Here is a 230,167-nt window from a genome sequence, read left to right as displayed (position 1 = left end):
AAAAAATAGTTTGGCAAACCATGGTTTTCTTGGGATTAAAGGTTGTATAGCGTAGAGGAAGCGACCCTTGACCTGACTGCTCTCTCTCCAGCTCAAATCCCATGTATCACGGAGATATATGCTAGGTAAAGCATTCAGGTCGTGTCCGAAAATCGTGTATGGGTATAAATCGCCACTCACAGTTGCCTCGTTTGCCAAACTGTCAGCTCTCACATTTCCTATGATGCCACAGTGGCTAGGTATCCAGCAGAAAGTGACTGTGTAGTTGTTTAATTGGCAATGCAACAACTTTCTCTTACATTCAAATGTTATGTGGAAGAAAGGATTCAGTTTTAAGGAAAATTTTTCTAAGCTTTGTAAAGAACTAAGTGAATCTGTAAATATAACACTTTTATTGAGTTTAAAAATTATAACATATTCTATTGCTTTCAGAAGACCGAAGCATTCTCCCGTAAATATAGATGTTTCTGGTGGTAATTTTATTTTTTGGACTATATTATATTGGTTATGAAATACACCTACTCCAACACACCCTGTGGGATGTTTGGATGCATCAGTATATATGTAATGCCAATTTGGCCATTTAGTATTTACAATATGGTTAAAAGTAGTGTTTACATTACAATCGGACCTATCTATGTTGAGAGAAAAACAAATAGTAGGAGAGAAAAGAAGAGAATCATATGAAGTTTTAAATAAAGGAAGGACTTTAAAGGAATGTGTAGGAGCTTGTAACGATTTATATTTCTGAAAACTTTTTACTAGGCATGGAAAGGGCTTATTAGTAGAAGACAATTTCTCTGACAATAATTCAAGTTTGGAAGGTAAAGGATGATTATAAAATTGAACAATTCGGAAAATAAATCTGTCAGAGAGATACTGGCGTCTAAATCTTAAAGGGGGATCGCAACATTCTATTTGAAGTGCATTAACGGGAGTGGATTTCATTGCACCTGTAATGAGTCTTAATGCCTTAGAATGAATCAGGTCCAATTTCTTAAAACCTGTCACATTCCCAGGATCTAAAAAGAAAGTACCAAAATCTAAAATACTTCTAATAGCGGCGTTATAAACCAACTTCATAGTAGCTGGATGAGCACCCCACCAGACACCACGTAGGCATCTGAGCATATTCAAATTCCGTTCACATTTTGAAACTACAAGCTCACAATGGGCTAGACCTGTTAGTTTTGCATCAAGTACAACCCCTAAAAACTTTACTTGATTTTTGCTTGGTAAAGGTGTATTATCATAAGTAATAATAGGTGTGGGAGGATTTCGAGATTTGGTAAAAATAACGCAGCTACTCTTTGACGGAGATAAATCTAGGCCATTAGTATCCATCCAAGTTTTTAAAGAAGATAAAGATGAAGAAATATGCTCACAAGCATTTGTCACAGATTCATCAGAGGCGTATATGACCAAGTCGTCCGCATACTGTAGGATACTAACATTGTCACCAACAGACCTTTCTAAGTCGTGTGTATATATGTTGTACAATAAAGGGCTTAGTACAGAACCTTGCGGCAACCCCTTCCAGACCAATCTACTTGGTGTATACGGGACTCCAACGTCCAGAATAATTTGTCTCTCGGAAAGAAGATTAAAAATAAAGTTAGTTAAAAGGTGTGGGACATTTAAATTATTCAGCTTTTGTTTAAGAATGGGGAGTAAAATGTTATCGTATGCAGAATTAATATCCAAGAAAGCAGCGACTGTGGATTTTTTGTCTAAAAATGCATTACGTATATCAGTAGTAAAAATCCCCAAGCTATCTGCCACACTTTTCCCCTTTCTAAAACCAAACTGTGTCTGAGAGAGATGCTCACTATTCTCAATGAACCATTCAAGACGATTTTTAATAACATGTTCAACTACTTTAGTAATTACCGATGATAAAACTATTGGGCGAAAAGACTCAACATTAGACTGTGTTTTATTTGGTTTCAAAAAGGGCAGCACTATTTGCCTTCGCCAAGATAAAGGAATGTCACCTGACAAAACTACTTTGTTTATTAAATTTAAAAAGTGACCTAAGCCATTTTCACCAATGTGTGATAAAAAGGAATATGGTATCCCGTCTTCCCCAGGAGCACTGTCCTTTACGTGGTTTAACACCCCTTTCAGCTCGATCATAGTAATAGGAAGATTTAAAGAAGAAAAGCTATTGGTTTTAACGGGTAGGGAACGGATAATTAAATCTTGGTGTGGTACAGAAGCAGGAGCCAAACGGTCGAGGAATTGATCGGCTAATACAATAGGAAGGAGAAGCGCACTCGAAGGATTTATAGCGGTTCTAAATCTCTTGATGTTTCGCCAAAGAACTGACGAATGTGTTTCAGGAGACAAGGAACTGCAAAAATTCCTCCAACCCTCAAACTTCTTTTTCTTAAACAACTTCCTTGTCTCTTTCATTATCTCCAACAGTGCATCATAATTCTCCAATGACATGTTAATGCGATAGTTCCTCTCAGCAAGTCTCCGCCTAGATATAGCATTAGTGCATTCTTCATCCCACCATGGTGGTGATGACAATTTATTATGGCGCGGCTTTCGCTTAGGAAAAACAGTATCAGCAGCTTGTAATAAAACAGATTTAAAATAGTCCGTATCACAAGTATTTGTATCTTGAATAAATTTTTCTTCTACTAATGTAGTATATTTGTCCCAATGAGAATCAATGATTTTATGTTTTAATCGCGGCTTTGATGTTAATGCTTCATTTTGTTTATTATAGGGAAAGGAAATAACAATGGGATAGTGATCACTATTGAATGTGGATGACAAAGTAGACCAAGTTAATAAAGATGCTAAATTAGAAGTACAAATAGACAGGTCTATAGCACTGATTGCTTCATCAGGCCTAGTGAGCCGGGTAGGGGATCCGGTATTTAAGATACACAGATCATATGAGTCTAAAATATCCAACAATTCATGTCCATAACAATTAGAAAAGGAACTACCCCAAGATGTGTGATGAGAGTTAAAATCACCCAAAATCATGAAAGGATGAGGAAGAAGTGAAATTATATTTCTAATTTCACTAAAGACTCTTAAAGAAGGATGTGGAATATAAACGGAAACATAACAAATATTATTAACAATAGCAGCAATGATAGAAAAATCATCACTGTGTGAAGGAAGAGGAAGAGGAGATATAAGATGAGAGTTTCTGACAAGAAGGCACACACCGCCATACCCATCAGCCCTGTCATTCCTTAAACAGGAATAGCCAGGGATTTTAAATGTATAATTCGGCTTAAGCCAGGTTTCAGATAAAGAAAGAATAAAAGGTTTAAAAGTATTTACAATATGTACAAGTTCATGTTTTTTACTTATGATACTTCTGCAGTTCCATTGAACTATCCTGTCCATTATGACTATTATTATTATTGTTAGGGTTGAATAAAGTAGCAGCGTTGGTCGGTATGGTTAAATTTGATTGAGATAACAATTTAATTAAAGTTGTAATTAAGTCTATTAAGTTCTGTTCACTCTGTTTGTCAGCATTGGGTGAGGTTTGTAATACACAACCATTAGAGGGTGCGGGCATGTTGTAATCCTTTACAATTGAATTGTGAGCTTCACTGTCATAACCTTTATTAGGTTTAGGTGGGGTTCGTGGTTTAGTAACAACAGTTTTTTTATACGATAATATGCGTGATGGGGGTGAGCCGGGTACAATAGTATTGTCTGTTTGTAAAGTTTTCTTTGGAATGGATGTTAAGACATCAGCATATGTTTTATTTATTATTGGGTGAAGTTTTGATGCTTCCATGTATGATAGGTTGTTTTCAGCCATGGTAGTTTTTATTTCTTTTTGCCTAAAATATTCTGGGCATTTTTTGCTTGACGCAAAATGTAGCCCAGAACATAAGCAGCAAGAGCCCTGATCTTCCTCAATATTACAGCTATCACCAGTGTGACCTTGTCCACATTTATAGCATCTTGGTTTGGACCTGCATTTTGTTTTTGTGTGGCCAAAATGACAACAGTTATAGCACTGTATAGTTGGGTAAGTATATAGTTGTACAGGTAAAGAGTTAAAACACATAAAAACACGTTTAGGTAATACTTGGCCGTCAAATGTCAATACAACTGTTTGAGAGGGTTTCCAAGTTGGTTCATTATTTACAATTACCTTATAATTTAAACGTCTGACTTTAATTATATCACCACATCCCATAGGCATATTAGTATTTTCCTTTATATCTTCGGGAGACCACTCAGTTGGAACTCCCCTTACTAATCCCATTCTAGTAATATTAAAGGTGGGTATATATGCTTTCAACTTATTTTCAGATAAACAATTTGACTGGAGAAAGCTGTTGGCGTCTAAATAATTATGAAAAGAAAGAGACATTTTGTTTCTTCCTATCCTTTTCAAACTGCCATTTACAATTTTTTTAAAAGAATTTTTTTTTAAAAACCTGCCGAACACAATAGGGTGCAGATTGGTGCCGTCGTCTTCCGCAGACTGTATTTTATGAACATGCACAATGTAAGGGCCACGATCATTGCAATCATAATTAGTCCTGCCTATTTGTGTGGGAGCGTGGGAAGGAGAATTTACGTTATCGGGAGTAGAAGATGGTAAATTATTCATGGGGACCTTTATAAACTCATCATTACAATGACAATCAGTGTTTTTTAATGCATCATTATTATGTTTCCTTTTCCTCTTATTACATTGCTTGCATATCCTATGAAGATAATTTCGTTTTAATTTTCGTTTGGATACCGACGAACAGTCGGAATCCATTCCAGATTCGTTTGAAATTGTAACAAATGCTCCCACAGGGGGCACTGTGCCCCCTGGGTCTGGCGGCTCGTTCATAAAAGTATTCAGAAAAAACTTACCCTACGTAGAAAAGATAAATAATAAATATAGGAATAACACTAATCTAAAATTCACAACTTAGAACTATTCTGATTACTAATTACAATAAATCTACAATTTAATTTGAAAAAAATTTAAAAACCGCGCCCGCCAAGTTCGAACGTTTCCCGCGCTTTTTTTCTGTCAAAAAGTCAAGTGACTTAAGTCTTATGTAGTCAAACTAAACGACTTCTATAGTTTATGGCTCACTTTTTCAAAATAGGAAAGGCGACGGTATTCTGCCTTAAAAAGTTGATGACGTTATGCCAATAATGTGAGAAATAAAATTGAAGCGAATGAGATTAATATATCTCAAGTTAATAACGGGATTAAAAGTTAATGAAAAGAAGAAGTTTATGTTGCTTATTTCTTAGAGACCAAGTCGGATTTGACCCAGAGACATAATATTAGAGTCAAAATGATCCTATTTGTGAACAGCCATGGTAAAATTGAATTTGTGGCGGTAGCTAACATAGTAAACAAGATACTTGGCAAATGCCTGAATCTCGCTAGCGAAATTTTTAGCGATAAACTTACATGTATATAAGTTCTAAACAACATTCGGATCCTCCGGTCCGAGCCGGTCTACCGTGGAATTTCACCCTCTCGATATAAGATTTTCCCTTTGTTGTTAACCCCTAAAATTAATTTTTATATTATTTTGACGTGACAACGTCTTATAATTCAATGGAGCTTGCTGCACGCATGAAAAAACATGACTCATGCGGCGTTACCTCGCTCTGAGGCATATTTTCTTAGGACGTTGTCACGTTCAACTATCGTCAGTAAGCCGACTTTACAAACAACCATTTTTTTTCCCTTATTATTATTCTTTCCTTATTAAATTGACTGATAGATCAATCACGTTTGTGAGCCACTGACTTACGTGAACCATGAACCGTGCAAACGAACCAAAACAAACACGTTTCTCCATTTTGAGAGTTACCGCTTCCCGTTTTCGTAGGCTTAACCCTTACTTAACTCACTACGTGCTACAGCAGTATCCGTCTGCGAAGTTGGCGGATCCTTGGAGATTATGACGCTCATAACCAAGTGCGGTGGGGTTTCGTTTTCAGAGATCATTTCTGCAACGTACCAACCGGCCTTGGAATGAGCTCCTCTCCTTCAAACGAGGCATGTGGAGTACTTAACGCCAGGCGGTGGCTTGGATCTACTCTAGGCATTGCTGACGTCCATGACCGAAGGTAACCACTAACCATTAGGTGGGCCGTATTCTCGTTTGCTTACAAGGGCTATAATATAAAAAAATAAAGCTACGGTTTACATTTTATTTTAATATCATAGATATCACTTAGTATTTAAGATTTTATATGGTCCTAAAACTCATTGCAATACGGATCGAACCAATGTTAATCGATCAAATTTGACCGACACAGTCTTAAATGAATTGTAAAAGTTAAAGTAAATCTTTGTAGTACAAATTTAAACCTGAAAAAATACTTAACTTTCGAAATGAATGGTACAGCTTGTCTTCTGATCTGATTCATAGATATAGGTACACTAACTGACTCCCACCACAAGCTGATCTCGTTAACAACAGCGTCAGGTGACTTGATTTTCAGTATGGCAAGATTGGCAAGCGTTTCAATGCTATTGTTCATAGATTATACACTTAATATATCTATTGTTGTCAGCCTAAAGTTTATAAAACCGTGTCGTTAACTGACTTACATTATAGTAGGTTTCCTACTTCAGTGCATTATAGGTACATATTCCTACAATTTGTTTTGTTTATTCAAATATGTCATTCAAACTTCAAAGGGAACATGAGCTATGTCTATATCATAGACCTATATAGTAGGGACACGACATATTGTTCTATACGTACAATTGCTTATATAAATAGCACCCATTTTGAAGGCACATACATAAACATATATCTATCTCGTTCTTACTCAGCACTTTAACTCGCAGGAAAACAATATAACAGTATTTCAGTGCGTACATAAAATGAAACCTGAATATACGTAAATATCTCCGTCTCCGTCTAATGAGGCCGAAAATCCGCCATGTTTAGCGCGCCAAATGTCATTGTCACGTCAGTTCGGCCGTCTGTTTTGGGTTGTACATTATTTATTGACTTTGATATCGATTTAATATGATTGATTATATAAAATTTCAAAATTTATCATGCTTAAAACATACAAAAATAATAATTAAAACGTATTTTATAGGATCTCAAGAAAGTCGATGCCGTAAAACTATTATCTATATGTATTTAAATTCATTATGGAGCCCTCATCCGAAAAATTCATTTTTCGGTTGGAATTTATTGATCATGACACTAATCATAAATACCACTTTAAAATATGTCATCAAAACATATTTAGACATTCTGTTTAGATATTTCGGGAAAAAGGCTACCGACAAAATCTCTTCGGAACTATTTAAATAAAATAGTTTTATTCCGCAGTGAGTAAAACACTATTGTAAATTTGTTAAATATTTAATAATTAAGTGATTTTAGAGAGGAAGTCACAAGGAATGACGTTTGTAATTAATGAATAAATGTTCTGTAGGTGTTTTTTTTTTCACGCGGTCCCTTGATAAGTTTAAAATTTGAATCACTCTCAAGCGAAAGTGATTCAAATGGTGCGGCGCACCTTCCTTGGGGTGCGCTGCGGTAGTATGTTACGGACTTTAGAGTCAGCAAAACAATGAAAATAGATTGTAATAGTCTAAGAAAAACACGTACTCAAAATACGATAACATTTAGCATGCTAGAAATGGGCTGATGGCTTTGAACTACGCCATATCTTTATGTTTTGCGACAAATGACAACTTTATAAAATCAGTGTAGCAACTTTTAAAAATCATCATATCGTTTACTTGGCAAATTCGAAGGACGAACTTGTCTTAGATTTCACCCATCTAAATCATATCATATTTGCACATAACAATATACCTACTTACTTCCCATTAAAGTATAAATTCTACAAATAAATAATACTCAACAATATTTAAAATAAAATGAGCCAAGAACGTTTATCGATAAAACCTGATAACATTGAAATCTTTTGTACAGCACTAAAGCCGCCATGTTTTGTGGCCAGATGACGTCACAGTGGCACGAAATTTTGGTTGACGTTTCATTTCCATAGGTTTCCTACTTCATTGGTCTATAAACAACCAAGTCTTTTTTATATATTAAGTTTTACGAAAAGTTAAATAAGGTTGATTAATCTGAACTCCAAAGACACAACCCATTGAGTTTCTCGCCAGATTTCCTCAGTGGGTCATTATTCCGATTTAAGACCTGTGTGATCATCCACCAATCCGAGCGTAATTAGAATAGCTCTAGGCTAGCTAGCTATTAGGCTATCAACGATTAGGTTGAGGAAAAACAAATTCTGAAATTGCAAGTGAGATGTAGTTTCAATGAATGGAATTAATAAATAATAAATTGAATCAAATGAGCAGAAGTGAAATCTAATGTAAAAACGAAGGTCATCGTACCCTACCTCAGAGTGTCGGCAAGCTAAAGTAGCAATAGGGTAGACAATAGACATATTAGGTTTTTACCTATGAATTTGCTGTTTAGTATTTAGATAGTTTAGTAGCCATTTTAGTTAGATACTACTTAAAGACTGTTGAACCAAGGGTCGTGGGTTCGATACCACATCGGGCAAACATGATTAACAGGATTGTTTGCTCAAGCCAGGGTGTTTATTATCAATATATATAAATTTAAACGTATTTAAATATTTTTGGCAGTCTTTGGTACCCGCCCTAAACACGTCATTACGGATCTTCCTGATTCATTAACGGTGCTTTTAGGTACCACAAGCACCGGTTACTGTGCTTGCCGAACCCGTCGCTTGCGACGAAGGGCTCGACGAGTAAATGAACCCATAGACACAGCCCACTGAGTTGCTCGCCGGATCTTCTCAGTGGGTCGCGTTTCCGATCCGGTGGTAGATTTTGCGAAGCACTGCCCTCGCTAGGGCCAGTGTTAACAACACTCCGGTTTGAGCCCCATGAGCTCATCTACACGTCAAGGAGAAGCTGAAATAGCCAGAAAAGAAATAAATTTGGTACTCATAGTACACGAAATCGTAAATTGGAGGCGGCCGACCCTGCATCATTTAATTTTGTTCCTAGTTATTTATTTTTTATTTTATCAATCAAATTATGGACCCATGTTACCGATGCATTTCTTCTAGTGGAGTGGTAATTTTTATTGCCCTTCTTGACGAAGCCAGGTGCACGGGAGCTAACAGTGTTTAAAGGCATTTTGTACTGTTTCTCGGGTATTGAATATTTTCCCCGTCAAAAAGTTAAGCAAGTTTTGGAATAAGTAGAAGACTGTCCACACAATTAGGTGGATGACGTAAAATTTCCGACCCTAGCTTTTGTATCTTAGAGACCGTCTGTTGTGCTGTATGAGGTCGAGCATTGTCCTTCAGGAGCAGCGCATTAACCAAGGTTGCCCGCAGATTCGTGAGCTTCTCCATTATTGTATCCGGTTCCTCTTAGCATGTAATACTTTAAGTAATGCTGTTACCATTTGTTAAGAAGCAGTGATTAATTATAACTGTATTAGACCACTAAACAGTCACCATGATTTTTGGGATTAAATTTTCGTTTGAGGCATTGCCTAGGTCCTGAACCAAGGTCTGAACAATATAATAACCACTTAGGATTCAAAAATTTCAATACTTTTCATTGCAAGTGTCAATGCGGTTCAAAATCCTCTCGTTTCTATCTGTTATGCAACGCAAAGCAAATCTTAAAGAGTTTGTCGCATTAGCGATCGTTCAGTTCGTGCGGCACCCTCACAAAAAGTTTTTTTTACTTTGCTATTTTGACGCAAATAGACCAATATTTTTTATTTGTTTATAATTGTCAGACCAATAACAAGTCGTGCGTTTGTTTGTAGTGCTCCATTTTATTTCGATTTATGAGAATAATTAATTAAATGCAAAAAATCTGTTGAATATATGTACATGTACATGCATACTAAATTTATCCTATATTTACAATTTAATCGAAAATTCAACATATTTTATAAGATGTCTGATTGGTTTGGGTAAATATTTTTTGCTTATTTTATTTAATCCAGAATTTTTTACAATTTTCGTCTAATAATAATTTCACAGTTTTCTATAATCAGCTCTATTAATTTTATATCCTGAAGATGAGCCGGATCAGGAGATTTTTTGTTTAATTGAAACAGCAACTTTTGAAGTACTAATACTGTGGTGGACAGTGACGGATGTGCTGGAATTGATGTGTCCAGGACCTGAAAGTAATAACTTTTTTTGAAGTCATGCTGACGAAGACTGTGTAATAGACAAAAGTATGCGATATAAAAGTGATTCTTGATTAGTGTGTAGCAACATAACAAGCTTATATTGGGTTCCCAAATTCTACAGTAGACAATACTATCATGACTAGCTAGCAACTAAACGTTTCCGAACTGCAATATAATTTTTCTCCTACCTACGCCGAAAGTTCGGTTTTCCTCCCGCTGTACAGGGAAGAAAGTGTAACTTTTCCTCCCTGGGTACTAACAAGTGCACATGCGCGTTAGTGTCTACGTCTGCTCTCACGCACCTAACATTCTCCGCCATTGTTGTGCTCGGGTAACTTGCAATATTGTGTTTAGTGTAAAAGTAAAATAAACAAAAAGCAATAAAATTTAGTAGTGAAGTATTAAGCAAAGATGAGTTCATCAGACAAATCTTATTCAATTAGTAGTAGTTTATTTAAAAATTAAAGAACAGTTATATTGTTTTTTTATGAGTATGGGGCGCTCTGCCCCCTCCCTACCCCCGGCCATGGCTTCGCCCCTGGACCCCGGCCTCGGTACTTCACGAACTTTCGGCCTGGTAGGAGAAAAATAATATGTGTATCGCGGGAAAAAAGTAGGGCATCTCATCAATTTTACACTCGGGAGAAAATGTCCTACTTTTCTTGATTCGACTCGATCGCAATTCGACAGCTAATATATTTTGATGGTTCCACGTGTTATATGTTGCATTTTTAAGAGTTCCCCAATCGTTCCCCTCCTAATTTTAACAGATTTGTACCGGTACATTTACATAAAATCTGTAGAAGTAGAGATTTTCTTACTGTAGTATGCTATCCCATACTCATCTCAATTCGAAATTGATGGGACATTGCTGAAAGTTTTTCGCCGTATTTGTGGTATAACGGTACCACTCTATGGTTTTTTGACAGTAACTCTTTGATATATGAAGGTAGTCTACATTACCTTTGATAGTTATTTGCCTTATGAAAATTATATCGAAGGATGGTATATGCGACATTTTTGCCAATTTACAGGAGAGCCTTTTAAAGTTTAAAATTTTGGAAAAAAAATTATAACAAAAAACTTCTTGAGCAATTTGAATGGGGTAAATTTAATTGAAGTTCAATTAAAAACATCAAATTGTTTATGTTAATACCAAATAAAACTACAACTTACAAAGGTAAATGTCGCTTAAACCAAATCACCTTTCACTCCTCGAATTGAAATAAGTTACTTACAGTATTTTGCAAACGTTTGTAGAGTTGTGGTGGAATACTGACAATCCATTCGGCTTGATTATTAGAATGTTCTAGGCTTCGTTTAAGACGTTGGATCGTAATAGCCAAAATTGGGGCAAGCACTGGCACAGGATTACGGATCGAGTTCATTGTATTTTCTGCTAGTGTATCGTAACCCACGTGATATAAAGCGATTACCTAAGAAATAAAAAAAACTTGGCATAACAATTTTCAATTTTCATTAACTTTCAACAATTTTCGATGTCAGGCTAGTTAAGTTTTAACAACATTTGAGATTATGGGTACGCAGTAGTTAGTCCTTAACTGTTTTGCAACTGTTTTGCAATATATTTTATTGATTATTAGGAATCATTATTTTATATTTTAAACAGCTATAGCGCATATAGCGCGCACAGGAAAGTTAGAACTAATGGGTTAAATTTTCGCAAATCAATATATTGTTCCCTTCGCCACAGTTGCTGTATTTAATGCAATCGAAACTTTAATCTTAGATCTCAGAGCGCACATTGGCAATCACGTTGCAGTACTTAAAGACGCGCTGAAAATAGATTAACATCACATACAAGCTTTACCATCAATCATACTCGTAGTTAACAATTATAAAAAATGAAAAATAATATATAATAATAGTTTAAAAAAAACTAAAAAAATGCGCTTTTATAGAAAATCCAACTAATAAATAGAAAATAAATTTTAATAAATTTGAATTAAAAATAGTGTAAGAAAAATGATTTTATTGTAAAACAGCGAGGGTTCTTTTCAGGATATTATCAAAATAACCCTTTAACTACTGATACCATGCTGATGCATGATAATTTTCTATAAAAGCGTATTTTTTTTGTTTTTTTAAATTATTTTTTTTGTAAACAGACCTGCTGCCTCCTTATGAATTCGTCGTCTATGCTCCACAGGTTCGCTAGAATGGAAATTTTTTCAATCCACATTTGACAGTCACCACTATCATAAGTTCTGTATGATTCGTGACCATCAGAACAACTTATAGTTTCTACAGATGCTCTTATAAGTTTGGTTAGAAACTTCATTCGTGGATTCCGGAGTTTTTCAGACGGTTTCATATTAATTTCTCTATTCACAACATTACCAGTAAGTGCTTCCAGAATATAATGGTAGTCGATGTCGAACAATACATCGAGGGGTTTCGACAATTTGATATTGAAGTGACATTGATAGTACAGAGTGCAAGATACTTGGTAGTTTAAAGTTAATATACAATCGTTTACATTCTTTGTGTGTTGTGTTACTTCAACTAAAGAAGGCATACTTTCTTCCCAAATCTTTTCAAATTCCACCTTCTTTTTATTATGACTGTATGACAGTTTCAAACAATTTTGAAAATCATTCAAGTACAATGTTGTTAAGCGGAAGAAGTTGATTAAGGTTGTATTGTCGAAACTGATATCTTGTAAGCAAAGAGGGTCTTTTGGCAAACGTCCGACTTTGTTAACTAAACGGCAACTAATTTCAAATATTTGTTTGATGTAGGTTGCCCAAATAATTGAAAACAACCCTAACCGTATATGAATGTCAGATATACTAGAAAGGCAGTGAATAACAGCATCAAGAAGCAATGTATTCTTCATACATTTCTGCCATGCCATTGCGTATTCCCAACACATATTGGTAATTATATAATTTGCGGACGTACTGAGAGGGAATTGACGGCGCAGAAGCGAGAGCCATTTAAATATTCTTGCATTTTCGTCAACGGCATAACGATTATTTTCAACAAACAGGAGATCGGTGGTGTTGTCATCGTTGTCGTCCTCATCAGTTAGTTCAGAGTTAGCTGCTAACGTTTCCATTAGCTCGTTGGCCACTATCGCCGCAGGAGTCGCTCCCATGCTGCATAGCCACTTGGCAATCAGTTCAGTAATTGATCCCTTTCCCCTTGTATAAATGTATTTTAGGTTGATATTGAAATCATCCATTTCCAGGGAAGGAAGAGAATTGCCATTAAATGTGTCTTTACACATTAATACGATACTGAGTATAGAAATATCTTCAAGTTTTCCAATTAAAATACCCCATTTGGCGTTTTCTTTGGTCACAGATTCCCACACATCGTCGCTTTCAGCATTGTTACTTTCCAAAATTCTACTGATTACTTTACAAGCCATTGCAACTATCATGCTTCGTAAGGGACAAGGCATTTCAACCAAAACGTTCCGGATGTCTTCCCACCAATGAGAAATTTCATTATAAATAATATTAGTAGCGTCTTTTGTGACCGTACACACGTGGTATACGGCCATTGTCCATTTTTCGACTAAGTCAATGGTTATCTCTTCCAAAGACATATTCATGAAATGTGTTATTAAAAGCTTCACAATCTCTTTCGGGTCGATATTGCATTTGTTGACATAGCTTGCCAACATTGAAAAGTTTTTTAATTTGAATATTGACGTGAACGTTATTGTGGCTAAGTTATTTAGCTTGTCCATCGAAGCGTTGGCCTTTAAGGATATATATTTAGATTTGTCTTCTAAATTAAAACAGGAAATGAATTTTTTATACGTAGTCATACTTGTATCGGCAAAGGTTACCCGTGCGTGGTGTTTATAATTGTTTTCGTGTGCTAAAACCAGTAATCTTTCCAAAATACAACTGTCATCCTCTAGTAGATGAAACAAACTGTTGTCTTCATTCTGGTTGTCTATTGTTTTTTCCAAACAACTTTCATTTACCTCTAAGCCAAGGAAATTACGCAATTCAGTTGCAAATTCTATTTCATCTCTTTCACAATCGTCATTAATGCACATATAAAATATAGTAAGCAAACCTAGATTGGCAAAATAGTGTTGAGTTTCACGTTGCTGACTGCTCACGGATTCCTCTTTTGTGCTATCCCAGAATATTTGCAAACATGAGATTATAATTGTTGGAGACGTATCATAATTTCTAATGAGCATTTCTAGAAAATGTTTCTTTAATTCTAATGTTTTAATTTCGGATACTTTACTAAGTAGCTTTTGTTCATAATCTTCAGAGTTACTTGTATTGTTTTTAATGAGATCACGTAATTCTTTCAAAGTGTTCAAATCTTTCGATCTTTCGGAATGTACACCATCTAATGCGTAAAAAAATGGAATACTGAATTTTTTGAGCTTGCCATCTGGATCTAATAAAACACACTGAAATTCTGGTAAATTTAGTTTTTTTTGGGTATAATTTTTATCAGCTCCAACTAGACCACAAGTATTGTATAAAAGTTGACCATTTTTCGTAGCCGTGAAAACGGCTACTCTGTTCCCTCTTTGCATTAGACGAATATCAATTAATCCTTTCTTGGGATTATAGATAATTAAAAAAATTGCCCTTCTTATTTCTTTAACAAAAGATAATTGAGGTTTCTTGTTATCTAATTCAAAAATCTGAAAAAAAAAAACCATCATTTTCTACAATATTTTATGAATAGATTTTGTTACAGAAATCATGCGACCGGTGTTTAGAGATCATCTTTATTATTATTATTAGTTTGATAAAAGATTACCAAGGGTCGAATTTTCTGGCAATCAATACACTTTTCTTGGTGCTATTTTTTTACAAGGTTCTTTAATAAATATCCATACTCTATACAGTCGCAGAGTACTTATAAGTACTACTAATTGGGAGTAGACTGGACTGAAATTGCGGAGCACAGATCGGCTGTTCGGTAGAGCTTGGGCGCGAGCTCGTAATGTCTACCTACGTCGCTATTCCTCCTCGTACTTTCCAATGATAACATGTTATCATATAGATTTTGTTAAGAATTCGTTAATTTTCTTTAAGCTACTAATACGCCGACCTACATTTTTATTTATTTATTGCGTATATGGGTGAAGAAGCTCACAGACTAATTGATGTTAAGTGGCCACCGAAACTTATTGATAACACGTGAAGGCCGCCATCGATACGGAGAGACAAAATCGAAGTCTCAAGGCTGTTCCTTCCAACTAACTGAAACGCATTACTGCTTCGCGGCAAAAACAGACAGGATGGTGGAACCAACTCACTACCAGTAATTATGCAAGTGTATAAATTCTACGAGTTTGTAATAACAAAAATTTTTATGCCTTCGTCGTGGAAGTTGATCGTGAACACGTGTTGAGTACTTATTTCCCTGGGTGTGGAATTTGAACACCGGGATAGTCGCTCGATAAGACGACAGACCTGGCGTCTTATCCATCCGACCATGGCGACTCCTACACACTATCATTGGTTAATATAAAAAGGTATGGTATAAAGATATACTGAACCCATCAAACATATACACTTGTCCTGTTTTTTTTTTGGATCTGTTCAATAAAAAGAGATGAAAAACTAACTTGGACGAATGCACACTGTGCGTCTCTGCAACCTTTTATTAGTCTAATTAGATGTCCTCTGTTAACGTCCAGTACGGCGACGCGGCCGAAGCTGTCGACGACCGCAGCCAGGCGGCGGTCCGGCGAGACGGTGACGGAGGTGCCGTGCCTCTGCGCGTCGTGCAGGCCGCTGCGCAGGGACAGGGGCTCCGAACGTATCCGTGGCTCGGCCGCGCTCACACTGCCCTCTGTCGAGGCCCCGCCTAGCCAGCCTCTGCAAAATAAATAATAGTACATTGTAGGACATTTCCACCCGCGTGTAAACACTTTAACTGTTTTTTAATTTTTAAATAAACTACTACTAATTCAATAAGAACTGTCTGATGAACTCATCTTTGTTTAATACTTCACTATTAAATTTTATTGCCTTTTGTTTATTTCACTTTTACACTAAACACAATATTGCAAATTACCCGAGCACAACAATGGAGGAGAATTTTAGGTGCGTAAGAGTAGACGTAGACATTAACGCACATGCGCACTTGTCAGTACCCAGGGAGGAAAAGTTACACTTTCTTCCCTGTACAGCGGGAGGGAAACCGAACTTTCGGCGTAGGTAGCAGAAAAATATTATTACCACACGTTTTTTTAAGTTTAATATATTATGTAAATGTTCTATCAATTAAAAAAGTGTTTAATAAAACATTAATTTTAACTTTTTTTAAACAATTTTTTTTTCTCTGTCTTCGCGAGTCGTAGGTATAATTAAAATTACCAATCGAAACGGGTGATTAAACCGAATAAATAATGTTAATAAGTTCTTGATACTATTTAGTCAATTTTTTTTTTCCTACCTGAGCTGATAGCTTTAAGTGGCTATTTCAGCGGAACCTTAACTAGTAGGTGAGCTCACGGGACTCAAACCTGAGGACGTTGCTAACACGAACCCTAGCAAGAGCCGTGCTTCGCAGTATCTACCACCGGATCGGAAACGCGACCCACTGAGAAGATCCGGCGAGAAACTCAGTGGGCTGTGTCTGAGGGTATTTACTTAAATGAAATACGATATATTTGGTACAATTACTTACGGTAGAGCAGATTTGATTTTATGTGCAACAGCTCTGGCTACATCTTGTAAAGGGGGCGCAGTGCCACCCTCCAGAGCATAATGGAAACCTACATATGGTTTCTGCCCAGCTCCTAATATTAACGTATTCACTGGAGGGACTGAACGGTACCTTGCAAAGATTGAATTTTGTTAATAAGATTAAGATTAAATTTAATATTTAAATTCATTTCATGAACACATTTCCCAAAACATCTATTTTTAAAATTGATTTAATATGAAATTAATTTATCAGTTTTGAATAGGAAAATAAATAGAAACATTTTCTTACCATACATCATAACCACCATATGTTGAAGCTGCTAGTAAATGGTCGTAGGCATTTTTTAATTCTAATCCCACAACTGCAGCATCATTTACAACTTCTTGTTCAGTATACAACCATTTCTTTATGCTAATGCTACGATTATCGACACTATAATAGTCTTGAATACCAGCTTGCACTAAACACAACCATGTTCATTATAGATTGTAATCAAACATTTAATCACAGTAAGACTATTAAAAGCAAATTGCCTTATTTATAGTTCATGAAATAAATATGATGTCTGTGGGCCTGATAACCACTTAACGTCAAACGCGTCGTAAGCTCGCCTGTCCACCTACGTCAATAAAAAAGAACATTATGCTCCACTAATTAAGCAATGTTCAGTTTGATCACTGTTTTGCTTACTTGAGCAATTGTGCATTCCTATTGGAATTATAAAAGATAGTTGTTATTCTAATCGCAATTAACCTTTGCAAGAGATACAAAATTACCTTTTGCTAATTGTGCCTTTGCGTTTCGCAGTGTTGGAAATAGCGTTGCTCCTGATATAATACATTCACAAGTATGAAACAATACATGAACATCATCAGGTAATGTGCCATATGTTCCAGTATGACAAGATATTTTCAATACTGGTTTTTCATCAATTTTTTCAGATAATAATAAATGGCCTGTATTTGTATGGAAAGCAATGTTTCCGTTTTTGAATCCAACTACAATGCAAAACCAGTCCGGGCCATTCTAAAATAAATTAAAAACACATTAATTTTCTGATGAAAGTTCACTTTTTATATTTGTGATCAGACAGGCCTAAGCTCCATCTAATGATATGTGGGTAAGACATTCCTCCCGCCACAACAAAGTTAATACTTAGAATTTATATACATTTTAATGAATTGTTTGCTTCAATAATCCTGTTTGAAATTACATTCCAAAATTTTACAAAGTATAAAAATTGCTCAGAGATCTTTTGTGAAGAACAAGACATCCGTTGAACAGTCTGGGAACAATTTTTTTTCATCACATAGACAAGTAAACCAGCTCACACCAAATCTGAACACTGCCACCCGGCTTGACACTTGACGTCTGTCTCAATTATAGTTTAATTACGCAAATTCATATTATTTGTGTAGGTTTGACCTATATTATTCCTTTATTGTGGAAGTAATTAGTGAATATGAGCAAAGTAAAGATTTAATACACAACCTGGCAGTGAGATTTGAAAAGTGGCATAGTCATTACATTTGGCTTAGCCAATAAATAGTGTGTGGTGGTATTCAAGTCTATGGATCCTGAGAGCTTATTAAATTTTATACCACGGTAGGCACTTTGTTTAACACTTACTAGAACCAGCATTACTTGATCTATGATGTAGTAGAAGATTATTTGCAAGTGTCAAACATACCATTTAAACGTAAAAAGACAGACTGCAAGCTAAGTATTATTATCTGATTATTCACATACAGCTTTAAATTATTATATGAGTCGTCGAGGCTTAAAGGATAAGACGTCTAGTGCATTTGTATCTAGCAATGCACTGGTGTTTGAATCACGCTGGCAAATACCAATTTTTCTAATTAAATTTGTAGTTACCAAATATTCGTATATACATTGTATATGTCTATAGACTGCAGGAACTACTCAATATAAGGTGGGCCATGAGCTTGCCCATCTATCTAAGCAATAAAAAAATAATATATATAAACATTATGATATAAAAAGAGCCCAAGTCTCTACTGTGATCTTTTGTCATAAGACTGTCAGTGTTTTACTAATTTATAAAGTTTAGTTTTTACAGGTACCTGGAAAGAATGATGAGATGGGCAAATTGGCAATACCAATACTGCTGATATATCTGCAGGTAAAGTTCCACTCCAAGATATCAAAAAAGTATTGCTTTGTGTCGAACTAATCCATTGTGTGGTGAGTATACAAAGACGATTGCGATAGCCAACAGCAAGCAAGTTACCACAAGATGATAGGGAAACACAACATTGGGACAACCAATTTTGTTCTGAAATCAAACCATTGTTTGAAGTATAATTTAAATATTATAATTTAAGTATAATTTAAATTCTGAGAAGGGTATCAACGATATTACTGTAAATATTAAGATGCATGTATAATATTCATCCATCATCAAACATCATCAACAATTCGTTTTCATCCACTGCTGGACATTAGCCTCTCCCAAAATGCTTGACAGAACTTAGTCTTGTGTCTGGGAGATTTTGATACTCACCGCAACATGTGAGTGCGGGCACTCTTAGATTCATTCATCACTTAAGAACTTGAACTTTTATAGTCTATCTAAGCTAGATGTATAAGGTGATTATATTCTTCTTCAGACTTCTTTATTACCTACCTTACTTTTTTCTTATTTGATTCGACATTCAAATTGAATCATTCAAAAATTTCAATTGTACACTTGACAAGTTAAACAGTTTAAAGTTAAAAGTAAAAATATAAAAAGAAGGTCACAACTCTTGCTAAAAATCCTTTGAATTGTTTGATAATGATGAACACTTCTAAAGGATTGGATATAAATCAAAGGAGTAGTTTTTAACCACTTTCTAAGTACTAATGATCATATTATTATCATGTTGTAGTTTTATTAAGACTGCTTGTACATATAATTTAGAAATGAAATTGGTCTGTAAAAGTAGTTAGTGGCAATAAAGAGAACAATAACAATTCCAATACATAAGGTGTAAGGTGATGACGATTTCAAGTGCCCTGCAAGACAGGTTTAAATAACTATTAGTACTATTACTGATAGTAACTATTTTCTAATAATATGGCTTCATAATTACCTTCATTACTGCTTAAAAACAGTGCTCGTGCTAAACTAGATAAATCACCACAGTCAGCAATTTGTTCAATTTGACAAGACATAATCAATTATAATCTTTGACACCATTGATACAATCAAGCCGTTGTTATTGTTCTTCGTACATACTTAGTAGGTTCTTATGTTTTTAATTATTATTAAATTCCACATCATAAGTTTTAAAAAATAGAGAAAAGTAGAGAATTTAATAGGTCGAATTTTAATAACTCACTTTAAGATGGACATATCACCGTTCCTATTAAAATTAAAAATATTGTTTTTATTTTAATGCCTGCCTCTCTCAAACATAGATTATACACTTAATAAAATATTAATTAATTTAATGTTTTTTTAAGAGATTTTATGACCTGGTAACTGAGACCTTTAAGTCATGTCTTATTTTAATCTATATTCTTAATTTTATGAAAAATGATATTATGGAGTGAAATGAAATGAAAATGATTAATTTGAGACATTAATCAACTGGGATGAATTTAAATGAAATGAAATGGGATGAAATATAATCTCAGTAAAATGGTGGTCATTTACTAAGATTTTTCAGTGGACTGTTTGGAGGATCCCGAGAAGTTACGTCCAGCGGCTTTGTTTCATTTTCCCACATTTGTGCACTTTCACAGATATTAAACGGTTAATAAACCACCATCATTACACATTTAAACCCGAAGAAACACTAAATAGACAAAATAAAACAAATCACACAACTTCACTCCTCGCGTTCCCGCCAAAAACTCCAATTTAATATGTGCCTCTGCATTGTGCAGGCTCTGCACAAAGTGTATAATCTATGCTCTGCATCATTGATAATATCATGGAGTTAATAAGTACGGTACCTACAACGTTAATATAGAGGCGGACTTTTTGGCGGGAACACGAGGAGTGAAGTTGTGTGATTTGTTTTATTTTGTCTATTTAGTTTCTTCGGGTTTAAATGTGTAATAATGGTGGTTTATTAACTTTTAATATCTGTGAAAGTGCACAAATGTGGGCAAATGAAATAAAGCCGCTGGACGTAACTTCTCGGGATCCTCCAAAAAGTCCACTGAAAAAATCTTAGTAAATGACCACCATTTTACTGAGATTATATTTCATCCCATTTCATTTCATTTAAATTCATCCCAGTTGATTAATGTCTCAAATTAATCATTTTCATTTCATTTCACTCCATAATATCATTTTTCATAAAACTAAGAATATAAATTAAAATAAGACACGACTTAAGGTCTCAGTTACCAGGTCATAAAATCCCTTAAAAAAATAATATTACAGAGGCGACTTTTTGGCGGGAACGCGAGGAGTGAAGTTGTGTGATTTGTTTTATTTTGTCTATTTATTGTTTCTTCGGGTTTAAATGTGTAATAGTGGTGGTTTATTAACTGTTTAATATCTGTGAAAGTGCACAAATGTGGGAAAATTAAACAAAGCCGCTGGACGTAGCTTCTCGGGATCCTCCAAAAAGTCCACTGAAAAAATCTGATTTTTTAAATTTTTAATTATGTTCTTTTTTTTTATTGCTTAGATGGGTGGACGAGCTCGCAACCCACCTGATATTAAGTGGTTACTGGAGCCCATAGACATCTACGACGTAAATGCGCCACCCACCTTGAGATATTATTATAAGTTCTAAGATCTCAGTATAGTTACAACGACTGCCCCACCCTTCAAACCGAAACGCATTACTGCTTCACGGCAGAAGTAGGCGGGATGGTGGTACCTACCCGTGTGGACTCACACGAGGTCCTACCACCAGTGTTCGTCGATTGTTCGTTAATGTTCGAATGTAAAAATTGTTTGTTCGTCTTTTTATTTATAATTAATTAAGCAAATGATCACCCTTAAGTTGGCCCCTCTTACTAGTATAACTTTATTTTTATCGCTCAGATTAATTAATTTTGATAAATTATCGTTTTATTCGACGACTATTGGTGATTGTTAGATCATAAAAACAAATTCCCATTATTAATTATTTTATATCTAATAAGCAAACCACCACCTCAAGCTACCTTTTTTGACTTCGGATTTTTTTTTATTTTAATTATTTGTTCGTCTTTTATTTATTTATAATTAAATAAAAAAATGAGCACCCTTAAGTTGGCCCCCCCTTACTAGATTATATTTAAGAGGTCAGTAACGTAGCTATTATACTGATCTATTGTCAGTTACATAGATTATACACTTATTATATTGTCAGTTGTCACTACGTAATTCGTGCATTACCATAGTACTTAAGTTTAATTGTAGCATTTGTAGCTCAAAGCATTCATTGTTTAAATTAATTCAATTAATAACTGAAAATGAATAGAGACAAAAGAGATCCTGATTTTCCAGTTGAGTTAGAATCTCAATTTCTATTGAGACTACCAGAAGAACCGGCCAAAGCCCTCAGAGAAGCCTTACAAACAGGAGAAAATTTCAAAAACAGGTTGACAATACAAATGGATAATGATATGAGAAATGGAGAAGTACGATTAGATCATTGGTTACTTCATGGGAAAGTATACGACTTACCAACTATTGTGGAGTCGCTCAAAACGATTGACAGAAAAAGTGTTTACAAAACCGCAGACATTTGCCAAATAATGATTTGTAAAGATGAAATTGACCCATCGTCTACAGAAGAAGAATCTCCAGCAAAAAACAAAAAAAAAGATTCTTTCAAAGTTGATAAAAAATTCTTGTGGCCTCATGGTATAACTCCGCCAACAAAAAATGTCCGTAAAAGGCGCTTTAGGAAAACTTTAAAAAAGAAATGTGTAGAAGCTCCTGAAATTGAAAAAGAAGTTAAAAGACTTTTAAGAGCCGATAATGAAGCAGTAAGTTTTACATGGGAAGTGATTCAGGAGGAGGATGATCATTCTTCTAAACCAGAAACAGTAAATATTACAAAAACGGAGAAAGCAAAAACAAAGAAAGGACACAATGTAAAAGCAGAAATCGCTAATCAATCATCTTCAAAAGTTGAAGATATATTTGGTGGAGCTTTAAGTGATAGTGATTTAGAAGATGAAAATATCAACGTAGATGTTGAAGACAGTAGAATGTCTTCATATGATGACCAATACTCTGAAGCTTCAGTCCAAGGTTCAGATCGTTTTGCAACACAGTTTAATTCTGACATGTTTTACTACTCACAAATGTTAAACCCTGAACGAGCTGATAATGACACTGCTGAAAAACGAAAAGTTGTAGCTCATAAAAGTGGTATACAGTACTCTGTTGATGATTATTTAAAAGCACCAAGTGAAACTGGGGTAAAAATGCAACAGTTGGCAACTGAATTGGAGGAACTGAAACAACGCCGCCAAAGAACGCAACTGGAGATAGCTGGAATGGAAAATATGACTTTAAGACAAAGATTTCAAGAGATACTCCTCACTATCAACAAGGAAATAATTTATAAAGAAATGGAATACCAAAAATTACTTAAACAGTAGTAATTAATGCTTCTTAAATTGTATTATGCATATATTAAACATCCATATTTATTCAACACTAGTGAAACCTTGTTATGTTCGGCTGTGACTATTCATAAATGAATGAAAAGAATTATTGGTTAAGATTACTAGGATGTCAACTGCCATACGTTGATGGTACTTTATAAAACAAACATAAATTGCAATAACCACATTTGATTCATCAATTATGAAAATAGGTTAATATCATATTAGCAATAAAATAATGAAACTGTAGCAAACCTATCACAATCTTATTAAAATGAATTGTAAATGTAAAGTAAGATTAATTCTATATCAATTCATGTTAATTTACGAATTTTAAACATAATTTCAAATAATTTTTAAAAGACCAGTACTAAGTGTATACTGTGATTTACATTTATACTGTGATTTATGTGTGTGTGATCATTTGATGTTACATAAATAATAATAAACGGTAAATAATAATAAATAAAAAAATGGTTTTACTGTCACATCACTGGTTCTCCTGCCTTGGCTACTATTTGCAAGGTATAAATTACATAAATATTTAGGTTTAATCTGAGAGTTATACGCTCCCATTATGACTGATTCTGTGCTTTTTGGATCACTTAGAAATTCCACTTCAGGAGATTCCATAAGTTCGATTGTTCGCATGGCTAACTCTAATAATCTGCTGTACCTGGTGAAGAAATCCAGCAAGGATGCTGGTCTCGATTTTTTCTAAAACGGTGGCAAGCCAATAGTCAACGATTTTGGAGTGACTGTTGAGGCCTTGTGCATTTCTATTGAGGATGCGAGTGTGCCCCAGTTCGAATCCCGCTGTCAGGTTCTTAGGTTAGGTATTTTTGTAATGAAATATGTACATTAACACGGGTTTACGAATTTTATTAGTTCCACAATGAAGAAATATCATCTTGTCTTCTTCTCAATTGTTTCACCTGTGACGGAGTGGTCGTCATTTAATGTAGAGGGAACAGAATTGACGTGTCTCACGATGTCTTGCTTTCTCTCTGGTCAAGGCCATCTTACTGCACTCTGGTAGAGCGTCGTGTGAGCCCACGGATAGGTACAACCGCACTGTCTATTTCTGCCGCGAAGCAGGTTGTCGATTTATACTAGCGGATTTCGAGCGTTTTCGAAGCGGACCGGGCGCGTAACGAATTCGTTGCGGACGTGCAACGAGATCGCTGCGAATAGTAACTTAAACGCCATTTTGTAGTGTTTCTTACAAACGCCAACCCGTCCGCCCTCCTCACTTCTGTCCGTGTGTCGTCATGTCTTAAGTCAGCTTTTATCAGATGCAACAATTCATAAAATGTAGATTAAGACATTTGCAGGTAGGAGCGCAATTATTTTGGATAATTTTTAGTTATTTAAATTATTAGTTTTAATTATTAGTCGCTCTCTTCCATTCGATTAATTGATAATGGACCCTCCCAAATTCGTCGATGCTTTCGTATTAGCCTCCGGCTTCTTCGAAGTAACAAAACCAACAGCAGTGTTTCCTAATTGGAATCCATTCCATCCCGACAGGAGCTCTCTTCTTCGATATAGCGAAGGCGTTCGACAAAGTCTGGCACAACGGTTTGATATATAAACTGTATAACATGGGAGTGCCAGACAGACTCGTGCTCACCATACGAGACTACTTGTCGAACCGTTCGTTCCGATATCGAGTCGAGGGAACGCGTTCCCGCCCCCGTCACGTCACAGCCGGAGTCCCGCAAGGCTCCGCCCTCTCCCCGTTACTATTCAGTTTGTATATCAATGATATACCCCGGTCTCCGGAGACCCATCTGGCGCTCTTCGCCGATGACACCGCCATCTATACTACTCGTGTAGGAAGAAGGCGTTGCTTCATCGACGACTTCAGACCGCAGCTACCACCATGGGACAGTGGTTCCGGAAGTGGCGCATCGACATCAACCCCACGAAAAGCACAGCGGTGCTCTTCAAAAGGTGTCGCCCTCCGAACACCACGCTGAGCATCCCTCTCCCGACTAGGCGCGTCGACACCTCCGCCTCCGCCATTCGCCCAATCACGATGTTCGACCAGCCCATACCGTGGGCCCCGAAGGTCAAATATTTAGGCGTCACCCTCGACAGTAGGATGACATTCCGCCCTCACATCAAGACGGTACGCGACCGTGCCGCCTTCATTCTAGGACGTCTCTACCCGATGATATTCAGGCGAAGTAAAATGTCCCTTAGAAATAAGGTGACACTCTACAAAACTTGCATACGCCCCGTCATGACCTATGCAAGTGTAATGTTCGTTCACGCGGCCCGCACTCACTTAAAATCCTTCCAAATTATTCAATCCCGTTTTTACAGGATAGCCGTCGAAGCCCCGTGGTTCGTCAGGAACGTCGACCTCCATGACGACCTGGACTTAGAGTCCATCAGTAAGTATCTTCAGTCGGCGTCGATGCGCCACTTCGATAAAGCGGCACGACACGAGAACCCTCTCATCGTGGCCGCCGGTAACTACATTCCCGATCCTGCGGACAGAATGGAAAGCAGTCGACGTCGCCCAAAACACGTCATCTCGGATCCTCCCGATCCACTAACGGTGCTTTTAGGTACTTCAAGCACCGGTCACCGTTCTCGTCGAACCCGTCGCTTGCGACGAAGGGCTTGACGAGTAAATTAACTCTCAGACACAGACCACTGAGTTTCTCGCCGGATCTTCTCAATGGGTCGCGTTTCTGATCCGGTGGTAGATTCTGCGAAGCACGGCTCTTGCTAGGGTTCGTGTTAGCATCGTCGTCGTCGTCAGGTTTGAGCCCCGTGAGCTCACCTACTAGCCACGGTTACGCTGAAATAGCCTCTCAAGGCTTATCAGCTTAAGTAGAAAAAAAAAAAAAGGAATCCATTTTATTACTGAGTGTATTGTACGTCGTCAAGTCGCTACAAAATTTTGCGTATCCCCCACGCGTCCGCGACGTTCTCGCTGTGCCGCCGCGGCGGGTTCACGGCGCATCCGCTCCGCCCCGCAGTCGCTCGCAAACCGCTACTATGGATAAGACCCTTAAGGGTAGAGCAGCCGTTGTACCTGATACAGCGTTTAGGTTGTTGATGTCTATGGGCTCTATGGTAACCACTTAACACCAGTTGGGCCGTGAGACTGTCTGCCATTTTATTGATTTAAAACCTTTATACTCGAGTCTCATTGCTTAGCAACAACATAACAACAAATATATTTTCAACAAGCAATCAATATAAATAATTGGGTGTACCGTGATATCTTTAGAAGTAAAGCAACAAATAGGAAATCAAATATATTTTAAATAAATTCGTTATAAAATGTTGTCTATACCGGAGAGAGCAGCACAAATTATAGACACACAGGAGCAGCAATTAGACGAAATCAATTCTCGGACTATTTTCTTAGCAGGCAGTAAAAACGTGGTGGGTAAGCTGAATAGTATGAAATTTTATTTTTGGTGCATGTCTTATTTTTTCTCGCCCGCTATTTATCGATAGCGTTACCGTACGTAATAACAGAACCTTCCTTAAAGTAACAACTCCAAGGCACCAAGTTTAGAGTCAATCACACATGTATTGATCTTTATTTAATATATACTATATTAATTACATGATATTATGTACATCGAACTGCCTTAAAAAATTTGTTTGTAGTTACATTAAGTAAACACTATAAATGTTGAACATTCACACGTTCAGAAATGAATATCAATAAATTAATGATTTTTTCATAAGCTAAGAATATGCTTTTATTTAGGATAGAAAGGAGATTACAAAATGATATTACAAAATACTACTATACACTACTAAATACACTACTGATATTACAAAATACTTTCTTCAATCGAGGCTTATGGAGAGTATTAAACGGTAGGGGCAGCGGCTTGGCTCTGCCCCTGGCATTGCTGACGTCCATGAGCGACGGTAACCACTAACCATCAGGCGGGCCGTATGCTCGTCTGCCTACATGGGCAATAAAAAAAAACTTAGGTAAATAGTGTACATTTACAATACTATTCTAGGGTAAATCAACACTGCTTCATATGTTTTTGGAAAAATTAGAAACTCCACGGAACACTCTTGTGTTAGAATATTCATTTGGAAGAAAAACAAATCTTAAGCAAGCAATTGATAAAAACGTGTGTCATATTTGGGAATACGGTGGAAAATTAGACATGTTAAAGAATGTTTTGCCTGTGCTGCCTAAAACGAAGAATTACTATTATTGTATAATGGTTGATCTGAGTAAACCGAAGACCTTATTGCAAACCATCGAAATATGTCTTCATGCAATTAATGAAACACAATCTATATCCGATAACTGTGTAACAAATTTGATTATTTTGTGTGGAAAATATGACCTGTTTAAGAATTTTGGTTAGTGCACTTTATTCTAATATTAACCATTTTTTTTAATATTTTTTTAATTGGTGGATGAGCTCACGGCCCTCCTCGTGTTAAGTGGTTACCGGAGTCTATAGACATTTACAATATAAATTCCGTCACCTCCCTTTAGATATTATTTCTAAGGTGTCAGTTTTTAAAGTACAACGGCTGCCCCACCCTTCAAATCGAAACGCATTACTGCTTCACGGCAGAAATAGGCAGGTGATGGCAATAGGTGGTGGTACCTACCCGCGCGGACTCACAAGACGTCCTACCACCAGTAATTACGCAAATTATAATTTTGCGGGTTAGATTTTTATTACACGATGTTATTCCCTCACCACGGAAGTCAATCGTGAACATTTGTTACCTATGTATGTATTTCATTAGAAAAATTGGTACCTGCCGCGGAATTCGGTGCATTGCAAGATACAAATGCACCGGCTTATCCTTTAGGCTACAACGACTTCATAGAGAACTTTATAGTTCAACAACATCATTTCGCCTCAAGTCAAGGTTAATGTCATTATACTACAATAAACTGGGTTTTGTTTCCTGGGACAGTCAACTAATTTAAATAAATTTCTTTAATATTGTAGAAACCTTTTTTCCTTGAAATAATACTTCACTTCTACTGGACAAAGTTTTGATAACACGCAAAAGGATCGATACCTATAACCTATAAAGAAGATTAGTGGGAATATATCGCTATCGCTCTTGCATGCCATTAAGTTATGTTTGTGATGTCATAAACCATTCTGTATGTCCCGTGTATATTATTTGACCATAATTATTTAAGAAACGTTACTATTTCACTAATTAACTTTTGAACATTATTTTTGCGTTACAGAGCATTCAGTGGCTATACGAACAGCTAAACGGCACGCACGATGTTAAATAGTTACCGGATCCTATAGGCATTACAATGCCATTGCAGTCACCCACTTGGATTTCAGTCTCAAAAGAGTTTAATATTGTTTCTAGCTAAGGAATCAAGAACATTATTATACACTTTTTTGGCTTCGAAAACAGCTGGAATATACCAAGCCACAAAAAAGACTTTGAATTTTTAAAAATAATTATGTTTTTAGATACAGAAGCTAAAAAGATTGTCTGCAGTACTCTTAGAAGTGTGGCACTACTTAATGGCGCGCACTTAATGTTTTATTCTTCCAAAGAATCGATGTTAGTTAAACGAGTTAAAGACATTTTTAACAGTATTGGTTTTGAGAATGGGATTTCTATCAAAGACAAACAAACAAATCCTACAAAACCACTTTTTATAAATAAAGGGGCAGATACCTGGGAAAACATTGGGGTGGCAAGATCGACTTTCGATGAGGTTAGTCAATAATTTCATATTTAAAGTACTTTGGGTTATAGATGTTTATGGGCTCCGGTAACCATTTAATACCAGGTGGGCCGTGAACTCGTCCAGCCAACATGTGGAAAAAAAAGACGAGTTTAAATGAGCGAAAGGCATAATTCAAAAAGCTTTGTTAACAAAACATTGGGTTTGAATACAGATTTTTTACGAGTACTTAAATGTACTTAACAATTAGAATAGAGCAAAAGTGTATAAAAACTACGGAACCCTGAAAATGTTCGTTTATCATAAAGAGATCGGTACTTTTGCAATAGCCTAAGGAGGCTCCCCTAAACCATCACTCTTTTACTGCACTATAATAGGTGGTTGGACATTTTTAGGGTCTATCTAAGATATAATGGGCTGCTCACATTCAGATATGAGGTCGAAGTCTCAATTTTATTCCTTATCGAATGATTTAAATAAGGGTCTCTTTAAATATTCCCACAATTTTAATGTACTGAACATTATGATAGAACCATAATGATAAGAAGGTTATTAGTTCGAACAGTTCAGTTATTTCACGCTATATGATGATACATTTACAAATCCAACATTATTTTTACAGATAAAGCAAAGGTATTACTCTAAAATACCTCTTGATTCGTCGGGTGATGTTACGACTGTTAAAACAGGACTAAAGAAGACGCACCCTGAGGCCGACATCGATAAACTCATCGCTCTCAAGTACGATGAATTACGTGAAATGGAAACACTCGAAATCGACATAATGTCCATTGTTGACTATTTATGTTAAATAAGCCTATGAAAATAACGTAAATTTATAGTAAGAATAGTAAAAATATATATACTTTCAAGTGATTTAATTAATTGTTATCATTTATGTGCATTCACATTTTCTGAATTTAAAGCATTACGAGAATGAAGTATCTTATTCAATGCGTGTAGCGCGTGCACCGATGCATTATTTCCAGAATTTGTAGCCAGGCTCACTTGTAAACAGCGTCGAGCCAAGATTATATCACCTGTGGACTAAAATATATTTTTTAACGATCTATTCCCTGGTGCCTAAGCGGTTATTCTAGCTTCGCGCGGGCGTGTAGGTGAATTCAAAGACACAACCTGAGAGAATTCGCTAGCACTAGCCCTATACAGAACAGTGCTTCGCAGAATCTGTCAACGCATCGGAATCAAGATTCAAAGAGAAGAGAAACTCAGTGGGTTGTCTCTATGGGCTAGTTCACTCGACGAACTCTTCGTCGTAATTCACGAGTTCCACGACTACGGTGACCGGTGCTTGAGCATCCCAGAAGCACCGAAAATGAATCCGAGTGATTCAACAAGACGTGTTTCGGGTGGGCGTCTTTTCGATGCCCCATCGCCTGGGTCTGTTCAATGAAACATATTGAAACGAATATATTGACAAGAATTTTTAACTAAAATAATCTGTATGATTTTAAATTTCATTTCTTAAAGCTACGTCATCATAAATAAAGGCTACATGCATTGTAATTATTTTACAAAATATACATACCAAAGCCACATGAGCAAGGTTATACCAAATATTTGAACGTGTTTCTGGATCCGTACTGAAATACAACGATTGTCTAAAACAGGGAATCGTTAGATCCCACTGATTGCAATATAGGCAACAAAGGCCAAGGTTATTGTATATTTCAGCTCCTGGACTCTGGGTAGCTAATAGTCTTCTGTAATAATAATAAACGTATTAATAAATCGCGTTCGTGGCCTATACTGCTCGTGTCGTGCGTACTTCATTCAAAGGATCGTGAAACTGATTACATGCTTAGCATGTACGAAACGAAAAATTACCAACCTGCTTGCGAGGTACAGTGTGCTTAGTGCGAGTTTTGTAACGTTCTCACTAGCGAGCCAGTTTGCTCAAATTTGTATGCAATTGGAACAGCGCCCCTAGCGGCAAACGTACTCGGTGTTATTTTGTGAGTGCGAGTTCATATTAACGTTGTGATCTCGTAACCGAGTAATTTTACCGAAATGAGTACTACGAATGACATTTGTGCGAGTGCGTGTTACAAATTAGTGGATTTTAACGTTTCGATCGAGTATTTCTTTAGTAGTTTTATTTTTCCAACTAGAGAGGCAAAAATATCATGCCATAGAGCCTAATCTTTTTTTATGAAAAATGATAATATGGAGTGAAATGGATTTGATTAATTTGAAGCATTAATCAATTGGCATGGAATGAAATGAAATGAGATCAGATAATATGGGATAAAATATAATCTCTGCAAAATGCTGATTATATACTGAGATTTTTTTCAGTGGACCTTTTCGAAGACTTCGAGAAGCTACGTCCAGCGGTTTTGTTTAATTTTTTTAAATTTTCGCACTTTCACAGATACTAAACAGTTAATAAACCCACGTTACTTTGTTATTGCACAGATGGGTGGACGAGCTCCCGGCCTACCTAATCTTAAGTGGTTACCGGAGCCCATAGACATCTACAACGCAAATGCCGCCTCCCACCTTGAGATATTAGTTCTAAGGTCTCAGTATAGTTACAACGGTTGTCCCACCCTTCAAACCGAAACGCATTACTGCTTCACGGCAAAAATAGGCAGGGTGGTGATACCTACCCGTGCGGACTCACAAGACGTCCTACCACCAGTAATTACAAAAATTAATTTTGCGGGTTTGATTTTTATTACATGATGCTATTCCTTTACAGTGAAAGTCAATCGTAAACATTTGATAAGTACGTATTTCATTAGAAAAATTGATACCCGCCGGCGGGATTAGAACACCGGTGCATTGCAAGATACGAATACACCGGACGTCTTAACCTTTAGGCCAGGACGGTCTCAAAATTACACTTATACACGAAGAAATATTAAATACGCATTAACTAAGAAACATTAAATAGACAAAATAAAACAATTCACACAATTTAGCTCCTCGCGGTCCCTCCAAAATGTATTTTCATCTTTTTTTCCTAGTTCTTCAATTGTAAATGAATAAATCAAAATCAAATCGAGTTTACGTTCTATACGGTGAAAAATGAAGAATTGTGAGTGTGAGTTGAGATATGCTACTCGCTTCGCAGGGCGTTTATTCACCGAGAGCAGCAATAATATTATTTCTCGTATATTGGTAGCACGTGATGTTTTGGCATTAGACCGTCTAAATGAAATACAACGCATTTTAACAGCATTTTAATGGGAACCAACTACTTTCAAAATTATTCGGGTAATGTCACATGCTCAATACTATTTTGTACCTTTAGAATTAAAGTGGCTCAACCCAAAATTCTTAGTTTCTGGTAAACTTCAATATTGTAATACAATAATTGTATTTTTTTAGTTTTTCGGTTTAAACACTTTAAGGCATGCCATTTTATTTGAAAAAGACAGAAAGAGTACTTTGTCCTTTTCTAGACTAAAAGAGACTGTTTAATTTTATAAGCTGATAGAATAATATAGAAAAGAATAATAGGATACCCTCTAATCGTCACATTGGAAAAAGGTATGGCTTTATCATTTTATCATTTAAATTAATTTTTATTGCACTTATAAAACTAATTTAATTTACAATATGTAACTACATATATCTATAACTAATCCGTACTTGTCAAATTCCTCATAAATTGTCAATATTCTTAATAAAATTCCTATTAATAATATACAAGTGCAAATGTTGAGCTGCTTGCCAGAAATGATATAATAGTGTTTTGTTTTTTTGTTGTTTCCTTGTAGGCTGCCTGTAATAATCTAAATCTGTGTGAAAGGCAATAAATGATTTTATTATTATCTACTAATGGTAGTCCAGTGGTCGAAATTTGACCATAATTTATTTAAATTTTAAGTTTGAACATTATTATAGTTCTATTGTCATCTTTCGATTATCATCATTTCTATAATAATCATTGCTCTATGTCGCCAAGGCTACATTATAGAAAAATAATATTACAGACAAAAAATATTAATCTATTCTCAATTTGACCACAGATTGATAAATCAATAAACAAAAAAAGTATAAATGCATGTGTGTGTGTGTGTGTCAAATACATGGTAATGTGTGTAAGGTTTTTTTATTCATTTAGTTTATTTTTTTATTGTTTATGCACAATTAAAAAAAAAAATCAAGTAATCTGCACTACTTCTCTATATTCTCTATGAGTGTGGGAAATTTCATACTTCTCCGTCCGCGCAATTTTCGTAAAAAGGAGTCCAACATTTTTGCTACACGTATTACCTACTTAAAATGTAGGTTCTTAATAATAATACATAAGTGTTTTGAAATATAAAACTAATCTTAATTTTTTTAGTTATACCACTTCCATTCTAAGGGTGCAATTTCGTAAACAAACTTTGCCGTAATGGCGTAACCTTTAAAATACACGAAAACTGCCCAGCATAAACATATTTTTTTAGTAACTTTAATAGAAGTATTAGAATTAGAAGTTTATTATAGAATTTATTTAATTGTAATTACATATTTAGACATACTTAACATAATTAATCTTGGAATAGGTAATTATTTCAGCTTTTTTTAATTAAAGAAATTATGTTTTACATAGGTTTAATCTTTTACCCGTTGAACGTTTATAAAATGATTGTATTTACGGTAATAGTGTTGATGATCTTCATTAGGTGGCCCAAATATACTAAAATTATTACGAGCATCCATCCTTAATTATAAATGTGTAAAGAAGCAAAATTATTATTACATTGTTCAAATTTCTATATAATTTATAAATATAAATCTGTACGTATGTACCTGTAAATATGTATATTGCGCGCGTGTGTATGTGCGTGTGTGTATATATTTATATAATAGATAGATACACAGTGTGCAATTCATTTCGAAATTATTCTTGCCCATCTAATGGTTGTCTGGAAGAGATCACTCTTAGCGATAAGACCAAGAAAAAATGTTTCACAATTATTATTCATTTTGTGTACAATAAAGAATACTCTTTCACTGGTGGTAGGACCTCTTGGGAGTCCACACGGGTAGGTACCACCACCCCGCCTATTTCCGCCGTGAAGCAATAATGCGTTTCGGTTCGAAGGGTGGGGTAGCCGTTGTAACTATACTGAGACCTTAGAACTTATATCTCGAGGTGGGTGGCGCATTTACGTTGTAGATGTCTATGGGCACCAGTAACCACTTAACATCAGGTGGACTGTGAGCTCGTCCATCCATCTAAGCAATAAATAAAAAAAAACTCTATCTCGCTCTCTCTCTCTCATCAAACAACTCTTTAAAAAAAAGCAATGATTTAATAAGAATTAAATGAAAAAGCAAAGAATTAATATGTATTTACAACTAGCAAGACGTCTATAAAATTTTCTAACCGAAAAAATATATGTGTATAAACCATTAGAATAGATAAAAGCTTAAAAAACAACATTATTATTAAAAACGAAAGAAAAAATCTTGATATTGTATTAGTTTCACGGCAAAATTTTTAGTGACTACTTAACTTGCTTGAAAGTGAAGAAATACTCTCAAAATCCATTAATTTGCAACTCGCACTCGCACATACAATAATCGAGAGCCTCCTTCGGTAAAGCTATTCGATACATGAGACAGCAACATAAACAAACCTTCTCTCTCCCACAAAATGAGATTCATAAGCTTACCACTAGGTGGCACTGATACAAACTCACACAAATTAAACATAACATTAACATCGACTGAGTAATTAAAAAAACTCGCACTAAGCACAGGTACATTACCCATTACCCGACTAATTATAAATATCGTTAGAAAGCTTGGCATTTCAATTAAACGCCTTAAAAAAAACCTTGCGTGCTACCAATATAAAAGAAAAAAATATCGCTTCTCAAGATGAATAAACGTCCTGCAAATCGAGTAACTCGCACTCAGAGCTCCGCACGTTTCACCGTGAAGAGCGTACACTCGATGCGAGTCAATCGATTCCATTTTTGAAACTCGCACTAAGCCTACTGATGACAATGCTTTTTTTTTTTTTTTTTTTTTTTTTTTTTTTATTGCTTAGATGGGTGGACGAGCTAACAGCCCACCTGATGTTAAGTGGTTACTGGAGCCCATAGACATCCACAACGTAAATGCGCCACCCACCTTGAGATACAAGTTCTAAGGTCTCAAGTATAGTAACGACGGCTGCCCCACCCTTCAAACCGAAACGCATTACTGCTTCACGGCAGAAATAGGCAGGGTGGTGGTACCCACCCGCGCGGACTCACAAGAGGTCCTACCACCAGTAATTACGCAAATTATAATTTTGCGGGTTTCATTTTTATTACACGATGTTATTCCTTCACCGTGGAAGTCAATCGTGAACATTTGCTGAGTACGTATTTCATTTGAAAAATTGGTACCCGCCTGCGGGATTCGAACACCGGTGCATCGCTCAACACGAATGCACCGGACGTCTTATCCGTTAGGCCACGACGACTACATGTTAGGCCACGACGACTATATAGTGTGACATAACAATAAATTGTTTTCTTGAACTTTGTTAACACGTTGACTGCCATGTAGGTCACCGGTGCCTTGCGTGGCGCACTCAAGTACTTATGTCGATATCTGTCATTAAGCGCCTGGATTGTCTAACTTTGATTTTTTTTAAGTTATACTTTTTTAGGCGCGTTATGAAAAATTGATGAGAGTGAAATTTTACGATGCGCGCGCACCGTGACACAAAATTAACAGAATGAAGTTGCCCACTAAATCGCTCATTACAATACGACCGACGTAACTTGGGGAATCTGAATATAGCCGCAGGTGAACTTTCCGAACCGTACCGAGAATTACCGAATTTATACGATGTCAAGAAAAGGGATGTCCAATATGCGTTTTTGAGGATGTTGTTTAATTGTTTTTTTTTTCAAATTGATTAAAACTTAAATTCAAAAAAAGAAATAAATTTAATAAAAATAAAGTATAACTTCTTACGCGCGTACACAAGTACACGCACCCTTTTTTTTAATGTATGTTTTAGTCTTTTAAGTCTCTAAAAAATAGATTAATTCTCAGTATCGTTCGGATTCGTCTTTCCCAGAGTCTACAAGATATTCTGGCGTCTTAATAAGAACGTCGAAGAGAGAAATCGACATAATTATTTCAGTGCGCCACGTAGGGCACCGATGAGTTTTATGGCAGTCAACGTGTTAACTAGTTCAGTTTTCAATAATAATATGCAAAATATTATGTGCTTCGCCCTCTTTGCCAAAAGTACAGTGCGATCGCGTATCAGCATAAAGAGCATCAAATCCCAGAGCCTTATTAGTAGTTTCTAAGGATAGGCGTTACAATCCTGGTTATTTATGGCCAGAAGCAGTCCTGCGTTCCTTTGAAGTTTGAAGAATGGGACAGTTGTCATGCTATACAAATGAGACTTGGGTCTGATTTCTCAATAAGGTTGACGGCATTCATTCATTAAGATATAGAGAGATCTGGTTAAATAACGTAAAATCAAGTAGAGCGGTGAGTTTGTTCACCCGTCTGTGCAACACAAACATATTATTATGTACGTAAATAATATACATTTCTGAAAAAAATGATTCTGTGTTAAAGTTTTGTTAGAAGTATGGGTGCATAGTAACTATTTTAAGTCGCCTGCGCCTTAATTCTCTATATTAAAATAAAACACAAAAGTGCTTATATTGTTGTTAACTCCTCATTGTGACCAAAAGAACAATGTATTTTCTGTAAAGCTTAAGTACCGAGACATCTAATTATGCCGCGTAATAGTAATTGCCTAGATTAAATCTTATAACATAATATATTAATTATGGCGCTAGAGGAAGAGCGCCAGCTAAATGGGTTGACCAACTCAAGGAGGTGACTGGAGGCCAGATATGGGGAGCGGTACATATGGTGCAGAGCCGGACCGAGTGGAGAAGATTGACATACAGTCACGATCCTCAGCATTGAGGGAACGAACCAGAAGAAGAAGATTAAATCTATAAATACCTGTAATACCGTAGGGCTATTTCAGGTTGATCGTTATAAAAGTTAAACATGGCGATATATGCAACAGCTTCCATGTTAGATGGGTCTTCGATAGCGACCATTCGATACTCTTTCACAGCCAATGCCGATAAATCCATTTCTTCATGAATTCTAGCTTGTTCAATAAGTAAAGGTGCGTAATCGTGGAAATACGACAAGCCTTGTTTACAAACATCCAACGCGGTCAACGGTTGGTTCATTCCAACATACATTGCGATTAATCGTAGATAAATGCTAACGTGTTTATTTTGTCTAAGAGCTTGACGTAGGCATTCTTCAGTGTTTCGATACATTCCAAGAACAGAATAACAACGAGCTAATGAAAAATTCCACCACCAGCTTACTGTATTGTCGGCTTTTTGGGCTTGGAAAGCTACATCCATTGCCTGTTCGGAGTAAAATAGTTCTGGTTATATTCTATTCTTCTATACCTACATAGGTACATACACATATATACAGATACGATACCACAATAATTATATTCTATGCAATAAAAATAATTTTATAGTACTTAGTGTCTTATCTTATTTTTCCTTATTGCTTAGATGGGTGGACGAGCTCACAGCCCACCTGATGTTAAGTGGTTACTGGAGCCCATAGACATTCAGAACGTAAATGCGCCACCACCTTGAAATATAAGTTCAAAGGTCTCAAGTATAGTTACATGTTATTTTATTCTTCTTCTGAAGGTATCGCTGATTAGAGATTACCTATACAAAACACTGTGAAAGATGAGTATTCCCGTAAAAGAAAATGGGGAGCCGCTCTAGTTTAGTCCGATATTCAGAAACAGAGTTATAATTTTTCACACAAATACCTAGGCGGCACTGAAAATTTCGAGAATTAACGAAGTGACACAACATTACTATTTAAAAATGTATTTATTGCTTTTCGAAGTATTCTCCGCGAAATTTGACACATTTTTCTATACGATGGAACCAATCATTGAAGCAACCATTCCATTCGGAAGTTGGGGTCTCCAAAATGGATCTCTGTCCACGCAATTTATTCTTTATTTTAGGGAAAGTATAGAAATCATTAGGGTTTAGGTCGGGTCTGTACGGCGGATGGTCTAATAATTCTATGTTTTCTTGCTCTAAAAACTCTTTTGTTCTGTGCGCAGTGTGAGAACTCGCATTGTCGTGATGGAGGATGATGCGGCGGTTGCAGTTCTCTTTACGGAGTTCAGAAACGACCTGTGGCAAACAAATGCTAGCATACCATTCTGCATTAACCGTTCTTTGTCCCTCAAGAGGAATAGTCGTAACATGGCCGGTTTTGGAGACAAACGTGGCCACCATTTTTTTTGCAACACTCCGTCAACGAACAATTTTTGTTGTGTTTAACTCATTTTCGAACACCCAAACTCGTGACTGGTTTTTTGTTTCGGGTTCGTACGCGTATATCCAGGATTCGTCACCTGATACAATGTTGTATACAGCATTTAAGGATCCTGCGTGGAATCTTTCGAGAGTTTTGACGCACCAAGTAACGCGAGTCGCTTTTTGCTCTTGACAGAGCGAATCAAAAAGCGCACTGCGGTCATCCACAGTGCGTTTCCAGAGATCTTTTTTGCCACGTACCATCCGGCTATGGAATGAGCTCCCGTCCACGGTGTTTCCCGAGCGCTATGACATGTCCTTCTTCAAACGAGGCTTGTGGAGAGTATTAAGCGGTAGGCAGCGGCTTGGTTCTGCCCCTGGCATTGCTGAAGTCCATGGGCAACGGTAACCACTCACCATCAGGTGGGCCGTATGCTCGTCTGCCTACAAGGGCAATAAAAAAAAAAAAAAAAAAGAATGCGGTATCCATCGGAAAAACAACTTTTTTACACCTAATTGTTCATGCAAGATTATTTGTATTTGACTCATGCCAATGTCTAAAGTTGCCTGAATTTCGCGGTATGTCACATGTCGATCTTCCTCAATCAGCTTACGCACAGCGTCAACGTTTTCTTGGGTGACTGCAGTTTTTGGACGACCTTGACGGGGATCATCACTGAGCTTGACACGTCCACGTTGAAACTCAGCAAACCAGCGATAAATTGTGGTTTTGGATGGGGCTTCATCACCAAATGCAGAAATCATCCGGTCAACACACTGTTTTTGTGTTAAACCACTTCGAAAGTCATAATAAATCATCGCTCTTGAATTTTTTCGAGTCAATTCCATTTTCTCAACGACTAAACAAGTTTGACAAAACCTCGTGACAAGACCGAGAATCTTTTTTTAAATAAATAAATGGTATTCGATTTTTAAAACCAAGGAGTTTTCAATTAAAAAGATTTTAATATGACAGGAACAGTGGAAATATTCCATTCCCGATACTTTTAGTGCAGCCCTCGTACAATTTATTACGGTAGTTTTAAAGTCAATCGCGCATCTTTAACTACTCTTCTGTAAGGTCTAAATATCTGATGTCTACAACTGAAGAACGGGTAAAAAGTTTCTGATCATAAGCGCAAGAATAAAAACTATTACATGTAGGTAATTAAGTAATATACCTAATTATGCATACATAATATATTCCATAAATCCTATCTTACCTTACGTATGTTACCTTCACAATAATAGATATACTCAAATAATGTTTTTGATGCTGGTATAAACAATTTATCGTCTTTTTCAAGAAATCGTAATGTAAGCGGCATGCCCGGAATAATGGAATTTCCTGCGACTGCCGTAGCCGCCCTTGACAATCGTGACGCAGTGTGTAATGCTGTTCTTGCACTCCGGGTTCTGATTGTTGTAGTTGCAAGTCGAGATCTTGACACAGCTGTTGCTGTTACTCTTTTCTGAAATAAAAAGTTTTATTTTGTCAGTCTCTACTGAAGAATTTTTAATGTTACATAATATAAATGCTATTTTATTGTAGCTTTGATGGTTGATCGAGCTCACGGCGCGGCGTACCTGTAATACCCCTTAGGAAAGTGGTTATAACTACTGGCGGGGAGTGTTGTTAGCTTGCTTCCACTAGTAGCATCCTCAATACCGTCCTGCTTATTTCTGCCGCAAAGCATTATGCAATTCGGTTTGAATGATAGGATAGGTGTAGGTCCTATTGACTTTAAATTTCGAAATCAATTCTGAAGATACGTCACGGTATTCACGTTGTGATATTTACGATTTCCAGTACAACGTGGACAGCATGTTTGTTATAAAATAAAATAACAAGTTTATTAAAAATTGTTGCATAATCACTTTTCGCTTTGCAAATTATGGGTTAACATGAAACTTCGAAGAGAAGAGAAAGGAAAATATGAACGAATTGAAAAACTCCATCTTTTTAAGAAAGATAATAAATGTTAGTATCACATAAATTACCTTTGTTATCTCCGAAGGGTTGGTAGTAGTTTTGGTCTTTTGTTGGAACGATGTGCCCGGTCGGGGTGTTTTGGCCACTGCAGTAGCAGTAAGCTCATCTTGGTTCGGAAAATATGAAACTTCATCATAACCATTTCCAGCTACTTTTGCTTGAATTGTCATTGACCTCATTCGTATGAAGTCAATCATACGATCATCTTTGTATTGTAGCGCGTTTGCACAAAGCTTTAGACAATCATCGTATTGTTTTGTTTTAAATAAATTTAATATTCTATACTCAACATCCATAATATACAGGTTTTAACACCATAAAATTCTATTATATTGAATTTTTTTACTGTTAACCTTTATGTTAACTGTTATGTTATGATTTTCTGTAAGTTAATTTGCGTAACTAGGCAACGAAAAATTACAAACAATTCTAAACGAAATGCAATACGACATTTAGGTATTATAGGTATGTGCCGAATGTATTGTTATTTACTTCAACATTAAAAGGGGTTCTAGATATGTTTTATTGTTTCTTTTTGTTGTTTTTATTGCACGCACGAGTGAACGAATTTACGGCCAACCTGGTATTAAGTGTTTACCGTGACTTAGTGATTATAGAGTCCAACTTAGGAACATATAGCAATTGCTATATGTTTTTAAAAATTATAACTATTATGGGTGTTGCTGATAATAAAAATTCGTAGATCCGTACTAATGCTACTAATGGCAAACACTTTTTTTCCCACCTGTGCTGGTAACCAAGTGGGTTACGTCAGCGTAACCGGACGAGTAGGTGAACTCACAGGATTTTAATCTGAGGACGTTGCTAACACTAGCCCTAGCAAGAGCAGTGTTTTGCAGAATCTACCACCGGATCGGTAACGCAAATCACTGAAAAGATCCGGCGAGGAACTCAGTGGGCTGCGGGCTGGGTTAAGGGCTAGTACTGCTAATGGTATGGCGCATTTTGAGCCCATGGGAAACCACCATTGTTCATATTTCTGCCATGAATCAGACTTTCCGGAGGGAAGACTGCCGCTTCTGTAATCAGTAAACACATAACGATTCTAGCCTCGTCTCAGATGGTTCACTTTAAGTCTCCAAAATTTTGCATTGCAAAAGAACATAGGAAAATTAGACCTCTAATAAGTCGCATCAAGCATAAAACACGAACAAACAAACAAAAATGATCATATTTATAACACAAGTATAACACTTTAAGACACTATACTAATTTTTAAATAATTTAATTTTTTTTATCTACAGAGCATATGTAAGAAGTATACTCACTCATGTTTAATCGTGTCAATGTTTTTTTTAATTTACTCCTATTACCGGGGTTTTCAAAATAAACATTTGCTGTGTGGTTCTTTATGTTAATGTAAATTTATTTAAATTTAAACAAAATGTAATAGAACAACAAAGATAGGAGAACAATTCATAATTTTATTCAAAATTCATAATTTTATGGTTCGCATACCTTTGTTTTCACACCATTACTCTACATTAATGATCGTAAACCCGAATTTATGAGATGAACAAATCCTTATCTTTATTTAATTCAAGGAGGAGTTGAAAACTTTTCGAACTTTAAAATAAGAAAGTGAAACTATATAAATCGTTGACGTTACCTAAATTGTTTTATTTTAATTTTATTACTCTTACATCGAAATATTTAAGCTAATGAAGTTATAAGCATACAACTACTCCCTGTGACACATTGTGTTCATTATAACTAAATGTTTGCAGTAATTAACTACATCATAAGTTTTATTTTCCTGTTTAACTTTCTTAACTGCTAAAACATTTATCAAGCGCTGTGACTGTGACCGAATTTTTCGGTATGTGTTACCCACGAATGACGATCACGATGAAGGAATAATGACGAGAAGTAATTGCATTGAACCCCAAAATTTATAAAAATATGTAATTACTGGTTATAACATTAACTGTACGGATACGTACCATCGTCCTGCCACGAATCTGCCACGAAGAAATCATGCGTTGCAGTTTGCGACATAGAATAGTCATTATTTCAAAATAACTGAAAGTTAGGTCTATAGCTTGTTAATATCGAGTTAAGGAGACCTAAATGAGTCGCGAGCTCGTCATCAATCTATGTAACTAGAAGGAAGCACTGTCAACATTGTTCACCACACATCAGTATTGAAATTTTATAAAGCAATAATATACTGCCTATTGTGACTATTCTATTATGTTTCAGCTAATAAATGCCTACATTTATTAGTTTGATAGAAATAGTTTAAAATTAAAATGTCATATCTTCTGTGAAACCCCTGACACATCTACGTATAAAAGCAAATCGACATGGGCTTACTTCATCATTCGGAGAGTTGATTCCACGGGAATTTCATCAACATGCTTCTTAGATTTATTGTTACCCTCATGTTTTTATGCCAAATTTTTGCCGCTGAATCGTGGAGAAAACCAGGCTGTCATAGAATTGGTTCGTATTTATTTATAAAAAATAATTTAACAACACAAATTGCAGTTTTAATAGACTTTGGTAAACTCTATTGGTACTGTAAAATAATATGGAAAATAATTATCCACTTATGTTTCTGAGAATGATTCATGTTTCAGGTCACACAAGAAATATAAGCATCCCAGATTGCGTAGAATTTAAAATAACAACGAATGCATGCCGCGGGTATTGTGAGTCCTGGTCCCTTCCCAGTATTATGCTTGGGTTTAAGAGACATCCCGTAACTTCATTAGGACAATGCTGTAACATAATGGAAGCTGAAGATGTACGTAAATATACTTCTTGTTTGAAGCGTCCGTGGCGAAATATTTAAGACGCCAGGTTTCTTAGACTTAAAACTCTTGAACTTGAACTGATCAAAGATATTCAATATGCGATATGAGTTCAAGGTCTCAGTATAGTTACAGCGGCTGCCCCACTCTTTAAGCCGAAACGCATTACTGCTTCACGGCAGAAATAGGCAGGGTGGTGGTATCTAGCCGTGCGGATTCACAAGACGCCCTTCCACCAGTAATTACGCAAATTATAATTTTGCGCGTTTGATTTTTATTACACGATGTTATTCCTTCACCGTGGAAGTCAATGGTGAATATTTGATAAGTATGTATTTCATTAGGAAAATTAGTATGCGCTTGCGGGATTCGAAAACCGTTGCATCACTCGACACGAATGCACCGGACGTTTTATCCTTTAGGCCACGACGACTTAAACTCAGTTTTTGGTGAGCCAAATATTCTGAGGGAGGTCAAGGCGCGGAAACTCGGATGGCTCAGGCATGTAGTGCGTATGGAGCAAGTTCGAGCTGTGAAACGGATGTACCGGAAGGACGCCACCCCGTAGGGAGGCCCAAGTACCGTTGGTCTGACGCTGTAGAAGGAAATTTACGTGAGCTCCAAGTGTCGGACTGGCAAGATATTGCGCAGCGCCGTGATAAATGGCGACATTTATCGTCGGAGGCCAAGACCCACTACGGGGTGATAGCGCCAGCGCAGCAGCAGTAGTAGTAGTAGTTGTAGTAGTAGTAGTATTTTTGTTGGCACGCTATTTAACGTACCGACGGATCCTCAAATGCCGATTTGCTTAAAGACCAGCAAGTCGGACGAATATATTTTTTTCCTAGGACAATATTTATTTATTTATTTATTACACTTCATGTAAAATTTACATTGGCGGACTTAATGCCTAAGGCATCCTCTACCAGTCAACCACAGGTAGTGCAGAGTGGATAGTGGTAGGTACAATGAAATTTATATTAAGTTACAAAAAGTATATACATACATACATACATACATACATACATACATACATACATACATACAATAACGTATTACATTCTTTTTTACAAATTTAATGTAAGGAGTACATATATTTTGTAACATAAAACTTAATGTGTTACACGCCACGTATTATTATTTTCTTTTTATAAATTATAAACACATATATCTATCTAAGTACTTATGTAAAAAATACTTTTTCAGGTACCTGTCAAAGTCCTGTGCTTGGATGGAGAAAGAAATTTAATATTTAAATCTGCGGTTTCATGCGCATGTTACCATTGCCAAAAAGAATGAAAATAATATTTTTAACTTAACATTTTTAACTAAATCTAATCAATTTATTTGGAGTAACTTGTTGAATGTTACATCAGAATGCTGCGAAGTAAGTTGGTACCACCTAAATGACTAGTCTATGAAAATAAAATTCGGCGTTCTTTATTTAATTGCGACAAGAATTATCAAAAAATTTAATAAATGAATCTGAATATAGAAATACCCCTTTTCATTATCTTCCTCATTGGGATTTTGGTCAAAATTTTACCAATTTCTTTGGAAAAAAATAGTGTCACGTGTTTTCATACTGAATAAGTGTTTTAAAAGGTGCCTAAGGTTGGTGATTGGGCAGCAGCATTCTCTAAGTATTAAACGAGCATTTTCTCACGGCCAACTGGAATTTACCAAACGTATTGTGAGTTCGAACGGGTGGCTGCTACCATCATGCGTATTTCTACCAAGAATCTGAAAATATGAGTCAGGCGTAATTTAATACAATTGAGACTTCAACCTCATGACATTATGAAGGTAACATTTACACTGTGACATCGTATGAGTTTCGGTAGCTACTAAATTACTAAATACCATGTTGGCGCAACGACAGTAAAAAAAACCTCAAACTATGATACTTAGGTTAAGTATAACTAAACCGTTCCCGAAATCAAAACTGTAAAACAATTATTTATTAACTAAGTATATGACGGGTAGTCGTATATTGTGCGCTGGCAGCTGCGACAAACTACTTTTAGATGGCGGTAGTGTCACGTAGATGAAACACAAAAGTTTTGACAGTTGAGACGGCGAATAGCCGGATGCAGAATTAGTTATAAGCCGTTGCGCGGAGTGCTCTGCACGCATTTGAACGGGAAAAATAATTTAAGCAAGTAAAATAAAGAAAACCACAATACTACACACCGCAAATGAAGTTTCACTTCTTTCATATGCACCAAGTTGCACGCGTACCGTTTTTTTTTTGCTTATCAGACTGAACTCTTTTTTATTGTATTATATTGTGTTATACATAACTCGATCGATTTTGTTATTATTTATTTATTCTTTATTACTATAGTTAGATTCATAAGCCAGGAATCTGACTCAAATAAAAAATCTAAATGTTTGTTTGGATTCCAAATTTACCCTTTTTATACTTAAGTAGAAAGTAACATAATAAGCTACCTTAAATACTTTTCACATAGATCAAGGAAAATTAAACAATACCTATCCTAAATTATTTCCTAGCAATAATCATGGTTACCTGACAAACACCAGTATTACATGTATTTACTCAGCGCCTAAGTTACATTCAAAGCTCCCTGAATTAAGTTTAAATAAGACCTAGAATTAGATTCAATTAGTAAGTATCTGAAGACAGCGTCGGAACGTTACTTCGAAGAAGCGGCGCGGAAATATGAAACAAAACCGCTGGACTTGGTGATAAAGCGTTTTGTGAACACGCACGGGTAGGTACTACCACCCTGCGTATGTCTTCCTTGAAGCAGTAATGCGTTTCAGTTTGAAGGGTGGGGCAGCCGAGACTTCGAACTAATGTCTCAAAGTGAATGACGGCATTTTCGTCGATGGTTTCTAGGTGCTCCAGTAACGACTTAATACCAAGTGGGTTGTGAGCTCGTCCACCAATTTAACAATAATAAAAAAAACAAAATAAAAAGCTTCACTTCTTTTGAAGAGTAATTAAACTTTCTGTAAATTACCACTATTTTAATCAAGAGTTATTTCATTTCATCTCATACAATACCTAAAGTTCACTTAGTTCATCTCGTTTTCCTTCGTCACCTTTTCATTTCATTCCGAAATCTCATTTCAAAAGAAATCTTTTATTGAACACCATTCAAAGTAAAGGCTAAATAAAGTCTTTCGATTTTTTTTCCTATCTAAGAGGCTCAAACCTGACGATGTTGCTAACACGAACCCTAGCAAGAGCCGTGCTTTGCAGAATCTACCACCGATTCGGAAACGCGACCCAGTGAGAAGATCCGGCGAGAAACTCAGTGGGCTGTGTCTGTGGGTTAATTTACTTGTCGAGCCCTTCGTCGCAAATGACGGGATCGACGAGAACGATGGCCGGTGCTTGAGGTACCTAAAAGGACCGTTAGTGGATCGGGAGGATCCGAAATGACGTGTTTCGTTGACTGCTTTCCATTCTGTCCGCAGGATCGGGAATGTAGTTACCAGCGGCCACGATGAGAGGGTTCTCGTGTTGTGCCGCTTTGTCGAAGTGGCGCATCGATGTCGACTGTAGATACTTACTGATGGACTCTAAGTCCAAGTCGTCATGGAGGTCGATGTTCCGGACGAAACATGGGGTTCCGACGGCTATCCTGCAAAAACGGGATTGAATAATTTGGAGTGATTTTAAGTTAGTGCGGGCCGCGTGAGCGAACACTACACTTGCATAGGTCATGACGGGGCGTATGCAAGTTTTGTAGAGTGTCACCTTATTTTTAAGGAACAATTTACTTCGCCTGCAAATCATCGGGTAGAGGCGTCCTAGTATGAAGGTGGCACGGTCGAGTACCGTCTTTAAGTGGGGGCGGACTGTCATCCATCTGTCGAGGGTGACGCCTAAGTATTTGACCTTCGGGGCCCACGGTATGAGTTAGTCGTACATTTTTTTATGATTGAGAGATTACTGGTAGCCCGGAGGCCTTTCCAGTTTCACCAGGTGGGCGAGCAAAGGCTCAGCCAGGAGGGATGGGATTTGCTAACAGCTGCTCAAGCGCCTCCAAAGGAGACCTAACAACTCTAGGGCAGCAGCTTCGCGAATGAATCTACTACCGGATCGGAACCGTGACCAGCTGAGAAGATCCGGCGAGAAAGACAGCGGGCTGATGCATGGGTTAGGTTGCCCGTCGACCTCCTTGTCGAATTCGACGAGTGCGGTTACCGGGGTCCCCAAGCCTGCTCCTAGTGTTAGAGCTGAAGGCGTCTAATGCAAAGGTTATTGGATCTGATGGATCCGCAAGGATGTGTCTAGGGCGTCGACGATGACTAGATCCTGCATGATCAGGATTCGGTAATGGTCGTACATCATGATTGGGCGAATGGCAGAGGCGGAGGTGTTGACGCGTCTGGTCGGGAGTTGGATGCTCAATGTGGTATTCGGAGGGCGAACCCTTCTGAAGAGCACCACTGTGCTTTTCGTGGGGTTGATGTCGATGCTCCACTTCCGGAACCACTGCCCCAAGGTGGTAGCTGCTGTCTGTAGTCGCCGATGCAATAACGACTTCTTCCTACACAAGTAGTAGATAGCCGTGTCATCGGCGAAGAGCGCCAAATGGGTCTCCGGAGACCGGGGTACATCATTGATATACAAATTGAACAATAACGGGAGAGGGCGGAGCCTTGCGGGACTCCGGCTGTTACGTGACGGGGGCGAGAGCGCGTTCCCTCGACTCGATATCGGAACGAACGGTTCGACAAGTAGTCTCGTATCGTGAGCACGAGTCTGTCTGGCACTCCCATGTTATACAGTTTGTATATCAAACCGTTGTGCCAGACTTTGTCGAACGCCTTCGCTATATCGAAGAAGAGAGCTCCTGTCGGGATGGAATGGATTCCAATTAGGAAACACTGCTGTTGGTCCCTCGACTCGATATCGGAACGGTCATTCGATGGTTAAGGTTTTTGACAATTAACAAAAATGTTGCAATATGCTTCCTTTCCGCTTAAAGTGATATTTTCCAGGTAGCCTTCCAAATGCGGTTCCATTTCACTTTTGATGTTAGGCTTCAAATGTTCCTTTTAGAGATTTTAAATGTATGGGCTATATTTTCTTTGCCTCCAAAAACAAAAAACGGGACAACAATTCAAATGTCAATGTCACTTTAACATTTATCAAATGAGATGTCATGTCATCAGTTTTTAAAAAAAATGTAGCTATTTTTTTGTCTAAGTTCAAGTTTTCTTAGAGTCAATATTCGAAATTCATAAAGAAAAGTGTACTTATACATACAGAAATCAATCTATACTAAAAATGTTATGGAGGAAAATTCATCATCAAGCACGAATCCAGCATGGCAAAACTGTTCACACTGCCCCAGCCTTGTTTTCAGCACAGCAGCAGAATTTGAAAGGTTTAAAATTAAGACTTATTTTATAAATTAAGTGATCTTCATCTTATTCAATTAAGCGACGTCGGCACCTATAGCTCTATAGCCCTATAGCTCTATGATTTGGTATTTAGTTAATGACTCGGCGCTCGCTGAACGTAAAAGCAAATACATTAAGTATATATGGCTAATACAGATGAATGATATGGATGTTCACAAAAGTTGCTGTTTGAAATGGCTAGCGATATACCCTTCTATAGATATTCCTAAATGTTTTGTAAGCCCAATACTTATATGCTAATATTTATTTTACAGACATATACTAGATAAGCACTCCATAAAAGAGGGAACCATAATCCTTTGTCAATATGGACAAAATGGGATGTGCTCTGCATTACAATTTGGAGATTTACGGAAAGCTGGTTTTAAGTACCACATCCGAGAATATCATACATATACCAGGACACCTAATGAGTCTTGGACATTCTATTCTTCTTCACAAAATCTCCCTGCAGTACTGAATGATCCGAATAGAGGTAAGCAGAGCAATTTCTTCACAAAAACATGGGGTGACAGCTTTGTGGATAAAATTGATATACTTCCTAGTCCTTATTTACCAGATGTAACATTGACACATTTTGAATCTTATTGTAAAAAAATTGCTAAGAGGTACCGAAGATATTTAAGACTAAAAGAAAATTTGCCAGTTAAAAATAAAACTGCAATCATAGAAAATGATTGTGAAATACCAGATATATTCTATGAACCAGGTTTGCCATTAAATGATCCAGTGGTTTTCAGTAAAGTTTTTCCAAACCTTTGTAGTTCTGTAGATAATGATGTAGCTATAAGATCTCTGCAAGAAACATTGAGCACTTATCTGGATGTAATAGAAATGAATATTTCAAAGCAAGTAGCACAAAGATCAGATGCATTTTTTCATGCTATGCTTTCACATGATACAATAATGGAACAGATGGCAAAAGCTGTCAATACTGTTCAGAAAACAAGAAAACATATTAACCAAGTTAAAAAGAATCTGACTGAATGTCCATTGAAATTAAAAAGCTTAACTAGGATAAATTGTAATCTTGGTCATGTTCATGAAATTCTTAAGCTAATGTCAACAGTACAACAGACTCAACCTATGATTCAGCTATTACTCAGTACATCGGACTATGTTGCTGCATTGGATTTAATAGGCTCTACACAAAAAGTATTGTCAACTCGACTTACAGGCATACAGGCATTTAGACACTTATCTCCACAATTAACTGAAATGAAAAGGTTAATTCATAAAATGTTAAGTAATGAATTCCTAAAATTCATTGTATGTGACTTAAATAGACCACTAATAGATGAAAGTGACATTCCTGAAAAAGATAAAATTATATCAATTGTTTCTGGCATTCTTCGTCTCAAAGAATTTGATTTTCTAGACACATTTAAAATGGAAGCTATGACATCTATTCAAGCTACAATAAAACAATCAGTAATTGAAATTATTTCACAGCGAGATGGTTGTTTTGAAATTGTTTTAAGAGGATCAAATGCAGATAACATGTGGCTATTGTGCAACGAAGGCATTTTATTTTTGCAAAAAGTGACTCCAAACTTAGTTATGTTATTTAAAAGAATACTATCATTAACAAATTTGATTATAGATGTAAGTCAAATGGAAGATGTTAATGGGAGTGATAATGAAGAGATTTGGTCAACTGAAGAATTGACATCTATTGAAGACAAATTGAAAAAAATGATTGTTTCATTGTCAGATTACTGCAATGAAAGATGTGCTAACCTAATTGTAACTAAAACAGACAAAGATTATGTGTGTTCTGATATGTCACAGTTATCTCTCCTATCAAATTTGATTAAAGAATTTTGCACCAAATGTGAGGATGTAACCGGATATTGTAGTAATGCCATGAATTTGGCTCTAAGGAGCTTTGCTATGAAGTATATACAGACACTTCACACCGAACGCAGATCTCAATTAACAGCTTCTCTAAATGCTGAACGATGGAAAACTGCAGATGTTCCATATGAATTGCAAAGTGCAATCACAAAAATATGTGAAATTCAAGAAATACCTCCTAATTTACTGTATGAAAGTGGGAAACCAGACAGAAAATATCTTTTTATAAACAAAGAAAGCTATGCTCTGGTAGGGACAGTTCAACTACTTATAAAAATTTTATTGGAATACTGTGATGCAACCAGACAATCTCCCATTATAGTTCAGTATTTAGTTCATTGTATGTTAGAATTATTAAGATTGTTTAATTCTCGGTGCTGCCAACTTGTTCTCGGTGCAGGGGCAATACAAAGTGCTGGACTTAAAACTATTTCTACATCCAATTTAGCTCTAGTATCTCGATCTTTACAGGTTATATTATGGTTTTTACCTATGATAAAACAGCTGTTAGAGAAAATACATTCTTCTGAGGTATCATTGAGCGGTTTTGTTGCTATTGAGAGTGATATTGCTAGCCATAAACAGGAAATAGAAAATAAGATTTGCTTAATTGTAAGTAATATGTTATGTTCTCAATTAACAGGGTGGGATGCAAAGCCCCCAGTTCCTTCTCAAACATTCCGCAATATTTCAAAACATTTAGTGAAGTTACATGAAGCATTAATTGATATTTTGCCACCTGAACAAATAAAGTTTATATACAAACGAGTACATGATAATTTTAAAGATAAATTAAGAGAACAACTAATTAAAATGAATATAGTTGCTAATGGAAGCCCTCAACATGGTGTAGTGACTTCTGAATTGACATTTTACTTACAAACTCTAAAGACACTCAGAGTTATAAACGATAATGATGCAGAAGACAATATACTATATGACGTTTGGTTAAATTAACTTTTCCAATATTTTATGTAAAGAAAACTATCTATTAATAAATATTACAATAAGTCATCACTTCTACTTAAAATACTTTATGATGATGAAATATTGTTCTCAAATGCAATTGTAGAAACAAACCAAAAAGGTATTTTTATTTCAGAACTAGTTAGCAAAATAAAAAAAAATTGTCGGTTTTGAAAAAATCGATGATTAAGCTATTGTCATTTTTTATTAGAATCTTTAGAGGCGATCATATTATGTACTATAGATAACCAATCTGAACATGGAGATGCGATTGATAGGTATTTAATCTAAAGTTTAAATTATTAATCTAACATGTATTTATTTCAAGTGTTTTAAGTTTTAATATAAATATTTATTTTAATTCAGATGTGTTTTTTCGAGGATATTTAAACAAAAAAAGGATAAAATAGCTGACAATCCTAAACGAATCCAAGTAAAGATTTTCTGAGATTTTTGCTTTCCACACACGACGGCTATTGGTATAGCTTAACTATGGAGGGTAGAGGTAAGGAATACCATCTTGTACAGGAAACAGGTTTAAAAAGTGCCCACCTGTAAACATCAAAATTGTTGTTGGTAGACTGACCGAAATAGTGCTAGTGTGGAACAAGGGCGGATCCAGCTTTGGCACCAGGAGGGGGTCACATAGTCGTGGGCAAGTTAAGAACTTATAATTTAATTTTGATAACAATAGATAATAAATAAATCATGATGTTCTTCAATTAGTCCAAGTTAGTTCAAGTCCTGGAATTAGCTCGGGGGGGGGGTCATGACCCCCATGACCCCCCCTGGATCCGCCGTTGGTGTGGAAATTGGAAATTATATGATTGAAGTAGTGTGGTAGTTTATGGCGCTACTTAAATTTGCTCCCTTTCAGCGGACACTTTTGAATAGGTACATTGAGATGGTGTCCTTTCCAGAGAGTTTTAAATCAATAGCCCTTTCTACTATGGAGAGTAAGCATAACGATCTTTTTTTATATCCCATATATTTCGTTTATCAATCTTTTTGCCCTTAGTTCCTTTTCAACCTGTCTACAAAAGCGTTCCGATAGAGCGATAATTTATAGGGTGCCCACCTAAGTGTGTCTAAATTAACATATATGCCAAATTTCTTTTTCAAATACGTTTTAGCGAGAAATTTTAACACAACCAACAACCGCATCAAACTTTAGGATTTTCAATATTAATCGGATTCTATATAAACTTTGTTCAATTTAAGGAAAAGGATAAACTGAAACTGCGAATTGTAGGTACATCAAACGTTATCGAACTTTTAGTTTCTGCAATTGTTACTAGGGAAGTAAATGATAACAAAAATTTGGAAAAAAATACTGTTCCTTCGGTTTACAAAGAAATTGTCAATGCTGTGATTGAAGTCGGATCTTCGGATTTAAACAAATGATTACCGAGATCAATCAAATCTCGGATGTATAATAAAAATAAAATATCAATTAAAAAAATATAAAGTTTTTAACTTAATGCTATAAGTCAATAGCAAAAACCATACTACAGTACCATATAGAACTATTAGGATAAAATTTGAAAGCATGGTGAATATCCCAACAGTTCTATAGAACTATATACAGGTATGGAGTACTACTGGGATGCACCTAACAAGCTCATGGCTCGTCAAACTTTGAGTGGTTCCAGAGACCGTAATTATGTACATCACAACGTGAATGCTGCCATCCACTTTAAGATCATGATCATCATCAGCCTGTATCTCTCCACTGCTGGATGTAGGCCTCTCCCATAGTCCGCCACAATGAACGGTCCTCCGCCTTCCGCATCCAATCTTTATGGTAGCCATACACGTAACGATATACTTGTGCAAGTTTAGACTTGTACAAGTATGCAGTAACGTGTGTTGGAAAAATATTGCGCAAATTTCTAGACTTGTACATGTTTAAAAAAGTTTCAATTTTCGATTTCGAACTTGTGCAAATTTCTGTTTGCGCAAGTTTACTTGAACGTGTGTGGCATGCCGGCGTTCAAAGTTACAGTACTATAGTGACCGCCTGCTCGTGCGCACGTACTGCGGTCGGTTTAAGCGCACTAAAATGACGAGTGAGAGACATGGAGTTCGAGAAAATTTAGAGGAATCTATACTAATATTATAAAGAGGAAAGATTTGTTTGTTTGTTTGTTTCGAATAGGCTCCGAAACTACTGGACCGATTTGAAAAAATCTTTTTCCATTAGAAGCCGACATTGTCCCTGATGAACATAGGCTACTTTTTTTTTTTTTTGGTTTCATGTGTGTTTTAATGTTTCCGAAGCGAAGCGAGGGCGGGTCGCTAGTTTATTAATATTTACAGAAATGAAGTCGGTCTTTGCAAAATTTTATTTCATTTAATAAATTGATGTGCGCATAATGCTCTCTTTTTTTAACCAGTCTTTACACCATATATTTCGATTTCTTTTAAGTCTTTTCAGTTTTTTGGTAGCGAATATTAAGCCAACTATTGCCAAAGCTTCGTCCATCGACACACCCGGATGCTCTGCTCACTTTCATAAAAATGATATCGTTCAATCATACTGGAGCCGTCTGTGGTCACTCAGGGGTGACAATATACTTGTGCAAGTCTAAACTTGCACAAGTATATTTTTACGTGTATGGCTACCATTACCAACACATCACCGCAAGTCATCTGTCAAAAAATCTGTCCACCGGGCAGGGGGCCACCCAACGCGTCCAACTTTAAGATACGGAATCTTAATTGTATTATGTAACGACTATCTCACTCTAGCCCGGAACGCACGACTGCTATGGCGGCAAATAGACAAGTTCCATGTTGAACGTTTCTTTTATTTAGTAGATTCGTAGATACCTGTGGTAGGATAATGTTAGTGATTGATAGTGGTTTTCAATTTTTCGTCACAGAATCATGGTGAAAACTGGTTCAATATTTGAAATTTTAGTTTAGTCGTCATGGCCTAAAGGATAAGACGTCCGGTGCATTCGTATCTAACAATGCACCGGTGTTCGAATCTCGCAGGCGGGTACCAATTTTTCTAATGAAATACGTACTTAACAAATCTTTACGATTGACTTCTACGGTGAGGGAATAACATCGTGTAATAAAAATCAAACCCGCAAAATTATAAGTTGCGTAATTACTGGTGGTAGGACCTTTTGTGAGTCCGCACGCGTAGGTACCACCGCCCCGCCTGTTTCTGCCGTGAAGCAGTAATGCGTTTCGGTTTGAAGGGTGGGGCAGCTGTTGTAATTACACTGAGACCTTAGAACTTATATCTCAAGGTGTGTGGCGCAGTTACGTTGTAGATGTCTATAGGCTCCAGTAACCATTTAACACCAGGTGGGCTGTAAGCTCGTCCACACATCTAAGCAATAAAAAAAAATGTTTTCATGAGGTTACTCAATTATTTTAAAACATGGTCTCTTGAACTAACACCCACGTTACGGTTTTTATTAAGACATATTTTACCATATCGGAATTTCATTTTTCAGAAGATTTACGATACGGCAAGTGGCTATAGACGATTAATTTTGTAGGTGAAATTCTCAAATATTTTTATGCATTACTGTGAAGAATATCAGTACAAATTAAAGGTATTTTGTGTAACAAAACACATGTATTGTACACATGTATCTTGACTATAACTAACATCTCCGAACACAGTGAAAGCAATAGGTTAAAGTTAAAAGTTAGTAAAAATAATTTATCTTAATATTTCTTTGTTTTTCGTCTTAATTTTATTTATCATAAAAATAAGTTGCTAAGGGATATCTGATAACGAAAGCAACACAACTACATAAAATTTGAAATAACAAAATTTTTTTGGTGAGCATTACTTCAGACATTGGTCCGAGCTTAATTAAAAATAAATTGATAAGAGTCATATTATTTATAGTTATACTTTCATTATCTTCCCTCAAGTCAACTAGGCGTAATAAAGTTAAAATTTGAAGCATTACTTTGGTAAAAACATTCATATCTTTTTTTATTATAATAGATCTACTGGCATGGAGTAAATTTGTTTCGGCGCTAAATTTTGGTAACCTGTGCCTTGGACATGGAATAAAATGAAATAATTGAGGGACAGAATATATGAAGTTAATAATCTGAGGCAAGAAAAAAAGTAAAACAGTTTTACTGAAATGACTTAGAATGCCTACAACTGCAAAGGTCATCCCTGACACATAGCAAAACGTATCACCAACAAAAACTCTTGATGGATACCTGAAACAACAAAATATACTTAACATGTACTATGTAGTAATTAATATCGGCCGAATACGGGCCGAAGGAGGTAAAAGTTTTTAACAATCACAGTATTTTATAAAAGCAGATGATAAAGCATTCTTTTTCAAGTGAATCGACTAAATATTGGAAATAGCTAATGTAAAGTTGATATGTTAGCGTCAAAGATGCATTAACCCTTAGGTCGCTTTTCTGCCCAAGCGTTCGAAAAAGCCAAGACAGAACTATGATAGTGGTGGAAGATCACGGCGGGCGCTATCTCGCACAAGTTATGCCCCCACTCTATCAGGCAGCATTCGTCAACGATAGGATCGCCAGAGTTCTACCGGCTGTCCGAATTTATCTAGACCATTTCACGTGTTCAGAAACATCCCAGCACCTACTCTGACAGGAGCCGAATGAAATATCCGCAGAGCGGGGAGTTGAATATTTTGACCGATGAGCAAGGCGATTGTCAACAAAGCTTTCTCTAGACGTCACTTTGCCCATTTTTGCCGTGAAATTTTATTTTTCGACTTCATTTTTAATGGCCATTATCGATGTCTTCCTCTTCCATACAGAGCAAACAGTAAGCGAAAGTTTTGTAATGACCACGTCGATGCCGAGAATGTGGCACTTTTCCAGTCAGCCAGTTTTCGGCCCCAGATTCATATTCATTCATATTCAAATATGCCCGGTAAGCACCTTAGTAAATCAGAAGGTGAAGCGTCCGCCATCAGGGTTCAACTAGTACATGCAGATGGCACCTCGACGGTGGGCAAACCTGCAAGGGGCTCGACATCTGTGCACCGTGATCCCAGTATGGCCCAGAGTCACGTTTTAGAATTTATATTAAGACCGGAAGACGTCTTGCCCTTATTTTGGTCACGAGTTCGCTCAATCTCAGCGGAATTATATCAAGTCTAGATCCCAGGATCTTTTCTTGGCCAACATATACGCAGCATTCATTAAGATGGTACGGTAACCTTGAATCGTAGTTGTCCGCCTGATACATTCGTATCGGTGCATTTGTGCCGGTGTTCAAATTTCGCAGGCCGGTATCTATTTTTCTAATGAAATATGTACTTAACAAATGTTCACGATTGACTTCCATGGCAAAGGAATAGCATCGTGTAATAAAAATCAAACCCGCAAAATTATAATTTGCGTAATTACTGTTTGTGGGACGATTTGTGTGTCCGCACAGGTAGGTACTGTCTACTACCCTGCCTATTTCTGTCGTGAAGCAGTAATGTGTTTCAGTTTTAAAGGTGAAGCATCCATTTTACTGTAAAACTCAAATCTTAGAACTTATGCCTCAAGTGTCGGCATTTACGTTTTAGGTGTGTATGGGCTCCAGTAAACACTTAACCTCAGGTGGGCCGTGGACTCGTCCACCCACCTATGGAAAAAAATAAAAAGAAATAATCGCCCTGAAAGTGGCGAGAACATTTCTCATTATAATCTCTACACATGTAATAAACAAGTTACATCATATTGGAAAAAATAAAATACATTTAAAGTGTGTGTTTAAAAGAAAGATCTGAAGAAAATAAAATACTTACCAATTATGTTTTAACAGTCCTAGTGTTGTTGCCAAATAAGGTATCATTATATGCAGAGAAAATGTATGGGCCTTGTATTGGTCTCCTTGAAGTTCTATAATATCAAATACCACAATGGAAAGTGCAATGACAAATGATTGTCCTACTTCTATACCATTAATTCCAGCTAAGATATTGATTGCATTTGTACAGAAGACAGCAAGCATCCCCATATAGATATAATACAAAAAGCCTGGAATGAGAACGGTAAAGACATTGTGAGTTTTCTGTTTACTACCATTCTACCTATTGCTGTTGGCAAACAGTTATCCATATTATTATAAAGGTTATACTAATGACAGCTGTTTTACAATATTGAAATTTTGACATCATATTTCCAGAAATTTGTCAAATTTGTACAGTTAACATGAAGAGGCATGGTGGTAGCAATGTCTATAGTAGGTTTAAATTAAAACTGCCTTCGTCGTCGGCAGGATCCGAAGGCTGGGTCTGGAGGTGGCGTTCGATAAATCCCAGGCCCTGTTGTTCCACGGGGCCCGGAGAGCGCCGCCTCAGGGGGCCCACCTCGTGATCGGAGGCGTTCGCGTCGAGATCGAGGCGACCGGGTTGCGGTACCTCGGCCTCGTACTGGACGGTCGTTGGAGCTTCCGTGCTCACTTCGAAAGATTGGGTCCCCGACTGATGGCAGCCGCCGGCTCGCTGAGTCGGCTGTTGCCGAACGTCGGGGGTCCCGACATGGTGGTGCGCCGCCTCTACACGGGGGTGGTGCGGTCAATGGCACTGTACGGGGCGCCCGTATGGTGCCACGCCCTGACCCGTGACAACGTCGCAGCGTTGCGACGTCCGCAGCGCGCGATTGCGGTCAGGGCGGTTCGTGGGTACCGCACCGTCTCGTTCGAGGCGGCGTGCGTGCTCGCCGGGACGCCTCCCTGGGACCTGGAAGCGGAGGCGCTTGCTGCGGATTACGCGTGGCGATGTGATCTCCGCTCCAGGGGGGAGCCGCGTCCCGGCGCGGCGGAAGTTCGAGCGCGGAAGCTTCAATCTCGGCGTGCCGTGCTCGAGGCGTGGTCTCGCCGCCTGGCGGACCCCGCCTACGGGCGACGGACCGTCGAGGCGATCCGCCCGGTCCTCTCGGACTGGGTGAATCGCGACCGCGGACGTCTCACCTTCCGAGCGACGCAGGTGCTCACGGGACACGGCTGTTTCGGTCGCTACCTGCACCTCGTCGTCCGGAGGGAGCCGACGCCGAAGTGCCACCATTGCAGTGGCTGCAACGAGGACACGGCGGAGCACACGCTCGCGTGCTGCCCCGCTTTCGCGGAACAGCGCCGCGTCCTCGTTGCAAAAATAGGACCGGACTTGTCGCTTCCGACCGTCGTGGCTGCGATGCTCGGCAACGATGAGTCCTGGCAGGCGATGCTCGACTTCTGCGAGTCCACCATCTCGCAGAAGGAGGCGGCGGAACGGGAGAGGGAGAACTCTTCCTCCCTCTCGGCGCCGTGCCGCCGCCGTCGAGCCGGGGGTCGGAGGAGGGCGTTTGTCCAGCTCCGGCCCCTATGAGGAGGCAGTCTCCTCCCGGTGATGGTCACGAGGCGACCTAAGGGGGCTGAGACTGCGCCGCACGCTACCGTCACTCTAGCGCGCTGGCACCAGGAGGACGGGACGACGCGTCGGCGGCTGCGGACTGCGATGCGGTCCGCATTTTCGTCGTCGCTGTCGTCGCCGAACATACTGTGGAAGAGCAACCCGGTCGGCGGTGTATCGCGTTCCGACCCGGCAGGCTGGTTCTGGCCCAGCGGGGTATCCCGGAACACCAGCGGCATCGCCCGGGCGGCCTGAAGGGCCGCCGTACCGCGGAGACTGACGTCGTTGGTCGTCGACTATCGCCTCGACGACCCGTCGGTCGGGCGTCCTCGGGGTGGCGCCGCGTGTCTGGTTGTAGTGTTGACCGCGGGAACCCCCCTACTCTGACCGGGTTTTGACCCCGGACGGAGATCGGACGCCGGGTGTAAGAGTGCAGGGGAGTCGTTTAGTGGGTGGGCCCTAAATTCCTTGGGCCCGCGGTCTGCTCTCAACACCTGCAGATCGTAGAGTCTCACATACCCCGCGCGCCCCCTAGGCGCGGGGACCTCGTAGGAGGTTCGGCCCTCGGCCCGGGAAAAAAAAAAAAAAAAAAAAAGGTTTAAATTAAAACTACTACAAAAAATGTTGGTGTAAATAGAAGAATCAATCTTTTTTAGTAGTAAAACTATAAAAAAATCTATTAGTACTGCTTTTAAATCTTACCAATATTCACAGAAACTCCGAACCACGATCTAAATGGTATAGGTATTATGAATGTTGTTGAATTAAAGTTGACATAGTACACCACAAGTAATGGCAATGATGCCACTGTTGGAAGCACAAGTTTATACCTCCATCTAAGATCTAACACATCATCAGCAAATCCAAGAAGTAGCATGCAGCAAATTGATAACAATGCTGCCAGAAATTCTGCAAACTAAAATTAACAAGTATTTTATTAAAGTATTACCAAACATTACCTTTGAGCAGAATCTTATTCTACATATTTCTCCATATTATTTTTTTATTTTTTTTTCTCATCTAGACTTCTTGATTAAAGATTTTTAAATCTTACCACTGGGTTAAAAATGAAAAACACTGTTTCTTATTTTTCAAATATTAAATAATCATTATAATAAATGAAACATTTTCTAATGTAGGATTTGAAATGGACACTTTTATGTCAAGGTTTGAAAAAATTGCTCCCTCATATCTCATATACAACATAGACAGTCAGATCATAGCCAAAGTTGAATATTAATATTAATATGAATTACTATTACTATCACTATAATGATAAACATTAGGTATGTGTAAATAATATATTATTTTGATAAGATATATACATATTATGTTGTGGTGGATAATATCACTTTAGAAGGAAAAAGTGATTAGGTAAAATACAATTATATTTGTGTCAATGTAGTAAATAAAGCCAACGCCTTGGTGGTTTTTAATTATTAACTTTGATTGAAATGTTCATAGGATTTTAGAATATTAAATCTAGAAATGTATGTATGAGCATTGCAAATTTTAGCAATGAACAATAAGGTGTTAGAATATAAATATAATGATGGAATACTTGTTAAATATTCATGGAAATAAATAACATAAAAAGTGTTGAATGGAATGGAAGGCAATAAAGGAATAATGGGTAATTACAATCAAACCAGCAAAATTATAATATGCATAATTACTAAACAATTTAGAGAGATCTTAAGTTTTGAGGTCAGATGGCAGTCACATCATGATGTCTATGGGCTTTGAACATTTAATACCAAATATGAGCTTATTCACCTGTCTACATGATAAATTAAAAAAATCTATAAGATAGATGTTTTACTTCATTTGAGAAATGAATGTAAGAAGTAGCTATTTATCATACATTCATTTTCATGTTTATTCACCTGAGGCTGTTTCTCATATCAATCTGATTATAATTATAAAACAGAAACATGACAAAACTATAATATTTTAGAGATGATCTATAAAAAAATTAGATATTTTTGTCCAATGACAACCGCCCAATTGCATAAATAACATCTGTAGTTACCATCATTGTACTTTAGTAATGCGCAAGAGAATTTAAATAAGTTACTATAAAAATGTATTTATACAACATAATACTAATATTTCATAAAATATTTGTTATTTAAATTGATGATTATTTATATATTGCTTATTACATCTGTTGAACTTACTTCATTGTGAGGAAAATGTTGTGTATCCATTAATCCATTTCCAAACGCTATGGGAATAAATAAAAAACATGTTATTAGGAAGACACATCCTGATACAACACCTAAGGCCTCTGGTCTGCAAGATTGAAATATTGGTTAATTAATATTTTTAGATCACATTTTCTAATAAATGTTATTTCTTTATTTGAAAAAAATTACAGAAACTTACATTTTATTTTTATCAGTCTTGCATAAATCGATCCCATATAAGCCGGCGTTTATGAATAAATTCTTTAACTTATGAATAAGTTCATCGGTGATTAAAAAAGCTATCAATGAAAGAATCATCAATAATATCAATGATAACATTTTTAAAACATTTCAATACGCAGTTTTTGTCTTAATGTGTATTTTTTTTGGAAAGTCCTGCACCGCACACAGCTAAATAAATAACATGAGTCTTGTTTTGTCGTGTCACTGTCATCCATTACACAGGCAAAGAGGCCACAGTACATACATACTTAACGTGACCATTTATTTTGTTTGTCATAGCGGGAAATCTGCGGAATTATAGAATTAAAAAAAGTATTTAGTGTTTTACAAGTATTTTCGTATAGAAGATAGAATAACACAAAATAATCAAAGCACTAAATACAAAATAGTAGGTATGACTTACTAAGCCTCAGTAATGGTTTGAGTTTTATGTCGTATTTTTGTATTTGTCGGCCGAACAATTTTGTTTCAAAACTACGGGTCTTGTTCTTAGATACGTGGGGAGCTCAGTAGATGACTTATTTATATTTGTTTTCGTAATCAAAATGGCTTTCATTACTGCGACACATTACTGTGTTTTATCACTTGTCCGCATTTTGTTTTACTGGTGGTAGGACCTCTTGGGAGTCCGCACGGGTAGGTACCAGCACCCCGCCTACTTCTGCCGTGCAGTTATGCGTTTCGATTTGAAGGGTAGGGCAGCCGTTGTAACTATACTGAGACCTTAGAACTTGTATCTCAAGGTGTGTGGCGCATTTACGTTGTAGATGTCTATGGGTTCCAGTAACCACTTAACACCAGGTGGGCTGTGAGCTCGTCCACACATCTAGGCAATAAAAAAAAATCATTTGAGAAAAACTCTTTCAACAGGTGCGTTACTTCTAGGCAGACACTTAGCGTATTCAATAATTGTGGAAAAGTTTATTAAATGAAGATTGCTGGTACAGAAGTGCTGGAATAATTCGACTCAACGGTTTTCAGTAGAAAAATTCTCGGTATTCCAGTCAGAGATTTTTGCATCCGTCGCAAAGTGGGAAATAGCTGGAAACTCATCAAAGACTCTTAACTTGGCTGCTGCTAATAAACTCTTGTGTGATCAGTAGATCCAGCACTTTCTGTACCTCTTCCCACGTAGGCACTTTTGTTAAATTAGCCCATTCAAAAACTTTTAATTTTTTTATTTCCTAAGTGGGTGGACAAGCTCACAGCCCACATGATGTTAAGTGGTTACTGGAGCCTATAGACATTTACAACGTAAATGCCACCGCCCATCTTGAGATATAAATTCTAAGGTCTCGGTATAGTAGCAACGACTGCCCCACCCTTCAAACAGAAACGCATTACTGCTTAATGGCAGAAATAGGCAGGGTGTGGTACCCACAGAACACTATTACTTCTTATCTGTGCGGATTCACAAGAGGTCCTACCAGTAATTACGCAAATTATAATTTTGCGGGTTTGATTTTTATTACATGATGTTATTCCTTCACCGTGGAAGTCAAACGTGAACATTAAAATTTGAGGTACGTATTTCATTTGCAAAATTGATACCTGCCTTCGGGACTCGAACACCGGTGCATCAGTCCAGGTGCAAAGTCCACTAATTATCCACGGCTACACTTAACCATAGATAATAGGTACCGTACACTTAATATTTTAAATCATAGTTTTATTATCTATTTTTATAAACTTTTTGGTGGAAACGCGAGGAGTGAAGTTGTGTTTTTTTTTGTTCGCTTATCGCGTACTTTCAACGCCCGGCCCCTCGCTTTAATAATTACGTCCCGCACCTACGTATGTACGAGCGTACATGCATGCGATTGTTTTCAAACACGTAAACGTTATAAGTCGGTTAGTGTTTCTTCAGGTTTCAATATGTCATAACGGTGGTTTATTAACTCTTTAGTATCTGTGAAAGTGCACAAATGTGGGAGAATAAAACAAAGCCGTTGGATGTAACTTGGGATCCTCCAAAAAATCCACTGAAAAAGTCTCAGTAAATGACTACTATTTTACCGAGATTATATCTCGTCTCGTCTCGTTTCGTCTCGTCTCGTCTCGTCTCGTCTCGTCTCGTCTCGTCTCGTCTCATCTCATCTCATCTCATCTCATCTCATCTCATCTCATCTCATCTCATCTCATTTCATGCCATGTTTCTAATCAACTTCATTTCATTTCATATTATAGGTTTTCATATATTAAATAAAATGTATATATATACAAAAGATTAGATTGTATGGTATAACACCTTTGCCTTTCCAGTTGGAAAAATAAAACTAATAAAATTTTCTATAGTCGGATTTTTAATTAGACGAAGCCAGCTGACAGTAGCTAATGTCACTTTGTGAAATAATGTTGCTATATTTAAAGTAATAGTGATGCGTTCAGTTCTCGTTCAATCACATGAATGAACAATGAGTGTGAAGAGTTAATCATTAATTTCAAACTATAAAAGAATATTATTTATATTTTACAATAAAATTGTATTAAAGTGCTCCAATATATGTTACTAGTAGTATTAACTACAATCAGTTTTTTTTATTTTCATTACTTACCCATAATTGTTATATTTTATACGTCTATAATCTATAATTTCAACTATTGTGTTATTTTTGTATAATTTAAACTGTATTGCAAATAGGACAGTCTTACAAGCTTCCTCGCAATGTTTTTCTTAATGTTTAAAACACTCGGTATTCAGTACAGGTAGATACTATAAGAACATAATGTTTCGTCGAAAACTCGTTGGTATGTACAAAGCACGCCTAAAATTCGAACCCCGTACCCGATATCGGCAATTCGGCACACCAACTATTCACTAGACAATCGAGGCAATTTCATTAATTCAGGAGTTTTTTCAATCTTTCACTTTGTCACAACACTATTTTTATTTCATCAAAAACTGACAACACAGTAAACGTCAGTTAACTTCGTCTAATAAAAAATCCGACTATAGATTTGTATTTGTGTAAACACTGTAAACAGCAAATCTTGTTTACATCATGAGTTCCATGGATGAAATAGAGGAAGAAGCTAAAGCAGCTGCAGAAAAAATGGTCATGAACATGATGCAAAGACCTGGACAGCTTGAGAAAGTAAGCAATAAACTATCTGCTGTGCAAAAAAAATGTTAACCCTCCCACTATAATTAACTTATTCTGCGATTGTCTTATCGGCAACACTTTCAACTCTGTTTTTTATCTTATATGAAAGTAAAATAAAAAAGATACCTAAATCAATAAAATAGGACGTGCATCTCACTTGATAGTTTGTGGGCTTTGAAAGTGTTATTTAATGTTATAAATGTGCAAGCAATCATCTGTGCTCTTCCCAGTTTGCGTTAATGTGGATCATTGCTATAGTCTTATTTAAAATTATGTGTGATGTAAATGTTTATTTAGAAGTGATTTTCAAACAGAAAATTTTACAGAACAGAAAATGTTAGCATTGAATGTTAACAGTTTAAAAAATACATTGAAAAACCTATGTGAAATGTAATATTTAGGCTATAGCTTAGCAAATTTGCATAAATATATACATATTTTTTTAAAGTGTGTTGCACATTGATATGTTTATCATACTTTTTTTTTTACTTCAAAATCCTTCAGTATTGTTCACTTTTATAAAGTGGATGAAAGACCTACATTTTGTATTTAAATGTATTAGATTTATATTATGTTCTACTTTCTATTTTATTTGTACTCAAAATTGTTATCTTTTGTATTAAAATTATTTTTACTTAAGGTAGAGCATTACAAGAAAAGAATTACACACAAAAAGGCTTCTATAGAAGCACAGTTAAAATCTGCAGTGCAGGGGAAGTTAGATGGAGTAAGTGTCGGGTTAAAACAACTTCAGGAATGTCTTGATGATGTGCAAGAAATCAGTAAAAAGTATGTATGATTTGTAGATATTTTATACTTTATTCATAGCTGTTAATATTCATTAAAGTAACTGAAAATAGAAGGATTCACAAATAGGTGTGTGACATGTTGGGTGAAAACATTCACATTGGGATGTACTCCAGGTATGGTAGGGTAAGCTCGGTCACCCATCTACGTATAAAAAAACTACATTACACTACCAAAAAAAAAAATTATCACTGAAAATTGATTTTACAGTAATTATTCACACATTCTTTTCAGAGTTTCTGTAAATTAGACAGTTGTCTGGAAGAGATCTCTTTTACCAATAAGAGTAGTATTTGCTTGTTAACTGTTCTTGAATGTAAATTGTGTTTTGGTATGCAATAAAGTATGTTCTCTCTCTCTCTCTCTCTCTCTTTTGAACATGTGTTGTGGGCAGGAGTACAACAGCTAGTCTTTAGCTGTATTTTTTTAACAGTATATTAAATATCATATATTTCAAACAGAATGGATGAACTAGAGGACTTACTGAAAGGAGTGCCTCCACTTGTTGCTACTCTCCAAGCAGTTCGAGAGGAAGACTTACGACACTCCCAGTATGTCACTGCCATGGATAGCTTGAAACACATTTTTACTGTGCCTGAAAGTGTAGCCAAAACTAAACAATGGATAGGAGAAGGGAAACTTTTACATGCACATCAGGTAAATTAAATATTTTTCTTTCTTTAATGCGGAATTTACATTACGAAATTAGTGTCATGCATGTTGAACTCAGTTTCACGAAAGTAGTTTCGATATATGCGAAAGAAATTTCGTAAAAAAATTAGTGTCGCGCAATCCACAGTATCACAGTAACCATGGCGCCATCAGCATCAAAGCTATATTTTGCTATATTCAATGTAGCTAAAGATATGCTTATGTACCTAAAATCTTAAAAAAAGACTATTAAGAAAAAAAAGACTTTGGTAGACTCGAGGATGGTTAACAAGAAGGCATTTAAGTGCAATGAAGTTAGTCTCTGAATTAGTAGATGAAGATCCTGAGAGCTATAAAAACTATTTTCGATTTTTTTATTTTTTTATTGCCTAGATGTGTGGACGAGCTCACAGCCCACCCGGTGTTATGTGGTTACTGGAACCCATAGACATCTACAACGTAAATGCGCCACACACCTTGAGATAGAAGTTCTAAGGTCTCAGTATAGTTACAACGGGTGCCCCACCCTTCAAACCGAAACGCATTACTGCTTGACGGCAGAAATAGGCGGGGCGGTGGTTCCTACCCGTGCGGACTCACAAGAGGTCCTACCACCAGTAATTACGCAAATTATAATTTTGCGGGTTTTGATTTTTATTACACGATGTTATTCCTTCACCGTGGAAGTCAATCGTGAACAATTGTTAAGTACGTATTTCATTAGAAAAATTGGTACCCGCCTGCGGGATTCGTACACCGTTGCATCGCTACGAATGCACCGGACGTTTTATCCTTTAGGCCACGACGACTTCAAAATGAATGAAATCGAATGAGTGAGATAATTTTGAGTTTTTTACTGTAGGTGTTTCGGGTCCCAGAGGTACTCTTGTCGCTGATATTCATTATTGAATTCTATATTTTTATCTGTACTCCATCTTTGGTTTGCCATTTTCAACGCTTGAAGCGCGCGTGAGCTAAAAATACACACGTCCGCACAGCGCAGGAGGCCCTTTCGCGACATAAGTTTCACGTCGCGTCTACACTATGAAATTAGTTGCATGACACTAATTTCACAAAAAAATCGCGCAGGGCACGAAACTTGTTTGCATTCATGAAATTGCATTGCGAAACTATTAAATTACATGTGAAACTGATGGTAAAAGTAATGTCACGAAATTAATTTCATGCCACTAATTTCGTAATGTAAATTCGCACGTGTAATGGTAACATATCATTTCATCAATGTATCTACAGTCAGTGACATGGAATATGGCCCAAACATAAACAGACTGATAACAGGCGATTTTTGTACCGCATATGATAATTTCGAGTGGCAGTTAATGGCCCGAGTGGCCATTTTTTGTTATTAATTTAAGAGGCTAAGCGCTCAAAAATGTTCATTTGCTTAATTTCTGTGAGACTTAACGTTAATTCGTTAATGAAACGCACAAAAGACGGGTGAGTTAAAATTCGATATTCCAATAGTCGTGTATTTATAATTTTTTTATTAATCGGTAGTAATTTACGCTTCTAGAATGGGAAAACAATGACCCTAACACCTGTTCAAGTTGCTCAGGCTATGTTACTTCGAAGTCAGGGGCGAACTCAGCGACAAATTGCTGAAACTTTAAATGTACCGCATACAACTCTTAGGTCCGCCTTAACAAGGTACGACCAGACCGGTCTATACACAAGGAGACCAGGTAGTGGCGGTATTAGGTGTACATCAGTGCGAGATCACCGATTTATCACTCTCGCAATTTTGCGAAATCGATTCCTTACTGCGGTCGAAATTCGGCAGCGGCTACAAATTGCAAGAGGAATCAAAGTAAGTGAGCGAACAATAAGAAGGAGAATGGAGGAACGAGATCTGCGTGCTCGAAGACCAGCTCGTGGTCTAGAATTGCTACGACACCATCGCGTAGCTCGACTACGGTTCGCTCGCCAACACGAAAATCGGACTCGCGAGCAGTGGAGTAAAGTTCTGTGGACTGACGAATGCCACACTACTGCCTTAAGAGCTCCAGACGGACGCGAACGTGTGTGGAGAACGCACGGGGAGAGGTTTCTGTCAATCACTACCAGGCAAACCCTCAGTTTCAACGGTGGGTCCTTTATGGTTTGGGGAGGTATCTGTTCAAACACACGCACAGAGTTGGTAGTTGTCGAAGGTCGTCTAACAGCAGTGCGATACATTGTAGAGATCCTCCAGGAACATGTTTTACCATTTCATCCTCATGCAAGATAATGTCTGACCTCACACAGCACAAAGTGTCGATGATTACCTGTCGGAGGTGAACATTTGAAAATTGGAATGGCCAGCACGAAGTCCAGACATGAATACCATAGAACATGTCTGGGATATGCTTAAAAGGCGAATTGGATCCAGTCCCAACCCTCCAGAGACCCATCAGTCAATTGACAACAGCCCTGGTGGCCACCTGGGATGAAGTACCCCAGGTCGACTTTAAAAACCTTATCCATAGCATGCCTGATCGTATGCAGGCGGTTATCAAGGCCAGAGTTGGAAATACCCGTTATTAAATTTAAGTAACCTACCCTAATTTTGTAAAAAAAACAATAGATTTTCTAAACATAGAGCTGTAATGACCTTTTTGTATAATAATTTTCACAAATTTTACCAAATTTAACTCGCTTTTTGTTAATTAATCATTTTCTTTTAAGTTCCAAATAAAGATTTAATTTTTACCACAAAAAAGAACCTTGTATCGAGTTTCATTTTGATAATAAACCACATAATGCGCTTTGGCCACATGCCGCACCGTTGAGTTTATTTTATACCATCTGCACTTAGTAATACTTTTATAAAAAGGAGAATAAGTACCCTCACTTATAAACTACTGGCTTTTATGAAGTATTGTTATTATTTTTTTATGGCTTAGATGGGTAGGAGCTCACGGCTCATCTGATTTTAAATGATTATGGGAGCTTATGGTTAACATAACGAAAATGCGGCCACCCACCTTTAGTTAAAAGGCTTAGTTACCAATATTTAAGAGTTTTGTCACTAAGAATTTAATGATTCAATTATGACCCAGATGATGCATATTTTTTAATCATATATTTATGATCACATATAGATAATCTTTTGATATATAATAATTTCACTTGCTCATAATATAGAAGTTTTTCTCAAATAAATCACTTGTAAATTATATTTTAACACTTTTTGTTAAAAGATTTTTCTTTGGGTTTCTTTTACAGTGTTTGAATGACTTAGAAAATTCTAGAGATGATCTGTTGCATGAGCTACATAGACTGCCCAACCAATCATCTCATGACAAAATTATGTTGAAAGCATATTTTGAAGATGTCGAAATAGTCTCTAACTTACTGGAGAAACAGATTAAACTAATCTTAGCTAGAACACTGAATACTGTTAGGAAAGAGCCTACTGTTATCGTGACTGCGTTGAGAATTATAGAACGAGAAGAGAAAAGGGATCGGATGGCATTAGAGGTGAATATAATAACTTATTTACATGTTAAAATAACAGTCTGTGGGCCGGGTCGTCGTGATAGATGTCTGGTGTACTTGTATCACACAATGTGGCTATGCTGGCATTAGAATATGGCAGGTACCTACCATACTTTCTAAAGTAATATGTAAGATAACTTTAAATTTAATTGAGTTAAATCCTGTGAACCGCCTTATTCTGTGTAAATAATACGTATTCACGAAATATATGCTTTCAAGAAGTAAGAATAACATCTCAAACATAAAATATTTCAATCTTATACAATATTATTATTTAACACTTTACCTAAATTCAAAGGCGCGCTTTTTCTTAATTGGTGGTTGGTTAGTTTGTGTCTAATTTCGGAAAGGGCTGAACCGCCTTTGGAAGTTAATGAGATTTATGAATTGGACAGCCATTATTGATACTTTAATTGAAACTTCGACCTCTAGTCCCAATGAAATTCATTTTAACGATAACTGAACCACTGATCAAGGCGTTCGCGAGCTCGTTTGTCGATCAGATGGCCTGAAAATAATTAAGTTTGTTTGAATGTTTTTTCTTAGTAATAGATAAATCTTATGTAGATTTGGTTATCCTATTTACTGTGCATTATATACTGTTCATTTGGTCCGTTGTATTTGACAGCAACAAGTACAGTCTGGCTTCCTACCGCCGGGACGACCGAAAAATTGGAAAAACAAAGCATTCGAAGTGCTAGAATGTGCTGTAGCCCAGCGGATCGAAGGGACTCGTGTGGACGAGCGGGAAGACAACAAGCTATGGCTCGTTCGTTACTTAGAGTTAACGCGACAACTAATTTTAGAAGATTTGAGGGTAGTCAAAACTTTGTGCTTGCCTTGCTTTCCCCCACATTATGACATCGTTACTAACTATGTCAACATGTATCACACATGTTTATCAGCCAGTGTAAGTGTTTTTTTTTCTGTTTTCTAAATTGTTGGTTTTACGAAGTTTAGCGAGTTGTAGAAGCAAAGAGAAGTACAAAATCATAATAATGTTTTAGTTACAAGACGTAGTACAAAGTGGCATCGAAGGCAATGAATATGTTACACTATTATCTTGGGTTCTAAACACGTACCCAGGACATGAGTTGATGGGCAGCCCAGAATTGAAAATAGATGTGACCACGCTGCCTCCCTTGCTGAGTGATGATGTGATGCAAAGACTTCAAGACGAGTATCTTCGGGTAAGCCTTTTGGTAGCAAAAGAGGCTCATAAATAGTATAGGGCAAGGAATCTGCTACAAGAGCAATAACTATCATCAATCCGGTCATCGTTCTCGTTGAACCCGTCGCTTGCGACGAAGGGCTCGGCGAGTAAATTAGACACAGCCCACTGAGTTTCGCGCCGGATCTCAGTAGGTCCGGTGGTAGATTCTGCGAAACACTGCTCTTGCTAGGGTTAGTGTTAGCAACGACGTCAAGTTTGAGCCCCGTGAGCTCACCTACTAGTTAAGGTTACGTTGAAATGGTAACTCAAGACCATCAGCTTAGGTAGAAAAAAAAATCATCAAATAAATAGACAACAAATTTAGTTGCTAACTGCATGAAGTATTCTCATAAAGCATCACTGCATGCTGACCGCGTTCACATTGAGCCGCGGATAAATTGAGTAATTTTTACTTAATCGCTTCACCAATGGGCCATAATGGACTTAGGCTACAAAAAATTATCGCGCAACAGAAATCTATTTAACGTATCTAGTCAGAAAAAAAAACCTCCAGGTCATAGATTCTCGTATAACTGCATAACTCAATACTGGTATAGTGGACACCAACCGGCTACTCGGCCACAACGGCATAATCATGGATTTCATGCACTTTCAAACCTTGATATAAAAAAAATTGGCATAAAGATATAAATGAGCAATATGATATCAAATAGAAGGAATGATATTATTATTACGGGTGGTAGGATATCGTGTCTATTTCTGCCTAGAAGCAGTAATGCGTTTTGGTTAGAAGGTTGGGGTAACCGTTATGCTGTAAAAACTGAGACTTAGAACTCAAGATAGGTGGCGACATACCGATCATGGTTTCATATCTATGTGTTCCGATGACCACATAACACAACGCGGGTCGTGAACTCGTCCGCCCATGTTAGCAATAAATAAAAAATAATAATGAAACTTAAGTAAATCACACCATCACACACACTTATTGTATTTGATCTAAAAAACTAAATGAATATCTGCACAGAAAATGGAAAGTAACTATATGGAGTGGATGGAGAAGACATTGGAGTCTGAGCGCGCCGAGTGGAGCGCCAACCGCGCGCCCGACGTGGAGCCGCACTCCAACGCGTACCACACGCACGCGCCCGTCATCATCTTCCAGATGATCGACCAGAACTTGCAGGTCAAGAGATTTTTAGTAACTGTGACGGATCTTTTTTTTTATTGCCCTTGTAGGCAGACGATCATACGGCCCACCTGATGGTGAGTGGTTACCATCGCCCCTGGACCTCAGCAATGCCAGGGGTAGAGCCAGGCCGCTGCCTACCGCTTAAATTGATCTTGAGGGAAAATACTTGTTATCGATTAATACGACATTTTCATCCGTATGACCGTGCATTTACTATATTTACAATACTTAAGTAACACTAAAATGCTACGACCGGTTCGTTTCACGTATTTTTGACAAGTCTTTTTTTTATTAAGACTATGTTGCCAGACTAAGATCTCAAAAGCTACGTTACGCGACAGTAACTTTGTATTAGAAGAGATCGGTAGACGGGCTTGCGGACCGCTTTGTGTCGATCGGTTAAAGCTCACAAACCGTCGCTTGAGACACAATAGGCATGGTGGAATATCTTGTCTCATTCTCCTAGATTGTAGTGATAGTATCTTGACATCACTTTATGTGCAACAGTAGTTGTGTGAGCTCCAGTAGCTGTAGAGCTTCCAATTAACCTAGAGCAGCAGAAACAACTGCCCATATTTAAACCTATTTAATTTTTAATTTATAATAAATACTATATTATGGTAATAAGTAAAATGTCTGCTGAGATAGGAGAAATAAATACATCAAATACCATTTTTTCAGAATAAAACTGATTTAACTGAAAGCATTAAATGGGCAAACTTATTTGAATACTATGTTTGTGTTAAATCATCAGGTGACGGAGACTATCAGTAAAGATATTACATTCAAGGCTTTACTGTTGAGCATCGATCAAGTGACGCGCTATGGCAACATGTACAGGGAAGGGGTGATACAATTCAAGGTATCTAAAAACCTGTTCTTTCTTGTTCTTATATATATAATATATATATATATATATGTCGGCGGCAGCGGCGCCAGGGATGGCTAAGCGGTAGTTTCCGTCATCACTCGTATTTGGTTGAACTCAGTTTATAAAAAGTCAATAAAACCTTTTGAATAATAATTATTGAAACTCAACACACACAACTTTCACAATGACAGGATAAACCGACAGTTTCGTTGCACATACCGACAGACCGACTGACTGACTGACTGACTGTCAGAGATTCACTGACTGAGACGGACGGAATGACTGTCTGACACGGAATGCCCCGACTCTGTCCACGTACCACCATTTTATACTGTGGCGTTACGGAGTCTACCCTTCATTTTGTGATATTTATCAAAACAACATTTCATCATTTAAAATAATAATCAAAACCACCGTCTTAATATTACTAAAAGTCGTTATCCACGATACGGCCATTCTGACACGTCACACGTCCTCGTGTGATGGTTAATCCTACAATCAAAAACAACCACGAGAACACTTGTTCCGCTCGATCACTCCTGACTACTCTTAACGACTTATCGGAAAATTTAAAAGTCATCAAATAATTTTTATTCTAAACACAAATTCTATAACGACATTGAAAGATTACACAAACGAAAATAAGTGATTTACTACTGCTGCAAGTTCTCCCCGTACAATTCATGTACACAGTAACTACAACTATCCCTGTGACTACAAGTGTTCAATGATAGTCATCCCTGTGACTACAAGTGTTCAATGATAGTCATCCCTGTGACTCTAATCGACAGTCATCCCTGTGACTCTAATCGACAGTCATCCCTGTGACTAATCGACAGTCATCCCTGTGACTACAAGTGTTCAATGATAGTCATCCCTGTGACTACAAGTGTTCAATGATAGTCATCCCTGTGACTACAAGTGTTCAATGATAGTCATCCCTGTGACTCTAATCGACAGTCATCCCTGTGACTCTAATCGACAGTCATCCCTGTGACTCTAATCGACAGTCATCCCTGTGACTAATCGACAGTCATCCCTGTGACTCTAATCGACAGTCATCACTGTGATTAATCGACAGTCATCCCTGTGACTCTAATCGACAGTCATCCCTGTGACTACAAGTGTTCAATGATAGTCATCCCTGTGACTACAAGTGTTCAATGATAGTCATCCCTGTGACTCTAATCGACAGTCATCCCTGTGACTCTAATCGACAGTCATCTAACGTGTAGTGTTATTGGTATTAAATCCAGCAGATTCTAAAGTTTCAGCGACAATTCACCGTCTCATGTCTTGGTTTACTGCACTAGTGCCATGTAATTGTAGCAGAAGTCAGCGGCTTAAAGTAATTCTTGTCGGAACTACCCACTCGTCATGACAGATCCATTATTGCGATCGAACTTTCACTTGAGACTTGCACTTGCCTTAATTTCTTGCAATAGCTTGTTACGTGTCGTATTTCCGCTAGTAAATGCCATGTGATTAAGTCGAGAGTCAATTGGGCAACATGAGCCAGAACGTAAGATGTGACGATTTCTTCGTGGCTCAGATCTTCCATCGAGATAGCAGACGTTATTACACGGCTTGCGTATGCTGCATTCACGCTTTTGTGGCTTACCATTGCTTAAATTGATAAGCGTCGCAGCAAGAATTTTGCATAACGAGCGAGAAATAAGTCGCAAATGCCTCCATGTGACACTTACTTGTGAAATCCGCGACAACATGATAAGGAACCGCCTTTCAGGGCCCCACTGAAGACTACAATGAGCTATGCACCATCCAGTAGACGTTCATCGAGGTACATATCAACCGTAGCGCACCAAGCACATGGATCGGCATCTGTCTGTTCCCGACGAATTTTCGACCCGTGATCTCAGATACCGTTACTGGTATTCTGATTTCAGATCTGCATCATGTTTTTTCGCTGTACTTCGAACATGTTCAAACACGTCACGCCAGTGAGAGTAGAGTCTTGATCCCACTTCTGATGTCGGCGGCAGCGGCGCCAGGGATGGCTAAGCGGTAGTTTCCGTCATCACTCGTATTTGGTTGAACTCAGTTTATAAAAAGTCAATAAAACCTTTTGAATAATAATTATTGAAACTCAACACACACAACTTTCACAATGACAGGATAAACCGACAGTTTCGTTGCACATACCGACAGACCGACTGACTGACTGACTGACTGTCAGAGATTCACTGACTGAGACGGACGGAATGACTGTCTGACACGGAATGCCCCGACTCTGTCCACGTACCACCATTTTATACTGTGGCGTTACGGAGTCTACCCTTCATTTTGTGATATTTATCAAAACAACATTTCATCATTTAAAATAATAATCAAAACCACCGTCTTAATATTACTAAAAGTCGTTATCCACGATATATATATATTTATAAACCGTCCATAAATACAAAAAAACACACAGAAATAGAATCTATGATGACTTGCATCATTAATGTAAAATTATCTCTTATTTTATTATCACCAAGGTGTGACAAGGCACTGTCCATACATTGAAAATATTTACAAAAAGCGCTAGCAGCATTATTGATTCAATCCCAAAAACTGTTTTATTGTCTTTTTTTCAAATAAACTACTAGAAATATTTTAACGAAACTGCATTTAGAAGCTTACAAAATTAAAGCATACATAAAAATGTCTTGCTAAGGTGACTGACTAAAATTATTATAAAACCAATTCTTTCGGTAATTAAACACAGCCCATGTCAGATGGTCATTCATTTCAAATAACTTTATATTACTTACTAAAATAAAATAAAATAAAAATAAACAAGCCTTTTATTTCACCCATAAAAAAACATATATTTTACAAAACTTGTTTTTTTATTTTATTATTTTTATTTAACTAACTTTGACTTTGAGTAGATTTGTTTTTAGTTAAAATCAGCGTGAACCCCTCTGTTTGAGGGTAAAGGCCTCCTCCAGAGATGCCCGATAGTCTCTATCTGTGGCCTTTTCCATCCAGTTTACTAGCCGTCCCTTCGATGTCGTCAGCTCATCTGCTTCTACTGTTACTTATTAATCGAGGACCTTGTCTATTTAACGTGTAAATATGTATTGCAAGTAGAACGCGCATTTCTCGGACCGTTCCCGCGTGGTCTACTTCACGCACCACATGATCACGATCGTGAACAACAGCGAGCAGATGGCGCGCCTGGCGCAGCAGACGCAGGCCCGCCACTGGCCGCCCGCCCTGCACGACCCCGCCGCCGAGGCCAAGTTCGACAACATGCTCGCCACCTTCAATGTAAGTCTGTGTCCCCTCTATCACCAACCCACATCTACCAACCGTAGTCAAACCCTTTTTTTATGATTGAGAGTTTACTGGTGGCCCTGAGGCCTTTCCAGTTTCACAAGAGATGAGTGGACGAGCTCACAGCCCACCTGGTGTTAAGTGGTTACTGGAGCCCATGGACATCCACAACGTAAATGCGCCACCCACCTTGAGATATAAGTTCTAAGGTCTCAGTATAGTTACAGTTACAACGGCTGCCCCACGGATGTTATTCCTTCACCGTGGAAGTCATTCGTGAACATTTGTTGAGTACGGTTTAAATCAGTAACGCTTCTAAAGTCACATTAGTAAAATTTAGAACTGTAGTAGACAATAGGAAATTTCTACGAAATTTTGTTTGATCGAAATATATTGTGTGCTTTTTTCGAATTTACCGACAAAACTATATATTTAATAAATTTATTTTTTCTATTTAATTTGGTGTTTCAGGTTTAACCAATTCATTGTAGATACGAGTTTTTTTTTCTGCTTTTAAGTAATATTTTGAAGTACAAACAATCACAAGTCAAATAAAATTGAACTGATTGTTACTAGCATACTTAATATGTGCATTATTTGTTTGTCCTCCGACACAGAATTTGCGAGACGAAGCTGCTAAATTTCTTCTTGAAGAAGCATTCCTCGACCTTGAAGTTCATTTTGATGACCTGTTCACTTCCAAGTGGCTGCCTTCCAGCATTCCAGTAGATACCATCTGCATTACACTCGATGACTATTTCCAAGATTACAACCATTTGAGAGAGAAAAATTTCGAATATGTGATAAACGAAGCTCAGAACTTAGTTTATAGGAAGTACATAACGGCAATGTTGTCCAAGAAAATGGCATTCAAAACTGTTGAGGAAGCACAACAAGCTGCCAATAAGATATTGAAAGAAGGAAAACAAATACGGTCCTTCTTCAAGAAGATAGCGCCCGAGGGTGTTAATGTAGATTGGCCATTTGAAGTCATCTCTATGCTTGCTGAGGTAATTCTTTTGTCAAAAACTTCTCTTTTTAACTTAATTACTTACTTAAATTATGAAATAATATCAATAATTATGAAAGTTAAAAAAATATAAGCGGAGACATAAAGAGGTGGAACTCTACGAATAAATAACGGTAGAAGCAGCGGCTTGGCGTTGCCTCTGGCATTGTTGAAGGCCATGTGCGACGGTAACCACTCACCATCAGGTGTGCCTTTTTTTTTCTACTTAAGCTGATAGACTTGAGAGGTTATTTTACCGTAACCTTAACTAGTAGGTGAGCTCACGGGGCTCAAACCTGACGAAGTTGCTAACACGAACCCTAGCAAGAGCCGTGCTTCGCCGAAATCTACCACCAGATCGGAAACGCGACCCACTGAGAAGATCCGGCGGTGAAACTCAGTGGGCTGTGTCTGTGGGTTAATTTACTCGTCGAGCCCTTCGTCGCAAGCGACTGGTTCGACGAGAACGATGATCGGTGCTTGAGGTACCTAGAAGCACCCAGGTGTGCCGTTTGCTCGTCTGCCTACAAGGGCAATAAATAAGAAAAGGCTAATAAACCAGTTGTCGGAACCCATAGACAGCCTATCATAAATATACTCGCTCACCTTGGGACATGCGGTCGAAATCTCCCGCAACTCAGACTGGATTGTAGATACTTCTTTTTAATAGTAAATAATTAAATCGCAATTTTGATTTGATTCATCACAGTTTGGGATTAGTAATATCCATGAGGGACAATAACGACATACCATCGGGTATACATGTTCATTTGGGTTGCACTACAGTAACTTAGATTCTTATCAGATACTATGTGTACTTCATGGTTTTTGAGTCATCCTGTTATATAAAATAAAGGAAAAAACCTGATAAAAGGTCTCGCAAAAATATTAATATTATAATCTCTGCATTTGGAGATCAAAATTATCGTTTGTTCTTTGGCCTAAAAGCTAAGCTTGCTTTAATATTTTGTGACCTCACCTTTCAGTAAAATATATGATATACATATTATATTAAGTGCACTGAATTTCTCACCGGATCTTCTCAGCGGGTCGTGATTCCGATCCTGGCTAGTGTTAGCAAATTCTCTCAGGTTGAGCCCGTGAGCTTACCAACCCGTTCGGTCGTAGCTGGAATAGCCTCTTAGGCTACTAGCGAATAGGTAGGGGGGAAAAACAACAGTAATTACTATTCATTACTATACTAGTCATTACTATTCCCACTCAATCAGTTCGTCGCCATCCTTCGCCGCGCTCGCGCCTATCACTTTTTAATTAAATCCAGCGCGAATTATAATTTAGTTTAAAAAAAAAAAGGTTCATAGAATCACGTATAACATTGGTGGCAGCGGTGGGATACGAACCCACGCCTCCGAAGAGACTGGTTTTAAAATAAATAAATAAATAAAACGGTATGGATAAGGTTACGGAAAAGCTGATGCAGCAGGAATACGGTAGGGTCTGCATATCTCGTAGTCTCCTGTGAGAAGTTGGGGGCGGTGAAGAACCTCGGCCCTTCTCTTCTCCCCTCTCAGGAGGCGCCGGAGTCCGACATTACCCGGTCCGTTACCCCCCTCGACCGGGTATCCGTAAATGGATTCCCCAGCGTTAAAAAAAAAGGTCTGCATATCTAGGGTACTGAAGCCCGGATATAACACAGTAATACAGTGTGAGTCGTGCAGGTGCTGCGGTGTCAAGACATCGAGATGTTGTCGCTGGACCTGCACAGCGTGGTGTCGAAGTGCGCGGACATGTCGGAGGAGCAGCTGGCGCGGCTGGTGTGGCTGCGCGGGGACGTGCCGCGAGCGCGCCTGCGGGACACCGTGGCCGTCGCGCTCGCCTCCCGCCCCGCGCCGCGCCCCACCGCGCACCCCGCACTCTTCGCGCACATCACCTTCAACGACACCCTGCTCTCGCACTTCGCGCGCTGACCTTATGTCTTCGCGCATTTTGTCGCACCTTATACCCTATACACCCATTTAAATTATATTATTTAATATGAATAAATACTTTAATAATAACGTTTGGTATTTATTTTGGCGTTGGTTTTGGAAGGAACTGCAAAGATTTACTAAATAAAAAAATCCATTTTATATTTAAACGACCCTTATTTTTGAGTTAGTGTGTTTTAATACATCACTGCTAATTTATTTTTGGATTTTTTTTGTAAATAATGATTATCTAAGTTTGTCGCGTTAATATGATATTTATTAATATAATGTAATAAATAAATATTTCCTTTCGTTTACATTAGAATGTATTATCGTGCCGTTGTAATTGTCTATTTACACCATGCACCACAAGTTTGAATAAAACATAAACATAAAAAACCTACGAATCGCAAACAGATGTCTCTCGTTCGGTACTTAGAAAATATAAAAATAATAATTAGGACATTCTTCGGGTTAATGACTCTGGAACATAGGATCGTAATCATCGGTATTATTTAGTGTGACTACCTCCGTACCTCGCACGGACTCAAGGCCGGTGTGTAGTCCGAAGGGCGGGCGGCGAGTCTCGCAGTCAGTCGCGTTCAACGCGCCTCGCTCTCGTATCCTCGTCACGCCGAAGTACGCTCCTGGCGTCGATATGTTTCGCGTGTGTTGCTTAATCTTGTTCTTAGTGGCAGGTGAGCAACTGTGTTTACAAAAATTGCGATACCGACTTATCTGACCTTAAACGTTTCTATTCTATACAACACCCGAGTAAATTTGACACTTGAATAATAACACTATATTTAATTAATTTAAAGTATTTTAATTGACATCTTCTTTGGTAACTGGCTTTCTCAAGAGAGCGTACGCTCAGAAACCGAATTCGTTTACTAAAAGTCTACATTTCTTTTTAAAGAAACAAAGTATACGTAGCCATGTTAATCAATTGAAACATTTTCAAAATTACTCGCTTCCTATTTTAGTAACGAATAGATTAAGAAGAATTTTCAATTGATTTTGAAATTCTATTTAACCGGCACCTAACAAATTCCATTTATATTTTATATATGTATGTAATACTTAAATTTAATATTAAATATTTTTTGCGGTATTGCAAATTTTACATTAGCGTACTATTAAGTGACAAGCAAACTTGTCGTTATTGATTTCATAATATTTACTATTTTTTGATGAAATACATCGAATTTGTTGGTTTTAATATAAAAATCTAACTACATTTGTATTGTAGAAAAATAGGGAATAGTTGTTAAATAGAAAACATTTTATAGCGTCTTGCGTGTTAGTTCCACAGAACGTTCGTTCTACTCGCGGTGGTATTTTTAACATTCCCGGACCGCCTCAAGGTTAGCCAAGATAGTCGCTTATTCATTCGGATATGACCTAATTTTCCACAATAAATTGTTTATAGAATCCATAACCAAATGCCAAACCATAAATAATCTCCATGCTGCGACATTTTTGGCTCTTTGACGAATGTCGCCGTATCATTTGGTACATTTATGGCGGGAAACTGCTACATACTGTAGATAATATTTACTTCTTTTACTAATTGCCAATGCAGTTCAGGACTGTACTGTCTTCGCAATTTTTGTCGTCAGTAATCATACGTTGCGGCTTGAAGACTAGTGAGATGTAAAATTGTATGCGTATATAGGATAATGTAGAGAGAGGAGAGGAGAGAGAGAGAGAGACAGAGAGACTCATACTGGAAAGACTCATAGTCATGGGTAAAGTGGATGGAAGACGATCCAAAGGTTGGAGCCAAAAAAAAGATGAAATGGCCAAGTGTCCGAGCATCTTTTTATTTATTTATTTTTTATTGCTTAGATGGGTGGACGAGCTCACAGCCCGCCTGGTGTTAAGTGGTTACTGGAGCCCATAGACATCTACAACGTAAATGCGCCACCCACCTAGAGATATAAGTTCTAAGGTCTCAAGTATGGTTACAACGGCTGCCCTGCCCAAACCGAAACGCATTACTGCTTCACGGCATAAATAGGCAGGGTGGTGGTACCTACCCGTGCGGACTCACAAGAGGTCCTACCACCAGTGTAAGAAATCTGGACACGAGACTGAGCCACGCACTTCACTGTGCCACTGACCGACATAAATGGCTACAAATTACAAAAAAAGGTCACAGGCGGGCGCCTCACGATGCTCAGCAATCAGCGATCGACTGCAGGAGGAGGGGAGGAGGATAATATAATGTAATATCCTATGTGCCGATTAAAATCCTCTTAAATTTTTCAACCCTTGGTATTGTGCTTTGTATAGTAGTATAAAACAGTAGTGGGCTGGTGGCACCATTGCGTTCATATATTTAGCAAAGCGAGGGTAGGACAATAGGGATTCTATAATATAATAAACTGCACGTTGTATTCGTGACGAGTGATGCGGTTAAGGCAAAGTTCACATTTTTTATTTTTTTTATTGCTTAGGTGGGTGGACGAGCTCACAGCCCACCTGATGTTAAGTGGTTACTGGAACCCATAGACATCCACAACGTAAATGCGCCACCCACCTTGAGATACAAGTTCTAAGGTCTCAAGTATAGTTACTAACGATCATGAACGATTTCTACGATGAAGAAATAGCACCGTGTAAAAATGATACTCGCAATAGCTGTGGCTAATTATGGATGGTAGGGCGTAATGTAGTCCCACATAGATACGTACCACTAGAGAATTGAGATACAACAGCTTTTGCAACCACGATCAACTGTGCTAAACTTATCTTAGCACCGCTCTAGTTTGCTGCTTAAATCTCCGGGCCGCATTGGTGGAAACTAATTGCCTGTCACAATCTAGTCACCATTTTGATCGAGACGCAATTGAGACTCCGACCTCATGTTTCAATGTTTCAACGTCATAATGCCTAAGCTCTAGTTGTCACACAAAACCCTAGTAGATCATGTGGCCGTAAACCTGTAAAAAAACAGTCATTAGAGATCGCTAAGCTAATTTTCAGGAAGAGTTATAAGTTTCATGTTTTTTATGCTAGTGAAATCTTGAACATCAGAAGAAATAGCACGTACATCATCTGTTAATTCAATAATTGGATCCGCATTAGAAACATTGAATTGAAAGTTTTTTGCGTTTCGTAACTACATGAATGTTGTGGGTGTAGATGGAATCCCCATATATTTTAGGTCGCAGTCTTCGCACTGCTCATTGCAATCTGCACCAAAACTAACAATCATAACAAACACCGGAAGATATAGATCATGAATCATCTTCCTCCTATTTAGCTTTTGACTTGATATAAAAATTACTAGCGTGGGTAGAGCTACACCAAAATGATGTCCGATAAAAAATTTTTTTTAATCTAGGACGAGAATTATTGCTGCGAATTGAATGTGAACAACAGATTGATACAGTAGGCAGTGAAGATAGGATAGGAAGATAAGATTACTACCTAGTTAAGCTCTGAAGGGGAGGTATTTAATAGTTCCTAAATGTATTTAAATATCAGAGCCTGGCCAGAGGGGGCTTGCGTCGAGGCCTGATCCTCGCCTCCGCAAGGGGACGCGAGGTCCCGGCGAGTTTAAATATTAGTTGTAAAAAATTGACTTGGATACAGAACGACAACATACAGACTAAAATGATTTGCACAGTAGAAGAGCGCAGCAATGGCAGGTTGTATAGTGGTAATAAGGAGGTAACGGCATCCTTTGAAATTATTCCTCAGAGCCGTACTCTCCATGTAATTAGATACAACCATGTTTTTTTGGACTCAAATCTCATGAGAAAAATTAATACGTCTAGCTGCCATACTTACTTTTGTGTTCATGATTTATATTAGAACCAAGCTATAAACAGATTATTAGGTAAACCCGCTCAAGAGCGGGCTAAAGCAACTTTTAGTTTATGACAGCATTCGCTATTACACTCGTATACCTACATCTATTTTAATTGTGCTCTAAACAAAGTAGTATACTTTTATTTATTTATTCTATTAGTTATATACCTACCTATTAGCTGCTATTGGATTTCTCCCTCGAACAAAGTTTTTCCTTTCAATTATGTGTATAATTTATTGACAGTGCACCCAATCTCCACCGGTAGATAATTTGTTATAGTACGTATTTTATCACGATTCAGAAAGTTTTTTCAAGATTTTTCGATTAATTTACGTTTTGATCCATCTTAAGTGGCTTGAGCAGCCTAAATACAATGTGGAAGTCATCGCTTACTTTGAGAAGTGACGTCGAAGTCTCAATTGTATCGTATAACCGGCCGGATAAACTTAAAACTGGAAAGCAAAAGTACCTTACCGCAGAAATAGAAATGTTGAGACCAGTATGAACTAGCCCTGATGATCCTGGATAAGGTACAAAATTTTCAAAATACGTAATCAATTACCTAAATCAATTACGTTGCTTTCATTTTCGGCAAGCCGCGACTTGGTTGTGCATTTGGCATTGCTGAATTCCATCAGCGCTGATTACCGCTCACCATCAGATGGGCCGTATGTTCGTTTACCTGTAGAGGCTATAAAAATGTATGTATCAACTTGTGTGGGTGCACTCGAGTAGATACGCTGGTGAGTGGAGCAATATGTTCCAATGTGTAGAATGCACTTATTGTACCCGATGACAGTACAATTCATACTATGCTGCAATGAAGTACCTTGTCTAGTAGATATACCGCGATACTTGAACGAACAAGTAAACAAATAGGCAAAAAATTCAGAAATTTAATTCCTGATCTGATATATTATGATTTTATTAATCTATACTAATCTATACTAATATTATAAAGAGGAAAGATTTGTTTGTTTGTTTGTTTCGAATAGGCTCCGAAACTACTGGACCGATTTGAAAAATTCCTTTTCCATTAGAAGCCGACATTGTTCCTGATGAACATAGGCTACTTTTTTTTTTGTTTCATGTGTGTTCTAATGTTTCCGAAGCGAAGCGAGGGCGGGTCGCTAGTTACTTAATATGTATACATATATGTAAACCGACACCAATACCGTCTCTTCCTACTTGTGTTACAGTATTTTAATAGTATCTATGAATAGATAAATGGTCAGTCTTGTCGGATCTTCTCAGTGGGTCGTGATTCCGATCCAGTGGTAGGTACAGCTGCCCTTGCTACGACAGATGTTAGCAGTCTCTCATGCTGAGCCCCGTGAGCTCGCCTATACACCCGGTGAAGCCAGAATACCCCCTCAAGGCTGTCGGCAGTAGATAGGCAATATATATATACCTAAACAGGTAGGTGATGTCACAAATAATTTTAAATAACAGGTGATGCTCATATTTCTTTAGATTTTTAATCAGGGAATTCGGTGAACTGCCTCGAGAGTCATCTCAGCTAAACTACATCACTTCAGCTTAGTGACACTTGATCCCGAAATAAGCCTGGTTTCTCTCATAAATTTAAAGTTCCCTTCGATAAATTTCAGATACCCGACAACTATCCATAACAAAGTTCGCCGTTCCACAATCGGTAGAAGTAGGACATAATGCTGAATTGCGATGTGAATACGATTTAAAACTAGAAGAGTTAAAAAAAGTGATATTTGTAAAATGGTGGTGGAGACCTTTTGGAGAAGATAAACAACAGATATACCAACGAACTGTTGGCCAGCCTGCAAAATCTACACAGCATACAATAGGTATGTAGGTAGGTTTTCTTTGGCATAACTTGTAATTGGAGAGTTGCCAAACAGGTAGCCCATAACGTGATTTTATGCTCAATTTTCGTTATCTAGCTTAAAATTCCAGTACTTGATTTTTCATGAATAATTGAGAAAGGATCAGTGGTTCATGGTAAATTACGTATTTCACTTGATAAAGTCTGTCAGGGGGTGATCATCTTCAATTCACTGCGAAAAGCTTTTGACTTCATCCTGCATTAGGTGTACAAACTAGTTTTTTGGCAATATATATGTACACACATGTGTCCCTAAGTATTCAGTTGATGAATTTAGAATTGGAACTGTAACACTATTTCGCAAAACTCAATAAAGCTCATTTGTAGCAGAACTAACTAATATTAAGCGCTCACCCTGGATTTCAGATATGCAAATCAAGGAGAACGATACTCTGGTGCTATTGAACATACACCCTAACGCTTCCGGAATCTATGAATGTGAAGTATCAAACATAGAAGAGGTTCGTAAAGAACAGGAGTTAATTGTGTACGGTAAGATAACTAGTTATCTATTGTGATTTATTTCTTGGTATAGACGATTTGTCAAGTTTACGGCCTAACTGGTGTTAGGCAGTTAATCTATTTCAAAAACATCTCGCTTAAATTCTTGACATAGGTATGCAATCAAAGTCTCAGGTATATTGAAATATGTAGCTTAAACTTTACATACATAAACATACACAGCGCGATGACACCGAACCGTGTGGGCTCTTCATACACACTAGCCATGCGTTATCAAGGGTAGAAGTTGATTAAATAAGGCAAACACAACTAAAATCTGTACTTTCTTGAAGTTACCAGTAGTAGGGAGTAAATTGCGAGTCCGCTCGGGTACGAATCGCTATTCTGGCTATTTCTGCCGCAAAGAAGCCTTGTGTTCCGATAGAGCAGTAGAAAAATAAATTTTAACGCTATTTAGTTTTTAAAAGTGACCAGTTCTTTATTTCGCAACGTAGGTAAATTAAATCACTGCCCACCTGACTGTCGTTACCATATACATCACGAAGGTACCTACCGCCATAGTCATTGGGTCGAATTTCACCATTATGCCGACAGGTTTAATGTTTTCTTGTGATAAAATACCTATGACATCTTATTATCTTGCCAAACATATGATCAATAATTCCGTAAATAAAAATGTTACTTTATAATTTTAAGCACCTTAGGTACTTACCTCGCAGTTTTTTATTCCTGCTTGTCCGTTAATGAAAAGCAACATTTTGTCAACTTCTCGTGAAAATATATATTTTAATTTCAGCTAAAGGTACTGGACCTAGGTTAGACATAACCGATGTTGCAGTCGGTCCCGGAGAAGAAAGCGTCGAAAGGAGTTTATTGGAATGCGCAGCGTCACATGTAGCTCCACTACCGGACTTAAAAATAACAATTAATGAGTATGTACCTTTTTTTATATTTCGTAAAAAGATATTATTTTTAAAGAATTATTTTCCCAGTTCCTCGTTATGTGTATAAATATCAAAGACCAAGCCATAACTCAAAACACTATTAGTTCTTTCACAGGAAATATAACACATAAAAGACAAAAAATATTTTTCCGTTTTCCTACAATGAAGGTATAAAATTAGGAAAAATCAGTGAAATCAAGCCAGAATTGAGACGTTCTCGCATAATAGATAAAACTATCTAGTTATATTATATATCAGGAGATGACTCATCCCACTACAGCCATAGTGGGAGACCTCTCTATCGAATAATAGGATGTCTACTCTTGTTCCTAATTCCTATTTTGAATGACTTTCATATTGTGTGCTCGTGTGGGCGGGTATCATTGACACCTTATTTTTGATTTAATACTATTCAAATTTATTAGAACTAAATTTTTATTTCAGAAAAGAGATAAACGTAACCAAAAATATTAAAAAGAGTGACGACGATGGATTGTATGACATTTTTGCTAATACAACAATAGAAAAGAATTTAGTTGTTGGTGCATTATTAGCATGCCAGCTTTCTTATACAGATCTCAATATTACGGGCGATGATTTTGTAGACTTCATACTTTATGATAAAACAGGTATGTTGATCAGGGGTGTTCTGAAAGAATGTACCAACTTCAATGTTGGGTTGAACTTTTACAACTAATGTAAGCTCTAGGTAAGATAAGCTTATTTAAGACAATTTCGTTAGTAAAGATACGTGGTAAATTTTTTTAATAATCTAACGAATGAGACCGTAAAATTACGTGACTGCTATGAGAATGGCGTTAACCGTTACAAATTGTTATTTAAACTTTCGCGGCTAACTTATACGCACTACGAGTCTCGTATTATTTAAGGGGATCCTACAACGATTTTTACATTAGCGTGTTATATTACGTTATATAACTGTTATATTTTATTATAAACCCACAGTACAAAAAAAGTAATTTGGCTGTCGCACGTGCAATTGAATGTGAAAGATAACTAATTTTATAATTACCTAATCTTCATGAATTGAAATAATTTGTCGAGCACCGTAGTCTGAAAAAGTATGTTTGTTTGTGTAGCGCTTTATCGTATTACACAAACAAAAAATATGCATATTATGTATTAAATAATAATCAGAACTGAGTTACATTTAAGAAACTTTAAAGTTGCATTAAACGGCTTGTGAATTTTAACTGATTAGCTTTACAATTCTATCTGCGTTTAATAAGTACCTAAGCGACATTTTTGTTGATTGTTGTTGTATGTGTGTGTTCGTCAACGCTTCTGTGTGTGTCTGTGTATGTATGTGGACTAAGGTAGCATTGGTTGTCGGTTTTGGTCGGCGGCAGGTGAGCTGACATCCACGGAGATGCCCGAGGACAGTACCGACCTGAGCGCCAGTAAGCCAGTATCATTGCAAAATGCCTGTAAGTTTAATGACAAACACCAACTGACACAAAATAAACATATGGAAAAATGAATAAATGTAAAATTTAATACATTGCATAACGATAATAAAGTATATATTTACTTTAAATATTATATGCATACTATATATTACCTAATAAATACTATACATGTCATAAAAAATATTATAATATTATTTTAAAATGTTTAAATTTTTAACAAAAAAATTTTTTAATCGGTATCCATTGTGCCTCGTGGTTTCATTGTTACTAATGAGATGTAGTATGAAAAAGAGTTATAGTTTGAGCTACTGCTCAAGCAAGCCATAGCTGGATTAGCCCACTAGGCTACCAGCGAATAAATAGGGAAAAAAGTATATAAGCCAGGGTCACGAACCCATGTTTTCTAAGTAAGCAATCAGACAAACTTATAATGTAGAACTTTCATTCTTTTATTATTGGGTATTAATGGAATTTTATTTATTACTCTTCAGTGCAGTCTAGGAATTATTCCTCCATTCAAATTGCCAAGTGTGCGTAGGTACCGGTTTAGTTTGGGCCTTGTTTTGTCGGTTAGTCAGTCAGTCACTCAATACGTGTATGTTGTCGAAATTCCTGAAATGGAGATTCGAGATCGAGTATCTACAAATACATATAGTTTTCATGTCGCTTGATTTATTCTTTACCTTCCAACTATTACTTACACATGTATATGAATCAGTTTTCGTTTTTATGCGTTATGTAGGTACTTAGCAGTCCTAATTAATTCTAGAAATTAATTTAACATAGTAAATTCCTTAAGGTATTTTATGCCTTATAAGAAAACCTTAGTGTGAAAGATTTTTCTGTAAATACGTAAATTACAAAACTGTGGGCCTTGATGCTCTGTGATCCAGCCTGCTTGAAATTTTGCTTGTAGCTCACCTCAGCTCTTAAATTTTTTTTGTATGTAATCTGCAACAGCATTACCCAAACAATTAAATACAGCATTATAGTAGTGCATTAAGCACATTCTTTATTACACAATAAAACGGACATATAGTCGCTTACTTTAAATTTTCAACCATAAAAATTACGATAATACCTACATATTATTTATATGAGTAATCAAAGGTTATTAATGTACAGAAACAGTTGTTTAAGCTCATACCCTTTTGAACATATAGTTGCTTACTTTAAATTTTCAACCATAAAATACCCATTCCGATAATACATATTATTTACATAAATGGTAATCAAATGTTATTAATGTACCTACAGAAACAATTGTTTAAGCTCTTACCCTTTTGAACAAAGTAAGAAACTGAACTTTCAAATCGCATTTGCATTGCTCCAGTACAATCTACAATTACATCGTCTTCCATTCATTCACAGCATGGATTCGTGTACATTTTATATGCATTAACCTACATAAAAATTATTTAATTTAAATTTTTTTAAAAATTACAAAGGATTTTGCAATTAACACTTTAATTTTAATATTAATTAACGAAATCATTTAAAAACCTTGTTTTTGTGTTGTGTTGTTTTGTGCCATTTTGAGCTAGTATTATTATATTAATAATCCTTAATATGTGGATAACCTATTATAAAGATAATAAATAATTAGGGTTTATACCGGCCGTACTTGTAAGTACTAACATTATTGGTTTATGTTACCTAATTTTATTTTTTTCATTTTCAGCTGATGACGCTAGCCAACTCTGCACATCGGGGATTTTCCTATTTTGTGTACTTATTTTAAGTAATTTATTATCTACCAAATAATTAATGTAAATATACAAATTAATGATACTTTTTTTTAATTTTTAATAAATTTATTGTACATCAAAGGTTTTAAATTTAATAGATATTCCTTTTATATTTCAACGACGTCCGACAAATAGCTTCGAACAACTTTACAGCTTGAGTTTTTTTCTGTTACGGTTGAGGAAACACGCTTATATACGACACAAGAAAAAGTAGGTACATCAACGCCATAAAACTTACCAGTCGATCAAATAGTATCAAGCTAAGTTTGTGGTCTACAATGAAATAATCATGAGAAAGCCTTTAAACTTAAAACAAAAGTGTCACGTCAAAGTGTACCGTCATAGCCGGGGATTATTATCGGAATTTATATTTACCTAATAGGTTTTTTTTATGGCTTCGATGGGTGGACGAGCTCACGACTCGCTGGTGTTAAGTGGTTTTCAGAGCCCATAGACATCTCCAACGTAAATGCTGCCACCCGCCTTGAGACATGAGTTCTAAGTCTCAGTCTCACAGTACAACGGTTGCTCCGCCCTTCAAACTGAAACACATTACTGCTTCACGGCAGAAAATAGACAGGGTGGTGGTACTTACCCGTGCGGCCCCACAAGACGTCCTACCACCAGTAATTACGCAAATTATAATTTTGGGGGTTTCATTTTTATTACACGATGTTATTCCTTCACCGTGGAAGTCTATCGTGAACATTTATTAATTCACGTATTTCATTGGAAAAATTGGTATCTGCCGGCGGGATTCGAACACCGATGCACCGAGCGCCTTATCCCTTAGGCCACGAAGACTTCGTTTTGATGATGGTCCTCAGACGTGCAGAACTTGTAATTGCTACGAACGCTAGCTTTACTGCGTGAAGTTCCATGCGTTAGTGTCTCGAAAAATTTACAAAGCAGACATATATCGGAAATGTAATCGCAAGCAAGATTGTAACATATAACATAATAAAATCATACAGATTCCCCGAAAATGAGTTTAATGTAAGAAACAAACAGCATCTGTTTATTAAGGCGACTGATTAAAATTCCTTTTTTAAATTAGAATATCACTTAGGTATGGATAAACATAAGCCCGCTGAGCTTATAGGTAGAGAGGTCAAGTCCGACCTTCGTCTGTACTGCTCTAGTAAGTTTTTAGTAATTATTAGTTAAAAATAGTAATTTTTGCAACAGACGGTAAGACAGAGAAAACATTGAATAAGTTTTTTTTTTGATACCGACTCATGGGCGAACGAGCTCATTATGAATCTGGTATTAATTAGTAGTTACCAGAGTCCATACACATGACATGAATTCCGCACCCAATGTTGAGAGATTGTATCAAATGTATGGTATAGTAATGGCTGTCCTGTCCCTGGAATCTAGAAGTGACCATTTTAGTTATTTATTTTTTATTGCTTAGATGGGTGGACGAGCTCACAGCCCACCTGGTGTTAAGTGGTTACTGGAGCCCATAGACATCCAGAACGCAAATGCGCCACCCACCTTGAGATATAAGTTCTAAGGTCTCAGGTTTAGTTACAATGGCTGCCCTTCAAACCGAAACGCATTACTGCTTCACGGCAGAAAAAGGCAGGGTGGTGGTACCCACCCGCGTGGACTCACAAGAGGTCCTACCACTATTTCTGGGCACGTAGAAAGTTGATGCCTTTGCGGGCTCATTACGTTCTACCACCAGTGAATTACTATCATTGTGCAAATATCTTTTTTGAATTCTGACATTTTTTCCGCGGTTACTGTTTGTATTAAATAAAGAATAATAAGTATAATAATGGTACCTACTTTTAAAATAGGTTTTATAAAAAAAAGCTTGCACTATTTTTTCTATAAATATATTTGGTAAAACTACTTTGGTATATTTTTTACTTAATTTACTATTTACACATTTAACAATACAAAGTAGCGATGGGCGTTTCCGAGATATAAATAAACTATGTTTTTGATTAATGAATTGACTGTCTGAAGTTGAATCAACGTCGGTATACCTTTCAGTCGTTTTGCTCGTTGTGCGAATACATTCTTATCTGTCTCATACACGGGGGATAAAATTATCGAAATGCTTTTACAGGCAAAATAATCGACTTAAGTATCTTGGACACGCACATCGCTAATACGGAGCGTAAAGGAATAATTAACCATACTATTTATGGAAAACGAATCATGATTATAATAACATAAACATCAGCACATCTTGGTCATACTAGTAAGTTGATGTTTCATTTCTTGTAAAGGTAATTGTAAAGTATAACAAGCATTTACAATTATAATTACATACTACCTGTTTTCTAGGCCTGTCCTCTTCCTATTCATCGTATTAATTAAATTAATAATTTAGGAACTATGTCTATAACTTAATATCAATCATTCATAGCTATTTAGGGCAGATATTTTTCATAAATTAAACAGACTTGCCATTCCTCAGTTATGTAGCGTGCGATTCTCTTCAACGGATGCGTATTTTTCAAATATCTAGCGATTTACATCGAACCGTGACATTGATTCACTAATACACCATAAAACTTATATATAGTTAATTTGTAATAAAAACTAAAAACATTGCATTTGGCACCACAAGACTATTTAAACCAAAACATTTGATTTGATTTATTTTATATGTAACACCCGATTATTTCTTCTACATGAAAGCTGCCTAAAAAATATATACGTTTATGCTACTTATTTTTATCCATACTTGGACTTCCACATATCAGGTTTATAGAGTTATGCCGCGTTTTACGATTTCCATCAATATCAATTACATCAGTGCATGCCGCTACTGAAGTTAATGCAACAGTCTTATCAAAATCTATGGTAGTATATCCTATTGCTGCAGGCGGTACATTTGTTGGTATATTTTTCTCAACGCTGCACTGTGACATGAGACGTCCGTGTGGTTGAGACGAACCGGAAAAAACACTTTCATTTTTCGAACTAGTATTTGAATTATTTTCAGAAGTTATTAAGTTATCTTTGGTTGTTCTTGCATTATTTTTGTTGGATTCAATATCTAAAATAGCATAATTAACTTCTAATTCTTCCACGGGAGAAATGGAGGTTATTGTATCGGATTCAGAAAATTTTTGCTTACGATCTGTCGAAAAAGTTAATTTAATATTTTTAACAATGTCTCCCAAGTCTCCTAAAGCTAAGTTAGCATATGTGTTAAGTTCCGGTTTACCACTCATGGCCAAATTACAATATTCTACTTGTTTATGAATAGCGTTAATAAGTTCATTCTTATTTCCCTCAATGTTTGCCTCATTAGGTGCAATGTTCATATAAAGTCGACCTGCCTCTTGTCGCTCTAGGCTAAGCTGGGCATAATGTTCACTGCTAACACTTAAAGTTGGAGATAAATGTTTCTCCTTTTGGTTGTTATTCATATACCTATTTTCAAGAAAAAGAGTTTCATCTTCTATTTCTTTCATTGTATTTAAAGCTGATGTCTGTTTTAGAGTACTTCTAAGTACTGCTAAATCTCTGTTCAAATCATTACAATATACATGTCGAGAATCAACAGCTGTTTCATTTTGGTTGTTGTTGTGTTCTCTTTTGAATTCACTGAATTGATAAACATTTGTTACATGACTACTGCTCGATTGGGGTCGAGGATATAAAGGCGTGACCTCTAATATGTCAGCACTTGAAGGAGACCTAGGTGTAGTATTTAGATTTACATGTCTTAGGACATCAGAATTAGAAGTAATGTTTGAAAGATTATGGATTATTGCAGACTGTGCTTCTGGATGTCCATTGTCTATGGAGGAGCGATGAATAACTGTGGCTTGTAGAGTTTGTCGCCCTTGAGGTGGTGGTGTTAGTCTTGATCCTGGATATGCAACCGAATCATGGACAATATTCCGTAGTTGAATTTGTTGCTGTAATTTTCGAAACAGTAAAGATGCTCTTCTACATTTAAAAGCATATATTCCTTCACCAGTTTCACATCTTCTGCCTGTAACAAAGGTGCATTTCTATGTATTTGGCATCTGTAAGCAGTAGATTAAATGTTCTGGTAAGATTTTTTATTGGTGGTAAAGTTTATTGTAAGCTCATGTGGATGGTAGGAGTCATTGATTCCAGTTTGGAAGGTCATACAGTCATTATGCATTGCAATAGACTTTGACTTTATGTCTCATGATCGGTTGCAGTATTAACACAATGTGGGCTGAGGTTATTCAAGTATTGTGTATAATTTATATTTATTGTAATAGCTCTTTATTCATGGGGTATATGCTCTGTGAATATGCTGCGAGTGCAGAAACCGTGCATATGGAAAAGAGACTTTACATAGGATATTCCATAGGATAATTAGATTTGTGAATAAAGAAATCTTTATTTGCAACCTTAGGAATTGAATCCCTTTTTTTTAATCCGCTAATAGTGAAAACGCAAGTGAAAGAGGCACAAATAAGGAGCTTTTATTGAACATATTCATAGCTATTATTCTATTTCCAAGAAAACTTTATGATTAAAATAGAAATAGATAATCTTGTCATAATAATGAATTCAACATTTCATACAAACATTGGTAGTGTTGTTCAAGGTTCGCAATTTCTAATATGTTTTTTAATAGTTTTAGTGATATATCATGTTAGTAATAACACTACCAACTGTCATTCTTTTTAGGAGGGTTTCAATAGACCTGAGTCAAAATAAATTAAAAGCTAATGGGATTTTATTTCCCTCACACATTTGATACATGGTTAACTATAATTTCATATACTGTAAGCACCATATTACTGGTGGTAGGGCTCCTTGTGAGCCTGCATGTGTAGGTACCACCACCCTGCCTATTTCTGCAGTAAACCTGTAATATGTTAGTTTGAAAGGTGGGCAGCCGTTGTGCTATAAAACTGAGACTTAAAACTCATCTCTGAAGTTGGATCCCATCTAAATAATAAATATAAAATGAAGCACCAATAAAAAACAGGGCTTGCTAATCCTAGACAAGAGGTAACAAGAAATGCAGAACATGGAAGCTTACTGTCTGTTAGTCTGTTTTTCATTGACTGCTTTGTCACTCGTTTAGAGAACTTTGCCACTGTGTTGAATGGCTTAGAAACAGAGATTGAGAAACAAAGTGCAAATATTATAAGCAAAAGAATATTACAAACTTGTCAATAAATGCAACCATTTCTTACATGTTTGTAATTCCTTATATGTACCTTTGATTATACATATTTTGTGTCACTTGTATTTTATTCGGTTGCCTTAATAATCCACAAAGGGCCTTTTTTTACTTGTTCTAATTAGTGAAACCTTGTTGTAGTTACATTTCTATTTTCCCCCAATTCATGTTCAAAATGTACAGACATGGAACATGACATAAATTTTTTATATTTTATAAAAAACATTAAAATACCTGATTCGAAACTAAATAAATCTCCTTCAAATCCATATCTTCTAAGAGAATGTAGTGGCCATACTGTAGAATCTCTTCCAACTCTGTACAATATGATGTCAGATTCTGTTATCTCCAGCTGACCGGAACATAAGTCGTCACCGTTTTCATCAATGTTTACAACGCGAAAAACATTAGGGTGTAATTCTGAAGGTTCTTTTTTGCTATGCAAGCACCCCATCACAAATATACAGAATTGCACAATGGGCATGTAAACTAAAATTTTATTTTGCGAAAGCCCTCTTTTGAGAAATCACAACAGTCGACTTCGTTCCATTGTTAAAGATATTTCAATTAAGTAAACTATTATGATTTTTCGGCGATAAGTACCTATTTATAGTTCGTATTCTCCGTTTACTACATAATTTATTAGCATTGCATGCTTAGTACAAGCTTATTCACTCAATTAAGTTTTTAGTAATTTAATTCTTTAAATCATGTATTTCTTCCATCTTTACTATATACACAGTCATACAAATCAATTTTAAAAGTTCATTAATTCTCTTCAATAAATTTTAATTTTTTTTACTTGACATGTCTTGACAGTATCTAGTCTGTATGTAGTAGCTTTATTTTCCAACTGGAAAGGCAAAGGTTTCATACCATACGGCTTAATCTTTTATATAATATATGTCGGAGACGGCCATTAAATTATAAATCATACAAGTCTATATTCGTTATAGACAAATTGCTTAAATTTTATATATAAATTTACAAAATCCTTTATTAAAAATAAAATACAGGATAGGTAATATTTGTTGGAGTTAATGGATATAGAAACTCCTTATCAAAAACATATACATAGAAAGAAGTGACAAGAGTTGTCATAATAAGAAGAAGTGAAGAAATGTCTGACACTTCGTGAAGTACAATAAAAAATAAGAAAACTGTGATTTCGATAATATATTCTAAAACATCGACGTAACTAATACTAATATATAAAAGTGTGTTAGTAGGTATATTATTTCGTAACTGCCTGCACTCTGCGATTTGAAGATTGGACTCTGTGCTACCAAGAACTTTAAATTATATCATGATTTCGATAATATATTCTAAAACATCGACGTAACTAATACTAATATATAAAAGTGTGTTAGTAGGTATATTATTTCGTAACTGCCTGCACTCTGCGATTTGAAGATTATACCGATACCGTATCTGGGTCACAGACGGAAAACACTCGACGCTCGTCCGCTCTCGTGACGTAATCTTCGATGAGAAACCTCTTCCCATCTGTAATAGTGAAATTCCTAAAACAGAAGTTGAGACAAGAGAATATCCGATTACCATAACGCCAAACACGAACTCAGAAAGAGAAGTTGCAATTCCAGAGCAAACACACGTTCACGAGGGAGATACAACTACCGAAACAAACTCCAACGACCATGATCATGTTCTCGAGGGAGAAGAATCGGATCAAGTCCTCTACGAAGACCATGACCAGGAAGACGAAACGACAGTTCCAGAAGAATTATTTTATGATGCTGAACCACCGCCAACCGGCTATAATCTTAGAGATCGCTCACTGATTCGACGTCCTGAGAGACTAAGAGATTACGTCTGTATCACTGAAACATTCCCAAATAATTTTGCAGACGCTATGAAAAGGGACGATCGCGAAGAATGGCAAAGGGCAATGGATAGCGAATTGAAATCCTTCGAAGACCTGCACGTTTGGACGCCATGTGCATTGCCAAAAGGACGAAAAGCACTTCCCTGCAAATGGGTTTTACGGATCAAACGAAATCCAGATGGCACGATCGACAAATACAAGGCTCGACTTGTCGTAAAAGGGTACAGACAAAGGAAAGGAGTAGACTATGACCAGACCTTCAGTCCTGTCGCACGCCTGACTACTGTACGAGCACTACTCAGTGTTAGCGCGCATGAAAACTTACATCTGGTCCAATTCGACGTTTACACAGCTTTTCTGAACGGAAAGCTCGAGGAAGAAATATACGTTCAACCGCCAGAAGGGTGCAACCTCACGGAAGGAACATCTACCGTTTTCAAGCTTAACCGTAGCCTGTACGGACTTAAACAAGCACCAAGGTGCTGGAACTCTTGCTTTCAAGAGATCCTATTGGATATGAACTTCAAACAGTCCGAAGCTGATTGCTGCTTATATTCAAGAGAAGTTAACGAGAAGAAACTACTGATCACGTTGTACGTCGATGACGGATTAGTAGCTGCCACTGATGAAGACACGGCTAACGCTTTCTTAGAAGATTTGAAGAAGAGACTGCGCATAACGACGAAACCAGCGACATATTATCTTGGTCTTCAAATCCATCGAGGAAAGGATGGCTCCATCTTCGTCAACCAAGAGGCATACGCGAAAAAGGTATTAGACCGCTTTCAAATGAGTGACTGTAATCCCGTTTCCACACCGATTGAGAGAGAGACTATTCAAGAAGGGAAAGAAGAAACGGAAGCTTCCTGTTTCCCATATAGAGAAGCTGTCGGTGCTCTGGCATACTTAATGGTTGGTACTCGCCCTGACATTGCTTATGCCATCGGAGTTGTCTCAAGAAAGTTGGAGAAACCTGTAAAGACAGATTGGCTCAAGGTAAAACGTATCTTGCGCTACATCAAAGGTACCTTTTCGCATGGGATCTCATATAAAGCTGGTCTCAAACCTGGAATCCTAGAAGGATTTAGCGACGCCGACCACGGAGGTGATCCAGAAACCGGACGTTCTACAACAGGAGTGATCTGTCGCTATTCTGGAGGCACAGTTTCATGGATCAGTCAGCGACAAACATCGGTCGCTATCTCCACTACAGAAGCCGAAATTGTGGCAGCTAGTGAAGCTGGCAGAGAACTAATGTGGCTTGCTAGACTATACCAGGCATTGACTACAATTGCGGACGTACCGGTTCTGCATGTGGACAATGAAGCTGCTGTTCGTCTTGCTCACAACCCCGAGTTTCACAAGAGAACGAAGCATATCCGGCTCAGACATTTCTACGTCAGAGAATTGGTAACTGAGGGTATCTGCAACGTTGTACGGATCGGAACAAAGGATCAAGTCGCAGACATCCTTACCAAATCACTACCTCGTACGTCATATGCAGTTCTACGCCAGGCACTAGGACTGTGTACTATGTAAATGTTTAGGGAAAGTGTTGGAGTTAATGGATATAGAAACTCCTTATCAAAAACATATACATAGAAAGAAGTGACAAGAGTTGTCATAATAAGAAGAAGTGAAGAAATGTCTGACACTTCGTGAAGTACAATAAAAAATAAGAAAACTGTGATTTCGATAATATATTCTAAAACATCGACGTAACTAATACTAATATATAAAAGTGTGTTAGTAGGTATATTATTTCGTAACTGCCTGCACTCTGCGATTTGAAGATTGGACTCTGTGCTACCAAGAACTTTAAATTATATCAATATTATGCTACTGTCATCTATAGGAGCAATGATAAACTAATCACAGCGAAATGTCATGAAATGAGATGAGATGAGATGATATGGGATGAAATTTAATCTTAGTAAAATGGTGGTCATTTACTGAGACTTTTTCAGTGCACTTTTTGGAGGATCCCGAGAAGTTACGTCCAGCAGCTTCGTTTTATTTTCCCATATTTGTACACTTTCACAGATACTAATCAGTTAATAAATAACCGTTATTACGTATTAAGAAACACTAAATAGACAAAATAAAACAAATCACACAACTTCACTTCTCGCGTTCCCGTCTAAAAGTCCATGTATTGACAGTTCATTCTTTAGTTCATCCATTAAGCAAAAGAAATATAGCTGAATATAGAAATTCCCGTAGACAGGTATCAATATTACTAAGGAGAACCGTACTTAATACATGGTCATGAACGACTTCCACGATGAGGAATAACATCGTGTATTATTAATCTAATCCGCAAAAAATATATTTTGCGTAATTGCGGAACTAGTGGTAGGGCGTCTTGCCCGCACGTGGAGCCTGCACGAGTAGTTATCACTGTTGAAAGGTCGTGATGCTGTCCACGTATAATTGTCTATGATGCACTATATTTGAATTTGTATTAAGTTCCTTTTACTTTTGATGTGCGGTGTCATTCTGAATTATATTTTCTCTTATACACGTCAACACAATGTTTTCAAGTATTTAATTTAAGTTTTAATTAATTGCTATAGCCGCTAGTCCACCCTATCAGTGGTAGCAGAGCGTGGTTACATAAATATCTAGTGGCAAATGGAAGAAGCATATTAAAATTTAAAATAGTAAGTAAATGAGAAAATAAAAAAATTAAAATGAGCTCGAGTATCAGAAACATAGAACCGCTGACAAAATCAAACTATGATACCTGGTGCTTACAAGCACAGGCGATTCTCGTAAGATACGATTTGTGGGAATACGCTAGTGGTGCAAAAGCGTTAGCGGCAACTACGACTGCCGAAGAAAACGAGTGCGTTCCTAAAGGAAGACTTAAAGGCAAGGTCAGAGCTAATTTTACTTATATCTCCACCAGAACTGAAACAAGTTAAAGGGTGTAATACATCCAAGGAGGTATGGGACAAACTAAAGTCTATTCACCAAAGTTCAGGGCCGGCAAGAAAGGCTACGTTATTAAAGCAGCTAGTATTAAAGAAAATGACTCCACAAGAAGATGTGAGAGACCATCTCAGTAATTTTATGGATGTAGTAGGTAAATTAGAAGACATGGATGTCGAAATTCATCCAGAATTATTAAGTATAATGATGTTGTACAGTTTACCTACAAATTTCGATAGCTTCCGAACGGCAATTGAGTCGAGAGATGTTCTACCAAGTCCTGACAGTTTAAAAATAAAAATCGTAGAAGAATACGAAGCAAGAAGGCAAACCGAAGATAGTGAACCTCAGGCTTCAGAAGCTTTCTACACAAAGACGAAGAAAAAGGTACAATTTTGTAAGGATTGCAATAAGAAAGGGCATTCCACAGAAGCTTGTTGGTCAAAAAAGAAACCCAATAACCCCAATAAAACTAAAGGTCAAGAAAAGACATTTAACATCTGTTTAACAACAGGAACATCGAAATGTAAAGGCAATTTATGGTGTCTTGACAGTGGCTGTACGTCACATATGACGGGTGATAAAAGTATACTCCATAATTTAATCCCCGCGATTGACACTCTAAAGCTAGCTTCAGATAAACATACGACCGAAGTTAAAGGGAAAGGAAAAGCCGAACTTTATACAAAGGATCGACGCTATCAAATTAGTCTTTCTGACACATTATATGTACCTGATTTATCGAATAATCTAATTTCTGCAAGCAAAATTACGGATCATGGCTATAAGGTTCTATTTGAAAAAGAACAAGCCAGTGTCATAAAAGGCGGGAAAACTGTATTAAAAGCTAACAGAAGAAATGGATTATACTATCTTGAATTTGATAAACCGGAAGAGACAGCAAACTTCGCACCTAGTGATGAAAGCGAAATTATGAAATGGCACAAGAAATTAGGTCACATCAATGAAAGAGACCTAAAAGAAATGGTTAAAAATAAAATGATGCGAGGACTCGACTTTAAAGAAAAAACTTTGGGTACGTGTGAGACTTGTATCAAAGGAAAATTTTCCACTCTACCATTCCAAAGCCATGGACAAATAATCTCTACCGAAGTGCTCCAGATAATTCACAGTGACGTGTGTGGCCCATTTGAGAATGAATCAATGGCCGGATCAAAGTATTTCGTAACATTTATTGACGATTATACAAGATACTGCTGTGTATATTTCTTAAAAGAAAAGAGCGAAGTAATCGATAAATTCAAGGAATATAAAAACTATGTTGAACTGTTTCATAAGATGAAAATTCAAAATCTACAAACTGATAATGGAGGTGAATACAGGTCTAAAGCGTTTGACAAATTTCTCAAAGATAACGGTATAAGCCGAAGACTATCTGCACCTTATACCCCACAGGAAAACGGCATGAGTGAAAGAAAAAATCGGTCGCTGATGGATAAAGCCAGATGTCTGATGCTAGATGCCAATATCCCTGAAAATTTTTGGGCAGAAGCAGTAAACACTGCAAACTATTTGATAAATAGAAGCCCAGCAAGAGCTCTCACAGGCAATTCCCCATATGAGAAATGGGTACAACGAACACCATCAGGAAATCACCTACACGTATTCGGAAATAGAGCGTTTGTGATGAACAAAAACCGAAGAGGAAAATTCACAGCCAAAGCGACAGAAGGAGTATTCTTGGGATATGCAGAATATACAAAAGGTTTTAGAATATATATACCCGAAAGGAATTATGTTATTATCAGCAGAGATGTAAAAGTAGTCGAAATGATGCATTATAGCGGTACTCCTGCTGAGAAACGCGAAGGTTTTACTCCAGAACCTCAAACAGAACAAATTGAAATTCCAGAAAACAGAAACAACATTAATGAGAACTTACCTTTTCAGGACTCTAACCCCCTTTATTCCAGCTCTAGTCAAGATCATGTTGATGAACCATCTCCCTCAAGTGGAAGACCACAAAGGGACGTGAGACCACCAGCATGGATCAAAGATTATGAGTTAAGTCGCTGCGTGACCATGTTTACGTCAGAAAATAATGACGACTATGACTGCTCTTTACTAACATACAAAGAAGCTGTGACTGGCACCGACAGACGAAATTGGGAGAAGGCGATACAATCTGAAATGGAATCATTACAGAAAAATAACACCTGGGTATTAGTAGACAAGTCAGAAGCCAAAGGACACGAAATACTGTCGAACAAATGGGTATTTCGGATTAAAGATGACGGTACGTACAAGGCTAGATTAGTCGTACGTGGATGCTAGCAGAAAGGAAACCTGGATTTCGAAGACATTTATAGCCCAGTAGTAAGTCAATCTGCATTAAAAACTTTATTAGCAATTGCCGCATCTAAATCTTACTACTTCATGACATTTGACATCAAGACAGCTTTCTTAAACGGAGAGTTATCAGATGAAGTTTATATGAAATTGCCTGTTGGCTATGAGACTATCTGCAATACTACTGAAGTTGTTTGCCGATTAAAAAAATCTTTGTACGGATTAAAACAAGCTCCATTTACATGGAACAAAACTTTTACCCAAGCGATGTTTGATTTGGGATTCAAGACAATCAAAACAGATCGATGCATTTTCATAAACGAAGATAAGTCAATAATAATCGGACTATTCGTTGATGATGGACTTGTCATAGGAAAAGATAAGAAAAAGATCGAAGCTATTTTGAAGAAACTTGAAACCAAAGGGGATGGCCCATTTTCGGCCCAAAGCGGACAATAGATTATAGAAAAAATACTTTGTGCATTAATTTTGTCATAAATAAATATGCATTTACTTTCTTGCAAATAAGCGCCACTATAGTTTACAATAAGTAGTTTAAAAAAAGTAACTCTATTGAAAAAACAAGGATTTTTATTTTTGCGGGAAAAATATTGCCAGCTTCAAATCCTTTTACGTATGAAGTAAATATTTTGAGTATATAAATAAAACATATAAATAAATAATTTTAAGTATTATCATTAATCAAACGATTTTAATGGATTTTATGCACATAAAATAACATCGAAGACATACCCATTGGACTTTAACTTGTAACTATACTTGAGACCTTAGAACTTATATCTCAAGGTGGGTGGCGCATTTACGTTGTAGATGTATGTGGGCTCGAGTAACCACTTAGCAACACCAGGGTGGCTGTGAGCTCGCCCACCCATCTAAGCAATAAAAAAAACTTTACTAGTATTGTTATTTAAATATGTACAACTAAAACAAAAACATAAAAAATAATGTGTACTCGTAAAAAAAAGATTAAGATATAAATCAATTATCGGTTATTTAAAAAAATAATCGATATATGAATTTCATGTAATTATTTTTCTTTATACTGACAACACTGAATTTAATCTCACTGACTGACACTTCGCTTGCTGCTTGTGGTGTTGTGCTTGCGTACAAAATGGATGTGTTCTGATTTTTCTTCGATTTATTTTACTTTTATCAATAACGTTTCATACTACGACTAAAAAACATTGTGTGAATTGTGGTTTTACCCTGACCGAGATTTAAAACCGTGTATATGCTCTCCTTTGCTATTTTTAGATGATACTAATTGTGTATGAAGATGAAGAAAATATAGATATTTAAAGAATTAAGTGTGTTTTTATACCCTATTGGATAAAAATACATTAGGAACATCTTAAACATTAAGAAAAGAAAAGTTCTTGAAGTATCTCACAATCCGACACTTATTTATATAGAAAATTAACCTCAAAACGAGTTTTTATTTTTATTATATTTTTTATAATAGTGGCGTCAATTTCAATATATTTTTTAGATATCCAATACATTTAAGAATTTGAATCAGTACATTTTTATAGTAATAATTGATGTCCATCTTGGGCCTAGCACACTATGGAGAGTGGGCAATCCCCTTTCAGATGAAAAAGAATGAAAATCCAAATACTTATCTGGGTATGGAAATAAAAAACTCAAAAGAAGGAATAATTCTTACTCAGAGATCCTACATAAATGACGTACTGGAAAAATACAACATGAAAAATGCCAAACCTTGTGACACGCCCGCAAGTAGTGATTCAAAGTCGATACAGGAAACTGTCCAGGAGAAGGAATATCCCTATAGGGAAGCAGTGGGAAGTTTACTGTACCTGTCTACCAGAACCAGACCAGATATCGCACAAGCGGTCAATCTAGTTAGCAGGAAGGTCGAAAACCCCACTAGAGAAGACGTTACAAAAGTGAAGAAAATATTCAAATATTTAGTGGGAACCAAACATAAAGGCATTTTGTTCAAACGAAACAAACCGATAGAGAGCATCGATGCTTACAGCGACTCGGATTATGCTGGAGACCCATTGACGCGAAGAAGCACTTCTGGTTCCGTGCTAATGATAGCCGATGGACCAATATCATGGGCATCCAAGAGGCAGTGTGCAGGACGAAATAGGGTTTTTTATAGTTTAAGAAACAAATAGATTTAATTTAACCGTTAATAAGTGATTACGTAATAAATGTATAATCTTAAGTTATTTTATAGTCAATATGTTAGTGTATCAGATCAGAGAATGTAAATAGATCAATAGGAACGATTTGTGGAGCGCTTTCACTACGGTAACATACAGATCAAGGGACCCTCCAAAGTGGCGCGTCGATAGCGCGTCGCGAGATGGGGTACTGAAATAAATATAAAAGGATGGCCATTCATAGGCAAAATCATCCGGTCACCGTCCTCGTCGAACCCGTCGCTTGCGACGAAGGGCTCGACGAGAGAATTAACCCACAGACACAGCCCACTGAGTTTCTCGCCGGATCTTCTCAGTGGGTCGCGCTTCCGATCCGGTGGTAGATTCTGCGAAGCACTGATCTTGCTAGGGCGGTGTTAGCAATTCTCCGGTTTGAGCCCCGCGAGCTCACCTACACAAGCTAGGGTACGCTGAAATAGCCTCTCAAGGCTATCAGCATAGGTAGGAAAAAAAAAAAAAAAGGCAAAATCAGTTCCCAGTGAATCTTCGACAAAGAACCATCAGCAAGATAGAAACAGTTCCCAGTGAATCTTCGACAAAGAACCATCAGCAAGATAGAAAAAGTTCTCAGCGGATCTCCGACATAGAAACAAACAGTTCCCAGTGAATCTTCGACAAAGAACCATCAGCAAGATAGAAACAGTTACCAGCAGTTCTCCGATAGTACAGTTACCACCAGTGAACCAGACAATTACCTGCGAAACCTCGCTACAGAAGCCGATACCCATCGAAAGAAACTGCCGTTTTCTACCAGCGCACAAACAGACAGCAGAAAATATTATCACACGACTCGGAAACAGCCATACAGACCGGGTCGTGTACAGGCAGCCTATAGTAGCGCTATCGTCGACTGAAGCCGAGTACATAGCCGCAGCAGACTGTTGCAAAGAGGCATTGTATCTCAAATCTCTATTACAGGAAACAACCGGTTTGGACATAAAAATAAATCTACATGTTGATAACCAAAGTTCGATTCAACTTGTGAAGTCTGGATCCTTCAACAAAAGGTCTAAACACATAGACGTGCGGTACCATTTTATACATGAACACTTCGTGCACGGATTAATAAATATTAGCTACTGTCCCACAGAAATTCAGTTAGCTGACGTAATGACAAAACCATTGTCAAAAGTAAAATTTGAAAGACACTGTGCAAGATTAATGCATGTATAGAAACGTGTCTCGGCAACATGAGTGAACATCAGGAGAAGGTGTTGGAAGGTCGTGATGCTGTCCACGTATAATTGTCTATGATGCACTATATTTGAATAATTTTTTATAAAACTTACATGTTTCTTAGACCGTGTCTAGATGAGAAGTTCTGACTTTTTCTTACAAGAATACAATCATCTGTTTTTCAAACATTTAAAATAATTCTAATATTCGAAATCTGTAATCATGAGTCAAGTGTTGCCTGCCATTACATTCATATTCAAACTCCAACACTAATAAATGACGCTAGCACAAGGGCGGATCCAGCTTTGGCGCCAGGAGGGGGTCACATAGTCGCGGGCAAGTTAAGAACTTATAATTTAATTTTGATAACAATAGATAATAAATAAATCATGATGTTCTTCAATTAGTCCAAGTTAGTTCAAGTCTTGGAACTAGCTCAGGGGGGGTCATGACCCCCATGACCCCCCCTGGATCCGCCGTTGCGCTAGCATCTTACATAAAAAAAAACTGTAGATTTCGGGGTCTAAACTGAAAACTAAGAGAATTTCCGAAAAACTGTCGATCTATAGTTAAAACTGTAGGGTTGGTAACTGTGAGAGAAAAGTTGACCACACAACTAAATCTTTGAGGATAGCAGTTATGCCTAATAAGCGAAAAATGGATATTGATAATAACATTTAATGAAAATGTTGTATAGATTGAATCAGCATTTAACTTCTTTGAATTTTTATTTCAAAAACAGAATCGTTATTTATTACATTGACTTAACAAGGCTAATAATACGCCTGTATGTGCTATGTTCCCTTTGATTGTCTAAGTAGACAAAAGTCTTCAAAAAAGTGTGTTTTCGATTGATACTGAAATTTGATGGTTTGGTGACAAAAAATTGTAAAGAATTAAAATCTGTGTTAATTTTTGCTGCGTAGTAATAATTTACAGTCTTAAAAACATTTTTTTCATCTAGGGTGCAGCGGTAGTTGCGAGAAAGATCGATGAATAAAATCAATTAATTTCGAGTGGTAAGTTATTTTCATTACCTTCAACAATGTCCTCATCACTTTTGTTAAATTTGTTGTGAAATGAGTGAAAATAATTTTTAATCTTTAAATAAATCCATTAACGTGTCTATTGAGTTGATCACCTTTCTTCTTTAAATTAATAATTAAATAGTGAAATAAATTGTGTTTGTATGACAAAAGAGAAAGGAATAGTGTCAGCTTAGTCCACATTGAAATAATGTAACCTACATAAGATTTTAAAATACTAGACCGTTCTTATATACCTTCGTTTCAAATAAGTTCAATAATAAATTGTTAAAAGAAAGGAAATGTACAAATTAGTATTTAAACAAGGCTTTAGCTAGTAATGACAATGAGACCAAAAACATAAAAATATAAACAATATGCAGTTGAAAAGTGTTTTTCTTACTAATGGGTACATTGGTATGATGTGTACATTATTGTGTACATTCCTTATGTTACCGTGTTTTTAGGAACAAACTGTATTATTGATTATTGTTGTATTTAATTGTGTTTGCATTATGTAATTAATGTTGTACCCATTATGTTTGCAAACATGTTGACATAATTATTACAAAGTTTATATTCCTTGATATAAAAAATACTGCATGTCATTATAATCATAATCCTGTAAGTACTGTGAACTAAATAGGATACATAAAAGAGTGGCAAAATTTTGTGATACCATATAAGTCTGTCTATCTCAAGCAACAAGAAAACTACATTTTACCCATATGAAATGCATTGCTTTGTATTAGTAATCACACATGAATTTTATTATTGATGATAATGTCATGCAGATGATAAAGTATGTTTGCTGTTTTTATTTATTTTCAGTATATGGACAAGTTCCACTTTTTAAGGTAATCTGATATTTTGTCTGGCTATTCATGAGACTATACTTATATGAGACTCCAGAAAGCTTTTACTACTATATTCCCTTGCCACTGTTAGCTGTTGTGCAATATCTAATCATAGTAACCTACTGCTTTCCAAATTAATTGTGTCACTTCCCTTAATTCCCTGCTAATGTTACTGATGGTAGAATATTTTAACTAGACAAACTAAAATAAAATTATTTGTTTCAGGTGATCCATACCACTAAACTGTAAAGGTATGTGTACTAGTGTATAATCTATTGATTTATAGGTACTACATAAAGCACATAAATAATCTAATTTCTTTTTTTAACTGTTGTGCAGTTTTTTAGGTTTCTGAAAGTTTTTGTATTTAAATAAAGCTTTGTAAAGAAAGACTAATTGCTTTGAAAAAAAAATTGAAGCGAAAAAAGTGAAAATATACCTAATTTAAAAATAAAATAAGTTTTTTTATTCTAATTGAATTGTAGATGGCAGAAGTGGATCCAGAGACATTACTGGAGTGGCTGCTGACTGGGCAGGGTGATGAACGTGATATGCAACTCATTGCTCTTGAACAGCTGTGTATGCTTCTACTAATGTCTGATAATGTTGACAGGTGTTTTGAAAGGTAATGTTAAATGTTAAACTAGATTTGTTAAAAGTTGTTGTTTGTGTTTTTCTCTGCAATTTCTATAAGGTGTTTAATAATTCCAGCTGTCCACCAAGAACATTTCTTCCAGCTTTGTGCAAGATTTTTTTGGATGAATGTGCACCTGATAATGTTTTAGAAGTTACTGCAAGAGCTATCACATACTATCTGGATGTGTCTGGTAAATCAATGTGTAGTAAAATTTGGTGTACAACAAAAAAAAGAAAACGATTTGTTTCAATTTGGTTTTATCTTTATAGCTGAGTGTACAAGGCGCATTGTAGCAATTGAGGGAGCTGTGAAGGCTATATGCAACAGACTGTTGACAGTTGACCCCAATAATCGGACAAGCAAAGATCTAGCAGAGCAATGTATAAAGGTAAAACAATTATATTGCTAAATAGAAAACAAACTATTTAAAAAATATAACACTAATAACTCATATTAATTTAAATTTGATTGATAGGTCTTGGAACTTGTTTGCACTCGAGAAGCCGGTGCTGTATGGGAAGGTGGTGGTTTACCTGCTGTTTTGCATTTTATTACAAACCATGGTACCTCAGTGCATAAGGATACACTACATTCAGCCATGGCTGTGGTTTCCAGGTATAAAAAAAGGTTTTTTAACATTAAACTGTAACATTAAAACATATACCTATTCATTGTTGTTACCCCAGACCCCAGCCTTAGAGATTGTTGTTCGTTACGTTGTAACGTGTTATAGGGTGTGCGGTAAGATGGAGCCCGGTGACGCTCGCGTAGGTGACGCGGTGTCGTCGTTGTCAATGCTCTTGCGTCACAGCGATGCGCGGGTGGCGGACGCAGCGCTGCGCTGTTTCGCCTCGCTCGCCGACAGGTTTGCACGTGCACATGCCGACCCGGCGCCGTTGGCTGAACACGGTAAGAGTTACACACCATTCCAATATTGTGAAAATTAACTGTAACATTGATTGTGAAAAGAAATGTGAATGTAAATTGTATGCATATTTTATTGTATGTATTGGTGAAACATAACAAAATTAAAGACTAGCGAATCCGTAATGCTTGCATTCAGAAGTTTTTACATTTATTGGAACATTGCGAATTTATTGTATAATATTTGAAAATAGTTAACTTCTTAAATTAGTAAAACTTCTTCTCCGCTAATTCTGTCTATAATAAAAGCATTAATTTATTAGGACGACTCTTTCCACGTTTTGGACAATAATTAGTCTGAAACAATTATTATATTATACAAATTTTGAATTGCCATGACTCTTACGAGTTCTTTTTATAAAAATCCACATGTTGTCTCTTGTACGGTAATGAAATTACCACTGGAGCTCCAAAAACAATAAACAAAAGAGTTCTGTCTGAACTGCAAGATTCGGTCGCAACAAATAGAAGATAAACTTATAACAAAATAAATAATTCATTATAAAATACATATATTGTCTTAATGATGAAATTAATTAAAAAACAATATTCGAAATGATTAGGCCTAATTGAAGAATTAGTACGACGTTTGGGAAGCACAGAGAGTGGAGATGATAAATGTCTCACCTCAGCTGTATCCACTACAGTCAGTCTCCTTTCGACGCTGTGTCGCGGATCGGCGCAGATCACCCATGTGAGTTGATTGTTTCTAATTGTTATTTCCTTCATATTTCTCTAACTCCGTTTTTCGTTGTGATACAGTATAAGTAAAAACCCAAGAGTAGTTGAGTAGTAGAGTTGGAGCCGGTTTATTTTATAAGTAAAAACTCAAGAATAGTTGAGTAGTAGAGTTGGAGCCTGTTTATTTACTTGCCTTTTTATATTCCATCAGAATAATCATGTAGAGAATTAGACTCCCACTTCAGTCTTAGCAAAAATATCTATTACTGAATAGTAAAGTACAAAATTGGAGGCTTGTGAAATTATTTACAAATAATTTGGTTACTCTTACATGTTCTAGAAATATTATTTCTATTACAGGATTTAGTTCGTTTGGAATTATGTTCAGCCATTGAAAAGGCAGTTCAAGCAGATGAGCGTTGGTGCTTAGAATGTATGCGATTGGTCGACTTGTTACTAGTACTGCTCTGTGAAGGAAGGCACGCTATAGCAACGTGAGTATTACCGTAGTTTTATCCTGTCCTTAAATAGAGCACTGCTTGGTGAAAAGTAATAATAACATGAAATACACAGTAACTAGAACAGCGTAATTAGGATAATTAATAAAATTTGTGAGATTTAGTTTTAAATAATTTTATTATTATTCATTCATCGTTGAAATCGTACCTAAATATTTGCTACGAAATATTAAAGAATAATGTGTATTGTATTTTTTATTTAGGAAAATGATAAAATACTGAAATGCGATTAAGATAATTCGCGATTTTACAATTCTTGACGTTTTAGTCTTGTCTGATAACTGACTTTTTTATGAGTGCCTCCGTCACTTGGTCGGGGTTACAGTGGTTACACGGTCATTGATATATGCAAGTAACCTAGGGGTGCGAACCGTAATGTCGGTTCATCATCGGGCGCGCGGTCCACGGAGGCGAGTCGCGGCGGAGAGCGCTCGCACCGGCAGCTCATCGACTGCATCCGCGGGAAGGACACGGACGCGCTGCTGTCGGCCGTGTCCAGCGGCGCCGTGGATGTCAACTTCACCGACGACGTCGGCCAGACGCTGCTCAACTGGGCCGCCGCCTTCGGCACCAAGGAGATGGTCGAGTTCCTGTGTGAGAAAGGTGATCCATTCTTGCTTTCTTGTAACGACTGCACTGAAAAAAAAAGGGGGGGGGGGATTAATTTTGTAATTTAGACTATAGTCTCTAGTTATGTGTCGGTGGTGGCTATATCGAGCTAATGCTACTGCTTCCATTGGGGAAGGTTCCATGGTAGTAGTAGCATTTTATTTTCCCCACCTATCTACTTTTTTTATTGCATAGTTGGGTGGACGAGCTCACAGCCCACCTGGTGTTAAGTGGTTACTGGAGCCCATAGACATCTACGACGTAAATGCAACACCCACCTTGAGATATAAGTTGTAAGGTCTCAAGTATAGTTACAGCAGCTGCCCCACCCTTCAGACCGAAACGCATTACTGCTTCACGACAGAAATAGGCAGGGTGGTGGTACCTACCCGCGCAGGCTCACAAAGAGGTCCTACCACCAGTAATTACATAATTTATAATTTTGCGGGTTTGATTTTTATTACACAATGTTATTCCATTCACTGTAGAAGACAATCGTGAACATTTGTTGAGTACGTATTTTATTAGAAAAAAATTAGTACGGGATTCGAACACCGGTGCATCGCTCAACACGAATGCACTGGACGCTTATCCCTCAGGCCAAGACGATATATATATTTATTTATTTTCTACCTAACTGGTAGCCTTGAGAGGCTATTCCAGCGTAACCTTAACTAGTAGGTGAGCTCACGGGACTCAAACCTGACGACGTTGCTAACACGAACCCTAGCAAGAGCCGTGCTTCGCAGAATCTACCACCGGATCGGAAACGCGACCCACTGAGAAGATCCGGCGAGAAACTCAGTGGGCTGTGTCTGAGAGTTAATTTACTCGTCGAGCCCTTCGTCGTAAGCGACGGCTTCGACGAGAGCGGTGACCGGTGCTTGAGGTACCTAAAAGCACCGTTAGTGGATCGAGAGGCCACGACGACTTGAACTATCTACTACTAGTCTACTACTCAATTCTTGTGTTGAATATTAGTCGGCAAGGTATACTGTTAGGCCACGCCTATCTGGTTCCGGTTAAAAACAACGAATGTATCGTGAACTTGTTTGCGCGTCTAAAGGAATGAAACTGTTGAGCTGCATAATCGATTTTGTCTGCGGATTCCAGTAACTGTTTAAGAACAAATAGACTATTAGATCTGCTCTCAGTGTATTCCGATAAAATAATTTCGTATTTGACGTTGAACAGGAGCGGACGTAAATCGAGGTCAGCGTAGTTCATCCCTTCACTATGCGGCTTGTTTTGGTCGTCCCGCGATTGCCAAGGTACTGCTTCGGTATGGCGCCAATGCGGATTTGCGTGACGAGGACGGTAAAACCCCATTAGACAAAGCGAGAGAGCGACACGATCAAGGTATTTCTACGAATATAATATAATTTGAAATATGATTTAGTAAGTGTGAAAGTGTTTAATTGGTTTTGTTATATGTTTCCATTATAGGGCACAGGGAAGTGGCAGCAATATTGCAATGTCCCGGAGAGTGGTTGGTTGTCGGCAACAGCGAGTCTCCGTCTCCGTCGACTGATGATGACTTTCCAGAGACGGGCGACAAAGAAATGGCTGAGTTTTACCTAGAGTATGTAATTTTGTGTGATGTGAATCCAATCGCTTTCATAGAAAATTATTCGTTTGAAAAGGGAAATTACCCTAACCAAAAAAAAATGGATTTAAGGCTAAGAAAAACAAAATCGAACGTTTCCGGTTTTTTTTTTGGTTAGATAGGTGAATGAGCTCACAGCCCACCTGGTGTTAAGTGGTTACTGGAGCCCATAGACACGCACAACGTAAATGCGCCACCCTTCTTGAAATATACGTTTTAAGGTCTCAAGTATAGTTACATTTATGAAAATAATACTCTGTAATGTCTTTTCAATCGTTTTTTTAGATTTAAAATTTGTTTTTCGTACATTGAACTCGGCACTAGATGGTATGCTAAGTGTAAGCGCGGTGTGTGCAGACGGCTGGTGCCGCTGTTCTGCGCGCGGTACGTGGGCGCGGGCGGCGGCGGCGTGCGGCGCGCCTGCCTGTCGCTGGTGCGCAAGATGGTGCACTACGCGCCGCCGCGCCTGCTGCGGGACGCGCACCCCGCCGCGCTGCTCACCAACCTCGTCGCCGCCGTGCTCGACAACCAGGTCACTGACAACATGCACACATCCGAAAGAAATGCTATTAACCCTTTGACTGCCGTATAGGTCACCAGTGCCCTACGTGGCGCACTGAATTATGTCGAACTAGCGACAGGCTCTCGCTTCGCTTCGGAAACTATAATTTATTATTGATTTCTCCGCTATTTAATGGATGTTATCTATATATCTAAACATGAATTGTTGTTCGTTAGTCTCGCTAAAACTCGAGAACGGCTAGACCGATTTGGCTAATTTTGGTCTTGAATTATTTGCGGAAGTCCAGAGAAGGTTTAAAAGGATAAATATATAAGATAGATAAATATGAAAATGCTCGGAATTAAATAAAAATAACAATTTAGTTTTTTCTTTGATGTGTCCTCCATCGGGCGGATTCCTTTTGTTTGTTTTAAGTTTATTATATAAAAAACTTTAGGTCTTTTATTTATCGATTGAGGCACTACGAAGTCTGCTGGGTCAGCTGGTTATACATAATTATAAATCTTCCTCTTCAATCACTCTATCTATTAAAAAAAACCGCATCAAAATCCTTTGCGTAGTTTTAAAGATTTACGCATACATAGGGACAGATATAGAGACAGAGAAAGCGACTTTGTTTTATACTATATTATTATAGTGATTACGTTACAGAAACGCCGGAATATCTAGTAGGCTCTGAGAAAGGCGAATCCGAAGATACTGAGAATGAATCAATTTCTAAAACATACATTAAAAACAAACGAAGGTATAGTTAGGCATTGGTAACAGAAATCGATATAATTACTTCGGTGCGCCGCGTAGGGCACCGGTGACCGGCATGGCAGTCAAGGAGTTAAACGACAGTCTAATAAACAGTTCATTTATCAAGAAACAAACAGAATCCCTGTTAATTGTATGGAGTTGAAACAGTTTACCTTCGTTTTCCGTTAGGGGCGCTGTTCCAACTCGATACAAATTTGAGTAAACTTTTACGCAATCAAGAAGTTAAAAACCTCGCACTAAACACACTGATCTTTGCTTAGGTAATCAATAACATATTATATCTGTTATATAAAATGCTGCCTGCCATCTATTGGAAAATGTGTAAGGTGTCTTCGTCAAATATATTTCTGGTTATTCTGGTTTCGAACTGGTAATGAAACATAAACGTGTGTGTTTAATCAGGACGTGTATCCCGTCCGGAGGCCGCACCCGCGGTACCTGCGCAGTCGTTACATTCGGCCGCCGGCGGTAATGTTCCGATGGTGTGATTGAACCCGCCCCCGCTCCTCTCTAAACCCGGCTCTAAAACTTTACAAATAATTACTTATAATAATATAACTTGGTTTACATTTTTAGAACCTTTCGATAACGCAACTACACGCACGAACATCTCATTTTACCACATATAGAGCCGTGCTGTGGGTCCGTTAATAATTATCTTGTATTTAGCTAAAACGAGAATGTTTTGAATAGCTGTCATCGAACTAAATTGTTCTTACTAATAAATTTACTTTTCATGTATCATAATAAAATTATGTTATAACATTCACACTGTAAAGGCATCACACCATCGAAACTTACTTGCATTCAATACCTTTGTTGTTGTGTTTAATTCCTGGTGTGCAACTCATGACATAGCATACGAAATGATCTTTGGAGTTACTTGAGTAGCATATGTGTGTGTGTGTATGTTGTACATATTGTAAATTACAGTAATGTTAATCAAATTAATGTTAATGTAATAAATTTTTAAATTATAATAAAAAAATATAAAATTAAAAACATTTAATTAAAAAAAGAAAACATTATTTTAATTTAACTTATATAATATATGAATATGATTCCTAAAGAATTTTTTTTTGTACATTCTAAATAGCTAATTAAGGATACAAAAAAATTTATGCGATTGACATTCCTACAGGATGACGACGATGGACATATGACAGTTTTGGGCATATCCGAAGAGTTGATGGCCAAGGCCGCCGACGTGTATTTGGAACAGTTCGCTCGGCTCGGCGTCTTCAGCAAAGTCGAAGCACTCGCCATCACACCCATTCAGTACGACAGCGATGGCAGCTCCACTCCAGGTACTGTTGGGTATAATCTATACTAATACTAATCTACGGTGGTTTTTACGGATGCTCCGTTATAACTACTGAACCATGCATCCGATTGACTTGAAACTTGGTATCCATGTAGAAAATATATGTACTTAATGGATAGGCTAATATTTATCTCTGAGTGTTGGACTCCCTACACCAGTTGCGAGGGCGTTTTTTTTTTGCCTACAAGGGCAATAAAAAAAAAAAAAAGAGTATCTTTGTGGGGGTGAGAAATAATAATGTTAATTTTAAATGCACAGCGAAGCAGATGGGTACAGCTAGTTAAAAAATAAATCATTACACATATCAAAAGCATTGAAGGTGCTCTTTCTATCATTTTTGTGTTCATAAAAAAAATCAGGAAAAAAACACAATTCAATCCGTTCATTTGATTGATTGAGTTCAGGCGTTTTGGTATGAAGCATGTTAGGGTTGTCTTGAATTAAGTGTAATCGAATAGATATTGTATGGTGGTGTCCAAGAACTGTATTAATTTCTTAAGACGCTGTGCTCAAAAGTTGAGTAGGTGCCTGTAAGATACATTATCACTGATTAGTAAATACCCAACTAATATTAATTCATTTGTTTGCCCGTTTGATTCCCTATACATTTAGACCTCATCTGAAATAAACGACCTAAATAAAATTAGAGTACTTAACGATAGACCGTGGCTTGGCTCTGCCCCTGGTTTTGCTGACGTCCATGGGCGACGTTAACCACTCACCATGCCGTATGCTCTGCCTACAAAGCAGGCGGGCAGGAGTTCTGTAACAACGAAAGCATGGGTCGTGACCGTGCTGTGTGTCTCCAGAGCTGAGCGGCGAGGACGCGTCGTGCTTGTCGAGCGGCGTCGCGTACTCGTGGGGCGAGTGGTCGCTGTGCCGCGGGCGCGACGCGCTGTACGCGTGGAGCGACGCCGCCGCGCTCGAGCTCAGCACCGGCAGCAACGGCTGGTTCCGCTTCCTGCTCGACGGCAAGCTGGCCACCATGTACTCCAGCGGCAGTCCCGAGCACCAGACCGACAACACTGGCGAGTCAACTCTCCTTCTTTTTTCGTCTAAATTAGATCCTTTTGCGTTACTTGTCGCAGTAGAGCCCTTCAAATTCGTTTTGAAGTTAAAACATCTTGTATGTAATATTGAATCTCTAGGAAATGAAAAAAGCCTCACTAAAAAGGGACAAACGAATAGGATATGTCTTGTGAGGGAATTGGGTATAATACTTGTTAAGAATAACACTGACATTCGCAAGTCATCTGTGACCACGAAAACAGTAAAGATTTCGAAACGTCGGAAATAATGTTATATTGAAGGCTGAAAGGCTGTTTAGCCTAATCGACATTTCGCTTAATACGCAACATTTATCTTTGCAATTAAATGTGTGTTTTATTTAGTATTAGCATCAACAGTTCGAAGTTTTTAATTGAACTTCAATTAAGTTTACTCCATTCAAATAGCTGAATTTCTTTTTGGTATTTTTTTTTCTCTAAATTTTGAATTTAAAATGACTTACTTACATAGTTACAAAAATGTCGCTTAAACCGAATAGCCTTTCACCACTCGATATAATGACAATAAAAACGCGAGATTAAATTGTAAAAGTAGTTTTTATTATGCTTACAACTCTCGGAAATCGTGGAGATACTATATACTTCTGAAGGGTTGCTTCTACCACGTGCAAACAGATCAATCGCGAAATCTGCAACTTCCAATCTAACTAAATATCAAGAATTAATAATAAATTAAAAAATAAGTTAGTCCCAATAGAACTTTACAATAAAAATCTTTCCACTACAGAAAATCGCGGAGAGTTCATTGAAAAACTACAAAAGGCAAAAGCTTCGGTGAGAAACTTTATTCCGCAGCCGATCCTGTCGAAACCCGGTCCCAATAAACTAGTTCTCGGGAATTGGTCCTTAACATGTGAAAAGTAAGTTCCAATTCATACTGATGAATTCTACATTTTAAAAAGACGTAGATACATATTTTTGAACTTGCAGGGAAAAGGAGCTGCATATATACAATATAGATGGGCAGCAACAGACCACAATATTGAAAGAGGATTTGCCGGGATTTATTTTTGAATCAAATAGAGGAACCAAACATACATTTACTGCAGAAACATTTTTAGGTTTGTACATTATTTTTATATTTATAATTTTTTTATGTTTTCTTTCGAATTAGTTTTCAAGTACCAGGAATAATGTCTATCGTACTATTTTTGATTTCCCCGGAGCAGCAGAAAATGTTCCCCTAAAATAGTTAGTGTTTTTTTTTTTATTGCTTAGATGCGTGGACGAGCTCACAGCCCACCTGGTGTTAAGTGGTTACTGGAGCCCATAGACATCTACAACGTAAATGCGCCACCTACCTTGATATTGTTTGCAATATACACACATTTGTATAAAATAACCACTAAGATTTAGTGCCATTAAAATTAGATTTACGTAACACATCACCAAATCAAGAGAGAAGAAAGGACCTTTATTACTTAGTACTGAGTATAAAAATAAGGATGGGTACAACCTTTGGTTCAGTTGTTAAAAGAAGTACATATTTATGTAAGCCTCTTTATTGAAATATATTGGTGGCAGGGTGCATATTTAACTCGCACGGATAACGTTAACCAGTTTGTTTCTACGGCAGGGGCAGTCATAAGTTTGAGTCTGTTATACTATATGATTAAGACAAAGACCTCATGTCTACTTTACACAAACCAGATGGGGCACGATTGTCTTTGTATGCATTAAAAATATCCAGACATTTCTTTGACAGATTTTAAAATTTTATCTTAGTGAGAGGTCCAGTGGTCAATATTTTGTTTATTTACCCAATTTAATATACCATACAGGTCCTGACATCGCGAGTGGTTGGGCTGATAGAAGGTCATTGCTTACCAATAATTCAACACCAACAAAACCTCGTTCTCGAATATCAGCAAAAACCGAAGCTCTTAAAGCACAAGTGAGTATTTTTTATTTATTAAAAACAGTTTATAAGAGGACCACTCTCAAAGAAAAAAATATAACAATAAACTATTAAACCGGAATAATGTCCGTTTTCTTAGTGTGTGTATGTTTAAATGTCTTTTCTAATAATGTTCGAATAATAATAAACGAAACTTAAAAGATGATTTACCAGACTCGCCAGAGATAGATAGAATATATCTGTAACTATGATACCAATAAACTGTGATCGTCAACCGAAATCCACTGGGATTAAGGCGTATTGAGGGTCTGCAAGGGTGGATACCACCATCCTGTCTATTTCGGCCGCGGATCAATAATTATGAGTTCCGGTAAGAAGGGTACCCAACAATTGATACTTAAACCCCATGCTGAACTTAATAGTAGTAGAGTACTTAACATGGAGGTCACGCTCGTGCACCTATAAAAATGTGTGTGGATTGTAGGTATGTGAGCGAGCGCGTGCGCTGTACTCGCGGCACCTCGCGAGCGCAGTGACGCGCCAGCCGCGCCCGCCCGTCGCCCGCCTGCGCGCGCTGCTCGCCAGGATGCAACGCATCGCCACCCAGCCTTCCAGTCAGTCACGCACAATATACATGCACTCTATAAAATATTCATTATATTTACAACAAACTTACGTTTATTTGTGGATTATTTCCCATAGTGACAGGATCCTGATTAAAGGTGTTATGTAATTTTCGTTGAGAGTCATTGTAGCCGCATATATGCTTAAAAGTTTATCGTTTATTATATTGACATGAAAATATGTTAATTTTACCTTGCCCACATAAAAAAAAAGAATAACTGGAATGTGAACCTCTTACGTAATAAAGTTGGTTTATAAAATATTTGTTTTGTCGAGCAGAAGATTGGCAACGAGAGCTTAACGAATCGCTGGATCAGCTGACCGAGTTGCTGTGTGGAGATGAGCATCTGTCTGCGTATGAGTTACAGTCGTCTGGGTTAGCACCTGCCCTACTCCAGGTCCTCTCCCCACAGGTTAACGGTCAGTCACTTCATAAAAATTAATATATGGGTACAGAATGCATTTTATAATTTTTTTTTCAACACTAGCGACTGCAATATCACGAACGAGCACAGGACTTGCCGGAGGTGTTTTAAATTTATAAGTGCGTGGGAATATTAGAATTCACCGCAATTAAAAATTCAGTGACGAAACATAAATGCTGTTGGTTTCTAAACTTTTTAGACGTTCAAACTGGATTGACATGTCTGCTTGCTTCGTGGCAGAAATAGGCAGGAAGGTTCATAATTAAGTAAATTAAAATAAGATAGTTATTCTTATTATAAACCTGTCGATTTGATCAATTTAGTTGATGATTTCTGCGTATTAAACTGTAAACCAGCAAGCAGATTGAATGTTAATAAAACGAGTTTCCAAACGTAGACGGTCCGGGCCACCTGTCGGAGCGCAGCCGCGTTGTGAGCGCGTGGATGTGCCGGGCGTCGGGCGCGGCGGGCGCGGCGCTGGCCGAGCGGCTGGTGGCCGTGCTGGAGTCCGTGGAGCGGCTGCCGGTGCTCGCGCCGCACGACGCGCCGCCCGCCCCCGCTTCTGCCTTGCACCACCTCACTAAGCGCATACGGTATGAGCCTGAACTGCATCTCGCGGTTTTGTTTTCCTATCTATTCTAGTAACCTCGAGAGATTATTCTAAATTCACCGAACTAGTAGGTGAGCTCGCGGGGCTCAAACCTGACATTGTCGCTAATACGAACCCTAGCAAGAGCCGTGCTTCGCAGAATCTACCACTGGATCGAAAATGCAACCCAGTGGGAAGATCCAGCGAGAAACTCAGCAGGCTGTACCTGTGTGCTAATTTGCTCGCCGAGTCCTTCGTCGCAAGCGACGGGTTCGACGAGAATGATGACCGGTGCTTGGGGTACCTAAAAGCACCGATAGTGGATTGGGAAGATCCGAAATGACGTGTTTTGGGCGATGTTGACTGTTTACCATTCGGTCCGCGGGACACCAGCGGCACCGTCTAGGCGGCCTGACGGGCTGCCGTACCGAGACGGCCGACGTTTCAGAGCCTTCGATTCGCCTCGAAGGTTCCGTCGGCTGGGCGTCCTTGGGGTGAGCCGCGCCGTCTGGTTGTAGTGTTGACAGCGGTAACCCCCCTACCTCATCCGGCTTCTGGCCTCGGAGGGGATCGGACGTCGGGTGTAAGAGTGCAGGGGAGTCGTTTAGTGGGTGGGTTCTAAAATCCTTGGGCTCGCGGTCTGCTCGCAACATCATGCAGATCGTTGAGTCTCACATACCCCGCGCGCCCCTTACGCCCCTAGGTTCGGATCCCGGCCCGGAAAAAAAAAAGGATCGGGAATGTTGCCTCGCAGTTTAAACGCAATTTTAACAAGTGGACTATTATTTGTGTATCCTATGAAAGTCATGGGGAATTTCGAAGGACCTTTCATATCTGAATTCCAAATTAAAGAAGATTGATCATTTAAATACCAGCCAATTGCCTATTAACATATGTCTAAGTTGCTTCTTGAAATAATGAGGTTTGTAGCAACCAACGTAGCTGCTATGTTTGAAAACGTTTCTGTTTCCCTCTAAAGTCATTATCATACTCCAATTACTGCATTCAGATGGTTGCGGAGTATGCAAAAAAAAATTGTCGATTTAAAATAGTAACAAGTACTTTTTTAATCGAACTGTATTAAACAAAATCTTCCTTGTGTACAGCTTGCGCGTCGAACGTGAAAGTGATGAAATCAGCGAAGACAGCAACGCTAATAATAACAGCGGCCGTAACCTGAAAGTGGAAGCCCTCACTACCGTCCGTCAGCTAGAACGGTTCTTGGCCAAGTCCGTAGCGCGACAGTGGTACGACATGGAGCGGTCCACCTTCCTCTTCGTGCAAAAAATAAAAACTGAAGCTCCCTTAAGCTTCACCTACGACGTAAGCCTTTAACAATAGCTATTTCATATTCAGAGTTAATCCAAGAGCTAAGATACTGGTGATATCTGGTGATACTATTTTACTGGTGATACTATTTTTTCTTGTGAGTCCGCACGGGTTGGTACCACCGCCCTGCCTATTTCTGCCATGAACCAGTAATGCGTTTCGGTTTGTGGGGCAGGGCAGCCGTAGTAACTATACTGAGACCTTAGAACTTATATCTCAAGGTGGGTAGCGCATTTACGTCATAGATGTCTATGGGCTCCAGTAACCACTTAACACCAGGTGGGCTGTGAGCTCGTCCACCCATGTAAGCAATAAAAAAAAAGATAAAATTAATATGATTTTTACCTTTAGCACGATTTCGATGAAAACGGCGTTCTGTACTTCATCGGAACCAATGCTGGCACTTGTGAGTGGGTGAACCCTGGCGCTCACGGGCTAGTCTACGTGTGGTCATCAGACGGTAAACAGTTACCGTATGGACGACCTGAAGATGTGCTGTCGAGATCTCCAGAACCTCTCAACGTGCACACTAATGACGACAGACGCGCTTTCATTGCATTGGACTTAGGCGTTCATATTGTACCAACCGCATACACCTTACGTCACGCCCGTGGCTACGGACAATCAGCATTGCGGAATTGGCTTTTTCAAGTAAGTTTCATAATCTTTATTCATAACCTGAGTGTTTTTTTTGGTAGGGAAGTTGAATCTCCAATGAATCAAGATAAAATATCAATGAATTGGGTGCATTCATAGTACCACTAGTAATAATTCACAAAATTTCTCTGTGTATACTTGTAATTTTGAAATTTGAACGAACCTCCTCTACCTCGATATGTTATGTTTATTATTGGTTTATTGTTCATTTTGTCTAACAAATGCCAAGCAAGATTTCACAGAGTTCATGTGCCAACGGTAGGAAATAAACAATTTTGAATATTTTATAAAAATGACTGAATTTCAAATGATTGATGCTTATTGACGATTTATCTCCAGATGTCAGTAGACGGCTTGACGTGGTGTACGTTGGTGGCACATACGGACGAGCAGGCGCTACAGGAGCCGGGCAGCACGGCCACCTGGCGCCTCCGCACGGATTCATCCTATCGATATCTTCGCATACAGCAAAACGGAAAAAATGCGAGCGGTCAAAAATACTACCTTTCACTCTCAGGGCTAGAGATCTACGGAAAGGTAATAGTTATATTTAACTGAATTTCTCATTAAATAGATGCAAACTAAAATTTCCACGAATACGATTTATATGACTGGTTATAAAATGACTATATAGTTAATTAAATCAAGGATATATTAAACGCTCGAAATGTGATGTTTTGAAAAATAATTATTCAGGTGACTGGAGTGGTAGAGACGGCGCCACGACAAAGCGGTGCCCCGCATCAGACCACGGGCACGATGGCGAGCAGCGCATGTAACAACGCTACCGCCGCGAACAACACGAACAACGCCGGCATGGCGGGCGGCGGCGGCGGCGCGCGGGCGCGGCGGTGGTCGCGCGGGCGCGGCGTGTGTGCGGGCGCGCGCGTCTCCCGCGGCCCCGACTGGAAGTGGCGCGACCAGGACGGGCCGCACCCCGCACTCGGCACTCTCACTTCCGAACTGCACAACGGGTGGGTCGATGTCAGGTATGCCCTCACTTTTGATGATTCTCCCGGCGCTACCAGACATCGCGGATAGCTAGAGTAGTAATCGATGCTCAACAACCCAAAACCAGCTAATACTGTCGACTTGCTCGAGTAATTGACAATGCGTTTCTATGGACGTATGTAGATTCTAATTATTTGGCAAATAGCGCACACTGTACTTGGTGAGTATTCAATGTTCTCAGAATTTTGCGTGCCTGTAGCATTTTGTACATGATCGTTGATTTCGCTGAGTTAGGCGTAATCGACTTTATCGTCCTTAAATCGTGAATTTGAACTATAATCAGAAATGTCTGTATAAAACACGTTGTGAACAGAACTTGTTTAATTCAGGTGGGACCACGGAGTTCGCAATTCGTATCGCATGGGTGCAGAGGGAAAGTTCGACTTAAAAGTTGTGAGCGGTGGCACTGTGATCGAAAGTTCAAAAGCCAGCCGGAAGAGTCACTCGACCCCCAGTTTACCTGACGCCACTTCTGTCGATCAGGTAATTATGAATAAGTAATACTGTTGATATATATCACTATATTTTCGGATTCATTCGTTTATTATTGTCTAATTTTATTTTTATGGATCAATTTAGGTATCAGTAGCGTCGACGGAACAGGCCTCGTCAGCGGACAATATATCAAGTGAAGAGATGGTCAGTAATATGTCAAGACCCCGTACGCACGCCACAGATCTCTCTGCCATTAATAATTCGACGCATCATATAAACTCTGGTATGTTATTTAAGAGATACTTGTAGACAAAAGAAAATAGGAATTAGATTAATATTAAAATATAACTGGATGCATGAATAAATCTATCTATCTTCTATCTATATATATAAAAATGAATTGCTGTTCGCTAGTCTCGCTAAAACTCGAGAACGGCTAGACCTACTTGGCAAATTTTGGTATTGAATTATTTGTGGAAGTCCTGAGAAGGTTTAAAAGGTAGATAAATATGAAAATGCTCGGAATTAAATAAAAATAACAATTATGTTTTCTCTTTGACGTGTCCCCCGTCGGACTGATTCCTTTTGTTTGTTTTAAGTTTATTTTATACAAAAGTTTAGGTCTTTTATTTATCGATTGAGGCACTACGAAGTCTGCCGGGTCAGCTAGTAATATCTAAAAATAACGAATTTCAATGTATTTATTGTGACCTAGTATTGTCATGTGTAATTCTTATGAGGTGCACTAGATCTTCAGTTTAAATTTAAATATAACACTGAAGCGTATTCAAGCGTGCTCATGTTGCCTTCTTTAGTTAATTTATTAGCATAGATAGATGATTTAGTTCACGACCCAGCTAGTGCTAAATGTAGCTTATAGAAATCGTAATTGAATGCCACCCACCCTGAGACATGAGGTCGGAGTCATAATTGAACAACGGCTGCTCAACCTTTTAAATCAGAACATATAAGTCATTTACCGTTGTGTGGTTGCATCAGTAATAACGTGAGGTAAGCCTCTTCATATTTTTTTTATTAGTATAAGTGGTTACTGAAGGTTGTAGACACTAAATTGTGAATGCATCGTCATCTCGCGACAAATGCAAGCAGGACGTGGGCTGTCCGTGAGGAATCACATGTCTCTAACACATATCACCAGTATTCAAAATAGGAATTTAGGGTATGGTAGTACATAAGGTGGGCAAACAGACAAAGTTCGTCGTCAGCAGAGTCGTTAATTTACGTTTATTATTGGTAAATATCCTTTTTACGTGTGAATAAAGGCTTTTATTATTATTATTTTTATTAGTACAAAAGTTAACTATAGGGAAGTATCGACTATCACTAATAAATTTAATTACATTCACAACCAGTAATATCGTGTAGATTTTTCGCTTATTTAAACTGATTCGATGGCGCAGTAGCTAGCGCCCTTGACTACTACTAGGCTGGGGTCGTAGGTTCGATTCCCACTTCGGCTGCCATCTGTGATCGGTCCCCGGATATTTGAATCAAAAGCAATGATTTGTGAACATGATTCAATAGTAAAATTTAAAGTGTTTGACATAGATCTCGCGACAATAGTGGAGTCATTGACGTTGGGCGCCGAAAGTAACAATTGCATCACCGAGTTGGGGAATACATCGTTTACCAACATGGAAATGGGACCTACGAGCATTACGGATATCACCAAACCTTATCCCGCCAAAGAGCCGTTACCCGAATCCAGTGCACACGAGGTAAGTATTCATAAATATCTTAAGATCAAGTAGAATATTACAACAATGTAGTAATGTTGGTTCCAAAATTTCAGTGCGACGAAAATGAAGCCGGGGAAAGTCAATACGGTGATAATAAGAAGGAAAGTCAGTCCGGTTCGGGCACCATGAGCGCTAGCGAACCTGATCTGACGCAACAGGTGAATATTAGCTTTAACCCTTTGAGGTTTTTTTTTTATTGCTAGATGGGTGGACGAGCTCACAGCCCACCTGGTGTTTAGTGGTTACTGGAGCCCATAGCCATCTACGACCTAAATGCGCCACCCACCTTGAGATATAAGTTCTAAGGTCTCAAGTATAGTTACAACGGCTGCCCTACCCTTCAAACTCAAACGCATTACTGCTTCACGACTGAAATAGGCAGGGCGGTGGTACCTATCCGCGCAGACTCAAAAGAGGTCCTACCACCAGTAAAAATCTGTCCGTACATGATGAAAGAAAATTAAATTTTCGATCACGGTCTCGGATTACCATATTCGCCGATTTATCATTTACACAGCCCTTTTCTTATATTGATTACTTATATTACTTACATCGTAATCCTTTCTGAATCTGCACGTTTGTATCTCCACTCGAATATTTCAGCCGTGGAAGTATCTCCCGTTAATTTTCTTAGGGCACGGATTATTATTATAATTATTATTACAATGCAACGGAGTCTTCGCTTTAGCGCCTTTAACTAGTGTCAAAGATTCTAATGATCGAGGTTTTGTAAAAAAAAAGCAAGATGAGTAGAATTATAAAAAATGTTTTACAGAGGCTAGTGATATTTACATTGTGTCATTTAAATTTAACTTAGACATCAGCTGTGAGCTCGTTTGCTTAAATAATCAAATTAATAAAAATATGTATTAAAGGGCACAGGACGCCTGTTGGAGTCGCTGGGCGTGGGCCGCGGCAACAGTGCAGGACGAGGCAGCAACGTGCCGCGCTCGAACCGTAACAATCATTCCTCTGGTCTTCTACCTAGGTATTTATTATTTTATTTTATTTTATTTATTGGATATCAACATGTTATACATCAGCACAGGACATTACAGGTAATACATATATTGGTCTCACACTAAATGCTAGCACAATTACAGGTACCGACTGCATGCATTGGTAAAAAAAAGCGGTTCATTGTATATTAATAGAAAAAAAAATAGTACATTGTGTACCAAGAGAGAAAAGTAGGACATTTACTCCCGCGTGTAAAATTGCCAACACGCGGGATGAGATGTCCTACTTTTTTCCCGCGGTTCACATACTATTTTTTCTCCTACCAGGGCGAAAGTACGTGGAGTACCTAGCCGAGGTCCAGGGGCGAAGCCCTGGCTGCGGGTAGGGTGGGCGGAGCCCCCCCTCATACTCATAAAAAACAATTTAACTGTTTTTTAATTTTTAAATAAACTACTACTAATTGAATAAGAACTGTCTTATGAACTCATCTTTGTTTAATACTTCACTATTAAATTTTATTGCCTTTTGTTTATTTCACTTTTACACTAAACACAATATTGCAAATTACCCGAGCACAACAATGGCGGAGAATTTTAGGTGCGTGAGAGTAGACGTAGACAATAACGCGCATACGCACTTGTACCCAGGGAGGAAAAGTTACACTTTCTTCCCTGTACAGCGGGAGGAAAAGTTAGAATTTCTTCTCAGTAGAGCAGGAGGAAAACCGAACTTTCGGCGTAGGTAGAAGAAAAACATTATCACACATTTACTACCAAATACGCTATTACTTAACTGAAAAAGCTCATTTAGCCAGGATGTGTGCCGTGTGCTGGATGAAGCATTATGAAATGTTGTTAAATGAGACTCGCAATTCGTTGCATCTATGAATACTTTCATATATGTATACGCGCCTCTATTGAATACTAGAACGAAATCGAGAATTTTTACAAATTGAATTTTGTGCGTCAGTAAACATTACGAAGGGCGCTTTGTTGTGACGTTAAACGTGCTTACGGTTGAGTTACAAAAGTTTTAACCCATACACACAGCCCACTAAGTTTCTCACCGGATCTTCTCAGTGGGTCGCGTTTCCGATCTGATGGTAGATTCTGCGAAGCACTCCTCTTGCCAGGGCCAGTGTTAGCAACACTCCCGGTTTGAGCCCCGTGAGCTCACTTACACGTCAACAAGCTAAAATAGCCTCTCAAAGCTATCAGCATAGGTAGGGAAAAAGAAAAAGTAAGTTTCACCGGACCGCGATAACGCCTATGATGTTCCACAGCTTGGTGCGTTTAGCGTTGTCGAGCAACTTCCCCGGCGGGCTGCTGTCGGCGGCGCAGAGCTACCCCTCGCTGTCGTCCAACGCGCAGAACGCGCTCACGCTGTCGCTCACGTCCACGTCCAGCGAAAGCGAACAGGTGAGATCGACGCGCTCTTGTCTCCTTTACTTTTCAAAATACGGATTTTTTATTGCTTAGATGTGTGGACGAGCTCACAGCCCACCTGGTGTTAAGTGGTTACTGGAGCTCATATATCTACGACGTAAATGACCACCCACCTTGAGATATAAGTGCTAAGGTCTCAAGTATAGTTAAAACGGCTGCCCCATCCTTCAAACCGAAACGCATTACTGCTTCACGGCAGAAATAGGCGGGGTGGTGGTACCTACCCGCTCGGACTCACAAGAGGTCTTTCCACCAGTAATTACCCAAATTAAAATGTGCGGGTTTGATTTTTATTACACGATGTTATTCCTTCACCGTGGAAGTCAATCGTGAACTTTTGTTGAGGACGTATTTCATTTAAAAAAATGGTACCCGCCTGGGATTCGAACACCGGTGCATCGCTCAACACGAATGCGCCGGACGTCGTATCCTTTAGGCCCCAACGACTTCCTAATTTTCAATTTGATTATAATTTTTAAAGTACTATTTGATTGATGGTTAGAAAAATGTGAAATTTGCATGAGGGTGGGTAGACAGTTTTTATTTAACAATCGATGCTATTGTAGAATTTCAAATGATGTATGTGAAGATGACAGAATTGATTTTTAAATGAATTATGTTTGCAAACACGAGTCTTTACCGATCATAGCATAGATTTTAATGTTTATCTGGACACTTGTTCGTAGGACCTGCATGGTTTTGGTAACAGGGGCGTAACGCATGAAACAAAACAAAAAAAAATGTTAGTTGTTCGCAATCGGCGGTAGTTCCGCTCCCGCATTCCAATAACTAAGATAAAACAAGAGGTGAAGTAAACCTTGAAAATTTAATAGGTCTCATTAGAAGACTTTTTGGAGTCTTGTCGTGCTCCCGCGCTGTTGACAGAGCTGGAAGACGATGAAGACGGCGATGAGGCACTGGACAGCGACAAAGAGAACGAACCCACTTACCAGGAGGTAGTCAGTAAACTTTTGGTGATTATTGTTTTTTGTTTTTTTTTCACTAACAGAACTAAAAATCTATTCATTTGTTTTATTTCGTATGTCTAGTTTAGAAGTGTTTCAACACTGCTTAGTTTTTCTAGAAGCTTGTTTTTCTTCACTGTAATAACAAAAATATTAATTTTTTGAAACATAATATAAGCTTTAGTAAAATAATTTAAATACCTGTTTATAGTACATAAAATAAAATAATTGTAGCATAGAGAGATAATTTAAGTGTAAATAATTTATAGTTGTATTTGTGCTTAGGAAGCGAAGCAATTATAGTAATTGATTAAATAAGTTATTTATTTATTGGATAGCTGAATTAAGCTGATTTATCTTGTAATTAAATAGTATTGAAGTTGACTAATTTTGTAGAAGTAAAATATTATTTACAGGTATCTCGTAATTTGCTCTCTCTGATGGAGGAAGAAGCTTTAGAGGCTCTACGTGGCAGCTCGGGATCTGGACAAAACAATCGTTCGCGCCGACCCTGGGACGACGACTTCGTGCTCAAGCGACAGTTCTCAGCGCTCATACCGGCCTTCGATCCTCGCCCGGGGAGAACGAATCTCAACCAAACTGTCGGTACGTCTACATTTCGAACAGTGTACGAAATTCATCGACACAATAATCAACAACAAAATTTAAAATTAAAACAATTGGTATGATGAGTACCTAGAGCTGATACTCTAATTACACATGCACATAAAAAACACATAAATAATGAAAAAGTGAAAATTGATTACCTAATGTTATTGTCCATTTGAGCTGGTAAGATTGTTATTTTGTAAATAACGGCAAATTCTGGTGCTACTATTACATAGCGCCTACGGTTAACTTTATTCAAGTTTTCAGTAACTAACTCAATGTAATGTTGTCACAAATTCATACTATACGTTTACAATCGGGTCTATCATGCCTCTTGATGTGTATGTTTGTTAATTAAAATCGAGCGATGTAAGTGAAACAATGCAGATGGTCAATAAATAAAGTGACGTTTGTAAAACAGGTCAGAACTTAATTGTTAACAGATCTCGAAATACCTCTGAACGAGGAGTCCGAAGAGGAGGAGAGTTGGGAAGAAGTGCCAGAGAACGTCGGCGGCGGCGCGACTAGCGAGACCGGTCGCGCCCCGGCGCTGCGGCTGGTGCTGAGCGCGGGCGGGGCCTTGCTGCCGCTGGCGCGCGGCTCCTGGACGCTGTACCGCGCCGTGCTGCTGCTGCACGCCCGCCTGCCGCACGCAGACCTCCATCGAGATACCACATACACGTAACTAGCGCATACTACATCTCCAACTCGCAATTTGCTTTTATTGGTGGTAGGACCTCTTGTGAGTCCGCGCGGGTAGGTACCACCACTCAGCCTATTTATGCCGTGAAGCGGTTTGGAGGGCGGGGCAGCCGTTGTAACTATACTTGAGACCTTAGTACTTATATCTCAAGGTGGGTGGCGCATTTACGTCGTAGATGCCTATGGGCTCCAGTAACCACTTAACACCAGGTGGGCCGTGAGCACATCCACACACATAAACAAAAAAATAATTGTATCACACCGTACTACGTTCGCCGCTGAACGTACTGTCTAACTCTTAATAAACATGTGGTAGTTTCTTACGTTATTAATATTTCATTAGTCGCTGATATATTACTACTAGCTGACCCGGCAAACGTTGTGTTGCCTTAAATAAGATTTCTAGGGAAATTCTACTGAGAAAAAAAAACCTCACTTAACCACATAATACCTCATTGTAAACAAAAAAAATATCCAAAAAATAAAAATAAAAAATAAATATTTGGGGTAGACCACCCTTTTCACTTAGGGGTATGAAAAATAGATAGTAGCCGATTCTCAGACCTACTGAACATACTATTGATACACAAATAAAACCAATAAAACATGGCTGAAAAATGTATAGTATTGTATAGCTCTCAAATATATTAAGTGTATAATCTATGATGTATAGTGAGTAAGTAAGACAGGAGACCGGCTTCGTTCTCATCCCTACTACGTGATGTTTGCTGGATGAGTGGTGACACCTGGCGGGGATAGCTGATCGATTGATAGTTGATCAGTAGTCGACGGGCGAGGGCGGGAGACCAAATTCAATTTAAAAAAAATCATAATTAAAGGAACTTGAAATTATAAACTCTGAATAAGAATTTATCGTACTACAATTATAATATTTGATTGCCATCTTGCAACCTTATTGCGGATCTGTGCATAGAATAAAAAAAATATTAATCGGGATGGAAAAATAGGGGTTGATCGTATAAGAGTGAAAATTGAGAGTAATATGATTTTTTTTATTTTAAGTCATGACAGAACAAAATAAAAAACTTGCCAAAAAAATTAAAGTTTATAATTAACAAATAAAAAATAGGGGTTGATCATAGAGGGATGAAAAATTGAGAGTAACATCAGATTTTTTATTTTAATTCATGACAAAATAAAAATAAAAATGAAAATCTTGCCAAAAAAATTAAAGTTTATAATTAAGAAATAAAAATAGGGGTTGATCGTAGAGGGGTGAAAATTTCAGAGTAATATGAATTTTTTTATTCTACGTCATGACAAAATGAAAACAAAATTCTCGCAAAAAAATTTAAAGTTTTTAATTAGCAAATAAAAAATAAGGGTTGATCGTAGAAGGGTGAAAATTTAGGGTTGTATGTATTTTTGTATGCTGTATCATAAAAAAATAAAAACAAAAATTTTGTCTAAAAAATAACAAATTAAATTTAGGGGTGGACCACTCTTAACATTTAGGGGGATGAAAAATAGATGTTGTTCGATTCTCAACCCTGACCGATATGCACGCTAAGATTCACGAAAATCCGTCGAGCCGTTTCGGAGGAGTATGGCAACGAAAACTGTGACACGAGAATTTTATATATTAGATATCGTAAAATGAATACTTCTCATTTAGTTTTTAACCAAAATATATTAATTGTTGTCTAAATAATTATTATTACTTGTCACGATCCTCTAAATAATAATAAAAAATTATCATAATATGCTTTTAATACATTGTAAGGCATGTAGAATTTTTTTATTACCTTAATATAACATACTGTTTTTACTTGTTACGAAAATGAGTTCTATTGTAATATATTTTTTTGTTTTTATTAGTTTAACATACAAGGAGGTGGAGGGCACAGAGGGCGCATTTGCTTCGAGTGACACTGAAGATGATGAACCTAATGATCCAGGTAAATTACATTTCAACAACTAACAAAAAGCTACATATTGTATTTAAGCATCAAAAAGTAGTGGCTGTCTTTAATGGTGGTAGGACCTCTTGGTACCTACCCATGCGTGAGTCCGCATGGGTAGGTACCACCGCCCTGCCTATTTCTGCCGTGAAGTAGTAATACGTTTCAGTTTGAAGGGCGGGGCAGCCGTTGTAACTATATTGACACCCGTATCTTTAGTCGTTTACACGAGCTTAACTCGACTCGACTCAACCTCCAACGCGCGTTTTGGTATGATTAGTCGTAAAAATAAACTCCACTCAAACGTCCTCGGAAAAATTTCCTAACCGGAGTGAAGTGAGCGAACTGTCAAGTCAAGGTACGTCGCGACGTACCTTGAACGTTCCTCAAGGTTGGTTTTCTATCGATGTCCAAATAGTATGTGGACCGCAAATGGAAATATATGATATTGTTGTGCAATGGCCTGGATCTGTGCATGATTCCCGCATATTTTGATAATTTAAGTTTGATAATATTTATTAATAAAGTAAATAGTTCGAGGTTAGACATTTGAAACTCTTTATTATATTTACCTACATAAGAGTCATATTTTGCTTACTACCTGATAAATAAAGTCAATGCGATTATAAGTTTTATTTATATAATAATAAACTGGTGGTTGTGGAAAAGCACTTCAACAACACGATGCAACCAAAATCACATAAAAGCGGCGAATAAAAATACAAAGCCGGATCCGAAATCTAAAATAATGATAGGTTAGAAAATAAATAATACACTTTCAGATTTACCGCACGCACACATATTTACGAATAACTCAGCAACCAAAACATCAAACAAGTTCATCTAGTGTCAAACAGACAGCGGCAGCTTGACTTTGACATTAAACAATGACCATAGACTACAGAACTCTATGGGTTTGATGCTAGATTGATCAAATTTTCATCATTATTACCTCACTCGAGGACAGTTGAGGAATATTGTAATGGTCGACTAAAAATACCAAATTCGAGTAAGTTTGGAGGGAATTCTCGAGCATCATCGGATGAGTTAAGAGTGGAGGACTATTTTACGAAACGTCTAAAGATACGGGCATGAGACCTTAAAACTTATCTCAAGGTGGGTGGCGCATTTACGTTGTAGATGTCTATGGGTTCCAGTAACCACTTAACACCAGGTGGGCTATGAGCTCGTCCACCCATCTAAGCAATAAATAAAAAAAAACTTGTAACTAAGACGATTGTTTTTGGTTTGTGCACGGTGTTATAATCGCTTTCCGCATTGCAGAAGGCGGTATAGTGGGTGCGGAGGGGAGCGAGGGCGGCATGGCCACGAGCTGCGTGCGCGTGCTGCGGCGCCTGCGAGCGGCCGCGCCCGCGCTGCCCGCCGAGCCCTTCCTCTCCACCAAGCTCACTAACAAGCTGCATCTCCAGCTGCAGGAGCCGCTCGCGCTCGCCGCCGCTGCCACTCCGCATTGGTGATCACCTTTTTTGTGTTTTCTTGCTGAACCTTCCGATTTAATTTTAACTTGTGACTCCTCGTGAATAATGTCTCCATTAAAAATTAACACATAAAACCAATTTTAAAATGTTCTTATTCTTGACTTGAATCTATCCTATGGAACAAACTCTTACAACGTAACTTTCGAAAAGTTCAAAATACAAGAATAAACTAACTCGAAAATTTATACATATATCAAGGACCGATTACAATAAAATATTTGTTAATATTTTGGCCTAGTATAGTAGTAACTAAGTAGTAATAAGTCGAGTTGCTTATGTGTGGGCTCTATTAATTCTATATATCTATTTATTGTCCTGTAGGTGTCAGCAACTGATCGATTGGTGTCCATTTCTGTTTCCACTCGAAACAAGACAAATGTTCTTCGCATGCACAGCGTTCGGAACGTCTCGGACCATCGTCTGGCTGCAAGCGCAACGTGACCGTGCTTTGGACAGACAGAGGTGAAATACAGTTTATTTTTATAGTAATCAATAACAATAAAATGCGTAGTAATGTTTGGAGAGTCAGATTCATAATTTTAGAATATAAACATAATATTCTTGTAATCAGAGGCACACATTTACTGTATCATAAATACAAAGGTATCTATACACATTTGTTTTGATACTGAGTGACCTATAAACAGCGCAGTATAACATAAAAATATATAGTGTTATGGGATTGTTTACAACCCGAAGCGAAAGTAACCGGCAGACGGCTCGCCATGTAAAAATGTGTTACATTGCGTGCTGAAAAAACCTATTCGGTTTTTTTTGTCAACTTAACTGACAGTAACATCGAGGGGCTATTCGGACTTTACTTTGATTGGTGGGCGAGCTCACGGGGCTCAGCCTGAGAATATTAGCTAACAGTCTGAGCAAAGGCAGTGCTACGCTGAATCTACCACCGGATCGGTATCGCGACCCACTGAGAAGATTCGCCGAAAAAATCAGTGGGCTATGTCCGTGGTTTAGGTTGTTGAACGTCGAGCGAAAAATAACACGTGATTTATTGTTTGTATTTTAAATATAACTCAACTAACACCAGAGATAGCATCGATTTGTTTTCAAAGTAATTACTTACGATGAAGGAAATAATCATAAATAAAAACCTAATTAATTAATTATTAATGATAAATTTGTATATTTAGAGCGACCAACACGGTGTCACCGCGCCGAGCGGAGCTGGAAGCGACTGAATTCCGCATGGGCCGCCTCAGACACGAGCGCGTTCGGATTCCGAGAGATCCCGACATGCTGCGTTCTGCTATTCAGGTAATAACTCCCATAGCAGTAGCTTAAGGAAGCCAGGGTCGCTTACCTATTTCATGTCATTAATGATAAATAGTTTTATTTTGCTCAATTGATTATTTATTTAATTTATTTATCTGACCAAACGTTACTTAAGTACTTTATGTTTTGTGTAACTAATTTCTAAATTCTTATTGCTGTAAACAAATGTTAGATTGGATTTGTTGACATTATGTATGGCATGCGGCAGGTGATGCGAGTGCACGCGAGTCGCAAGTCTGTATTGGAGGTGGAATTCGCGGGCGAGGAGGGCACTGGTCTCGGGCCCACGCTGGAGTTCTACGCGCTGGTGGCGGCCGAGCTGCAGCGCGCCGACCTCGCTCTGTGGCTGCACGACGCGCCGCTGCACGTCGACGACGACGCGCCGCTGCACCTCATGCAGCCCACAGGTACTAACTAACTAACTACGCGTAGACGCAGTAGACGTAGACTTAGTGTGGTCTCATTTACATTAGTTTTGTCTTTTTACTTTTTATTGATTATATGGGTGGACGAGCTCACAGCCCACCTGGTGTTAAGTGGTTACTGGAGCCCATAGACATCTACAACGTAAATGCGCCACCCACCTTGAGATATAAGTTCTAAGGTCTCAGTATAGTTACAACGGCTGCCCCACCCTTCAAACCGAAACGGATTACTGCTTCACGGCAGAAATACGCAAGGCGGTGGTACCTACCCGTGCGGACAAACTAGAGGTCCTGCCACCAGGAATTACGCAAATTATAATTTTGCGGGTTTGATTTTTATTCGACACGATGTTAGTCCTTCATCGTGTAAGTCAATCGTGAACATTCGTTAAGTACGTATTTCATTAGAAAAATTGGTACCCACCTGCAGTATTCGAACACCGGTGCATCGCTCGATACGAATGCACCAGACGTCTTATTCTTTAGGCCACGACGACTTCAATCAAGATGTCAATAAGATTAAACGATTTTCTCTAAAAGAAAAACAAAATTCGTAGTATAAACGTTAATAATGCAGCGATGATTTAAAATAGAATAGTAATGTGGAAACTGTTCTTAGTAGCTACCGTTGTTAATATCATAAATAAAAAAAACAAATTTTCTGCTTCATGCCATCCCTACTGTTTAGTTGTAAATAATACTGTCCATAATTGAAGTCTATCAGTCGAACCCGTCGTCATTCTGAAATAGCGTGTCAGATTTGTATGTTGTTTTCCTGACGATCATTTCGTGCAAATTTAGCTTTATATCGTTTTCATTGTGAATTGATGATAATTACTTACTTTTCTTGAAAAAAATATTCACTTATAAACGTTTTAATTTTAGAAAAGCCACCCGGTTACTACGTGAGCCGGCCCGGTGGCCTGTTTCCGGCTCCACTTCCGCAAGAATCCCCTATCTGTGATAAAGTGTGCAAATATTTCTGGTTTTTAGGAGTATTTTTAGCTAAGGTAAGATTTCCATGTCAACATAATCTTAGAAACAAAATCATGATGAATGTAAAATTGTATAAAACATTGTCTAATTATAATTCACTTGCCTTGCGTACCAATAATTATAATATATTTAAAAAAGAAACCGGTTTTTTATGTTAAGAAATGTTTTAAATTATGAAAATGCCATTTTTAGGTATTACAAGACGGCCGACTAGTTGACTTGCCTCTGTCAGAGCCGTTCTTACGTATAATGTGTGGTGAAGAGTTAACGAAAGAGAATTTACAAGAAATCGATCCCATTAGACATAGGTGAGTGTTCTTATAATCATATCTACCTTACAATAAGTTTTTATTGAATGTAAAAATGTCTCTAATCGTGATGTTATCTTTTTCATAGACCTATATAGTAGGGACACGACATATTGTTCTATACGCACAATTGCTTATATAAATAGCACCCATTTTGAAGGCACACACATAAACATATATCTATCTCGTTCTTACTCAGCACTTTAACTCGCAAGAAAACAATATAACAGTATTTCAGTGCGTACATAAAATGAAACATGAATATACGTAAATGTCTCCGTCTCCGTCTAATGAGGCCGAAAATCCGCCATGTTTTGCGCGCCAAATGTCATTGTCACGTCAGTTCGGCCGTCTGTTTTGGGTTGTATATTATTTATTGACTTTCATATCGATTTAATATGATTGCTTATATAAAATTTCTAATTTTATCATGCTTAAAACGTACATAAATAATAATTAAAACATATTTTATAGGATCTCAAGAAGGTCGATGCCCCAAAACTATTATCTATATATATTTAAATTCATTATGGAGCCCTCATCCGAAACATAGATTATACACTTAATATATTTGAATCCGTAATATCGGACACCATTTTTCGGTCGGAATCTATTCATCATGACACTAATCATAAATACCTCTTTAAAATATTATGTCATCAAAACATATTTAGACATTCTGTTTAGATATTTCGGGAAAAAGGCTATCGACAAAATCTCTTCGGAACTATTTAAATAAAATAGTTTTATTCCGCAGTGAGTAAAACACTATTGTAAATTCGTTAAATATTTATTAATTAAGTGATTTTAGAGAGGAAGTCACAAGGAATAACTTTGTAATTTCATTAACGAATAAATGTTCTGTAGGTGTTTTTTGTTATCAGGCGGTCCCTTGATAAGTTTAAAATTTGAATCACTCTCAAGTGAGAGTGATTCAAATGGTGCGGTGCACCTTCCTTGAGGTGCACTGCGGTAGTCTGTTACGGACTTTAGAGTCAGCAAAACAATTAAAATAGATTATAATAGTCTAAGAAAAACACGTACTCAAAATACGATAACATTCAGCATGCTAGAAATGGGCTGATGGCACTGTACTATGCCATATCTTTATGTTTTGCGGCAAACGACAACTTTATAAAATCAGTGTAGCAAATTTTAAAAATCGTCATATCGTTTACTTGGAAAATTTTAAGCACGAACTCGTCTTAGATTTCACATAATATCTAAATCACATCATCTTTGCACATAACAATATACTTACTTCCTATTAAAGTATAAATTCTACAAATACATTCATACTCAACAATATTTAAAATAAAATAAGCCGAGAACGTTTATCGATAAAACCTACTAATATTAAAATCTTCTGGGCAGCACTAAAACCGCCATGTTTTGTGGCCAGATGACGTCACAGTGGCACGAATTTTTTGTTGACGTTTCATTTCCATAGGTTTCCTACTTCAGTGATCTTTTTGCATTAAATTCTACTCTCATAAATAGAACTACGTCAAATGATATTTTTACTGTATTTTTTTTTAATATATGTTAATAATAATGAAGCTATTAATAATATCTTAAAAAAAATTAAGTATAAGTTTCACACCATTGTATCTCAAGTGTTGACCTGTAAACTTGTATCTCGACTTCATATGTTAATTATTATTTTAAATTGACTACAGATTCTTAGAGAAGATGCTCGAAGCAGCCGAGGGGTACGACAAAATAATGCGTGATGAAACCTTGGACGAGAACGAGAAGCAGAAACGCGTCAGTGAGTTAAATATAGACGGCGCCGCTTTTGAAGAATTGTCTTTAACTATGACGCACATCGCACCCAACGTCGACCCCGCTGTCGCCGTGCAACCGCTCTGTGATGGCGGAGAACATATCGAGGTCAGTTTCTGAATAAACATTTTTCTTCCTACTAGTCAAATAAAAACAAACAATACACAACACATATATTAATATATTGTATAATACCTAGTTTTATTTGGCTTTTTTTATTGATTTGATGGGTAAATGAGCTTACTTCCCACTTGGTGTTAAGTGGTTACTGAAGCCCATAGACATCTACAACGTAAACGCTGCCACCCACTTTGAGATATGAGTTCTAAGGTCTCAGTATAGTTACAATGGCTGCCCTTCCTACCCTTCCCTACCTACCTTCTACCCCTTTCTACCCTTCAAACCGAAACGCATTACTGCTTCACGGCAGAAATAGGAGGGGTGGTGGTACCTACCCGTGCGGACTCACAAGAGGTCCTCCTACCTCCAGTAATTACGCACAGTATAATTTTGCGAGTTTGATTTTTATTACACGATGTTATTCTTTCACCGTGGAAGACAATAGTGAACGTTTGTTAAGTACGTATTTCATTAGAATAATTGGTACCTGCCAGCGGGATTCGAACACCGTTGGATCGCTAGATAGGAATGCACCGGACATCTTATCTTTTAGGCCACTGCGACTTCAATAAATGGTATAGACAATATAAGCCATGATTAATTAATTATGTCACCTAATACGATTTAAAAAAAAACCGGTGTCTCGGTATTTTGGAATCCGTATAGGTTTAAAGCTTTATTGTATAATTATAAGTCTATAAATATATATCTGAAAGTTTTGAGCTCTTATGTCAATGTGGGGGAACAATGAGTTTGAGACAAAAAAAAACATTTTAATTTCGGTTGTGACAGGTGGGTGCGCACAACGCTCGTCTGTACGCGGAGTGGAGCGCGCGCTGGATGGTGTCGGCGGGCGTGCGGCGCCAGGTGGCGTGGTTCAAGCGCGGGTTCGCACGCGTGTTCCCGCCGCGACGCCTGCGGGCCTTCTCTCCTTCCGAGCTGCGCCTGCTGCTCTGCGGGGAACGCGGCCCCGTCTGGACCAGGGAACATCTGCTGCAGTATACCGAGCCCAAACTCGGATACACCAGAGATAGGTATACTAACACTGTCATGTTTCGATGTCACGAGTTCCAGACAGCTATTTATTTAGTTTTTTTTTTTAATTAAGCTATGTGTATTATATAACGTAACTTATACATACATACGTACGTACTTTAAATGGTATTCAAGATTGTTTGTAGTTAGCACTCTATTAAACGATTGACAAGGATAATACTTTAGATTAAGTCAGTGCCACGTCTGCCAGCGTAATCAAATCAGAATTATAGAATTTCAAACTAAGGTGTTCTATATTTTATAGATAATTATCGATGAGCTTAATCGCATTATTTATTTGATCGTTAACAGTCCGGGATTCCTTCGTCTGGTTGACGTTCTGGTTGAGATGTCGATCTGCGAGCGTAAAGCATTCCTGCAGTTCGCGACGGGATGCAGCAGCCTGCCGCCCGGCGGACTCGCCAACCTACATCCTCGACTCACGGTCGTACGGAAGGTGAGTAAATGACGATTAAATTTTGTACTCGGTTTATCAAAGATAGTCGGAATTAAAGGAAGTAATAATTTGATATTCAGTAACAAAAACAACGATTTACAGTAGATTGGGGGAATAGGAACTAGAGGTAGAATAAAGACAAATCTGTTCTTTTTTTTATTTTATTTTTATTACTTAGATGGGTGGCCGAGCTCACAGCCCACCTGGTGTTAAGTGATTACTGGAGCCCATAGACATCTACAACCGTAAATGCGCCACCCACCTTGAGATATAAGTTCTAAGGTCTCAGTATAGTTAAAATAGCTGCTCCACCCTTTAAACCGAAACGCATTACTGCTTCACGGCAGAAATAGGCAGGGTGGTGGTACCTACCCGCGTGGACTCACAAGAGGTCCTACCACCGGTAATTACGCCAAATTATAATTTTGCGGTTTTGATTTTTATTACACGATGTTATCCCTTCACCGTGGAAGTCAATCGTGAACTTTTGTTGAGTACGAATGTCATCATATTTTGGTCTGGTCATTAGAGATTTAACTTTGTTGAACTGAAAATTACTTTTATTTAGTGTTTAAGAATATTGAATATTTTAATTTGGTCATCAAAGTTTTGTAACTCATTAAAGATGTTAAAAAGTTAACTACCTAAAGGTACCTACCTAACAACTAAATAGTGCCAGCCCTATCGAAAAACTCTGTTGTCCCCATACGTAACCCGATTCACCCCAACACCTGGGTGAATAGGGACAAGTGAGTTTTTGTAACTTTTTATGATTATTCTTTAATAAACTGTATCTTAATGCATTATAAATAAAAATTTAAACTACCGGAACCATTATGATCCTCGTTTTATTACCATAACTACAAAAAAAAACCATAAAAATCAATATCGAACTTAAAAAGTGTCCCGATTTTACGGTATCATTATAGTTAGTTATAGTAACTACAAAAAAAAAAAACTAAAAATCAATGTCGAACTTAAAAAGTGTCCCGTTTCCGTCGCATTTTACGGTATTGGAATTTTCAGGTCGACGCCGGAGATGGATCGTACCCTTCAGTGAACACCTGCGTGCACTACCTGAAGTTGCCCGAGTATTCGTGTAAGGAAGTCCTACGCGAACGTTTGCTGGCCGCGACCAACGAGCGCGGCTTTCATTTAAATTAATTCCTAATAATATAATCGTGTTTATATCAAAATATATTGTAACTATATTTGAACATTTACACGCATCAATGCTGCACTTTGCCTTTATATACTCCTGATTTTTAAGTAATGCCTAAAATTAATTCAAAGCTGTCCCGTTTTGTTAATGTTACTTAAATAATGTGCTTGAATATAATACAATTGTATTTAATAGTTCAAATTCTTTAAATTAAGCTGCTGTTACGTTTTATCCAAATTAAAATACACAAATATGTGAGTAAGATGACTAAAGATTGAATTGATTAAGTGAGTAAAATTCAATTTAATTAACAAAAATTTGTAACATGCCTACAAGAAATGTTTTCAATATATCGATTCTGGAAATAGTATGTATTTAAATGAAAGTTGTTTACTATCATTAAATTCGTGTTAGTAAATCGGAAACACCAATTATCTAAAATAAATAATATCTAGGCGTAGATTTAGTTGAATAAGTAAATTTATTGATCGTGCTTAAATTCTAATCTTCGTTTAATTTTGATGGAGGCGCTGTCTAATCAATAACAAATTCTAGTATTACAATAATGCTGTAGGTAGAGATACGACCGGTACATAATTCCGAAAAGTATTCTGTCCCCAATAAAATATACACATTTTAGAAACTCAGTCTAAAAAAATAAAAATAATATTATGATTGATGTATTATAAAAAAATCGAAAATTAATACGATACCATCAGATATGTATGGTAATACGATTTGCAACTTTCCATAAATGTTTTTAGCCTTCAAGCAGGTGCGAAACTCATTGCATCTAGCTATTAGACAGCGCCTAGTTTAATAAATAATCAAGATTGATACTCAAGAAGAACTAGAGCACTTTGTAATTTAAAACGATATTTTGACAGCTAATAGCTCTGGAGCTCTTGATTAATATACAAGAACCAATATAAGGTCTTACAGTTTTTTAAATAATAAAAAAAAAACAGCTATTAAGTCATACGTTTTAAATTAAGTAAATAAAACCATGGAATGTTCCTTTGTATAGGAATGTTTGTTATTTTTGATTGAATTTTATAGGCAAGAAATATCCATGAAAATAAGTAATGGTGAAAAAAATGTTGTAAAATGACAAATATTAATGTTTTAAAGATGAAAGGAAGAGAGTAGCAGTAATGACATGAAACGTTTTATGTTATTTGGTTTCAAATTTCTAACTTTTCATATCTGGACGTATTTTAAATTTATTTTTATTTTAGATCTCATTAAAAACTGATTATATGAAGTAGAATGTATAAAAACCCATTTAGAAAAGTCAAATTTCATTTTGTAAGCTTTTGCGTTTCGACAACTATAGATTAATTTAAAAAGTATCCCCTTTAACTCTACGAATATGATACAATTTGGTTCCGAAAGTGTTTTTTTGTAAATGAATAACACATTAAGCGCCTGATGCGGTCATTCTGTATTTGTACATATATTGATCTACAGTGGATTTGATGAAATCATATTGATGATATTTAGACCAAAAAGAACAGGAGACTCGAGTGTCGCATTAATCAATGCTTGTAAGGGTCTCCGACGTTAAGGTGTGAAACACTAATAATATCGCGTGTTTATAAAATTTAACTGATTAGCTGTGTTCCTTTATTTCAATCATATTATTTTGTCAACTGAAAGTTGATATACTATTGTGATTTATTCTAGAAATATTTTATCAATTAAAATGTATTAAGTTTAAATTTAATAGATATTTAGAATTTAATGATTAACATTACATAACAAATTGTAGCGTTCTTGTAATTGTTGAAGATTGTCTCAATAAATAATTCGAAAATATTTGTTTTGTGTCAATAATTTTATTCCTCTTTCCATTATACGACTGCGAAACCTTATGGTGCTTGTTGAATTCGAATTAAATTGACTTCTAGATTAACAGGAGTTGATAAACAAAATACGTAGATGCTTATTGTAAGTGTTCACGATATGGGAAGCAACATTGGAGACTCGTATGTTGGGTGGTAGCATTTACCTTGTGATGTCTGTGGGATTCGGTAACTTATTTTCACTCGATCGGCTATGTGTTAATCAGCTCAAATAGTAACATAATATAATTAATAAATCGATTGAAACAAAAAAAATAGTACATTGTGCACCAAGGGAGAAAAGTTGGACGTTTCCTCCCGCGTGTAAAATTGCCACCCTCCCCTTCGGATCGGGTGGCAAACACGCTGGAGAAAATGATTTCATGAATTAAAAAAGAGAAGATTTAGCAGAATATAACATATTATTGCCGTAATAACCTAAGCGCTTATTCACAAAATTAAATGACCTTTCATTTGAATAAATTCACTCGAGAACCCGTACTTCAACCGGTTCCGTGCATTTTTTTATTGCTCTTGTAAGAAAACGAGCTTTCGTCCCACCTGATGGTAAATGGTTACTGTCGCTCATGGTCGTCAGAAATGCCAGGGGTAAAACAAAGCCACTACCTTCCGCTTCTGATTTTTATTGCATTGAAATGCGTGTTATGTTAAAATAATTAAAATAATTTTAAATTTAATAATTTTAAAATAATTTCCGATCACTATATGGTTTGTGTTATCCTATGGTAGGTACACATCAAATATCAAAACGGTATTACTGAATCTAAAAGGTTTATCTCTAGAAACTAGTGATAACTATTTATGGACAAAAGTGTACTGTGTGAAAGGGAAATTATGACTATGATTTTTTATTCAAGTCGATTTTTCACATTGAGACATAGTATTCCGCAACTAGCTTGCTTCGCTGCTTGAATACTTGCAACCTTGGTCTTTTACACAATTTTCATACAATACAAACTAAACGAACTAGGAGTATAAAAACTAAACAACTATTGGGATTGTCATCAGTCAGCTGTCTCGATCATATCCGAATCGGTTCGCTGGAACAATGAGAGTTTTACTATTTTCTTGCGTCGCCCTTGCGGCGCTGACATATGTAAGTGGTCGGGCGACAAGGGAGCGACGCGATGCCGACCTAGAGGTTGCGGCCAGTCATCATGGGGGCAAGTGGGACAAAGGAGGTGGACACGAAGACCATGCTCATCATCATCACGATCACGGAGAAAAGGGCCATAAAGGATATAAAGGGCATCATCATCATGAGCACGGGAAGAAGGGACATCATCATCATGAAGGGCACAAAGGACACCACGATGAGCACGGTGGACATAAAAAACATCATCATCACGACGATGGATACCATCATGAGCACCACCATGGTGAAAAGGGTGACAAAGGTCATGGTCATCACGAGGAAGGGCACTATCACAAAGGTCATTCCACAAAAGGACACCATGGTGTCCACAAACATGATGAGTTCAAGAAAGAAAAGCATTTCCATGATCACCATCATGATGGTGGTCATCATGAGCATCACGGTGGACATCACGAGGAGCATGGTCACAAGAAGGGCGGCGGTTTCCATAAAGGACATAAGCACGATGGTCACCATCATCATGAACATGGCAAGAAGGGTCATCACGAGAAGGGTGGACATCATCACGATCATAAGGGCCATCATGACGAAGGTGGCCACCACGAGCATCACCACCATCACCATGATCATGGGGACAAGGGAGGCCATGAACACCACAAGCACTGGGGCCACAAGAAGGGACATTAAGCCACTTGTTTTTGTGACTCCAAATCGAAATGAATTAATTCCTTTTTCTAGATTTTTAAAGATAAGCTTAATTTTCCTATAACTATAGGTTATTTTATGTTGACTGTGATGTTATGTTTTATTAAAACAAGTTTGTTGATACAATGTAGCACTTGTTTTTGTTCCAAATCATCAATTTCCAAATAAGTTCAAAGTCAAGTGAGAAAAAAACCTCAGCAATCATTGCAGGTACAAAAACAAACTTATCAATTTCACGGCACGTTTCGACAACTAAGTTACATAAAATTGTTGGCGGTAGACCGTTGGCAACGAATCCCGGCGAGATAAGTAACTCAGCGTTGAGAAACTAGAGCAGTGCCCGTGATTGTTCTACGTTTCAGTGGACAGAGAATTAGTTGTGGCTGTAATCAACTTTTGTTTATCTATAAAAAGGTAGTCACTGATATTGTCAAGTCGTTGGGCAAGAATGGAAACACTTATCGAAAACTGAGGCAGCAATCAGAGAGCGTAAGATAAATATTTACAGAAATTAGGCATACAGTACAATATTTTAGAATTTCTAATAGAGAAACTAAAACGTGTCTGTCTATGATTAGCTGAAGAAGCTTTTCAGAGAGTTAAAAAAACTATCACATTTTGTTGGATCTACATTGTTTTAGAATAATAATTTCATGAAAATCATTGAAGTACAGGAAAGTGAGGCTAATTTTGATTTTATGATTTATCTCAGTTTTTATTTCGGGATATATGTACTTTATATTGTATTTTTAGCTTGTCCTATTTTTAAATAAATATATTAATATGTAAGTTGTTGCTGCCATATTTTTCCTATTTGTGCGATATTGTGCATCTACAGTAGACACTCTACACTAGTAATCGATGAAATTTTGTACAAGTCGTACTTGGATTCATGCCATGCATATTGTTCAAAAATTGAGTTTAGTTTCTGTTCTTCCATTTGTAGTTTTAAAAGTATATTTTGATAAAATTTTAAAGTATATTTTGTGAATAGCTTAAGTATATTATAATTTTGGATTAGATTTTATTATTATTTACACTCAATTCAACTAAATAAAATAAATACTTTAATGTTAATAATATATTTTATCTGTACAACTCTTATAGGTACAACAAGCTAAGATGATTTAAATTAAATTTTATTAATAATTAATTCCGTTCTGCACGTTACAATACTAAATAAAAATTTTGAATACTCGTATCTGAACCCTCCGTTCCTTTTTTTTTTTTTTTTTTTTTTTTTTTTTTTTTTTTTTTTTTTTTTTTTTTTTTTTTCCACAGGAGAAAATCGCCGGATCCCCACCCGCGCGGCAGGTGGGGTATGTGGGAGTTGAACCTCACTAAAAACTCCTGCCGCTCACAACCGGCGACCCTCCGTTCCTTAACAATTGTATGTTACACAAACTCGCGTATGTACTAAGTAAGAATACTCTAATTAGTATAACCATTTTATTATTAAGAATAGACGCAACATGAACAATTTCATGCTTGTAGTTATTTAAAATTAATGTAATAGGGTGGTTCAAATAGGTAGTATCTACCGCGAATTTTTTTAATAACCAAAATAAATCAAAATTAGCTACATCGTACTTCAGAAAAGGTTACAAGTGGTTATTTTTAAGCGTTAGGTTTTTAATGAATAATGTGGATGGATGCAAATCTCTGTTATTGTGGCCTAATGTATAAAATACCCGGTGTGCTCGTGTCGAGTAATGTGACTATTCCGGTGTCAAAGCCCTGGAGGCGGTGCCAATCTTTTTAACACGCTTTTATTACATTCCTTTTTATATATAATTATGTTTGTATGTCAGAATCCTCGAATGTGATTTTCATCTACATAATATACTCACACACTACTCAACCACCACATTACAAAGATTTGAATAGATGTCCCATTATTCTATAGGACACCGTTTACCATCAAAAACAAGTATAAAATTCAGTTATTATGTTAAGAAGTTTAAATCAATATTATAAACTAAAAAATATTAATGTTTACGGATATTAAGATGAAAATTATGATTAGTGATTAATAGGTATAGTATCATACAATGAAAATCACAAAATTAATGAATATGTGTGAATACTGGCGAACCTGCACAGGTAGACATCATCATCTTTATTTTTATTTCTATCGCAAATCAGGCACGCGTTGGGGGTTTAAAGATCAGAGTCTCACCGTGAGATATCATCATACAATGAATTTGAGATTTGGACCTCATTTTCAAAGTGAATGAGTCGTCTTTCCATTTAGAGCTAAAAATGTAAGTACCGGATATATCGTACATACACGGTCAAAATCTCATAATTTCACCTAAATTTGGTTATGTGGTTCGGAATCCCTCCGCAACAAGTGTGTGAATCTTGAGGCGATTGCGGTTAACCATTCTCGATGCTCACTACCTACGGCTTGTGTACTAGTATAGTTGGCAAGTGAAATATTGAATTAATTTTCGTCTTGTAGATGATTTAATAATATAATAAATTTCATACTGTAAATAACTTTTTAATTTTTTTACAACACTGTTGGTTTCATAAAGAAAAATGATTTATTTTCCAGATGTTTCTATGTCCGTAAGTACGTCTCGGAGTAAGTTTGGCGCAAGAGCCGGCGCTGTACCTGACGTCGATAAGCAAAGCTTACACAATTACTTATATAAAACTGCTGCACGATCAGTGTTCTTGTCAATTTTAGGTTCCGATCATACAGTATAGACGCCGCGTTGAAGTGAAATCATAATATGAGGGCGACCCTGGCGTTAGGATTTTTAATAGTCCTTGTGTTAGTGGAAAGTCGTCGTCTACCTTCTAAAAATCATGAACAGCCGAAAGATAAATCAGAAATAAGCGATCAAGCTCCAGCCGCTTCTGGCGATACAAAAGAGGAGCATAAAGACCAAAGTTTTAAAAAAGGCGGTGGCAAGGAACATCATGCTCATCATGATAACGAACATGAAGAGAAGGGACATAAAGGTTACAAAGGACACCATCATCACGAAAAGGGAAAGAAAGGTCATCGCGACGAGGAACATCACAAAGGTGAGTATGATGATCACGGTGGACATAAAAAAGAACATCATCATCAGGATGGCCACTATGATGAACATCACAAAGGCGAAAAAGGCGAAAAAGGTCATAAATATGAAGAAAAAGGACATTATAACAAAGGTCATTCTACTAAAGGCCACCATGAAATTCATAAACTTGATGAATTTAAAAAGGATAAGCATTTCTTCGATGAAGAAGGTGATTCGGGACATGAAGAGAAACATGGTGGTTTCCATGAAGAGCACGGTCACAAGAAAGGTGGTAAGTTTCATAAAGGTCATCATCATGGTGATCATCATGAGCATGAACATGGCGAGAAAGGCCACCATGAAAAAGGTGGACACCATCATGAGCACAAGGGGCACAAAGAAACCGGCGGTCACGACCAGCACTACAATCACCACCATGATCACGGACACAAGGGTGATCAAGCACATCACAAGAAATGGGGTTACAAAAAAGGACACTAAAACCACATTGTCTAGGGTGTACAAAGGTCTAAAGGATGCTGTGGAAAACGGCATTGTTACATTTACTTCTATTTATTTATTGTTGAGACTTAAATTGTTAGATGAGATTCTCTTTATATTTCAATACTGAGTCGAGGTGGTCGAAACATAAATTATTAATTATCATTTAAGTAGTCAATAAAATTTGTAAGCATATCACAGTTGTTTTATTTATTTATTTCAAACGAACACGAATTATGCACATGCCATTCTAGAGCACGAAGATTGTAAAGTAATGGAAACGTTGGAAATTTTAAAACAAATAAAACAAGCGTAAGATTATATCGTAAAAGTGTTTTTAATCAAGATGTAACGGTTAATCGCGTTTTTTTAGATCATAAAACCATAACGACCCGTAAAAGGGAAATTTTACGGAACGGGGAATGAATTTGAATTTTACACAACGCATATGCTTATATTCTATTCTCGGGTATTATAAAGTGCGAGAATCCAGTGCCGCTTCTACATGCTTTTAAACTAATTACCGTTCAAAGCCACCACTCAAAACTGTGTGGCTTTCAGGTCGATATTATGCTTTTGTTATCTTATGTTTCAGCGCACCAAGCATTAGCATAGTTAAGTACATTAAGTTTATTTAACTTTGCTAATTGATTGTAATACATCCGTACCAAAGTACATTATAGCCTATCTAGTCACGAAGCTCTTTTAGGGGCACGCATTAATGGTGCTGTGCCAAGAGCATAATTTAACTTATATAATATATGTAAGAAGTTCAAAAGTATCGAATTACCTTTACACATCATTTACTTAGTTTTTCCTAAAGTATTTCCTAAAGTTTATAAGTATTCGAAAGTATAAGTATTCGATTAACCGTTAAGATTGTAATTTAGAGTTCATAAGTAAAATTAACATGTAATCGAAAACGCACCCTGTCCTAAAAACTACTCAAAACTTTCTTTTTAAAACGAACTTCCCTTGATACTAGGATGATTTCAGAGTTTTCTCACATTTGAACTGAATGAAAATTTACTGAGTTTGTACACACGCATTTCACGACTCTATTATTTAGTGTCAACATTCTGAATAAAGTGGTCATGGCAGACAGAGTTACGAACTATACTAGGAGAAGTTATAAAGGTTTCATTTTTTTCCATTCCGATCCCTAAAAATGTCTATTGAACTATCAGAAAATATACTGTTGTAGACAAGGTCGTTAGTTGAGTCAATCAAGACTATTGAGAGCAATATCAATCTGTTAGTAATGGTAGGTAAACATGAGTCGAATTGAACTTTGTTAACCTAATTTATTTGTAAGCAATTGCGGTCAATGTAATTATTTGCTAATTTCACAGACTGTTCGACTTGATTAATTTTAGCTAATGTTGCAGTAAGCCTGCAATTTCTAGTTTTGTACTAATGGAAATTTATTTAACAAAGCCTGACCCACTTTCAGCTTGTATGATGCTATTGTGGTGAGTTTCTTCTCGATAATCGATCGGTTTAATTAAAATGTGGAATAGTAAATTTTCTGTTCATGTAGCTACAAGACTCATTAGCTGAGATAAGGTGTTGGGTTACTTTAAGAACTAAATTATTTGCGTAATTACTGGTGTTAGGACGTCTTGTAATTCCACACGGGTAGGTACCCACCACCCTGACTCTTTCTGCCGTGAAGCAGTAATGAGTTTCGGCCGTAGGTGGCGGCATTTACGTTCTAGTTGTCTATGGGCTCATGTAACCACTTAGCGTTAGGTGGGCCGTGAACTCGTCCACCCACCCAAGCTATAAAAAAAATAGTACATTGTGGACCAAGGGATGAGATGTTCTACTTTCTTCACGCGCTGCACATACTATTTTTTCTGCTACCAGGCTGAAAGTTCGTGGAGTACCGAGACGGGGTCCAGGGCTGAAGCCCTGGCGGGGGTTAGGGGGGGCGAAGCCCCCCTCCATTCTCATAAAAAAACAATTTACTTAACTGTTTTTTTATTTTTAAATAAACTACTACTAATTGAATAAGTTTCTTAATTTCTTATTTTTTTTCTAAAAAAAGTGTTTTTTCCTCTCTGGGTACTGACAAGTGCGCATGCGCGTTAGTGTGTACGTCTTCTCTCACGCACCTAAAATTCTCCGCTATTGTTGTGCTCGGGTAATTTGCATTGTTTAGTGTAAAAGTGAAATAAACAAAAGGCAATAAAATTTAATAGTGAAGTATTAAACAAAGATGAGTTCATCAGACAGTTCTTATTCAATTAGTAGTAGTTTATTTAAAAATTAAAAAAAACAGTTAAAACTGTTTTTTTATGAGTATGCGGGCTCCGCCACCCCTACCTCCGCCAGGGCTTCGCCTCTGGACTCCGGCTCCGTACTCCACGAACTTTCGGCCTGGTAGGAGAAAAAATAGTATGTACACCGCGGGAAAAAAGTAGGACATCTCATCCCGCGTGCTTGCCACTTTACACGCGGGAGGAAATGTCCTACTTTTCTCCCTTGGTGCACAATGTACTATTTTTTTTATTTTCGTGTGTTGTATACATACACATATTTAAAATAATCTGCAAAAGTTTAATCTGGGATTTATTATTTTCGTTTACCAATATCCAAAGTTTCCAATTCTTAAATATTAAGTTATTACTTAAAATATTATCTATCCGGTGTGCCACGACACCACACATCTTTTTTTTATATTTATCAGAACAAAATAACTAGAATTTTATTAGAAAATTTGTTTTAAAATATTTTATGTTAACCATCCATCCACCTTTCTGTCCCATGTCGGTGATTTTTCGCTATTAATACAAAATTTTATAGTTCTTGTTCATAGCTTCTTAGTGTGAAATCATTTTATTCTCATATTTCTTTCAGATACCCTGAAATCTTTATTGATCTGATGATTTGAGAATAGTATAATATAATTTGATTTATTGATTTCATTCCATATTCAGAATTCTTTATTAAGAAATAAATTGATAAATCAAATACAATGCCTTCCACTGATAAGTAATCGCCCGAATAAATATATAAATATACGCAAATTTATCGAGAAAAAATGCTAAAATGAGGCGTTTTTTAAAAAACCGAATTTAACTTTTTTATTGATAATTTCATAACATAGGTATCCTTGGACGGCATTGCTTAGATTTATATTATCAAAAGACTAGATTGTAATTGGCTGTGACACAAAAAAAATATTTAGTTTTGTACATCATGTTATTTTTACTGTTGTTGTCAGCTTGCTCGAGTTGTTACCATAATTTTGTTTATATTTACTGTAATTTTCGTTAGACTTTCAGAAAGAGTACAGCCGTTATTTCAGGCCACTTAAGAATACAACCTCATTTACATCCTGTGGGCTCCGGTAGCCGCTTAATAATAGAAGAGTCGTGAGATCACCTGTTTGTGTTTACTAAAAAATGTCACGATTCGTAGTTAAAATTTGAAAATGTTACTACCCCAGTTCTGAACGTTGCTTTTATAAGCTGCGATGCGTGACTGGGACATTATAATCCGTTGATAACGCTTTTACACAAATTAGCGAGTGAGTATAGAGCTTAGTGACGTCACACATCCTACGAGATTTATGGCTCCCAGCGCTGTCACCGAGTAATCCTTACCAAGTGAGCGTTAAGTGATGGAGCTGCTTGAATTTTGTTGATTTAAAATTCGGAAAATGCTCTTTGCGGGCCGATGTTAACGGTATTTCCATATGCAAATTTACGGAAGAAGCCTAACCGAATTCAGTAACTGGTGCACTGTGACTGAAACAATGTGTGAATTCTACACCACACAGCCGAAATTAGTTATTATGGAAGGAAGGAAGCTCAATTTTTGTTTGATTTGTTAAAAGATTCGATTATTTTGAATGGCATTGTGTTCTTTTGAATTATGTATGGCTTTTATTTTACTTTATGTAAATAAACGAAATTCGAACAAGATTTAAAACATAATAAAAACGCCTGCTGGAACCGAGCAGCAACGCGAAAGTTTATTAATTTAACGTTATGGTGATCGAGTGATCGTTATCGTTTACACTTTGCGACCGAAAATGAAATCTGATTTTGATTACCGCATCAAATGTATAATGGTCTTTAGCTATTTTGGTCATCAGCTGTTAGTATAACAAATAAAAAGTTCGTACGTAGCTTAACGAATTCTTTTGAATGAAAATTTTCACTCTGCGAAAATGATTACGATCGCAAGAGTACACCATGACAATAATTAACCCCCTGTTCAACTCGGCTGCGATCAGGTCGTGAAAGTTCCTCACTTAAAACTTTGCGTGCCTCTCTCAAATTACGTTTGTAACTTTGTTTTTGATGTCAAATCTTAATGCTTTTGAAACTTTAGTTATTGTTTGTTACTAATTATTGCTCACTGAAAAGACTAGAAAATTTTAGTTTTCTTTTAGAGATAAATCAGATTATAGCATGACGAAACAATTAAATTTAGTGCGCATTGTTTTCTTAATGAAATAATAGAAAATAAGTTTTCATGTATTGAAGACCCTACATTCAGATTATAAATCATTCCATTAATTTAAATTAAAAAAACAAGAAAAAAACTCGCTTTAGTAGTAAACAAAACAAACAATTAAATTCTTTTTTAAAAATCTTGAGTTACCTAAATCTTGATACATTTCTTGAGTGGCGATCGCATATCGGAAGAAGGGTTAAGCCTCTCACAAGATGGGCCTTATTAGATACCTTAATAAACTCTGTAACAAATATTGAGCATTAGTTTCAAATAAGATGGTATCCTGCGCATATCGTAAGTTTACAATCCTGTATCATCAAGCTTACAATTTTTTATTGCCTTTTTAGATAAACGAGCATACTGCCTACCTGATGGTAAATAGTTCCTCCTAGACTGTCTGTTCAGTTCTTTAAAGTGTTGGGCAGTAGTTAACTTGGTGTATGCATTGATTAAGAGCCGCGATATAACGCCACGCTGGTGCACTTACAAACTTTGATGGAAATTACCAGATGAAACGTCATCTTTGCGCTGTGTATTCCTCACGTTGTAATCGTGACATGATATCCCCTATATCAAGCGTGGTCTTTCACAAAACTGGCCATTTCATTGAGTTTAATGTTTTGAAGGACTCAACTATATAAGTGTATGTCGGCTTGTCATTGTGCACTTTCTCAATGAATTGACGCATGGTAAAAATATATTCGAGAGTGCTTTTACCCTTACAAAACTATGTAGTTTTTCTGAAGTAGTCCTTTGAACAGGCAAACCTTCAATCGCTCGTTTAGAATATGTGGCATTATTTTGTTATCGGCCAAACTCCTGTCTGCCATACTTTGTTGCATACGTTGCGAAATATGTGATCAAGGTATGGATTCTTCTTAAGTTTGAGTATCGGGTATTCATGTTTGATTTGAAGTTATACAGAATATTTTAATTTAAGTAATAGTTTTTCATGAAAAAGTTTTATAAAACAGTGTTTATTTACAAAGTGTTACAAACAATAACAAGTAAAAAACGTAGGTATTTATAAATTAATCAGAGATCTATAATTTAATGTCCTTTCTTAAAGCCCCAGTGCTTGTGGTCTTCGTGTCCGTCCTTCTTTCCATGACCATGGTGGTGGTGATGATGTTCATGGTGACCGCCTTCATCATGGTGGCCCTTGTGCTCGTGATGATGTCCGCCTTTCTCGTGATGTCCCTTCTTTCCATGGTGGTGCTCGTGGTGGCCGTCATGCTTGTGTCCCTTATGGAAGTGACCTCCCTTCTTGTGTCCATGCTCATGATGGTGTCCACCATGACCTTCTTCATATCCAGACTCCCCGTGTTTGTGGTGGAAGTGCTTATCCTTCTTGAACTCATCTACCTTATGAACTCCATGATGGCCTTTCGTTGAGTGTCCCTTATGGTAATGGCCCTTCTCTTCGAAGCCATGCCCCTTCTCCCCTTTTTCACCGTGGTGGTGCTCGTCGTGATGGCCTTCATCGTGGTGGTGATGCTTCTTATGTCCCCCGTGGTCGTCGTGGTGGCCTTTGTGGCCGTCGTGGTGATGATGTCCCTTTTTGCCATGTTCGTGGTGATGATGCCCTTTATAACCCTTGTGTCCTTTGCTACCGTGGCCGTGATGATGATGGGCATGGAAGTCTTTGCCTCCACCCTTTTCGTGATGATGAGACGCGGCGGATTCAAGATCAGCGTCGCGCTTTTCTCGCAAATCGCGAGTTTGTGTCAGTGCTATAAGCGCGACGAGGACACCACAGCTCAGGAGTAGAGCCGAATTCATTGTAATTGTTTACGGCTCTGTTGTACAATGTGCTATGGTAGGTGTTATTGTTAACGACTACGTTTTATAGAAGTGACTGAATTTCTCGGCACCAGCATTGAGCAATAGTTGCAGTAGGGCTCTTGCACTTCTCGACTTCTGTCAAGGTTACTGGCCAATGTGCTTAGAAAAGATTCTGGCTTCGTTTTATTATATTTAATTACATTTCTAAGCATTTCTGGTGTAGCGTTTTGACCATTGATAAATAAAAAATAATAGAACAGAACGAATATACTTTTTTTTTAAATAATATTTAACAAAAAATGAAAGCTAGTACAACAATGAACCGCTTTATCGCTGTAATTGATTGAGATTGATCTGGTCTATTCTAGGTGTATACAGTTTTTTTTTGGTAAATCGGTATTTTCCAATGGTTTCGTAAAATAGTGTATAATTTCTATTGAACCGAGCATGTCAAACTTGACGTTAGGTACCATTTCTTAATGGTACTTTTAGCCAATAGCTGTGGAAAAACACAGAGAGGATCAAAGTCACCGCTAACATGTTTCAGTGCCCCAATGTCACCTATTCAGAGGAGGAGGATCTTTTGGCTCTCGTACCCTCATAGTTTTGGAGGCATTTAGGGCCTCGTTACATCATAGCATTACTAAAAGCTGAAAATTAAAATTTGCGTAATTACTAATAGTAGGGCGTCTTGTAACGAGATCTTATCGCGGTGCTGGGGAGGGACCTCTCCTTGCCGGGCTGTCGTTGCCCGCATTTTAGAGGACCAGAATTCGTGGGAGTTCATGGCCTGGTTTTGTGACCTGGTCATGGTGTTCCGTGAGGCTGAGGACTGCGAAAGGGAGTGGGATCCCTCTTTGGCTCTTCAGTGCAAATGGCGGGGTGAACGGCGCGGGTGTGAAGCTTCCACTTAGCTCCCGTAGGGGCTGTCGGATACCGGGTACGGGGACGCCCGGTACCCGATGGCCGGTCCGGTGATGACGCAGTGCAAGGTGGTTCCTGAGCGTCGCCCACGGTGTGTCTCCCGAGTCCTTCGGGGTATTCCCGAAGATGAAATCCCGTCGTATCATTAGGATGGGTACCGGCGAAGGCGGACTCTCGGCGCGCACTGCAGTTTGGTGTAGCTGGTGTGGTGGAGCTCGATGGGGTTTAGTCGGTAGTTAGTTTTGCGGGGCGAGCGCCCCGCGCGCCTATTTCAAGGCGTAGTCTCCTGCGAGGAATTGAGGGAGGTGGAGGGCCTTGGCCCTCCTCGTCTCCCTCTTCCTCTCTGGAGGCGCCGGTCCGTTACCCCCCTCGACCGGGTATATGTAAATGGAATCGCCAGCGTTAAAAAAGAAAAAAGAGCGTCTTGTGAGCCAGATTTTTTTTCTTTTTTTTCTTAGAAGTGTGAACGACCTCACAGCCCACCTGGTGTTAAGTGGTTACTGGGGCTCATAGACATCTACAACGTAAATGTGCCACCCACGTCCGTACGGGTGGGTAGCCATTTCTTCCATGCTTCCTATTTCTGCCGTGAAACAGTAATGCATTTCGGTTTCAAAAGTGGGCAGCCGTTGGAATGTAAAACTGAGACTTGGAACTTATGTTCCAAGTTATGCCTAAATGGCTTGACTTTCTGCACTCTAGGTTAAAGTTACGCGAAAAGAAAATCGTTCTGTGAAAATTTAAATAAATAATATTATTTCTTAAAAACATTCTTGTTTTTGATATGAAAAAGACTTATCAATGAGTAAAGTAATTATTCACGAATAATTTGATGTAAAAAAAATACTAGTAGATAAAAAGAATTTTTAATTACGAGATGCTTAAAAATCTGTTTCAAGGTAGAGAGAGAGATTTTTCGATATTTCGGAAACATTTCTGTAAATCGTAAGATTTTGCTGAACAATTATATTGTGTTGTTTTGGTAGGTATTGACCCGAGCTACCACCCCCGGGGATATCTCGTGCTCTTTACTGGACACCCTGTATATAAACAGCACTGAAATAATGAAATACGTATTTTCTTACGATAAAGAGTCTACTGTTTCAATCTCTTGTCCACCAAATGATTTGTAGATCCGTTATTACATAAAATTATGAAAGGAGCGAATGCAATCGTATTTTATAGCATTTGATATTTATACTTTACATAATGTATTTTATTCATACGTTTTACATGTTGTATTTACTAGCAGATGTGCTCGATGTAGCGTGAGAAAAATACTTTACATGATAAAAAGTATCCTAGGTAATAATCCAGGAGTCATGGTCCAGACGGCTGGCTGATCCTTCGGCTGGTCGTAGGACCGTCGAGGCGATTCGCCCGGTCCTTGTGGATTGGGTGAATCGTGACAGAGGACGCCTCACTTTCCGGCTCACGCAGGTGCTCACTGGGCATGGTTGTTTCGGTGAGTTCCTACACCGGATCACAGCCGAGCCGACGGCAGAATGCCACCATTGTGGTTGCGACTTGGACACGGCAGAGCATAATCTCGTCGCCTGCCCCGCATGGGAGAGGTGGCGCCGTGTCCTCGTCGCAAAAATAGGAACCGACTTGTCGTTGCCGAGTGTTGTGGCATCGATGCTCGGCGACGAAGAGTCGTGGAAGGCGATGCTCGACTTCTGCGAGTGCACCATCTCGCAGAAGGAGGCAGCGGGGCGCGTGAGAGACGCACAATCCCGCCGCCGTCGAGCGGGGGCCAGGGAGGCGGATCTCGCCCAAGTCCTGGCCCTCTAAGTGTTTCGGGTCCCCCTTACATGTCGGTCTGGGGACCGGCGAGGGGGGCCTAAGAAGACGATGTGCAAGCTGCTCTGCACGCGTTTTACGCAAGAGCATCCTGGTGATGGAAGGCCGGCTATCCTCGACCCACGCTGGTTCTGGCCCAGCGGGGTATTCCGTAGGGTAACCCACTCTAACCGGCGCCATCTAGGCGGGCTTCGGACAGTCTGCCAACCGAGAGGGCTGGTGGTCTTGGCGCCGACGACCGCCCGTCCGGCGTCCCGAGGGGGAGGGTGATGGGAGAGATGTGCTCCGCACTAAACGCTTCACTTTCCCCCCTTTGCCTTGTCATGAGTTCTGTCTCATGCGAGGTTTGGACGTTGGTTGTTGAGCGACAGGAGGTTTTAGTCAGTTCGACTCTGACATACCCCGCCCAGTATCCCCAGAAAAGGGCGGAAGTACGGCGATTTCCTCCTGACAAAAAAAAAAAAAAAAAGGTAATAATCCAGCTATTTAGTAATTTTTGTGTACAATTTTATTACAACCCGTTCGTAGTTTGACACGATCGACTAATATAATCTAACCATAAAAATTTTAGTGTTATAAGATTAGAATGGATATATTTTTATCTCCTCGTTGATTGAGCGGTTCGTGATCCTGAGTTCTATACTGCTGAGTGTGGGTTGTATTTCAAGTTGAAGTCAGTGTTTTTATGACAGATGTTTGATATTTTCGGACTAAATATTAGCGGACTTGTTCTTGGTTCAAATGAGTTTCCGGTATCTATTGCACAAAAATATATAATATCTTCTTGTTCAATGTGCAAAGTTTCTTTGGTATTTACGTTATTTATTATAAAATATAGTGTAATAATATAACCCAGAAGAATTTCAAGCGTCTATGTGACCTGTTTATTGTTTTAAACTCAAAATTTATGTTACGGATCGTACTGCAGGCAGGTGTCACTTCATGTACAAGAAAATTCTGCCTTTTTCTGCCTGGAAGCAGTCACCCGTTCCTGTTTGAAATATAGGAAAGCCGATATACTACAATTGAAACTTCTATCTCATGTCCAAAGTGACAGGATAATCACTGAGCGAGCACCAAGTAGGCCGTGAGCTTGTTTACTAGTCAATGTAATGAAAAATAATCAATTAATTTAATATAAGCTACATATAAATTTATATAGGTAGTAGTATAATATAGCTTATCAATATAAAGTGCTTTATTAGATGGTAAATGGGATTAGCGAGAATGTAATCTTAGAAAACGTTAGATTTGATGTTTGGACCTTTCCGTCTTATTGCTTGCTTACTTTTGGTCAGAAGCTATCATATGATCTATTTATTAGACTTTATTCGTGTTATGTGTTTATTTGGGTCTCGTGGTGGCATTCATGTTGTTGTGCCTATAGGTTCGAAAAAACATTTAACACTAGATACCTTAATAAGACACGAAATAAAAATACATCAAACGACCTGAAGTTAGAAAAAAATTAGGTCTGTTTATATTTGAATTGTTGCTTGCGCAGTCAGACGAGATTTCCATCCAGTTTATCGTCCCTCTAATCGGAAATATGTTGTGAACCAAACTCATAGTCAAACATAGACTGAAATTCACGTTTGCTTTGTGTATCGGTAATATTTTTGGCATAATTGATAACGCTTTATTAATTATGCTTGTTTTTTTTTGGAATGAATAAAAACTATAAAAATTCGAATATTAATGAACTAGCTTTTGTCCGGGACATCGTCCGCGTGGAACAGTTACTTTGGCATGACGCAAAATTTTACCAGCCTCTTCATTTACGTAGAAAGTGAAGATATTTTTGAATAATAGAGAATGTTAAGGAGCTATTTAAGGTACCAAAATCACGCTTTTTAACCGACTTCAAAAGACGTTGCTATCAATTCGACCATAATTTTTTATCGATGTATGTTCACCGATTTCTCGAGAATGCTTCAACCGATTCTGATAATTCTTTTTTCTTTTTTTTGTTCGAAAGGGTAGACTTCTCGAATGGTCCTGTAACCATTAAGATTTGATGATGGGATCCTGGGGAAATCAGAAAAATCTATAATTGTCAAAGCCTATCTTGAAGTGATTTGGGTGTTTCAATGTTGTAATGAGTAACGTTTTTATTTGGATAGGGATTAATATCATCTTTATAAAAACACCTTCAGAAATAATGCTTTATTTTAGAACAAATTTGGTTAGCATAAAAACGTTATAGTGAGCCAACCCTTAAATTTAGACATATGCTGTCGCGGACTTTTTTTAAAACTTTTAAAGGGTAACAATTTTGTCATACATTATTTTAGCGTAACTTTAACCGTTTCCGCAGCGCACGCAGCGGAACCTCTCAAAAGGGAAAAATACCTCGATTTTGAAACATTCTTTATTGGTGCTCCGCTTGCATTGGTCTTAGCGTGTTTTTATATAGCCCTCCTCAATAAATGAGCTATCTGACAATGAAAGATTTTTTTAAATCGGACCGGTAGTGCCTGAGATTAGCGCCTTCAAACAAACAAACTCTTCAGCTTGATATAATTACTAGTATAGAATCTATACTAATATTATTATATAAAGCTGAAGAGTTAGTTAGGTACTATAGATTATAAATTATCAGTCGATCGTTATTATTGGCGACCAGGAGTATAAATATTTTGGAGAGATCGATCTAACAATGTATAATGTAAATATGTGACTTAAAATATTTATGCTTTAAATATATTTTTATAACAAAACTGAGTAAATTTCGTTTCAAGTTGTTGATGAATTGAGAGATCATGATTTGGGATTATAAATGTTTGAGTGTAAATTAATTGGCTATTTTAAAATGAATTTGCTGTGGCTATGGTATGAGTGCAAAAACAAAAAAATGTGTTTGAGAGTACTAATTGCTAATGAGTAAAAAAAAAACCAAACAAAATATCATTTTCTATAAAATATATTTTTTTCCTGTAAAAACATAACAAATAAACATGTTTGTAATAAGTCAACAAATAACAAGACTCGACTAGAACCAGCTAGCCTCAGATTAATGACCCTTCTTGTGTCCCCAGTGCTTGTGGTCCTCGTGACCGCCCTTCTTGCCATGATCGTGATGGTGGTGCCAGTGCTCGTGGTGTCCACCCTCGCCATGGTGTCCTTTATGATCGTGGTGATGACCACCATCCTCATGATGGCCCTTCTTGCCGTGGTGATGTTCATGATGGCCGCCGTGCTTGTGTCCCTTGTGGAAGTGACCACCCTTCTTGTAGCCGTCTTCGTGGTGATGACCGCCATGGTGTTCATGGAATCCTTTCTCACCATGGTGGTCATGGAAGTGTTTGTCCTTTTTGAATTCATCGTGCTTTTCGATTCCGTGGTGTCCTTTCGTGTCGTGTCCTTTGTGCCAGTGGCCGTGTTCTTCATGTCCGTGTCCATGGTCGCCTTTCTCGCCATGATGGTGGTGATGATGGTAGCCGTCATCATGGTGATGATGCTTCTTGTGACCGCCGTGCTCTCCGTGGTGTCCTTTGTGGCCTTCGTGGTGGTGATGTCCATGTTTGCCATGGTGGTGCTCGTGATGTCCCTTGTGATCCTTGTGGCCATGGTCGCCGTGCTCGTGATGGTGGTGCCCGTGGTGCTCATGACCACCTCCTTTGTCCCAGTGATGGCCTGAAGCAGCAGTTTCGAGGTCAGCATCCCTCTTCTCCCTAATCTCCCTAGCGGAGACAACGGCTGCTAAGGCCATAAGGCCAAGTGCCACAAGCAGGCTGCTTCTCATGGTTGGTTGAGCTGTTTCAGTTGCTGAATGTTAATTTCATCGGTGGCAATGATTTTATATACTAAAAGTTGCAGCGGTTAGGTAAGTCAATGTTCGAGTAACTCAAGGTTATTCGTACTGAACGCCGGAGATTTCCACTTCCTTCCACTTTTGTACACGTTGGAACATTTCCAATTTTAAACAAACGTGATTTATTTTAGTTAGAGCTCAAACTATTTAGGTTTTTTTTTTACTTATTTTTTCGAAATTTCTGTTCAGATATATAGTGCAAGAATATTAAAAATAAGACATGCTCCCATCAGGTTTTATTTAATATAAATATTTTCATATGAATACTTCGTATTTTAAAGTAAAATTAAAATTATTTAATTAAAATTATTTAATTATTAATTAAAATTATTTAATTAATAATTAAAATTATTTAATTAGTTAAAAGTAATAACTGAGAGTGAAAATAATACCCGGAATGTTTTTTGGTAACTACGTTATTTGATATTTTATGCAAAAACTTATATAACAGAATTCATTTTTAAGTACGGGTAATAATAACGATACAACGTTATCCTCAAATTATTTTCAGTGATTTTTTATGTTCGTTTGTGCATTTCTTTGTGTAATATGTTCATTTAAAAATATATTATTGATTGAGCTCTCGTCCCATTTGGTGTAAAGTGGATATCGGAGCCTCAACGGGGTTGCTGCCTCTCACCTTAAGACGCCGAAGTCTCAATTGTATTATATGCATAATGGCTATTTCACCCTTGCAACCGGAATACGTCACTGCTACGCGCCAGGAATTGCTAGTTTGGGTTAGCCCCTGTGGGTTTACAATACGTCCTGCCATCATTAAAAACTTGCCTTTGTCTCAAATATTTGTTTTAGAAATGTAATTATTAAATACTACATTTTTGTGTCCTTTATAGACAGACTGTCAGTACTGTCCACGAACGCTGCGAATCCAGACAGTCTGAATGAACTTTGTTCGGGTGGTCAAAGGCACGATGGTAAAAAGGAGATGGAGAGACCATCTCGATTTCTCAAAGTACTTCCCATTTTTTTTTTTTTTTTTTTATTTCCCTTGTAGGCAGGCGAGCATACGGCCCACCTGATGGTGAGTGGTTACCGTCGCCCATGGACTTCAGCAATGCCAGGGGCAGAGCCAAGTCGCTGCCTACCGCTTAATACTCTCCACAAGCCTCGTTTGAAGAAGGACATGCCATAGCGCTCGGGAAACACCGTGGAGGGGAGCTCATTCCATAGCCGGATGGTACGTGGCAAAAAGATCTCTGGAAACGCACTGTGGATGACCGCAGTGGCTCCAGGTAGTGTGGATGAACTCTACTCCGGTGGCGGGCGGTGCGATGGTAAAAGCGAGATGCCGGTATCATCTCGAACAATTCCTCAGAGCACTCCCCATGGAACATACGGTACAGAATACAGAGGGAACCGAAGTCCCTCCACAGACCCAGAGGTTCCAAACGATCCGCAAGATCGGGATTATCGACAATCGAGAGTGGCACTCTCCTTTTTTTTCCAGTATAGATTAAAACGGAAGTAGCTGATATTTAGGAGCCTCAGCCCAAAGATGAGAACAGCATTCCATGCGAGGCCTGTCCAGGCATAAAGTACCTATCGCTTCGTTCTGTTGATGACTCCCAAATTTTTAGAAGCAATAATTGCTAATTAAAGTGACTTTTCAAATCAGTTGTCTCGTTATTAGCGTTTCCGCAGTCTCTAAAACTTTCAATGGTCTGTAGTGAGCACATAAATTAGCGTTTTTTGATAAATTCCTTGTGTTCACCTAAATCGGAACCTATTTTAGCAAAAACGGAAATGTTAGAATTGGATTTAGTCGCTCTTGTGCCAGACTCATTACGAGGGTAAAAATTTGAAACTTGTTAGTAATAGATACATATATTCAAACTAAAGCTTTCAAAATTTCGAACCGTTCGTCCAAATTCCGTTCGAACAAAAACCTATCTCGTATCTTTGTAGTAAGTTGTGAGTTTAGCGAACAGATTGATGGCCAAATAAGTAAGATAAGGCAGAAGAGTAATGATGCTCATTATTGTCTCGATTGCTCTTTCATCCGCGCTGCCAATATATTACAGGCGTCCATCTCTTTTCACGTTTCCGCAGGCCTATTGTACACCGCAGTTATTAATGTTTTTGATCTTGTACCGTTCAATTATGATAAACTTTTACCAAGATTGAGATGAATTAAATACGCAATACGTATGCAATTAATAAATATAATACCTATTTTTTGACTTTGTACATGTGGAATAAAAAGTTAAAAGTTAATAAACTTTAATGTAGTCATTATCTTTTATCTTTCTTCATTTTGATGTCAGTTAACATAATAATAACATGGTCATATATGCATCTTTTATGTGAAATATAATAGAAATATATTTAAGGAATGCATTGGAGAAAAACTTGTAATATTTTTATTTAAGCACATTAACGTTATGCAGCCATTTTTAAAGCTGTCGGCTCAGTGACGATCTAATTTTAGGAAAAATATATTCGAAAAAGTTACGGTGTAAATATGTTCTTACTTTTCATTAAAATGACGTTATACTATAATGTTTATCTAATGTAGAAAAACGAGGTAGTTAGTTTGTAATTTCATTTGTAGTATTTGCTAATGGAATCAATATAGATATTGTTCATTAATCAAAATAAATAAAGATGTTACAAGAGCAATAAAACAGTTTATTTACGTATTACAAATCATTAACAAAAACAAAAAAAAACTTCATAAATATAAATTATCAATCATATCACGTTTTAAGCTGTTGATTTATTTCATTTATGTCCTTTTTTCCATCCCCAGCCCTTGTGATCTTCGTGACCTCCTTTGCTACCATGGTCGCTGTGGTGGCCCCAGTGTTCATCGTGTCCACCTTCGTCGTGGTGACCTTTGTGATCGTGGTGATGTCCTCCCTTTTCGTGATGTCCTTTCTCACCATGCTCGTGTTCGTGGAAGCCACCTAGATCATGACCTTTGTGGAAGTGACCTCCCTTTTTGTATCCTCCTTCATGATGGTGTCCACCATATTCTTCTTCAAAACCAGATTCACCGTGTTTGTCATGGAAGTGCTTGTCTTTCTTGAACTCATCTATTTTGTGGATTCCATGATGGCCCTTGGTATCGTGACCTTTATGAAAGTGGCCCTTTTCTTCGAAGCTATGGCCCTTTTCACCTTTCTCGCCGTGATTATGTTCATCATAGTATCCGTCGTCATGATTATGGTGATTTTTGTGTCCTCCATGTTCTCCATAATATCCTTTATGGCCTTCGTGATCTGAGTGTCCTTTCTTTCCATGTTCATGTTCATGGAATCCTTTGTATCCTTTTTCGTCATGATCACCGTCTTCCTGATGATGGTCTCCATGATGTTCGTCTCCATCACCTTTCTCCCAATGATGAGAGGCTGCAGATTCTAAATCGGCATCTCTTTTGTACCTTGAATTCCTTGCGTGTGCTACTGCAACTACCGCCAAAAGACAGATTACAACGACAGCTCTCATCCTGTCCAATTGTCCAGGTTGTATTGGGTAACGATTGCTAAATGATGCCTGTTACTGATTTCAATCAGCTTTTATAGTATTGGCAATAATAAAGTAGCTTTTGATGTCAGGGTAATAACCGAATGGCGGTCACAGGTGCAAGGTTGACCTGAATTAGATTTTAAATCACATTACTGAATTCAGTGAAAATGTATTTATCATGTAACTAAGTAAGGACAGATAGCATTATTTATTTTTTTAACTCACGAATCGAATGTAAGCAACCAAAGCGTTTGATATTTGCTTTTTACGAAAAGTATGTAGCTAATGTATTTGCATTATTTATTTTAGAGCTTGATAAAGTACTTAGCATTTTGAATTACGAAAGAAAAGCACATGCGTTAAAGAAAATATTTTCATTTATTTTGATTTGATTTGATTGATTCAAATTACAATATTTAAAGTTTTTCAGTTAAAATCAACGATATGGTGCTACTTTAAAATTTCTTTGACCTTTAGACTTTTTTCGGCTTCAAATAAATAGTTAATCCAAAAAAGAGGTACTTACAGGTTACTGAGCTAAAGACATACCTTTGCGCTTCGGAAATATGTAGTGTCTCTATCCTATGATGATCTGTAGGCGGAGTAAAATGTCCCTTTGGAACAAGGTGAGACTTTACAAAGCTTGCGTTAGGCTCGTCATGACTTACGCGAGTGTTGTGTTCGCTCACGGGGCCCGCACACACATAGACGCCCTCCAATTCTTACAATCCCGCTTTTGCAGCTTAGACGTTGGAGCCCCGTGGTTCGTGAGGAACATCGACCTGCACGACGACTTGTGCCTCGAATCAATTCGAAAACACATGAAGTTAGTGTCAGAACGGCACTTCCATAAGCCTATGTGTCATGATAATCGTTTTATCGTTGCCACCACGACTACTCCCCAAATCCTGCCCACGCAGGAGCCAGTCACCGTCGACGCCCTAGATACGTCATTACAGATCTATCAGAGCCAATAACTCTTGCATTAGACGCTTCTTTAGCTCTAACACTGAGAGCAGGCTTTGGGACCGCGGTAACCGTGCTCATCGAACTCGGCAAAGAGTTCGACGTGCAATCTAACTCATGCATCAGTCCGCTGAATTTCTCGCCGGATCTTCTCAGCGGGCCGCGATTACGATCTGATAGTAGAAATAATTCGCGAAGCAGCTGCTCTTAAGCTGTTAGATCTCCTTAGAGGCGCTCGGGCAGCTCTTAGCAGCAAATCCCACCCCTCCTGGCTGAGCTCACATATCCTGGTGAAACTGGAAAGGCCTCCGGGTCACCAGTAATCCATTAATTACTAAAAAAAAAGTTTAAAAAAACTAAAAAACACGCTTTATATAAAATTCAACTAAAAAATAGAAAATAAATTTTAATAAATTTAAATTGAAAATAGTATAAAATATATTTTATTGTAAAAAAAGCGTGGGGTGCTTCGCTTCGCATTAACTTTCTATATTCTTTTTAAAGTCTTCATTCTCAATAATTTTATGTTGACGATTACAAAAATTGTGTCTCTCAATCATTCGATAAGAGGTTCACAAAGAGCGATGCACTGAATGGAAAGCATTCACCTGTTCGGCAGTGCTAGCACCAACTCTTTCCCTAGATCTTAAAACAGCCTAAATAATTCAACAGATCATATGTTCTCTAAGTAGTCTAATAGCATATTGCGATCACCCAAGCGGTGTTTACTAGGATAGGGCGAATTTGGCGAGACGGGGCACGGTGGCTCCTGTGCGACGCCGGATGCACCGGCGTAGGCGGACTTTCGGCGCGCACTATGCGATACCGTAGGTTTCGTCTAGGTAGGGCGAGTTGTGAGTCTACATGGGTGAGTACAATGTTTCGGCAGGGAGGTAATGCGTTCCGGTTTGAACGGTGGAGTAGATGCTATGCAATACAATTGACATTTTGACTCTGTATATTAAGGGTGGAGGCATTCAGGTTGTGATGTTTATGGGTCTCCTTAAAGCTTATTACCAGGTAATTCGCGAGCTAGTCTATTTATCTGCGGGAATAAAAAAGTCCTTACGATAGGTACAATGAAATGCTCTCGGTCATATAAGGTCCGTTTATTAAAAACCTTTCTGATATAGGGGTTGCTATGTACCTGTATAACCAAACCGATCCCATGCATGTACTGGTTGGTGCTACGTTCTGCCATTTTTAATGCGTAGTTATTCTGTTTCGGCATAAAGAGTAGAATAGTCTTGTTCATGCTGGCTCGTGAGATCGTGTACAGCTACGCTAGCTCCTAATGTATTTTAATTACTTTCATATTTCTGTATTAAATAATACATTTTTTCATGTTTTGAAAAGTTATTGATCCGTTTTGAGGAGTTCAATTAACTATGATGAGACGCTAGAAGTTAGCACTGTTTTCACCGAAGTCAAGGGCGTCTCGTGTCAAGGTGATATTGCGAAGGCATCGCCCCGATTTATGTTCAGATTTTCTTCTCGGCGATTTATTTCGTCATAGTTTCCGGTCCATTGCGCTCTCGGTGACCGCGCCCCGTCAACTTACTGACAATCATTGTGTATCAGCGAAGGAAGCAACACTTCGACACGGCTGCGAAATTCGTGTTTCAATTAATTCTGAACTCAATTTTAATTTAAAATTTGTAACAATGTTAAGGTTGGTATTGCTGTTGACATTTAAAGTAAGAATGGTTTTTATTATAGCTAGCTGAAACAATTCTATAATTGTTAAAATAATTTTGACAACGAAATTTCGAAGTTTCAGTCCTTGTAAGACCTGGACAACGAATAATTCAATTCAAGAAAGCTTTAATCGTGATGAGTACTTCTGGATTACGTGTGCAAAGCCAAGGTAGCGTCAATGCTGGGAGTCCTCCACAGGGCGAAGCGGTACTTCACGCCTGGACAAAGACTTTTGCTATACAAAACACGGGTCTAACCTCGTGTGGAGTAAGTACTGTTCTCATCACTGGGCCAGGACACCCAAATACCAGCTAATTCCATTTGACTCCATACAGAAGAGAGCAGTTTGGATTGTCGATAATAATATTTTCACAGGTCTTTGAGAGCCCCTGGGTCTATGGAAGGACTTTGTTTGTCCCTATGTTTTGTACCGTATGTTCCCTGGAGAGTGCTCTGAGGAAAGGTTTGAGATTATTCTGAAATCTGGTTTCTACGATCGCACTGTCGACTAGCGGAGAAGAGTTCATCCATACTAGCTAGAATCACTGCTTTAATTCATAGTGCGTTTTCAGATAACTATTTTTCCACGTACTATCCGGCTTTCCAACTTACCCCCTCGTTGTTTCCTGAGTGTTATTATACGTCTTGCTTTAAGCAAAGTTCGGGGAGAAAACACAAGCAGAGTGCAATAAAAAAAATCTGTAAATTTCTGAATGTTCTTCAATAGTAAATCTCGTTGAAAAACTTTCGAAAAGTTTGCTTGATTCAGGCGTGAGGCACAAATATTGTGTAGCTGTGTTACACGATAAACTAATTACGTCATGATACTTAAGTCTTATATACGATTTACGAAAAATTACCATTTGGAATTACGGATAGAAAAAAATGGATAAAACAATAATATGCTATAAACATCTGAGATACATTATGGAACTGTAACTAGACTGAGACCTTAGAACTTATATTTCAAGGTGGGTGGCGCATTTACGTTGTGGATGGCTCCAGTAACCACTTAACACTAGGTGGGCTGTGAGCTCGTCCACACATCTAAGCATATCCAACGATACTATAATATCCTATAATAATAACCCGCAGGTTGGTTCGGTACAGTACAGATTAAATGTTTTTTTTAAAAAGTACATTACATACATGGGTCATATAAATACTTGTTAGAACTATAGCGGTATTCAATTCAAGAAAGATCAGTATCATCAATTTTCGCTTTGAGAGTTCACAATTAAAATTCAAAGTAAACAATCGATGGATGCTGAATTCTAAGCGGTTAATTTACATTGAATTTAAATTACGGTTTAAAACATTCGTATGTGCTGGTATATTAATTCGTAGCAGAGGCGATATTGTGAGTCCACGACCGTCTTGTTTCTGCTTCGAAACAATCATATCTTTCGGTTTGAAGGATGAGACAGTTCAATTTCGACCTTCATGTTTCAAGATGAGTGGTATTCCTGTAGTATGGGTTTCATAACCATTTAATATCAGGTTGGCCGTTAGGCCATCTACCAATTTAGCATAATGAAAATTTATAATATATTTATGGTGTAAAATTAATTGAAAATTACGGCGGTTACATCCAAAATATTGTGAGTCGTGTTTCAAATACGAATTAGGTGTATTCAAGAAAGAGCTCAAGCGATCCCATAGGGTTCGAGTTTATAATTTATGTTAAACACACTAACAATGTTTATTTATTATTATAGGTTGAATTAATTATTCTTTGAGGTATTGAAATAGTAACTATGTATGAGGTGTTGATAATTCAAAAAATAGACAAATGCCACGATTGAATTAAAAGTTTACTTTAACAGAATCATCATTACAAATTGTAGGATTGACTTAATTAACGCTATTCTGAATTGCAGATATATATCTAACTTTGGAGAGCACTTTTTATTAACATGAAAAATCTTACCTTCAAAACTAAAGTTGTAACTCAAACATACTCTTATTTATTTAGCACTATTACGAGTATTAATTACCTGATTTTTTTTATTGCTTAGATGGGTGGACGAGCTCACAGCCCACCTGGTGTTAAGTGGTTACTGAAGCCCATGGACATCTACAACGTAAATGCGACACCCACCTTGAGATATAAGTTCTAAGATCTCAGTATAGTTACAACGGCTGCCCCACCCTTCAAACCGAAACGCATTACTGCTTCACGGCAGAAATAGGCAGGGCGGTGGTACCTACCCGCGCGGACTCACAAGAGGTCCTACCACCAGTTAACATTGAAGACGAAATTTCATAATTATAATAGCATAGATGACAGTAAGAAGAAAGGTATACATATATGTAGATATTATAATAATTATAGTTAACTCTGTGCAAGATGTCGGTTAATAGGGTTCGGTGAATTGGGACGTGGGTATGTGAATGCCAGGAGGCGGTATTCGCAAGAGGCGGACGCGTCGGAAGCCATTAATGAAATTGGAATTGTCGGCGACCTCGGAGCTCTCCGATCTCCCCAATTGATTTTCATAGACAAGAATTGTCATTCCGCCAGAGAGCCGATTCCTTGGGGTTGGCAATTGTCGTGATATGAAAAGCAGGTGGATCGACCTTTCGTGACTTGAATACTAAACGACTTGTTATCATCTCATTTTAGTCAAACGAAGTTAAAATATCTCTTATCTTCCTTTTGATATTCTTTTCGAAGCGCTTTTCATTTTAGATTTTTAATTTACTACGGGGTCTCCGGGGAACCGAGCTGTAATTGCGCAGTGCTTCTGTTGTGAGTTTTCAAACGTTTTCTTTTGATTGTGTTAGCTGAGAAATATTTAAATTATGTTAGTTAAATAATATTAATCTGGGAGTTAAAAAATGCTTTTGCTTTGATGAAGTGATGACTCCAAAACCCATGTGGTTATAAATATTTACTGAAGCCCACGTATATACCACAACGTGAATGCCATTAGTCTCTTTAAAAATATGAGGACACTCTCAAGTTTATTGTATTACGGCTGCCATCAAACCGGAATGGTTGATCGCCTACTCAAACTATGTGGATTGGTGAAATATGGCTCAGGTAGCCCCTTAATATCAGGCAAGCCATGAGCTAGTCTGCTCATGTAAAATAATAAAAAATAGGGTTCAGTTTTGACATGCCAGAAAAGGGGACATACGACCTCTTTCTATCCACCTGTCACAGCCATTTTAATCGGAGACGATTGCTGGAGTTTCGACAGTAATATGTTTTCTGTGAACCGTTCTATTTGTCTAATTAAAAAAAAAAACAATTAGTGACGGTATTCCGTATATAAAAGGGAGAGATGACAAGGAACGCTAGCGTGCATTGGCGTTTGGAATGTCTTTTAGTAAGGCTGGTTTAATTATTTAAAAGCCATTCATTACATGCTTTGTAAAAAAAAAATGATGTTACTGTAAGTTTGCGAGAAGACTCAGAAGTTTTTGAAATAAACAGTTAAAAAATAAATAATTTTATAGGTGTGCAATCCTAGAGCCGTTCCAATTTATAATTTATTGATTCGATGTTGTGTTTCCGACGGTTGAGTTCAGTTTACGGCGAGGCAACGTTTTTTAAGTAAGCGCTGTATATTCGTTTTATTTTTTTTGTATTTTGTAAAAATTTGTTGTATATAGGGGAATGGGATGACCTTAAACAACACAATTGAAACTTTGTTCGAATATTTCAGGGTTGGGGACGACATTCTAATTTTTAATATTTTTAGAAATTTGCAACCACTACTGGATAGTTTAGTTTAGTCGTGAGTTTTTTCAATAGCTTTATAACAATAAAAAAATATCGGTAGGTAACCCTGTACGGTCATTAATGTGCGAAGTAGTTGAAAGTGCAATTGGCGAAGTGGGTGTACTGCAGCCCGGCCGCACCGAACACAGACTATGCATTTCTCAGTCCGCTGACCCGGAATGTATATTTAATTGATTTCACTATTGCCTATTGCGGTTCGTGCGCTAACGAAACCTGAATTTCAGTGGTAAATTTAATCCTTAGCTCGGGAAATAATCGCGTAGGCGGATTTTGATTCGTTCTGATGATTCTCTGTTGAAATAAATTTAGCTTAACGTAATGTACGTAACGTAACGTAACGTAAAGTATTTTTTACTGGTGGTAGGACCTGTTGTGAGTCCGCGCGGGTAGGTACCACCGCCCTGCCTATTTCTGCCGTGAAGCAGTAATGCGTTTCGGTTTGAAGGGTGGGGCTGCCGTTCTAACTATACTTGAGACCTTAGAACTTATATCTCAAGGTGGGTGGCGCATTTACGTTGTGGATGTCTATGGGCTCCAGTAACCACTTAGCACCAGGTGGGCTGTGAGCTCGTCCACCCATCTAAGCAATAAAAAATAAAAAGTTACTTGTAATATTGGTAAATTTCCCAGAGTTCCTGATTCGAAAAATCTGAATACTCGAAGCCAACACAAGCACATTGCCAGTAGTTCGGATTTAAAGAAAACGTAAACTTTTAGGTGGCCGTGTACTATCTTTTGCATAAGATCCCATAAAACAAACGGGTGCTCATTTACATAGGTTTAAGAACACTTTCAAGACATTGTCATGTCTGTGCCTTGATGCATATTTTAAAACTAATAATTATCATAAGACGCTACGGATACGCAGTGATAATATACTCTTACAATTCAAGAGTACCTTAAGAATCACACATGTTTCATAAATTGGTTTACTTATGTGCTGAATCTTCTACTAATCAACAGGCCATAAACCATAAAATATGCGCACGTTTAATTACAAAAAATGAAGACGCAAATATCAGTAAATTATTTCGTACTTAAATTATCCACGTACAGATAGCTCCATTCGATCCACTGTCAATTATGTTGGACGTTTACAATTCTAACGCTATTAACAGCCATAGTACAATATCACTCGGGACTCATTAAAAAAAAATTTTATTTTATTTTTTTGCAACATGCTTCGTCAAAAAGTACAATACTTACTTTCAGTTGCAAGCGTCGTCACAAAAAAATTAACATTATTAGTTTTAATGTCAGCCTGTGCTTCTAATCGGATTTTCTTGGCGGGTCGCGATACGACACTGTAGTAGATGCTGCACTTCGGGCAGGGAGGTCCAGCTGTTAGTTATTAGCAAACCCCACCACTCCCGGCTGAGTTTGTGCGTGCTCTTCTCTTGCTCTGAAGCTGGAAAAGCCTCCAGGTCACCAGCAATCCATTCATTCTAAAACATAGCAGTGTCAAAGTATTTAATAAATCATTAAGTTATTATATAACATTCAAGGAAAAATCGTTGCTGCGTTCTATGAATGTTCATTGTGCTGTGGCTGTGATACGTTGCGGTCAATCCATTTGGCAACAGTCGATCGGTATCTTGTTACAGAATACGGTCATTCGTAGTAACCGTAGCAAACGTAGCCAACAATTGTACAGACTTGTTTGTTGCATATTGCAACGAAGGAATTTCGATCGTTTGGGAAAAAAGGATCCGATTCTAGCAGAACTTTTTATAATTATTACGTTAGATACATGGACGAGCTTACACCCGTCTGACTAGAGCCAGAGCTTCATTTTCTTTGAGACGTGAGATCGAAATCTCAATTACAATCGATGTTTTGTTATTCTATATAATTTGTTGTAGTTTAGTAGGTCCACTGCAGAGTACTACAATAGCAATCAACCAGAAGATACGGCACCGGCCTCCTCGAGTTCCTACTGTTTATCTGTTATTTAGTTTTTTTCTTACTTTCTTACTTTCTATATTCCTTCCTTAATTCCTGCATTGAGTGCTAGTATCACGTACAGCTAATGTTAAAGCTTGCATAGTTTGTAAATTTTTTTGTGAATTCGGACCCCGTACAGTGGTAAAAAGTTTTGTATTTTTGGCACAATTATTATGTGTGTAACTATCGCAGAGGCCGGACGTCATTTGGTGAAGCAGAAGGTACCTTGAAGACCAGAAGAGAGAGTGAGTATGAGTACTTCATCGTGTTGAAACAAACGGTTTCTTTCTTTTAATTCACGGTGTAACTGTACACATGGCTGATGAGTTTTGTACATTTTATTTGATTGGCACTTATCGAAATTATTGCTTTAGTACAAAATACTATTAGATATGTCTGATTTGGAATAGCAAATACAATGAAGACATTGTATTTGCTATTATAATTCATTATATTTCATAAAAAGCATGTTCTTCGAATTGCATTTCAAGAGCCGTTATAGATTGTTTAATGAATTTTTCGTAATGTCCCAAAAAATTTCTTAGTAAGTAGTAAGTCATGCTCCATTTTTATAGAGCGTAAGGAGTGTCACCGGCACCAGGGTTGGTATTAATGGAGGCTTAAATGGAGGTGAAACTTTAACCAAGTCCCGTTACCGCGGCAATTTGTCAAACAAAAAATATGACTAAACTTTCAGGCCAGAAGCGTTGTATGACATGACTTATATAAATAACCTGTTCCCGCCGACCGACGGTTAGTTTCAGTTTTATTTTATGGGACTTTTTATTTGATAGGGCTCAGACTGTTGGTAAACTTTGATATTCTCGATTCAATTTTTGCACCAATTGTTTGGGTGACTCGGTTGAATTGGCTTTTCAGCGATTTCCTTCACCTTTTATTGGAAATTTATTTTTGTTAGCTGTTTCAGAGAATTTTTGACTTTAAGTTAGGATCATTAAAGAAACAATTAAACGTATCATAGATTATCTATTGCATGGCTTCATTCACGACAGTCTTATCATGGCCAATTCCAATGGATTATATTTCTATTATGAGTGTAATTTGAATGGAAACACGAGCGGTACAGTGTAGCCATTGTCAAGTTTCGCAGTGCTAGTACCATTAAACAGTTAACAACTAACAGTCGCAGTGATACAAGTGTAGACGAACTGTTGATGTAGTTAAGGTTGTAATTAAGCCAGCAAACAACCACTGTGGGAGATCTCTCGAACTAGTATCTATCGCACAAACATTTAACGAATTACTCGTGGATTACTAACTTATTTCATTAAGAACTTCGCGCAGCCCAAATGTTATTTTGGTTTAATCCCTCAAGTGTTATCTAGACGATTGCAGGAGAAATCTGGTTAGATAACAGCAAGTATTACGCTCTTTCACTAACTTATATGACTGATAAAAATATAAAAGTTCAAGTTTACTCGTCTGAGAATCAATTTTATGGTCAAATTGAATCTAGGTATTAACGAGTTTGGAATGTATATTAATTTCGATAGGGATTATTAGAGCGTCTTCATATTTATTAAGTTTTATACATCATTTTGAATGGTTTTGTTGTTGTAAGCCTGCCTATTAACCTTTTACAAAAAATATTCTAGTGATTTTAGGAAACATTAATACAACCAGCGGGCCACTTAGCGCTGCACTACACCAGGCAACTGACCGGAACCGATGGAGACTGACAGTCGACAAGCTAAAACGGAGTCACGATCCTCAGCAATGAGGGAGCGATGGAGAAGAAGAATACAAGACAGTTATCTTTTCACTAGTTTTTTTTAATATTTGCAAACAAATTAAGTATCAATTAAGTAAGTAATAATGGAACTGAAATGTTAAATTCGATCTGAAACAAAAAGCGGATAATCAATGTCTTATTCAATATTTCATTACAATCAACTCCGCAAAGAGAAACCGTAAAATACCATTTGAATTTTAAGTCGCATTAAAAGTTTGCGTGAGCAGAGTTCGCGGCACAATGGGGCCATTGGAAAAATTCTAATTACTTTGGAGAGTTCGCTTGGAATTTAAAAAAGTTACGCTTGCCGGTGGGCCCGTCTTAGCGTAGTCCGATTTCAGTTATATAAACGTTGGAAGCTAACGAAATTAAGATCTCTAGTAAGTGAACCTGTTAAAATTTAATTACGATTTAAGTTTTGTTGCTAATGTATTTCTTGATTGATTTTACGAGAGCGAAATGTATAAATAAATGTTTGATTAAACAAACATATAGTTTTCTGTGTGTGTGTGTGTTTTAATTGAGCCTAGTAAATAAAATATAGTACGGAGTAGCCTATTTTAATATGTTCACCTATATTGTAAAATAGCCTTCCACCCACAGCTTCGCCTGCAGGATTACGTTTTATATTACATCGGCAGAGATCCGTGTTCAGTAGTGGGATGAAACGTTGCTTGTATTCTTTCCCAGACATTATGCTATTTCAGTTCTGAATTTCGTGAAAATCTGTTCATTGATTTAGACGTGAAAACGTTATAAGTAGACAGAGGTACTTTCCTTTTAAAAATGTTATTTGCTATGTAACTTCTCACTTCTAGCAGTATTAAATGAAATTCCAAAAATCTTTGAAAGACAATTTGTAGCTTGATCTTAGAATTGCATTTCAAGAGGTGTTGACAATAGTATAGATTTGAAACATAGCTTAACACAAGCTTTTGAAAAATCTGATTTTAATGACGCAAAACTAAAAGGCAAAAGTGATTTTCTGTCTAAACAGAAAAAAACGGCTTTTGTTATGTTATTCTTCTTTAGTTACCCACTTTCTATTTTTATTACTTTTCTATAATAAACAGACACATGAGATTCTAATGTTTTATTATATGTATTATGTATTGTTAATGATATTATTATGTGAGTTTTTTTACCAAGTTTTCACAAGGACTGACGATATTGAGTTTGTAATTACCATAAAGAGTCAATAAAAAAAATTAAAGGTACATTTTGTTATAGGTATCTATTATGAATCTACTAATTATCATTTTTCATGTTGTGTCTTGGTTAAGTGAGAATGTTAATTTAAAATATCAAAGTGATCGTTTAAAATTAGTTACTTTAACTCAATGACATTCAAGCAAAACGAAAAACTTACCACGGAAGTAACGATAACTTACTGTTTCCCAGAATTCGACAACGTACTTAAGAAATTCTCAATTTAGATGTGAGATCACGTCGACCATTTTCTTTTTATCGGACTAAAATTTTTCAGATCCCATTATATAACACTTCTTGAGATCCGAGATCAATGCAATGTTACAAATAATGAACTAGAGTGAACTCGAACAAACGCCTAAGGCTCAGAAGTGTTGGCAATTTAGAGCAGCCGGCGCTGCTTGTTGATGTCGTTTTTCTTCCCGCTTTTTCCAATAAATGTACGGACTGGAATGCCTTTCTCACAACGTTGGTCCCATATTACACGATCATAATTACTGACATTATTTTTGCAATAAATTCGCTAAAAGTGATTTTAGTTCGAGGTTTTGAGGAGTTCGAATATAGGATGAATTTAATTTTATATATTGTTTTAGTTGGTGTAAAGCGGTTACAGGAGTTCTTCGACACAACGAAGCTGAATCTGGTGTCGTATCTAACTCAGAATTTATAACAATTGGCAGAAACTTCGGATAATAACGTGTGCACCGCTATCTCGAGACTAATGCTGGCAGCCTAATGGTCGAAGTCTTAACTACATTGGAATAATAATAATTCCGTTATCAAAACCGGAAAGCAAGATGGCTTCGCAGCGGCGTAGGTGCTACTAACCCGTGTGAGCTCAAGCCATCAACACATCACCCCAACAGTTATCAATATAAGAATTAGGGAGACGAAGCTAGGGTATTGGGCAAGAACATAAGTTGAGGATCCCACTATCGAGGTTGGATTTTGAGAGCGCTGTCGTAGCAGCACAGGAAGGCCGGGGGACCTCGCATCTTCTGATGCATAAACTATTGTCATTTTAGATTTTCTGCTCTGAGAATTAATGATAGTATTGTGAGTTAATAATATAGTAAATGTTTGGACAGCTTACGAACACGATGCTTTTTAATATTAAATAAAAAGTAGTTTGGCAGTTTAAATCACGTTCGCGATTGTCTATTTCTAAAAATCCTACTGCACTAGGTAGAATGTTACAAAAAATGTTATATAGTTATCATTTGAATAAAAATTATGGATGTTTATTACACAATGCTATTTATATAGACGCAATCGACTGATGATAGCAGTCCCTGTAATCATAAACACGCTTTTGCACTTGGAAATTTAATGTAAGAGTTTCCGAAGTTTTTGAAGGATGTTGGAAAGAACCCGCGGGCTCAGCTAACAAGGGAAGCACTGGCGGACGAGTAGCGAATATACTTTGAACGGGATGATAATCGATTGCTTACATAGTTCTCTAGATAGCATAAAGATAATCTAACAATAACCAGTTGCATAAGAGTTTACGATTTGTTCACATTCGGGGTCTTAAAATTACCTATATCGTTTTTGTAAATCCATTTACAGATTTAGATCATATACCTATGTATAATAAACTATAATATATGTATTTAAGGAGTAAAATATATGGTAAATAAAGGTACAAGCAGCTATACAAGTAGCTCAACGACGCTGCAACTTACCTCGAGCGAATTTAAATCATTACAATACCTCTCCGGGCAGGTGTTTTACGTGTGTTTTGTTTTATATCTATTATCCTGTAACATCCGTCCGTACCTACTTTCAGACCGTTTCATCTTGGGCCCGAACGGGTCAGCGTAATTTATTACCTATTGTGCGGATATTTCATTTATCACGGTGAATTCAATTTACAGAACAATTAATCATTCCACAATACTTACTTGCCGACAGCGGACTGGTTGCCGGGCGTTGGAGACGGCGCCGCGTTGGAGCGAAAAAAATTGTTCACTCTCGGATATAAGTGGATCGCATAAAATGTTTTCACGCTTGTTACAGCTGTTCACTCGCCTCTTTAAATATGATTAATCTCATTATATTCGTATCTATATTATGCGGACCACATCATTGAGGATAAAAGATAAAACAAACAAAAGATATACAAATCCATTTTCCATCCATTTTCACATATTTTGTACAAAAAAATATTTCGCCAAACGCTCGCTCATCGTCGTGGAAAAAAATATATTTAAATAATTATTTCAGTTGAAATCATAACGGTTGTATTGCTGTATGTTATTTTTATTACAAAACGTAGAGTTTTTGTTCATCTGAGTGACGGAGACATTTTTAATAACTGAGATACAAGAATATGTTCCTGTTTCTTGGAAAATTTTGATGAAAATACCTTAACGAAAGTTTCAGCATTTTTCAGAATTATTTCAAAACAAGCGATATAATTTTAATTTAATCACGTCAGTAACACAACTTATACAAATCTCATCATATGACATTTGTGTACTATGCGATATCGGAACGATACCATTAAGAAAATTTATTCAGTAGTTAATAAGTTTATTAAAATTTCTTTACCTAATGCAATCTCTGTTCGACAAGTATTGTCTTTTCTGCTGCAAAGCAATGAATTGCTCTATTGATATAGGTTAATCAAATACTTACACGACTTTAACCTTATACCTTAATTCACGGTGTATTATCCGAATAATGTTTCAGCATATTTATAGCCGATATAAATAACCAATAAAGAGCTTATAATATTAAAATAGTAGTCAATGATTAAAATGTACAACCTAACACTGTTAAAATATTTAATCGAAAAATCTTTGCACAGGTACAATAAAGAATAAAAAACGATTTTGTTATTTTGGCCCGTGAAAGCGAATTAATGGAGTATCTCGAGCTAACCTTTGCTGGTGGGTGTCGACAGATGTCACACAACGGCACAGATGTGACGATGCTTACCGTTGACGTCGTCGCCGTCTCCCGTCAATTACTTAATCAATCTCTTAAATTAAATTAAAAAGCTAAGTAACAGACATGTCGTCGTCGTAGAGAGAGATAGTAATAGCTAAGTGATTACCGGTGCCGACGGATACTATTAACTACAGCGTGATTTTCGTGGTTTATCTTGAGTCGAATTTTTTTATAATCTGCTTGAAAAAGTAGAAAGCTATCCCGTCGCTTGCGACGAAGGTTTCGGCGAGTAAATTAATTCACAGACACAACCCTCGAGTTTCTCGCCGGATCTTCTCAGTGGGTCGCGTTTCCGATCGGGTGGTAGATTCTGCGAAGCACGGCTCTTGTTAGGATTCGTGTTAGTAACAACGTCAGGTTTGAGCCCCGTGAGCTCGCCTACTAACCCGGTGATGCTGATATGTTCTCTCTAGACCATCAGCTTAGGTAGAAAATAAATAAAAAATCTAGGAGGAATCCTTTTAGAGCGTTAGGCTACAGCGAACTTTGGTGAAAAGTAATTTTATAATAAAATAGTTGGCTGAGAAAATAAACATAGTTTTCCTTTTTTGGCTTGGGGATGGCGATTGTGGGAGTTTTAGATTGACTCTATCTAATCCCGCGCGAATTAACTTATTTTTTTTTTTTTTTTATACGCCTTTCCCCGCCCATAGGCTCGGCAGGACCTTATTATTCTATGTAACACATTCATACCATTTCTCGCTTGTATGCCTCTCGCACTGACATGCCTCATACTATTTCTTTCTTTTATCCATCACCTTACTTTCTTTGCCGGGTGGGACTCCCGCTAATTTGACTACCTTGTATTTTTATCTGTTGGGGTAATAATTTTACTACGTATGTGACCTTAAATTGTAACCTGTTACTACATAATGTTGTTGATACATACATACTACATACTGATGTTAGTACATAACTTTTTTACTTAACACCTTTGACGACATTGTCCAATACAACATAGCTACAATATTTTTAAACTTCAATTTTCTTACAGTACAATTTTATAATGTTATGTCTACAGCTTACTATCTATTTCTTATTCTATTCGCAGTTTCTTGTCTTCATTCTTTCATAATTCTTAACATCTAGTTCTTTACAATTATTCGTTTCTTACTTTATTTATCAATATGTTTTAACTTAATTTTCTTACAGTACAGTATTATGTTGTTATGTCTAGAGTTTACTATCTATTTCTTATTCTATTCACAGTTCATTGTACTCACTCTTACATAATTAACATCTAGTTTTGTACAGTTTTTGTTTCTTATTCTATTAACAATATGTTTTTAACTTACAGGTCCTATATTTGTGAGCTAACAGTTTCTCTTTCTCCTCTTACTTTTTATTTATATAAACCTATGATACAATATGTATCTGTTTGTATTTACAAAATATTATATAAAATATGACAGAACTCACTTAGTTACTGTATATTACTTATACTGTGTAGATTAAATCTGGTGTTCAAGTGTCAAAGGAGAAAGCCTTTGATTCGGTTGAGATCTAGGCTGAATTGTAGTCTCTAGAACGGTGTTAAGTTAACTACAGGTGCACGTAGTAATACACGAGTAAATACAGTCAAAACCGTTTACTGCGACATCGTTTAATACAACATGCCGGTTATAATAACCAAGAACAAAGGTCCCGGCTGAATGCCATATGACCGCCTTATTAAAAATATTGCTTTATACGACATTGGTAATAACGACATACCTCATAAAACGACCACATTTAACTAATATTTCGGAGAATTAGATCTGTTAGAACGACCGGCTGAACTATATTGTAAACAATTTGAATAGGTATCCACATTTGTCTTCAATGGCTTTTAAAATCAGGAAAGAAAACAATAGGATTTAGTTTAGTGTAGGGTCTTCTCTAATTCTTAGAAAAAAACACGTGCATGCGGTAGTCAAAGCCCGCTACTTCATATCTCTTCAGTTATGTTCAGTCTTCATAGTTTGTTACTTATCTATACACAAGACGCACCAAAACTTTGTAGAGTTATTCGTGAAACTTTAAAAATGTCGCAAAGAAAAAGAAAACAAATTAATATTGAAGAAAAATCGCGTATTATGTAAATATATTTTTCCAATAATTCCCTATCGATTTGTTTGTACTTGCACGATACACATTAAACATCACCGGTTGTTACGACTATCGGTTTTTACGACTGAATATGAGCAGTCCCTTCGATGTCGTTATAACAGATTTTGACTGTAGTTCACTTTCATGAGCTCATCACAGTTAAAGATCTCAGTACAAAGCTCAATGACCTCAGCCCGGTCTTCTATTGAAATATGTCTAAATACTTGACACACGGACAAGATGAAAGCTATGTTAAATCCTATGTAGTGCCCACTAAAGTAAAGATCGGCGATAACTTAGAACGTAGACTCTAAGTTCTAAGTTCTAAGTTATCGCCGAGTACGTTTACCTTTAGAACATACAAAAATGACAGTGCATTTGTAAAGGCAACCAACCGGTGGTAATATTAGTTATAGTGCTATAAATACATACAACGTAAACTAAACAATATACAGTTTAAATATTTATGATTTATAACCAGCAAAAACACAAGGATAAGTTTCTCTATACGGACGTTTTTATGTATGTTTTTTAATTCTTTGGTGTAAGTACACCGATTATGTTGATTGCAGATTTGATCGTTTGGATTCAATTCTAAAATGTTCCCGTTTTTTTAGCTAAGACTTGGTTGTTTTTCGTAGTTGTTGTTCTATTTAGTATTTATAGCTTAAAAATCTAAAACATTGCTACGAGCAAAAAGCACGTCTTTTAAATCAATGGAGCAATATGTTTAAGATAAATACTTTCAACTCTTTAAGATGGATTTCCAATAATTATTAATTAAAGTTAATATTTAGATAGTGGATATTCTAATAAAAGTGGTCTGTATTTTAGGTCGGTTTAATTTGTCATTGATTAATTTATTATTTATTAAAGGAAGTAAATATTAGATTTAGATTGTTGGCTAGTTAGCGGTGGCCGCTGATAGGGAGGGGAAGGGTACCTCGCCTGTCTCAATCAGTGCGTAGGCGATTTAAATTTGACATAGGCGACTTTTATACTAAAAATTTAGAAATGCAAACAAATTCAAATATGTTAAAACGAACTTCAATTAATTAAACGAATTTCGGAAGTTCGGAAGCCTAACGATATAATAATATGTCAAAAAAAAATTCACGGACCCAAAAGTTGCCCAATCAAAAAAATGTTATGCTCAATAAACAATCGAATCGAAATTAGTTCTTGCCTGAAAGTTAATGAAACCTAAAATGAGGTATTGTAATGATAATGTGTTTTATAACAGGCTGTGTTTGCTTGCGACTTTAATTGTAGTTATAGGTAATAAAATCATTGACAACATAATTTTTTTTCAAAATAAATTTCGGGACTTATTTTTGTTTAGAATTTTAGATAGGGTAAAAATGGCTAGTCACATCTGTTACAAACGTGTCACAGAACGTCATGAGCGCGAATTATTTCACGCTTAAGGTGTTATTTACCCATGTTCTAGCTGAGTATTCAAGTACGCGCTCGAATATGTTATTTCAGTATACGTGGTACGCGCTAAGCCCGTAGTTAGCATTCAGTTCGTTTTCTCCGAATTGAATTAAGTCTCTTCACTACCTTATGTATGGATTGATGTTTGGTATGAGTTGATATCGTATGGAGTCTTATTGAGAGGTATACTGAGTACGATGTTGGCTAATTGGAATTAGTCAGAAGTTAGTACGGTAGCGGTTTTAAATAGAATGCACGTGCAGCACATGAAAGGAAGCCTAATTCATCTTATTGTAAGTAACATAGCATTACTAATTTCATACAATTTGAAACGGGTTTAAGCGCAACCATTATTAATATAATTAACAGAAGTCTTGAGACGTCCATGGGCGCTCTTAAAAATCGAGAATAAGAATATCGCGTTAAGAGGATAATTAAAAATAAAACAATGGAATATGCTGATTTTTAAACAGGTTTTTCATAAATTATTAGATGAACAATTGAGCGAATAGAGCTCACGTAATGCCTGCTTACCGGAGGAGGAAGAGGAGGTTAACACTGAATAGTGTTTTAATACAGCTTTCGCTCTGACAAGAATGCATGACGCAGGCAAAAAAATTGGCTAGACTTTGATGTCTGTTTTGAAGATTTAAATGACAGTGGAAAAGTTTTGTATATCCAACCTTGAATTGAATTGGAACACGAATATCGCTGGTAGTAAGGAGTGGCTCCGTCAACCAAAAGTGTCGTTAAGTGCTGGGGCCGCTACGCCTCTGACAATTACTGCTCCGAGCCCATCGGTAATGACCCAGAGAGACCCTTACTAAAACTTACCTCACCTTACTCTAGTTCATTTTAAAGTAACGATGCATATCATTATTGAACCGATAGAGGTTTGTGATGTCTGGCGCATTTTTATTGCTGAAACAATTGCTTAATAAAGTTTTCTATTGTAGCTTTTCAATTTGCATAGAACAACTCTTCAACTGATTCGTCGAATGCAGCAAGTGCTTTGTATGGCTATGAAAGCTGTTTTCCTTTATCTTTTTTATTTCTTTATTTTCTAAAATCCCAAGGTTATCGTATCGTAATTTGTCTTGATTGCCCTGGATGGGTAGACGGACTCACGGTCCATTATTAGTTACCGAAGCCCGTAGATATCCAAACATGAATGTTGTCACCCTCGCTAAGACACGAGGGAGAATTGTAAGGGTGTTCCATAATTCAACTCATGAGTGATTCAAGGGAGAAATTTGTTGGAGGGGGCATTTTTTCTCCGCGTAGGTTCACAATACACTGAGTGTTGTTGTAAGTTTCATTACTCGATTCAAGGGTACAGCGCGTCTCACCCAGTAGGCCACGGATGCCTTTTTTTTTTTTTTTTTTTTTCCTACCTATGCTGATAGCCTTGAGAGGCTATTTCAGCTTCGCCCTAACGTTAGTAGGTGAGCTCGCGGGGCTCAACCGGAGAGTTGCTAACACTGACCCTAGCAAGAGCAGTGCTTCGCAGAATCTACCACCGGATCGGAAACGCGACCCACTGAGAAGATCCGGCGAGAAACTCAGTGGGCTGTGTCTATGGGTTAGTTCGCTCGTCGAACCCTTCGTCGCAAGCGACGGGTTCGACGAGGACGGTGACCGGTGCTTGTGGTGCCTAAAAGCACCGTTAATGGATCAGGAGGATCCGTAATGACGTGCTTTGGGCGACGTCGACGGTTTACCATTCGGTCTACTGGGTCGGGTATGTAATTTCCAGCGGCTACGATGAGAGGGTTCTCATGTCGTGCCGCCTTCTCAAAATGGCGCAGCGATGCCGACTGTAGATACTTACTAAGGGAGTCGAGCTCCAGGTCGTCGTGGAGATCCACATTCCTAAGGAACCAAGGCGCTCCGACGGCTATCCTGCAGAATCGTGATTGAATAACCTGAAGGGATTTCAAGTTGGTGCGGGCTGCGTGAGCGAACACTACGCTTGCATACGTCATGACGGGGCGTATACAAGTTTTGTAGAGAGTTACCTTATTACGGAGGGACAGTTTGCTTCGACTACAAAGCATTGGATAGAGTCGTCCTAGAATAAACGCGGCGCGGTCGCGTACCGTTTTTATATGGGGACGGAATGTCATCCCTCTGTCGAGGGTGACGCCTAGATATTTGACCTTCGAGACCCACGGAATGGGCTGGCCAAAGAGAGTGATGGGACTAACGGCGGAGGTGTTTGCGCGCCTACTACGGAGTGGGATGCTCGAAGTGATGTTCGGAGGGCGACCCCTTTTGAAGAGCACCGCTGCGCTTTTCGTGGGGTTGATGTCTATTCGCCACTTCCGGAACCACTGTCCCAGGGTGGCTACTGCGATCTGGAGTCGCCGATGAAGCAGCGACATCTTCCTACACGAGTAGTAGATAGCCGTGTCATCGGCGAAGAGCGCTAGATGGGTCTCCGGAGACCGGGGTATATCATTGATATACAAACTAAATAATAACGGGGAGAGCGCGGAGCCTTACGGGACTCCGGCGGTCAGTTGACGGGGACGAGAACGAGTTCCCTCTACTCGATATCGAAACGAACGGTTCGACAAGAAGTCTCGTATGATGAGCACGAGTCTGTCTGGCACTCCCATGTTGTACAGTTTATAAATTAAACCGTTGTGCCAGACTTTGTCGAACGCCTTCGCGATGTCGAAGAAGAGGGCGCCGGTCGGGATTTGTTTACGCCTATTTAGTCCTATCAGAATGTGCTCCGTGAGGCGGTGCACTTGTTGTACGCACGAGTGTTTTGAGCGGAATCCGAACTGTTCGTCAATGAGAATTTTGTTCGCGGTAACAAAATCCCAGAGGCGTTTCCTAAGGAGCCGTTCGTAAATTTTTCCTATCGTCGAGAGGAGACTAATCGGACGGTAACTAGAAGTTTCGTTTGTCGGTTTGCCCGGCTTATGTATACCGATAACGTCCGCTTCTTTCCACACCGCGGGAAAGATGCAGTGCGTCATAGCGGCATTTAAAATTGTAGCCAACATTGCTATCAGTTGGACTGGCAAAAATTTTAGCGCGCGGTTGTGGATGCCGTCGGAGCCGGGTGCCTTCCTAGGTTGGAGGTTGTGGATCGCGTCTCTAACTTCGTCAGTGGTAATGGGGGGTAACGCGTCCGAGGGCGGCAGGGAAGCTCTGCGCTCGACCTCCCTGTCGACTAACTCGGTGTGTTCGGGGTCCGCGTGTTGAGTGCTGGTGGTGCACTGCTCTTGCAGTGCATCGGCCAGCAGCTCAGCCTTGTCATCGTCATCGAATGCCGGTGGTTGGCCTGAAGGGCGTATGAGGGGAGGCATAGTAGCGGTAGTTTCGGATTTGAGAGTCCTAGCTAGTCGCCAGTATGCTTGGTGGGAGGGCGCGAGTTGTTCTAGATAACTATGCCAATTATCGTTACGCGCGTCGCTTAAGCGGGAGTGGACTTCGCGTTGTAGACGACGCATCCGAATCCGGTTTGAATGCGTGGGAAGACGGTCGTAGGCCCGGATTGCCGCGTTCCTAACTCTTAAGAGATTCCTAAGATCGGGGGACAGTCTGATGCGGTGGAAGCTGTCCTCCACATCGACTTCTTTTGAAGATCTAATGATCGCGGAAGAGATGTGATCGGTAATGATGTTTATGGATTCGACGGTGTCCTCGGGGGATGGATTCGAATCCGGGCCGCAAGGGAGGATTGGCGGAGCGGCGTCGGCTAGGCACGTGCCCAGCTTATTCCAATCCACCATGGTCCTCGTAACAGTGACTGGGTTGTGAGGGCGACCGAGCTGCATAACGACAGGTCGGTGGTCTGAGTCGAGCTCTGACATTGCTTCGATGGAACGTAAGCGCAGAGTTACGTTCCTAAGCAATGCCAGGTCTATAGTGCTCGGACGGAGCGCGATGTTATACGGATAACATGTTGGAGTTGGGGGACCGACTATTTCAAAGGTGAGGTCGTCTATAAACGCGTCGAGACGCCTACCGTTGACGTTTGTACGATGGCAGTTCCACCTAGTGTGGTGGCAATTTAGATCGCCTGCCAGGATGACAGAGTCTCCCATGCCGAACAGTGACTCGATGTCACTGCTCAGAAGGGGCTTGTCCGGGGGGAGATAAACGGATGCGATGACGATCGGCTGGTGTCCCGTCAGCGAGATACGGCACACTGACGCCTCGATATGTAAGAGCGAGGGAGTATCGAGAGGGACAACGTGCAGGGCCCGTCTATAGTAAATGGCAGTCCCGCCTTTGGAGGCGGTGAGTCTGTCATTCCTAACCATGACGTAGTTCGCGACTTTCGGGTCGCGACGCGAGGGCTTCAGACAGGTTTCCTGCACTAATAGAATATCTACAAGATTATCGCGGAGGAATTCAAAAATTTGATCGCGTTGCCGCGCGAGTCCGTTGGCATTATAGAATGTTAACGTAAGGGAATACGGTTTTTCTCTACCCTTTTGCGCCATTGATTATCGGTAAAGATTTTATAACGTACGCGACACGGACTCGTAGACGTCCATGTGATCGAAAGCGGCCGCGAGCCGCTGTTCGGGGGTTTCCGACCTACGTATCGCGTCTGCGAACGATCGCAGACGGTCGAAGTTGACTGCGGTGACGAAGTCACGCACGAGCGCGAAGTCCTTGACGGCAGAGGGTTGCGGGGGACGGAACGCGGGCGCGGGGCGAGGTGCGAGCAGGGGCTGGGGCGCGGGGCGTGTCACGAGCGGGGGCGGGGGTGCGGTTTCCGTTCCCGCCTTCGTATACGGCAGCGGTTTTTTCCACGCCGACACCGTGGGAACTGCAGCCGGCACGAAGGCGGGTTTCGGCACTGAAGGCGCCGAAGTCTTTGGGCCGACGGTTCGGGGGGCTGGGTGGGTCGGACGTTTTCGCGGAGCCCTAGGACATCCACGGTAGTTCGCGGGGTGCCCTTGCTTAAGGCATAGGACACAGCTTGGAGGTTCGGTCGCGGTTTCCCTAACACGCGAGCAATCTAGTGTGGCGTGGTCGCCGAGGCACTTTACGCAGCGGGGGCGCGCGTGGCAATTACGAGCCGAGTGGCCGTAAAGCTGACATCTGTAGCACTGCCCGGGAGTGCCACGTTTATGGGGGGCTTCGATGGAGACCCCGGATAGGCCGCAGACTGTCGAGAGGCATGAGATCTTTTTCTTGGCCTCCGGGGTTGGCTCCAACGCGACGAGTATCATGTTGTAGGGCTGCTTGCCCCGCCCGCTGTGCATCCGATGCACACTAACTATAGGGAGTGCCTGAGCGATCAGGTCCTCCTTAACGTAGTCTATGTCTAGCTCTTTCGGTACTCCGCGTATTACTACACGGAGCTCGCGGTCCTCCTGAAGAGCATAGGTGGGCCACGGATGCTTGGAGTTTGCATTGTTTTTATTGATGCTCTTTTGACCTCATGAAGTTTGTTATCCAAATTCAATCACTATTGGATGGACACGTTACAAAACCGGATTCCTGCTTAATCCGTTCTCCGTGTCCAAGGAAATAATAGGTTTTATTGGTCACCCACTCGAAACATTGAATAGGAAACTATAATTGGGAAATGTGTGTTTTTTTAGAGTAATATCTCACAGAACGTTCAATTTTACATTGGATTAAAGGAACTATCAAGTAAGTATAGTACATTGTTATAAAATATTACCTAACATATACTATGATGAGACAATAAAGTATATATTAGCTTCAGAACGCTATAAAAATTATGAGTCACCACCAATATATGGTTTGTTTTGTCTATTCACAGGCATTTGTATATAATATTTTGTTGCAATAAACACTACATTAACTGCTACTATTTTGGTTGAAATTAGCAAGGATCAAAATCAAGGCGTGCATAAAAACAGCCGAGTAAAAGGAAGACAGAGAACTTTTGACACAAAAGTTCCCTGTCTTCGAACTATAGGGCCATTGTTTGCTCAACCCCAAAAAATAAGTTAATTACTAATGATAAGTAATTGCTGCTGTCTGTTAGGTGTTTACTAAAGCCCATAGACATCTACAACGTTAATGCCTCCACCCACTTTGAGATATGAGTTCTAAGGTCTCAGTGTAGTTACAACGACTGCCCCACCCTTCAAGCCGAAACGCGTAACTGCTTCACGGTAGAAATAGGCGGGGTGGTGGTACCTACCCGCGCGGACTCACAAGAGGTCCTACCACCAGTAAATAAGGAACTAAGAGCGAGATCATAGAGATAAAACTGTTTTTCAGACGTAGGTCGTTCGCGAACCATTGAAGACTATAGCGGAGTCTATAAGTTACTGCTCAGTTTAGTACTTGAACTACAACTGCTGCCCTAGCCTTCAAAAGGTAAAACGTTGCGACGATACCGACCTTTGCAAGCTACAGCATCGGGACGTGGTATCACGAGTCACTTGCGAATACAATATTAGGTATATATGATGAAAATGAATAGATATATGTATTTTTTTGGAAATATAACAGTGACAAAAATACCGAATTTTTATCTTCAGTAAACAGGAGTAAAAAAAAAAAACCGTTTAAAGTACAGGGGGTCACGAGAGAGAGCTGACAATAAAATAAAACTCCTTAGGCATATAAATTTTGAGTGTCACATAAAAGGAACGAATGTGTGATGCAGCCCAGTTTTATTGGTGTCATCGAATTGTGTGACCGTAAGCACCGTGTTTTATTGCATCCAGTGCTTAATATTATCCCAGTTTACTGCTAGCCCGGTGCGGCGGGGCTTTGGGCGTTTTCGATTCGATAAATTCTGATCGAAATTTATTACACAACAATGACAGTGCCAAACCTAATATTTTGAGAAGAGATCAACCGTGAACCACGTTTTCTGTTCTTTGTCGTTTAATATCTATAATATAGATAATTTACTATTAGTGTTGCCCTTTTTTGAATTGCGTTAAAATTATACAGTTGAATATAAAATTATAGAATGAGTTTCAAAACAATATATTTCGCGTATCTACAGGAAAATAAAATACATGAATTTACTGGTGGCAGGACATCTTGTGAGTCCGCGCGGATAGGTACCACCACCCTGCCTATTTCTGCCGTGAAGCAGTAATGCGTTTCGGTTTGAAGGGTGGGGCAGCCGTTGTAACTATACTGAGACCCTTAGAACTTATATCTCAAGGTGGGTGGCGCATTTACGTTGTAGACGTCTATGGGCTCCAGTAACCACTTAACACCAGGTGGGCTGTGAGCTCTTCCACAAATCTAAGCAATAAAAAAAAAAAAAAAAGCATTCGTATAAAATCTTGTCAGCGATTATACGATTTTGCGGCGTATTTCAGAAAATTTTCTAAAGCATTTATATGAATTCTGACAGGTATTCGTATTGAGTAAACAACGGAAGAGCTCTTTTCTTTGACAACACTTCCTGACAAATAAGTACCATAATTGTGTATTTTTCTCATTAATATATCGACGCATTCGGATCAAAGATTTTGATATCTCGCAGAATATCACAGGCATAATGTTATTCTTTCTAAGCCTGTTAAAATTACGAGTCCGATAGAGAAAATCAAAAATTAAATAACTTTCCTTTGTTTGCTTTGAATACAGATACCAAAACGTTTATCCAGTGTTCGAAAATTATTAGTAAAGCTTTTGTTATCTATTGCATAATTGCTCGAGTGAGATAGTTTGGAGAGTTCTTAGAACTGACAAGCACAACCATTTGATAATTGTTTGTAATCTAAAGACCTTTTGATCTCATAATCGGATACTAAATTGGTAAACATAACAATATCAAAATAAAATTGAAATTGATTTGTTCAAATTAGTTATGAAATGATTTCAGTTTTTTTTATTGTTTCAGAGCGGTCCACGAACGAGTTCACGCCCCTTACGTTCTTAAGTGGTTTCCGGAGTCCCTACAAATCGCAACCTGAATGTCACCGCCTACCTAAGTTAATAGACCGAAGTGCTGCGAAGTGCGAAACTGCATAATATGTATTTTTCTTAATCTGGAATGCGTGACTACTAAATAAATATAGACAAGAGTTGTCGCAACTGCGAGTTGGCTACAGATGAACTGGTGCTATCTAACCATTCGGACTCACAATACGCCATCAATGAAACTCAAATAAAATTAAATTATATAAACTTTAATTTCAACTTAAAACAAAAAACGGTTTCATGTTAAATACAAAATATTATTATATTTATTTTCAAATTAATCAAAGTCAACAGAAATTAATGTTGTATCTCGTTTATATTGTGGAGCAAAAACCGGGCTTCCTTTGGAAACACTAACCGGGCTGATAACTATCGTATAAATCACTCCAATCTGAAAATTTGCCACATCGATGGTTCAGGCACTAGAGCTTATTTAATCTCCCGGAAAATACCATTACTATTTCGGTTAAGATTTTTATTGGGAAATTTTGGCATCGTTTAGTTTTCAAAATAGCGAAAACTAATTTGAATTTTGATATTTAAAACTATTCTATAAAAGCGTATTTTTTAGTTTTTTAAACTATTATTTTTTTGTTTTATCTTGTATAAGCTGTAACACATCACGGACCATTTAAAGGTCTGAGTCTACATACAGATTTTGTTTTTATCTGTTTGTACCATATGTTCCACAGGTAGCGCTTGGAAAAATTATTCAAGATGATTTCCATTTTACCAACGCACTGGATTAAATATTTAAATTGCGCCTCGTTTGCGTTAAGCTCAATACTGGATTCAGTTCATTACAACAATATTAAGTTAGTTCTTCTGAAGTAATAAAATACGTTTGATCCCGTTTTTGCACCGTGGTACGTGTTACATGGTACACCGCCGGCCGCCGGTAATTACCTACTCGATCCTGCGGACCTACCTGTCGCTTGAACACTTTAGTTCGGATCCCTCCGATCCACTATCGGTACTTTTAGGTATTCCAAGCACCGGTCACCGTTCTCGTTGTACCCGTCAATTGCAACGAAGAGTTCGTCGTGAAAATTAACTCACAGACCCAGCCTGCTGATTCTCTGGCCGGATCTTCTCCGAGCGTCGCGATTCCGATCTGGTGGTAGATTCAGGGAAGCACTGCTAGGGCTAATGTTGGCCAATTTGCCAGACTGAGCCCCGTAAGCTCGCTTACACATTCGGTGAAGTAAGTACCTATACAAGTCCTTGAGGTTACTAGCATAGGAAGGCAAAAAAAAAGAAGTTAATTAATTATAGGTACTATATCTGGATTATAACGTAACTGAGTACTAAATGCTTTTGTTTACTGTACTTTTGCAGCCCACTACACATTTTAGTATCAAGGTAGCAATAGATATGCAGTACGGAAAGCTACGAGGCTCAAAAATAAAAGTTGATTTAATTTCACTCCAAATTGAAAAAGTTTTATCGTATTCACGCTCGACAAGCACCGGTAACATTTTCTGCAACTGAGACTTAATGGAGGCTTCTACATCGACGGAAGTACTCAATTATGTTATAATCAAGGCGTCCGACGCAGGGACCGACGCCGCTTCCCGCTACCCTCTTTTCCTCGAGGTAACTGAAATGTCGCGACTTAAAGCACCACCCATTCATTATTTAAATACAAACATTCTGAACAACGACCTTTCCGTAATAAATTCGTAGAAAAAACTTTGCGAAACAAAATAAAAGCGAAATAACACAATAAGCTCACACCAGACACACCTACTGAACTTGATCCGATAAAATTGTAAAGTAAACACAATGGGGCTTCAAAAATTAATTTATTTTCCTTTACTAAAACAGTCCGGGGAAAATTTTAGCTTTGCTTATTTTAGATGAAAAGAAAGTTTGGGGTAACATTGAAGCAGACGCGGAAGCAAATTGAATTTTTTAAATATAGAAAGGCAGTTATTGAAGATTTGTTTGTCTTAGATCCTAATTTGGCCTTAGTTCCTGTTTTTATGTAATTTTGAAACATTTCATTCTAAGATCAATGGAAAGTATCGTTTTAGTTGAAATATAACTTATACGATTTACACGTCTGTTATTTTTTGGTATTTAAACCACAGAATAGTTATTTTAAGCCGCCATGAAGTTTCTTTTTCTGAGAGCAAAGAAGTATTTTAGCAGAGACAGTAATTATAATTGTCTCCCAAAACAGCAATGAAAAATATTATTTGCATAGCCCGAACACAGGAAAATTAGAAAAAATTAAAATGCGTCGTCCATTTAAAACAGTGTACGAAATAAATTGAAGTACAGATTTTGACAACCCACACATTTTTTTCTTAGAATCCAAGAATAGCAATTCGCTTGTCAATTAATCTTTTAATGTCGTCAGTTATCAGACAATCTAGCTGGTCCGGCGGCTATTGATCGAAGGGCTGCTACCCTACTGAATTGTTGTATTTTGTGTTGGTATTTCATTTATCACGGCCTTTCAATTTTCATATCGATTAATCATTAAACAACAGAGGTGGACAGTAGAAGGACGGTTTAGATCTGCATTTAAATTTGGCTTGATATTTATTTGATGAAGGTAAAGTTAGTTTTAGCAAAGATTAGTAGGTATATTTAAATCACACGATGCTCGGCTGGGATGAGTCCTGGCAGGCGATGCTCGACTTCTACGAGTCCTCCATTTCGCAGAAGGAGGCGGTGGAACGGGAGAGGGAGAGCTCTCTTCCCTCTTGGCGTTGTGCAGCCGCCGTCGAGCCGGGAGTCGGAGGAGGGCGTTCGTCCAGCTTCGGCCCCTGTGAGGAGGCAGTCTTCTTCCGGTGATGGTCACGGGGCGAATTGAGGGGGTTGAGGCTGCGCCGCACGCCAGTCACTCTAGCGCGCTGATACGAGGAGGATGGGACGACGCGTCGGCGGCTGCAGCCTGCGATACGGTCCGCGTTGTCGTTGTCGTCGCCGAACCTACTGTGGAGGAGTAATCCGGTCGGCGGGTATCGCATTCCGACCCGGCAGGCTGATTCTGACCCAGCGGGGTATCCCGGAACACCAGCGGCTTCGCCCGAGCGGCCTGGTAGGGCCGTCGTATCGCGGATATCGTTGGTCGTTGACTATCGCCTCGAAGACCCGTCGGTCGGGCATCCTCGGGTTGGCGCCGCCAGTCTGGGTGTAGTGTTGACTGCAGGAACCTCCCTATTCTGATCGGGTTCTGACCCCGGACGGAGATCGTACGTCAGGTGTAAGAGTGCAGGGGAATCGCTTAGCCCTAAAATATCTTTGGGCCCGCGATCTGCTCTCAACATCTGCATATCGTCAAGTCCCCCATACCCCGCGCGCCGCCTAGGCGCGTGGACCTCGTAGGAGGTTCGGCCCCCGCCCCGAAAAATTAAATATGAGCCGTCACGGGACGCCTGGTAGATGTGAAACATCGACATTATTTTGTAAAAGTAATATGCAGAAAAGAACAGATTGTGATAGGAACTAAATATGTCATAATGATAAAATAAAATATTACGAAAAAATAATTTGTTTTCAAGTAAAACACAGGTTATGTGTACTGTAGTAAACAACACTGTATACACTACGGAGTATACACTATAGGTATCCGAGCTCAGTGTAGCGAGAGAGATGGCTTAACGCCGGATCGAGTGGGAGAGAATCGCACAGTCGATTGCGCATGGCGACGCGTCGCCGCACCATACACACTACTGCATATAGACTGTATATATACACCATCATATAGCGTGGCGACGCGTCGCCACGGCATGCGTCGCCACGCCAGAAATCGGTTTTACGTGCGGCTATAGATGTTTCACATCAAAGAAAAGCAGGCATATTTAAATCATATAGTGGTTTTATCTGGGTTTACGAAGAGACTTATATGCGAAGCTCTCTACATGATTCTGTTACAAATGCTTCTTTAAGCATCCTCACAGAAACTATTTGTGATGATACCGTCTTTAGTTTTTGCCAGAGGAAAGGTGATCCTACTTCCTGGAATATCTGTGCTATCTGTCTATCTTATGTGTAATATTACAGTACGTTTTAAAGCTCTTTTTTTGCTACGTGCTACCCGGCTTCAAGCAGTGTTTTCTGGCCGTAGGGACATATGCTTCTCCAAGCTGATTTTAAGGGATAAGTTAAGGTTCTAGTTTGATCAGGACGTCGGGAATGGTTCCATGGTTCAATGTTCCATGCTAGATCTGATAGCTGTTCAAGTGGCTTGCACGGCAATCGTGGAATAGGGAATCATAATACGGACACGTTTCACTTTCCAATTGACACATGTGCTTACGGTGCAGACGGTTGTTTCCGTAAGCACTGGCAGTTATAAAATAGAATCAAATGTATTTTTACTAAATCGAAAACATTCAATTGAACGGAAGCGTCATGTACATTTACATATCTGACGTAGTACGCGTGAAACAAAAACGTGACACTCGGCTACGTAGGTACGTGTATTTACGCAATCAAGCTACAATGCGACGTGTGAATGTGAAACGATAGAATGTATATATTTTATGATATTTTAAGAACATTTATTTCTCGGAAGCCATTCTCGATAGTACATAAAAATATGCTTTATTGCCACTTTTAAGTAGCAACTTGGCAGTGTAAAATAGTCACCCACCGATTTCTCAATTAATCTGAAGTCTCAATTATTTGGGAATACCGTTTATTTTATCTTCGAAGCGGGATGTTTTAGTGTTTTATGTTAGATATAGGTATGACGGTGGCGCCAAGTCGTATTGGTTCTGGCCCAGCGTGGTATCTCAGAACACCAGCGGCACCGCCCGGGCGGCCTAGCAGGGCCGCTGTACCGCGGAGACTGTCGTCGTTGGTCGTCGACTATCGCCTCGACGACCCGTCGGTCGGGCGTCCTCGAGGTGGCGTCGCGTGTTGACCGTGGGAACTACCCCAATTCTGACCGGATTCTGACCCGGGACGGAAATCGGACGTTGGGTGTAAGAGAGCGGGGGATCGCTTTAGATCGGTAGGGCTCTAAAACATCCTCGGGCTCGCGGTCTGCTCCTAACACCTGCAGATTGTCATGTCCACATACCCCGCGTGCCCCCTAGGCGCGGGGACCTCGTAGGAGGTTCGGTACCAGGCGCGAAAAAAAAAAGTTAATTAATCGGTGTTAGATGTACTAATTAGAGCGATATTAAAATTTATCCTCAGCAATGCGAAAACGTAATCGAAAGAACGTGGGTTGTATTTTTGACACAACATATTACATACATATATGCAGTATTTTACTGACCTAATTGCACATATTTCAGACAAAGTTAGTGTAAAACATTTTTTTGCTTTGTACATTTTGAACGGAAATGAAAAACTTCTATGTGAAAATCAGAGCACCCGACTCGAATAATTTTCGCCTTTAATTTTTTCGAATAGAACTGGATCATTTTTTGCCCGCGTAAAATTTGCAGCAATGAATCTTTTCAAAGTTTTGATTGTACACATTCGTTACCTTGATGCTATCAGTCATCGTTTCAGATTTCTCTTCCATCTAAGTTTGGATTCCAAAGCGTCGCACTTGATAGCTATTCGAAATAGGAATTCGTATATTTAGATTGATTCCGTATATTTACTTGACAGAATACATAATTCTAAATCAAATAAGTAATTGTAACTTATTTTTCACAAAAACATATCGTATCGTATCGTATGTCGTATCACTCTTGTCAGAGCGGTCGTGGTCGTCATCCAGCATCATTGCTGTGGGCAGATGTTATGCGCCTCACGAGCAATCGCCATTCCTCCCGGTTTGTGGTGAATCTGGTACACTCATGCAAACAACCGCCAACTGCTGACTTGATCTGGTTGGTCCATCGTATGAGCAACCTTCCACGCGGTTTGGTGCCTTCTACTTTGCCCTGAACGACAAGGCGCTCTATAGAGTCATTTCCTCGCCGAGAGACATGTCCAAATAATGATAGTATGCGTCCATGCACGAGCGCCGAAAGACGCAGCTTTGAAAGACTTTGCGGCAGGTCGAGAGAAAGAAGGTTGATGCTCTGGAGATGTGGTGCTGGAGACGAATGCTTGGTATTTCATGGACCGAACTTCGCACCAATATCTCCATTTTTCAAAAACATATAGATTGTTGTTAATTTCAATAGTACTAAAGGAGAGCTATACTTATTGTGCCTTTTAAGAGGTCATTGTTTTGTTGGTCTTTTTTGTTGTCGATTAGCGTAATAATCGTTGCCATTAAATGGGTAGCCAAGTGGATGAGTCTTAATGTTCTACAACTTTGCAAAGTTAAATTCGCTTCACAATCATGATTTATATTTCTTTAAAGAGGTACCTATTAAAACTTTTTTCAGATTGCAACTCCTTTAACACTTTCAATTTCAAGTGCAATAAATCAGAGCTAACCGCGGCAGCTTTCACGTTATGACTTCCTCGTAAAATTTACATTTAAAAGTTAATTTTCTCGTTCCCCGGCTTAGGGCAATTGTTAATCTTGGATTCGCTCGTGTTGCCCTCCTTGTAAAAATTATGAACATTATTCCAAGTAGCCGGAGTTCACATCGACTCGCTTATCCTCGAGCTACGCTCTCACAGAGCCCCCGTTATTACCCTCAAAGGAATACAATGTGACTTTATCTTGTTTTGTTTTTAAGTATCTTATTCTTGTAAATTGAGACTCGAGGAAATGTATCACTGTTTTGATGTATGAAATTTGTTTGTGTTATCATATTGAGATCATGTCTTTGAACATATTGAAATAATTATAGGGATATTTTATTATTAAACATAATTTTTTAATTTATTCAAGTATTCCTTCCTTCATAAAAAAAGTAGGTATTGCTGCTGTTTGCTGTTTTCAACTTGCTGTTTTCTTGGTCTGTGTTACGGACCTTTTTTTCATTGTTATTTACCAGCCTTGGTCATGGTTGTTCATCGTTCGTGGTGGTTCATTGTTCAGGTCACCTACACTGTGCATGCTTTAGTAATAGCCTCTTCTTCGCAGTATTACATATAGTATCGCATTGGTTCCGCTGCAACCGTGTAGCAGAAATACGTTTGTAATTCAGTCAAGCCCGAACTACTGTGAGAAGTTTTCAACAGAATGCGGGTATCTACAGACGTTTGGCGTTTATTTTTACTAGACTCTGACCCTTAAGTAAAATTAATTATAATTAAAAAAAAAAACATTGTAGATCTACTTGAACAGTTAAAATGAAGTCATTAAGCAATACGAAGTATATTATTTTAAGGATGTTTTTTTTTTTTTTTTATTGCTTTGATGTGTGGACGAGCTCACAACCCACCTGAAGTTAAGTGGTTACTGGAGCCCATAGACATCTACAACGTAAATGCGCCACACACCTTGAGATATAGTTCTAAGGTCTCAGTATAGTCACAACGGCTGCCCCACCCTTCAAACCGAAACGCATTACTGCTTCACGGCAGAAATAGGCGGGGCGGTGGTACCTACCCGTGCGGACTCACAAGAGGTCCAGTAATTACGCAAATTATAATTTTGCGGGTTTGATTTTTACTGCACGATGTTATTCCTTCACCGTGGAAGTCAATCGTGAACATTTGTTGAGTACGTATTTCATTAGAAAAATTGGTACCCGCCAGCGAAATCCGAACACCGGTGCATCGCTCAACACGAATGCACCGGACATCTTATCCTTTAGGCCACGACGACTTCTTAAAGTCGTCAAAGAGTTATTTCCAGACTCGGTGTGAGGATTGCTATAAATTATATGTTATGCTATAATAAACTCAACAATGGAGGACTAGTCTTGGTAGTTCATTCGTGGAAAATTGTCGGCAACCGACTGATTTCAAACATTACTTTTTGGCACCTAATTATATTTTTGAAAATGGGGAAAAGAAATTCTCATCAGAACAACAAAAAAATTAATATTGAAATAAATAAATATACTATATATATAATAAATGAAACTTAATTAATTGAATATTCTTAATTAGTTTAATAGTTTAGTAAAATTAGTCTTCGTGGCCTAGGGATAAGACGCCCGGTGCAGTCGTGTCGAGCGATGCAACGGTGTTTGAGTAATTACTGGTGGTAGGATATCTTGTGAGTCAGCACGGGTATATAGGTACTACCACCCCGCCTATTTCTGTTGTGAAGCAGTAATGCGTTTCGATTTGAAGGGAGGGGTAGCCGTTGTACCGTTAAAACTGAGACCTTACAACTCATGTCTCGAGGTGGATGGCGACATTTACTTTGTAGATGTCTATGGGCTCTGGTTACCAGTTAACACCAGGTGGGCCGTGAGCTCGTCCACCCATATAAACTATTAAAAAAAACCGGACCACATTAGACTCGCACGATTTTATCGTACATAAATGAATCAACGTAATCGGCTTAGTTAAAAATGTAAAATGGTATTTATTCATTTTAACAATGTGATAACTGAAGCCAAAAAAATCCATTTCATAAAAGTTATAACTTTAATACATTAAGCAAAATCGATTTCATTTGTTATTAAAATACACGATTATTGCAAGTATACGTCAAACATGTACCTACCTAATTCCGAGAAGAAAAAATATGAGACGAAACCGTCCAAACATCCAGAATCTAAATCTTAAACAGAGAAATCCGGTTACACAAAATACTTGGTTTAGTATTTCGTAGTCCGCAAACGAATTGCAAATGCGAGTGAATCGCTAGTTTGCTCACTAGGCAGCAAAACAGGCGGTCGTTCCCGTTACCCGTCTCTTCTTAACGCGCTGAACGGAATGCCAATGGACTACTAACAGATGCCACAATGTGAAATTATTTTGATCATTCATAGTTCGGAATGCACACGCCAAGTTTACAGTGATTTGAAGTTGTGTGAGAAAATAATGAGACTTGGTATTATACTCTATACATTATACTCTTTATTGGCGGTAGGACCTCTTGTGAGTCCACACGGGAAGGTACCACCACCCTGCCAATTTCTGCCGTGAAGCAGTAATGCGTTTCGGTTTGAAGGGTGAGGCAGCCATTGTAACTATACTGAGACCTTAGAACTTATATCTCAAGGTGGGTGGCGCATTTACGTTGTGCACGTCTATGGGCTCCAGTAACCACTTAACACCAGGTGGGCTGTGAGCTCGTCCACCTATCTAAGCAATAAAAAAAAACTCTACTCAGCGTCACGACCACAAGGTCACTTGGTCGGCGGGCTATCCAAATCCTATAATTCGTACCCACGTGATTCTCTGTGGAATAAGATCTGGTTCTGATTCAGTTTCTTTTCAGTTCTGATCCACTTTCGCCAGTTTCTGGCACTTGTATTGGCCTATGGATTGAACCCAAAACACTAAGGTTGGAAGAATTCAGAAAAATATGCTATCCTGGATCCCTTTAAGTAATTTTGTTTTGTAGTGACAGATATTTGACTTTCAGCAATGTAGGTATACTCATAAATATACACTCAAATTTTAGATTCGTCGTTATATAAAGGATAAGGGGCCTGGTATGCTCAATCAAGTAATGCGGCGATCCCTGTGTTCAAAGCCCGTTGCAGGTACACCCATTTTTCTAAAGTAATACGTACTTAAAACGTGTTCACGAACGACTTCCATAAACTAGAAAAAAAGTTACGTAATTATTGGTGACAAGACGTAATTATTAGCATCCTACCTGTTTCTACCCGAAACAATCCGTCATTCCGTTTTGAACAATCTATACTAATTATAAATCTACAGTAGTTTTTACGGATGTTCCGTTATAACTACTGAAACATGCATCCGATTGACTTGAAACTTGGTATCCATGTAGAAAATACATGTACTTAATGGATAGGCTAATATTTATACGAGTGTTGAACTCCCTTATTATAATGACAATAAATAATAATGTTAATTTTAAATGCGCAGCGAAGCGGGCGAGTAAGGCTAGTTAATAATATGATTGTGGCAGCAGGTCTCCATGGCGGCATTCCCATTGTGACATCTATGAGCCGTTTCTCATCCACGCAGTACAATAAAAATAATAATGGCAATAAAAATAGTGACAATAAAAATGGCTTGTAATTGTAGCACTTTTCGATATTTGCGTGTCCTTAATAAACTTACCTGATGCTATCGGCAGATAAATTTTTACTTGGAGGTGTTCACTCAAGTGCTATGAATTATTTATAATAATTAACTGAAAATGTACGGTACTCTAAATTCCTTATCGACAATAATGGGATTACGGCACTAGAAAATGAAATTTAGCTTGTCTAATGACTCTCCGACGAGTCTTAAATTCAATTTGCGCTGCATCATAAAATTACTTACATGCAAAATTTTCCTTTTATCAGTGAAAGGGCGTATTTCATTATTAATATTGGGCTCAATTAGAGTGCGGAAGGCGTGTGGCGGAGCCTGTCGCCGTAACTGAGCCAAGTTAACCGCCTCTCCGAGAGTAATTACACTCAACTTCATTTAACTTCCGCAGCTCAGTCCAAATACCAGTACCACTAAGCACTGTACTTACTTTACTTAGCCCGTAACAAAACGATGCAATTTTAAGTAACGGTCCACAGGGATAAGTCGAATGCTTAATGTGTCTACTTGTTTGAGTAAATCTTTATATGTGGAGTTCGCCAGCGAAGTAGACTTCGTTCTCGAACAGAATACCAGTAAACCGATAATACATATTATATAAATGGGTATAATAAGTAATAAATCTTCTTAATTATTAATGTTATTTTCGAATAAAATACTGCGTGTGGGAGTGAATGTTACTTAACGTTTTCATTATAAATGCGCCCGAAGCTATAATATTACTTACAGACACCCCAGGGTCGTATTACCTCCATAATCCGAGTGGGCCCTACAAGCTACTGACACGATATCCTGATAGCTGTGACAGATCATCCTGGGAAATTAATTTAGAATTTTTTCCTGATTTGTTTCTCGTTAAAATATGTTTTTATTTTATTTTATCATTTCGAGGAAAAACAACTTTAATTATGTATGTCCACAGATTCGGTGATAAATATTCTCAAATATTTTCCGTAAAGTGTAGACATTATATTTTACATAAAACTGCTTGATTTGTAGTTATGTTTTTGTAAAGATATACTTAAGTCGAGTCGCTCGAAAATCACAGTAAAATCTTATAATGTTGTAGGGATTATAATATAATTTAAATACTGAGTAGTTTCAAATATATAAATGAAGTAACAGACACAGTTTTAGTGCTATATATACAATATTATAATATATTATTATGTTTTATATTATATATAATATTTGTTATTGTTTTAAATCAATACGATATAATACGATAGCACTAAAACTGTGCGTGTTACTATGAAGTAATCGAATATGAATGCGCATATGAATGCGCAATTGGATCTTTCTCGGCGTAATAGGCAATGATTAATCAAATTAATTTGTGATTTGAATTGGTTTTTAGAGTATACATACATATATACCAATTGAAGAAACTACTCAGAAAAACATTAAATGTTAACTATAGTTTTCCAGGCTTCCATATGCTATGATAATGATAGCAACTATGATGACTTCAAAAAATATTTATTGATAAAATTAAACTAACTGATAGATGATGATATGGTACAAAAGATCGTACTGTTATGATACCCTCTGGTTCCTAGCTTTGCTTTCATCATCACCTTTCCCGAATAGTATCAGCACTTATGATCCTTTATTAGAGAACAATCCCCTCCCTAGTCAGTCAGTCCTATTCCTAATTCCACACGGCACGGTTGCCGTCATTGTCGTCGTGAAATCTTTATATGTCTATTTCATCAATAGAATCTTTTTTTTAAATATATTTTCTCAATTCCGTATAACAGTACGCATCGCCTTGCTGATGGCGGTACACGAACTGATTCGAAAATGAATGAATTCGATGCAAAATGCGTCCGTACGTAATATAACGTGCGCGCTTGCCCGTACAATATTATGTTTAACTCTCTATTGTTTGTATAATAGTACAATTGTTTAATGCTTCACTATTAAATTTTATTGCCTTTTGTTTATTTTACTTTTACACTAAACACAATATTGCAAATTACCTGAGCACAACAATGGCGGAGAATTTTAGGTGCGTGAGAGCAGACGTAGACACTAACGCGCATACGCACTTGTCAGTATCCAGGGAGAAAAAGTTAGACTTTCTTCCCTGTACAACGGGACGAAAACCGAACTTTCGGCGTAGGTAGGAGAAAAATTATATTGTGTTTTTTTATTGCCCTTGTAGGCAGATGAGGATACGGCCTAACTGATGGTGAGTACTTACCTTCGCCCATGGACCTAGTAATGCCAGGGGGCAGAGCCAAACTGCTGCCTACCGATACAATATTGTTAGGATTTTTTAACATAATGTTATTTTCAGGTATAGAATAAGGCAGCACTTTTAGAGCTCTGATGAATTGCCTCATAAATTATAGCTTACACTAACGTTCGTGCGATGCTTTAGAACATTTGGTGGAAGAATGTTGCCTTATAATTCTTGCACAATTTAGAAGAAAAAAAATAGGGGACGTAGCGGACTTAAATTCGCTGTATTTTTAGTAAAAATATGTCCCAGTAAAACTTAGAATTTCTTTGCGTCTTTTGCGTTCGTGTATGAGAATTTTTAAAAGTTGATAGGTATGATAATAATTTAAATTGTGGCATAAGTAAGCGCGATGATCCCCAGCCTAATTCACTACATTTCATACAAAATATCTTATGTAGATTACGTGTTCCTATATTTTTTTTGGGTGGAATGTGAAAAAGTACATTTAATCTACTTTATTATATCACGTTTTGACATTTAAAGAGGTTTGTAGGACAGAGATATTTTCTTCCACCACTTGTAGCAAGTAAGAAATGTCAGACAATTGTTAGCTAACAAACTTAACAAATTATATTAATATTTCATAATCGGTAAACAAATGAGTTACACAAAACAAATTTGAGGATTTTTTTTTATTGCTTAGATGTGTGGACCAGCCCACCTGGTGTTAAGTGGTTACTGGAGCCCATAGACGTCTACAACGTAAATGTGCCACACACCTTGAGATATAGTTCTAAGGTCTCAGTATAGTCACAACGGTTGCCCCACCCTTCAAATCGAAACGCATTACTGCTTCACGGCAGAAATAGGCGGGGCGGTGGTACCTACCCGTGTGGACTCACAAGAGGTCCTACTACCAGTAATAAAATTAATAACCAGTAATAATATCATAAGTTTCCTGGAAATAAAATATCGTTGTTCTTCATTTGTTTCAGGATCAATAGCGTATTAGTATGACTAAATGGACGCACCTAATTATCTAGAGCCAAAAGAGACGCTCCGTGCCGTTGAGGGTATTTCGGCAATAAATTATGCGAGAAGGCCCCTTTGTACTAGGCTGGGCAGTTTTCGGGATTTTGGCTTGAGAGTGATAATGGGATCCTTCATATGGGTACCGCTATAAAGTATTACCTGTTGAGTGCTTAGATAAACCCTATTAAGTTACATGAACATTACACGAATTTTTAAATAAAATGAAAAAGATTTTAACCTACTTAAATTTTTCCGCTTAATTCAATAGTAGGTATGGTATATCAGTGAAAAGGAAATTCAAATTAGTTTGGCTATTGTGATGATTAGCGTCCATAAATGCAGAACCGAATAAACAAGAACACTCTTTACAATTCAATTATTAAAAACAGAAAATGTAAATGTATAGTGGAACCACGAAGCTCAGATACTTATTCGCTTTCCCTAGTACGTCCTTAGATTCAAAAAGGACTCTTTTTTTTATTAAACCTGGGATTGTTTAATTCTAACCTAAGTTCTAGCCCGGGATGGTAATAAATGTAAATACAATTGAAAGATACAAAAGTGACGTATGCATTAATTTAAAACTGTTTTGTATTTTTTTTCTGCATTGTTGTAGGTTTAATTTGAGAAAAAGAGTAAACTCTGAGATTCTTGTCGATTATTCTCTATGAAACTGCATCGTCAATGGATGTTAAGGACATGATAATCTGAAAGAGCCTGTAAAGGAATAAAAAAGTTATGATTTTGATTACAATTAATATTATTTCTGAACGAGAGAACGCGTTCTTAAAAAAACATAAAAAATGATTTTGATTTTGTAAAGTACACTTAAAATCAACAATCAAGATAATTTGCATACAGTGGTTATTATATTTTTGTTAGTAATGTTTTAAAGCTGTTTTCGTTTGCCACCACAATTTATATATTACCAAAGATAGCCTTACTGACCTTTTTAAGAATTTATATTATATTTTTTACTATCGAACGGAGTGAGGATGACCCTATCGTTGTTTATATGAAAACGTGGCATTTGCTAGTTCTTACAAATCATATATTTTACCAACGTGTCACGTTAGCCTCAAAAATCAATTCTTTAAAAAAAGGTCACAGATGTTCTGAATTACATAATTACCTACTTACAATGAACGGTATAGTTTGATTGAACTTTTAAAGAAATAAAAGGTGACGTATGTCAAAATATAATCGGTTACCTAAATCTTATCTTTTGTTTTCCATTTATTAAAAAATAAAGACCTTGCTGGATGTAAAATTATATATTTTTTGTACAATACTAAGTGTTTGATAAAATAAAAACCAAATGGCTTAAGTTCCAATACATTTTTTTTATACTGCACATGTTGTGAAACACTGTTTGAAATTGCCACCAACTAAATCAACGATCTTGAAAAATTTTTGTACCACAGACCAAACAAATTTTATGTAATAAGGCGAACCTATTCATGCTTAGTCGATTTTGAAAGTACTTTAGAACGAGAACTCTAGTAAAATAATGTAATAGCCCTTAATATAGGAAGTCCGCTGAGCGGACGCGGCACTGTTGCCGCCACTGGCCGCGTCTTTGAAGTCCTTTGAGCGGACGGGTCACTGTTGATAGATAAATGTGATTTGACATTTCACGTATCTGTGGAGTCCGCTCAGAGGACTCCGCACTGGGGAGAGGATAATTAATGTTTGTTCTATAGTCGGATTTTTTATTAGACGAAGTAAACTGACGTTTACTGTGTTGTCAGTTTTTGATGAAATAAAAATAGTGTTGTGACAAAGTGAACGATTGAAAAAACTCCTGAATTAATGAAATTGCCTCGATTGTCTAGTGAATAGTTAGTGTGCCGAACTGCCGATATCGGGCACGGGGTTCGAATTTTAGCCGTGCTTTGTACATACCAACGAGTTTTCGACGAAACATTATGTTCCTATGGTATCTACCTGTACTGAATACCGAGTGTTTTAAACATTAAGAAAAACATTGCGAGGAAGCTTGTAAGACTGTCCTATTTCCAATGCATCATATAGTTGAAACTATAGATGTATAAAATATAACAATTATAGGTACATAGGTAATGAAAATAAAAAAACTGATTGTAGTTACATACTACTAGTAACATATTATTATATTGGATCACTTTAATACAATTTTATTGTAAAATATAAATAATATTCTTTTATAGTTTGAAATTAATGATTAACTCTTCACACTCATTGTTCATTTATGTGATTGAACGAGAACTGAACGCATCACTATTACTTTAAATATAGCAACATTATTTCACAAAGTGACATTAGCTACTGTCAGCTGGCTTCGTCTAATTAAAAATCCGACTATAAATGCATTCCTAAACCATTCATTTTTTTATAAGTGACCGAGCACCGCGAGTCCTATTGAAATTCGACATTGGTCCGCCTTTTTATTTTTATTTTACAGACCGGGCTATGTCGTACTCCGGCTCCTCCAGAGAAGAAGAGGGAGAAAAGGAAGATCAAAGACCTCCGACATTAGTTTTCCTGCCAGATACTGAAAGATGCATCTTTAGCGAATTTCCCAGCAGAAAAAAATAATTAATTATTGATTTATAATCGATGTATACTTGAATTTTAGCTTATTTTAGAAGGCTCCGATTTTAAAAGGGTTTTTTTTGTATTAGATATCCTTTTATTGAGGATAACTTTAAGGTACATAGCGCTGCAGAAACTACTAAATTACATTTTTCACGTGGCGAAAACCGTGGGGCCCAGGTAGAATTAAGTGCTGGTCGATGATGAATACGTCACTGGATAGAGGCTGGAGCGGTCAACATTTTTTAAAATATTGATTTGTATTGAATCGAACGGTAAAATAAAAATATTAAAAAACTATCATAGGCGAATGTTTTGAATTCTGAACAGTACAAGCCTACTTAGCTGTCTGTAATATTTTTAAGGGATTATTTGAGAAGATATTTTTGATTGATTCTGATTCTACCACTACAGAAAATAGTTAATATTGTTACGCGCTTGGGTTCGGGATAAATAAAATTTCACCAAAGTACAACTTAAAACTGTATTCAACACTTAGAACACTTAAACCCTTCACAAACACTTTAAAACTTTCAATTCGCTTTTTCCGCTTCGCTTCAGGTGATCTGTTCGCTGTTTCGCTTCGAGTAGTTCCGATTACTGACTGACAGCGTGCTATCCCTGCAACGCTTTTATAGTCGATATCATCCCTAGAATTATCGAGAATATTCCACACATCTCTAGTAGTAGTTTCCGCTATCTGACAATAGATGGCGTTGTAGCTCTCGAGCATTCTAGGTGCTACTAGATCCTTCGATATTCGTTCGACTATTCGGCGATAGATGGCGTTACTCTTACCGCAATATGACTGGGGAGGTGTAAATGTGAAGAATTTTATATGATACAATAAGTAAAAATAAAATTGAAATTGATAGTGGGCTTCTATACCTTTCGACACTCGTTAATAGAATCGAATTTTGTGAATCGATGTTCACAGAATCAGTTAACGCCCACACGATATAATACTATGCATGTAAACGGGTATTATTATACTATAACTCATGCGAAGATTTAGAAATGCCTTGGGCTTCTTCTTGTTATCAAACTACATATGTGTTTGCGTTACTTGGTGTATAGAAGCACAACCACCCTACATACTAAAGATAATATTAGCTCATCAGGAAATAAATACAGCTATTTATAATCATCCATAAGGTCCGGTATGTAAATTGATTTTGTATTTGTTTGTTCATCATTGCGTGTCTGTTATTTTGATTAAGTCGAAACTATGAACAGTTGCTCTTAGTTAACGAATATGTTAATCAGAGTAACTATTATCCTCTGGTGGCACGGAAGCCTCTATAAGCTCCGCTTAATATCAGGTGAGTCGTGAGCTCAATTGTCTATAATAGCTATATATTTTAAAAAGTTTGCCATCTGTAGGCAACAACATTTTTTTCCACTAAGCAAAACTGAAAAACAAAGCAACAATTCAGTGGTTGGCAGCTATGTACCACTATCTATATATTAATACGTGAAGCAAAAACTTTATATCCCTTTTTACGAAAATTGCGTGGACGGAGGAGTATGAAATTTTCCACACTTATAGAGAATATAGAGAAGAAGTGCACAATGCAATTTTTTTTTTAAATAATGCATAAAAGATACATTAAATCAATAAAGAAAATATTACACACACTACATACCATGTATTTGACGCACACACGCATGCATACTATTTATTGTCAAACTTTTGTTCTTGACGTCTGTGGTCAAATTGAGAATAGATTAAATATTGTTTGTCTTTAGTAATATTTTTTATAGAGTAGCCTTGGCGAAATTTGTGATTATAGAAGTATAAAATACAATCATAATAGTGTACAAATTTACAACTCTAATTAATTATAGTCGAATTTCGGCTACTGCGGGATCTCTAGTTCATGTAAATCAGCTTTCTTGGAAGCTATCTAGTAAGACTTAGAATATTTAAAATTTTATCGTTGTAGGAATATTTGCTGCAATATAAATTACTTTCGTATTTTTATTATTCAGTATTATTTATTATACAGTATTATTTATTATTCAGTATTATTTATTATTCAATATACTTATTCAGTAAATCTAAGACTTAGACGTTATTGAGAGGTCTGTTTTCATTAAACGTTAGACACGACCACTACTCGAAACTTATAGAAAAATACATCTTTTCTTATTTCTGAGAGCAAAAGTTTGGTCTTCTCATGTCGTGAGCGGACAGATTGACTTAAAGAACAAACGCTAATAAATATCTATTGCGTTCCGAAATCTAGAGTTTGGACATTTATTATTTTAAAACTTTGGCAAAAAAATTGTTGAAACTAATTTAAGCAAAAAGTTAGACTTTTTTTTGTTGCCCTTGTAGGTAGATGAGCGTACGGTGAGTATGGCGAGTGGTTACCGTCGCCCATGGACTTCAGCAATGCCAGGGGCAGAGCCAAACTGCAGCCTAATATTTTACTCTGAGCAACTTGCTGTCGAGGTAGACTGCGGCGCGGACATGAACAACAGTGATCATTGGTTGCACGCTTGCACATATACTCATAGATTTATTTGAAGCCCTTGTTTGAATTACAATGTACATATTTTACTAGAAATGAATTCATTTACTTTAAAATATACACATCACATGTACGTATTTTAATTAATGTTTTTTAACCTTTTGATAATGAGGTCAATATTGTTCACATTAATCTGCTTGTTCACATTACCGACAGGGTACGGACGTGAAAGTATATTTTATGATTTAATTGTGAGTATTACAGGTATATTTAGTCTCTTTTACTCTTTAAATCCTAATTTATTTTATTAGACAAATCTTATCCTAGTATTTTTTTTATTGCTTAGATGGGTGGACGAGCTCACAGACCACCTGGTGTTAAGCGGTTACTGGAGCCCATAGACATCTACAACGTAAATGCGCCACCTACCTTAAGATATAAGTTTTGAAGTCTCAGTATAGTTACAACGACTGCCCCACTCTTCAAACCGAAACGCATTACTGCTTCACGGCAGAAATAGGCAGGGTGGTGGTATTTACGCGTGCGGACTGACAAGTGGTCCTACCACCAGTAAATAGTTATATTAGTTATTATTAACCTACGAATAAATATAAGTCATTATTTATTCGTAGTTATTAACGGACTTCTTCAGTTGACAGATTGAACATACAACAGATATCTGTTGTATGTTATATTTACAAATGCTACTTACCTGCCTTAAAAAATGAGGTCGAAATCCCAATTCTAATGTATAACAATTGTCACTTCCAACACGAATGCATATGTTTTGCCGTAGAAATAGACATAATGGTGGTATTTTCTCGTATGTGGTTGCAATACGCCGTTTTCGCGGGCCGGGGGCTGAATCGCCGTAGCTGGGGGATATGTAGGACTCGATGGCCGACGATGAAAAAGGCCAGGGTTCGCCCGAAGCCCGATCTCCGTCCGATACAGAACCCAAGCAAGGGGATTCCTCGGTTAACACTACAACCAGAGACCCAGCTCTCCGCAAGAACGCTCGGCCGAAAGAGTTGCCGAGGCGTGGAATTTCAGTTTGTAACTTAACTACTACTAGATGATGACCGAGCTTTGCTCGGTTTTTTTTTATAACGCCATCTTGTGTCTTTAAAGCGGTTAGTTGCCCTCAATTAAGAAAAATAGGATTATTATTCGCTAATAGATGTCGGGAAGAGTTGAGTATTGAAAACACGAATAAAACAATATTTTCTGAAAATAAATCGTAGCTAGATCGATTTATCACCCTTGAAATCCCCTGTATACAAAATTTTATGAAAATCGTTTGAGCCGTTTCCGAGATTCAGATTATATATCTATATTAATATACAAGAATTTCTCGTTTAAAGGTATAAGATATTTCAATTACTTAATTTCTAAGTTTGTGTACAATCAACTTTTAAATGATCCCGATTGCAATGTTGGTGCCTAGTTTTACAATAACAAGGCAAATATTAGTTCATTGAATATCCAGACCACGACAGATCCGTCGTATAAATTTACCAATGAATAATAAACGTTTATTTCCTGTTGTTGAAGTTCTGCTTGTATTTGTCATTCTTCATGACATCACCAAGTTGTACACAAATTATTTCCTTCTTGATATATCTTACACGTAGTATATATGTATACTACAATAAATAAGATTTGTGTTGTTTTTTATGACTAAGATATTCCTATGTAATTGAGACCATAATCGCAAATATCAAGGTGGAGGGCCACAATCACGTTGTACATTTCTATTGGCTCTCGAAACGATCAGACATCAGAGTCAAAGAATAGCTAAAATCCTTCGAAACATTCCAAATTCGTCTTCATAAAACACTTGAATTTTGTTCATTCAATTTGAGTACTTCACTTCGTAATGGTTTAAAATTGCAATAGACTTTTAATTTGAATTATTCACTTTATTTCATGTATTTTAATCTAGATGTTCTTGAAATTTTGATTCGTACTCAAACAAATACCGTCAGTGAAAATAATTTTAACAAATTTGAACTGCAAATAAAAGTGAAAATTGACTGTAATACGCACAAGATAGACAAGATTCACTATTTACATCGTCTTTTAACTGATTTTCGCAATCGAAGTGATAGAAATAAAAATATTTGATAGTATTTTTAATGTGTATTATTGTTTATCTAATTCAACTTGAAATTTATTACATTTTGTTGACTTAAAGATTGAAATGATTTTAAAGTATTTTAAGTGACCCGTGATAAATCGAATAATATGTCCGTATAATCTGTCTGTGTTGTTACTAATAACGATGGCCTAAGTAGACCTAAGGACATAGTAATTGACTGTTGCACTCTCTATTTCTTTACGTTAGCACCCTCTGCCCTGAGTTTCTCGCCGGATCTTCTCAGTTGGTCGCGTTTCCAGTCCGGTTGTAGATTCTGCGAAGCACAGCCCCGAGAGCTCACCTACACGCTAGAGCAACGCTGATGCAGCGTCTCAAGGCTATCAGCATAGGTAGGAAAAAATAAATATTTCCTCACAGTATCTTCTACCTCAGTAAAGGCATAAGTTGTAGAGTAAATTTTCGGATTTTGCTGTGGCCGGATAAGATAGGCTTAAAATTAACTGTACACTTAGCGACACTAAACAGAGCTTCCCAGAGAAAGCGGATGCATAATATTTCTCTTTCCACAGCGCTTCTGGATTGAATTTAGAGTGGGAAGTTTGGTTTTAACACACGAAAGTATGCGGTCTTACGTGAATTGCAATTGTGCTCTTACTGTGTAGTGTAATGTAGTGTAGTGTGTAGTGTGTAGTGTGTAGTGTAGTGTAGTGTAGTGTAGTGTAGTGTAGTGTAGTGTAGTGTAGTGTAGTGTAGTCTTACTGTACTTTAGTAGTCATAGTCTTACTGTACCTTAGAAGTCGACGTGGCCTAAATGATAAGACGTCCGTTGCATTCGTATCTAGCGATGCACCGGTGCTCGAATCCCACAGGCGGGTACCAATTTTTCTAATGAAATAGGTATTTCAGAAATATTCACGATAGACTTCCATGGTGAAGGAATAACATCGTGTAATAAAAATCAAACCCGCAAAATTATAATTTGCGTAATTATTGGAAGTACAGTAACAGTTATTTATTGGGCTACCAGCATTTTTTATTGCTTAGATGTGTGGATGAGCTCACAGCCCACCTGGTGTTAAGTGGTTACTGGAGCCCATAGACATCTACAACGTAAATGCGCCACACACCTTGAGATAAAAGTTCTAAGGTCTCAGTATAGTCACAACGGCTGCCCCACCCTTCAAACCGAAACGCATTACTGCTTCACGGCAGAAATAGGCGGGGCGGTGGTACCTACCCATGCGGACTCACAAGAGGTCCTACCACCAGTAATTACGCAAATTATAATTTTGCGGGTTTGATTTTTATTACACGATGTTATTCCTTCACCGTGGAAGTCAATCGTGAACATTTGTTAAGTACGTATTTCATTAGAAAAATTGGTACCCGCCTGCGGGATTCGAACACCGGTGCATCGCTAGATACGAATGCACCGGACGTCTTATCCTTTAGGCCACGACGACTTTAAAAGGAATACTGCAATGAAGTGGTTTAGGGATGGTCGATTGCCATTCAGTCAAAACAGGCAGTTTAATTAGTGCCATTTAATTTAATTAGTGCCATTATTGTTGAGTAGAGGCCCTTTTTGGGTTGTTGTGGCTTTTAAACGATATCGACTACCGTTCTCTATTTGTTAATACTTAAAACATAAAGTAAATATAAGGTTGATATTGTAATTTTTTTAATGAAATTCAGACATTAATTTAATATTGAATATTGAATACAAAAGTCTACATTAAACATGAAATGATAGAAAGCTTGGTGATTGAAAACTTTGGTCTAAGTATAACTTTTTTACGTGTAGATTTCAAGTTGGTAGTTTAATCCAGAGCCTCGTGGGCTTTTCAACTTTATGTTAGCATAAGAAAAACCGATGCCTCCTGCAGTAATACTTGCTTCAGCATCCGAGTGGTCTAGGTCGCGGGCTATAATACCCTGGAAAAGAAAAACAAAATCTGTTTGTAAAAAAATCTGGAAACACGTATTGCATTTTTTGTGTATATGCTTAGCTACAACTATGTTGTAGATAAAAGTAGTAATAATAAGTCATCGCAATTATTGTTTGTACGTTTACTTATAAGATTGACTTTCACAAATCAAACCTTGTACCGTTGTTGTTGGAGGTACTAAGGCATGGACCCATAGATACTAAAAAAAACCGTCTTGTAATGAACCGAAATGGAATGCAAGGTATAGCTAATGTATCATGACCGAACAAAGAAGGTCGCTATAGTCACACTATAATATGGATTCATAACACGCCCTACCACCAATTAGTACTTACTGAAAGTACAAATCGTCGTAGTCTAAAGGATTAGACGCCCAGCTTAAGAACAATTTACTCAGTGTTCAAATCCCGTAGGCAGGTATCAATTTTTATAATGTAATATGTGGTAAGACGTATGTATTACTGGAGTCATGGTCTAGACGGCTGGCCGATCCTTCGGCTGGTCGTAGGACCGTCGAGGCGATTCGCCCGGTTCTTGTGAACTGGGTGAATCGTGACAGAGGACGCCTCACTTTCCGGCTCACGCAGGTGCTCACTGGGCATGGTTGCTTCGGTGAGTTCCTGCACCGGATCGGAGCCGAGCCGACGGCAGAGTGCCACCATTGTGGTTGCGACTTGGACACGGCGGAGCACACGCTCGTCGCCTGCCCCGCATGGGAGGGGTGGCGCCGTGTCCTCGTCGCAAAAATAGGAAACGACTTGTCGTTGCCGAGTGTTGTGGCATCGATGCTCGGTGACGACGAGTCGTGGAAGGCGATGCTCGACTTCTGCGAGTGCACCATCTCGCAGAAGGAGGCGGCGGGGCGCGTGAGAGACGCACAGGCTCGCCGCCGTCGAGCGGGGGCCAGGGAGGCGGATATCGCCCAAGCCCTGGCCCTCTAAGTGTTTCGGGTCCCCTCACATGTCGGCCTGGGGACCGGCGAAGGGGGCCTAAGAAGACGACGTGCAAGCTGCTCTGCACGCGTTTTATGCATGAGCATCCGGGTGATGGAAGGCCGGCTATCCTCAACCCACGCTGGTTCTGACCCAGCGGGGTATTCCGTAGGATAGACCATTCTAACCGGCGCCATCTAGGCGGGCTTCGGATAGCCTGCCGACCGAGAGGGCTGGTGGTCGTGGCGCCGACGACCGCCAGTCCGGCGTCCCGAGGGGGAGGGTGATGGGAGAGATGTGCTCCGCACTAAACGCTTCACTTTCCCCCCTTTGCCTTTTCATGAGTTTTGTCTCATGCGAGGTTTGGACGTTGGTTGTTGAGAGACAGGAGGTTTTAGTCGGTTCGACTCCGACATGCCCCGCCCTCCATCCCCAGTGAAGGGCGGAAGTCCGGCGATTTCCTCCTGACAAAAAAAAAAAGAAAAAAAGAAAAGACGTATGTATTGTGAACTTGTGGGGTGGTACCACGAGTTCACAATACCCTGCCTATTTGTGCTGTGAAGCAGTTTCAAGGGATGGCACATATGTATGTAAATAGCTTCATTCGCTTTATTGGGTACATTTTGAGGTATCCAATGAAAGTTAAAAATACAAAACTAAGTACCTATGTATTACATAGGTACTTAGTTTTGTACCGTAAACATTAAATGTAGGTACGTTGAACAATTTCACAATAGCTTTCAACTACGAGTAATTACTGTTATTACCGTTAATTTCAATAATAATTATACTACGTGTTTACTAGATAGCTGTTGACGTATCTAAATTAATAGTGCCATCAAACAAGTATGAAGATTGAGTAATAAATTGTCTAAGTTGTACCGTCATCAAGTGATAAATGTTCGTATTTGTTGGGACACACTGTAAGAATCTATCTAATATCTGTGTTGTTGATTTGGTATTCGTGAAAATTTTCAATACGGTGTTACGTGTTCGATGAAAGCATTAATAACTTTGTAATAAATAAATTTAGTCGCGGAGTAATGCAAAATCATACGGCCGTGCTCGGTTGAATATGAATATTAGATATGCTTTGGTAATTAGTTACATATGAACTGCAACCTATAATTGGCCTCTGGAATGAATCCCTTACCACGGTGTTCCCCGTGGATCATCCTTTGAAATCCTACTTTGAAAGTATCCTTAGAATCTAACTATTGTTTCAGTAAATTTGGTTCATTAGTTATTACAATTTCTTTAGTGCTTAACATGTGTTATACATATTATATTCATTTGACCTTGCAGGCACTTAAAAGAGTTTGTGTTGTTTTTTCCTTCCTGGATGGTATCTTTCGGTTACATGTTCTGACTAATGCTGAGAAGCGAATAATCTTAAGGAACACGTCTTTCAAGCTAGTGGAATAATATTTTATTGATAACACAAAGAACATTTGTCATTTATTTGAAATAATATGTCGGTATTTTTGTTTTTATTGCCTCTGTAGACAGACTTATATATGGCCCACCTAACGGTGAGTGATCACTGCTGCTCATGGACATCCTCAATGCCAGGGCCACAGCCTAACTGCTGTTTACCGCTGAAGACTCCGCGCAAGTTTCGTTCGAAGAAGGACGATTCATGATACTAAGGTACTTAGAATATTTTGTGAGAAAACTTTTGAATACTACCAGTAAGCATCATGCCCATTCGAAATAATTTGAAACTGACATTATCTATACTAATATTATAAAGAGGAAAGATTTGTTTGTTTGTTTGTTTCGAATAGGCTCCGAAACTACTGGACCGATTTGAAAAATTCTTTTTCCATTAGAAGCCGACATTGTCCCTGATGAACATAGGCTACTTTTTTTTATTTTATTTTTTTGGTTTCATGTGTGTTTTAATGTTTCCGAAGCAAAGCGAGGGCGGGTCGCTAGTTATACTATAAGATTACTAAAGAACATATTGTTATCTAAGTTCTAACTTTTCTGACTGTTGCTTAATGGCAAGAACGTATACTAAGAATCTATTTACGCCGTGAACTTTCCGTTTTGTAGAGTCTAAGTTAATTTTATTATTTGTACTGTAATTTTAATGTTGGAACAGCTGGAGTGAGGAAAGTATTCCTTTAACTTTATACATAATATTATGGCTGCCATGTTGTTATTTCTTTACCACGCCATAAATTTTACTCGCGAGCTCGAGACTATAATGTGAATATAATGTAGTTTTAAACTAAAAACCTATTTGTTTGTTGAACGAAAATTCTTTGCATTTCATAAAAGTGTCGGAGGTTATCATATTTTTGTTAATTTTAAATCATGACAAGATAAAAAAGAAATGATTGTGTTCTGAAGTTCATACAAGTTTAATGTTATGTCGGATTCGCTTGAATATTATTTTATTGTGATGCCGGCCTTCATTTTACCTAAATACATGCATATGCATATAGGTTACGCGTTAACAATTGCGATTTTAGTAACTAAAGGGGCCATTAATTGATTACGTAAGGACCGTAAGAGGGGGTTTGTTTAAAATTTCTAAATGAGTTTATCGGGTAAAAGCTATTCTTACGTAATATTTTAGTCAAAGTGTGCGTCACCGAAAGTAGAATGATAGGTATTTTAAGGCCAACCGTTAGGTCAATATGTTATGGAATCAATTTTTTCTTATATACCTTTAACGAGTTAAATCTAAATAATTGCAATATCTTAATAAAATAAAAATCTTTGACAATATCACCTTATGGTGTATTATAAAGTTCTAAGTTCCCAAAATAAGAGAGTTGTTCCATTTAAAACTAACATCTAAGTGAACACAAGGTGTATCTACGTTATAAAAGCATGCTACGCTAGAAACTTTTTGCTGCTCTAATTTTAGACAAAGAAAAATAGAATTTGGAAAACAAAGTATCTAGTGTCAATGTCTATGGTTCCAACGTTATAAAGTGAATGCTTTTAAATTACACATTTTAGTTACACTTAAGCGTATAGTTATAAACACATTTTATTCGTAACTCCAGATGGGCTTAAGGTCTTTTTAGCTAACTACAGCAATAATTATAAAAAAATAAGTTTCAATGTAAACAATATACAATATTAGGTATTAAAGGTCAGCAAATAATAATTCTGGTTTTTGTACTAAAGCAAGAGTCTCTCTAAAATATTTATCCATTACAAAAACACGGTTGTTGTATATTATTGAAAAATTGAATCAACCGTACATGGATTTTGTGATGTTAAAATTTCGAAGTGATCTCAAATTTGACTTTTGTACCATTTTTTCTGGAGTAACATGGCGGTCGTGCGGCAGAGAAATACATTAGATATAATAATAAATAATTTCGACAAGATTAATTGGCTTACCATAATCAATTGTTGTCCCGGATCCGAAAAAAATACTTCTTTGACTCGTTTCTTGAGTGGGATGGCGTTATATTCGGCTTTTTCTTGCCACAAAAGTCTCTTATTAAAACTAGTACCTACTATAAGATCTTTACATTGTATAACACAGACCAAAGATAAAAATATGAAAATCAAAACGGGAGCGAACTTCATTTTGTTGTTGTTTTTTTTAAATCGTTTATCACAATGTGTAATGTGTCACGTTCGACGGTTATTGTAACACTGAACAAGCTGGCCTTTGCGTGGATAATTTAAATACTTGTTTGCCTTAATCTGTCATCTAGGGGAAAAACTGGTTACCGACCGTGTGTGTATAGCCGACGTATGACAAATTTTTGTAGTCATAGCCGAGTAATCGACCAGTGACCCTTATAGTGTGTTGTGACCTAATCTGGATGACGATATAAAATTGTGTATATGGTTTTTAAGTTATTATCGAAAGTCATTGACATCATAACTTAGGTGTCATTGTCCATCTTGAGATATGAGGTCGAATTCTTATTCTTATCCGCAATGTTCCTTCGGAGTTGTCCAATTGCGCTGAACTAATTTTAAGTGAAATAGATGTTTTTTCTAATTGTCTCACAGCTTAAAGGAAAAATCTGTCGCGGACCATTTCCCAATTAAATATAAATTAATCTTAAGCAATCAATCAAATGTAATCAAATCTTTGTTATATATATTTTTTATTTTTGTTTTTAATGCACTGACGATTGCCATCTATAATTGAGGTGACATCTGCCATGAACTTTTGTCAATTATTCAACGTTTTGTATTGATGATCACTTTGTTGGTGCAACTAAATAAATAAATAAAATAAATTCTCAATTGTATAAGTACGATGCTGTTCAACCCGTTAAACTGGAATTTCTTCTGATCAGTAATCGAATAGGCTCTTTCCATTAATATATCCAGACGTTACTGGGTAGATGAAGAAAAATATTTGTCGCTGCCATTATATATGTAAATGTAAATGTATATATATAAATGTAATTATTATTAGTATTATATTATTATATAGTAGTTTGTATTGAGAAATTTACATAAATCTTAAATAGCCGAATGGTGATAACCTAATCAGTGTTTGATTTCTATCGTAACAACACGTATTGTGTGTATTTATTGGTACGAGCATCTTTGTTTAGCTGTTTATGACATCCATTTAATCGTTTTATGTCATACGCTGATTCACTTTCTCATCAAAAATGACAATATATTTTAAACTAGCGACCCGCCCGCGCTTCCCTTCGGAAACATTAAATTTTATTATTGATAGCTTAGTCCCGCGATGTTAGCCGCGGTTATTGTCGTACCGCGGGTGACGCCGCGGGGAGAAGCTAGTCTAAAAAAAAGTAGCCTAAGTTACTCCTTATATCATCAGCTATCTATCAGTGTCAGACAGACAGACAAACAAAAATTGTAAAAAATGTTATTTTGGTGTATGTACCGTATATAAATTCATATTATTATGCATATAGTAAAAAGCGGGTATTTCAATATTACAAACAGACACTCCAATTTTATTTATATGTATAGATGTTTTAATGATTTCATTAGTGTCATGGTTCTACTCGTACAGCTAAAGGTAGTGGCTTGGCAGTGCCCCTGGCATTGCTGACATCAGTGAGCGATGGTAATAACTTACGATCACGGCCTTATACTCATTAATCACACGGGCAATGTATAAAAAAGCTAAAAAACAGAGTTCATAATTTTAATATACATAAGTCGTCGTGGCTAAAGGATTAGACTTCCGGTGCATTCGTATCATGCATGCGACTCTGTCGGTGCTCAAATCCCGCATGCAGATACTGTTTTTTCTAATGAAATACATACTTAACAAATGTTCACGATTGATTTCTACGGTGGAGGAAAAACATCGTGTAATAAAAATCAAACCCGCAAAATTGTAAAAATGAGTTTTGGTTTGAAGGATCGGGTAGCCGTTGTATTGTTAAAAAAATTGAGAACTTAGAATTCATTTCTCAAGGTGGGTGGTAGTATTAACGTTGTAGCTATCTATGGGCTCCGGTAACCACTTAATAACAGGTGGGCCGTAAGTCCGGTCACTCATGTTAGCAATAAAAATAATAATTATAAAAGCGAATAGTTAAATACTTGCATGAAACGATATAAACATTTTTCTTCTTTTTGTATTCATTACTTCGAATACAAAAGCCCCAAGTTAAGCGTCCTCCGTATTCCGAACCAAATTTTATCTCAGTGAGGAATGGTAACAAACTAAATGGGAAAATAACTGAGTGGCTTATCTGTTGGTGAATTTCGTGTAAAGCGGTTCCTGGCAGCCGACGCTGAGCATAATTTATTTCCTGAAAAGAAGCAAAGTATGCCGCCGAAGCCAGGAGCGTTTGTACACATTAACGACGCTACACCTCATGAAAAATCACATGGGAAGTTAGCCCACACGTAAAACTTGTAAAGATCTCAGGATTTTTGTAGAATCATGTTTCGTGTTCACTTTCCTGGTTATATAGTTCTGTTTGACTTTGTCTTTCTCTAAATCTCTACCAACTAAATTTATTTCTATGACTTTACTAATTTCTATGACTTTCTATGACTTTATTAATTTATCATGTTCACCTTGTGTTGCTCTTAAGATTAAACTGGCGTTAAAGTGTCGTTTGCATTAGTGTGAGGTTTGTGGCAAACAAAGCAAAAATTTTACTGATGTGACAAAATTAAATTTCGAGACCAAGCATAATAGAAACACTTTCTGCAATAAATCTTATTTAAATAATTAAATAATAATTAATTATGTTCTAGCATTTTTTTCTTTCAAGTGTAGAATTTTCTTAGGCCTGTTTGGTAATGTGAGTGTTGTAACATCTGTAATACGTTTAAACAATTCCAACTGACCGGCTATTCGAAATAACATCTTTTCGTTTATTTGTATGTCAAATAAATAAAATAACGACAGTTATCTAAATTTTAAATTGCTCCGAGATAATAAATGCAGTTTATTTGCAATTGTAACCTGGATTTAGCCACATTTTGCATAATGCCGTAACTTGACAGATAACAGAAGAGGAACAGTGGTTAAATTGAGTTTAAATTGCATTTCACTTGTTTTGGAATGTTGTGGCTACATGTATGCGACCGCATTTTAGTACTGAAATATATTTAGTAATAAGCAAATTGATCAAAGTCCTGCGTATGCATGGCACGATAATCTAAATCGTTGAATAAATGAACGAACATATGCTTTCAATTAATATGGCGATACCGCTATTATTATCATTGCTTTATCTTTAGCACTATTACCAACGAAATCAATACCAGCTCAATTGTAATCTCTATATATAAAAATGAATAGCTGTTCGTTAGTCTCGCTAAAACTCGAGAACGGCTGGACCGATTTGGCTAATTTTGGTCTTGAATTATTTGTGGAAGTCCAGAAAAGGTTTAAAAGGTAGATAAATATGAAAATCCTCTGAATTAAATTTAAAAAAAAAACAATTTTGTTTTTCCTTTGATATGTCCCCCGTCGGACGGATTCCTTTTGTTTGTTTTAAGTTTATTTTATACAAAAGTTTAGGTCTTTTATTTATCGATTGAGGCACTACGAATTCTGCCGGATCAGCTAGTCATATATTAAATTACTAACGTCGTTATTGCGTAGTGAAACAAAATCTAATGTATATTAAGGATCTTTAGGTAATTTAGCGTATTTCTTCCAAACGACGTTTAGCTTTCATCGATATATTTTTATAATAGTGCCTAAAAATCGGAATTTTCGTAAGTCATCGTAAATCAGCTACTAGTTACAATGAAATAAGGCTACATTATCTTTTCCATTCGTACTGTATTTTCCTTGCTAAATTTTCTTATACCTTTGGAACGAAACAATTCTCGTTTCCGAGTCTTCCTTAAGCCCTTGATAGTAACAATGATTAGTATAAGTGAGAGGACACGATTAATATTCGGGAGGTGGAGTGCCGTCAGTCACTGAATAATCAGATTTACCGCGCGGGTCGAAGTGGCTCCTTCCCTATCAAATATAATTGAGGAGATTTACTCTTTAATTTGAATAAGGAAATATTTTCGTTTCTGAAACTATGCTTGTAAGGGACGAATGAAGCCATTATGTGAATATTTTAATAGAAAATTAATTAAAAACTATAATTCAAAGATTATTTTAGGTTTCATCAGAATCATTTTCCAATTTTATTTCTTTTTTACAAATCACCATAAATGCTAATACAATTAAAAGTCGGTTGCCAATCAAATACTTCCTTTTTTATAACGTACTTTTGACCTTCAATTGATGTTGCCAGTTTCGAAGGGGAACGCACGGAGGCAAAGAAGGCCGAATCTCTGCGAAGCCCGTCGGGATTAGCGTCAAACGAAGAAAAAGAGACGCGGGGAATAAGCCGTAATCCACGAGACGTGACCTAAATTCTTCCTTAAACATCGACGATTTGATATCCTCGTGGAAACAATTTGATTTTTTTTTCTTTTTAACCGTGCCCTTTGACAGAAAATTGGATTGGTTCCTGTTTTACGCGTGAGTTGCTCAAAACTCGGTTACAGAATTCATAATTTTGTGAAGCTGCTACTTCTTTGTTCTTTCGCCAATTTGTAGTACCTACATATTATTAACACTTGCGGGATGTAAATGTTTCGAATGAAAGTAAATAAGAAAGTAGTACAACATTAAACGACCCCAAAGTAAAATTTTATATTGCGTTATAGGTAGAACACAACTACAAATGAGACAGAAAACAAGTATACCAAAATTCTGAATGAAGGTACCTGATATCTTTGTCAAAAATAATAATTTTGACGGATGGTACAGATGATTACTGTCACTTAAAAATTGTGGCGGCGAACTCATGTACTGTCTATATTCTTCTTCAATCATTACTACCGGCTACCGGTCCATTTAGTTTAAACATAGCCTTACATTTTAGTAGTAGGAATTGTTTTGATAAATTGCTAATATTAATTAGGCACGCAGTATATTGCTTTTCTAGGTAATTGATAATATTTAGTTTGATTAATCTGAAATAATTATTTTTGAATGAAAGTATGTAACATCGTAGTAATATGTACATCGTTTATTTAATGAATGTTAATTTAAAATGTATGATTTAATATCCTGGTAAGCTGTGACAGCGAGAAATTAGCTTAATTAAACTTAGTTTAAATTGTTTGCACATTGTTGTTTTAATTATGGCTGATGTTCAGAATCGTGTGATTATTTAATTAATCTGATATAGAATGCTCGGTTTTTAAACAATTTTTTACTAGTTTGACCTGTGTATAAATAAATGTACATATATTTAACCGAATTTTCAAATTAATTTTCATTATCTTGAAGACGTTTATTATCATATATACCATATTATCCGATTAATTTAAAATTGTTTGCATATTAATGTTTTTTATTTGATTTAATGTTTTGGTCCTGCATGTGACCAGGATAAAAATTGTTTTAATTTTAAGTAGTGGTTCCTATTCAAGTTTTAATCCCGTATATTTTAAGACACTTTGGTTTGTGATTTTTCTCATAAAAAATTAGGTCTTTATATTTAACTAAGGCAGATAAAAAATAGAGTGGAAATGATTATGGTCACTCATGGACATCGGTTATGCTCAAAGGTAAGCTACTGCATCACAGAAATGTTGAAGTTTTAGCCTTTTGAGTAATATCCCAATACTGTAGGATTTCTGAACCGGCAACATCAATAACCTAAATCACAAAATTAAACTATACTAGTGTATACACAATTTCGTATCAGTAAAAAACTGCTGACACTCAGGATCAAAAACCTCATGTGACGCCACATTTAAATTGCGGGTTAGCGAAAAATGAACTTGTTAAATATTTAATACGGTGCTTAGCTTAAAAAGAACCATTTATTGTCGTTTATGTGAAGGCATTATAATAAATATTACTACATATTTGGAATCGCGAGTGTTCCTCTTACACTCTGAATAGCCTATGAAATATGAACATTGTATTCAAGTCAAAAAATATTATATTTATAATTTTGAAGTTAGAAAAGTACATACACACTGATTCAAGAGTTAAATACATTCGTAGTCTCGTGAGAGTTCGAAGTTCTAGGATATATTTGCTTTTGATATTACGTATCGACCGTTTCCAATATGCATTCAAGATTATACATAGAGGATTTTGATTTAATTTATTCAATAGGGAATCGAAGACAACGACTTTAGGGAAAACCCGTGTGTGAAACACGTTAAGTAACTAATATAATTGAGGTTGAAGAGATACTAAAAGAAATTGTTTAGGTAACTAATATGAATTGTCAATTTGTGTAATTATAAAATGATACCTAGTATGATTTTGAAATAGCCTATATATATATATATATATATATATATACCACCAAAGCTCATACTTAAAACTTAAAAGTAAAAATATAATAAATAAAAATGTATCAGTAGAGATTTTTAGGAGATTTGCGAACAATGGCAGTTTTTTTTTGGGATTTTCTTGATCTTCTTACGGCATATACAGGTACAAAAATGAAAGGACTGTTTGAATATGAATTAGAAAGAAATATGCTTCTGATGATTAGAGACTTCAGTCGCAGCGGAAAAGCGGTGGAAAACAAGCAATATATGAATTTGGAAAACGGGTAGTAAAAAAAGTATAAATCTAGCTTAATGGACTAAAGTGGTAACCAGCTTTTTGACATTGCACAAACATAACATTAGAGGTGCATTCGATATAAGCTACATTATTAAGAGAATGTATGTGTGTTTGTATGTTCAATTTAAACTTGGGAACCGCTAGCCCAATTGATATATGAAGCTTTGTACACATAAAAAGGATGACATATCCACTTCCACTAACATAGTTACGTTAGTGCCGGATAACCACATCCACCATCTTTGAACCATAGGCCGAATTGATACGATACCTAAATATAAAAGATAACGTACATATGTATTTGTGTATGTATGTTCAAAGCTATCTTACGTAGTTATCTGTCTGATCGTCTTATGACTTTTACGTTTTAATACAAATTGGTATGCGCTTACTTTTTACTGCCAAGGCACGACAATAGCTTCACACCAATAAGAAGATAATAATATAGTTTAAAAAAAAAATATAAATATAATATATTATTCCATACTTGTATGTTTTAGTGAGTGAATCTCACGACGACGGGCTTAACACAGCTCGTGTATCATTGCATTTTCAGTTTTCCTTAGAATCTATGTGTGTTTTTTTTCGGGCAGGGTGCCGATTCTCAGACGAGGTGTCTGCACCTAGAGGGTACGTGGGGTATGTAGGACTTGACGGTCTACAGATCTTGTGAGCCGATTGCGGGCCCAAAGTTGTTTTTTAGGGTCCCCGCCTAATAAACGATTCCCCTTGTACTCTCTCACCCGACGTAGGTCTCAACGTGCCCGTCACGCCACCCGGGCGGTATCACTGGTGTTCCAGGAGGTGTCCCGCTGGTTGGAACGCGATACACCATCGACTGGGTTGCTCTTCCACAGCATGTTATGCGACAACAGCGACGACGGCAACGTGGACTCTAGCCGCCGACCTCCTAGTGCCAACCGCTAAAGTGACGGAAGCGTACGGCGCACCCTCGAGCACCTTTTATATGTTTGAGGGATCATTGGCTGCCCGGAGGCCCCTCCAATTTCATCAAGGCAGGTGGGCGAACAAAGACTCAGCCAGGAGGGGTGGAATTTGCTAACAGCTGCCCGAGTGCCTCCAAAGGAGACTTAACAACTCATGGACAGCTGCTTCGCGAATGAATCTACTACCGGGCTACTGCTCCTAGTGTTAGAGCTGAAGGCGTCTAATGCAAGGGTTATTGGATCTAATGGATCCATAAGGACAGTCTAGAGCATCGACGGTGACTGGCTCCTGCCTGATCAGGATTCAAGTAGTAGTCAGCGGCACCAACGATAAGGCGACTATTATGACGCATAGCCTTATCGAAGTACCGTTCCAACACCAAGAACCACGGTGCTCCGACGGCTAACCTGCCACCGATAACTTTGAGGTCGTGCTCTACGCCATCTAACCATCGGAGCTTGGGTCTGCCACGACTTCTGCGGCCCTCTGGTTTGTCATATAGCAGTTGTCTTGGCATTCTGGTCTGAAATAATTTTGTCTGGTCTCCTCTATTCGAACTACAGGTCCTCCCGTGACCATCACCGGGTGGAATCTGTTCACTAACCTTACTTAACCCACCTACTTATTAGGTTTTACGAGTACTCATGATTGATATCCCATTAATATTGTTTACGTTGTTGATGGCATTAGCGATTACTGAAATCTTATGATAAAGCGACTAGTTCCTTTTTTTTTCGGGCCGGGGGCTGAACCTTCTACGAGGTTCCAGCGCCTAGCGTAAACTAATAGACAAAGTAATTTCAATCAACTTGATTACGTAAAAAAATCGGACAACTATTCATATTCATTCTTCATTCATTCATAGTCAATCTTTGAATCTTTACATACATTTTGAAGTAAGCATCAGAATATCAACTACGTATGTACATAAGTACATCCATAATGTTTGCGGAGTTGATGTAATTCGTTCGCAATGTGCGTAGTGTTTCAATAACCTATATCTCGGATTAAAGGGTTTTGGTTTACGTATAATCCGTTCTTATTCCTTCGTAAATGGATATTGAAAAAATTTGATGGGCCCTTTTATCGGAAACTCTTTTTCAGAAGTGCTCTATTTTGCCTCTCAAAATGATGTCGATTTAAGGTGAATGAACGAGCAAAATCCCTCTACATGGAAAAGGCGGTGCTGAGAAGGTGATGAGTTTATACAGTACCATTTAGTCGACGGCGCACCTTTGAACCGATAAATTGGCGTCAAGAATATGCTTACTGCTCGTTTCGCTTTTAGCAATCGTTTCGTCTCATTTGTTTTGCGCACAGTAGCAGTTTTTAAGTTTTTTGTAGTAAGTACTTTTTCTTTCATAGTTGAGACTGAGTGCTATCAAAGTTGTTGTTATAAAGCCATTTAAGTGGAAGTTTATGAAATCTACGAGTATTTCTCAACCATAAAATAAGAAAAATTTAATCTCTAAAGATTTGGTTGGACTTATTTCTGATCATTTGGTTGGACTGGGTTTGTATTTTTCGTATTATCGGTACCTTTTATTTACTGCTAACATGCCAATACATGGTGACATTACCGCCTTTTACCGCCCACATGTCGTCTTTGTGATCACACAACGATTTTGTCGGAGTACGAGCATCCTGCTGTATCATTAGCTCAACCATATACTCTTTTTTATTGGGGTTGGGGTCGGATATCCTACGAGGTTCCCGCACCGAGAAACACGTGGTATATGTGGGAATTGGTGGTCGAAGATGGTAAGTGCAGAACAATTAAACGACACCCCTGCACTCTAGCCCGATGTTCGATCCCCACCAGAGACAGAACTTGGGCAAGGTAGGGGAGTTACCGCAATCAACATTACAATCAGACCGCTGGTGTTTCCGAGTATCCCGTTGTACCAGAATTTGCCAGGTCCGTTCCGTTGAACTGCTGCTTGCACGCTAGAGTGACGTAGAGAGCCGTTTAATTGGTATGCGCCGTGCGTGCCTCGACCTCCCCTCAAGTCATCTCACCTTTATTGGGGGAAGGACGCCAGCTATAAATGGTGTATTAAGGCTCAACCGCTTACAATTTGTTTTTAGGCAACGGGTCTCACATAATAACACTCTCTCCAGTTACTAATAGTACTGTACAAATAAGCCTCTTTGAGCCATTGGTACTATATACTTTCCATCACCCATCTCTAGTGGTATTATATTTTACCGTATTTTCTTGCCTTTTTCTTCCCTTATTTCTATTTTGAGTAACTTACCAATGGTAAGAGGGGATTATAAGTCTGCGGTTCGTACCACCGGTTACTGCGAAGTAACCATATCTTATTCGGATTTAAACGATATGACAGACTTGATTCAAGTGTACCTGAAACCTTAACCTTATTTCTCGAATAGGGGGGAGGGGTGGTCAACACGAACGTTGTGAAACTATAAGTCGAAAATATCAACTTACACGTCAATTGGAGTCTCAGATGGTAGTATACAGCACAGGGAGTATAAAAATATGTCAATCTAGTAATTATATCATATATATAATTTAGGATTACAGTGAAATCACATAAAATGTGTCGCGTTTCCAAATCCGTACGTCATTGCGGTGAGAAGGTACCGGCCACTGTGTCTAGCTAGAATTTCATTTAACGATCCCTGCTCGACAATAACCGGCCGTGGAATTTAATGGTTCGTAAAACGGTCTCGATTAAAACAGCCGTCTGTGTGGATAAGGTCACTCGATTTAGTACATTATGGAAGCAACGTTTATTAAGTACTTAAACACAATATATCGTATGTGAATTGAACGCTAACATTTTATTTTGATTTATGTCTGTCTGAGTGGTGTCTTCCCGGGGGTGTTGCAAAAGGCGATGAAGGGACTTACCGGAGAATAGGCACCATTCACTAAGTATGTATGATACCAACGTATTTTATTTAGTGGTGAGGCATTTATTTGGTAAGAGGGGTTTTCTAATCATCTAGTGGTCGTTTCTACCTATCCTGTATATTTATGCCGCAAAAAGGCCTGCGTTCCAGTGGTAAAGCCGTTATATTTATCTCAGGGTGTGTTGCAACCCATAGGCTTCATCCATTCATGAAATAAAATTAGATATAATAGATAATTTGTGGTAAGTTTCTAAGACAAAAGTATGTATATTCCACATAAAGTATGTATCTAGTAGTATCCACATATGTATGTCGAATCTTTACTCTATATATTTAAGATGTCATGTACACATGTTGCAGGAATAAGGTGCAGAAAGTTGGACAAGGAAAGAGACATAAATCAGAGCGCGGGGCACGCCGGCTGGCAGCCTCCGCATAGTTCCGTCGAGTACCGACCGCGTATGACATTCGATTACCTTTTTACCGAAGGAACGTGTGCTGTGTACAGTAACACGATACGTTTACTTACAATAGTTATCAATCGAACTCTTAGTCAATACCAAAATACCAGGCTTGTCATAACGTGGCAGAATAGTTGTCAACGAGCATAGCTTTTTGCAATTATGAAGACCTTTTCAAACATTAAAATCAGACGATTCTAAAATAATATTAGTCTCTCTGGCGTTTTATAATGGGACACGGGTATGCGACCCCGATCAACCCTGGCTATTGCAAAGAAGTTCCTTTAACTCATCCGTAATAGAGTTAATCCCTTGCTCAATTAACTTCCGGCTCTAAAATAATTTCTGCACGCCGATGTTTTTTTTTTTTGTTTTTTTAGTGGAGGTATATTACGAGCCCGGATTACCACAATCATTTCTGTTTCTTAGATGAAAAATTAGGGAGTCCCAGTCTAATTGGATGAAAGGACAGTCGCGTTACAACATTACTTAATCTTACACCTCATTTCAAAATTGAAGTGGTGGCATTGACGTTGTGTTGTCTACAACAACGGATTGCCACCACCATCACCACCACACGGGATTCAGAAAACACTTGGAATCTGGTGAGCAAGAAGCTCATTTGCTGATGTACAGTAATAAAACAAAACTGTAAGATGATTGAAAGTAAATACCTTTTATCTATGGCAAACTAAATCAAATTAAGCTTGTAAATGTTGGACTTAGGAGTGGGTTCCGTAGTTGGGACGAACTTTCAGTGTTAAAATTAAAAACGAATTACCTATCTTAACGACATTATGTCATAATACTTAAATTTTTTTACTTCAAATACATAATTTGTTGAAAATAATTATTGTTCGAAATTTCTTTAACAAAAAATTTCGTGTATTTGTCATTCTGATAAGTTGGAAGGAAGACAGACAATTTTTACGGCTTTAGAAGGTCATATATAATAAAATTTCGGAATAAAAGATTTAAGATATAAGTTTACGAGTTGCGAGGTGTGTGGTCATGAAAAAAAAAATTACATATAACACGTGGGTGTCGTAAAATGCCATTAAGGGATTGTCCAGAAAATGGATAGTAGCCTTCTCCGAACATTATAATGGAACACTGCGATCGCCAACCCGCATGGTTACCCTCAACGTGATTGATACAAATAGAAACTGGCCTTCAGTCCGAGGCAGCTCCGATATTCCTGGTTACGGTAGTGACTAGAGTAACAGCGGGGCAGGGGGTGTTTAAAAGGCATTATAACCCAAAGGATAAGATGCCCGTATCAAGCGATGCGACTGTGCCGGTGTTTGAATCCCACAGGCAGGTACAAATTTTTCTGATGAAATATGTACTTAACGAATGTTCACGAATGACTTTCACCGTGAAGGATCAACATTGTGTAGTTAAAATTAAACCAGCAAAAAGTATAATTTGCGTAATAATTACTGGTGGTAGGGCGTCTTGTGAGCCTACGCGGGTAGATATATAGATCTTCCTGCCTATTTTTGCTGTAAAGCAGGCGTTTTGGTTTGAAGGGTGGGGAAACCACTGTACTGTAAAACGGAGATTTAAAACTCATGTCTCAAGTGGGTTGTGGAATTTGCGTTGTGGATGTCTATGGACTCCGGTAACCACTTAATACCAGGTGGGCCATGAACTTGTCCACCCATCTTAACAACAAACTCATTTCTCGCCGGATCTTCTCAGTGGGTCTCGTTTCCGATCCAATAGAAGATTCTGCGAAGCACTGCTCTTGCTAGGGTTAGTCATTTATTTTACGACGTCAGGTTTGAGCCCCGTGAGCTCACCTACTTATTAAGGGTACGCTGAAATGGTCTCTCAAGACCATCAGCTTAGGTAGAAAAAAAAAGCTGCCACCTACCTTGAGGTATGAGTTCTAAGGTCTTAAGTATAGTTACAACGGTTGCCCCACTCTTTAAACCGAAACGAAATACTGATTCACGGCAGAAATAGGCAGGGTGATGATACCTACCCGTTCGGACTCACAAGACGCCCTACCCCCACCCAGTAATTACGCAAACTACAATTTTTCGGCTTTGATTTTTACTACACGATGTTATGAATGATTCTCCGAAATGGCGTTCTTTGTCTGATTCATATGGTCTAATTTTTTTTCACATTTAAGCTTAAAAAACATATTTTTACGAAAGATGATAACCTAAGATACAATGTCTGAAAAAGGCACACTTTTTGATAAAATGGTTTCCGAGATAATTAACTTTAAAATTTTGGGGGTCATATGAATCAGAATTAGGGATAGAAATGAAATTCTAGTTAGAAAAATCAGTCAATTATTTATTAAAATCACAGTAAATGCACACGATGCTTATCATAACATCTAAATCTAGTCAATCACAGCATGATATGGCACTTGACAATATCAATTATCACAATATTTGACGTTATTAGGACTGCTGCGAAATTTACAGCTACTGTTTTTTGACATGTAAATAACATTAGGTTCATACGAAATTACTTGTTACAGGCGTAACGTGCCGCCAATGTAACGTTTCATTAACAACATGTTTGACTTTCTGATTAATATGGTATTTTACCGTATGAATCAGACACATATCAATCAGAATTTTACCCATTAACATCGATAAATCATCACGCGTATGCAATTAAGGATTGTTATTTATACATAGGTTTCTGTTCCCCAGTGCCATTATATTTCCCGCAGATTCAAGTTTGAAAACCACCTTAATTATAAAAACGAACATACTAATCAGAAACACAGGTGTACCAAGGCTATATGAATCAGATATTTACCTTTATATCTCCGCGACGACGCGAGCCAGCCACACGTCACGTCGCGACCATGTCAGCCGAGCCACTGGCTGCCGCCAGCGCGGGGAGGCGTCGCCTGATGTTTCGTATTTAGGTGGGTATAGTCCCCGGCACGTAACTTGGCAAGAGTCGCTAGATGCGCAGAAGTCGTTTTTTAGGTCTCTTTGGTTGTCAAGCGGGACGCAGGGAAAGACGTAGCACCGTTCCGAGCGCACGATTGGTGAGTCAGTCGACCCTCCCCTCCCGCACCGCATCCACGTTCCGTTCGCTCCTGATTACACATGCGCCTACTAAATTGTAGGAACCCTTGTTTATATTGAGTTTTTGTTACGAGTTGTTATTATTGTTTTAAATTTAGTTTTTGTTACGAGTGCTATTCTTTTAAATTTGTTTGCAATGCCAGGACCAAATACCAATGACCATATAGTCGATTCAGTCACTGAGCGTTTTATTATTTACGCCAGTGATGACAGCGACTCTTCGTTATGTCAACGATGAGGAGCCAACTCCTTCCACCAGCTCAGGTGCTACCATAAATTTAATCCAAGGGGTAGCACTATTAGAAAATGATAGTGACGACGGCGATACATAATTTTTAATATTAAGTATATTTTTTTAAATAAACTTCTTAACTTTTAATTGTATTTTATTTATAACACCTAATACACTTCACGAATTCCTCTCTTTTCTTTAACTTTCTTCTAAACACAAAGGCTTAAAAACAAATTACGGCAAATAAAAAATAAAATAAAATAAAATAAAATTATATGCGAGCAATAAAAGTGACCATTTTTTTGTTGCAATGTGCACCATGCGCGACATTACCCCCACTACACCAAAACCTTGCCAACTTAGGTGCCGCTTACTATACGTTCGAGTGAAGCGCGGGAATATGAATCAGACTTTTGTGCCGGACATTCATTATTTTTTTATTTATAAATAAACAATCGTAAATATTAGTACCATTTTTTTGGTGTAAAGAAACAACTAATATTCTTTCGTAATAATTATAATTCACATCAATTTATGAATAAGAAATAATGTTATTGTTACTAATGTTC

General features: G+C 37.7%; 18 protein-coding genes across 28 annotated transcripts; 9 read left to right on the top strand and 9 right to left on the bottom strand.

The window, feature by feature from the left end:
* Positions 1-3,331: 3,331 nt before the first annotated feature.
* On the bottom strand, positions 3,332-4,904 carry LOC149501808 (uncharacterized). The gene has a single exon (XM_089731791.1). The coding sequence runs from the start codon at positions 4,835-4,837 to the stop codon at positions 3,332-3,334; it is 1,506 nt and encodes a 501-aa protein (XP_089587917.1). The 5' UTR covers positions 4,838-4,904.
* Positions 4,905-9,768: 4,864 nt separating this feature from the next.
* On the bottom strand, positions 9,769-20,207 carry Rab3-GAP (Rab3 GTPase activating protein). The gene is made up of 9 exons (XM_028176626.2): positions 19,925-20,207; positions 18,914-19,125; positions 17,603-17,852; positions 17,115-17,286; positions 16,806-16,955; positions 15,739-15,991; positions 12,286-14,805; positions 11,393-11,590; positions 9,769-10,142 (listed from the first exon to the last, which is right to left on the bottom strand). Exons 1-9 carry the CDS (start codon positions 20,004-20,006, stop codon positions 9,969-9,971), a joined length of 4,011 nt encoding a protein of 1,336 aa, XP_028032427.2. The 5' UTR covers positions 20,007-20,207; the 3' UTR covers positions 9,769-9,968.
* A 1,940-nt stretch (positions 20,208-22,147) lies between these two features.
* LOC114244729 (transcription initiation factor TFIID subunit 7) lies at positions 22,148-23,873 on the top strand. The gene has a single exon (XM_028176620.2). The coding sequence runs from the start codon at positions 22,254-22,256 to the stop codon at positions 23,391-23,393; it is 1,140 nt and encodes a 379-aa protein (XP_028032421.2). The 5' UTR covers positions 22,148-22,253; the 3' UTR covers positions 23,394-23,873.
* Positions 23,874-26,387: 2,514 nt separating this feature from the next.
* On the top strand, positions 26,388-29,963 carry LOC114244730 (cytoplasmic dynein 2 light intermediate chain 1). Of its 2 annotated transcripts, none has more exons than XM_028176621.2 (4): positions 26,388-26,807; positions 27,407-27,761; positions 28,862-29,112; positions 29,705-29,963. In XM_028176621.2, exons 1-4 carry the CDS (start codon positions 26,703-26,705, stop codon positions 29,891-29,893), a joined length of 900 nt encoding a protein of 299 aa, XP_028032422.2. In that variant the 5' UTR covers positions 26,388-26,702; the 3' UTR covers positions 29,894-29,963. The 2 variants fall into 2 exon arrangements, with proteins under 2 accessions (XP_028032422.2, XP_028032423.2); XM_028176622.2 differs by having other exon boundaries at positions 26,686-26,811.
* On the bottom strand, positions 29,946-41,039 carry BBS8 (tetratricopeptide repeat protein 8). 2 transcript variants are annotated; one of them, XM_089731682.1, is made up of 5 exons: positions 40,407-41,039; positions 39,629-39,877; positions 37,045-37,469; positions 30,632-30,806; positions 29,946-30,122 (listed from the first exon to the last, which is right to left on the bottom strand). In XM_089731682.1, the coding sequence occupies exons 1-5, from the start codon at positions 40,692-40,694 to the stop codon at positions 30,114-30,116; spliced, it is 1,146 nt and encodes a 381-aa protein (XP_089587808.1). In that variant the 5' UTR covers positions 40,695-41,039; the 3' UTR covers positions 29,946-30,113. The 2 variants fall into 2 exon arrangements, with proteins under 2 accessions (XP_089587808.1, XP_028032424.2); XM_028176623.2 differs by having other exon boundaries at positions 29,946-30,129; positions 40,407-41,037.
* Positions 41,040-42,644: 1,605 nt separating this feature from the next.
* On the top strand, positions 42,645-44,857 carry Gpa2 (Glycoprotein hormone alpha 2). Its single transcript, XM_028176745.2, has 3 exons — positions 42,645-42,864; positions 43,002-43,168; positions 44,382-44,857. Exons 1-3 carry the CDS (start codon positions 42,777-42,779, stop codon positions 44,472-44,474), a joined length of 348 nt encoding a protein of 115 aa, XP_028032546.1. The 5' UTR covers positions 42,645-42,776; the 3' UTR covers positions 44,475-44,857.
* A 3,439-nt stretch (positions 44,858-48,296) lies between these two features.
* Positions 48,297-51,772, top strand: scat (VPS54 subunit of GARP complex scat). The gene is made up of 2 exons (XM_089731680.1): positions 48,297-48,547; positions 48,839-51,772. Exons 1-2 carry the CDS (start codon positions 48,453-48,455, stop codon positions 51,396-51,398), a joined length of 2,655 nt encoding a protein of 884 aa, XP_089587806.1. The 5' UTR covers positions 48,297-48,452; the 3' UTR covers positions 51,399-51,772.
* Positions 51,773-55,103: 3,331 nt separating this feature from the next.
* Alg7 (Alg7 dolichyl-phosphate N-acetylglucosaminephosphotransferase) lies at positions 55,104-61,389 on the bottom strand. Of its 2 annotated transcripts, none has more exons than XM_028176647.2 (5): positions 61,151-61,389; positions 60,943-61,057; positions 59,465-59,678; positions 57,179-57,410; positions 55,104-55,613 (listed from the first exon to the last, which is right to left on the bottom strand). In XM_028176647.2, the coding sequence occupies exons 1-5, from the start codon at positions 61,288-61,290 to the stop codon at positions 55,127-55,129; spliced, it is 1,188 nt and encodes a 395-aa protein (XP_028032448.2). In that variant the 5' UTR covers positions 61,291-61,389; the 3' UTR covers positions 55,104-55,126. The 2 variants fall into 2 exon arrangements, with proteins under 2 accessions (XP_028032448.2, XP_028032450.2); XM_028176649.2 differs by having other exon boundaries at positions 60,943-60,989; positions 61,151-61,380.
* Positions 61,390-62,880: 1,491 nt separating this feature from the next.
* Sec6 (Exocyst complex component Sec6) lies at positions 62,881-78,803 on the top strand. 2 transcript variants are annotated; one of them, XM_089731679.1, is made up of 12 exons: positions 62,881-63,045; positions 64,151-64,289; positions 64,939-65,087; positions 65,567-65,762; positions 68,982-69,236; positions 69,883-70,164; positions 70,262-70,444; positions 71,456-71,614; positions 72,375-72,482; positions 75,591-75,770; positions 76,394-76,786; positions 78,465-78,803. In XM_089731679.1, the coding sequence occupies exons 2-12, from the start codon at positions 64,197-64,199 to the stop codon at positions 78,711-78,713; spliced, it is 2,247 nt and encodes a 748-aa protein (XP_089587805.1). In that variant the 5' UTR covers positions 62,881-63,045; positions 64,151-64,196; the 3' UTR covers positions 78,714-78,803. The 2 variants fall into 2 exon arrangements, with proteins under 2 accessions (XP_089587805.1, XP_028032456.2); XM_028176655.2 differs by lacking the exon at positions 62,881-63,045 and having other exon boundaries at positions 63,470-64,289.
* Positions 78,804-79,253: 450 nt separating this feature from the next.
* LOC114244819 (uncharacterized) lies at positions 79,254-89,071 on the top strand. 2 transcript variants are annotated; one of them, XM_028176726.2, is made up of 7 exons: positions 79,254-79,411; positions 84,147-84,359; positions 84,764-84,889; positions 85,656-85,791; positions 86,248-86,432; positions 87,174-87,251; positions 88,915-89,071. In XM_028176726.2, exons 1-7 carry the CDS (start codon positions 79,372-79,374, stop codon positions 88,995-88,997), a joined length of 861 nt encoding a protein of 286 aa, XP_028032527.2. In that variant the 5' UTR covers positions 79,254-79,371; the 3' UTR covers positions 88,998-89,071. The 2 variants fall into 2 exon arrangements, with proteins under 2 accessions (XP_028032527.2, XP_028032528.2); XM_028176727.2 differs by lacking the exon at positions 87,174-87,251.
* A 2,068-nt stretch (positions 89,072-91,139) lies between these two features.
* Positions 91,140-94,908, bottom strand: LOC114244791 (uncharacterized). The gene is made up of 2 exons (XM_028176693.2): positions 94,362-94,908; positions 91,140-92,951 (listed from the first exon to the last, which is right to left on the bottom strand). Exons 1-2 carry the CDS (start codon positions 94,609-94,611, stop codon positions 91,669-91,671), a joined length of 1,533 nt encoding a protein of 510 aa, XP_028032494.2. The 5' UTR covers positions 94,612-94,908; the 3' UTR covers positions 91,140-91,668.
* A 10,529-nt stretch (positions 94,909-105,437) lies between these two features.
* Positions 105,438-141,334, top strand: Ufd4 (ubiquitin fusion-degradation 4-like). 6 transcript variants are annotated; one of them, XM_089731673.1, is made up of 46 exons: positions 105,439-105,631; positions 106,720-106,745; positions 106,980-107,119; positions 107,206-107,321; positions 107,401-107,519; positions 107,607-107,746; positions 107,865-108,040; positions 108,619-108,749; positions 109,097-109,230; positions 109,616-109,857; positions 111,058-111,222; positions 111,310-111,445; positions 111,827-112,001; positions 113,157-113,222; positions 113,896-114,061; positions 114,888-115,106; positions 115,873-116,005; positions 116,076-116,206; positions 116,927-117,039; positions 117,488-117,617; positions 117,907-118,047; positions 118,450-118,645; positions 119,748-119,964; positions 120,322-120,621; positions 120,967-121,164; positions 121,324-121,601; positions 121,968-122,121; positions 122,218-122,356; positions 123,631-123,812; positions 123,887-123,991; positions 124,709-124,821; positions 126,076-126,211; positions 127,072-127,212; positions 127,620-127,809; positions 128,256-128,493; positions 130,354-130,433; positions 131,721-131,910; positions 132,257-132,397; positions 133,087-133,210; positions 133,437-133,635; positions 134,539-134,663; positions 134,842-134,957; positions 136,637-136,850; positions 137,655-137,896; positions 138,210-138,354; positions 139,381-141,334. In XM_089731673.1, the coding sequence occupies exons 3-46, from the start codon at positions 106,980-106,982 to the stop codon at positions 139,516-139,518; spliced, it is 7,074 nt and encodes a 2,357-aa protein (XP_089587799.1). In that variant the 5' UTR covers positions 105,439-105,631; positions 106,720-106,745; the 3' UTR covers positions 139,519-141,334. The 6 variants fall into 6 exon arrangements, with proteins under 6 accessions (XP_089587802.1, XP_089587804.1, XP_089587799.1 ...); XM_089731675.1 differs by having other exon boundaries at positions 121,324-121,616; positions 123,643-123,812; positions 127,072-127,197; XM_089731674.1 differs by having other exon boundaries at positions 121,324-121,616; positions 127,072-127,194.
* Positions 141,335-142,203: 869 nt separating this feature from the next.
* Positions 142,204-143,296, top strand: LOC114244841 (uncharacterized). The gene has a single exon (XM_028176756.2). It carries the CDS (start codon positions 142,430-142,432, stop codon positions 143,162-143,164), a length of 735 nt encoding a protein of 244 aa, XP_028032557.2. The 5' UTR covers positions 142,204-142,429; the 3' UTR covers positions 143,165-143,296.
* Positions 143,297-145,748: 2,452 nt separating this feature from the next.
* Positions 145,749-146,884, top strand: LOC114244714 (uncharacterized). The gene has a single exon (XM_028176600.2). It carries the CDS (start codon positions 145,924-145,926, stop codon positions 146,698-146,700), a length of 777 nt encoding a protein of 258 aa, XP_028032401.2. The 5' UTR covers positions 145,749-145,923; the 3' UTR covers positions 146,701-146,884.
* Positions 146,885-152,185: 5,301 nt separating this feature from the next.
* Positions 152,186-153,133, bottom strand: LOC114244840 (uncharacterized). Its single transcript, XM_028176755.2, has one exon. The coding sequence runs from the start codon at positions 152,950-152,952 to the stop codon at positions 152,221-152,223; it is 732 nt and encodes a 243-aa protein (XP_028032556.2). The 5' UTR covers positions 152,953-153,133; the 3' UTR covers positions 152,186-152,220.
* Positions 153,134-158,589: 5,456 nt separating this feature from the next.
* On the bottom strand, positions 158,590-159,584 carry LOC114244804 (uncharacterized). The gene has a single exon (XM_028176711.2). The coding sequence runs from the start codon at positions 159,425-159,427 to the stop codon at positions 158,696-158,698; it is 732 nt and encodes a 243-aa protein (XP_028032512.2). The 5' UTR covers positions 159,428-159,584; the 3' UTR covers positions 158,590-158,695.
* Positions 159,585-162,170: 2,586 nt separating this feature from the next.
* Positions 162,171-163,009, bottom strand: LOC114244715 (uncharacterized). The gene has a single exon (XM_028176601.2). It carries the CDS (start codon positions 162,962-162,964, stop codon positions 162,239-162,241), a length of 726 nt encoding a protein of 241 aa, XP_028032402.2. The 5' UTR covers positions 162,965-163,009; the 3' UTR covers positions 162,171-162,238.
* Positions 163,010-210,744: 47,735 nt separating this feature from the next.
* Positions 210,745-215,608, bottom strand: LOC114244809 (uncharacterized). The gene is made up of 2 exons (XM_028176717.2): positions 215,328-215,608; positions 210,745-211,015 (listed from the first exon to the last, which is right to left on the bottom strand). The coding sequence occupies exons 1-2, from the start codon at positions 215,517-215,519 to the stop codon at positions 210,875-210,877; spliced, it is 333 nt and encodes a 110-aa protein (XP_028032518.1). The 5' UTR covers positions 215,520-215,608; the 3' UTR covers positions 210,745-210,874.
* Positions 215,609-230,167: the final 14,559 nt, after the last annotated feature.

The sequence above is a fragment of the Bombyx mandarina genome, chromosome 12, assembly GCF_030267445.1.
Source record: "Bombyx mandarina strain Sakado chromosome 12, ASM3026744v2".
In the NCBI taxonomy this organism is placed as follows: domain Eukaryota; kingdom Metazoa; phylum Arthropoda; class Insecta; order Lepidoptera; family Bombycidae; genus Bombyx; species Bombyx mandarina.
This window is presented reverse-complemented; position numbering and strand designations above follow the sequence as displayed.

Excerpts from the sequence above, each read along its gene's own strand:
- Ufd4 (XM_089731672.1), top strand. The coding sequence starts at position 106,980 with ATGGCAGAAGTGGATCCAGAGACATTACTGGAGTGGCTGCTGACTGGG. Across the intron at positions 127,810-128,255 it reads GAATCTCAACCAAACTGTCG|ATCTCGAAATACCTCTGAAC; the intron begins GTACGTCTACAT and ends AATTGTTAACAG. Across the intron at positions 133,636-134,538 it reads GCACCTCATGCAGCCCACAG|AAAAGCCACCCGGTTACTAC; the intron begins GTACTAACTAAC and ends TTTTAATTTTAG.
- LOC114244715 (XM_028176601.2), bottom strand. The coding sequence starts at position 162,964 with ATGAGAGCTGTCGTTGTAATCTGTCTTTTGGCGGTAGTTGCAGTAGCA.
- LOC114244804 (XM_028176711.2), bottom strand. The coding sequence starts at position 159,427 with ATGAGAAGCAGCCTGCTTGTGGCACTTGGCCTTATGGCCTTAGCAGCC.
- LOC114244819 (XM_028176726.2), top strand. The coding sequence starts at position 79,372 with ATGTTTCGCGTGTGTTGCTTAATCTTGTTCTTAGTGGCAG. Across the intron at positions 79,412-84,146 it reads AATCTTGTTCTTAGTGGCAG|ATACCCGACAACTATCCATA; the intron begins GTGAGCAACTGT and ends GATAAATTTCAG. Across the intron at positions 85,792-86,247 it reads TTAAAAATAACAATTAATGA|AAAAGAGATAAACGTAACCA; the intron begins GTATGTACCTTT and ends TTTTTATTTCAG.
- LOC114244714 (XM_028176600.2), top strand. The coding sequence starts at position 145,924 with ATGAGGGCGACCCTGGCGTTAGGATTTTTAATAGTCCTTGTGTTAGTG.
- Gpa2 (XM_028176745.2), top strand. The coding sequence starts at position 42,777 with ATGCTTCTTAGATTTATTGTTACCCTCATGTTTTTATGCCAAATTTTT. Across the intron at positions 42,865-43,001 it reads ACCAGGCTGTCATAGAATTG|GTCACACAAGAAATATAAGC; the intron begins GTTCGTATTTAT and ends TTCATGTTTCAG. Across the intron at positions 43,169-44,381 it reads ACATAATGGAAGCTGAAGAT|GTACCTGTCAAAGTCCTGTG; the intron begins GTACGTAAATAT and ends ATACTTTTTCAG.
- LOC114244730 (XM_028176621.2), top strand. The coding sequence starts at position 26,703 with ATGTTGTCTATACCGGAGAGAGCAGCACAAATTATAGACACACAGGAG. Across the intron at positions 26,808-27,406 it reads TAGCAGGCAGTAAAAACGTG|GGTAAATCAACACTGCTTCA; the intron begins GTGGGTAAGCTG and ends ATACTATTCTAG. Across the intron at positions 27,762-28,861 it reads TGACCTGTTTAAGAATTTTG|ATACAGAAGCTAAAAAGATT; the intron begins GTTAGTGCACTT and ends TTATGTTTTTAG.
- Rab3-GAP (XM_028176626.2), bottom strand. The coding sequence starts at position 20,006 with ATGTCTTGTCAAATTGAACAAATTGCTGACTGTGGTGATTTATCTAGT. Across the intron at positions 17,287-17,602 it reads AAAGGCACAATTAGCAAAAG|TGCAAGCTGGTATTCAAGAC; the intron begins GTAATTTTGTAT and ends GGTTGTGTTTAG. Across the intron at positions 15,992-16,805 it reads AAAATCAAATCTGCTCTACC|AGGCTGGCTAGGCGGGGCCT; the intron begins GTAAGTAATTGT and ends TTTATTTTGCAG.
- Sec6 (XM_089731679.1), top strand. The coding sequence starts at position 64,197 with ATGAGTTCCATGGATGAAATAGAGGAAGAAGCTAAAGCAGCTGCAGAA. Across the intron at positions 65,763-68,981 it reads AACTTTTACATGCACATCAG|TGTTTGAATGACTTAGAAAA; the intron begins GTAAATTAAATA and ends TTTCTTTTACAG. Across the intron at positions 76,787-78,464 it reads TCATCTCTATGCTTGCTGAG|GTGCTGCGGTGTCAAGACAT; the intron begins GTAATTCTTTTG and ends TGAGTCGTGCAG.
- LOC114244791 (XM_028176693.2), bottom strand. The coding sequence starts at position 94,611 with ATGCCCATTGTGCAATTCTGTATATTTGTGATGGGGTGCTTGCATAGC. Across the intron at positions 92,952-94,361 it reads TTTATTTAGTTTCGAATCAG|GCAGAAGATGTGAAACTGGT; the intron begins GTATTTTAATGT and ends CCTTTGTTACAG.
- scat (XM_089731680.1), top strand. The coding sequence starts at position 48,453 with ATGGAGGAAAATTCATCATCAAGCACGAATCCAGCATGGCAAAACTGT. Across the intron at positions 48,548-48,838 it reads ACAGCAGCAGAATTTGAAAG|ACATATACTAGATAAGCACT; the intron begins GTTTAAAATTAA and ends TTTATTTTACAG.
- LOC114244729 (XM_028176620.2), top strand. The coding sequence starts at position 22,254 with ATGAATAGAGACAAAAGAGATCCTGATTTTCCAGTTGAGTTAGAATCT.
- BBS8 (XM_028176623.2), bottom strand. The coding sequence starts at position 40,694 with ATGGATGTTGAGTATAGAATATTAAATTTATTTAAAACAAAACAATAC. Across the intron at positions 39,878-40,406 it reads ACCCTTCGGAGATAACAAAG|AAAAGAGTAACAGCAACAGC; the intron begins GTAATTTATGTG and ends TTTTTATTTCAG. Across the intron at positions 37,470-39,628 it reads GTGAAGGTAACATACGTAAG|GCAATGGATGTAGCTTTCCA; the intron begins GTAAGATAGGAT and ends TACTCCGAACAG.
- Alg7 (XM_028176647.2), bottom strand. The coding sequence starts at position 61,290 with ATGTTATCATTGATATTATTGATGATTCTTTCATTGATAGCTTTTTTA. Across the intron at positions 59,679-60,942 it reads AACATTTTCCTCACAATGAA|TTTGCAGAATTTCTGGCAGC; the intron begins GTAAGTTCAACA and ends TGTTAATTTTAG. Across the intron at positions 57,411-59,464 it reads CGGAGTTTCTGTGAATATTG|GCTTTTTGTATTATATCTAT; the intron begins GTAAGATTTAAA and ends TTCTCATTCCAG.
- LOC149501808 (XM_089731791.1), bottom strand. The coding sequence starts at position 4,837 with ATGAACGAGCCGCCAGACCCAGGGGGCACAGTGCCCCCTGTGGGAGCA.
- LOC114244841 (XM_028176756.2), top strand. The coding sequence starts at position 142,430 with ATGAGAGTTTTACTATTTTCTTGCGTCGCCCTTGCGGCGCTGACATAT.
- LOC114244840 (XM_028176755.2), bottom strand. The coding sequence starts at position 152,952 with ATGAATTCGGCTCTACTCCTGAGCTGTGGTGTCCTCGTCGCGCTTATA.
- LOC114244809 (XM_028176717.2), bottom strand. The coding sequence starts at position 215,519 with ATGAAGTTCGCTCCCGTTTTGATTTTCATATTTTTATCTTTGGTCTGT. Across the intron at positions 211,016-215,327 it reads CGGGACAACAATTGATTATG|GGTATTATAGCCCGCGACCT; the intron begins GTAAGCCAATTA and ends TTTCTTTTCCAG.